Raw genomic sequence first — 288358 nt, 5'->3', positions numbered from 1 at the left:
TATTTTTTCACATTTTATTTTTAGTAACTCTGGTCAGATCACATTTCCCATTACAGCTATGGGAAATGAGATCTGCTTTACTAAAAAATAAGTAATACTGTGGGGTTGGAGTAGAATTTTACAAATTCTACTCCAATTGCCCTGTAATAACTATAGGTGATACTAAAATAATGTGAAATGGGTGTGAAAACACCCTTTTTCACTTTATTTTAGTCAAAATAATGTTAATAAATAGAGCCCTAAGTGATAAAATATGTGCTTTTTAAATATATCATTCCCCCACCTCAGCACCTACCCCCAAAGTCCTAGACCAGCGACTCCACCGCCGAGTCCAATGCCAGGCAATGACCCCACCCTCATCGGGCTTGGCTTGCACTTGCCAGACACTGAGACAGACTTACTATTGTTTTTTACTGCCTGTCACCAGTGCCACAGCTCACAGAGCCTCTCTCCCGTGTCCTGGCCACTCTCCATGGCCCGCAGTCAGGGCCAGCCTCTGGTGCCAAGTTGCAGTCTTAGCTCCTCAGAAGGGTCAGGCACAGGGTCATGGGCGGTCACATGATACGTGATTTCCGCCGCAACCAGAGAGACCACAGAGTCCAGACGTGGTGGAGCCGCAGGAGGAGCGCCGCTGATGCTGTTCGGCGCTCAGCTCAGCAGCTCCTCTGGCTCTGTTTCTTTCTACTACTAGTTAGAAGAAGCCAGTAGGTGGAACGGCCGAGACCCGGGTGACAATGGAGTGCTTCAGGGCTGGCGCCTGGCAGCAACTGACTTCATTGTCTCCGGGAGTTCCGCCACTGATCTCATGGACATATGAATCAAAATTTAACATTTTTGCTTCATCTCACAGTGTTTTTGTACGCTGTTGAGAAGGTGAAAGATGGTTCCTCAGTGTGTAGGGTTTATTTACTTTATTTACTAACCAGTAGTGTAAGTAGCCCAAATTGTAGAAACCTTTAAAAGCAAAAACACCCCATGCATTTACAAGCCAATGCTTCATAAATATCCCCCTTAACACCAACTGTCAAACATGGAGGAATAAATGTGATGATCTGGGTCTCTTTTGCTGGACTCTGAGTCTGCGTCTTACACCCTGAACCAAACCACAGCATTTTGCAGGACCATGCAATATCCTCTGGTTTATGCCTAGTTGGTCATCCTACAGCAAGATAATGCACCAAAACATACTTCCACAAGGGCAGGATTTCTAGACAGCTGTTTCTGAAAGTTTGATTTAAGAGCGAGTGTGGCCAGTCCATGAAGAGGGCATAATTAACATTTAAACAGCTATAATATATGTCATACAAAGTGCAGTGTATGTCATAATTCCGACATATTTAGGACCAGCGATCATAATAAGCCATTAGATGTCATGAATTAATTTTTTTTTATTTCAAATGTGGGCACCATTCCAGAGCATGGGAGCAAACTGAGAGCCTGGGGGAGCAGCAGAAGAACCTAGCACTGCCCTGGACATATATGTATATGTGGATAGTGCATCATTATACACTATTAATTAGGGATGTGCAGGCTCGGATTAGTTCAGATATTCTTGCCAAGTTCAGATTTTGCCCGCCAAAAATCGGGTCTCAGAAAGAGGCAAAACGTCATCTTTCATGGACAAACATCTTTCATGGACATGGAAAATCCGAACTAATCGGAACCTGCACATCCCTAGTATTAATAATTAACCCTATAGACGGTCTAGAGCAGTGCACCCCTAACAGTGCATGTTTTCCAGATCTTCTAGTTGGTGTACAGGTGTATTCATTACTGCTTGTGGCAAATATTTCATTTGTGATATTGAGATCTTTAAAATATGCAACTGTAGTAAAATGTAATTATATACTGTTATTGTGGTCATGGTGCTTACAGGTTATATCAGAGCTACCTTTGAGGAAAAGAACAAGATGGTAGGCTTCAAGTCATGCAATGGCACACACAAAATCCAGACTTAAACCCCATCAAGCTGGTTTTTGATGAAATGGATAGGGTGAAAACAGTAACCTGCAAGCGCAACACATGTTTCTGAAATTCTGCAACAGTGTTCGGAAGAACTTTCCTAATAGTATTTGATTTCCATTGTAGAAAGAATGCCACGTGTGTGTCTGGCCGTTATATCTGCAAAATGTGAATACTTAGAGTCAAAAACTTAGATTACATTTTGTTAAGAAAGAAATCATAGAATCATTTTGTTTATCTCAAATAGTTTTTGGTCCGGTGCTTTAATTTCAGAGTACATTGTAATAATAATATACTACAATAAAAACTGGCATAATGGTAGTGTACATTTAAACACTAACTGAGTAGATATTTAATAAAATGAAGTTCAACCTGGGAAAGAAAGTGAGTTAAAAAATAATAATAATTGCAACAGATATACATAAGCTAAGATTGAGAACCCCAAATCGGGCTGATGGGAGTCAGGAGAGGGTCTAGAATTAAAGCCAGAATTTGTTTTTTCCCAAAGCATAAAGAGGTCAAAACCCTTGAACAGTATCATTTACCCGCCCCCTGTCTGAGCCCAGGGCTGGATGAGGCAGCACACTTCTGCTCAATAGCACGCATCATAAATAGAACATTATCTGCAGGGCCAGTAGCACATGGTCCCAGCCTGGTCTCTCACCCCTCCTGCATTTACCCAGCTACCTCTCAGCACTGGCTGTAGACAGAACAAGCTCAACAGTGGCTTCATGCCATAAGGCTCCTTCTACTAACCCTTTCCTGACCATCCATTTCATTGAATACGAAAATAATACTATGATGTGCTCTATCAGGCATTAGCCATGTTTATCTTTCTGATTGTACTTGTGCTATTATCTGGTTCTAAACAAACTGATGTATATAATATTTCTGCAGCAAAAAGAAAAAGAAACCTGACATCAGGAGGCTGGTAAACTCCAATGCATATTATAGAAGACTATTATGATAATTGCAGCAAAACCACAATGAGTTGTCAGCTGTGTGTAGGTAGCCAACATGAAATAAACTTCACGTTAATTAACTATGCAATATTGGCAAGTATCAGTATATATATATATATATATATATATATATGTGTGTGTGTATATATATATATATATATATATATATATATATACTTATAATATACGTGTATGTGTGTGTATATATATATATATATATATATATAACACTTATACAAGGTATGTGTGTCAGTGTGCATGTCTGTGTATTATGGCTTTCTTATTTCTTATGCTTTCCTCCTCACTGTACAACCCTTTATTTTATCTGGCTCTGATTTTTTATTCATTTTTCTATTTTCCTAGTCTTAGCACATTTTCACCTTCATCTTGCATACTGTCATTCCATGTTTCCCATCCTCCTCTTTCCCATTCTCTTTAGTAAACACACACTCAAACCATGGGAGACAGTCCTGCTGCTGCCACAGCCGTGTACATGTCTTTGTCTTTGCAACCCCCCTCTCTCGTCCCTAGGGTCCCTTCCCGCTTTGCTATAATGGGAGACTATTCACAGAGATAAATGGTCAGACTGTGGTGGGGCCTCACCTGAGGGGATCTCCCCCTTTAACTAATAGCCTTTTAATTTTCTGCCAGAAGGGCACAGACAGAGGAGGCAGAAATCAATCATACATCCATCTTCATCATTCCTGCCTAGGGAGTGCTTGGAGCGGAGTACCCTCCTGGGTGGGAGTCAAGAGAAGAGAGGGTGAAAGACCAATGAACAGTATACCCCTTATGGGGTAATGCAGATAGGTAATAAATCTATTGGCAAAAGTCCTCTCACCTTAGATAGATTTACAGTTAGTCAGGTCTAGATAGTTTTATACTAAGTATATTGATCACAGCAGCGTTAGCTGATCATAGTGAATGAGAGTGCTATGGAGAGTTCACTACTGAGTGCTTATGTCTATACTGTTTTATCATTTTGTATATCCAAGTCTCGGGGAATGATGTCTATATCTTAATGTATAGGCAGGGATCTAGAAAATTGGTGGAATATATATCTATTCTTATACTTCTTAATATTGAAATTATAGCAAAATGAAAGTAAAATAAAATATATTGTTAAACTAAAGTCTGAATCATGGGGTCACAAAGCGGATGCTGAGATGCCATACAGGACCTGTTCACCTGTTAAGAATATTTTTTTTAATAGTATTTTGTTCTATTTATGCAAACAGAACAGAACGACTTGTATTAATATGTACAGGGTAGGAGTCACAGTTTCTATTCCCTACAATGAAAGAGCATAATAGTGATGGGTTTCCAGAGCAGAAGACCATGACACCAGCTCCATCTGATTATGCAGAACTTGACTAAACAAAATGCTGTGGATGAGTTGTGAACCTGACCATTTTTGCTGGATTTGGATTTGGTTCTCATTCGTCGTCCAGTTTTGGATCTGGATTTGCCAACTGTCATGACTGGTTTTAAATTTGGATTTGCATTTTTTTCAGAAATTGACAAAAAAAAGCTAAAATCACATAATTTGGGCCTTTGTTTGTTCCTAGAGTATTATTAACCTCAATAACATTTAATTTCCAGTTATTTCCAGTCAATTTTGACCAGCTAGCAGCTACGTGGAGTCAGGCCGCTTTTACGCACACGCTCTGGGGTAATACAGCGTACTGGGGTACAGTGCAAATTTTTATTTAAGTTTTTATTTTTTTTACTTTTATTATTATTTAAAAGTTGTTTTGATGACAAATATGGAGACTGTGAACGCAGTGTGTGGGGCCTGCGGAGTCAGTGCAGCACCACTGAGATGGAATTAGACTAATTAGACTAAGGAAACTGGACACAGCTTGCCACATGGACATAGTGACAGCACAGCCCCTTAGAGATGGACACAGCCCCACTTGGACACTGCAGAGCAGAGTGCCAAATGCAGAAGCTTGACTGGACTGGAGTAAATGGCACTGAGTCCAGGCCGCAGCTCCTTATATGGAATCCAAACCCGCGAGAGTATGACGTTCTTCTCCATCTGACATCCGTGCCTGGCGGGAAACCATGTTTTGGGCCATTGTTATTGAAGACACCCTAAATTAATGGCTGTGGTTCAGGATGACTGCTATTGAACCCCAAGCACGCACAGCTTGTTAAATGAAGAGTGCTCAGCGCTACCTCTGTTCATAGCATGATTGCAAACCTGAGACTCTCCACTCCAAAGAGCCAGAGAGGACCTTACAGTATGCCCCAAAATACCATATGCCACCAAAACTTACCATATGGAGTATACAGCTGCACACCACCAGGGCATACATGCTAATACTATCTGGAGCACAACAATGCCCAGCATATCCTATAAGCTCCAGGCTGTAACTGGCACCATATCTGCAACCTGTACCTGTGATAAACCCTGTGTCTAATGCCATCTGTTTCTACCTGGTTGATAAACCGTCCATCTGGTATGAAATACCGCCGGCCGCATGGCTGACAAAAGCAGAGTTCCCGGCAGCGGAAGCCCGACAGCGCTGGAAATCCCGATAGTCGCTAAGATAAGTATAAACTAACCTAACCCCCTAACCCTAACCCTCCTTAGGGGTGCCTAACCCTATCCTCCCCCCCAAGTGCCTAACCCTAACCCTCCCCGCTGCCTAAACCTAAGTCCCCCGGGGGGGTGCCTAACCCTAAGTTCCCCCTCGGGGTGCCTAACCCTAACCCTCCCTCCCCCTAGCCTAACCCTCTTGGGGGGGTGCCTAACCCTAAGTTCCCCCCGGGTGCCCTAAACCTAACCCTCCCCCCCGCGGCTGTCCGCTCACGGCGCCCTGCATCCCTTCGATCGGGATGCCGGGCGCCGGTCTCCCGGCGTCAGGGAAATGTCAGGCGTCTACATCTAGACGCCCGGCATTTCACCCTCGCCGGGATATGACAGTCGGGAAGCCGGCTGTCGGTATTAAGGCAGCCGGTTTCCCGATTGTATACCGTGTGGACTACCCGCCACTCGCACATCCAGAACCCCAGCACCCTGCTAATATGTTCTGCGCCCCAGGTCACTGGTGCTATCACTATGCTTATACAGCTCCCACACCTTTATAATGGAATGGGTATGTAATGCCGGCTGTCGGGATGCCTCCTGTCAGAATACAGACAGCGGCATCCTGATGGTTGGTATCCCGACAGGGGTCGGGTAAGTATACTTACCCTCCCTCCTTCCCCCCTAACCCTCCCTTATTGTAGCCTAACCCTCCCCACCCGCACCCTAACCCTCCCCAATAGTGCCTAAACCTAGCCTCCCCCTTCGTGCCTAAACCTAATCCTCCCCCCTTAGTGCCTAACCCTAATCCCCTCCCCAGTGGTGCTTAACCCTAACTCATTCCCCTAGGGGTACCAAACCCTAACCTCCCCCCTCAAAACCTAACCCCGCTAAGGGCGCATCGGACTTACCTTGTTCGGGCTGGCATCCTTCGGTGTTGGGATTAAGATAGGCGTCGGTATTTTGATGCCCATCTTAAATCCCTTGTTGGGATTTGGATGTTAGTATTGAGACCGGCAGCATCATGGCCGCCAGTCTCATAACTATATCCCCTTTTTACTGATGTTTGCTGCTTTATGATTCCACAGAAGCTAGTGCTCCCGGTGCAGGCCACGCCCCCTCCACATGACTTCACGTGGAGGGGGCGTGGTCTGCACCCGGCGCTGGGAGCAGGTGATTACAGCAATGCACGGAGCATCCTCAGGATGCTCCGGGGTGCTGTAAGGGGCTGTAAGGGCAACATTGTGACCATCTGGAGCATCCTAAGGATGCTCCAGGCTGCACTGCTGCAGAGATTCTGTCAGCAGAGTGCCGTTACAGGCACCCTGCTAGGCAGATGCAGGAGCTGTGTGTGAGTGGCGGTGCTGCCTACAGAGCGCTGTGCTCTGTGCGGCCGCAACGCTCACACAACCCTAGTTATGGCCCTGGGCTGCACTGCTATTAGTTCAAATGCAGGACCCATGTTTGACTAGTAACAATTGGAGATATGCATCATGATATGTAACTGCAAAGCGGCAAAAGCACTTTTTGAATTTTATGTATCTGGTACATGGTAACTCTACAGGGGGCTGACAACACAGATCAGTCCGTGGTATGCAGTCACAGTGCAGACATTTACTACGTTAACACCAGAATGTAAGCAGTTGTGATGTCAAAATGTTGACATCTGGAAAATGGTAACATGGACAAATGTCGACATTAGCGTTAGATTTATGGGTTAAAGATAGTACTAGGATCATCATTGTGGCCCCGCCCCCTCCTCACAATGCCAAAAATTAAGGCATTGTGAAGCAGGGGGCAGAGCCATGATGACGCGATTCAGCGCAAATTGCGTCATTGGGCCTGCTGCGGGGGTATCTAGTAGGTAGTCGGGAGGGCAGACAGCAGCCTTCCTTTCCCGGGTGGGTCGGGAGCGGCACCCAATATTCAGGAGGCTCCCGACAAAATCGGGAGGATAGGCAAGCCTGGGTTAAGGTTAGGCATACTTGAAAACTGGATTATCAACATTCCATCAGTATCAACATTATGAATGTCGAGATGGTCACTGAACCTCAATATGCAAAAAGCAATAAACGTCTTTGTCATGGCTACGAGATATGAAAAAAGCAGAAGAATTTAGACTACAACAGGTGCTCACAATCCAACCAGTTTTGTGCCAGGTCCAAAGCAACCTGACAAATCTGCATAAATCAGGAATTATGGGCCTGATTCAGAGCCGAACGCTCTGACCAGAGCGCTCGCTCTGAATCAGGGCCCTCCTCCCTCAACTTGGAGCGGCCTCATGGACGCTCGCATAGCTGGTGGTTACCACCCACAGCTATAGCGAGCGTACATGATGATGGTCGCGATGGTCAAGACCATCGTGACCATCGGGCTTGCGACGAGACCCTGCGGTAGGGTCTCGGTGACCGCAAGCCCTGGAGTGATTTTGGCTCTATCAGAGCCAAAATCACTCCCACTGACATCACTAGTGATGTCAGTGGGGCCGGACCCAGACGGTAGGCGTTCCCATGGGAATGCCTCCGTCTGGCAGCCACGCCACCGGCACGCCCACCAAAGGGGGCGTGCTGTCACTCACCATCGACAGCACGCCCCCTTTGGTGCGAGACACATAACGACGGCTTGGCCGTCGTTATTCGGGTCTCGCTCATGAGCACGACGGAGCTCCCTCCGTCGTGCGCATGCGCAATTCAGCACCATCGACCCGCTTGCGAGCGTCCTGCGCTCGCGAGCGGGTCTGAATCAGCCCCTATGTGTGAGTGTGTGATCAAACATGAAAGAAGTATGTGGACTAGGGCCAATGGCTGTAACAGCCCAAAGTCACATTGTTTTAATCTCACACTGACAATTGTCTCTTATATTGTTTGCTCTGTTTATTTTAATGGTTCATTATGTGCTGACAATTGATCTCTTTACACTCATCACTAGAATATCTCTACCTAGTTAACTTATTTCATTCTTTTTTTTGCTTTTTCTCTGCCCATATTTCAGTGTTTCCATCCGTCTCTCATCAATGGTGTATAAGCTTCACCGTTACACCTTTCTGCCTACACTTCTCTCTGTGCAACAGGTGGTTTTCTAATCTAATAAGCCTGTCCACTATGTAGTTGTTGTTGCTTCAAGTAGCTCACATTTAGCTGATCCATTTTCCCCCAATACTGCTGCATATTCACCTATATTATACAATATCAGGTATTTTCTTTTACTAAACTAGTGGGGTGCAGTTTATTATTATTATTATTATTATTATTATTATTATTATTATTATATGCATGAAAAGTGCAACTACTAGTAATCAAAAGGTGCAGGATTTATCATCCAATTTCCCCTCATTGTTTATTTTCTTCCCATTATCTTTTTTTCTGCTGTAGAATGTAGTGTTTCTTCCTTTTCCACCTCCCTCCCCTGCTGTTCCCCTCTCCTCCATACACAGCAGAGTGCAGGCTGTGGTGCACAGAGTAGGGCACTGAGGGTTGGAAGGAGCAAGTAGAGAATGCTTTAGAAGCAGCTGTTTGCCTGGCCCCCTGATGTCTGTGGAGAGCAGGCCCTCCTGCTCTCTTCATTCACAGAGCTCTGTCCAATTACTGGCACAGAGTGTGGATGTGACACTGACTTTCCCCGGCATGATTAGGGGCAGCGTGGAACTGGGAAAATCACAGTGCCAATAAAAATAAGGCCTATTTATTACAGGCAGGAGATGCTGTCCCTACCAAACTACAGTGCCCCCTACACTGACCGTCTCCTCCTCTCGCCCTCACTCCCCACCATCTCTTTGTTTTCCCTTAACCCGTTCAGAACTAGAAAGGCCAATTACACATACTAAGGGAATCAAAATGTACTAATCTTAGGATGGCTGCCAGAACATAGAAGTCTGTTTGCCACACTTCACAAAATGCTTTTAGACTTGGTTCAGTCATGCAACTTTACTTTGCAAATGACACATATGACATGCAACAAGTGGCAGAGAAGGATTGGGACCAGCACAAGTAATTGGCAAGAAGTACAGAAGAACCCCATCACCTACCTTCACAGTTCACAATGAATAGATAGCAAATTATAATGAGCCAGTAGCAAAGTGTTCCTGCTAATTTGCTGGAATTGCCTCAATGCACTAAATGAATAGTAACACTACATATAATGCGAAGGAGGAAGATTGCTGTGAAATATGAGCGGTAGTGTCCTTTATAAACTTGGAATAGAGTTGCAGCAGAACCTTTATAAACCTGGAATAGAGAGTTGAAGCAGAAGTTCAGTCTCTATAGGTGTACTTAAAATAGGTCCAGGGTGTGTGGTGCACACAGTCCCCTGGGGCTCCACACCACACACCCTGCATCCAGAGCATGCCTACCTGTTGCCTACAAGTAAATCACCCCACCTATGCTATGCCATCTTCCCAGTGACATATTCGGAAAGATGACTCAAAGACTCGGTACCAGAGCCTTTGCTATTATGCGCATAACGGAGAGGTAGAATGTGGATGGCGGGTGGAGGGAGGGGTTGTGAACATGGCCCCCTTATGCGTTAAAATGCCCCTGGCTGTTTCATGGAGTTGCAACATTGCAGCAATTACAGTTTCAAATACAGCTTTTGGTTCACTATTTCTTGAAATGGGCATTCCACACTGTGGTGCATGTGTAATAAATAACGCTTTTTGTACCCATAACATATAATTTATTATATAAGCTACAAGAAATTATTTTTTATTGTTATTTATAAAAAAAAGTCAACACAGGGTTAGTATAGTACTAGATTTTGCTATTAAAGGTTGAGTCTCCCATATCCAAATATTCTGAAATACAGATTTTTTTTTAGCATAACTCAGATAGTGAAACATTTCCTTTTTGATACTTCAATGCACACAATTCTTAAAAATACTGTATAAAATGACCTGCAGGCTGTGTGTATAAGGTGTATATAAAACTTAAATGCATTCTGTGTTTAGATTTGGGTCCCATTCCCAAGATATCTTATTATGGTATGCAAATATTCCAAAATAAGGAATATTCCGATATCCAAAATACCCCTGGTCCCAAGCATTTTGGATATGGGAGACTCAATCTGTACTTTATATCCCCAATTGTAAAGCTCAACGGAATATGCTGTTAATTACCTGTTAGCAGTAGGGATGTGTGCCGGACCATTTTTGCTGGTTTTGGTTATAATTCGTCGCCCATTTTTGTTTTTTCCAAACCACCGTGACTGGTTTTAGTTTGGGTTTTGGATTTTTTTTCAAAAAATTTGCAAAAAAAGTTAAAATCACATCATTTTAGCCCTTTTATGTTCCTGGAGTATTATTAACCAAATAACATTAATTTCTACTCATTTCCAGTTAATTTTGACCAGCTTACAATATTGTTTCAATATTCAATTTTGCGACTAGGTGAGAGCTGTCATACTTGCAAAGGACTGTTTCACAGTCAGTTGTTTATATATGCATGTGAACAAAATGCACCAAACAATACAATTGTTTTTTATGTCAAAGCTCTATTCCCGCGTAAACTGGAGCCACGGGGCTTTTATATGCACGTAAACAAAGCGCACCAAACAGTACAAACAATACAATTAATTTTTTTTATGTCACAGCTCTATTCTTGCATGGACTGGAGCTACAGAGCTTACATATATGCACATGAACAAAGCGCACCAAACAGTACAAACAATACATTTTTATTTTATGTCACAGCTCTATTCCTGTGTGGACTGGAGCCACAGGACTTATAAGGGGTGGATTGGGATGGAAAACTAGCCCGGGAAATTTATTGAAATAGCCCTAATGGAGGTGGGGTCTGTTGAGGGGGGCAGGAGCCTTCCTTACATCTTTTTCTGCAGTTACGTCTGCTAATGACGCAACAATGCCCTTCCCTGGTGTACATCCATGCCTCCGAATACGCAAGAACAGAGACGCCCACTGTCAGTGCCTACAGACGCTGCAATCATACTTTTTGCGTCTTCAGGCACCACCATCGGTCACACCATTTAAACTTTCACCAGCACAATGCTAGGTGCAGATCATAAGTCTGTGTGTGACCTCCTATGTGAGCAATTCACCGTCTCTATAAGCAAACACTTTCAGCAACATGCCCATATTACATTATATCTGGTCTGATCAGCCAATCCCCTGTAACTGCCTAGGAATGCATAACACATTTGTAATACACTCCTTGGTGCATGCATCTGAATCCGTACTGCAACTCTGTACGAACTCCATCGGGATGCATAAGCGGTATAAAGCACACACATGCGCAGGTGAAAAACAATGCAGAAGGAAAAAATAAACACATTGGTCCCGACAGAAAGCAATAAAACACATTGGTCCCCACAGAAAAAAACACACACATTGGCACCCCACATTATAAAACTAAACACATTGGCCCTGACAAAAGGCAATAAAACACATTGGCCCCCACAGGGACAAAAACAAAAAACACATTGACCTCCACAAGAAAAGAATAAACACAATGGCCCCCACAGAAAACAACAAACAAACACACTGACCCCCGATAGGAAAAAAAATAAAAACACATTGGCCCACAGAAAAAAAGCAAACACTCTGGCCCCTACAGAAAACAATAAAACTCATTGGCCCCCACAGTAAAAAAATAATACAAACTCATTGGCCTCTGCAAGAAAAAAAAATAAAACATATTAGCCACTTCTGGGGCCAGGATGAGAGTAGTAGTAGTGGGATGCAGAGGCAGGATGGGATTAGTAGTAATGGGATGCAGGGTATAGGATGAGAGTGGTAGTAGTGGATGCAGGGTATAGGATGAGAGTGGTAGTAGTGGGATGCAGGGTATAGGATGAGAGTGGTAGTAGTGGGAAGCAGGGTATAGGATGAGAGTGATAGTAATGGGATGCAGGGTATAGGATGAGAGTGCTAGTAGTGGGATGCAGGGTATAGGATGAGAGTGGTAGTAATGGGATGCAGGGTATAGTATGAGAGTGGTAGTAGTGGGATGCAGGGTATAGGATGAGAGTGGTAGTAGTGGGATTCAGGGTGTAGGATGAGAGGTGTGAAGCAATGGGTTGGATGGGAGTAGTAGTGCAGATCAGGGGGCTGTAAAGGAGTAGTAGTAGTGCAGATCAGGGGATGTATAGGAGTAGTAGTAGTACATATGCAGATCAGGTGCAGGATAGGAGTAGTAGTAATGGGATGCAGGGTATAGGATGGGAGTGGTAGTAGTGGGAAGCAGTGGGTTGGATGGGATTAGTAGTGCAGATCAGGGGAAGTATAGGAGTTGTAGTAGTGCAGATCAGGGGCAGGATGGGAGTAATAGTAATGGGATGCAGGGTATAGGATGAGAGTGGTAGTAGTGGGAAGCAGTGGGTTGGATGGGAGTAGTAGTGCAGATCAGGGGACTGTAAAGGAGTAGTAGTAGTATAGATCAGGGGAAGTATAGGAATAGTAGTAGTGCGGATCAGGGGCAGGATTGGAGTAGTAGTAATGGTAGTGCAGGGCATAGGATGAGAGTGGTAGTAGTGGAAAGCAGTGGGTTGGATGGAATTAGTAGTGCAGATCAGGGGAAGTATAGGAGTAGTAGTAGTGCAGATCAGGGGAAGTATAGGAGTAGTAGTAGGGCAGATCAGGGGCAGGATGGGAGAAGTAGTAATGGGATGCAGGGCATAGGATGAGAGTGGTAGTAGTAGGAAGCAGTGGGTTGGATGGGATTCGTAGTGCAGATCAAGGGAAGTATAGGAGTAGTAGTAGTAGTGCAGATCAGGGGAAGTATAGGAATAGTAGTAGTGCAGATCAGGGGAAGTATAGGAGTAGTAGTAGTGCAGATCAGGGGAAGTATAGGAGTAGTAGTAGTGCCGATCAGGGGCAGAATGGGAGTAAACATAATTTGGGGTAGGCTTGAAGTAGTAGTAGTGTGGAGCAGGGGGCAGGCTGGGAGTAGTAGTTCAGAGCAGGTGGCAGGATGGGAGTAATAGTGGAAAGCAGGGTCAGGATAGTGGGAGTAGTGGTGGAATTAAGTGGGCAGGATTGGAGTGAAGGGTACTTTCTGGGAAGAAGTAACCTGAACATAAATCACCTCCACTCCGGGTGCCACCTTCTCTCTGCATGGGTCCCGATCACCGTCCCTTTCTCATGCTGACAGCAGCCAGGTTTCACATCCAGAGTGAGTGAAATGCTCCTTCTACCCACGTCCCGCTCCTCCGGCTCCTACTCTGTCCCAGGACTCCCAGCCATACAGCTGCAGGCTGCACACCTCATTCATCCCCACATGGTCACGTCCAGTGGCGGATTTTGCCTAGGAGCTGCGAGGATGCAGCCCCCCCAGTAAAATCCGCCACCTCAGTGTAGTCAGTGCAGTCTGTGACTGCACTCTCTACACTGTGACTGGCAGTGGCTTCCTTTTGGAAGTTCCATCTGCCAGTCAGATACACAACAGGCAGTCTCAGGGGGAGGTGTCTCCTCCCCCTGGGACTGCCAGTCTGGGCTGCTATTGCAGAGAGCGGCTTCCTGGAGGAAGCCGCTACTCTGTCTTTTAGCCAGCCCTACCCGGCTCCTAGGGGCTGCAGACAATGCAGCCCTTTGGAAGCCGGTGAAAATGCACATGCGCGGCTCTCTGCCGTTTGTGCGCATGTGCAGGTCCCGGTGCCTGTCATATCGATTTTGCAGGTGCTGGGACCCAGCCAGTAGCTCCGGCAGTGACTGGTGAGTCCCCCTCGGGGTGAGTCTTCTCGGCAGCGGCAGCCCCATCCTCTAAGAGGGTAGAAGCCGCCACTGGTCACGTGACGTCCAACCCGCCTCCCGAAGCCCCAGGGGATGGTCCGGCCCCGTTAATCCCACAGACATGGAGTTTGCTGCTGGCGGCTGGCAGCTGAAGCTGATGGAGAGGACACCGCACAGTGATGGTGCAGTCGCAAGCTTCCAGTTTCCTGGAAGCGCGGCAGACGGCATGCAACGCCGACCTGGCCGGCAGTGTTGGGCTGGCTAGCCCTGCAGGTGGGTTCATGGGACGGTCCAGCGGGAACTCTCCTGCTTTCCCGGCAGCCCAATCCGCCCGTGGGGCTTATATATGCAGCATGTGAACAAAGTGCACCAAACTGTACAAACAATATAATTATTTCTTTTTTTGATGGCGCAGCTGTATACCTGTGTGGACTGGAGCCACAGGGCTTATTTATGCATGCACGTGAGCAAAACAAAGTGCACAAAGCAGTACAAACAATAAAAAAAATATATTTTTTTTTAATGGCGGAGTTCTTTTCCTGCATGGACTGGAGTCACAGGGCTTATATATGCAAGTGAGCAAAACAAAGAGCACCAAACAGTACAAACAATACAATTATTTATTTTTTTGATGATCTGTGACACTCGGGGCTTACTGATCTCTCTCAACTCAAGTCTGGTTTTGTGACAATTGTATCACTTTTTATTTTCATTTTCTGAATTTCTCACTTTTTGCTTACAATGCAGTTGTCTCAGCATTAGTTTCAAAGGGTAAACATCCCTGATACTGCAATACCTTTGCTCTCACAGTGGGCCTGATGTATCTACAGATTTTGTTTAAAAAAAAAAAGCTATAAAAAAGATATTCGTCTATTTTTCGATATAAATCGTAGTATCGTAGGAATGTAAGAAAGTCTATCGCTATAAATTTCGCAATTTTTTCATTAAACTTTGAGTTTTCGCTTTTTTTCATTTTTTTTACTACTGAAAATTAATGATACCCTTATGTATCATTGTTTTATCATGAATTTGTTATGAAACTTATTATTCATTGCTTTCAGCAACTTTTGCTGGCATTACTTGTATTAGGCCATCATAGATCTTGCTGTAAAAAAAAATTTTCTTGTTTTTTTGTGTGAAATAAAGTACTTATTAATAATCAAAATGACCATTGGCTTATATATATATATATATATATATATATATATATATATATATACAATTTTCAATTAATAAAATTATTAATTATAACTGATCTTCTACTTTTACCATTAAAATTACCATTTGTTATTCTTGTCCGATAAATGGGTACACAAATGAGGTTCAAACAATTAAACAAATACTGCACATAACTGTCCTATAGAAGAATGGAGTTGTTTTTATTCTGGTGAGTGGTGAGCTCTGTGATATATACATATATAGACCAAAGAAAAAACAGGCGGCACTCACAGGACTCCAAAAAGACATACTGAGACCGTTTTATTCCAACGTTTCAATCTCCTGTATTGGAGATTTTCCTTGAAGAAGTCTGATTGGCAGATGAAACGCGTTGGATGCTCCTCTTACCTTTCATGAACTGACTACTATTTTATCAGATAAGCCACAGAATCCCTTTTTAATTATACTGATCGATTTGTATTTTTTATAGTGTTTATTTATTTGTGCATACTCTTACATACTGGTCTTTAACAGACATGTGACTGTTGTGTATAGCACGTCCACTTTTGCACATTATTTTTTATTTTTTCATATTTTATCTTCATTGTTGTAAAATAAATTTTGTGATCTTTTATGTGTACATTTTTAGTCAGAGTATAATTTTATTTTTACTAGCACTTTATTAGGTGGCAATATTGACCTATATTTAATATTTATGAATTTGTTCTCTACTTGCACTATGCACTTTTTGGTATAAACACCATTAATATTTATACATGCACAGCACTTTGTTTAGCACGTAGGCGCCTTTTAACAGATCCAATTTTTCCACAAGTTTAATAACAGCAGATCACCACTGTTGTATCACTTCTGTTTGAGCTGACACCCACACTATAGGGGAGTGCTATATATAAATGCTTTTTGTATTTAAAAGGGTATATACAACGTATATATGACTGTTTGATGGTACAGATTTTAAAGGGAAGAAATTCTCCCTATTTTACTGAGTAAGGGTGTACATTATCTTTTGGCGCTGTGTTCTTTCATTTCAATATATATATATATATATATATATATATATATATTAGGGGTGAGCGGGTTCGGATTTCTGAAATCCGAACCCCCCCGAGCCCCCCCGATCCGAGTCCGATCCGAGTCAGGCTCGACTTTTCCCGCCTGACTCGGATCTGACATCGAGGCAAAACGTCATCATCCCGCCTTCCGAGTCTCGCGGGTTTTGGATCCTATATAAGGTACCCGCGTCGGCGCCATTTTCTCACTCGGCTGTGGACAGTGAAGAGGGAGGGTGGGAGTTAGTGCTGTGTAGTGTAGTGTAGTGTAGTGCTGCTGTTGTCCACTACTTCAAAGTCCATAGGGGCTGGCTGTGTTGTGCTGTGCTGCTGTTGTTAATAGGGGCTGTGTCCACTACTTCAAAGTCCATAGGGGCTGGCTGGACTGTGTTGTGCAGTCAGTTCCAAAGTCCTGTGCAGTGTCCCAGTCCTAAAGGGGTGCTGTAGTGTTGTCCAGGGGGTGCTCTGTCCATCAGGGGTGCTCCCCCCAAGTGCTAAAAAAATAATATATTTTCTGTGTTTGTGAATTGTGTGCGCAGTAGCCGCACGTGCATCAACAAAGTAGTGCCAAGCGTGCGCCTGTGTCATAAGTAAAGGGCCGGCTGGCTTGACCGTTAAGGGTGCTGTAACCCCCGAAAGTACACTCCAGTCCAAACCAAAAAAAAAATTATTTTCTGTGTTTGTGAATTGTGTGCGCAGTAGCCGCACGTGCATCAACAAAGTAGTGCCAAGCGTGCGCCTGTGTCATAAGTAAAGGGCCGGCTGGCTTGACCGTTAAGGGTGCTGTAACCCCCGAAAGTACACTCCAGTCCAAACCTAAAAAAAAATTATTTTCTGTGTTTGTGAATTGTGTGCGCAGTAGCCGCACGTGCATCAACAAAGTAGTGCCAAGCGTGCGCCTGTGTCATAAGTAAAGGGCCGGCTGGCTTGACCGTTAAAGGGTGCTGTAACCCCCGAAAGTACACTCCAGTCCAAACCAAAAAAAAATTATTTTCTGTGTTTGTGAATTGTGTGCGCAGTAGCCGCACGTGCATCAACAAAGTAGTGCCAAGCGTGCGCCTGTGTCATAAGTAAAGGGCCGGCTGGCTTGACCGTTAAAGGGTGCTGTAACCCCCGAAAGTACACTCCAGTCCAAACCAAAAAAAAATTATTTTCTGTGTTTGTGAATTGTGTGCGCAGTAGCCGCACGTGCATCAACAAAGTAGTGCCAAGCGTGCGCCTGTGTCATAAGTAAAGGGCCGGCTGGCTTGACCGTTAAGGGTGCTGTAACCCCCGAAAGTACACTCCAGTCCAAACCTAAAAAAAAATTATTTTCTGTGTTTGTGAATTGTGTGCGCAGTAGCCGCACGTGCATCAACAAAGTAGTGCCAAGAGTGCGCCTGTGTCATAAGTAAAGGGCCGGCTGGCTTGACCGTTAAAGGGTGCTGTAACCCCCGAAAGTACACTCCAGTCCAAACCAAAAAAAAATTATTTTCTGTGTTTGTGAATTGTGTGCGCAGTAGCCGCACGTGCATCAACAAAGTAGTGCCAAGCGTGCGCCTGTGTCATAAGTAAAGGGCCGGCTGGCTTGACCGTTAAAGGGTGCTGTAACCCCTGAAAGTACACTCCAGTCCAAACCAAAAAAAAATTATTTTCTGTGTTTGTGAATTGTGTGCGCAGTAGCCGCACGTGCATCAACAAAGTAGTGCCAAGCGTGCGCCTGTGTCATAAGTAAAGGGCCGGCTGGCTTGACCGTTAAGGGTGCTGTAACCCCCGAAAGTACACTCCAGTCCAAACCTAAAAAAAAATTATTTTCTGTGTTTGTGAATTGTGTGCGCAGTAGCCGCACGTGCATCAACAAAGTAGTGCCAAGCGTGCGCCTGTGTCATAAGTAAAGGGCCGGCTGGCTTGACCGTTAAAGGGTGCTGTAACCCCCGAAAGTACACTCCAGTCCAAACCAAAAAAAAATTATTTTCTGTGTTTGTGAATTGTGTGCGCAGTAGCCGCACGTGCATCAACAAAGTAGTGCCAAGCGTGCGCCTGTGTCATAAGTAAAGGGCCGGCTGGCTTGACCGTTAAAGGGTGCTGTAACCCCCAAAGTACACTCCAGTCCAAACCAAAAAAAAATTATTTTCTGTGTTTGTGAATTGTGTGCGCAGTAGCCGCACGTGCATCAACAAAGTAGTGCCAAGAGTGCGCCTGTGTCATAAGTAAAGGGCCGGCTGGCTTGACCGTTAAAGGGTGCTGTAACCCACAAAGTACACTCCAGTCCGAACCAAAAAAAATTTTATTTTCTGTGTTTAGCCGCACGTATATATCAAATCGATATAACATAAATGGAGGACCAAACTTTCTCCGATAAAAATAAAATAGAGAAAGATCAAGAACCACTTCCTCCTAGTGCTGAAGCTGCTGCCACTAGTCATGACATAGACGATAACATGCCATCAACGTCGTCTGCCAAGGCCGATGCCCAATGTCATAGTAGAGGGCACATACAATCCCAAATGGCAAAGTTCAGGAAAATGACCTTGAAAAAGACATTTAAATCAGCTGAAGAGAAACGTAAACTTGCCAATATGCCATTTACGACACGGAGTGGCAAGGAACGGCTAAGGTCGATCCCTAGTATGTTCATGACTAGTGGTTCAGCTTCACATGACGATGGAAGCACTCCTCCCACTAAAAAAATCAAAAGAGTTAAGCTGGCAAAAGCACAGCGAAGAACTGTGCTTTCTAAGAAGATATCACAAATCCCCAAAGAGAGTCCAAGTGTGGTGGTGGTTGCGATGCCTGACCTTCCCAGCACTGGACGGGAAGAGGTGGCTCTTTCCACCATTTGCACGCCCCCTGCAAGTGCTGAAAGGAGCACCCACAGTCCACTTGCTGATATGCAAATTGAAGATGTCACTGTTGAAGTACAACAGGATGAGGATACTGGTGTAGCTGGCGCTGAGGAGGAAGTTGGCGAGGAGGATTCTGATGGTGATGTGGTTTGTTTAAATCAGGCTCCGGGGGAGACAGTTGTTGTCCGTGGGATGAAAAAGCCCATCACGGTCATGCCTGGGCAGAAGACCAAACATTCCACCTCTTTGGTCTGGCAATATTTCTATCCAAATCCGGACAACAACTGTCTTGCCATATGTACCATATGTAAAGGTGAAATAAGTAGGGGTAGGGACGTCAACCACCTAGGAACATCCTCCCTTATACGGCACCTGCAGCGCGTTCATAAAAAGTTACTGTCAAGTTCAGAAACTTTGGCTCAGACCGTAAGCAGTCCAGGGACACCTAAATCCCGTTGTCCTGTTGTATCCAAGCGCCTGCAAACCACACCGTCAACTCCCTCCTCGTCAATTTCCTCCTTAGTCAGGATCGGAAGTAGTCCTGCAGGCCATATCACTGGCATGACTGACTCTCCTATCCGGGATTCCTCCGGAGGATCCTGCATTGCTACGCCTACTGCTGCCGCTGCTGCTGTTGCTGCTGCTGCTGGGAGTCGTTCATCATCCCAGAGAGGAAGTAGGAACACCACTACTTTTACTAAACAATTGACCCTCCAACAGTCCTTAGCGAGGAGGATGAAGTACGACAGCAGTCATCCTGAAGCAAAACGTATAACTGAGGCCTTGACTGCTATGTTGGTGTTAGACGTGCGTCCGGTATCCGCCATTGGTGCAGTGGGATTTAGACAATTGATGGAGGTAGTGTGTCCCCGGTTCCAAATCCCGTCTAGATTCCACTTCACTAGGCAGGCGATACCGAGACTGTACAGAAACGTCAGAAAAAGTGTCCTCAGTGTCCTGAAAAATGCCGTTGTACACAATGTCCACTTAACCACGGACATGTGGACAAGTGGAACAGGGCAGACTAAGGACTATATGACTGTGACAGCCCACTGGGTAGATGTATCACCTTACGCAGCAACAGCAGCAGCGTCACCAGTAGCAGCATCTCAGAAACGCCAGCTCGTTACAAGGCAGGCTACGCTGTGTATCACCGGTTTCAGTAAGAGGCACACCGCCGACAACCTCTTAGAGAAACTGAGGGAAATCATCGCCCAGTGGCTTACCCCACTTAGACTCTCCTGGGGATTTGTGATATCTGACAACGCCACCAATATTGTGCGGGCATTACATCTGGGCAAATTCCAGCACGTCCCATGTTTTGCTCACACAATAAACTTGGTGGTGCAGAATTTTCTGAAAAGCGACAGGGGCGTGCAGGAGACGCTTTGGGTGGCCCGAAAAATTTCTGGCCACTTTCGCCATTCAGCGACTGCGTGCCGAAGACTGGAGCGCCAGCAAACACTCTTGAACCTGCCCCGCCATCACCTGAAGCAAGAGGTTGTGACGCGGTGGAACTCAACCCTCTATATGCTTCAGAGGATGGAGGAGCAGCAAAAGGCCATACAAGCCTATACATCCACCTATGACATAGGCAAAGGAGGGGGTATGCGCCTGACTCAAGCGCAGTGGAGAATGATTTCCGTGTTGTGCAAGGTTCTTCAGCCCTTCGAACTTGCCACACGTGAAGTCAGTTCAGACACTGCCAGCTTGAGTCAGGTCATTCCCCTCATCAGGCTTTTGCAGAAGCAGCTGGAGAAAGTGAAGGAGGAGCTAAGACGGAGCGATTCCGCTCGGCATGTGGGACTTGTGGATGAAGCCCTTCATTCGCTTTGCCAGGATTCCAGGGTGGTCAATCTGTTGAAATCAGACCACTACATTTTGGCCACCGTGCTCGATCCTAGGTTTAAAGCCTATGTGGTGTCTCTCTTTCCGGCCGACACAAGCCTGCAGAGGTGCAAAGACCTGCTGGTGAACACACTGTCAGCTGAAGCGGAACGTGACACGTCAACGGCTCCTTCTTCATTTTCTCCCGCAACTGGGGCTGCCAGGAAAAAACTTAGGTATCCTAAGCAACCCGCTGGCGGTGATGCAGGGCAGGCAGGACCAAGTTTGGACATCTGGTCCGGACTGAAGGACCTGGCAACAATTTCTGACATGTCTACTGTCACTGCATATGATACTGTCACCATTGACAGAATGGTGGAGGATTACATCGGTGACAGCATCCAAGTAGGCATGTCAGACAGTCCATACCTGTACTGGCAGGAAAAAGAGGCAATTTGGAGGCCCCTGTACAAACTGGCTCTATTTTACCTGAGTTGCCCCCCCTCCAGTGTGTACTCCGAAAGAGTGTTTAGTGCAGCCGGGAACCTTGTCAGCGAAAGGCGTAGGAGGTTGCTTCCACAGAATGTGGAGAAGATGATGTTCATCAAAATGAATTATCAGCTCTTCCAGGGAGACCAGCCTCCAGAAGGTACAGAGGGACCTGTGGTGGTGGATTCAAGTGGGGACGAGTTAATACTTTGTGAGGATGAGGATGTACACACTGAAGAGGGTGAGGAATCGGTGGATGAGGAGGATGAGGATGACATCTTGCCTCCGTAGAGCCAGTTTGTGCAGGGACACATTAATTGCCAGCTTGTTTTGTGGGGGCCCAAACGAACCAATCATTTCAGCCACAGTTGTGTGGCAGACCCTGGCGCTGAAATGATTGATTTGTTAAAGTGTGCATGTCCTGTTTATACAACATAAGGGTGGGTGGGAGGGCCCAAGGACAATTCCATCTTGCACCTCTTTTTTTCTTTGCATTATGTACAGTTTGGGGCCTAGTTTTTCTAACTGCCATCCTGCCTGCCACTGCAGTGTCACTCCTAGATGGGTCACGTGTTTGTGCCGCCCACTCGTGTCGCTTAGCATAGTCATCCAGCTACCTCGGTGCAACCTTTTGGACATAAAAACACTATTGTGAGGTGTGAGGTGTTCAGAATAGACTGGAAATGAGTGGAAATTAAGGTTATTGAGGTTAATAATAGCATAGGAGCAGAAAAACCTACAAATTCTGTGATTTTAGCTGTTTTTATGCTTTTTTTCAAAAAAATACAGATCCAAAACACAAAACCCAGAACCCAAAACACGGAAGGGTGGTTTTGGCAAAACCAATCCAGATCCAAAACACGAAGAAAGATCCAGATCCAAAACCAAAACACAAAACACGAAAAGTGGCCGGTGCACACCCCTAATATATATACAGTTGGCGGCACTCAAGCATAAATATGGAATAAACACATGGGGTTCCCGTATTGGGTCAACGTTTCAATCCACAAAATGAATTTTCATAAGGGCCTGATGAACAGTATATATATATATATATATATATATATATATATATCTGTGTGTGTAAATGTATGTATATACAGTATATATATATATATATTATTATTATTATTACTATTATTTTTATCGTTTATTTATATGGCACCACAAGTGAAGGACAAGGACATGGATGATATACAATGATACATTGGTGGCCATAACACCCTATTAAGTTACAAAGCCTAGCACCAAGTGTTAGGTGTCCTAGTGGTGAGTAAGAAGTAGATGAACATGAAGTAAGGAGTAGCACAAGAGGGTAGAGGGCCCTGCTCGCAAGAGCTTACATTCTCAAGGGGAGGGGCAGACAGATGGGCATTATACAGATGGGGAAGAGAGGGAGGAGGGAGCATGTAGTAGTAAGTTAGGATGAGAGCTGGAAAGCAATGATGAAGTAGTGGGTCTTGAGAGCCCGTTTGAAGGATATATATATATATATGTGTGTATATATATATATATATATATATATGTGTATACTATATACATGTATATATATATATATATATATATATATATATATATATATATTGTTGAAGCTGGATTATTGGCTGAGACAAGATCAGTTTAAAATTGAATCGCAGCGACACCATCTTGTGACTGGCCGCAAGACGCCATTTTGCGAATGGCCGCCTAAGCGCCATTTTAGATAAACTCACACTTTAGTACATGTGGCGATATTATTATTAGCATCATGCGATTGCATCTGTAACCATCGCCATAAGTTACGGCGATTCACCAAAAACCCATTTCATGACTTTACGTAGTTTGGGTGCTCTGGATAAAGCGTATATTATTATAATTCCCCATAAGGATATATTTTCAAAATTGGATTGCATTAGCTAAACAGAGCAAATGGCCACGTGACAACTAGCCTGTGTAGATAAGCTTCCTGGACATAAAGTCTGCTCTCACTCAAGGTGGCCCTTCTCGAATACGGCAAGAGGGTCGTTTGTAGCACCTTACATTAGCAGGCTTCCTGCAATAAAATACCTTCAAAGCCAAGAGTGTTATCTGAGGTTTGGGTCTAGTAGCTGTGCGAATTTGCATTTACACAAGAACCTGGGAGAACAAAGGACTGTGCTTTTGAGCCTGGGAAGGGTGGGGGCTACTGAGAGAGGGGGGGGGCATGTTGAACTATAATGCTCAGCATTCCACACTGCTAGATGTTCACTTAGTGTAAGTGAGATTTAAGTGCACCATTTCTCATACACACATTAATATGCACAATTGCATATTAGCGAATGCATAAGATCCTGTATGAAAATGCTGTTTATTAGCTTCATGCACACGCATCTGCCCCAAGTTAACTAGCGTCTTTACATCACACCCCGCATACTTACACATTACATATTCACATAAAAGGTTTAATAAGCTTTAAAGTATAAGATTTAAGTTTGTTCATTTAGCATAAATGCTGTGAAATAAAGATTATTTGGTAACTAAGGTTTTATACATGATAAGTAAGCCATGGTTGGTATTGTACTGATGCGTACTCTTTCAACAGTATTCCGGTACCATCGGTGTGGAGATCGCATCATGCATTCTCAACTTATGGACCGCAGAGACTTCAAGCAACGAAATGTACATAATATGAACAACTGTTAGGATGATTGCATGAGTCAGGAAATCAGAGACCCCCAGTTGTTAGAGGTTGGGTTGTGTCTATTTGAATCAACCTGTTAAATGCCTTGTAACATATGCCCTCTCCTTTAGGTTGTTTATTTCTGGGGGGTATAAATATGTGTGCTGACCCTGGGTTCCTAGTCTTTGTGCTGAATGCTGATTGACGAGGGGTTTCTTGCTGATGCCTAACATCTGGACCAGAGAGCGCTGCGTATGTATAATTGTACTTGGGTCTGTATAATCTCTTTGCGCTAAGATTATATGAGGATCATAGTGTGTAACTGCTGTACTTTACTTGAATAATACTTTGTGCTTTGGAACCACATGCTCTAAGTCTGGAGTCTTTATTTACTGGATGACTGCATACGCAAATTAGCGTCATCCTTAGAGGTTTATAGGAAGGATATTAGAAGGTATAGGCAGGGGTATATAGAGGTTCAAAGGCAGTATCCTTAGTATATATAACACACCACAGCCCGGCACTCCGGTCCCTCCGCGCGGTCACTTGCTCTGGTGCTCTCCTTAGGAGGGAAGCACCTCCAAATATATTCCACGAAGAAAGGCGGCATTTTTTAGCGGTGAAACAAATAAAGTGTTTTAATCTTCAATCATCGTTTCGGGGATCGAGTCCTTGTCGTATCCTGACGACGGGGACTCGATCCCCGAAATGTTGATGGAAGATTAAAACACTTTATTCATTTCACCGCTAAAAAAGACTCTGAGTGCCGCCTTTCTTCGTGGAATATATATACATATATTAGGGATGAGTGGGTTCGGATTTTCGAAATCCGAGCCCCCCGATTCGAGCCGGGAACCAAGTCCGGCTCAGGTTTTCCCGCCAGACTCTCGGAACGAGGCAAAACGTCATCATCCTGGTGTCGGATTCTTGCGAGACCTGGACTTTGCACATTTCGCGCCTTCCACCCCGCCATCTTCAGTTCAGTCCTGGAGAGGATAATGAGAGGACGTGTCTCAGTCTCTAGTGTAGTGTCTGTGGGAAAGTGGCGTGGCTACTCTGCTGTATCTGTCCAGTCCAGTGGTGCTGTGCTGCTGTGTCAGTCTGGGGGTGACCTGCTCTGCTGTATCAGTCCAGTCCAGTGGTGCTGTGCTGTATATTCAGGCCAGATAATTTTTACAGGTTCAACCCTGTGTGGTGTAGGGGTATGCTGCCCTATGCTGTGTATTCACTCCAGTCTATTTAATTAATCCAAATAATTTTTACAGGGGCTGCCCTGTGTGGTGTAGGGGTATGCTGCCCTGTGCTGTGTATTCACTCCAGTCTATTTAATTAATCCAAATAATTTTTACAGGGGTTGTTCACTCCATAAAAATAATGCACTCTATAAAAATAATGGAGGACAAAGCTTTGGAGGATAAAATAGGTAAAGATCAAGAACCACTTCCTCCTAGTGCTGAAGCTGCTGCCACTATTCATGACATAGACAATGAAATGCCATCAACGTCATCTGCCAAGGCCGATGCCCAATGTCATAGTAGAGGGCATGTAAAATTCAAAAAGCCAAAGTTCAGATTTTTTTTAAATCTTCTGAGGAGAAATGTAAACTTGCCAATATGCCATTTACGACACGGAGTGGCAAGGACCAGCTGAGGCCCTGGCCTATGTTCATGACTAGTGGTTCAGCTTCATATGATGATGGAAGCCCTCCTCCTCCCACTAGAAAAATGAAAAGAGTTAAGCTGGCAAAAGCACAGCAAAGAACTATCATAAATCCCCATGGAGAGTCCAAGTGTGTCGGCGGTAGTGATGCTGGAAGGAGCACCCAAAGTCCAGCTGCTGATATTCAAATTGAAGATGTCACTGTTGAAGTACAACAGGATGAGGATATTGGTGTAGCTGGCGCTGAGGAGGAAGTTGACGAGGAAGATTCTGATGGTGATCTGGTTTGTTTAAATCAGGCACTGGGAGAGACAGTTGTTGTCCGTGGGATGAAAAAGGTCATCGTCATGCCTGGGCAGAAGACAAATAAATCCACCTCTTCGGTCTGGAAATATTTCTATCCAAGGGCCTAATTCAGACCCGCTCGCGAGCGCTGAGCGCTCGCAAGCGGGTCGATGGTGCCCTAATGCGCACGACGGAGGGAGCTCCGTCGTGCGCATGCGCGAGAGCCGCATAGCAACAGCCAAGCTGTCAATATGGGTCTCGCACCAAAGGGGGCGTGCTGTCGATGGTGACTGACAGCACACCCCCTTTGGTGGGTGTGCTGTGGGCATTGCTGCCCAGACGGAGGCGTTCCCATGGGAACGCCTTCCGTCTGGAGCCGGCCCCACTGACATCACTAGTGATGTCAGTGGGAGTGCTTTTGGCTCTGATAGAGCGAAAAGCACTCCTGGGCTTGCGGCAGCAAGACCCTACCGCAGGGTCTCGTCGCAAGCCCAATGGTCACGATGGTCTTGACCATCGCGACCATCTTTTTGGCCGCTCGCATAAGCTGTGGGTGGTCACCCACAGCTATGCGAGCGGCCAGGAGGCCACTCCATTTTTAGGTAGGAGGGCCCTAATTCAGAGCGAGCGCTCTGGTCAGAGCGTTCGGCTCTGAATCAGGCCCCAAATCCGGACAACAACTGTCTTGCCATACATAGCTTATTTAAAGGTGTAATAAGTAGGGGTAAGGACGTTTACTAGAAACATCCTTACCCTGCAGTGCGTTCATAAAAAGTTACTGTCAAGTTCAGAAACTAATATGCCTCTGACGAAGCCGTGGGAGGAACCACGGGGAAACGCGTCAGTCACTGCCGCTGTTTTATACAAGCAGGAGAAAACTCACAGTGCTGAAGACTATCATCCAAATGCTTTCATCCAGCAGACAGCCGGTGATTGCAGCACTGCATTGCAGTCATCTCTACCCTCCCAGCTGACAGTTTGAATCCAATGGGGCTCAACACACTGCTGCATTTGTTACATTGTCTATCACTGATGTGATTGACTTCCGCACCTTGGCCGGCTATTGGAAACACATGCGGCTAGATTCCCCACTACATTAGCTTTACCTGGATCAACACTGAAATGACTCGCCCCCGTGCATTGGCTGGGGGCTAGAGACACACGCGGCTGTTCAGATTGCCGCATCCGCTTCATTGGGAAACCTCACTGATGTGACCCGCTTCCGTGCACTGGCCGGGGGCTAGAGACACACGCGGCTGTTCACATTGCCGCATCCGCTTCATTGGGAAACCTCACTGATGTGACCCGCTTCCGTGCACTGGCCGGGAGCTGGAGACACACGTGGATATACATCGCCACTTTCAGAGGCAGAGCCCCACTACTGGACATCGATCTGTTGTATATAGGTGAGAGCCTTTTCATTCATCTAGCACTCACCTTCATCTATACAAAACCTTTCTTCAGCGTGCTGGGTTCATTGATCCAACATTGGGATACTTTTCTTGGTTAGCAATACAGGAAAACTTCCAAGAGGACATTAATATCTCATTTCTATTATCTGGATCATATTTACGGTCTATATATTGTATGCATGATAGTATTGACATCATTTCAGCATTGTATTGTTTACTCCTGCTTTTATTTGTGTTTTTTAAATTGACTAATATCTTAGTCTGACTTATATCTAGGGATGTGCAGGCTCAGTTCTACTCGGTTCCGTTCGTTTTTTTTTTCCGAATCTTATTGGGTTTCAGCTGTCACGAGTTTTGGATAGCCAATAAGATTCGGTAAAAAAAAACGAACGGAACCGAGTAGAACCGAGCCTGCACATCCCTACTTATATCTATCATTAAAAACTATTCTATTTTAAATATAGTTTTATATTTTTATTGAGCCATAAGTACTGATCTTTTGCGCTGTGTATTATATCCATATTTCTTTCAGTTCCTGTGAACTCTATTAGGAGTTTTGACACAACTCCTCACAGCTGCATGATCAGTATTTTTAATTATCACTAGCGCCTATGAAGGGATCTCTTTGCTGTAGGATTCTGATGGTGATCTGGTTTGTTTAAATCAGGCACTGGGGGAGACAGTTGTTGTCCGTGGGATGAAAAAGGTCATCGTCATGCCTGGGCAGAAGACCAAAAAATCCACCTCTTCGGTCTGGAAATATTTCTATCCAAATCCGGACAACAACTGTCTTGCCATACGTAGCTTATTTAAAGGTGTAATAAGTAGGGGTAAGGAGGTTTACCCCTAGAAACATCCTCCCTTATACGTCACCTGCAGTGCGTTCATAAAAAGTTACTGTCAAGTTCAGAAACTGTGGCTAATACCTTAAGTTTTGCTCACACAATAAATTTGGTGGTGCAGAATTTTTTGAAAAATGACAGGGCCGTGCAGGAGATGCTTTCAGAGGCCCGAAACATTTCGGGACACTTTCGCCATTAGGGTTAGGCACCACTGAGGGATTGTTAGGGGGGAGAGGAAAAGGTTTGGCTACTTACCGTCCCCTGTTGGAATGTTCACCATCGGGATGCCACTATCGATCTTCTGACTGTCGGCATCCCTTCCGCCGGTAAATCATACCGATTTCGGTTTAGCAGAGTTGTGTACACTCAAGTGGATTTGTAATTAATCAAGGGCACTACTCCAGTGAAACATAACCAGGTTGTGTGGTTTATTGAATAGCAGGTTTGTACTCATTGTTACACTGTCCAGAGCAGGAAGTGGAGTTTGTAGATGAGCAGGTTTAGGCAGCTCACCAGCCAGTGACTGTCTCAGTTATTGCGTTTACTGTGCAGGGGCTGGAAGAATGGTCAAATGCGGATAATTGACAGCCGTGCTCCAGTATTTCGCTCATACACAGTGAACAAGATGGTGCAGCGCATGTGTAATTATAGCGTCAGTAGCCTTCTTGGTAAGGGAAATTAAGTATTCCTCGAGGAGTCATATTATTAGAGACAGCACAATGATACACTCCACATTTAACAACTACTACTTATCTAATTTATATTTTAGACTCATTGTGGATAAATCAGATTTCTTCAGCAGTGACTTTGGCTTCTGGAAATAGACAGTTCAATGGGAGTGCACTGGGCCCAGTGTGCACAAGATGCTAAGTGAGTTGCACAGCAGAGGTGCTGGTGGCAGTTAGTCCATATGTGGTACAGCTTAACCAGGTTCCAGGTTTATTTAACGAGATAAAACAACAAGACGACATAGAAATACAGGGCCTGATTCAGCAAGGACCACACGGATGCAGACGCATGCCCCCGGCAGCTGCGAGAATATCCTAATGAATGCATATGCATGGCAATAACAGCACAAAGATACAGACGCCCAGCACTACATAATGCCACCCCCTTTACCATCTGCTAATGTCCGTACTGATACGCAAGGCTGAGAAAACATTGGGATCGAGTATCATCGGAGCAGCACGCAGACTAAAGGTAGACCTGACCCTGCTGCAGGAGTTGAGAGACTTCCTGCATGCAGAGAGACCAGGCTGCATCTGTCATCTCGGTGGCTAATTTATGCATGCCCCTGTCACGAGGTGTGAACATACTTGCACACTTGCATTCGGGCGACCACTCCCCATATCCACCCACAAATGGCACTTCCTGTCAATCACTTTTCCCTGGGTCTGCGTATTCACTGCGCTCGCTTTTGCGGAGTGGTTCACACACTGCAACCCAGTTGCATGCGCAGACTGTGAACAACGGCCGACTGGATGCACCTGCATCCGTGCGTTCCTTGCGGAATCAGACCCACAGTCAATTGCTTATAGATGGATAACATTCTGTCAAAAAAACTTGTATATGTTCTTGCATGTACTAGGTTTTGTTGAATATAATGTGTGCCTCAAGTTAATTCTTCACATTAGCCCTTTATCTGCATAAATCATCTGCAGAGTCACCCACATATCATGTGCTGTTGTATTACCATGGATAATGGAATATAAAGGTACACCTATTGTCCCCATTGCTCTATCTACTTCTTTTGAGCTTGGATTATCACCAGGATTGCTGGTAATTTTCCGTAGCCTTTCATTCTTTAACTGCAGCTCCATGGAAAAATTCCATGTATCATAATTCTCATCACCTGTTAGCTTCTCAAAACTCATATTGATTATTGCACTGTAAAATTTTCATACATATTAATAAGAGCCTGTCTAAACTCGCTCAGATCCTCTTATTTCATATCAACGTCGCTTGGTGATCTTGGTATCGGCTTGTTCCACACCAAGGTGTCTGGATATTCGGCAACTGGAATCATGTACAGTTATGGCCTTGGTTCAGGTCTCACTTGTCCTAGACTGAGCCTATGGCTGGACTCATAACCTGTTAGCAGAGCACTGTACTGGGCCCATAATCTATTAGCACTTTATAGCAGAGTGCACCTAGGCACTTGACCGATTGGCAGAGTGACCAGCGCAGGGCACTGGGGTCTGTAACTTGATATATGGTATGATGTAAATATATGTATTAACCACAGACAGTACACTGGAAGATATTGGGCCCTAGGTGTACACTGGGCCCTGGTTGCTGAGAAGGACAAATGCTCCAATAGGGTATTTATGTGCAGTAGCGCATGTCAGAGGCCAGGCCTCCTGGTGAGCAGTGGTGGGTCCTAAAGACTGTCAGCTTTGCTGCTATATGGATATGAGGCAGTGAAGAGTTCCCCTCATCCAATAATATCCAGCTATCCCAGTGATATAGTTACTTATGGGGTTCCAACCCGGTAGTTGTAATACACTTGCGCAGCTAAAGTGGTGACTAATAGAAATCGGTATTTCCAGGGTTCTGAAAAGGAACTTTTAAAGGTAAATGATAGCATTAGAAGGTTTCCTATGGCTTGCATAAGCTTTTGAATAAAAAGCCATAAAATAATAATAATTAAATAACTGAAATATTATAACTAGATTTCTTTGGATACTCACAAATAAAATTTCCATTCTAAATATATAATTTCAAGACTTTGAGAGTTTTAAGGTCTACAAAGAACGGCACTGTATGTTAACAGAATTTTCTTCATTACTCTAGGTATTTTGGATCCATCTAGGGCATCTTGCCTGTGCATCTGTATTTTATTCATGTGAAAAATGCTTTTTTGAGAGGAGAAATGTAAAATGTATTAGTGAAAAGATACCATATGAATGCACAATAAATAGGGATTTGAAGCAGCCCCCACAACACTGATGAGGGAAGAAACACCAATTTCCAAAATAAATTGAATAAACTTAAAAATAGTGAAGGAGATTGGCGCTAACAAGACAAATGGATATTCTAATAAAAATTACCTGAATAACCGGTAACATGTATAGAAGAAGTGGAATTTTTTTATTGCATCCAAATAACAAATATAAACATACTTTCACATAGTTCAAATAAATACAATAGACAAAATCAAGATTTTAAGGATTTTATTCTAGAAGATATAGCCTTCATTTTTGTAATGGCACTTATTTTTAAAAAAATTTAGAAACCACCATAGGGACAAGGTTTTCCCCCAACTATGCAAACCTTTTTATGGCCTTTTGGGAAAATTAATTAATTGAGAGTCATAGGAAGCTGAGGTCAAACCTGGTTGGTGCCATTTTTTTAATGATTAATTGTTTTTATTTTTGGAATAGGTGAGGCAGAATCTCTTGCCAATTTTTTTTTAACATTTTTTAAATGTCAATTATTTTAATAAAATAAATTATCTCAATTTACATGTATATATAGATTCAGGGACAATCTGTACTAAAACTCATAAGAAATCTACAGATTCCAATACTTATATTGATATCAATAGTGAGCACCATAGACAATAGCTCAGAAACATTCCTTTTGGTCAATTTATGAGATTGAAAAGAAATTGCACTAAGGAGAGCAGGTTAGCTGAACAAGTGGAGGAAAGAAGTAATTGGTTCAGAATGAAAGGTTATTCGGACCAACTCCTTTCTGCTGCAACCCAAAAGGATAAAGCCACTGACAGAAAATACCTCCTTAAAGAAAAACATAAAAATCAGAATACCAACACTCATCATGAGTTGGCATATACCCAATATGGAGCTCACTATAAAGAAATTGAAAGAATGATATACACTAATTGGAAGATTTTTAAAAATTACCCTATATTAGGTGAAATTTCTATGAAACTGGTCCTTATATATAAGAGAGCTCCCTCATTGAAGGATAAATTGGTTAAAAATGCCTCACCTGAAAGGAATTTTATATGTGAAAGAAGTAAAGGCTTCCATGGGGTATGCAGTCAGGAAGCCGATGGGCGAAATGCTGACTGCTGGCTTCCTGACTGTGCAATCCCGACAAGGGACTAATGATAGACATCGAAATCCCGATGCCTATCATTATCCTTACGTCGGGAGCCCAACGCCCGGCATACCGAACGATGGTAAGCCGAGCGGTGGGCGCGGACAGCTGCGGAGGGGAGGGTTAGGTACGGGGCTCCCTGGGTGGGGGGGAGAGTTAGCGTTAGGCACTCCCCCAGGAGGGTTAGGGTTAGGCTAGGGGACAGGGGGGGAGTTAGGGTTAAGGACCCCCTGAGGGAGGTTATGGTTAGGCACCCCCCGGGAGGGTTAGGTTTAGGCTGTGGGGATGGGGGGTTAGGGTTAGGTTTATGCACTTACGTGGGGAAGGGGAGTAGGGTTAGGTACTAGAGGGGGAGGTTAGGCACCCCTAAGGGAGGGTTAGGGGGGAAAGGGCTAGCGATAGTGTATTTACTTACCTGTCAGGAATTGATTTGGTTTTTAGAATAAAATTTATTTTTTTATATATTTCATTTTTATATCTTCCACTTTTGTTGTTCTTACTGTATGTGACTTTTTATATTGGTATTTTATTCTCTCTTTTATTTGACTGGTCGAATAGATTGGACCATCATCTGATAGCTATTTACCTGGTATGGTGGATAGTACTCTTTATCCAATGTTAAGGATGGACACTACCAGAATACTAAGGGCCTGATTCAGACCCGCTCACGAGCGCTGAGCGCTCACAAACGGGTCGATGTTGCCCAAGTGCGCAAGCGCATGACGGAGGCGGCTCCGTCGTGCGCATGCGCGAGACCCGAATAACGATGGCCAAGCTGTCGTTATGGGTCTCGCACCAAAGGGGGCAGGCTGTCGATGGTGATTGACAGCACGCCCCCTTTGGTGGGCGTGCCGGGGGCGTGGCTGCCCAGACGGAGGTGTTCCCATGGGAATGCCTACCGTCTGGGGCCGGCCCCACTGACATCACTAGTGATGTCAGTGGGAGTGCCTTTGGCTCTGATAGAGCCAAAAGCACTCCAGGGCTTGCGGCAGCGAGACCCTACCGCAAGGGTCTCGTCGCAAGCCCGATGGTCACGATGGTCTTGACCATCGCGACCATCATTTTGGCCGCTCGCATAAGCTGTGGGTGGTCACCCACAGCTATGCGAGCGGCCAGGAGGCCGCTCCAAAAAGTAGGAGGGACGCTCTGTCAGAGCGTCCGGCTCTGAATCAGGGCCTAAGTACGGTATTAGTTTCTCAATCGGAAGGTTGAAAGAAACCACTAATTGGCCAGCAAAAGGCTTTTAATATATAAATGTTTATTCTGCTATCACCACCTTCAATTGATCATCATTAAAGGTGTTTGCTTCGGAACACAAAATAACTTCAGAGTGTCCCCACATAAATTGGAATGCGAAAAAAATCAAAGTTTGGAATGCACACTTAACCAGAAATTAGTGCTCCATGAATTGTAAAAATATCTGCCTGTTGCATGTTATTGCAAATGACCCACAAACGTCACTTCATGTCATCTTTACCTGGGAATTGGCCATTGGTGGGAGGGCTCTGCTTTCAATTTCTTGTTTGATAGCATAAATATAATTTCCAGTGTTTAGCAAGCCATCCGTTCTTGAAGGGTTTATTGGAACCTGATATGCGTTGCTCGAACTGCTTGCTACCTACACCTGGGGGACTCTTTGACCTACAGCCTTTTGGACTCACGCTGTCTACAGTGGTGCCGAGCTACTTAGTCTGGGATCCTTTTGACCTGTTGGCATTAGCCCACCGCAGCACTCATTTATGGCAAGAAGCTGAGGGATCACCCCTGAATTTGTCTATTGTATTTATTTGAACTATGTGAAACTATGTTTTATCTTTGATATTTGGATGCAATAAAAAAATCCACTTCTTTAATACATGTTCCCTGCTATTCGGGTAATTTTTTTGGAATATTCATTTGTCTTTTTATCACCAATCTCATTCACTATTTTTACTTTTATTCAAATGAGAGAAGTAGTCATAAGTGGTCATGCTTTCCAATGTTAAAAAAACATGCTAAATATAGGCTATTGCTTAAATTGACACACTGGTGGTGGTACTGAGGTGTGCGGTAAGATTTGACGACAGTTATAATGTCAGCATTCATCATATCAACATAAAAACGTCGACATGGTAAAAATTGACCATGTTGACATTTATCATGTAGACAGTAATGAAATGTCAACATGTTAGAATGTTGACATATCTCTCCTGGTGACCCATTGGTGACTTACCTGCTCCTGACAGCTGCAGATGCTCCAGTCTGGCTTCTGGGTTCCAGTGGTCATGTGACCATGACTTCCGTGTCAGATCTGTGTTCCTCTGACAATTTTCCCCTATCCCTAACCTTTATCCATACCCCTAACCCGCCTTCTAGTGCACATATTTTTTTTTCTTCAAAATTTCATTTTGCCAGAGAACGGTCAACTTTATACAGTACTTTTAATGGGATGTATCTTGTTCCTTCCGCTGGAGAGAACATCTAAGCGAACAGTGTAATAAAAGCTATTAAACACACAGCTGTAAGTACAGTATGTCCTGATGTCCCCCTCACTCCCATGACTATATTATGACAACAATGCGAATAAACACATAGCAAAGTAATGCTTGTGCTTACTATGCTGCTTTTTCCCACTATTCATGTACATCTGTCCAGGGGTGGATTGGGATGGAAAACCAGCCCAAGAAATATTTGGAAGCATCCCTGAGGGGGGCGGGCTCTGTTGAGAGGGTGGGGTCTCTTTATAGGCCCTGATTCTAAATTGGACGCAGTTGCGGCTACTACTAATCCCTTGCATGGTGCACGTCCATGCATCGAAATCTGCAAGGACTGAGATGCATACTCTTATGGCCGGTACACACTAAATAATATCTTGTCTGATCCGGACGGATCGAACGACATATTGGGAACATTGTCTAGTGTGTATCCTCAATTTAACTGATGATGCGCACTCCCGTGCCTTGTCAGCGACATCGCCCATTGGACTTGCATGCAGGTCCGATGGGTGACATCATTAGCAAGGGCCATGCTGCAGAATGCAGCATGGCACCCGCCATGGCGATGTTGCTCCCGACACCACCGCTGGTCCTATCACTAATGAGACTGTGCTCGTTAAATGTGTACCCAGCATTAACACTACCAATGCTGCAATACCGCTTGGTGTACCTTTAGACGCCACCATTGCTTACGCCATCAAAACTTGCACCAACCATATGCAAGTTACATTTCATCACAGTATGGCCTCCACTGTGATCGATTCAGCATCTCTGTACGCAACCATGTATATATGCACACGCACACACAATGTCACACATACACAGTATATAGCAAATAGATAGGCAGCACTTTGGTTGTGTGTGTATATATATATATATATATATATATATACACAGCATACTTGCCGACAATCAGCTCCTTCCTTCCGGGAGGGAGCTGATTATCGGCTAACAGCAGGGGGCGTGTCGGGACAGCTGTGACACATTGGGGGTGGAGCCGCACGATCGTGTCATCGTAGCCCCGCCCTCTCTTCACAATGCTGTTATTTTCGGCACTGTGAAGCAGGGGGCAGGGCCACGATGACGCGATTCAGTGCAAATCGCGTCACCGCCCCCCCCCTGCTGTGGGGATTTCTAGTGTATGCTGGGGGGAGGTGGGGAGGGTTGGGGAATGTCGGAGGCTTGCCTGCCTTTCCTGGGGGCCGGGAGCGGCACCCGAAAATCGGGAGGCTCCCGGCAAAATCGGGTGGGTAGGCAAGCCTGATACACAGTATATATATATATATATATATATATATATATACATACATAGTGTGTATATATATATATATATATATATATATAATATACATATATACACACATAGTGTGTATATATTAGGGGTGAGCGGGTTCGGATTTCTGAAATCCGAACCCCCCCGAGCCCCCCCGATCCGAGTCCGATCCGAATCAGGCTCGACTTTTCCCGCCTGACTCGGATCTGAAATCGAGGCAAAACGTCATCATCCCGCCTTCCGAGTCTCGCGGGTTTTGGATCCTATATAAGGTACCCACGTCGGCGCCATTTTCTCACTCGGCTGTGGACAGTGAAGAGGGAGGGTGGGAGTTAGGGCTGTGTAGTGTAGTGTAGTGTAGTGCTGCTGTTGTCCACTACTTCAAAGTCCATAGGGGCTGGCTGTGTTGTGCTGTGCTGCTGTTGTTAATAGGGGCTGTGTCCACTACTTCAAAGTCCATAGGGGCTGGCTGGACTGTGTTGTGCAGTCAGTTCTCCATAGGGGCTGTGTCCACTCCAAAGTCCTGTGCAGTGTCCCAGTCCTAAAGAGGTGCTGTAGTGTTGTCCAGGGGGTGCTCTGTCCATCAGGGGTGCTCCCCCCAAGTGCTAAAAAAATAATATATTTTCTGTGTTTGTGAATTGTGTGTGCAGTAGCCGCACGTGCATCAACAAAGTAGTGCCAAGCGTGCGCCTGTGTCATAAGTAAAGGGCCGGCTGGCTTGACCGTTAAAGGGTGCTGTAACCCCTGAAAGTACACTCCAGTCCAAACCAAAAAAAAATTATTTTCTGTGTTTGTGAATTGTGTGCGCAGTAGCCGCACGTGCATCAACAAAGTAGTGCCAAGCGTGCGCCTGTGTCATAAGTAAAGGGCCGGCTGGCTTGACCGTTAAGGGTGCTGTAACCCCCGAAAGTACACTCCAGTCCAAACCAAAAAAAAAATTATTTTCTGTGTTTGTGAATTGTGTGCGCAGTAGCCGCACGTGCATCAACAAAGTAGTGCCAAGCGTGCGCCTGTGTCATAAGTAAAGGGCCGGCTGGCTTGACCGTTAAGGGTGCTGTAACCCCCGAAAGTACACTCCAGTCCAAACCAAAAAAAAAATTATTTTCTGTGTTTGTGAATTGTGTGCGCAGTAGCCGCACGTGCATCAACAAAGTAGTGCCAAGCGTGCGCCTGTGTCATAAGTAAAGGGCCGGCTGGCTTGACCGTTAAGGGTGCTGTAACCCCCAAAAGTACACTCCAGTCCAAACCAAAAAAAAAATTATTTTCTGTGTTTGTGAATTGTGTGCGCAGTAGCCGCACGTGCATCAACAAAGTAGTGCCAAGCGTGCGCCTGTGTCATAAGTAAAGGGCCGGCTGGCTTGACCGTTAAAGGGTGCTGTAACCCCCAAAGTACACTCCAGTCCAAACCAAAAAAAAATTTATTTTCTGTGTTTGTGAATTGTGTGCGCAGTAGCCGCACGTGCATCAACAAAGTAGTGCCAAGCGTGCGCCTGTGTCATAAGTAAAGGGCCGGCTGGCTTGACCGTTAAAGGGTGCTGTAACCCCCAAAGTACACTCCAGTCCAAACCAAAAAAAAATGTATTTTCTGTGTTTGTGAATTGTGTGCGCAGTAGCCGCACGTGCATCAACAAAGTAGTGCCAAGCGTGCGCCTGTGTCATAAGTAAAGGGCCGGCTGGCTTGACCGTTAAAGGGTGCTGTAACCCCCGAAAGTACACTCCAGTCCAAACCAAAAAAAAAATTATTTTCTGTGTTTGTGAATTGTGTGCGCAGTAGCCGCACGTGCATCAACAAAGTAGTGCCAAGCGTGCGCCTGTGTCATAAGTAAAGGGCCGGCTGGCTTGACCGTTAAAGGGTGCTGTAACCCCCGAAAGTACACTCCAGTCCAAACCAAAAAAAAAATTATTTTCTGTGTTTGTGAATTGTGTGCGCAGTAGCCGCACGTGCATCAACAAAGTAGTGCCAAGCGTGCGCCTGTGTCATAAGTAAAGGGCCGGCTGGCTTGACCGTTAAAGGGTTCTGTAACCCCCAAAGTACACTCCAAACCAAAAAAATATATATTTTCTGTGTTTGTGAATTGTGTGTGCAGTAGCCGCACGTGCATCAACAAAGTAGTGCCAAGCGTGCGCCTGTGTCATAAGTAAAGGGCCGGCTGGCTTGACCGTTAAAGGGTGCTGTATGCCCCGAAAGTACACTCCAGTCCAAACCAAAAAAAAATTATTTTCTGTGTTTGTGAATTGTGTGCGCAGTAGCCGCACGTGCATCAACAAAGTAGTGCCAAGCGTGCGCCTGTGTCATAAGTAAAGGGCCGGCTGGCTTGACCGTTAAGGGTGCTGTAACCCCCGAAAGTACACTCCAGTCCAAACCAAAAAAAAAATTATTTTCTGTGTTTGTGAATTGTGTGCGCAGTAGCCGCACGTGCATCAACAAAGTAGTGCCAAGCGTGCGCCTGTGTCATAAGTAAAGGGCCGGCTGGCTTGACCGTTAAAGGGTGCTGTAACCCCCAAAGTACACTCCAGTCCAAACCAAAAAAAAATTTATTTTCTGTGTTTGTGAATTGTGTGCGCAGTAGCCGCACGTGCATCAACAAAGTAGTGCCAAGCGTGCGCCTGTGTCATAAGTAAAGGGCCGGCTGGCTTGACCGTTAAAGGGTGCTGTAACCCCCAAAGTACACTCCAGTCCAAACCAAAAAAAAATTTATTTTCTGTGTTTGTGAATTGTGTGCGCAGTAGCCGCACGTGCATCAACAAAGTAGTGCCAAGCATGCGCCTGTGTCATAAGTAAAGGGCCGGCTGGCTTGACCGTTAAAGGGTGCTGTAACCCCCGAAAGTACACTCCAGTCCAAACCAAAAAAAAAATTATTTTCTGTGTTTGTGAATTGTGTGCGCAGTAGCCGCACGTGCATCAACAAAGTAGTGCCAAGCGTGCGCCTGTGTCATAAGTAAAGGGCCGGCTGGCTTGACCGTTAAAGGGTTCTGTAACCCCCAAAGTACACTCCAAACCAAAAAAATATATATTTTCTGTGTTTGTGACTTGTGTGCACTGTGGCAGCACGTGCATCAACAAAGGAGCAGCGCCAAGCGTGCGCCTGTGTCCCATAAGTAAAGAGCCGGCTGGCTCATTTCTTAAAGGGTGGTGTAACCCACAAAGTGCACTACTCTCCAGCAAAAATAAAAAAATATTTTCTGTGTTTGTGTGCGCTTTAGCCGCACGTATATATATCAATATAACATAAATGGAGGACCAAACTTTCTCTGATAAAAATAAAATAGGGAAAGATCAAGAACCACTTCCTACTAGTGCTGTTGCTGCTGCTGGGAGTTGTTCATCATCCCAGAGAGGAAGTAGGAATATCACTACTTTTACTAAACAATTGACCCTCCAACAGTCCCTAGTGATGAGGATGAAGTACGACAGCAGTCATCCTGAAGCAAAACGTATAACTGAGGCCTTGACTGCTATGTTGGTGTTAGACGTGCGTCCGGTATCCGACATTAGTGCAGTGGGATTTAGACAATTGATGGAGGTAGTGTGTCCTCGGTTCCAAATCCCGTCTAGATTCCACCTGCATCCTCAAAGCAGCAGCGACAAGCGTGCGTCTGTCTGTTAAAGGGTGGTGACACCCTCAAAGTGTGCTACACAAACAATTAAAATATTGTTCTTTTTTCTGTCTTTGTGAATTGTGTGGGCTGTAGCCGCACCTGCATCCTTAAAGCAGCTGCGACAAGCGTGCGTCTGTCTGTTAAAGGGTGGTGACACCCTCAAAGTGTGCTACACAAACAATTAAAATATTGTTCTTTTTTTTTCGGTCTTTGTGAAATGTGTGGGCTGTAGCCGCACCTGCATCCTTAAAGCAGCAGCGACAAGCGTGCGTCTGTCTGTTAAAGGGTGGTGACACCCTCAAAGTGTGCTACACAAAGAATAAAAATATTCTTCTTTTTTTATCTGTCTATGTGAATTGTGTGGGCTGTAGCCGCACCTGCATCCTTAAAGCAGCAGCGACAAGCGTGCGTCTGTCTGTTAAAGGGTGGTGACACCCTCAAAGTGTTCTACACAAACAATTAAAATATTGTTCTTTTTTTTCGGTCTTTGTGAAATGTGTGGGCTGTAGCCGCACCTGCATCCTAAAAGCAGCAGCGACAAGCGTGCGTCTGTCTGTTAAAGGGTGGTGTAACTCTCAAAGTGCTCCAAAAAATAAAAAACTATTTTTTTTATGTGTTTGTGACTTGTGTGCGATGTAGCCGCACTTGCATCCTCAAAGCAGCAGCGACAAGCGTGCGTCTGTCTGTTAAAGGGTGGTGACACCCTCAAAGTGTGCTACACAAACAATAAAAATATTCTTCTTTTTTCTGTCTTTGTGAATTGTGTGGGCTGTAGCCGCACCTGCATCCTTAAAGCAGCAGCGACAAGCGTGCGTCTGTCTGTTAAAGGGTGGTGACACCCTCAAAGTGTGCTACACAAACAATTAAAATATTGTTCTTTTTTTTTCGGTCTTTGTGAAATGTGTGGGCTGTAGCCGCACCTGCATCCTTAAAGCAGCAGCGACAAGCGTGCGTCTGTCTGTTAAAGGGTGGTGACACCCTCAAAGTGTGCTACACAAAGAATAAAAATATTCTTCTTCTTTTTTCTGTCTTTGTGAATTGTGTGGGCTGTAGCCGCACTTGCATCCTCAAAGCAGCAGCGACAAGCGTGCGTCTGTCTGTTAGAGGGTGGTGTAACCCTCAAAGTGTGCTCCACAAACAATAAAAATATTCTTTTTTTTTTTCTGTCTTTGTGAATTGTGTGGGCTGTAGCCGCACTTGAATCCTCAAAGCAGCAGCGACAAGCGTGCGTCTGTCTGTTAAAGGATTACATCGGTGACAGCATCCAAGTAGGCATGTCAGACAGTCCGTACCTGTACTGGCAGGAAAAAGAAGCAATTTGGAGGTCCCTGTACAAACTGGCTCTATTTTACCTGAGTTGCCCCCCCTCCAGTGTGTACTCCGAAAGAGTGTTTAGTGCAGCCGGGAACCTTGTTAGCGAAAGGCGTAGGAGGTTGCTTCCACAAAATGTGGAGAAGATGATGTTCATAAAATGAATGATCAACTCTTCCAGGGAGACCAGCCTCCAGAACGTACAGAGGGACCTGTGGTTCCAGCAGGGACGAATTAATACTCTGTGAGGATGAGGATGTACATAACACTGAAGAGGGTGAGGAATCTGTGGATGAGGAGGATGAGGACGACTTCTTGCCTCCGTAGAGCCAGTTTGTGCAGGGACAGATTAATTGCCAGCTTGTTTTGTGGGGGCCCAAATGAACCAATAATTTCAGCCACAGTTGTGTGGCAGACCCTGGCGCTGAAATGATTGGTTTGTTAAAGTGTGCATGTCCTGTTTATACAACATAAGGGTGGGTGGGAGGGCCCAAGGACAATTCCATCTTGCACCTCTTTTTTTTCTTTGCATTATGTACAGTTTGGGGCCTAGTTTTTCAATGCCATCCTGTCTGCCACTGCAGTTTCACGCCTAGATGGGTCACGTGTTTGTGCCGCCCACTCGTGTCGCTTAGCATAGTCATCCAGCTACCTCGGTGCAACCTTTTGGACATAAAAACACTATTGTGAGGTGTGAGGTATTCAGAATAGACTGGAAATGAGTGGAAATTAAGGTTATTGAGGTTAATAATAGCATAGGAGCAGAAAAACCTACAAATTCTGTGATTTTAGCTGTTTTTATGCTTTTTTTCAAAAAAATACAGATCCAAAACACAAAACCCAGAACCCAAAACACGGAAGGGTGGTTTTGGCAAAACCAATCCAGATCCAAAACACGAAGAAAGATCCAGATCCAAAACCAAAACACAAAACACGAAAAGTGGCCGGTGCACACCCCTAGTATATATATATATATATATATATATATATATATACACACATAGGACCTTATTCAGACCCGTTCGCAAGTGCTATGTGCTCGCAAGCGGGTCGATGGTGAGGGTCTGCGCATGTGGTGCACTCGCACTGCATGTGCGCAATCCCCGGAGCGAGTGACAAATGCACTCGCTCCGGGGCTTGCTACAAAAGGGACGGCTGTCGATGTTGATCGACAGCTCGCCCCATTTTGTAGGCGGGGTGGGGTTTGGCTGGACAAACAGAGACGGAGGCTATTTGTAGGCGGCCCTACTGACATCACCAGTGATGTCAGTAGGGTGCTTCCTGCTCTGTTAGAGCAGGAAGCAACCTGGAGCTTGTGGTAGACGAGACCCTAACGCAAGGGTCTTGTCGCAAGCCCCGATGGTCACGATGGTCTCGTCCATCACAACCATCACCTAGTCACTCACTAAAGCTTTGGGTGGTAACCCACAGATTAGCGAGTGGCCAGGAGGCCGCTTTTCAGAAGAAAAGCGGCCGCCCTCATTCAGAGCAAGTGCTTGCATTTTGCGAGCCGCTCTGAATGAGGTCCATAGTGTATATAAATCACAAATAAATATTTTTCTGTGTAAATATTTTTCTGTGTGTGTGTATGTGCGCATTAGACACACTTATCAGCAAGTGCCAAAATAAAAATAATTCTGTGTGTGTGCTGCCTGTCTCATTTATCAAGGAGCTGCTGCCTCGTTCAGGGGTGCTCTCCCCCCCAAGTGAAAAAAAAAGTGTTTTTTTTCTGTGTGTGTGCGCGTTAGCCACACTTATTAGCAACATTGCTGTGCAGGAGTGCTGCCTGTGTTGTTTATCAAGGGGCTGCTGCCTTGTTCAGGGGTGCTCTCCCCCAAGTGCAAAAATAAAAAAAATACAAAATTTTCTGTGTGTGTGTGTGTATTAGCCACACTTATCAGCAACGTAGCTGTGCAGGGGTGCTGCCTGTGTCACTTATCAAGGAGCTGCTGCCTCGTTCTGGAGTGCTCTCCCCCCAAAGTGCAAATAAATGTTTTTTCTGTGTGTGTGTGTGCGTTAGCCACACTTATTTGCAACGTAGCAACACAGATGTGCTGCCTGTGTCATTTATCAAGGGGCTTCTGCCTCATTCAGGGGTGCTCTCCCCCTCAAGTGCAAAACATTTTTAAATAATTTTGATTGGAAGTAGTCCTGCATCCAATTACATAAGAATAACTGACTCCTCTCCTATCCATAGTTCCTCAGAAGGATCCTTGAGTGCTATGTCTGCTGCTGCTGTTGCTATGAGTAGATCTTCATCCCAGAAAGGGACCAGAATGAAGACTACTTATAGTTTAACCAAACAATTGACTGTCAAACAATTCTTTGCAATGGTGAACAAGTATGACAGCAGACACCCAGTTGCACAGCGGATTACTGACACCATAACAGCTATGCTGGTATTAGATGTGCATCCAGTATCTGCCATTAATGCAGTGGGTTTTACACAGTTAATAAAGGTCCTGTGTCCTCGCTACCATGTCCCTTCTAGATTCCACTTCTCTAGAATAGCAATTCCCAATAAAAAAAACATTATTAATGTCCTCCGAAATGCCGTTGTGCCCACTGTTCACTTAACCACAGATATGTGGACAAGTGGGACAGGGCAAACTAAAGATTACATGACTGTGACAGCCCACTGAGTAGGTGTGTTGCCTCCAACAGTGCAAACAGCAGCAGCTGCATCATCTAACAAATGCCAGCTTATTCAGAGGCAGGCTACTCTGTGTATCACCGGTTTCACTAAGAGGCATACCGCTGAGAACCTCTTAGAAAAACTCAGGGAAATCATTGCAAAATGGCTTACCCCACTTGGACTCTCCTCGGGATTTGTGATTTCTGACAATTACATGTGGGTGAATTCAAACACTTCCCATGTTTTGCTCACACAATAAATTTGGTTGTGCAACATTACTTAAAAAATGACAGGGGCATGCAGGAGATGCTCTCGGTGGCCCGAAAGATTTCTGGACATTCTCGAAATTCAGCAACTGCGTGTCGGAGATTGCAGAACCAGCAAGAACTGTTGAATTTGCCCTGCCATCAGCTGAAGCAAGAGGTAGTAACTAGGTGGAATTCTACCCTCTATATGCTTCAGCTGATGGAGGAGCAGAAAAAGGCCATCCAAGGCTATACTACGGCCTATGACATAGGGAGAGGAGTGGGAATGGACCTTAGTCAAGCGCAGTGGAGAATAATTTCCATGTTGTGCAAGGTTCTCAAACCCTTTGAACTTGCCACATGTGAAGTTAGTTAAGACACTGCCAACTTGAGTCAGGTCCTAACCCTAATGAGACTTTTGCAAAAGCAGCTGGAGAAACTGAAGGAGGAGCTGAAATGGAGTGATTCCGCTAAGTATGTTGGACTTGTGAGTCAAGCCCTTCATTCGCTTCACCAGGATCCAAGGGTTGTCAATCAACCATACTTGATCCTAGGTTTAAGTCATACCTTGTGTCTTTCTTTCCAATAGACATAAATCTGAAAAGATGCAAAGAGCTGTTGGTGAAAAAATTGTCAGCTCAAGCGGCACATGACACGTCATTATCTCCTCCTTCAGTTTCTGCGGCTGCCAGGAAAAGAATACATTTTCCTAAGAGACCCACTGCTGGTGATGCATATCAGTCAGCAAAAACTAATGACATCTGGTTGGGTCTGAAAGAACTGCCTACAATGAGTGACATGTCTACAGTGACTTTGTCTGATACGGTCACCATTCAGAGAATGGTGGATGACTATTTTAGGGATAGCATCCAAATAGGCATGTCAGGCAGTCCATGTCACTACTGGCAGGAAAAAGAGGCAATTTGGAGTCCCTTACACAAACTGGCTTTGCTGTACTTAAGTTGCCCACCCTCCAATGAGTACTCTGAAAGAGTTTTCAGTGCAGCCGGGAATCTTGTTAGTGATCGGTGTAGGAGATTACTTCCCCAGAATGTGGAAAAGACGATGTTCATCAAAATGAATTACAAATTCCATGAGGAAGACCTCTACCAACAATTAAAAAAAATAATACAGAAGCGTCTGTATTGGTGGATTCCAGTGGGGACGAATTTGTATTGTGTGAAGAAGAGGATGTAGAAACTGATGGGGTTGATGATGACGATGATGATATCTGATCTTACCTATGTTGTAAAGCCAGTTTGTGTATGGGATCATTGCCACCAATGTCCACTGCGCATTGGCAGCTTGTTTTGTGGGGGGTCCAAACAAACCAATAATTTCAGCCACAAGTGGCAGTCCCTGTCACTGAAGTGATTGGTTTGTTAAACTGTGAATGTCCTGTTTCATATATACAACATAAGGGTGGGTTGGAGGACCCAAGGACAATTCCATCTTGCACCTCTTTTCTTTGCATTATGTGCTGTTTTGGGCATTGCTGTCTGACATTTTTAATTTTATGGTTTATGAATGTCCAGAAATTCTAATGGCCACAAACAGCAGCAGGAGAGCTTGCAACAGGAGAGCTTGCCCCTTTCATTTTTTTTAAAGAAAATTCTGAACCACCAAATTGATGAGGTGGCCATCTGGTTGACATCACCTTTTCTGGAATAGGACTGGTGCGTCCTCCTTTTTCTACCTTGCTGATGTGTTGCTTAAGTGCCTGTGATAGAGTTCACACGTGTTTCAGGTTCTGCTGTGTCTCCTGTTCAAGTCGAGTATCCAGTTCCCCAGTCTGCATTGTTTTGCTCCTGCCATTTGTGTCATCCAGGTGGCACGGTCCGCACTTCAGTCACTTGCCATTTGTGTCATCCAGGCAGCACAAGCCACCCCTCGGCACCCAGTGTTTGTAATCCAGTGTGCTGCTGCTTGTGTCAACCCGGCGGCGCAAGCCACACTGCAGCGTCAAGTGTACGCAAGCCAGCATCCTGCCGCTTGTGTCAACCCGGCAGCACAAACCACACATTAGCGTCAAGTGTGCACATTCAAGTGGACTGCTGCTTGTGTCAACCCGGTGGCACAAGTTGCACAAAAGTGACATTCAGCCAAGGGTTCTCAGCCTTCAAGGCTGCTACACGGCCCAAAGGCCGCATCCTGCAACACGGCCCAAAGGCCATCCTGCTGCATGGCCCAAAGGCCATATCCCGCCAAGAGTTCTCAGCCCTCAAGGCTGCTAAACAGACCAAATCATAGCTCTGTATTCCACTACTACCCAGCCCGGAGGCTGCATCAACAATTAACTATCATCAATTCATACTTCAGCCAGTGGCTGTAACAATTATCAAGTATCAACTATTCTAACTTCAGCCAGTGGCTGCACCAATTATCAAGTATCAACTTTTCTTACTTCAGCCAGTGGCTGCACCAACTATCAATTCTTCAGCCAGTGGCTGCACCAATTATCATAGTATCAACTCTTCTGACTTCAACCAGTGGCTGCACCAATTATCAAGTATCAACTCTTCTTACTTCAACCAGTGGCCGTGCCAACTATCAACTATCAATTCTTACTTCAGCAAGTGGTTGCACCAATTATCAAGTATCAATTATTTTTACTTCAGCCAGTGGCTGCGCCAACCATCAACTCTTACTTCAGCCAGTGGTTGCACCAAATATCAACTATCATTTCCTCCTTCAGTCAGTGACTGTATCGATTATCAACTATCAATTCTTTAATCCTCAAGGGGTACCCCAAACATCAACTTTGCAGTCTTCAACTATATTAATCACTTAGTTTTGATTCCTCCTGGGAATTGTAGCAACCAGCTAGCTGGATGCAAACTTTTGGCCCTTAACTAGATGAAAAAAATCAATATTGTGAGCTGTGAGGTGGCCAAAATTGACTGGAAATGAGTGGAAATAAATGTTATTGAGGCTAATAATACTTTAGGAACAAAAACAGGACCATGTTATGTGATTTTAGCTGTTTTTATGATTTTTTTAATAAAAAATCCAGATCCAAAACCAAAAACAAAACATGAAAGGGAGGCTTTGGAAAAACCAATCCAGATCCAAAACCTGGGGAGATACAGATCCAAAACCAAGACACGGGGGGCAGGGCACATCTCTACACAAAACCTAAAAAATGTCTCTTAATATAAAGTAAAGTATTTAGATTCACAAAGCTATGTGTCAGGTTTCCAAAATATTAACAGAACTTATCCTGTCACAGTGGTTCCCAAACTGGTTATCAAGGCATCATGAGGTGCACTTGCAGGGATGCGATGAGTAGGAGGTTCAGGACCAAATCAAATTATCACAAAACCAGTGCTGGTGGCTGACAATCATAAAATATGTAACAAACAAAGCTCAACCCTTCCCACCACCACATAACTGTGTTTAAAGAGGAAGGTGCAACTGCGCAGACTCCAGTCTTCCTGTCCCTCCAGAGAGGCTTCATGTCCTGTACCAAGATGGCCACCAAGCTCACTACTGAGCGGGCAATATTGTGAAAGGGCAATCTTGTCTTTACTTTGATAGAATAATGTGGGAGACAGAACTCTCCTACTTATCTCCTACTTATCTCCTATGAAAGACCTGGTTAATACCTGCATTTACAGCATACATTCCTGAATTTCTCAATAAGAAACTTTCAGCTTAGGCGCTGCAGAAAAAATATACTGATACTCTAGGGCACCGTGATTCAAGAAAGTTTGGGAACCACTGTTTTATCTACCATTTCACGCAGAAAGTCTGCTATATGTAAGAATATATCTCTTCTTGTCACAGTTAATATAGAGTGCGGGATGTAATAGGGTCCGAATTTTGAAAATGTACAAGTTTAGTGCTAAACTCGCACATTTTTAGAACTCACCCAATGTAATAGGATGCGAGAACATGCAAACTCGTATGTTACTCGCATTTCCACAACTCGCAATAGCGAAACTCACATCCAGATGTTTTCCCATAGAAAACATTCAACTCGGCCAATGTAATAGAGCGCAAGTTTTTAATTCAGACAAAATTTCTTATTAAGAAACCTTACTCGCAAAATAATTGTCACGTAACTAGGAACTTGTGATTGTGTACCCGAACTGGGTTGAGTGACAGAGACACCCGAACCAACGGATGGTTGAAAACTGGATGGTTTAATGTAGTTTCTACTCATACAGGAATAGAGGTAACTGTAATATATGAAGTTATAATATAGTCCACAATGCAGAAATAATGCAACTAGAAGATACTGAATAAAGTTGTAGAACAAAAGTCTCTGAATAGTGTCTGGACTTGGAAAAGGATCTGTAGGAAGAACTGTAGACTTGGAACTGAATGAACTCGAAGTGTTGGAGTTAGACTTCAGACTGGAGTGATGAGGATGAGCTTGAAGAATTAAAATTAGATTCCGGACTGGAGTAATGAAGAATGAACTTGAGTATTTGAGTTGACTCCGGACTGGAGTAATATGGAATGAACTTGAATGTTGGAGTTGACTCCGGACTGGAGTAATGTGGAATGAATTTGAATATTAGTGTTAACTCCGGTCTGGAGCAATATGGAATGAACTTGAAACTTGGAGTTGGCTCCGGTCTGGAGCAATATGGAATGAACTTGAAACTTGGAGTTGGCTCCGGACTGGAGCAATATGGAATGAACTTGAAACTTGGAGTTGGCTCCGGACTGGAGCAATATGGAATGAACTTGAAACTTGGAGTTGGCTCCGGACTGGAGCAATATGGAATGAACTTGGAACTTGGAGTTGGCTCCGAGCTGGAGCAATATGGAATGAACTTGAAACTTGGAGTTGGCTCCGGACTGGAGTAGAGTGGAACTTGGAACTTGGATCTGACTCCGGACTGGAGTAGAGTGGAATGGGTAACTTGGAAGTTGGATCTGACTCTGGACTGGAGTAGAGTGGAACTTGGAAGCATAAGTATCACACTGGGAGCTTAGGAACATAGGACATGCAGGAGCAATGGACATTGTTGCACTGGCAACTAGCATGGGTCACAGGATGGTCTTTTATACCAGCAGCTGGATGTGGATAGGCTGAGGCAAGCTGAGACCGCTGGTGAATGGATACACGGGCACCACCTGACCCGGACCAAGATGGCTGCGCCCATGGTCCGCAAGACCTGTGTTCTAGCGCGCCGTGCACACATGGATCAGCGGCAGAGGAACTCAGACAACAGCGGGGATGTTGCAGATGACTTCCTAGAGAAGGCCCAGAGTTGAGAATCACGCGGCCAGCAGGCCGGTGACACCTCGGACCGCAATGACACAGGCGCACAGGGAGATGCAGGGGTCTCAGGCGGAGGTCTCTTACATGGTTTGTGACAATAATAGACCTGTTAGTGAGTATAGCCTGAGCAGGTGCAAGTTACACAGAAGCATTCAGAGATCTGTGCATGTTTCTGTATGAAAAAACCTATAAAAGTGTTCAAATAATTTTTTTTTAAAAACTACGTGCTCCTCTCCCCATAAATGAACAACCAGCACTGGGCTTTTTTGAGCCAGTCCTGGTTGTGGAAATATGGGGGACAAAATGAGTAGGGATCACCCATATTAGCTACAACCAGTACCAGACTCTTTCTAGTGGGGGTGTAATGCCACAGCCGTGTGATACTCTTCACGGGTCTCCCGGCACCCACTGCCCAGGGGTGCCAGAGATAGCCCCATGCTAGTCAGCCCAGACTGCAGATCCCTGAGGTGGTGGGGTCCCCCCAATAAAGGGGTCCCCACTTTCCAGGGAACCCCAGACCAGGGCTATCTCCAGAACCCCTGGGCAATGGGTGCTGGGTTGATTGTATAAAAAAATAGAATAAATAATATTGTCCTTTACAGGAAAACTAGAGGTTCCAGCAAGCTTCCCCCGCATGCTGGTACTTGGAAAACCAAAAGTACCAGCAAGCGGGGCATTAAGGGCCTACTGGTACATCTAGTTCACCTGCAAAAGAAATCTAAAAAAATGACAGGACAAACACACCAAAGGTTTTAATCTTTTATTACACATGCACTCACTCACGCATACTCACATACACTCACACTACATACGCCAGTCTGTCCCCTTGTCCAGTAGAATCCAGATGAGGACCTGTAAGAAAAAATTACCATACTTAACTACCCCTTGGTTCCGGTCCCATTCCGTCCGGCATTAGCTATCGGGGGCAGAGGGAGCATCCTGGACTGACTATTATCTGCAGTGTATGAATAAAGCTGCCCAGGTTTTATATGGAGTTTGGGAATCTGAGCCCCTCCACTATAGACACCACATGCTGGTAAGTTTTGCTCCCTTATAAGACATAAAACAATAAATTTTCTCTTGGACACAGGTTTTACCGGATGTAGAGATTACAGTCTTGTTCAGCAACAAAATATCTACATAAATAGTCTCTTTATTAATACTCCATTTAAAAGCATAACAATAATCTCATCGTCTTCTTCAGTACAAAATATAGTAAAATAAATTTGGATCACCAAAGAGCTGGGTTCTTATAGCATAATCCTATGATACGTTTCATGGGTTATCTGATTAAATTAGGCTATGGTGTAACATTTGTGATGTGAGCACTTTGTCACAAAGGTGGTTCGTGATGTTTTAGAACATAGCGAAACTCAGTTGTAGTATGATATTGTGTCTTCAACTCCTGACCATTGGCAATAGGGAAAATAAAAGAATGTATTTGTTTGTTAAATGTAACATCAGCCAGTATGTTTCCTGCATGCAAAAAAATTGTATTTGAACCTCTTCCATGGTTTGTCCAGATACAAATTTGCACCATTAGTTAGAGCTGCTTCTAACTGCAAATCAGGCACTATATGTGTGTGTGTTGTGTGTGCTTGTGTGTGTGTGTCATTGTTATTAGCAGCTATATTGTGTGAAATAACTTGTATCTTAGCTTTAGTGGTTCTTTTGAAGGCTCCTTTTCCTTTAACCTGCTCTCTGTTGATAAACCTTCAATTATGTTTTGTCTTCTTGAATAGTATGGTTGGGACTTTCCTGCTTTGCTTGCATAAGTCCCTCACACTAACTCACCAGTTACACTACTAGAAGGTTTTACTTGTACTTATTTTCATCATCACTTGTTATTTGTAAGGTAAGGTGTTACATACATTAGGAATGCTGAATAATCAGTTAAATAGTGTAAAAAATATAAATCGCACGTAAAAAAGGGTCTAATCTTGGAAATATTTTTGTGCTGGAATATGTCAGTACCCTAGAATATACACTTATAGTGCAGTACATTTATGCACAAACTTTATAGTATTACTAGAACAGCAAATATACAGCTAGTAACCTTCAACTATATTACAGTGGGGTGCAGAGTTCAATATGTCATACTGTACATGTTTAAGTAAATGTATATCTGCCATTTCATCTTGGATGTCCTCTCTGAGCTGCTAATGTTCCCACCAGCAAAAGCTAAAGCTACCTACCAGCCATCAAGATTGCCTCCTAGGTTTCATCCTTGACTCAGAATTGTCCTTTGCTCCCCACATCCAATTTGTTACATCCAGCTATGAAACATTTTCAGAATACACCCAGATCTCACACAAGGACATGCAGTCGCTGCAGGAACTCCTGAGAGTCTTCCTGTATTTTTAAAGCGGCAATCATATTAAAGGCAAAACTCTCTAAAATGATTGGTGGCTTAAAAATACGGGAAGACTCTCTCAGGAGTTTCCGCAGTGGCTGCAAGTCGCAAGCTATTTCATAAACCGCTAGAACTTTAATTCATGCACTTTTTGTGGCACGCTGTTGTGACCGCTTTGCTTAATTTCCTTAGTCGCCTTTATGCTAATGCTAGTATCAGCCCTTCCCCTGATATACAAGTGTGCATCTGAATGTGCAAGGATGATGTAATAGCACTTGGTGTGTATTTAGATGCAACCATTGGTTGCATCATTGTTACTTACACAGACGCATGCTCAGAGCCGGATTAACAATGGGGCGGATGGAGCTTCAGCTCCAGGCCCCCCAATGAAAATAGGCCCATACCACAAGGATCTGCTAGGAGACAGTGCTAGCAGAAAAAAAAAATTCCTGTCACCACCAACAGCCATATGAGACTCCGCCCATTCCACCCCCTTGGGCCCCCTCCCCGCATAGAGTCGCAGCCTCAACGCGTCCTCCGCACTGGCACATTTAGTGACGCCACTAACAGGGTGGAACTAATGGAGGAGTGCCTACTCCGATGCCCCGAATACTGCAATTGAATATGCGCCACAATTAGCGATGTAATCGAGGTGACTGGCTCAAGAGGCGCATGGATCCCGGCTCCCCGACAACACCTGACCTCATCTCTGCTATGATGAGGTCTTGACGCTGCTGCTGCCTATCGGACGAGCATGAGCCCTTTCAATGAGGAGAGAAAATAATACAGCCTAAGGTAAGTTACCTACTGAGTTGCTATGGGACCACAGTACAGATAGAGGAGAAGGAGAGGAAGGAAGTTTAAACAGCACAGTAGGGAAAAACAGACACTGGGACACAATACATCACATATGCGTGGCTCATAGTTAGTAATACATTTATATATGGGGCTGGGGCACAATAAGGAACATACGGGGGGGTGCACATTAAAGAATATACAGATGGAGTGCAGGGCACATTAAGGGAATAAAGAGCTCAAAAAGGAACATACAGGGAGTGATAAGTACATTTACGAAAATACAGATGGGGAACAATAAATAACACATAGATAAAGGGGAGCACAATAGAGAACATGGAACAGAATACAGCATAATAAAGACCATATAGGTGGGCGAGGACGCACAATACAGGACATCCTGTAGAAGGGCACGTGGATATAGAGGGGCACATACATACATACATAAAGGAGCACATATGGATATAGAGAGGCAAATATGAACATAGAGGGCACATTCAGATATATAGAGGGGCACATACAGACAGAGGCAAATATGGACATAGAGGGTACATATAGCTGTATAGAAGCACGTACAGACATAGAGGGGCATATACAGAGATATGGAAGGAGAAGACAAATAAAAAAATATTCTAAGTTGAAAATAATAATTCAAACAGAATATATATTGTGATATCATTACTGATGTTTGTATACAATTAAGGCAACCTATTGAAATATATAAACATCAAAACAAATTATGAGAAGGTAAACAGGGTGTGTATACAGAATAGATAAATGGCAATTATTATTACTTGTAAAAAATCCTTTCTAGCTACAGAACTCAATGACCTTTTCTATATTATGTTTAGAGATTTATATTGTATATTAGGCATATAGCCATTATACTAACTATTGCAATCATGTTACTGTATATATTCCATTTATGTTTACAGTATATATGTGTGTGTGTATATATATATATATATATATATATATATATATATATGCCATATTTTATTTTTTCGTCATTGCTTTTCTGAAACCCTCCCAGTTCTGGATAGAGTAACAGCCTCAGAGAAATGAAGACGGTGGGAGATGGAGTAAACAGCAGTAAGTTCCATTAGGAGGTAGGGCAATTTAATTAAAGAAATAAAAACATTTTATGTAAATGGGTTACCACGGTGAAGCTTGTGTGTGGTGCTGTTGGGGGTGGGCTCTATTAAGGCGACATCCTTGTGACTGGGTAATTCCTGGGATCTAGGGGTAATGTATTACATTAGGGTTATCAGTCGACTCTATCAGGTCGTGATAGCCCTAATGTAGTACATGCAGCACACAAAATAGGCCTTTTATACATTTCAGCTCCAGGCCCATGTGGACCTTAATCTGGCACTGCCCATGCTAGGTGCATATTCTCTGTCAGGGTATGGCCTCCAATGTGAGCGTTAAAGTGTCTGAGTTTGCAGCCACTTCAGTGACACTCTGATAACACGCCCGTAACATGCTCATAAGAGGAACTATCTTTGTGCGTCTGAAAAGCCAACGCATAGCACATTGCTAATACCATAGCATGCGACTCAATCACAACTGTGCCTCTGTATGTACACTCCGTGGGATGCATGCACTGTATGAGTTTGAAGGGATATTCGCACACGTGCAATAGCAAACACTTCAGAAACTGACGCTAATGCCATCTCAGCTGCGATCACGTACACAGCTGCTGGGGGAAAATACGCAAATGTCGCAGACACCGAAGATTGTATTGAGATACCCACCTGCAGCTTTGCAGATCCAATCATTCTGCAGATCATTCCATAATCACAGTTCTGAGTAGCCCTATGGTTGCACAGAATGGCTGCGTATACTGAGATGCCAGAGCCACTGTGCACGTTACCACAGATGTAGGCTAGGACACGTCCAGAAAAGGGTGATGACACTCCTGCATTCTTTACCACCTCTTCTCGTTACCTTCCATAAACACTCCCTGACCATCATTCACACTAAATAGTCGATGCAATCGACTACGGTAATGTACCTTGTTGCATGCGCTGTGCCACTCAGACGAATGCACGTATTGCCAATTCTCAATCAACTGCCTAAACATATAGTCCTGCTCAGGAAACCATTGGTTTCCACACATCCCTCTTTTGACAGGGCCTTTTCATCTGTAACTCACCCATCACATTAAACGATATGTCAATTGTTTTTTATTTTATTAGTTGGAATTCTGTTTGTGGCAGACTTGACATTTGTATTACTTTTTGGTCTTCAAAAAATAAATAATGCATAAAAAAAGGAAAGAAATACTGCAGCATGGGGTGGAGATAATCACTTTAACCATTTAAGCATGATTGACATTACATTACCTTCTGATAGAATGCCCACACCCAAATCATGGCAAAAAGTGTACCACAACATTATGGAACCACCTGAAACTTTCACTACAGGAAGCAAGCAGCTGTTTAATATTTAGGTTGCAGCCAAATGTGCTCTCATTTATTTGTTGAGAACATGATGAAGGGTTCCAAATAATTAATCTCACCAGATAACGTTCTTCCTATTGGAAATATGTGTGTACAGGTTTGTAGGTGTAGCAGAGTTCCAGTACACATCAGTGGATGCCTGAGACATGCCTGGAGCGGTTTTATTAGTGTTATATGAGATACAACCATACTCACTGTTATACACTGGTTTGATGGAGTGGAGCTTGAGTGGAGCAGGGTGATATACGACTCACCAGATGATAGTGTATCTGGTGACTGGAGAGCGTTATAGGGGTTCTGGAATGTGTTGTAGGTGGCGGTAATACCGGGATCTCTCTATAGCAAAGTGGTAGACTACTGTCTCCCACTATGACACTATACACAGTGACAAGATGGCGCCACACATGCGCAGTAGCTAAGACTGGTGGCCATCTTGGAACACTGATTGAAACCTCCATGGAGGGAAAAAATGGAGTGTGCGTAGTAGCATTTTCCACTTTCAACACCCCCCCTTGTTATAAGCTTCTGCATGTTACACAAACATTTAATCAAAGATTTTCTGTAGCAAGCTGTAAAAGAAAGAGGGTTAAGCACATAAGTAAACATCAACATATTACGAGACTCTGATAAAATCTACTTGGTAGACACATCAGCAAGATTCTCCTCACTGATAGCATGGGCCAAAACAACAGTCTCTTGAGCCACAAACTAAGAACTGCTGTCACTTTCATGATTCTTGATGTCTTCCTCACTTGTGACCTTTAGATCTTGCAAAGTTTTTTTGTCTATCTTGGATTTCTATTCACACCAGCTTCTGGATGTCTTGAGTCTGACTCAATACAATATCTGTGAATTCCTTATCATATGTCTTAGGGGGCTGGCCGATATTTAATTTTACAGAAGACATTTTCTGTGGTTGAACTTCCAAGTTGGTAGCCTCTGATCCAGATAAATCTGCAGTTGCTGGAATGTCCAGTGACACATTTTGCATATCAACTTCCAACTTTTCTGTAACTTTTATTTCTTTGACTATAACATTTCTTGACTTGTCAAGCTTTCTGGTACTTGGATTCCATAATCTGTAGTCATTACTTTCATGGCAATTGCCAAGCATGATGCACTTTACTGATTTTGAATTCATCTTGTGTCTTCCTTCATTTGGTATATGCATGTTTAGTCATACTTGCAAATGTTCTGAGATGCTTTACACTTGGTTTTCTCTTTGATCACACTTTAATATGTATTCTTTATGGCAACTGTAGAACATTTTTTGAGATAAATTGCTGTGGACAAGGCTTCTGCCCAAAACTGCTTGTCTAGGCCTGCGTCCTTTAGCATGCATCTTGCTTTTCTCCACTAGTGTATGGTTTTCTCAATAACTTACACAGTTTTGCTCAGGAGTATAGACAATGATCAATTGATGGTCTATTCCATATTTTCTCAAGAATAATTCTCTATATTTACATGCTCTTGACCATTATCATATCTCAGAGTCTTGAGTCTGTGACCTGTTTCATCTTTTACAATTTTTTTGTAATCTGCAATATTCTTTGCTACCTCAGATTTCTCTCTGGTAAAGTATCTGTGTGTCATTTTTCTGAAGTCCTCTATAAACATCATGAAGCATCTATATCAGGGGCGTTTTAAGAGAGGACGGGGCCCGTGTGCAGCCTCCATTTGGGCCCCCTCCTCTCTGTCAGCGCACTGAGTGCAGTAGATTCTGGCTTCATGCCAGAATCTAATGCGCATGCGTGGGTCTCCGGGAAAATGGTGCAAGCGCAAGTCATCGGAAAAATGGCCACCGCTGCTCAGCAGCGCTGGTTTGCCACTGCAGAGCAGCACACCGGAATCAGCAGAAAGGTGAGTATTATTAAATATGGATGCAGGGTGTGCAGTATGGGCCCCCCTGACCCCAGGGGCCCATGTGCACTTCACACCTTGCACCCATTATAAAGACGCCTATGATCTATATCCATTTAATGACTTTCCTTCCATTGTACCACATACATCTGAATGTACTATCTCAAGTGATACTCTTGACTTGGGAAATGGTTCACAAATTTGTTTTCCTGCTATGCAGCTTTCACCCAATCCTTTCCCATTTACATCTTTGACCTCATCTCCTTTCACACACTTGTCCACCCACTTAGCTGCACATCTGCATGCCGCCTCTTCTGTCAACTGATAACTTTCTCCCTCTCCCATCTCCAAGATTTTGCCCATGCTGCTCCCTACCTCTAGAATTTGCTTCCTCTCAATAAGATTCTCCACCTCTCTACTAACCTTCAAATGGGCTGTCAAGAACAACTTCTTCATCAAAGCCTTGCAACTCTCATAATATCCACAGCTCCATGATCTTTCCTCACTGACTACCCCATCTGTGTCACCCCTATCTTTCTGCCCCTCCCCTTTAGAATGTAAACTCTCATGAGCAGGGCCCTCTTCCCTCGTACTTCTTCCTTTACTTACACTATCACTTACTCCTAACTCCCCACTACTGCACCTAACGCTTGGTTGCTGACACCCTACTGCTTACGGTCACTAATGCAGCAAAGTGTATAAACGATGCCCTTGTCCTGCATTGTTCATACTGTTAATAACTGTTTTCTTATGTGATCATTTGCTGATGAACTTTGTAAGGTGCTGCGGAACCCTTGTGGAACCTATTAAATATAGGATAATAATAATTTTTATAATTTCCATAGCAAACTTCCAGGTTGTATAGTTTTCTGCATCTCTTAGCATCATAAACCCCATTATGGGTGTAGCTTCGGTGTGTATGCTCCTCAGAGACATATCTATGCAGCTTCTGTGCACTGATCAGCTTTTGTGCTGCTGTGTTTTGTGCAGCTTCTGTGTACTCTGTGCTGATGCGATAATGCGCTGGAAACACATTGTGCAGTCATCAATCTTTGTCTTGTAGCATCAATGTCTTGCATGTGCCTAAGATGGCATCTGTGTGCTGCTGTGGGTGTATAGACTGGTTTGGTGGAGAAGAGATTCAGCGGAGCAGGGACATATACAACTCACCAGCCGGATAAGTGTACTTGGTGAGTGTGTAGTGGTACAGGGATGCTGTAAGGCATTGTAGGTGACAGTAATACCAGGGTCTTTCTGGAGCTAAGTGGGAGACTACTGTCTCCCATTGTGACATTCAACACAGTGACAAGATGGCGCCTGATTGGTTGTCCATTGCAAGTGCACTCTCTATGTTAACATTTGCAGTAAATTGATCTGCAGTTATACCATACATATAAAATAATTAACACATAGATATCACGATAAAGTAGTATCCACTTTCACAAACTCTTGTCCTTTGCATTACAATATCATATGGTACTATGGGGCTGTTTCAGACATGGACGCTATTGTGGCAGCCGCTGTGTCTTTGTACGCAGCAGCTGTGCAACAATATATACATGCTGCAGGAGTCATCTTGTGTAAAAGACACCTCCTACCAGCTTCTCTGATCTGCTATGTCTGAAGACTCATCATCAGATCAACTGCATGACCATCGGACATCTCAGTAACCCTACTCAGGATGTCTGGGGAAATAACGCTGTTGGGGCCAGTGAATCTGCATCCAAGGGCAATGGCCTTGGCATGCCCAGAAAATGGGGCTGACACACCATGTTTTCTGGAACGCTCTGTGTCGCCACCTCCAAACTCCAGCAGCATGTCAATCAAGCTGCGGGTTATGGGGCACTGCAACCTATATCACAGAAACATTGTACAGGCACAGAGTGGCTCCTGCTCATGCGCAGATCAGCAAACATTAAAAGTGAGCAGGATAGGGAGATAATGCAAGAAATCTCAGATCCATACGGAGAGGCAGGGCGAAATTAATGTGTATCACATAATTTGCCCCCCCCCCCCCCCCATGGATCTGCAAACCACTGCATTTTTACCCCTAGATGTCAGTTGCGTCTACACTCCAGGCTTCTCCCGGAAAGGAGATAATTAAAGTAGGTAAGTATGTCATATATGAAAACAAACAAGTGAACTGCGCTAATCAATACAAAATGCCCATATAAGAAAATATCACACCAATAAAGATAAAATACAGATTTAATACAATATATAAATATACAATACTAATAGAGTTGAATATAAAATCATTGCAATTAAGAATAAATAATACGAGTCACATATGTACCCTAAAATATGATAGCTCACACTGGTAAAGAATAATATAATATGAGCTGTTTGTATAGTTGATCCCAATGATTTCAGTGCATATATTAGAAATGGAAAGAGACTCCTACTGTATGGCTAAAAGTGTGGTTGTGGAATTACAAGTCCCAAGAACATATGGACAGTTTTGGACGGGATCGGTATGAATGATGTTGGAACACCGGCACCAGTGAAGATCCCGATGGGTAAGTAAACTAACTATACCTAATCCTCTCCCCCCCAACCCTCCCTTAGGGGTGCCTAACCCTAACCCTCCCTTCGCCTAGCCTAACCCTAACCCTCCCGGGAGGTGCCTAACCCTAAGTCCCCCCAGGAGCCCCTAACCTAACCCCCCCCCGTGGCTGTCCACGCCCGCCGCCTGGCTTACCTTCATTCGATATCCTGGGCTTCGGGCTCCTGGCATAGGGATAATGATTGGCGTCGGGATCTCAACACCTATCATTAGTCCCCTGTCTGGATTGCACAGTCAGCAAGCTGGCAGTCGGCATTTCGACCATCGGCTTCCTGACTGCGTACCGTCTTGGACCCAATGCATAAAGGAAGCTGATGATTTTACCAGATGATCCTGATAAAGTGAAGTGCTCCAAGGTCCAACATGCAGTGTGGTCCAACTTAGGGCGGGATGTACTAAGCATCGCATCCGCTTCATGTACATAAAGCAGTTGATTACGGAGGGATGTACCTAGAAATACATCGCAAAGGACAGCTCTCCCAATAAGCGCTGTCCTTTGTGATGCCCCCAAACAGAGGTACTTCGGGGTTTAACACCCAGAAGTCCCTGTGGCGTTCTTCTGCACATGCACAGAAGACTGCAGGGCACAGGGGGTGATGGGAGTAATCCGATCGGATCCCTCTCAGCGTAAGCATCCTGATAAGAAGCCCGGGACGAAGCGATGCATTCCAATGCTTAGTACATATGGAGAATGCTGTTAAACTCCCATTTCGGGGGTTTTACTGCATTTTCCACTTTAATACATCCCGCCCAAAGTGAGCTGATCTTTATAAAGGGCGCCCACCGCCACAGCACTTCCAGCCTAGATGGACAAGTGGTGAAGCCAGCACCGCTGTACTTTGAGCTCCAGGCGCACACCAGGGAAAGTCTTTCAGAGTTAAACAAGCAGCTCAAATATGCAATAATAGCATTGTGTAGGTCCTCTGACTAGTTTTGTCTCCAAGTAGAGGCTTTTTCAAGTGGGCAGGATGGGGAGTTAATACAAGAAAGCTTGGGGCCACAAGGATCCCATCTTTTTGTCCCGCCCCCCCCCATGGAGGCCATTTTTCTATATTGATTCCCTGGGTCAGTTACGCTTTTTATGGGGTACAGACTGATTTCCTCAAAATATGCTGTCCTTTTCGCTAGATTCGTTATTCACTACATTCGCCTATCCGCCATTTTCACCTGTTTTGGAATTGAATAGGGAGAAAAGTAGGGACGCGCATGCGAAAACATCGCGTCCAAACAGGTGAATGATGCAAAATCATCGCACTTTTCGCCGATCTAAGCTTTTTGCCTCAAATTGAATTCGGTCCTCAAGGTGCGTACACACTAGACTATTCGTTGATGACATTGAGCACACACTAAATGATATGATGAACGATATCGTTCTGTGCCGGGTACACTCCCTCATCCCCGAACATGCAACAACCTGACAATATAGGAAAGTCTTGCAAATATTTAGACTGTGTAGTGCAGCTTTGGTTATTATTGGTAATTATTGGGGCGTGGGTCCCCCTGGATTGCTTTGGTTGATCTGCTTCAGGGCACCACATTATAACACATTCTGCCTTTATAACACATTTTAATGCTTCACTGTCTGTTTTTTATATATGTATTTCACTTTTTTATTTTTATTCTTTATATGCAGCTGCTGCTGCTCTTAACTATTTCCTATACACTTCACTTTTCTTATTAGAGTGGTGCCTTGGGGTGGCTTAGCTGGGCTAGTTTGGGGGTGTACTGCACTCTGCATTTGAACCCTAGTATGTCAGGGACCTACCCTACTGAGGTTACCCAGATGTGGTGGGTAGGCCCATAACCTTGGCCAAGATTATGCCAAAAACTTCTATTTACTGTAAAATGTATTTATTCATATATAATCAGTTAATTTGGAGATGTGCATTTGTATTTCTTCTTTTTGTGTATATATTGTCAGGGGGCCTCCATGTTTGGGCGATGAATGACAATGACCAACGACCTGCAAGAGCGCGCATATTTGGTCGTTCGCCGTTATCGTTCATCATTTTAGCATACACACTGCCCGATATAGTGAACGACTAAACGATAATGATATCGGTTTCGTTCAGTCGTTCAAAATATCGGCAAGTGTGTACGCATCTTTAGTGATTTAACTGTTAACCTTATTTGATAAGAAACATTTGCTGGATTTTAGAAACAAAGCAAAATGTATATTAAAGGTATTTAAAAAGCAAAAAAGTAATAAACACAGCTTATTACTAACCAGTGGTGTAAACGAGGCTGTCTAATGTGTAACACAGTGTAGCCTCTATCAACTCCTACATCACATCAAAGAGCAATAGGTGGTGGGTACCAGTGCAGTGCTACCAATAATAATCTCCATACTGACTGAGCAGGCTGCCTGTTACCATCACATTGTTTTGTTACTTGCAGTGATAGCACCAGTCCAATGGTATACGTGCGCTAGCGGCTCCTCCTCTGCTATGCCTATGATACACCTGTACAGAGTTCCCATCTCAGCAAGCTCAGCACTCCTCCAGTATTCCTGAAAACACTGACTGAATTATTAAATATAAACACACAATCAGATGTCACAGGCCAGGGGACTGCGGGGAGAGCAGCTAATCTTCCCTTACTATGTCTCCCTGCGTTCCTCCACCTCCTGAATGCATGGTATAGGATTATGGAAGCAGCTCTCTTTATCTATGTGGCAAACAGGACACGCAAGGAATATTTGCACCCCCAAATTGGAGAGATTAGGACATATTTGCTGAGGATTGGGGAGTTTTATCGCGTGTGACAGCAGCTGCTGGTTAATATTCATGAGCTGGATAAGTGGGGAAGAGCAGGCCTGACAGGTTTGTATGGAGTGGGGGGAGTAAAACTGTAACAGGGAAATTAACTAGAAGAATACTGACAAGCGAGAGAGGAGAAAAGGAGAAGTATGTGATGCAGAAGGATGGGGAGAACAGGAAAGAAACTGATAACAGGGAAACAAAAGTCAGAGGCTCAAGATTAGATTGTATACGGTAGTGAATTTTGTAAGTGGTGCATAAAGAAATGATAAATAGAGACAGAGTCCAAAATATGAGATCAGACACGTGGGCAGCCGCAGCGTAGAACATCGGACGCGGAGACTAAACACAGATTTTCTGACCTTGCTCATTCTGGCCATGGAAGTCACCAAGGCATCCACATCATGCTTAAGTAAGATTAGTGAACACTAATTATTATTATTATTATTATTATTATTATAATTATTATTAATTATTATTATTATTATTCATTTATTTTACCTTTGTGTTAGCTTATCAGTTTATGGATGTCGGTCTGGTCTCAGAGTTTAATGTAAAGTCCATGCACCAGACAAATGGTTAATACCACATTGTAGAGTAGAATTGATATATTTCCCCAAACTTTAAAAAAAAAAAAATCTTGCAGGATGTCTGGCAAACGCCTAAAATTGAATCAGACGACTGTGTATTGACTACATCTATTGATTTTACAAATCCCAATGCTTTCTGGCTTACCTTGCAAATGTGAAAAACAATAGTCAATTGAATATCCACATATAAACTTCTTTTTTCACATTTATATTTCTTCTATGCAAATCTGGTGTAGATTTACAAACGAATGCTGACATTTAGTTAGGAGGTGGTTTTATCATCTTTATTTGCATAAGTTTGGGATAGTGAGATAAAAAATGGCAGAAAATACAATAATTTGACACACATCTGTTTAGGCGCCATTCCTGTGCACAGTTTTCTCTTTATACTCTAAGGGGCATATTTATTAAACAATATTTGCGGGATATCCCCTGAAAACAGACGTTTTTAGGGAGTACCCGTAAATAACGCTCCCCAGCAGAGTAAGCCTCAACTTACACAGGCTGGCTGGCTTGCGAGGTCAGGAAACTGCATCCGTTGTCGCAGATCTTGCAACTCCCGGAAAAGGAGGGCGACGCGCCCCCATTTCCCAGAATGCTGACTGTCCTTGCCCTGTAAATGCCTCTGCCTGTCAATCAGTGGCGACATATGGAAGGGACGTGACCTGCACCGGGAGCGGTAGCTACGGCACTGACACCAAAAAACATACTAAGAAACATATTCTCAGTCGACCTGGCAAGAAATATATGCTTAGGGTTGATTTCACACAAGGTCAAATTGCATTTGGAATTTATTGCACTGGCATCAAATTTATCGTGTGTATTGTGCTGAGTGAGACGAAAAAAAACGGGGATGGGAGTCCCACATTGGCCAGTGCTGCAGACTGATATCACAGGGAAAATGGCGTGGTGGCCATTTTCCTGGTGATTTGCGCATGTTCAGTAAAGTTGTCTCCAGGAACATAGTGCAGGTGTTATGTTCCCGGAGACCTGCGCATGCGCAGTAGACTTTGGCATAAAGTCATAGTCTACTGCGCTGCCGGAAAGGAGGGAAACTGCGCGAAGGCTGCACATGGGCCCCCTCCTCTCTTAAGCCGCCCCTGTAACAGAGTAGTGGCTAAGCAGGGAGTGTTGCAACACGCTCATTCACACAGAAGGCCATATTCAGAGGGATAATCTTCACCTGTCATAGGGCTGGTGCAGGTTTTAATGGTGGGTCTAAAAATGTAGTCAGTAGTATATTTAAGGATGCTGAAAATGGGGTCTAAGTCCTTGCACAATTAGACACATGGATGTACACCAGGGAAGAGCTTTGTAGCAGTACTAGCATTAAAGTCACAGATGTGGCTGTGCTAAGAAACACAAAGATGGCCGCATTTGCATCTGACTCAGAATCAGACCCTTAGGAGTAAATTTACTAAAAATCGTGTCTGGTCGAGATGTCAATTACAGATGTGTTTGGCCATTTTTTAAAAAATCTTTAAACTCTCTACAAAACATGGGTAAAACACTAATAGAAATAAATACACCATTGACCAAACTCACATAGACAGGAATACAACACAGGAATTTACCAAAAATAATCGCGGGTGTAATTTAAGCAAACTCGGTCCAAAATAGAACATTTAAATAGACTACCTCCTGAGTTGCGTGTTTAGCAGAAACCAACACAGCTCAGTGTGATCTGTGTATGTTTCGGCCTCTAAATAATGATAAAAAGGGTTAATTTTAGAAAAAAATTGGCGTGGGGTTCCCCTCCAAATGCATAACCAGCCACGGGCTCAGTGAGCCGGTCCTGGTTTTAAAAATACGGGGGAAAAATAAAACCAGCATCGGGTTCAAACTAGTCAACCCCTTTCACTGGGTCCCCCGGCCAAAACATTAACACCCCAAACTAGTCATCCCAGGCCGGGGTTCCCAGGGGAGGTGGGAACCCCCCAATAAAGGGCCCCCCTCTCTTAGTATCCAAGTTGACCAACATTTTTCCATGTCCATTGAGCAGAGAGATTGTGCCGATCAACATGACGGATACATGTTCTTAAAGTGGACAATTTATATGCAAAGAATCACTTTGGTCTGTATATGGAAGGTTAATGTTATTAGCCTTACATGCATTCAATAGAGTAAATTATTGAAAACATTTTACCTACAGTAGAGTATTTGGATAGCCTAGGGGAGAGATTTGGCCAGTTTTGTGAGTATAAATATGGTAACGTCAGCAAATAGTGCCAATGTGTGTTCTCTGTTACCTACTGATGTGTACTCTGGATACCCCTTGAGAGCCAGAGGCTCGTCCATCCAAAAAAGGGGGTGAGTCCTAAATAAAGGGGACGTGGCCTCTCGGATGATCCCGATAACATCACTCCAAGGGCAGCCCATCATCACCCTGGATGCTGGGTTGCCCCCGGAGACTGGGCAGTCTGCACTGTTGGCTCCTCTTCTATGACAGGAGCAGAGTGCTGCAGGAGAATGTCACACTGCAGCACTTCTGTCACTGCAAAGGAGTGGGCATTTTGGTGTCACCCCCCCTGAGGCCAACACCCGGGTGCAGCCTACACCCCTCGCACCGCCCTCATGACGCCACTGCTTACCTATATGATACCTGTTTTTTTCTTATATTGTATAAGGATATCCATCCAGAGTTTCTTGATTAGGATGAAGACTTTGGTTGAAAGCATATAGGGCCTTATTCAGGGGGGGATGCAGTGTTGATGTTTGCACAGTTGTGAGATTTTCTGCTACTGCGCAGATGTGTGAAAAGTCAGAGAGACCCCTATGACGCATGCGTACCACTGAGTGTACCCAGACATCGCTGTTGAGAACAGAGTCACTTGTAATAGAGCTGGGAGGAGCTGGGAGGTGGCCTGAAGTGAATGCAAAAAAAGGAGTGTCATGGATGTGTCAGTGAACACGGCTGCATTCTCAAACGCAGAGCCACCGTTACAGACACGATGATTAGAGAATGGTCAGAAGATGACACTGCACCAGCCATAGGTCTTTGTAAGTGTCTATGGCGATCGCGTTAGTGCACCGATGTTGTAGAGTTTGAGTTCAGCAGTGAACACATAATTTCTAACACCCTTTTTCTCCTGTCTCTCTTCTACTGCCCTATCCCTTATCTGGCTCTCCCATTCCCTCCTCCCACCCTCCCCCATACCACACAAATTATTTCTTTCTCTTTTTGCCTGTGTTCTCCCATCTATCTCTTCACTTTTTGACATGTCTCTCTCTTTCTTTCCCCACACCATTTCCCTGTCCCACTCAGCTCTCTTTTCAGAGCTGCCTTTGCTCGGATCTAAACCATTATGTCAATAAATGTATCAGTTCAGTGCTGTTGATATTATTGATAAGGGGGAACAGCTCCCCTGCTTCTTGTTGTGTCAGAGGAGGAGGCTCAGTGCCAGACTCCAGATGGCTGTTAGGAAAGGAGGTGAGAAGTGAGGAAGGTATTGCAGAGTGGCTTGTGAGTGGGGGTTATTATGGAGTTTTGGCTGAATGGAAAGGAAATGAGTAGGGAGGAAGGTGAATCACAATGACTTGTGGCCAGGTTGTGCGGGCCCTATGTCTGTCTGTCTGTCTGTCCAACAGCCAATAAGAGCTGTGGAGACAGAATTAAAACCTGTTAAATAAAACACTAGCAACCCACCCTGGCTTCACATGGGAGCAATTTCATCTCACCATAGCCCCCTATATCTCATGTCACCACAGTCCCATGCATCTCACCACAACTCTAGCTTCTTACTCCTACCCCCTGTATCTCACCAGTGTCACCACAAACCCCACTACTGCTGCCCTGCTGACTGTGGCCCGGCCACTGGGATGTGCTGGCAAGGGCAGGAGGATCATGGATGAGAGATTTGTATTGCAGCTATAGTAATATTATCATCAGCATTTCCCCAGAGATGGGACACCTGTGCATATTTCTGCAGCTTCCATGTGCACCCCTCCCCAGCTGCTGAACATGGCGGTGAGCAATGTCCTCTTTGCACAATGTACCCTGTATTTCTTGGGCTACCAGTTGAGCTTCCTCACTGTGGTGCCCCTGTCTAAGAGAACAGAGCTTACTTCCTTGGGAGGTGCCTCCTATTCACCTAGGGTATGTGGCTGAGCGGGAACATCACACTGGAGGAAGCACTTCACCATAGAAGAGTTTTGGCCGGAGTCCTTCTCCAGCTTCAGCATAGGGATAGACATCCAAATCTGATGGTTACTAACCATAAATGTTTTTGTTCTGATGGTAGTGTTTTTACCATTTTGATTGTGGTGGTCCAATGTTTGTCACCATTGAATGGAAATCATATTGATGGTTTTCCAATGGTTGTTTGTTTGTTTTTTAATTCCTGATAGTTATGCCTCCCCTGGCTACTGTGTCTGCATCAGGGCATATTCATGGGTTCAGTGGAGGCTGTCTCTCACCCTCTGTCTGCCTCAGACGTGACCACGCTCAGTCTCTGACTTCCTCCCCTCCCTAGGCTGTTGCTAAGCAACAGAGCACATTGCTATCTCTGATTGGCCTTCACTGTCTCAGAGAGCCAAACACAGCACAACAGTGTTTTCTGAGGCTTGCTTGATTTCAAGCCTCAGTTTCAGATGCTCTCTTGCTGTTTTAGCACACAGGCCAGTTCCTATACAGCAGCTTGGTGCAAATTTTTTTCTGTGACTTGCTTCACTAAAGCCGTCACTGCTCTGCTCCCTTTTGTCACAGATGAGTGGTTCATAAACCTACACCTTCCTCGACAAATGCTGTATAGAATAGCGAATACCTCATCAAAATTCATCAAGTGCTTCAAGAGGTTAGCCCGAATGAACAGACAGACCCCTAAACTGGGGACTTTATTTTATCTATATATAGAGATATTGGTTTGTGTAATGGTTAGCTTTACAGCCTCACAGCACTGAGGCAGTAACAAACATAGCCATATACTCTCTGTAAAAGCAGTCGAATAAGTAAAAAATATTGGACTGTTTTGAGAACATTTTATTTGTCATGAAAGACTAATGGTATTTTCTGAAAATTCTAAGGATAATTTGTGCAAGTGCTGCATACAAAGATTACTGATAGTGATGCTTAAATGTGGCAAAATAAGATCAACACAGAGATGAAAAAATAACAAAATTGGGTGGCTTGCGTGATTGGTATTTATGGGTTAAACTACTGTAGGAGCTGCATCATTGGGAGTCGTTTTTGCTATCCTCTGGTTTAAGACAAATACAATTTTAACACGTATGAGACTTTCTTGGTCTTTCAACATCACGGTGTAATGACTGTATATGTAATTTTAATGAATTAGTGAGTAGACAATAACTGCATACTTCAGGTAAGGTTTTACTAAAGGTTTATGTAAATGGAGTATAATTCTCTCCTGTGAATTTATACCTCTCCTAAAACATGATGTTTTGCTAGCTTTGGACGCTACTGATTGACATTACTAGTTGTTGCACAGTCTGTGGTCCACTCCCAAATCCTCCTCCATCAAGGATTCACCCAATGTAATCCCATTTAGTGTGTCATTTGCATGGATATTCTTGCTCTGCAAATGCATAACTTTGCATTTATGTAGTACATCATCTGTCAGTTACCAGGGACAGCTTCCAGCCTGTCTATAGCCTCTTGAGCAGAAAAACATCCTTACCAGAGTCTACTGACATGAATATTTTACTTTCAAATCTGTAAATATTGACCTTTGATTGAGAAAGGTGTATATATATTATACAAAGCAAATATTTATTTTACTAATAAAGATATTATCCACATAACATTAAAAAGTACCAATCACCAAAATAACTGAAATCCATTATTGCAACTTGGTAATGATTTAAAAAAGCTGTCCTGTCAGCCTCATTTTCTCTATCTAAGGGGCATATTTATTTTTAGCAGGAATTGGTCCTGATTATTATAATTTTTTTATTGCTGCTTATTGTAGCAACTAGTATTTAAGTATTGTCTGACTGTATCAATATTCACATGTAAGTACAGGGGCTACCTATGTGTAAGAAGTAAAGTGATTGCATAAGTTAAGGTCAGCAGACTGGGATGGGTACAGGATCCCAATGATCAGAATCCCGATTCCAGCATCCTGACAGGGTTAGGATACCGACACCTGCAAGTAAGTATCCTAAGCCTAACAATACCTCTACGCCTAAACCTAACCTTTCCTCCCGCAGTCTAAACCTAATTCTCACCCCCTGCAACCTAACCCTCCCCCCGTAGCTTAACCCAAAGTCTCCCGGGGGGTGCCTAACCCTAACCTCCCCCCGGGAGTGCCTAACACTAACCCCTCTTCCCCTAGCCTAACCCTAACCTCCAGGGGGGTTGCCTAACCCTAAGTCCCCCCTGGAAGCCCCTAACCTAACCCTCCCCCCCTGTGGCTGTCCGCGCCCAGCTTACCTTCGATCGATATGCTGTATGTCGGGCTCCCAGCGTAGGTCTGATAGGCGTCGAGATTTCGACGCCTGTCATTAGACACTTGCCGGGATTAGACAGTCAGCAAGCCGGCGGTAGGGATTTAGTCCGTAGGCTTCCTGACTGCTTCCCATAGAAACCTGTGGAGTCTGGTTTTGTGAAACAAAATGGGATACCACAGCTCCGATATCTGCTTCATTCCTTGCTTCTTAAATCCCAGTTTTCATTGGTATGAATGTACAGGGCAAATGATAACCAAGTTCCAACAGCAGAGGGTGTTGAATTAGAAGCTGTGTTTTCTAATATTGTCCATGCAGTCAACATATATTACACAACATAAGCATTATTTAAATGTAAACAAATTACTTTAAAACAGGTCTGGTTTAACAATTATAGTAACTATTTAACATTAGCAAATAAGTAAATAGATATTTTAGTTGACTGGGTTAGAGAGAATGCTGTCACCCTTTCTCTATCTTGGTGAGAGATATATAGATTCTGTTCCATAGGGTGGAGAGACAAGCCATTACAAGCACTAGGTGGTACTAAAGCCTCCTCCCTCTCTTGACCCTATCCATTCTCTACATCACAGGCTCTCAAACTCGGTCCTCAGAATCCCAAACAGTGCATGTTTTCCAGGTCTCCTCACAGAATCACAAGTGAAATAATTAGCTCCACCTATGGATCTTTTAAAATATGTCAGTGAGTAATCAATGTACCTGTGCACCTGCTGGGTGACCTGGAAAACATGAACTGTGTGGGGTCCTGAGGACCGAGTTTGAGAATCACTGCTCTACATTATGGCTTATGACCACATCAGCATTGAAGGGTGTGGTTATGTCTTTGCAAATATTTAAAAAATATAAAAACAGCTCTGAGCAGTAAGTACATAAAATGTAAAAAATGTAATCTGATACTATTTCACCCACTATCCAGCTTTCATATACTGGCATTCTCTCATTACCCTCCGTTCCAGTTATCGCTATAAAGGCCATGTACTAGCAGTGTGCTGGGGACTATACCTGCAGCATTGTCACCCTAAACAACGATCAATACAGGGAGGAATCATTGGATGTATAAACAGCACAGCGCAGTCTGTTTCCGGACCGGCGTCACTCCCGAGGATCAGCAAGAAAAAGATAGCTGGGTAATTATTCCGGGACTGTCTGTGTGTCCCCACAAGCCGCTACAGTTGTTACTATACTGGAGAGCGGGTTCGTTACTTTGTATTGGATTTGACATTCCATCATTGCCTGCACAGAGACTTACCAACATAGCTATATACACTTGCTGGAACTGGTACTAAATTAACAACGATAAACGGAGACTAAGTGACTGCTCTTTTGGTAATGTTTAAATCCCCTTCACGGAGAGGACCCTGACGTCATCAGCCAGTGTTCAGCGTCATTCCCTACCATCCAAGTGGGCATAGAGGGGGAATATAACCTAGCGAGCCACTGAGCCCAAAGCGTGGGGACAACTTTCTTCTTTAGGTGGCCTTAATATGCATGGAACTGCACTTCCGCCCTCCCTCACGTCACTTCCAGGTCCCTAGCATGAAGGGGAAATAAGCTCTACCCTGCTCTTTTTGCTGCATTTACTGCTTGGGAGGAGCAGATTGTTTTCTGATTAAAAATTAATAGATGGATGCTTATATGTTATAAGTTGTGGATAATTAACTTAAGGGTGTATAGATTGTCATTGTATGTGCATAATTTTATGACTGTTTTTATATATATATATATATATATATATACTTACTTTTTAATAAATACTATATATTTTATATGGTTCATGAGGTCTGAATAAGCACACCCAAAGGTGAACAATCTTTAATTCACCTTATTGTATATACAGTCAGGTGCATAAATATTGGGACATTGACAGAATTTTCATATTTTGGCCTCTAGTCACCACCACAATGGCTTTGAAATGAAACAAACAAGATGTGCTTTAACTGCAGACTTTCAGATGTAATTTGAGGGTAATTACATCCAAATCAGGTGAACGGTGTAGGAATTACAACGGTTTCTATATGTGCCTCCCACTTTTTAAGGGGCCAAATGTAATGGGACTATCAACTCAAAAGCTATTTCATGGACAGGTGTGGGCTATTCCCTCGTTATTTCATTATCAATTAAGCAGGTAAAAGGTCTGGACTTGATTCTAGGTGTGACATTTGCATTTGGAATCAGTTGCTGTTGACTCTCAATATGAGATCCAAAGAGCTGTCACTATCAATGAAGCAAGCCATCATTAGGCTGAAAAATCAAAACAAACCCATCAGAGAGATAGCAAAAACATTAGGTGTGGCCAAATCAACTGTTTGGAACATTCTTAAAAAGAAAGAACGCACCGGAGAGCTCAGCAACAACAAAAGACCCGGAAGACCACGGGAAACAACTCTGGTGGATGACAGAAGAATTATTTCCCTGGTGAAGAAAAACCCCTTCACAACAGTTGGCCAAATCAAGAACACTCTCCAGGAGGTAGGTGTATATGTGTCAAAGTCAACAATCAAGAGAAGACTTCACAAGAGTGAATATAGAGGGTTCACCACAAGATGTAAACCATTGGTGAGCCACAAAAACAGGAAGACCAGATTAGAGTTTGCCAAACAACATCTAAAAAAGCCATTACAGTTCTGGAACAACATCCTATGGACAGATGAAACAAAGATCAACTTGTACCAGAGTGATGGGAAGAGAAGAGTATAGAGAAGGAAAGGAACTGCTCATGATCCAAAACATACCACCTCATCAGTGAAGCATAGTGGTGGTAGTGTCATGGCGTGGGCATGTATGGCTGCCAATGGAACTGGTTCCCTTGTATTTATTTATGATGTGACTGCTGACAAAAGCAGCAGAATGAATTCTGAAGTGTTTCGGGCAGTATAATATGCTCATATTCAGTCAAAAGCTTCAGAACTCATTGGACGGTGCTTCACAGTGCAGATGGACAATGACCCGAAGCATACTGCAAAAGCAACCAAAGAGTTTTGTAAGGCTAAAAAGTGGAATGTTATGCAATGGCCAAGTCAATCCCCTGACCTGAATCCGATTGAGCATGCATTTCACTTGATAAAGACAAAACTGATGGGAAAATGCCCCAAGAACAAGCAGGAACTGAAGACATTTGCAGTAGAGGCCTGGCAGAGCATCACCAGGGATGAAGCCCAGCGTCTGGTGATGTCTATGCGTTCCAGACTTCAGGCTTTAATTGCCTGCAAAGGATTTGCAACAAAGTATTAAAAAGTGAAAGTTAGATTTAGGATTGTTTAGTTTGTCCCAATACTTTTGGCCCCTTAAAAAGTGGGAGGCACATATAGAAACCGTTGTAATTCCTACACCGTTCACCTGATTTGGATGTAATTACCCTCAAATTAAATCTGAAAGTCAGCAGTTAAAGCACATCTTGTTTGTTTCATTTCAAAGCCATTGTGGTGGTGAATAGAGGCCAAAATATGAAAATTCTGTCAATGCCCCAATATTTTTGCACCTGACTGTACATGTTTATTTACAACAGACAAAAAAAAGAAATAATGAACAAACATAGACCTAAACGGTAATAAAATATAACAGTGGTCCACAGTGCTATATACAGTATGATGTTAATAGCCAACACTTTTATCTCTAATGGGGAACATCCACTAGCAGACATAGAAATGACTGCACGATTACGACATTGTCATCGTGCAGTAGTTTCACAGTCTGTGCTGTGCCTACACTGAACGATCAGTCGTTCAGTGTAGGCACATCAATCATCCCCTAACATGCTCAACCTGACATTATCGTCAGGTTGACCAGCTTGTTCGGCCGATGATTGGTGTCGGAAACGGCCAGCGGGAGCGCGCATAGCTGGTCGTTTCCAACATTAATGTGCCCAATTCATGCACGATTCGTGAGTGATTATATCGTTTATATAATTATATCGTTATCGTTCAATCGCTCATAGAAATCGCCAAGTGGATGTGCGCCTTAAGTCATGAGTCAATCAGAGATGTAATAGGGTGGCTGCAATAGTGGTAGATTATGGTTATAAAGGGTGTGATGCTGAGTCTGATTGCAGAGCTTTTCTTGCATGTGTTCACAGTGTGCATGTGCTGGACCTGTGCACATGCAAGTATGGGGCCATACAGAGTTGTAAGCATTTCTAATGCATCTACACTTACTAAAGAGGGGTAACTGGGCTGAAACAGGGATTTCTCACATAGGCAAAATTCAGTGGAACTGTGGGCTATTCAGAGTAGGCCATAAGTGTATAAAAGTGTTTTCCAGGTGTATATTTTCCATGTGGTAAAGGGGACTGGCACACTACAAGATGGATACAAGTCTGCATATGGGCAAATGTGTGCATCTTTTTTCTGTGCACACAATTTCTATCCACGGCTATATCAGGTCCATACAGATAATTAGCAGCAGATAGGTCTATGGTTATGGTGTCAAACTATACATCCAAAGAGAAACTGCATATTAAAAATTTTCAAATGAAAATTAAGGGATGTGATCCTAATTACAGTAGGTACGTTCTTTCTCATAATCAAGAGATCAATGCCGTAACAGGGCTGAATAAAGCTGTGTACACACTGACAGATATATTGGCCGATCAATTGATCGGTCAATATATCTGATGCCCTTCGGCCAGTGTGTACCCGTGATATGTCTGTGAACACCGTCGTTCACAGACATATCGCATTGGCTGTGCTGCAAGGGCCAATGGACAGATATATCTGCAGACATATCTGTCCATTGGCAAGTGTGTCTGCAGACCGCCCGTACACAATGCGGCAGCCACTGGGAGGGAGGCGGGACATGCCCCTAACCCGTCCCCCCAGCCACCAGGACCCGTGGCCAGACACAGATGATGGCCATTCAGTGTTTATGAACGACCATCATCTGCAGATATATCTGCAGATCACTCGATCTGCAGGTACTGTATATCTGTATAGTGTGTACCCACCATAACACCCTCTGCCGGCCACACCACCTGAGCACATGATGTAATGCAGAACCACCAGTGTGGGTAAAAACAGCACTGCCCGGAGCATCTTCAGTCTGCATTTCTGGAACGTCTAAAGGACGCTCTGGGTGGGACTGTAGCAGTGATTCTAGCTGCAGGATGCCATTCAAGGATACAAGTTCCAGAAAGTTTTGCTCCTGGAGCTTTGTACATATGGGAAATGCAGTCAAACCTCATTTTTGGACTTTTGCTCTCATTTTCCATTAGTACATCCCACCCTCTATCTCCCCTATCCGGTAACCCACGGACTCAGTGGTAACCTTGTTTGAAAGAGGAGAATACATGCCAAGCATGTTGACATTATGACCAGGTCAACATTCTCGTGTCAACATGAATGCAACAAATATACCGCACCAATATTTGGCTGTATGCAAAGCTGCATGCATCTCGGCATGCAAACCAAAGAGCCCCCATCCTTATGCTTGGTTTAATATCAGTCATATACAAATATGCACACTTGCTTCTGCCCTATATGAGGTGCAAAATATCCACCAGAAAACAAGCATGATTACGTGTACACCTAAACTTCAATTGACATGCACTGACGAAACACCGCCTATGTGTTCTGTTACAGCTCATTTACTCTAACCACTAGATACTGGATCCATTTTTTATTTTTTTTTGCAATTCACCTCCCCTGACCTATGCTGGGTTTCTGACCATTACTCCTTAGATGTTTGACCTTGGTTATCATTTGCCAGTGTAGTGTATCTGTATAATTGCTCATTGTTTCCAGCTCTTATACACAGTACTTGTTTTACCTACCAATACTTGAACCTTCATAATTTCAGATACTTTCCTAATGTCTTCTACTTCCAGGGCCAGCACGTTTCTGTGAATAAGCCTGAGTAGTGGCAATCCACTCTAAAGGAAAAGTGGCCGCTAAAGGCAGTGACCATAATTTGCATTGTTCTAGATCATGGGTGGCCAACTCGCTGCTCTCGAGCCCAAATGCGGCTCTTTTGTTTTTCCGATGTGGCTCCCAACTCGGCAGACCCCCACTGGAACTGTGAATGCTGGCTAAAGATGCCTCTGATCACTTCAGACGCCAGCGTTTCCAGTGATGCAGTGCACGATGTGAGGAGCCCGCGTGCCCACTGGATCCAGTTAGATCCAGCAGGTAGCAGAAGCGGCAGCAGTAACAGCGGGACTCAGGAGCCCTGACAGCGTGGAGTGGTGCCAGCATGAAGACAGGTAAGTTTGTCAGTTTATTCAAAGGGGTATGGGCGGGGAGGGGGAGCTAGTACTGGGGGCACTACTTTAGAGGGCACAACTACAAGGTGCATTGCAGAAGGGGCACAACTACTGGGGGCATTGCATAATAGGCACGGCACTGGGGGCATTGCTTAATGGGCACAACTACAAGGGGCATTTCAGAAAGGTCACAACTACTGGGGGCATTGCATAATGGGCAGAGTTACAGGGGGCACTGCATAAGGGGCACAAATACTGGGGGCATTGCATAATGGGCACAGATACAGGGGGCATTGCATAGGGGCCACAGCTACTGGGGGGCATTGCATAATGGACACAGCTACAGGGGGCATTGCATAAGGGACACAATTACTGGGGGCATTGCTTAATGGGCACAACTACAGGGGCATTGCATAATTGACACAGCTACAGGGGGCATTGCATAAGGGCCACAATTACTGGGGGCATTGCTTAATGGGCATAACTACAGGGGGCATTGCGGAAGGGGCGCAACTACTATGGACACTGCATAATGGGCACAGCTACAGATGGCACTGCATAAGGAACACAGCTACTGGGAGCATTGCATAATGGGCACAACTACTGGGGACATTGCATAATGAGCACAGCTACAGGGGGCATTGCATAGGGGTCACAGTTACTGGGGGGCATTGCATAATGGACACAGCTACAGGGGGCATTGCATAAGGGCCACAATTACTTGGGGCATTGCTTAATGGGCACAACTACAGGGGGCATTGCAGAAGGGGCACAACTACTGGGGGCATTGCATAATGGGCACAGCTACAGAGGGTGCTGCATAAGGAGCACAACTACTGGGGGCATTGAATAAGGGGCACAACTACAGGAGGCACTGCATATGGGGCACTACAGGGGGCCCTGCACAAGGGGCACAACTACAGGGGGCCCTGCATAAGGGGCACCACTACAGGGAGCACTGCATAATAGGCACTACTGCCTGAGAGACAGTGGGGGGGGGCAGTCTGAGAGCTGGGGGGATGATGTCTCTTTCATGCTTATGGTGGCAGAGTGGGACTGATGAGATAACTCCGGGAGGGGGGGGGTGGCTGGAGTGACACATGAGGGGCCGCTGCAATGGCACATGAATGTGGGCTGGAATGGCAAGGGAGGGGGCTGGAGTGACACATGGAGGAGCTGAAGTATGTGAAGTATTATGTAAATCTTGCCTTTTCAATGTATTCTATATGTCTCTGGCTTTTTCAATGTATTTTATGTGGATTTTGTTTCTAAAACATATTTTATGTGGCTCTGTCTTTCTCAATGTAGTTTTGTGGTTCTGAATTTCAATATGTATTTTATGTGGATTTTGTTTCTAAAACATATTTTATGTGGCTCTGTCTTTCTCAATGTAGTTTTGTGGTTCTGAATTTCAATATGTATTTTATGTGGATGTGGTTTTTAAAATGTATTTTATGTGGATCTGGATTGTTTCTGTGTATTTTATGTGGATCTGGATTGTTTCTGTGTATTTTATGTGAACATGGCTTTTTCAATGTTTCTATATTGCTCTGGCTTTTTCTTTCACTTCAACAGTGAAAAAGTTATATTGGGTAGATTATGTAAATTGTGTATTTTCAATGTGCTGGGCTCACCCCCAGCGTGACTAAAAACGAGAGGGGTGACACAAGGTCATGCTCATACCAAAGGCTTGTGCACAAAAATGGGGCATGGCCTTGTGACAGCTAGATGCCCCATTTCTGCACGCGCACATGGTATCGGGTCTTTACCTTGACTGCAGATATTTTTTGTCTCTTTGCCTCTGACTGGTTGGCCACTCCTGTTCTAGATGTTTATTGTATACAGGACCGGTGCAATGTTTCTCAGCACCCTAGGCAAAACTTCAGCCTACTGACCCCCCCTTCCCAAACAGCCAAAATACCCTCTTTCCAGGTGAAAGTGAGGAAGCGTTGTCTTAAAAGTTCCACAACTGTCACCTGAATTTAGTACAATAAGAATGTCTCTTTCAGAGACATCCTTAATATTGTGATAGGCAGACTCTGTTGCGCCCCGGGCCCTCCAGATTGCGGCGCCATAAGCAGCTGCCTAAAGCTGCATAATGGTAGAGCCGGCCCTGATTGTATAAGTCTAGTGTTTGGCATCACACTGGGGAGACCACTGCATTAACATGAATTTATTGTCATGTTTCTGGATCTATTGTTCCTAGCCTTGCAGCACAGCATTAACAGGTAACTTCTCCTGAAACTGGAAATCCAGTTTACAATTATTATTTGGAACATACAGACCTTGCAGTTGTGTATTAGCTGTGGCAAGTTAGATATTATTTGTGGCATGTTTTATTTGTTCTCCGCCTGTTGTGAAGTCTAAACATGTGTTGGTCATGGCATATGAATATACCTACTGTACATGTGTCAGGTGGATAGCATCAATGCAGCTCAGTATATTTTGCTTGTATTATGGCAACTGATTCAGAGCCGGATGCTCTGACCAGAGCGCTCGCTCTGAATCTGGGCCCACCTCCATTAATATGGAGCGTCCTCCTGGACGCTCGTATAGCTGTGGGTCACCACCCACAGCATATACGAGCGTGCAGGATGATGGTCGCGATGGTCTTGACCATCGCCACCATCGAAACTGCGAGCAAAAGCCTGCGGTTGGGTTTTTCAACCGCAAGGCCAGGAGTGATTTTGGCTCTATCAGAGCCAAAATCACTCCCACTGACATCACTAGTGATGTCAGTGGGGCCGGCTTAAGACGGTAGGCGTTCCCTTGGGAACGCCTACGTCTGGCAGGCACGCCCCCGGCACGCCCACCAAAGGGGGCGTGCTGTCAGTCACCATCGACAGCACGCCCCCTTTGATGAGACACTCCGAGCGAAGGAAAGTCCTTCGTTCGTCGGGTCTCGCGCATGCGCACGACGGAGCTCCCTCTGTCGTGCGCATGCGCAGTGGGGACCATCGACCCACTTGCGAGCGGACAGCCGCTCGCGAGTGGGTCTGAATGAGGGCCTATGTTTGTTCACAGAAGAAACTTGTGAAACATTCCATACAAGCATCTTGTGAAGTAATGCATATACTTACAGACTGAGGTAGAAGAGTGGTCAGTCAGTGTCCTGAACATAAACCCCCTCAAAGATCTTTAAGTGAAAAAAAAGACAATGAACAAAAATCTGGGACTGACAAAAGAAATAGAAGACTAAACATATCCACCAGACACAGCAACAAGTAATCACAATTCAAACCTCACAAATCAACAAAACAAGTACCACCCCCCCTCCCTCCAATTACTACACCCTTTTTGCCCCTTTTCCCTCTTTAATTCTATGCATGCAACCTCTATCACTAATCTTAGGCAGTTGGCAGTACTATATAGTGCTGGTGATGTTGCCCATTTTCATTGGTTCCAAATCAGCCAATCAGAAAAATGCAAATTCCGAAATACGGAATATTCCGAAATACAGAATAATTTTGGCATGACTGAGATAATTAAACCTTTGATTTTTGATGGTTCAATGTACACAAACTTTGTCTAAGGCACAAATTATGAAAAATATTGTATAAAATTACCTTCAGGCTGTGTGTATAATGTGTATATGAATATGAAACATAAATGAATTTCATTTCTGTACACAAACTTTGTTTGAGCCACAAAATTATTGAAAATATAGGTTAAAATTACCTGCAGGCTGTGTGTATAAGGTGTATATAACACATGAATGCATTCTGTGTGTATATTGGGGTCCCAGTCCCAAGATATGTCATTATGGTATGCAATTATTCCAAAATACGGAATATTCCGTTATCCAAAATACCCCTGGTCCCAAGCATTTTGGATATGGGAGACTCAACCTGTACTTAAAAACGGCAGTATATCCTTACACTCTCTGGCAATTTGGAGTGTTTTGGTGGGCTTGTAATTACCAACTGCGATTACAAACCACCTGGAACAAGCTTATCAAATGTATAAAAATGTTATAAATTCCCCGTGTGTCAATAACCAACAAATACCAAGAACAATAAGAAGAGTGTCAGCAAAAACATAGTAATATTGTACAAGCAATAAAATATCATCTACCCCATCAATGTTATAATATTTCCATCAGTAAGAGACATTAATGCCTGTCTCCCCCTCCATTTTTAATACTGCTTATATATGTATTGAGTCAATTCATAATTAATGCTTTTTGTAACGAGTCAGCTCCAATGCCTCCTAAAGGGTGTAAGATTTTTTTCCACACATTGCTCCATTGTGAGTTGTGCTGTGTCATTACATGCCTTGTGTTATTATGTTAATCAAATACACATGAACATTTCAATCACTTACAATTCCTACTTTGTAGGACTCAGCTAAGCAATTGTGCATGAAGCACATTAAAATTCTAAACACCTAAATACATTTTCGACAATGCCAATAGGTATGAATGAACATTATATGGTTAACATCAAATGTGCAGAAAGCTTTAGTATTCATATAATTATGTTCATCTTGTTTTAAGAGCAGTATCTCCACTACCTGATGTGAATGGTAAGTCCTGGCCAACATTAAATGCATTTATTTGAACTTTTTTTGCACTGTTATGTTTATTCATCATAATACTGTAATGTATTACAATCACATATGTCCTTTACAAATGCTGCTGCTCTAACAATGTGTCCTCTGAATGTAGGGGTGCGTTTAACCTAATAATGATGTATTTGTTGCCTAGATATCAAATCACGCTAGTCTAGTCCTGAATCCCACGAGGTCTGGAGAGTGTTGGGGGTGAATAGAATAAAGGTTGGAGGGGGTACTTGTCTCAATAATTAGACGCCCAAGGTGAGATGTAACGCCTCACAGAGGTGATGACACCTGGAGGGAGTGGAGAGGGGGGGTTTTAGGTGATTTAGAGAAGGTGTGGGGGGCTTAGGGGAGATGCAGACACGTTCAGACAAGTGTGAAAAATTGTATGAGAAGTGAAAAATTACGTGACAAAATCTAATAGTGATTTCCTCGCTTCCTTCAATCAATGTTATTATATGATTGTAGTGGTCCATAAAACTAACCCTTTACTCTCCACAGGAGGAGATGGTAACGTGGACGTACTCCACATACATAGGGGAGTATTTATCAAGGTTTTTTTCATCAATTTTTTTTTAAATAAAATTATGCAGAAACAAATGTGAAAGACACCTCCAATAAGCCGGGGAAGTAACTTGCAGGGACAGCAGTTACAGCTACCCCTGTCCCTGCGAGTTACATTTAGTACATAACCGGGACATTTTTGTAGAAAATTAAAAAGTCAGTGGCGAGACAGATAATTAATAATAGTGGTATTGCCGTGATTATTAATAAAAAGGTCCCATAGAGAGAATATCTCTCAGCTAATCTACAGTTCATTTGCTAAAGAAGCCTATTATACTAGAATCACAAAGACCTGGATTAAATAAACTTAATTTTTAATAAGAATGAACGCAATTTTGGAGTCGCTGGCTCACGCCCTCATTATTTTTTGGACCTCGGTTTCAAACATTTTGGATAAAACCTGACAATGGAATAAATACACAGCTGGAGTGTTGTGTTTCCTTGGAATACTTTAATATCGACACTACTGAGACTATAATTGTAGCAGGAGGGCTAAGTCACAAAGGCAATTTTTAAACATTTTCCTGTACTGTCTTCCAGACAAAAACAGAAAATAGAAATGGAAGGAAACTGGATAGAAAATGCTGCAGACATTGAGATTATTGATCTTCTATCATTTAAACATCCAGTTATAGAAAACAAAGAGCTGGACATTGAAAGAAGGAGGAAAATAAATAAATATATACAGTTCTCTTCTGTGCTGTTTTCTCTATTCTATCCATATAAGGTTTTCATATCAGCCAAGGGATCAACAATAACTATGCCTGCATAACGCTTCCTCTGGTATCTTCCCAAACATGTATTACACTTGGGAAATAATATAAAAAGAAAAATGAAGAAAAGCACAAAAAACAATTACCTAATTTTTGGGACAATGTTTAACTAAACCTTACAGCCATACCACAGTTTTGTTTTATAAACATAAATGACTATACTAAGCAGTTTGGTAAGTACTTGTTTGTTTCTTCAGTCTTTTATTACAGAGCAGCAAATATCACTGGGAAAATGGTGGCGGCCATTTTCCCGGTGACTCGCGCAGTACTCACTTGTGCATGTGCAGCACTGCCGTCCCCGGGAAACCGGCGTGGGTGCCATTTTCCCAGAGACCCGCGCATGCGCAGTAGATTCTGGCACTACACCAGAATCTACTGCTACCGGAGCACCGCTGGAGAGAGGAGGGGGCCCGCATTGAATCTGCACATGGGCCCCCTCCTCTCTAAAAATGCCCCTGACTTGTGCTGTGTGCACAGAATACAAATATTCACTAGCCTTCCTCCGCAGCCCAGCACACAGCAGAAGACAGGAGGTATTTGATGGTTTCAGTTTGTCAGATAAAATGTCTGTTGGTCTGACAGATATTTTGGGCCTGATGCAGAGGTGGACACTGCAGTAACCTGCGTCTGTTGCCGGAGTCGTGGTTGCGATAATAAGCAAATGCTAGTTTCTGCCTTCCCTGGTATAGTAGCCTGCATTTGAGGTGCATGCGCAGTTGCAAATAATCGCCGAACTACGTGAACATCAGTGTTATGATCGAAATTGCATACACCTCTGAATCAGGCTCTTTATCTCACAGTGTATGCCCAGCAACTTTGTGGCTAATGGTGCTACATAACAGTAATACATGGTACAGACTTAGATATATTGTACGAATGATATATATCGGTAGTGCAGGGGTGGGTGTGCGCACTCTCTATGTCTGTGAACGATGTGCACACATACCGGATCAGCCCTGCAGCACAGCTGATGCCGATATATAATGCAGATATATCGGTGCATAGGAATGTGTGCGCAGGTGACCCAACAACACTGGCTGCAGGAACCATGTCGTGCGGCGGATTGGTAAGTGTATATGTATAAATCGGTTGTGCCATCAGGTGGCCAATCCATCGTTTAGATGTGTACCCAGCATAAGAGTTGCATAGACCTTTCTTATACCTCCAGCAAAGAAACTGGTATTACCTTAACATTTCTATAAGTTTACAGCAGTTGTGATAATTGTTCCATTATGTTTATTCCATAGAAATGATATACATAAAAAAAATAATATGGGCCTGATTCTAAGTTGCAGGGAGATGCGGACACATCTGCGTCTTATGCTAATGCCACGGGCAATGTCTTTAATACTGAGATGACCACTTGCAGCGATGTGCCATTGGAAATCTTTAGATGCACCATCAAAGTTTGCTTCAGCCCCATAGCAGGTGTAGTTTCTCCGTATGACCATGGACTCCTGGGTGAGCGGCTTTGTGTCTTTGGACGCAGCCGCTGTCAGCGACACCACCTCGTCTGCCTAATCACGCCCCTGTTACCTCCAAGGTACACCCATTAAAATCCACACTCAAATTCAATCTGCGTATCCGTGTGATAACAATCATGATGCAGGTACAGTACCACTCGATTGCACGCATGTACTTATAACATCTGCCAACTACGTGGACAGCGGTATTGCGTGCGGTTAGCGTGCAGCACAGAGTCAGGCCCTATATGTTAAAAAGAAAATATGAATCCTATAAATTCCATTAATTCCTAATAAAAAAATAGGATTAACATGTTTTGGGAGATCAAATTCAAATTGTGCTTTTATGTAAAAATTCTTGCGGGAGGGAAAATTCAGCAGATACGATACTGAGGGGGTTAATTTGTCTTACATGTTTTTGAAAAATGACATTGAATGCAAACTGTATTCCATCCTAATTAAGCAAAAATGAATAATTTCAAACCTCTTGATTGGTTGTAAATTAAATAACACTGAGCTGGGTTAAGTCATTAGAAAAAGGTAAAGTTGTCTTAATTATACAATTACCAATCTTATTTTATTGCATTTTAAGGCAAGAATTGTTTGTTTCAATTAAAGAAAATTAAATGTATTTAAATTACAGAAACCAATTATTGTAATATTTTATTGTGTAAGGGTTGTGACATGATTAGTATAAATACTACAGAATCTCTGCCTAATCACTCCTAACAGCAATGTATGTGTGGGCAGGTATACCAAGCAAATTGGTACCTATATAAAAATACAATGCTGGCTGATGTTTCAGTATATTAATCTTCAATTTTCACATTCCCCATATAACCAAAACCATAATGAGTACATTACTGAATTGTATGTAACCAACCATATAGATATATGATAAACTATGCACTAAAATGTCTCCATATATAATAAGATAATGTTTAGAAAAAATGTGACTTTGTTTCACAGTGTAACAGTATACTACACAATGGATTGAGTCTATGTAGCGTTATGAACTGACACTCATGTTATCCTATTGTGTGTATATACTATTATTGCTGTTATGTTATCATATCTCTATATATGCTATAACCTGCATAATAAGTGCTTGGGATCCATCCCATTGCCTTTCATTATTCACATGTTGGTCAGGTTTGGTGAACGTATACCTCATAAAGAAATATTCCTGTATAAAAACATAAATATAAAAATGACACAGTAGATATGTTCTCACATGTACACAGCAGACTATTATTCCCAGTAAATAATGTTGTTAATATCAGCTTATTTGGATTAATAAAAACACTGAGTTGATTCTTCTAGCACTGAGCTATGGATAAAAGCAATTGCTCAGTTACTGATGTCACTCACATTTGGACCCTGCCAGAATGAAGACCTAGAACTAAAATAATTACACAGACCTGTGATTACTGTAAGTTATTATATAGAAGACTAAAGCTAAATGTTCCCACCAGAGTGAATGGGAGGTAATATGTAAAATTTACTGTTTGATGTTCATTGTGTTAACTGTACAGTACTGTAAAAAAACAGTTTAATTTAAAATATGAAGAAAACTGTATATTACCCAATGTACTATATACTCGTAGTTAAAGTTTTTACAAAAATAATGTCCTGTTAATTTTATATATAATTTTTTATAGCTTGTAAATATTGATATCACCCTCCATTTTTATAGCATAGCATGCTTCTGACTGAGGTCCATGCCATTCATCAAAACAATCTACTTGTGACTTCATAACGTCATTTATTTTTAGTTTTAAATTATTTGAAATAGATAAAATGTAACAGAAAGTCATATGTCTGAAATAGGACAATATATTTATGCTCAGTACAATTATTATTTTTTTTATCCGTTACATATGTAAGGAGTGAGACAGCATACTCCAGCCTGCTTTACAGTTTCCATTCCCCTTATTCTCAGCATATTGCATGTAATTCTCACTAAATTATTACCTGGACAGTGGTACACATGCCGGGATGGTGTGACCGTATACCCCACTGAATGCTGTTGATCTAATTGTTCACCTGTAGTGAGTGAATGGGGGGTCTTTGTAGCCTCGACTCATTGATGCTTGCTCTGATACTGTACTCTACCCAAGGATGAGCCACCTACTTACTTGTGCCATGGATCAGCCCTTTGCTGATCTTTCTTACCCCTCTCCCTGAAACTGGCAGCATGTGCACAGTGTGTTCTGGCCTAATGACAGACTTGCACCTTCATAGTGCAAGCTGGGTTGATACATGCACTGTGCAAGCACCTACCCAGCACTCAGTAACTTGTGCTGATATCCTCCAACCAGGGCCCTGTACACACTACTATGTATCTCAGCCTCATGTGACTGAAGGAAGGGAGGGGTGCAGGAGGAGGTTAGAGAAGGGACCCCTTGACGAAGTCTCTGATATGAGATGAAACGCGTTGGAACTGTTGCTGCTTCCCCAATGGATAGATCAGCTCAATACCTATATATTTCTTGTATGTGTGATACTTAATATATTGCCTCTGGTGGACATAATAAGAGATTTTGTTGATCTTACTCTGGGACTGACGAGTTTCTAATATATATATATATATATATATATATATATATATATATATATAAACAATAGCATTAAGTATTAAGTCCGGCTCTCCCTGTATATACTGTCAATAATGCTGGGTGCCCACACGGAAAATAGTACAAGTTATCTACAAGGTGCAGCACTCCAGTCTTATAAAGAATACTCAGACGGCAGTGATTTATACAGCAACGTTTCAGTGCCTATGTATTCGTGGCACTTTTGTTTATTTATTACAAAAAAATCTTCAATTATAAAAGTAGTGTGCCATTAGGTAGTTCTCATACCATAAAAATAAATGCTGTGGACTCAATACCACATGGTTTTATATACTGCACTGGATATCTCGCTCCACCAGGTGCGCACTTGGACTGGCCAGGATCTCAAACCACACTGCCCGACTGTAAGTTGCAGCCACAGCATGCCAGAACCATATCACTGCAAGCACTGGGGAAGAGTCTCCATGTCACCAAGCCACGTCCTAATGAGTTTCATCAAGGACTTCGTCAGAGGGCTGTATATATATCAGATAGATAGATAGATAGATAGATAGATAGATGGTATAAAGATGCATGGTACTCCAACATTTGAAGAAAAACACCATTGTGTTTATTAGGTTCAAAGCATAGCTAAAGTTAACAGGAATGTTTTGGGCATAGCTTTGCATCATATAGTATAGACTTTTCTGGCACACTAAAATAATAAATATATCTAAAAAAAAACATGGCACTACTCAGTCTGCTTAGGCAAATAAATTAAGCAAATCACCTGTGTCTTCGTTTTGGGTCTTTATTCAACCCATCTTCAGGGAACAGCTGCCTGATTCAATTAGCTGCAGTAACCCTGCACGCTAACACATTATACGTTATTCTTGCACTCCAGCATTTGCAATTTGGCTTTGGGTCCAGACCTTAAGAATATATGTGTGTGTGTTGGTGTGTGTGTGTGTTACACTCTGGTTGACAAAATATGCAGACACAGCAGGAATAGGTTCCAACATTTCAATGCACTTTAAATGCACTAAACGCTAAATGGCAATGCACCAGAGTGCCGCACCTTGTTGTGAAGTTTATATATGCAGTATATAGGGAGAGAGAGAGAAAGAGAGAGAGAGCACACATAGAGGGGCTAACTGGTTCTCTGGAAACCACCCCGATACCTGATTCAACCCGAATCAACAACTCTACCTACAGTATACCAAAGAGCTTTTCCTGTGATGTCATAGGGTTGTCTGAAAAAGGCAGGAGTCGTACAGTATATATCTGCTGCATATGGCTCTCTTCTCAACCTTCTTAAAGGGTCCACCCCTCCTCTGAACTTCTATCTGCCTATTAAAGAAGGCCGCCTGCTTCTAGTTATAACACACCACATGGATAATACACACATTTCTACTCAGGTGAGTGGCACATCGTGGGTTTTCATTTCTTCCACAGCACACCACTCACTCACCTCCCCCCCAAAATTTATGAGGCAGTCATTGGTAGCTCTCATTCAAAAACCTGTAATTTTAAATCATACATGTTCTGCACTCACCTAATTACATCTCAAACTGTATTTCACTTAAATTCAAGGAAAGTTTGTTCCTAAAATATTGCAATCATTTGTTAAGCCAGTCAATTTTGTTAAAGTCTTCCCTTCTAGCCAGTCTCTACACTGACTCACAAAAACATGACAATTGCTCTACATCCTTTGCCACCAGGTATCACGCACCTTTTATACACAAACTATGCTTTTTCATGGGTTTAGTTCTGCTAGATCATAGGCTTAAAGAAACAAAACATCCCCCAACATATCAATTAATGGGCACCTGGAGACTTAGCTGACAAAATTTGGCTTACATATGGCAAAATGTATGTAATGAACATAACAATACATAAACATGCCTTTACTGTACTCAGCCTATACTTGCCCATCCCTATTCCGCCTCTTCAGCCAAATAGGAAGCACAAGTCAACAATATGCATTAAAACCTGGGTGAGCTAGGTGCACTTAACCACCTCCTATGTGTAGTGGGCACCCTCTTTCCTTCTGCTGGCAGTCTTCCTGAATATTTCACCCCCTCGGATGGTGTCACCGAGCACTCACACTGCAGTGAGAGGCAGGGGAGGGGCTGTTGGTTGTCCAGCAGTTACTGCTGTGCTAAGCTGGGATTACTCAGCGGAGCAGTACAGCAGCTACTGGGCAGCCCCTAGCCTTTCCCCTACCCATTGACTGCTGAGGATGTCATGCGGTCACGCCCCAAGAGTGTCAAACATGAGTGGGCGTGGATTCACAGGATGAAGCCACGCCCTTTCTGCATGCTCGCACCTCTGGCGCGCCAGAACGTGGATCCCGGACCGGCCACCGCACCAGTGCAATTCAGGTAAGTGAGGCCACTGCTGTGCGGCACCATCATTCCAAAGATATTGTCTGAAAGATGGCGCTGCCAACATTCTACATAGGGTGGGAGACTCACTCTACAGAACCAGTGAGGCTAGCTATGGGTGCAGACTGCAGAGTGTGTGGTGTGAGGGACCCCTTGGACCCGGTGACCAACCCTGCACCCAGTACATATATGCCCCTGTGGAAGTCAACTTTATAAAACAAACATTGCAGAGGGGGTCCTGCTATCACATGGTCAGTAGGTTTCATTTTGGTTTGGCAAACATAGCATTTATTTAATTTACGTTTTCTGCATCTAATGGTGCATACACACGATCAGATTTTTTCTTCAGATATGGACGATAACGATTTAAAAATCGTTCAGTCGTTCATATCTGAAGGAAAATCGTTCATATCTGACATGCCTGAACGATGGACGATCAACGATGCGCGTTCCCGTTTGTCAGATAACGATATCTGACATCTGATGGGTTTGCAGTCAGACTTGGACGATTCCATTCATTTTAATGCAGTCAAAAATCGTTCAAATCGTTCAAATCGTTCAAAACTTTGGTCAAATCGTCCAAATCGTTCAAATCGTTTAGTCGTTCAGTCGTTCATCTGACAAATCTGACAAGTCTGACAAATCTGACCGTGTGTACGCTCCATAAAGCTGCATACACACACAACGATTTTGTTACCAACGATTTTATGAACGATTTTTATGAACGATTATCTGTCAGATTTTTTAATGTGTAATGAACGATTTTTATGAACTACAAACGATTTTTGCATATTCCCTTAATGAAAATCGTTGAGTTGACAAGTCTGACTGAACTACAAACTACAAACGACAAACTACAAACGTGAACGCGCATGAACGATAATCGTTCATCGTTTGACTCAGAAAGTGAACTATTTTTTCAAACGATTATCGTTAAACGATATCGTTTAACGATAATCATTAAAAAAATCGTTGTGTGTGTATGCAGCTTTACACATTACTCTGGAAGAAGACAATTTTACTATTACAAGCTCCTCTTTTTTTATATTCATTTTATTTTAGTATGCTAAAATTTAGTTATTACCTACCTACAAATCCTTTTTTTATTTTTGGGGGGAAAAATAAAACAGCTCTGCAAGTATTCTTCCATCCACATACATCTAATTGTTACATTGTTATTCATTATCATTATCCTTTGCAGTCTAATTAAGAGAAGGAGGGGGTGGGTTGCCTGAAAAATTAGTTAGTGACTCTAATGAAGTTTTTATAATTATACTTTTGAAAGATTTCAACTGGTTTGTATTAAAAATTAACTGTAACTGCATGGACGGGATCAGTTTTATATGGAGGTTGGGTTCATGAAATAATTGACAGGGAGCAGGGAGTGGCACAGGAATTATGTCTAATTATCACAGTAGGGGCTCTAGTTAACAAAATCCTGTCAATCTTGCACTTCAAATCACATTATAAACCATCATTTTGCAATGGCGTAGTGGAGTAGAGGTGAGACAAAATGGTTTGATAAATGTTGGCTGAAACATTTTCTTGACAGTTTTTAGCTAGGCACGAGATTTACTGCATGGGGAAAAAGCTCTGGGTTTCACACTATTTAATTAATTAGCATTTTCCCCACATGGTAAACCATGGGTTAACGCACGCTAACCTATTGGGGTGTATTCAATTAGCCAAGGAGTCTACAGGCAAAAGTGGTGGGGTAAACTCAGCAGCTAATTGAATACCCCCAATTGATTCCATGCAATATGCTGGAATCTATTACCCCTTTTACACCAGAGAAAAAACCTGGGTTATTGCTGGGTCTCTGAAAAATAACCCGGGTCAAGTGACTCGGCAATCCAACCCAGATAGCTACCAGGGTCTGACCCAGGATGGACCTGGGTAATGGTGCAGTGTAAACAGTGCAACCCAGGTTATCCGACCTGGGTCATGCCTAAAATGCGCTGATTGGTGGTTGTGGAGCAGTCACCTCCCACATTTTATGACCTCACAAGTTTAGCAGGGCTGACCCAGGTTCAGTGTGAACGGGGCTGACCTGAGAATAACCCAGATCGATGGTGCTGTGTAATACCCCTTTTCCAACTAAATTCCGGGTCTGACCCGGAGTTGGAACAAAGTTCCTATCCGGATCAGACCCGGAATTTTGCCGGCGCTGACTCGGGATATTCCCGAGTCAGTGCCGCTCACACCGCAGTCGGGTCTGCATAGACCCGGCTTTTGCGGAGTGAAAGTGGACGCTTGGAGACGACGTCATCTCCAAGCGCCACTGAAGCCGGACCAATCGGCCGGCTAGCAGCGCACTCCAGGTCATCGTGACCCGGAGTGCGCTGTTCCCATAGCAGGGTTTCACGGGCTACGCCCGTGTTAAACCCTGCTAGTTACCTGGGTTGGATTGCCGGGTCACTCGACCCGGCGATCCAACCCTCTGCCCTTTTACACCAGGGAGCTGCCCGGGTTAACCCTTCAAAAACCCGGGTTTTAGCACCGGTGTAAAAGGGGTATAAATGATGTCTTACCTGGGCTGGAACCATGTCTGAAAACCCAGGTCGGGGTTTTGGCGGAAAAGAGGTATATGGGTTTCCTTGCACGGTAACATGCAAAGTCTGCATTTTAACTCAGAATTTTACTTTGCAGCTCCTTGGTTGCAAGGAAAAAATCCACCCCTGAGGCGGGGTTCCCGCAGCTAATTGAATCGGGCAGCGACAACAATTAACTGCGGGGTAAACCCTGCGCCTAATTGAATCTCCCCTAGTTCTATGCCAGTCACACCATAGTAGAAAGACCATCCAGTTCTATCCAGAGACTATAAACTTCTCACAGCGCAAATTTACAAAAACAGTATGGAATGGCATTTTGGGGAATGGCAAATAGTTAATAGCCCAGATGAAACATTAATAAAAATAACACACAAGTCCGTCTACTTACAATGTCATTATCTAATAAATAAAACTCTATTAAATGATCAGACCAGCTATATTCATAGTCATGGATAGTCTAGTATGGCACTCTAGGTAATTTGCAGGCTGCAATATTGGTGTGTGTAACAAGAGCTGGAATTCTTTCAGCACACAAAAATAATTAAATTAACTTAGAAAGCCCTGTAATTAATGGCTATTATTAGCACTATAATTAGACCTCTTTATTTAAAGGTTCCGTCCTATCCGCCTGGATAGAAATTTAATGGTTACCCCCTGCAACCTCTTTCTGTGTTCATGAGGGATTGGAAGTTTCACATCCACACTTAATCAGAATGGATTGCAATTAACTAATTATCAGCTGAGTATCTGACTATCTCCACGTAGTGCACAGTTCCACATACAAGAGACTTTATGACACATCATTTTCAGATTATTTCAAAATATAAGTAAATGAGCACAGGTAAGCCGATGGAGCAGCAAACATCACAGACCAACTGTCATAAAGCAGGGACTGTCATTACGGTGACTGATACTTGTCACTTTAAGCATCTATCATCACTCATCAATAAGAAGCATGGAAAATCATAATTATGTAGCACTTTTCTCCATTAAAACTAGAAACACTGTAGTGTACAAGCAATTATATAAAATAAAATGTATTGCCACTAAATGGTTCGGTAAAGAGATGTGTTCTGAGAATTTAAATACATCCAGAAAGGGTGTTTATCAGACTGTATAAAGTAGGGTGTTCCAAAAGGCGCAGCATTGCAAAAGACTGATGGGCTAATTCAGCGTGCACTGCTGAACGCAGATTCCTGATTATTGAGAATCTGCGCATGCGCAGGACCCATTCTGCGAATGGGCAGAATGGGTCCTGCTAACACGCACGCTAGCCCTTGTATGCCTCTGCCTGATTGATAGGCAGAGGCATTTAAGGGGCGGTGCAGGGGTGGCCGGCGGTCCAGCCCAGGGACTGCGTGAACGTACGCAGTCTACTGGGTTCGCAAGCCCGCGCGGGCCGTCCACCATCGCGACCATCGACCACCAATGGTCATGATGGTGATCCCAGCACTGCGACCTCTAGAAGCAGTGCTGGGAACGCAAATGCAGCAGGGAGTGTCGTACAAATCCTGCTGCATTTGCATAATTGCAAGGATTGCATTGCAAAGCTGCCTTGCTGAATCAGGCCCTTTAAGTGGAACCAAGGAACTTTAAGATATTTTACAATATATAATACATCCGTGGTACATAATGCTGCAAACACCAATCTCTCATTTTTTGATTGTTTGCACTATAAGTATAACTAACCCTACTCCCCCCTCTAACCCTAACCCTTCTTTAGGGGTGCCTAACCCTAACCTCCATCCTTAGTGCCTAACCCTAACGCCCCCCCCTAAGTACCTAAACCTAACGCCCAATTCCCCGCAGCATAAACCTAATTCTCCCGGGGGGGTGCCTAACTCTAACCTCCCCCCGAGGGTGCCTAACCCTAACCTCCCCTTCCCCTAGCCTAACCCTATCCCTCCCAGGGGGGTGTCTAACCCTAAGTACCCCCTGGGAGCCACTAAACTAAACCCTCCCCCCGGGGCTGTCTGCACCCAATGCCCGGCTTACCTTCGTTTGGTATGCCGGGCGTCGGGCTCCCGGCATAGCTATAATGACAGGCGTCGGCATTTTGACTCCTGTCATTAGTCCCCTGCCGGGATTTGAGAGTCGGGAAGCCGGCAGTTGGCATTTCGACCGTCAGCTTCCTGACTGCATTCCCTGCCTCCGTCTGATGTTATTGAGCCTGATTCTGAGTCGCATGCTTTTTGCCTATAGCCATGGGATTTACTCACTCTCATATGTTAATGCCACAATAGGACAAACTAAGTCGTAAATCTGTGCACTTAAAAGTGCAAGTCTATCCCAACCACTGTTCTAGCATCCGCAGACGTCATCAGTAGTATCTGCACTTGCAACAGCCCCATGCTACTGTAGGTGAAAAAGATCTGTCTGGAGCAAACATCCTTTCCCTTTACGCAAAGAGATGTATATACAACTCCACGACGCTCCTATCAGAAATAGCTGCTCGCCGCCCAGTTGGGAACCAGAAATGCCTAATCCTCACTGGTCTCTGTTTGTACAAGATGAGGCATGCATCACGCAGCACATGCGCTCACTGTGTTTTGCGATTCAGATGCATGCACAGTAAGCTCGAAAATGGGAGATGCATTAGAATCAGGCACATTATGATACCAGCTCTATATACAGACCATAGGGGGTAAATTTACTAAAATTCGACTTTGGTCGAGATGACAATCTCGGGTGAGTTTAGGCATGTTTTTCATCTCGCAAATTTACTAAAGGCAAACTTGAGTGAGTTTGGGAGAGAGGTCTATAATCTCACTCGTAAAACTCGGGTGAGATCGCAAACTCAAATCTTCTCACCATCAGGCAAACTCAGAAGTACTTTTCATGAAAAAGATGCCGTTTGCAAATTTACTAAGATTCGAGATTTCAATCTCTGGTGAGATTACAGCAAACTCACAAGTTTCAAACACTCACCCTCCTGAGCTGCGAGTTTGCCAGAAACATACACAGATCATTGTGATTTGTGTATGTTTCTGCATGTGTAGTTAATATATAGTGTTTATATATTTTTTTAAAATATGTAGGGTCCCCCCCCAAAAGCCATAACCAGCCCCAGACTGGTCCTGGTTCCAAATATTACGGGGAACAAAACGAGTAGGGTTCCACCATAATTTAAGAACCAGCACCTGTGCTAAATAATGGATAACCTTTAAACCTGGACTGTAATGGCGGAGTTTGGGAAACTGTGCTCCAGGACATTCTTGGATGGGTCGTAACCAGGGCCGGTTCCAGACCAATTATAGCACAGGGCTAAAAGTCCCTTTGGCACCTCCCTTGAAGAAAAAATCTATACTGTTTTTTGTGTATACTAAAAAAATATACCTTACTTTATATGGTTGTTTCTCTACAAAGGTGAAAGAAACTGAAGAAGTTGATCCTCCCTGGGTAGACAGTGGGCCTGACTAATCACGGATTGCAATTGCAACAGCATATGCAGATTGGGCAATGGTGCATACTGCGCATGCACCACAGTGCGCGTGCGCAGGTTAGGATTGCGATCGCACCACGATTACGCATGCATGCAGATAGAAAGCCACTGCAGAGTGAGTGACGGGACATCAGCATTTTGGGTGGTGACGGGGAGAGTGGTCGGAGAAACGCAGGCATGCTTGTTCACTTGAACGCCGTTACATGGGCGTGCATAAATTATCCACTGCGACGGCATACAGAGCTTGAGTACTTACTGCGCGTGACAAGACTTGCAATTTCTGAAACAGGTCAGACATGCTGTAATTCTGCGTGAGTGTCCGATGTTACTCTATTTTACCTATGTATACACAGGACTGCAAGTTCTTACGTATGTGAGAAAGCGGTAGTGGGCGTCTCTATGCTGGCTGCATGATTGCAAACATTAGCATATTTTCGCAGCAGAACTACGTGCATAATCGCAGCTGCGTTCTCAATAGCAATCCATAATGAATAAGGCCCAGTGTGTGACCAAGGTCTTGAAGGTACCAGAAGAGGAAGCAGGTAACCAGCAGGAGCGACATGGGTAATCTTATTCCAGGCACAGATGTCACACGCCAAGATGAACTCTCCAATGTCTTGAGTAATAAATGATCACCAGACAGATTGGGACAATAACTCAAGAGTCTTGGAGACCCGTGGATGGCCAGAGGCCCTGCTGGAATGGAAGTCCATGATGACTGCTCTTCTGAACTTTTCGGGCACGAACGAAAGACCAGAACATTTACCTGGAAGAGCCTGAGATTGACAAGACTGAATCTTTTCCACCAGCGTTTGTGCCAGACCAGCAAGAATGTGTGTACTAGGAACGAACAGATCGTTCGAGGGTCCTGACTGCTGAACTGGAAAAAAGCATTGAGATAGGGCATCTGCTTTGATACTCTTGGTTCCTGGTCTGAAAGAAATGGTGAAATTAAAGCAGGTGAAAAAGAGAACCCAACAAGCTTGTTACAAATTCAATCTTTCAGCACCCTCAATGTATGACAGATTTTTATGGTGTGTGTAGACCATGATCTGGTGTTTGCCCTCCTCCAGCCAATGCCTCCAATGCTCGAATGCCCACTTAATGGCCAGCAGTGCACACATCGTAATTATTTTCTGCTGAAGAGAACTTCAGAGAAAAGTAAGCACAAGGATGCAGTTTGTTGTCCTGGAAGTCCCTCTGAGACAATATGGCCCCCACTCCAAATTCAGAGGCATCTACCTACACAACAAACGACATCTCCAAGTTCAGGTGACGAAGGTAAGGTCATCGAGTTCCCGGATAGCCAAGGGTGACCAATTAATAGTATCAGCTCCTTTTTTTGGTTGACTCCACTTTGGGCAACACAATAGTGAAGCAGGACTGTCAGGATACGTTTTGGGATTGGCCGCTACTCACCTCCGCTCTGGCGTCCTTGGGCTAGGTGTTCAGTCGCTGGGAGTGGAGGTGAGTGCTGGCTGAGTATTCTCCCCGGGGTCTGCTAGGGCTTCCGTGTGTGCGTCCTGGTTCCCGTGGTGGTGGGCATGGGTGCAGCCATGTTGGTCCATATCATCTGACTAGTCTCTCCCAATGGTAGTCCTGCGGTCAATCAGCTGATCCTCTGATCCAATGACCAGCTACCTAAGGGTATTTATTCTCACTCCAGGAGCAGGAAGTTGTTGTTCAACTTTACTTTCCCTGTGACTAAGATGCCAGTATTTGTTCCAGGCTCTAGGTGACTTTTCAGCATATCCCACAGATAGTCTGCGTCTTGCTCTTTAATACCATTGGAGCCAGCTCGAATCTTCGTCTGCTGTTCCCTCCTGAGCATATCCACATTTGGATTCCTAGTGACTTATTTTTGTTTTACTTCAAGTCTTGCCTCAGTTTATCCTCCTGTGTTTATCCAGCACTAGTTTCAGTAGCTTTCCCTGTGTCAGTGTTCCCTGTAGTTTTTATATTCTGTGACTGGATCTACAAGCACATCAAGTTACTAACCTGCATTATATATATAGCAGTTCTCTCATTGAATTCCAGCGTGCAGTACAGCTCTCAATGCTATTCCCTGTGTTACATGTGTCAGCTGCTAAACTGATTACCACTGTATCAAGTTCCTTCCTGATTGCTGGATTGCAGGTCTGCTTCCAGTTCCTGTGTTACTTGTCTGAGCTGTTAAGCTGATTGCCAAAGTCCAAGTCTCACCTCTTCTGCTAAGTTCCCTGCAGTTATTATCTACCATGATTATTTCCACAGTGTATCAAGTACACTCACCAGCGTCTGTGTTTCCTGCACAACTACTTGTATCCTGAACCTATTCCAAGTGTAACAAGTTAATTCACCAGCATCTGTGTCCCTTGCACAGCTACTTGTATCCCACATCCCAATTGGAGGGGTCACTGGTGAAGACAACTGAGTGGGTTAGACTTTGCGCCTCTGGTTAGTTCTTGCCAACACCTGAGACTGACCTTTATTGAGGACACTAGCACTGTCACTCCCCTCACTGCCTCCTAGCCATCCTAACCCCCGGCTCTCTGTCCTCCACAGAGGAATTCCAAGCTAAGGTTCATGACAAGGACTTAATGAACCCCTGTAGTAGTTGGTGAATGTGAGGAACTGTTGAATGGTAGACCCAATTCAACGGTATGTAGTTATGTCACCGGCAGCCGCAAGGTCTCTGGTCATAATCCCAATGACATAATGCCGGCTAGGGATTCATGATAGGTGTCGAGATACCGGCGCCTATCATAATCCCAATGCCAGAATCAAGGACGACACACACCCGAATGAGGCAAATCCGGGGCACACGTCCTCTTAGTCATGCGGGGGGAGGGTTAGGTTTAGGGCACCCCGGGGAGATTTAGGGTTAAGGGTTAGGCTAGGGGAAGGGGGGATTAGGCACCCTGGGAGTAGGTTAGGGTTAGGCACCCCCTGGGAAGGATAGGGTGTGGGGAGGGGGGGGTTAGGTTTAGGCACTTAGGGCCTGATTCAGACCCGGTTGCAAGTGCTGAGCGCTCGCAACTGGGTCGATGGTGGCCCAGAGCGCATGCGCACGATGGAGCTGGCTCCGTCGTGTGCATGCATGGGACCCGGATAGCGACGGGCAATCCGTCGCTCCGGGTCTCGCACCAAAGGGGGTGTGCTGTCGATTTTGAGTGTCGATTGGGCCGGGGGGGGTGGCTGCCCAGACGGAGGCATTCCCATGAGAACACCTACCATTTGGGGGCGGCCCCACTGACATCACAAGTGATGTCAGTCGGAGAGCTTTCGGCTCTGTTTGAGCCGAAAGCTCTCTGGGCCTTGCGGCCACGAGACCCTACCACAAGGGTCTCGTCGCAAGCCCGATGGTCGCGATGGTCTTGACCATCGCGACCATCATCCAGGCCACTCGCATTAGCTGTGGGTGGCAACCCACAGCAATGTGAGCGGCCAGGAAGCTGCTCCATAAAAAAAAAAAAGACGCCCTGATTCAGAGCGAGCGCTCTGTCAGAGCGTCTGGCTCTGAATCAGGTCCTTAGAGTGGGGGATGTTATGGTTAGGCACTAGTGGGTGAGGTTAGGCACCCCTAAGGGAGGGTTAGGGTGGGAGAGGGGAGGGTTAGGTTACTCATGTGCTGCTGTTGGGATTTCCTCCATTCCTGGTGTAAAGTCTTTTCTGGACAGTGATAATGTTACAATCAGCTAGGAACCACCATCTAAGACCCCTAGGGGTATATTTACTAAAGTGAGAGTTTTTAGAAGTGGAGATGTTGCCCATAGCAACCAATCAGATTGTATTGAACATTTAACTAGCACCTTATAGAAGATAATAGCTAGAATCAGGCTGGCAAGGTCTTTTGGCAATAACAGCCACCCGCTGTTCCCATAGAGCTGGACATGCTCACCGGTACTTAGGAGGGTGCCTGGTCTTAAAACTCGGGACAGTAGGGACTTACATGGAAATCCTGCTTATCAGAGGATATATGCGGCTAGAGATGGATTAGGTGGTAATGAAAATGGAGCCGAGGTGTGGCTTAGGTGGCAAGTTGCGACCTTGTGGGCCGAGGTGCAACACTAGTGCCGAGGTGCGGCATTAAGGGCCATGATGCGGCCATGAGGACCGAAGTATGACAACGGAGCTGAGGTGTGGCCTTGAGGGCCGAGATGTGACTAATATGGCAGCAACACAACCTTGAGGGTCGTGGTGCATCATTGATGCCGAGGTGTGGCCTTGAGAGAACGAGGTGCGGCCTAGGGGGCCGAATTAGGACACAGGTGCTGAGATGAGGCCTTGAGGGCCAAGATGTGGCATAGATGGCAGTGGTGCAACCTTGAGGGTCATGGTGCATCACTGATGCCAAAGTGCGGCTTTGAGGGCTGAGGCACGACCTAGGGGGCCGAATTAGGACACAGGTGTTGAGATGCTGCCTTGAGGCCCAAGATGAGGCTTAGATGGCAGTGGTGCGTCCTTGAGGGTCGCAGTGTGGCCCTGGTGCTGAGGTATGGCCTTAAGGGTTGAGGTGCAGCCTTGATGGCAGTGGTGTGACCTTGAGGGTCATGGTGTGGTACTGGTGCCGAGCAGTGGCCTTGAGGGCCAAGGTGCATCTTTGAGGGCTGGAGTTGGGTATTGGTGTTGAGGTGTGACTAAGATGGTAGCAGTGCAACCTTGAGGGTTGTGGTGCAACACTGATGCCGAGTTGTGGCCTTGAGCGCCAAGATGCCACCTAAGTGTAGAAGATAGCTAGGCCTCAGGCAGCTCTGCAGATGATGGTTTGGTGAGCGACAGGTGAAGATGACTGTATGCAGAAATGGTGGTCGCCACCGAGAGGTGAATGCCACGGATGCGACAAGGCCATAGACTGAGCCTGGATCCAAAAACGGTCAGGAACACAGGCAGGACAGTACAAGGCATAAACTGACAGGTTACCAGCAGACAGGGATACCGACAGACTCACAGGAACCAGTATTCACACATGAGGTGTAAACTATCACCGGTGAAGTGGCACTGGTACAGACAGATTGATAAAAGATCCTGAATGAGGTGTGGGTGCACAGATTGATTGACAACGTAAAGCTGGGACACTGCACATCTATCCGGCAGATCCAACAACACCTGCGGCCGTCTGATGTCTTGGTCTCCCAGCAACCGCAGGTGTCGTCCAAGTTCGGCATCCACGTTGCCTGGTGACCAGGGAGGCAGTCAGAATCTGCGGCTTGTGACAGAACTATGTAGAGGGGAGTTTATAAGGTAGAATAGAGGTTATGTTAGTGGATCAGGAATATGATGAGTTGTCAGGGAAAGAACTTGTAAGAACAAGGCCATAACTAGGGATATGCAACTGGTACTGCGGCACAGAGTACAGGGATCTGAGGCCAGCACCATCACTGACCCAAAGCCATTGCTTTTGGCTAGCAGGGTGCCTGGAATGGCATCCTGCAGCCAGCATTGCTGCAGAAGTGCTGCTTGTAGCGTCCATCCTGCCGTGTGTACAGCTGCCCAGAGCATCCTTCGTGCGATGTCATGACGTTATGCACAAAGGTGGTGGGGCTGGAACAGGGCACTATTAAGCCCTGTTACCGTCCTGGGAGCAAGAATAATCTAGCAGAATAAGAGTATTAAGAAAAACCTTAAACCAATGTAATATCATCAATATTTAATTTTTGAAATTATAAGTTTAGATATTACTAGTTTTTTGTATGACATTCTAGGCTGTTCTGATTATATTTGCTCCATTTTCCATTCCCACACATAAAAAGACTGCTTATATATAGATGGTTTTACCCCTTGTCTCATTTTCAGACAGCGGGTGTTTCTTACAAATTTTGGTACTGTACCAGGTAGCAGGTGATTGCACAGTCACATTCACTGTGGGGTAGAAATATCTCTGTCTGCTTTTTGTGAAAGACTTTGCTGAATTGAAACCAAGGTACTCATTGGGTGGCTCTTCTGTTTTGGATTGTTTCTCCTCTTTTGGGAATTAGCAGAAACTGTTGCTACTTTGGGTAGTTGAAGGCATGAGTCAACATTATGAGTCAACAAATTAAAATATATTCAATCCCTCCAATAGATCACTTGTATGTATAGAGTCCAGGATGATTAGATTCTTCATGGTGTGTATCACTGAATTAAATCAGTTCCCATTGACTGGAATGAACAGATATCAGCACCACAATTGTCTTGTGGGTAGCAATCTGGATTTATATGTCATCTATACACATTCTACTGTGATTGGCCTGCTCTTCATAACCAAAGGTCATTCCATTTTGTGGGTGAAGCCCAAATCTATTAAACTCTCCATAGAGCCATTGTCTAAGTAACCCTTGGTGTCTACAGAACAAGTTTCACAAGAAAAGGTGATGAACAACTTAAATTGCAGTAAAGAAAGTGGATGGAAAATTGCACATATGCTTGCAGGTTTTGCCTCTTGTTCCATTGAGCAAAACCATTTTCCCTATGACTCACATCTTTCCAATTCTAGGCATTCATTCTTTAAATGACCTTAGAGGCCATAATAATGCTTTTGCCAATCTATCGGCAATTAATTCACTCGATCTTAGGCTAAGTAAACCTCCATAGCTGCTTGGGATTCTCAAAGAGCTCAGCTGGTATGGAACAGCATGAATCATCATTCATTGGTGAGTTAATGGGAGATGGTGCATTGCAGTTTCTTTTCAGTAAAGCTATCTCCAGAAAGCAGGTGTTGAGCCACATGCAAATAGTGATGAGTCCCTCCATTCAGATGGAAAGGTCCAAGCAAGCATGTTAGTCTTTAATGTAGTGATCCAATCCTGCCTAAGCAGTGAATCATTATTCCATCTGGTCTCTGCAGGGAGAGACTGGACATACTAGGTGACTGATCGACTGAATTGCTAATCCAGGACAGTCTTGTGCTGGTATTATTGGTGTGAACCAGATACTGAAAACCAGCTCCAGTATGGCCATAAACACCACTGTTACCCTTCAATGGATTATTGTTCTCTTGGAGAGGTGTGGATCAGGCCAAAGTCTAACCAGTCACAAGGGTGATTATATGTCCCATTTTGATCCTATTTGCCAGTAATGATGTTGCTTGAAGCTTGAACTTTGTACGGAATCTTTTGCACCTTTCAGTGTTCTATTAAAATACCAAAGTACAGCAATTGTATGCTCCCAGGAAAAAATGTTCATGTATCTCTGAACATCATACTACAGTTCTACCCCAGCATGGTCCACATTGAGGCATTGGCAAAATATCACAATGCTGGTTGCTTCAAGGTAATAAACTTGGCTGGGAAGCAGAAACACTCCCAAGTCTGGCCAAGCTGCTTAGTCCAGTGGGACAAAGTTGAAATTGCTAGTTGAAGAAGGTAGAATTGTGCGGGACGAAGTCAAAGTTGATACAGAATCAAATAAATCAACACTTTTAAAACACCAGCAGATAAATTAAATTACAATTTGTGCAAAGTTTGGAAGCAGTTTAGACTTATAACGATCTTTTACAAAATGCAGTTTGCAGTCAGTGAAATAGAACGTGCAATTATCAGTGTGGATGGTGCATTGCCTAATGTTGTCTGTAACTAATATACTCCTGTAGACTAATACTCCCATAGAATGTAAGATCTACTGAACAGGCCATCAGCACTCTCTTGGTTCTCACTCTCCACTATCTTTGTCTCAAGTGCGCTTCCACTCACAGTCAGCCACTCTGATCCTTTCTGTCTAACCTTCCCAGGGCATTTGGTTATTGAGTGCTACTGTTAATAATGGTCACTCTCTTAGTTGTTATTCTCTTTAGTCTCTATATCCTGAGATTAATTTTCCCCCTTGTAGTAGCTATTTTAACCTTTTTAGATCGCATTAATTATGTTTGTAACCTCCCTTTTACTTCTCTAAAGGAACACCGGGTTACTAACACCCATATAGTTTACTGTACCCACCCTTAAACTCTCTCTAAGTGGTGTACCTTTTTCCTATTAGTGCCTCCACCCAAGTATTTGTGGTCGGTAGGGGCCTACTTGGGAAAACCCAAATGCTAATAGCGATTGAGTAATGTGGTGTAGATAACACAATATATACCGTATACCTATATTCCTGATCACATCCTATCCTTCTTGGATTTGTGTGTTCTCCAATGACTCTCACCACTCCTCCCAGTAAGTATACACCATTCTGTATAGTTTAGTTTTGACGCAATTTATACAGACAAGATATTTATGCATATAAGAACACAAACTTATCTGCTTTTGCATTACATAACCCATCACATACAGTTTGATACCTAGCAATACATAGAATTTAACTGAACAATACTATAATACTACATCAGAGTAATATATATGTATATATGGATCTATATAATAAAAATTATGTAGAGTCTACAGCGTATCCTTTAATATGAGGGTGCTCGTTTGTAATTATGAGTCCAGATCCCTTTTAACTCTAATGCTGTATACACGTAAAGATTTTCTGTCCAACCATCCCACTACTTGTTTGGTTGGAATGAAAATCTGGTAAGGTATGGGAGTAACTGATGATCGGCAATTTGCTCCCAAACGCTGGAAAATGGACAAAAACTGTTGTTTGAACAAATTGTTTAGATCAAACACAATGTCGGACTGGGTCATGAAGGGCCCACCGGGGGAAAGCAGTGGTAGGGGCCCATGCTTAAAGGGTGTGGCCAAACTCCATAGGGGTGTGTCCTGCCACCGTAGAGGCTTGGCCTATCATTATAGAGGACATAGCCTGCAGACAACATGGATACTACACTGCATTGCCTGTTCATCCATGTTCCTACTCTGCCAGGTAACTGACTCTGTAATAGAGTAACAATGTATAATTCAAATGCAATGTCTGAAACGTGACAATAGAAGAGTAGGTGAGGCCCTCAGGTAGAGGGGCCACCGGGGATTTCCCCTGTAGCCTTGTGAGCCAGTCCGACCCTGATCAAACATTTAACAAACTTGTCTGATGACCATTTTCATCTGTTTTCTGGCATTTAGAAGCAAATTGCTGATCATCAGTTACTCCCATATGTTACCAAATTTTCATTCCAACCAATCAACTAGTTGGATGGTTGGACAGAAAATCTTTACATGTGTATGCAGCATTAGTTATTTGCACTCAAAAGCACCAGGCTTCTGTTATAACTAGGGTATTATGCCAGTATCCTCCTTGGTCTAAAAAAAGTTGGAGTCTGTATCTGCAACAGCCAGCTAGTGTATGACTCCAGCTGTCATTAGATACTTAAGTCTATCACCACTGAAAAAGGATGTTAAACAATTTTGGATACATATGTTCCTCTTAATGTCTATAAAGTAGAATCTTTCTCCTGAGTGGTAGATTATATTTTACTCTACCAGTTGCATTAAACATTGATGGCTTATATATCAGGAAGACAGTATTGTGACTTGCTGCTTGATGATGAATACAGCCCCCAGATCATATAGTCTCTGACTATAATTAAGTAGTGCCCACTTATTCTCAGTAAGTGAGCATGTAAATACTCCCCAGCTCGCTCCTTAGTAGAGCAACAACATATTTGTAACTGATGTAAAAAAAATGGTTTCTATTATAATCCCCTATATTTGGATGAATTAGCTTGGCAGGGAGTGCTGGTAATCCATGTCTTTTCCCCGGAGCAGAATGTACCTGAGATGCAGCTCCACTACTGATAACTACTACTGTTTTTGTCCCCTGAGCAGTGCTTACCACCTCATCACTCTGCTGTGTCTCTGTCACCTGTCCCTGCTGCCTGGCCACTACTGATAACTACTGCTGTTATTGTCCCCTGAGCAGCACTTCTCACCTCCATCACTCTGCTGTGTCTCTGTGACCTGTCCCTGCTGCCTGGCCACTACTGTGACGTTAGGTGCTAGTTTGATACAGCTTACCCAACACTTCTGTCCATTGGACAGGGAGACTAGCCTCTGGCTATCACACCACCTCCTTTAGCCCTTCAGCTGGTTGCTTCACCTACCACCTGCTGTCAGTTACTGCCGCTGTGTAATCTGCCACTGACAGCCTCCTGGCCACCAGACTGTCCATTGCTGCTGGGCCCCATCATCTTCACAGCTCCTGCTGTGACAGGCTCCCTCACCGGCTCCACCCCCTGTGCCTGGTGAGCATGAGCACCCAAGGAAGGGAACTCCTGACTGTCAGCTACTCCTGACAGCTGTTATATACCTCTCTCTAACCAGACCTTCTTTTTCTGACAGGAACCAAATCACTCCCAGCTATATCACTCCACCCCTTGTACTATAGTGTGTGTCACAGCCAGAATTACCACAGTTATCTATTTAATAAATGCCAGATACAGTATATATATATATATAATTATATATATATATATATATATATATATACTGTATCAGTGGTCGAAGTGGGGCGGTATACGGTGGTATGACATACCACCACTTCTCGGCCCCACTTCATTTTAGAGAATGCACCAATGCTGGGATCCAGTATGGGATCCCAGCTCTGAAACAGTGGCCGCAATGTGTGAAGATGTGTCCCACAGGGGACACATCTCAATCGCGGCAGCAGAGGCGCTGACATGTAGCCGGGACAAAGTACCTGGTCCTGGCTGCACTGTAAGCACCACGCACTGTGCGGCTGCCAGCCAATCATGAGGCTCACAGCCACCAGCCAATCGCAGGGCTCGTAGCTGCCAGCCAATGAGAAGCTGCCAAATGGCAGCTTCTCATTGGCTCATAGCGGCGCCTGATAAACTGCAGTGAAGAAGACCCGAGGATCCCGGTGGCTCCACTCCAGCAGCGCAGGTAAGAGGGAATTAGAGAGAGGGGAGGGTGTGAGAGAGGGAATAGAGAGAGGGGCAGACAGAGGGAGGCAGGCTAACTATTGTAGGGGGTGAAAGAGAGAGGGAATCAGTAAGAGCAAGGTGTGAGAGAGGGGAGCAGGCAGGGAGAAGGGTGAGGGGGGTGTGGGGTAGAAGTACAATGGGGTGATATGGAAGCAGGGGCCCATAGGGGGGGAGATTCAATCTCCATACCCCCTCCTCTAAATTACCACTTTGAGCACTGTACTGTGTATATATATATAATATATATATATATATATATATATATATATATGAATTGTCCTTTGTAATTGTCCACAGTGTGTATGTATGTTTTTTCATATATAGCATGAATTTGTTAACATTTTACCTCAGAATATGTACATAAATTAATTACATATCACATTGTAAATTGTACATATATTGCCATATATTGTATTGCAGTCCCTACTCATTTACCAATTCCAACCATTCACATCCCTTCACCTGTAAATATATGAAATGTATGTATGCGTATATATATATATATATATATATATATATATATATATATAGATCAACTCTGCCGCTGGTTGGTAAATATTGTTACTGTGACCCACACGTGGGTTAATTTTTTGGAGGGCACCTGCATTTTTTCAATTACATGCACAGTGAAGAGTGCTGTCTTATTGGAACTTATATATATATATATATATATATATAAAGCACTAATCCACGGCACTCACCATTCCTAGTTTTGGGGTGCAACATGGTATGTGACCACATATATATAATTATATATATATGTTTAATAATACAGTATGGTCTTGACCCTTAACCAGGGTTACACTCTCCCCCTGATAACCTGTTATGGTAATCATACACAAGTTATCACTCATCTAAACCTCTATTGTCCACTGCCAATATTACTGGGGGATTCTCCCCTTTTGTCACTGTCACATCTGTGGCTTTCCCTACCCACTATCCTCTCACTCTAGTGAGTCTCCTCACATTTACACCCTTAACCAGGGTTACATGTTTATTGTTTTCTAGATTTCTAGTACTGCCATCTATCATCTGTAACTAGCATTGTGGTGAGTTTTCCCAGCTTACTGCAGGTAAGAACCTAGTATCCAGTGACCAAAAGCAAAGAAGTTAGAGTTTAGGAGGGACCATTTTTTTAAAGTGGAAAAATAAGAGTCCAAGGTCCAAGGTTAGTGGCGAAATAAAAAAGAACAATACTAAAAGCAACAGACCTTTGTGGCAGGCAGTTTAGGAAAAGCACAAGGAAAAGGATGCCAATATTATTCTCAAAAGAAGTAGCAAGTATTGTGGAAGCAAAAAAGATGACCTTCAGGAAATATAAGCAACTCAGAAGAATGAAGACAAAGAGGTTTATCTTACTAGGCTGAAAGAAGCCAAGAAAGTAATCAGATGTTCAAATGCAGAGGATGAAGAGAAAACAGCACAGGCAGAATGAACAGGGGACAAAACATTACATAAGTGAAAGGAGAAAAACAAGCGAGAATAGTAACACTAAAGGTAGGGATGTGACCTTGTTGAGAGAGACAAGGGCATAACAGGTCATCTTAATAATTATGTTTGCTCAGAAATAACAGAAAAAGGAGAAGAAAATGGTTCACAGACTAGTGCATGTATATTTATTATTATTTACCTATTTTCAAAGAATATTCTAATTTATTATTATTAAAATGAAGTTAAGAAATAAAAAACTCCAAAAAGATACAACAGTTTAAAGGGAAGCTGGTAATATCATTATCACAATTATTTGACCAGACACCATGAACAGCATTCTTTCCATAGGGCAGTAAAAGAGCAAATGTATTTCTATTGCATAAAATGAGAAATAAAGACGACACTGGAAACTGAAGACCAGTAAGCCTGAAATTGACAGTGGGAATAATAATGTTAACACTGCTAAAAGAATGATATAATATTTTGAATCCAGTCATTTTAAATCACAAAGTTTCAAATTGACTTTGTTTTATTGCTTTATGGATGTATGGTATGTAGATTTTAAGAGATATTACATATCCTACAGGAAAGACCGCTAAAGAATTCGGAAGCTGATCATGTAAATAATATTTTGTTTGAAAGATAGACAACAGAGTTGTGGTAAATATAGTGTATTCAGAGAAGGGAAAGGTTGCTAGTGGAGTACCCCAGGAATTTGTACCTGTACCACTGTTCCTTATTTGACAAAGATGTACAACTCCAAGAGTTTGGGTGGTGGAGAATACATAATGATGGCTACATTCTGGAAACTACAATTTAATGGCAAAAGTAATGCTGGGAACACACTGAACAATATATCTGTTGAAAGAGGAGTGCACTACTGACAGATTCCAGTCTAACCTGTACCAAGATGGCCACAAACTGAGCATGTGCAGGAGCCATCTTGTCTTTACTAAACACTGTGTAGAGTGACATAGTGGGAGACAGAAGTCACCTACTTAGCTCCTAAAGATAAGCTGGTTAATATCTGCATATAAAGCTGTTCCAGCATCCCTGCACTGCTACCTACAGCATACACTCACCACTCCTTTACCAGTGTGCATGTAACAGTGCGTGCAGCTGTACCTACTATGTTTCATTAAACCAACACCACTGGTTAAGTAACTGGGCTGTTCATAGTCTGAGTCATCCACTGGTGTGTGTCTACATAACTCTGCAATATCAACACCTGCACACACATCATTTCCAATTATATTGATTGTACAGGCGGCAAACGATATATCGTCCTGACCGTCGGCCGGTGTTACACACAATATATCTGTGAACCACATCGTCCACAGATACTGTATATCACATCGGTCGTGCAGCACAGCAGATAAGATATATGTAAAAGATATATTGTCCACATCTGTGTGTGCAGGGTTGATGAACCCGTCAACACATATGCTGACACAGGAACCAGTGACAATGACGTTCCTGTAGCCAGACATAGAAACCAGTGACAATGATGTTCCTGTGGCCAGACATATTGGTCAGCTGTTTGGTGTGTATGCACAGCCGCATATTTACCAAATTGGTCGGTCAGCTGGCAAAGTGTGTACCCCATACAACCCAAAGGCTGAGTATAATATTGAAGGCACCAACATATCAATAGCTTTGTAGGAAAGACACCTTGGAGTTATGATTTTAGTTGATTTAAATGTGGGCAACCAATGCAACAAAGCAATGAAATTGGATGCCAGGTTGCACAGGGAAAGAATTGGAAGCAGAAAGAGAGGTACTGTAGTATTGTCCTTGTGACACCCCATAGAGCTGATGATATAGATGGTGTGGAACGGGTGCAAGCTGGTATTACCTCTGTAGTGGAGCCACCTTCTCACTTCTTCCTTCAGTGGCAACTCTTCAAAATGCAGATAATGAGATACAAATATGTTTATATTTTTATTAGTAATAACAATAGAGGAACAGTAGAATGGGTAACTTTAATTAAAATGGTTTATTGGGATTCAAACTATAATATAGCTAAATAGAAGCACCTAAGATCTACAATGCAATATTTAGAACACAACATTATGCAGTATACAAGTAGTTTGTTCCTGTACAATCTATATAAAAAAGCAGTACTGGATTGAATAATACAATATTACATTCATATAAATAACAATTTACAATAAATACACAACATTAATAACCATTTGGATCATGGCAAACCTGAGCTGCAGTTGGGTCTCTGGCCCTGATTCAGAGCTGGACGCTCTGACAGAGCGCTCTACTTTTTGGAGCGGCCTCCTGGCCACTCGCATAGCTGTGGGTGACCACCCACAACTACAGTGAGTTGCCAAAATGATGGTCGCGATGGTCAAGACCATCGGGCTTGCGACGAGACCCTTGTGGTAGGGTCTCGCTGCCGCAAGCCCAGGAGTGCTTTTGGCTCTATCAGAGCCAAAAGCACTCCCACTGACATCACTAGTGATGTCAGTGGGGCCGGACCCAGATGATAGCCGTTCCCATGGGAACGCCTCCGTCTGGGGAGGCACGCCCACCAAAGGGGACGCGCTGTCAATCACCATCGACAGCACACACCATTTTGTGCGAGACCCATAACGACGGCTTGGCCATCGTTATTCGGGTCTCGCGCATGCGTAACACGGAGCCGCATCCGTCATGCGCATGCGCACTTGGGCAACATCGACCCGCTTGCGAGCGCTCAGCGCTCGCGAGCGGGTCTGAATCAGGCCCTCTGTGTGCACAGATGAGGCCCTTGTTGTATAACTGTATGTTGCAGTGCTGTTATGAAGATTAAGAGCAGAAATGTCTATCACACCAACTTGTTGCATGTATAGTTGTAATAACTGGGTTTTTCTCACCAAATTTAAGATCTGAAGAAAAACTCAGCTTCCCCACGAGAAGGTAGATATGACATACTGTATACTGAGACAGTGCAATTGATAGTGGCACTACAAGTCCCAGGGGGAGAAGTAACAAGCCTTGGAGAGAGATAAAGTGGAGAAGTTGCCCATAGCGGCCAATCAGCTTCTGACTGTCATTTAACTAGCACAGCCTTTAAAATGACAGTTAGAAGATTATTGGTTGGTATTGGCAACTTCTCCACTTTATTTCTTTCAAAGGTGTGATACATCTCTCCCAACAGACTCTTAACTGCAGCTTGACTCTATAGTCTTGTCTCTCTTTTTTGGCTCTGTATGGAGGGGCACTCTCTTCCATTGTGTCTTAACCAGGTCTCTCTCTTTCTGGCATTTACTTCTCTGTCACTCCAGAGCTGGTCTTACTCCCATGTTGGTTACCTCAGACTCCCTGTAAGCAGTGCTTAAAGTGGTCCTAGAGAAGTGGTGGAACTCACTGCACCCCCTTGGTGCTTTTTCAATAAAGGGACAGCGCACGCTGAAAAAAGGGCGTGGTCTCAAGAGAAAAGGGCATGGTCACACAATAGTATTTCCAATTCAAATTATGCCACACAGTAGCATAATTTGAATTGGATTAATTATGCCACACAGTAGCCTCTTATACACAATGCCCACAGTACTAGTGCCTCATACACATAATGCCCACTGTAGTGGTGCCCCTTATGCAATGCCCACTGTAGTGGTGCCCTTTATGCAATGCCCCCAGTAGTGGTAGTGCCACTTATGCAGTGCCCACAGTGGTAGTGCCCCTTATTCAGTGCCCTCAGTAGTGGTGCCCCTTATGCAGTATCCTCAGTAGTGGTAGTGCCCCTTATGCAGTGCCCTCAGTAGTGGTAGTGCCCCTTATGCAGTGCCCACAGTGGTGGTAGTGCCCCTTATGCAGTGCCCCCAATAGTAGTGCCCCTTATGCAGTGCCTCCAGTAGTGGTAGTGCCCCTTATGCAGTGCCCCCATTAGTGGTAGTGCCCCTTATGCAGAGCCCACAGTAGTGGCAGTGCCCCTTATGCAGAGCCCACAGTAGTGGCAGTGCCCCTTATGCAGTGCCCCCAGTAGTGGTAGTGCCCATTATGCAGTGCCAACAGTGGCAGTGCCCCTTATGCAGAGCCCACAGTAGTGGTACCCCTTAATGCAGAGCCCCAGTAATGCAGTGCCCCCTATGCAATGCCCCCATTAGTAATCCTCCTGTAATAGTGCCCCTAGTAGTAATGCCCCCTGTAGTAGTGCCCCCAGTAGCAGTGCCCCCTGAGTAATGCCCCAATAGTAATGCCCACAGTAGTAGTGCCTCCTGAGTTATGTCCTCAATAGTAATGCCCCCAGTAGTAGTGCCCCCTGAGTTATGCCCCCAGGTAATGCCCCCAAAAGTAAAGTCCCCTGAGTAATTCCCCCTGAGTAGTGCCCCCATTAGTAATGCCCCCTATAGTGAAGCTGCTTAATTAAAAAAAAGCAACTTATTACTACTTTAAGCCCCACTCCCGCATCCGCTGCAGTCTGGTCTGCGTGGCTGCTCCTCTAACTATGGGAGAGACGTTTCTCCCATAGTGCACTGCGGGAGCCCTGAGCCGGAGCTCAGGAGTGAGCTCCAGCCTCCGGCTGCCGCTGGCTCTGCGGGGAGGGAGCCGGGCGCCCACTGGTAACAAAATCTCAGTGGGCGACCGACAAAATGTAGCCTCCGTGCAGCGCCGGGCTAAGGTGGGTCAGAGGAGGCGGAACTGGTTCCATCTCCAAATAGAAGTGATGGAACGCAGTTCCACCCCGTTATGGCCCACTTTAACCCCTGCCTGTAACTGACATAACTATCACACCTCAGCTGCGAGCTACTGGTTCCAGAAACTTCTAAGTCCTGTGACCCGCTGTTGGCTCACTATTGCCACTGCAGGGTATCACACCTTTATAAAGGTCACTAGTGTGACCTTACCTAAATATTATGTTTGCTTTTTGAGGCCATATCTTCAGAAGGGCAGAGCTAAATTAGATTGCACACTGAAGGGCCAAAAAAATACTTCATGGCTTAAGCTTTAAAACTTAAGGCCGGGTACACATCAGAACAACATGTATCCTAGCCAACCCGACACTTGATGGAAGAATATATCGGGCAGCCATACACACTGTATGATCCTGTGTATGACAACGCAATATACCCTTTCATCCCGCATTCACATGCATCCTGTAGTTAGCATTTTCGGCCCATCTGCTGTGCAGCACATCAGATGGGATGACCCAGCTGACCATGCACGTGAACACACAATTGAGGGTACACACTGGGCGGAATTCAATTGTATGAGCCCCCCTTCACGCCCGACGGAGCTATTCAATTGTTGCTCCTGTCGGGCGCAATCACCTGCTGGCGCCGGGATTTCAGTTCACACACCCCGAGCTGAAATGTGTGAACAGTGACCCGTTTGGGTGCCCAAACTGCACTTTTCGCGATTGCACCCAGCACTTTGGTCAGGTGTACCTGTTTTACGTGGCTAAACCCAACCTCTATGAGCACGATCAGCGCGATAATGGCATCGATTGAATATTGCCCCACTATCTCTCATCACTTTACAAGAGAGATCGGTTGTGCTAAAACAATTGACTACCACCCACTGAGCGATATAGACCACATATTGTTTCGATCAATGTTGGAACGATATATCGTCCAATATATAGCCTGATGTGTACCCGACCTAACAGGAGAGATCGAAACATGTATAGCTTGAAGCAGGTAAGTAGAGGGGGATATTAAAGTAGCCCTCATACTGTACATAGTAAGTGCTTAAATAAGGTAGAAAGAATAGGGTTATTCAAGCATATTCAGGGGTGCCGAGAGGGGGTGGTCCTGGGTACGCTGATCGCCCGCTGCCTTAGCTGTAAGCCCCCTCTGGCTGTACAGGGGGGGAGTGATCACACTGATCGCACCCCCTTCCCCCCTTGAATTTGTTCCTGGCTGAGGGGCATGTGGCATCTCCCTGTGGAGCGTGATATGTCAATACTATTTCTTTTTTATGTTTTTGAAAGGAGGCATGGCCATGCCCCCAGAAAAGTACCAGGGGCCTGCACAGCTTTATACGGTCCTCATTATAGTATGCATTGACACAGGAGGTTGTAGGAGACAGTTGAAGAAAAAACAAAATACAATACAGGGCAGTCCTAAATCTGAAAAAAAAAATCCAAAGAGGCAAAAGCCAATTAACAGCATGATTTCTGCATATTGCACCCATTTTACATTACAGTGGGTATGCATGCTTCCGATACCCATGGTATCCAATTTTTAAAAAAATCAGGTGCAATTTGAAAAAAACAACTATGCAACAAAAAATTAGTAATAAAAATTAGGAAATCAGGGCCTGATTCAGACCCGGTCGCAAGCGCTGAGCGCTCGCAACCGGGTCAATGGTGGCCCACAGCGCATGCGCACGACGGAGCCGGCTCCGTCGTGCGCATGCGCGAGACCCGGCTAGCGACGGGCAATCCGTCGCTCCGGGTCTCGCACCAAAGGGGGCGAGCTGTCGATGTTGAGTGACAGCTCGCCCCGTTTGGTGGGCGGGCCGGGGGGGTGACTGCCCAAATGGAGGCATTCCCGAGGGAACGCTTGCCCTTTGGGGGCGGCCCCACTGACATCACGAGTGATGCCAGCGGAGAGCTTCCGGCTCCGTTAGAGCCGAAAGCTCTCCGGGGCTTGCGATGAACGATACCGACCACAAGGGTCTCGTCGCAAGCCTGATGGTCGAGACCATCGCGACCATCATCCTGGCTGCTCGCAATAGCTGTGGAGGCCGCTCCATAAAAAAGGCTGCTCCATAAAAAAAAAGACACCCTGATTCAGAGCGAGCACTCTGTCAGAGCGACCGGCTCTGAATCAGGCCCTCAGTCTGTCCCCCCAAAAAATAAAAGAAATGACAAAAAAAACTTTTTTGTGTAATTTCATACAAATAAAATTAAAAAAGCAAACTAGAAAACAGATGATTTGGGGGTAATTTAAGGTAAATAAAAATCAAAAACAGAAAAAAAAGGTGATTCGTAGGAAATTTTAGGCCATAACAAAAAAGCCAAACAAAAAAAATAAAGCAATTATTTTTTCATTTAAATAATTGCTTTGATTAAATTTGGGGTGCATAAATCAATGAAAAAGTTGATTTGAGGTAATTTGAAGTCATCACTGTTTTAACAACCAATAATGACATGTAATTATTGGACTAAGTAAGCTATTTGAAAACTTCCAATTGCTTAATTAGTCATTAAGCAGGGGTTCTGAAGCAAGTCCTGTCAATTTTTCCTGAAAATAATGATTTTAGGAAAAATTGGACTTGCTCTCAAGGTGCTCAAAAAACAAATCTTGCACCCAATTGTGTACAAAAAGAATCTCACACCTGGGGGATTTGTGTAAAATTTGCTCCCAATTGGAAATGCCTCAAATAATTGCATATGATGTGGAATTATTAGGGATACTGTACAGGCTAAGTCGTTCTTACCTGCTGTAAAACTGTATGGGGCATTTTCAATTGGCCGCAAGATTTTCGGCACAAAACTTAACACTGCTAACATGATAATTTTTTTATTACTGCGGCTATGCACACTCCTGATTCTTACGCTATCCAATTGTAAAAAATTGGGCCTGATAATTATTTTATTTCTTTTAAAAACCTGCAGGGAATTTTTTAAAAAGGGGGAAATCAGTTTGTATCATAAAAAAATTAAATAAATATTGGATAACAGTATAGATGTCTATTACTATACCAAAGAAAACTATTTTGAGCTTTTAAACTTTTTCAAACAGCTGATTTGTGCATTATTTTAATAGCAGTGACAAAAGTATAGAGCATTTTCATTAAACTAAATGCTGTAAATTTGGGGTGCATAAAAATGCATGTAAATAGATTTTTGAGCAATTTGAAGCCACTTTTACAAAAAACCTGTAATGTGTAATGCCCACCTGCAATATTAATAACAATTGTCCCATCCATACATGTCCCACATATGTCAATCTATTACACTTGTCCCATATACATGTCCCACATATGTCAATCCATTATTCTGCACTTTGCAGAATTTTACCCCAATAATTACATGTAGTAATCAGTGGCGTAACTAGGGTATTTGGAGCCCAGGGCAAATTTGAAAAGGGAGCCCCCACCCCCGCCGATGTGCATGAAAAAATGGGCGTGGTCACTTAAAAATGGGGCGTGTCAACATGACACACCCCTTTATTTTCACTCTGAACATTCCTATCCATATGCACCTTAACCCCAGTAGTACCCCTTATACAGTACCCCCAGTATGGAGTTGTGGTCCCTCTTATGCAGGCCCATAGTAGTGCCCCCTATACAGTATCCCCAGTAGTGGTCCCCCCAAATGCAGTGCCCCATTTAGTGTGCCCCCTTATGCAGTGCCCCCAGTAGCAGTCCCCACAATGCAGTGTGCCCAGTAGCGGTATCCCCTTATGCAGTGCCCTTTATATGGTGCCCCCAGTAGTAGTCCCCCCCCTATGCAGTGCCCTTTATATAGTCCCCCCAGCAGTAGTCCTCCCCCATGCAGTTTTCCCAGTAGTGGTCCCCTTATGCAGGCACCCAGTAGTGATCCCCCCTATCCAGTGCCCCCTGTAGTGGCCCTTCCTATTATTGCCCCCAGTAGTGGTCCCCCGAGTGCAGTGCCTCTACTAGTAGGCCCCTTTTATAATGCCCCCAGTGGTAGTTCCCCCCCAAGTAGTAGTCCCCAGTAAAGGTTTCACCTCCCGATTAAGTGGCCCCAGTAGGAGCCCCCCCAGTAGAGGTCCTCCCAATAATGGTGCCCCCACCCCCAGTAGACGTCCTCCCAGTAGTAGCCACCCCCCCCTCCCACGTTCTGCAGATAGGTTAAAAAAAATATATATATGTATATATATATATATATATATAAAAACATACTTACCTGCTGCTCCGGTCCGCGCCGCCGCTCCCGCCGCCGCCCACCAGTCCTCCCGGGCTGGCACACTCAGCATTATGGGACAGACGTCACGACGTCAGTCCCATTACCCACTGTTCCATCCGGCTCTTGCAGTGGGTGCTGCTGCAGTCAATGAGAGTCTATCTGACTCTCATTGGCTGCTGTTTAACACACGCATCGCCACCAGCGCTGGCGGCGATGCGTGTTTTATGCACAGCCTGAGCCCGCCTCCTGGTGCTATTGGGAAAGTGCTCAGGGGGAGGGAACGGGCTCAGGTGTGCAGCACAGGACCGGCGCTGGAAGCCTAGCGCCGGTCCTGTGTAAATGTGTAGCGCCGACCGCAATCACTGCAGTCGGCGCTACACTTGTGGCTAACTAGGGCGGGCCGGACTGTGGCCGGCGGCGCCCCCCGCGCCGCCGGTCCCACGGCGCCCAGGGCACGCACCCTGCCCGACCCCCCCTTGTTACGCCACTGGTAGTAATAGGCCCAATTGAGCTAATTGAAAACCTCTAATTGACTAAATGATCATTAGAGGGGGGTCTCCCAGGGGTTCTGAACCAAGTCCTGACATGTTTACCTTAAAATAATGATTTTTTTTTCCCCAACTTTGCACCTGCTCTGAATCTGCAACAAAAAAGCTGCATTAATTCCTATAGAAATAACCGGGAGCTAATTGAATAGGAAGAACTTGACGGCTGGCTGAAATTTCTAGTGCCACAGGAAAGAAAAAAAACTTTTGCCAATTGAATATGCCCTATGCTGTCATCTAAATGATTTAGATTTATGGTTTTCTTCAGATTTTTCTCTTTAGCATTCTGTGATCTGTGGAAAGCATCCAGTTTATGACTTAAGTAAAGTAAAACTACAATTTAACTATAAATAGATACTTGAGAGACTTGCCTACACTCGCCCCTCTTTCTTTCTTCACTCACACAACTTATTGGAACCACTTCAGTCAGGCTTTCGTTCCCAACACTCCACTGAGATAGCACTCAATAAGGTAGTGAATGATCTGATCACTTCTAAGTCTAAAGGCCATTACTAACGTCTTATATTTCTAGATCTCTCTGTTACATTTGACACTGTTGACCACTCTCTTCTCATACACACACTACAATCCCTAGGTCACCAAGACACAGCCCTATCCTGGTTCTCATCCTACTTATCTAATCGCTCTTTCAGTGTTCGTTTTTTTTAATCCACCTCCTCTTTGCTGCCTCTATCAGTTGGAGGACCGGAAGGCTCATTCTTACGTCCTCTGGTTTTCTCAGTCTATAACATCTCTTGGGAAACTAATCAGCTCCTTCAGATTTCAGTATCATCTTTATGCGAATGATGCTTAAATTTACAAATCCTCCCCAGATTTGTTGGTCCACATTACTGAATGTCTCTCTGCCATTTCATCTTGGATGTCATCTTGCCACTTCAAACATGATATCGCTAAAGCAGAATTAATAATACACTGAAGTGCCTTAAATCATGTGATAGATACCTAGTATTGTTTTGAGAATGACACAAGTATTGGTTTTTCACGGAGTTTGCTGCAAACACTGAAGCAGCAAACTTTGTGAAAACCAATACTTGTGTTATTCTGAAAACTTTCGGCCATGGCTGTAGAACCCCCTCTAGCCGGGCAAAGTGCAGCAACTCAACGTGGCATCGATTCCACCAGTGGACGGAAGACCACTGGAGAGATTTTGACCCATGACCAGGGGTTAAAGTGGGCCGGACTGGGGCAGAACTGCGTTCTGTCAGTTCTATTTAGAGACGGTACCAGTTCAACCTACTCCGGTCCACTTTTCCCGGCCAGTCAGCCCAGCACCGCAGGGAGGCTAGTTTGCCGGGCCCCGCTGAGTTTGTGTTACCAGCAGGTGTCTGGCTCCCTCCCCACAGCGGCAGCCAGAGGCTGGAGGTGGGCACTATGGGAGAGATGTCATTGTCTCTCCCATAGCTCCGAGGAGCAGCCAGTCAGACAGCAGCGGACACAGGACAGGGACTTAAGATAAGTATTGTGGGTTTTTTGTGTAAGGGGCACTACAAATGAGGGCATTACCACTGGGGGCACTACTACAGGGGGGGATTTCAGAAACTGCAAGTCAGTGAGTACTCAAGTACAATCGCTGTGGATAATTTATGCACACCCATGCACCGGCTTTCAGACAGAGAGGCACGCCAGCATTTCTCCAAACACTCCCCCGTCACCACCCACAAATGCTCACGGCCTGTCACTCACTCTGCGATTGATTCCTCTTTGCGTGTGCAATCACAGCACATCTGCAGTGCGGCTTATACGCAAGCACAATGGCAAACAATCGCTCGATCTGTCTAGATAGTTGCATTTGCGATCACTGTTGAATCAGGCCCAGAGAGTCGTGACTTCTTGGCAGATGTGCTTTTGCAGTATTTCAGTTTGTTGTTAAAATGCAGAGTTCAGATTTGCAGTTGTAACTTGGACATACCGTCAGTAGAAAATGTTCAAACTGTCTCAGATCTTAGGACAATGGTTATTTTAAACAGTCAGGGGTAGCACTGCCCACATTTTTTTTGGACAATCTACAATACAACACCACCTGATTTAACTTTGGTAAATTATATTTTACTTTGCATGCCACATCTTTCAATAAAAACATTGTTTTTATGTATTCTTAAACTTTACCTTCACTTTCGTACTTTAAACTTCTGCTATTGCCTTAGTCATTGGTGCCATTCTCATATTGGTACGTACCGATTTGTTAACGAGGATTAGGGGTTCGCTGTTAGGGTTTCTAAAACATTTTATGTCTAGCCGTCTGTAGTTATCTATACCCTAAGCCTTAGATATCTGAATTTTTTAAAAACATTTTTATAGCTAATTTCTTCAGAAGAGAACCATTTAAATCTGCTGTTTGAATCAACCATTTATACATGTCCTTACCCTTGGTGCATTGACAGATACTATTGAGTTGTATTGCAGATTACATCTTTTTTTTCTTGTGGACGGTGACTCCATTCAGAATCTTATCCTTTTAGTTAATGAAATGTGATGAAATGAAGTGCTCCTTCTAGAAGATTCTCCCAAAACCAGTTTTATGGAAGGATATTTTCAGTCTCCAATGAAATAATTATTTTGGGTAGAGGAAAACCTATGAAAAATAATTGACAGAGTTGGTGCTAGCAGCACTTGTTGCGTTGAAAAAGAACAGCTACTGCCCCAACAGAAGATGCTAGGGAAAAGATAAAGGAAATAATAGGTGTTTTAGCATAGGAGTGATGGAAAAGGGCTTCTTGAAAAATGGTAGGGAGACCTCATATCCAATGACCAAACTGGGAGATTTGTGAAAGAGCAATTCGAAAGGGACCATTTCAAATCCAGATTTAGAAATAATGTACCCTAGAAAAGCTGCATGTAATTGTACTAATACAGGTAATATTATTTGCATGTTACAAATCAAGATGGTGGCTCCTATAATAAAATTAAAGAGTTCTGAAATCAAAGGTAAAAGTTTTTGATGGCCATTTTGTTACAATTTCTAAACACAGTGTACGGTCTAAGATAATGGACTATCTACTCGATGAAGAAGCCAACTCCATCAGGAGATGTGGATTTTCTGCTGAATTCTCCCTCGAAGTTTGCCTTGGTGTACTTGAGCATGGTTTTGATTTCCATCACACAGACTATACACAACATTGACAAGAAATGGAGCCTGGGTTCAAATTGATAGTCAAAAGGAACAGTGTGCACTTACCACAAAATGTCTATTAATGAAGAATACACAACAGGACAGCAATATTACAGATCAGAGGCTGCCAATTAAATAAGCATGATCGGATCATAAAAAAGTACCAAAACAGATGATCTCCTGCACAGACCTAAAGAAAATTTTGATCTTCATACAAAACCCTTGTGACTTAAGGGAGAGAGTCTTTATATTATTTGAGGCTTCCTCTATAATGCTTCCATCAATGGCTAAATTGTACAAAGGCACAGGAAAGCTTCTGCACAAAGGGTCATAGAAGAACATGATATCTGAAGATGCAGTATTAATTTCTTTATGGAAGGGTAATGCATAATATTACAATAGCCTCTTCAGAACCACCTAAATTATTATTATATGTTATTTAATATTTACATGGTGCCACCAAAGTTCCGTAGGGTGGTACATAAGGAGTAGAACATAAAACAAATTTACCAAAGTATATTAGACAGTTACAGACAAGTTTACAAATTTACAGTAATACATATTTACAGAGTTGCAACCCACAAGTTCCATATTTATGTAGAGGAGAAAACATGAGAGATGTCCATGATTGTGAGCTTATATTCTAGAACTAATATATGTTGAACTCAATAAGGAAGAGGGGAACACAGATGGGAAAGGCAGAGGCCGAAGACTTAGGAGGAGTGGTAAGCTAGGACTCAGTCATTCTTGGCTTCAAATGGTATTGTTGGCCAAAGTGTCTATTTGTGTCATATAGCATAAACAGACCAATGGAATCCTCTACAGGTGTGTTGTTCAGATAAATTAGTATGATCAACTTGCATGGGTTCTGCATAAGTTTGAAGAGGTTTCTGGAAATTAGGAGCATGACCGGGATACTATTTATCTTCTGTTGTTGCTTAGTCTCCCAAGAAGGTTTCATGACATGGACATTGAGTTGTTGCATAGTGTAATGTGGTCAAAAAATCTCATCCAGACAGTGTATATCTTGGTTTCATTACTCCAGGGACATTCTGTGGTCAAAGTACCACATTCCATTGCTTATCAACCCACAGCTACAATACCATGATTAAGGTGAAGCAATCCTGACCACGTTCATCTAGCACTTTTCAGAAAGCAGAGATGAATGTTGAAGAATCAAAAAGAATAAGATTGCTTCTTTTCCCAAGCTCAGACAAATACACAAACACTACTGTGACTCACTAGAGATGACTTTCACCAGCAGTCGCTTCAACTGCAGTAAGAAAGCCCTTACCTGTGTGTGTATCACCATTGTAACAAGGAAGTAAGTAGATGTGCAAGTCTAAACCAGCAAAGGCTTGGCAATAAACTCTGAAGCGAAGGTAAGTGGGAAAATAGCAGCATCGCATCACCCATAGAAACCTACAGTGGATGTGGCTGCCTGCAGGAATGGAGAGATCACAGCAGATATTGGAGATACCTGCTGCGGTCCTGTCAGGATGCGGCCTGGGATTGGCCACTACTCACCTCTGTGCCGGAATCCTTGGGCTTAGGTGTTCAGTCACTGGGAGTGGAGGTGAGTGGTGGTGTCTGAGTATTCTCCCTGGGGTCTGCTAGGGCTTTCATGCATGCGTCCTGGTTTCTGGGGTGCCAGGCATAGGCGCAGCCATGTTGGTCCATATCTCCTGACTAGCCCCTCCCAGTGGTAGCCCTGTGGTCACTCAGATGATCCTCTGATCCAATGACCAGCTACCCAGGGGTATTTAAGTCTGACTCCAGGAACAGGAAACTGCTGTTCAACTTCACTGTTCCAGTGATTGTTATGCTCTAAAGGTGTTTTCCACAAAGTATCTACAGTGTGTTGTTTTCATCCCTCATGCTGACCACCAGTGTTACTTGTATTAGCTCCCATGCTAATTCCCAGCGTGTTACTTCAACTCTCATAGAACTCCAGTGTTTCTTGTAAATCCCTGTGTTGTCTTTTAGTGTGCTGCTCAGCTCTCTAACTGCCTCCCTGTGTTCCTGAGGTGTCAGCTTTCATGCTAATTACTAGTTAGCTCTCAGCTGGATCTCTAGTAATTCCCAGTACATGCCTGTATACACATTTCTCTGAGTTTCTTTGTGCAAGTCAGCACCTGAATCTCCTGTGCTCAAGTATTCAGTTCATTGCTGTTCTCCTGTGTTCAAGTATTCAGTTCATACCCTGATCTCCTGTATTCAAGTATTCAGTTCATACCCTGATCTCCTGTGTTCAAATATTCAGTTCATACCCTGATCTCCTGTGCTCAAGTATTCAGTTAATTTGCCGATTTCTTCATTTTTTTTAAATTAAATTTGCAAGAATCTCCAAAAAACTTTTTACACGTTGTCATTATGGGGTATTGTGTGTAGAATTTTGAGGACAAAAATTAATTTATTCCATTTTGGAATAAGGCTGTAACATTATAAATGTGGAAAAAGTGAAGCGCTGTGGATGCACTGTAGTACCGGTCTTCCTGCCACTCCCAGGTACTTGTCCAGAGGGCTGCGACCTGCTCACTTGGTGCAGCGAAACCCATATCCCAACTGGAGGGGTCACTGGTGAAGATCACCAAGCGAGTTAGACCGCGCCTCTGAGCAGGTCTAGCCAAACCTGGGTTTGGCCGTAATAGGGAGACCTAGCACTGTCACTCACCTGCTTGTTCCCTTACCACCCTAACCCCCTGGCTTTTTCCCATACGGTTCCTGACAGGTGCCTCCTTAATATATCCAGGTGATACTTTATATTGGAGGTTAACTCCCAAATACGGGTATTTTCGAGGATTATACCTCAAATATACAATGATAAATGGGTGTGGGTGTAGGTGTGCCAGACCTCTCTCCAGATATCAGTGGCAGTAGGGTATAATTAGACAAAATCCACTATTTTCACAGAAAGGTCCAATAAAGATAAAAGGGTAAATACAGGGAGAAAAAAATAGCAAAAAATACTCCCTTAAAAAGTGAACTGCTTTCATATGTTTATGTGTTTTCATGTTGTAATTAAAGAGAATATTTTCCAATGCTAGGGTGTTTGGATAACGGTCACTAGTGTAGAATTACTGTAGGATTAGTGGTACACTACTGGGAATACCTCTTTCTTTGCTTATATATTGGTAGTCCATCACCTTAAAATATTTTTCTTATTATAAAATATGATTTGAAGCAGGGTATGAGTACAAATAATTTGAGAAATATAAATATATATTTAGTTAAATATGTACTTGTGTACTAAACACTGTCGAATGATAATTACTCTTAAATCACATATTTTTATGATTTATATATTTTATTTTTTGCCAACAAGTCTAATTTGGTTATTATTATCATTAGAATACTTACTTGTCATTGTAATATTATATTGTTTAAAATCATGGTGTTATTTTTTATAATAAACTGCAGAAATTAGAGGACTGTCAGTATCAATGGTTCTTAGGAACCTTCCAAACAACAAATTATAAATTATGGATCCAAGACACCTGTCCTGATTGCATGGAGACCTCCCTCTGTCTCGATTTAATAAACAGGAAGGAACCCAGCATATTCTCCTGACGAAGGTGCCAGGTGCACTGAAACGCGTTGAGCTACTTCATAGGTCACCGGCTTGATTCCATCAGCCAGAGAACTCTGGAGCTCATTCAGACCCTCTCGCTAGACGCGTTCACTCGCACCCAGCGTAAGCAAATCCTGCACACACTCAGCAAGGCATGCGATCACACGGCAAGGCAAAAGCATGCCCACTATGTCTTGGCGTGCGATCACTTTGTGAATGCAGATGCCCACCAACCCATTCATAAGATGCCCAGTTCCCCATGTCATCTCCTGGAATTGCTTGAAACCACTGGTACATCAAGCACCATCGAATGCGATCGCAGCGCTTAAGGTTGACTATACCCTGCCGCAAGCACTGCAATCACTTCTGTGTGAAATACAACCAGGTGACGTGTACTATGATGCTGCCTGTTTATTATGCACGCCTCTGAAACCGCATTGAGATGGTAAGGCATGCCTGCATTCACATCTCCACTCCCCTGTTTATAGTGGCCTGCCCCTGTTATCACCCACAAACGGCCTCTCCTGTCACTCATTCAGCTGGGCTGTGTATGCTGGACGAGCGAACGTTTCCCGATCTTTCGCAGTTGTTCGCGCACACGCATTGCGATGCATACGCATGCGCAGATTGCAAATATCGGCCAGCTACGAGCAAACGTATTCTAGCGAATGGGTCTGAATCAGCTCCTCTGTCTCTATAAGGCATCAGCGTTCAAGGTCCTTGCCGGAATAAGCACCTTAGCCGCAAGTAGAGAACACATATCTGAGACCAGTACTGAAACTACTATCGCCGGCCGGCACTACCTTCCAAACCATCTGCGGCTCACATACAATTCAAAAATAGCCACACTTCCAGGACATCTTACACACCTGGCTCCATCTGGTCTGCCGAGTCTCACAGAGTAACTTGCCACTACCCAGTATATGTGGTATACGAACTACGTCAATGCAGCTTGTATGAGCCAAATTACTTTTCGGAACAGCAGCAATATCTGGCTCCGACATAAAACTGCAGTCTTACCAGTAAGCCTGTTATGACTTTCTGTTTTTCAGTACGGTGCCAAAAACATTACTGAGTACACCAGATTTCTGCACTTTTGAGTGAACTGCTCTTCTCTGCTGTTAAACAGCAGCAACGTGTTTTCGGCTTACTATGATTTGAGACCATTCAATATAAGCTGAAACAATTTGACTGAATATTGCTACATGTTGCTCAAGTATTAAAAACAGAATAATCACTCTTCATATGTTTCAATTATTGCTGTTACACAACATTTTCTACATTGTTCTCTACCAATGGAATGCTGGTGACCTTTTTTTAAGTATTTATCACAATTGATTTATGTTGTGTTTTCCGGAAAAAAAAATTATTGCACAAAGATATTACATAATTGTGTTCATATAAAATTTTAAGGGTTACCTTATATATCTAGTTATTTTTTTATTAAAATGTGTTTTTATGAATTATTTCAAAAGACTTGTTGGCTCTGAATAGTCTTTGAGTGCGCAGTCTATATTTTTCTCTATTTATACCATATATATACAGATCACAGAGACACATGCACTAGCTCCATCCATAGTTTAATTGTTATATTACTCTGCATTATACTGACAAGAAACTATTACTGATGGTCAATTACTGGGCATTAATAATTAATAATACAGACAGCATATTACTTATGGTGATGCTGGATGAGGGCTGAGGGATGCAATTCCATACTTTGGCTCAGGCAGCAGAACAGTTAGAATTGCCCCTTTCTGCAGGTCCATAGTTCTGTTTTAAATGAGTTATGTTGTTTGATGGTGGCACTGTTGGTGATGGTCAGGGGTACTTATTCCCTACAGCTAGACAAAACTAATTGACATGTGTTTACACATGTATGCGCAGATGAAAACCACTAATAAGTAAAACAGAAATACAAGTTTAAGGTTACTGTTGTTTGATGGTTTGGGTGGCTTGCTGGTCCTGGAATTGAATTGAGTAACAATCATAGTTTCACTGACATCCGCACAGATATTATTTGCAACAGGCCATGCATTAATGATATCCAATTTCAGAAGATGTAACCTAAGTACTGTTCTGGTTACTTAGATTCACTACCTGGTTTATACTGTGACTATCTGAGCATTATAGTCGTGCAGGCACCAGAGTCACATGTTTTCTATACTTGTATACTATGCAGAGTAGTGCACTCACATTGCATTTGGGGACTGATTCAGAGATTGACGCTAATGCTGTTGCAGTTGCGAATTTGTACGCAGCGGCTGTGTGAGAATATGCAAATGTCACAGCCGCCAGGATTGTTACTGAGACGCTGAAGTGTCTGCATACAAAGATGCAGCATCGGTCGCCGATCAGACATCGAACGTCATGCAGAATGGCTGCAGGAACTGAAACTGCTGAGACTTTTTTTACTGCATACAGGATCGCAGTTGCAGGCAGAGACATGCCCCGAAAGCAGCTGTGACACGCCTGCGTAAGAGTCACCATCACTCCTTTACCAGCTACAAATGGTCTCTGTCTGTCAATCAATTTACAAATAAAGCCTCACTGCTAGCCACATCGGTAATGACACTTGACGCATGCACAATGCAAATCAAACGCATGCGCAGACTACCTATAATAGCTTAACCACGTAAACATCAACATTGCATTCATCTCTGAATCAAGCCCTCTGTTGGAAACACAGCGCATCGCGTGAGCAAACTGTCTATACGATGACTAAGATCTCATCTGAACAAGCCCTTAGGACATGCAGAGAGTGCAAAATGATGTTCAAGATTCTTGCGAAGATGACATATGATATAAATGTGGTATGCGTATGTGTGATTTTAGTTTAGTTTTGTGCAATATTAAAATTAACAAATACTATTGTGAAAGAAAATAACTTCTCTCTTTTACCTTACGGCTCCCTCAAAATCACATGGTCTATGTCTGGTGCTTAGAACCACTGAGCACTCGCTGTCTCATACACAATATAAGTTCCCATGTGTGATTTGTTTTTCTACATGACATACACCAGCGATGTTCAAAAACATTTCCTGAAATACACATTTTCAAGAACTTTTCCCTGGACATGCACAGATGAATTAGTTTAATTCACAGAACAAGGAAATTAACAATTAACAACAATTAATTAATTAATTAATTAATTAATGTTGCTAAAACGCCCTAAGCCATAGAGAAATTTCATAATGTGGCAAAATCATGAAATCATAATCCTGCCTGCACTGAGATCAGCAATGAGGAGGTAGAGTGCGCATCCCATATGACCATACATCTAGAACTGGATTAAGGCTTTGGGGGTCTGCAGTACTTAAGACTGGGAGGCCCTAAAGTGTATAATTTGGGACACAGAGATCGAGTTTTTGTGCGAAAGCCTTTGGCGCGCATATGAAAAATGGGCATGACCACACATCACACCCCCATGTTATGTCACACTGGGGGGTGTAAATTGCCCATCCTTGCACAGCAGGTTAGTGTTCCCTACCTACCACTCCCCCGGAAATGCAGGACTGTCCCAAGAGTTATGCATACTGTGATAGGAACACTGGTAAAGTGGTCAGTGGTAGATACATTTGTCCTAGGTTTTTGACCTATGTGTTCTAAAAAACCTCCAGGAGAAAGGTCTGGAGTGAAGCAGATTTGAGTGTCAGCTTTTTGAAAAGCCGGTTTGGGACCTGGGGGTGTGGATGCGAGGAGAGGGAGGGCTACATCCACAGGCCAGTCCAGGTTTTGGCCTTTTTGGCCTGTTAGCAGGCTCATTAGGGTCTGCACCTGGAACTGGCTGATATAGGCTGTGTGTGATTGTAAGCTAGTGTCTCATACCTGGGACAGCAAGCAGACTGGCTGGCTCAAAGACACTTGGTGAAAACTACCAGTAAGTCTTGTGAATACGCTTGTGTTGATGGTGGAGGCAGTAGGCACCACTATTTCTTTAGAGAGGGAACCTCTTGTCTAGTTAGCTCCCAGATGGGCTAGGATTTACTTTTATGTTTTGTTTTCCTTTTTTGTTGCACAATAAAGACTGGTACTGACCAGCTAGTACGAAACCCCAGACTGGAATCTATCTACCCCAGGAGAGGGACCCCTAATCCGGTCGTGTTACAATACATACATAGTCACACACATATACACATACACATATCACACACATACATAAATACACAGGATATTTAGGGGAGGGTTTATATATTTTTTTATCATTATTATTTATATATTTAGCAAATAGTATCCTGGGGAAAGGAAGAGGCGGCACTCCATGGACTTATAAATTAGTTTAAATCTTAGGCTCATTTAGATGGCCGATGCTGTGACAGATTATCACAATATAGATCGATGCTGTGTCTTCGGACACAACCATCGGATCTGCGATGCCTGCAGTAGGCGTCTTTTTACACAAGATGCCTCCTGCGGCATTACCATAATTTCACACAGCCTGTGCGCCTTTAGCCATAATCTAGAATCTTGTCCAATATCTTTGGCCATAATCCATACCTACAGCTTTAACTCATTTTGTTTGGATGGTAATGTTGACTATGAGGAGAATTGGGAGTAAATAAATACTGTACCTCAATTTGTTGTGTAACCCTCCTTTAACTCTATAAAGGGACACTTGGTTACTAATTCTCTTGATGTCTAATGTACCCATCTATCAGCTCCTGCTAAAGGGTGTACATCCTTTTATTAAATCAGTGCCTCCACCCAAGTATTGCTATGTAAAAATGGGCCTACTTGGGAAAACCCAAATTTAAATAGATAGTCATCCCATTACCTCTGAATAATTTTTTTTATATATACAGGCAAGTAACCACACATTAAAGGTATGGATGTTAATGTATTGTATGTATTTATGTACTTATGGCATACAGTGATAAGAAAAGAATACATTACAATTGCATTGGCAATCAACAGTAAGCTCTTAGGGATGAGTATTAAGTTGTAATATACACCACTTACATTGTATACTGAAGAAAGATAACAATAACAGTTAATATTATTTAGATGTAATAGATGACTCTTATGACAACCAGATTTTGTTGTCACTTTGTTGCTGTCAACCTAGTTTAAGAACTATAACCTAGTTGTCCTGTTTGGGATCAGTATGAAATACCGGCGGCTCTTTAGGTTGATCGGTTCAAATCCCAACAGAGATCCCAACGCCGGCTGGTAAGTACCGTAACCCTTCCCTGCCCCCCTAACTCTCCCTTAGGTGTGCTTAAACCTAAAACTCCCGGGGTGGTGGCTAACTCTAAGTCTCCATGGGGGTGCCTAAACCTAACACCCCCTTCCCGCACCCTAAACCTAACCCTCCCGGGGAATGCCTAACCCTAACCTACCCATGGGGGTGCCTAACTCTAACCCTCCCCCATGGCTGCCATCAGAAATTATGGGGCCCGGGACTGACAAAATAGGCAGGGCCCCTCCCCTTAGATGGAGGGGCAGTTTTTCAGAGGTGGGCGTCACTGTGGATAATGTGGGTGAACAGCGTGAGTGTGAGCAGCGTGAGAGTAGTGTGACGGTGTGAGAGCAGTGCGAGTGCGAGAGTAGTCTGATGGTGTGAGAGTAGCGTGAGGGTAGGGTGAGGGTGTGAGGGCAAGGTGAGGGTGTGGGTGTAAAAGCATGGTGAGGGTGTGGGTGTGAGAGCAGGGTTAGGGTGTTAGAGCAGGATGAGGGTGTGAGATCAGAGTGAGGGTGTGAGAGCAGGGTGGCGGTGTGAGAGCAGGGTGAGGGTGTGGGTGTGAGAGCAGGGTGATGGTGTAAGAGCAGGGTGAGGGTGTGGGAGCAGGGTGAGGGTGTGGGAGCAGGGTGAGTGTGTGAGAGCAGGGGGAGGGTGTGAGCAGGGTGAGGGTGTCGATGTGAGGGTGAGGGTGTGAGAGCAGGGTGAGTGTGTGAGAGCGAGAGCTGGGTGAGGGTGTGGGTGTGAGAGCTGAGTGTCGGTGTGAGAGCAGGGTGAGGATGTGAGAGCAGGGTGAGGGTGTGGGAGCAGAAAGAGGGTGTGAGAGCAGACTGAGGGGCCTATTCAACATTACTAAAAATTTGATGGAGGTAATTAGCTTTAGAACTTGCATGGAGTTCTACCTAATTACTGGAGGAATTAATCATTCCTCCTCTCCATGAGTATCTATTCCGAAAAGCTGTAATTTTTGCGACGACAGCTTCTCAGAAAAGAGATAGTTTTCCCTGCCTGCTCTAACTTACCGCAGCTGTAATCAGTGCTGCGCATGCGCCATTACATCCGTAAAAGCAGCGCATGCGCAGCACTGCCTACAGCTGCGGTAATTGTGTGTGTCCCCCAACCCCCTCTCTGCTCACCTCCCTATCCCTCACTTACTTGGACGCTGCAGCCACCTCCGACTCTGTCTGCTGCTCTGACACTGTGTTCTCCTGACAGAACACAGTAAAGTTTAGAGAAAATGTGTTTAATTATTTTTCTAAACTTTATTGTGTTCTGCTGGGAGAACACAGAGTCAGAGCAGCAGCCAGAGCCGAAGCAGGGACCAGGGAGCATCGGAGGGAGCAGAGGAGGACCTGCACAGCTGACAGCAGGTAAGTGTAACCCGCTATATGCCTCCTCAGAGTGGCGTTTAGCAACACTATCAAATTCCAAAAATACATAATTTTCGGAATTTGATGAATAGCACAATTTCCATATCCCCATACTAATTTACTAATGTATGGGGAGTGTGGAATTTAACGCAGGCGGACTTAACCAGGATATATCAGTGGAGATATCGTTGTGGGGGGCCCTACTGATATCGTGATGTCAGTAGTGGACTTACTGCTCTATCAGAGCAGGAAGTCCACTCGGGCTTGCGGGAGCCGAGACCCTACCGCAGGGAATGGGAGAGATGTAATGGGAGAGATGTCATGGCGTCTCTCCCATAATGCAGAGCGCGCCAGCCCGGGAGGACTGACATGCGGGGGCAGGAGGAGCGGTGGCCGGAGTCGGAGCATGGATTCAGGTAAGTGTATATATTTTTTTTTTCTTACTCGTATTTGTCTGTACTAATCGGAAGGAGGGGGGGCTACTACTGCTACTGGGGGGGACTACTACTGGGGGCACTGCATTGGGATGGGGGACCTCTACTGGGAACTACTACTGGGGGGGACTACTACTGGGGGCATTTCATTGTGAGGACCTGGACCACTACAGGGGGCACTGGATAGGGGGGATCACTACTGGGGGCACTGCATAGGGGGGACTACTACTGGGGGCACTATATAAAGGGCTCTGCATAGGGGGTACCACTACTGGGGGTACTGCATGGGGGGGGGGGGAGTACTACTGGGAGCACTATATATAGGGCACTGCATAGGGGGTACCACTACTGGGGGTACTGCATCGGGGGGGGGGGGGGAGTACTACTGGGGGCACTATATAAAGGGCACTGCATAGGGGGTACCACTACTGGGGGTACTGCATGGGGGGGGAGGGAGTACTACTGGGGGCACTATATAAGGGGCACTGCATAAGTGGGACCACTACTGGGGGCACTGTATAAGGGGAACTAATGGATGCTGCATAAGGGAAATCACTACTGGGGGACTGTATGAGGGCATTACTGGTGTTAAGGTGCATATGGAAAGGAATGCTCAGAGTGATGAGAAAGGGGTGTGTCATGTTGACACGCCCCATTTTTAAGTGACCACGCCCATTGGGGGGGCTCCATTTTTACATTTCCCATTTGGCTCCAAATACCCTAGTTACCCCTGAGGGTGTGAGAGCAGAGTGAGGATGTGAGAGCAGAAAGAGGGTGTGTGAGCAGAAAGAGGGTGTGAGAGCAGAGTTACAGTGTGAGAGCAGGAGTCTCAGGGCCTGATTCAGAGCCGGACGCTAGTTGCGCTCGCTCGTTCAGAAAAAGGGGCCGGCTATTTAAATTGAGCGCTCGCTCTTTGCGGTCTGTTGACGCCTCTATGTCTGAGCGAGCGAACTAAATATGCGCTCGCTATTTTGAAAAGACGCCCCCTGGCCGCTCGCATCCTACGTCATCTCCGCTATTTATTAGATTAATCGAGTACACCGAAAGGTGCATGAACTGCTCACAGTGCTTGTGGTTGGATTTTCCTACCGCAATCATGCGAACAGTTCAGGCTAAGAAACAACCAAGTGACGTGGTCGATGACGCTGCTTTGTTAATTATGCACACCCTTAAAACGCCCGTTTTGACCTTCTGGCACGCCTACGTTCGGATCACCAATCACCGTTTTCAAGCACCTTCCCCTGTTACCACCCACAAACGCCTCATCCTGTCACTCAAATTAGCAGGCACTCGCTATTTTGAGAGCGCTCGATTTCCGAACGCAATGACTGGTTGGCGCATGTGCATTACGACCCATACGCATGCGCAGATGTGCGAACATCGCTCGGAGCGAATGAGTGGCTGCTTACGAGCGGCTCCGAATCAGGCCCTCAGTCTGTACCTGGTTTTTCTCCAACATAGGAATATCTGGATGGGAAGTGGGATCCCCCGCAGCCTCTCCTGCTCCTGCCCGTCCATCCTCTGCACCATCACGCGGTGGCTGTATAACACGTCTCTGCCCACAGCTGCTGCTCCCTCTCTCCCCGGTTGCTGTCTTCCTTGCCCAGCCTCTCCTGCACCAGGCATGCCGCTCACATTTACCCAGACAGAGGGGCATTTTGTCCAGGCCCGGTACTCTAGTTCTGGCAGTCTCCCCCTGATGGTGGCCCTGCTCCTCCCTAAACTAACCCTAACCCAGCTACACTACCTAAACCTAACCCCCTCCACCCCACAGCTAATGCTAAGGACGCCATGGACTTACCTCTTTCAGGCTGTCGTTCTTCGGGCATTCCGGCATCGGGATTAAGATAAGATCGGTATTTTGACGCCTATCTTAATTCCCTCGTCAGGCTTCTCCTGTCAGCATTTAGTCCGCCGGTCTATAAACTGCATCCCGTCTTGTTCTTCACTGGATGATGCTAACTGCAACCTGAATGCCAGTGGGCATAACCAAATGCTGAACTTACTTCCTTTGTACTCTCAAACCAGTTCTGTTCCCTTTACAGCAGGTACAAAGAAAACAGAGTTTTTAAAAGTCTCTTCATAAGTACATTGAACTCTGGACCTGATTCAGACCCGCTCGCTAGGATGCATTCGCATGCAGGCAGCTGATTGTTTGCATTCTGCACATACGCTTCGCAATGCGCGTGCACAAACCAGTGCGAGTGATCGGGAAGCGTTCGCTCGCTGCACATAGACTGCCCGGCAGAATGAGTGACAGGAGAAGCTGTTTGTGGGTGGTGACAGGGGCTGGCCACTAGAAACGGGGGGGTGGAGGTGTGAACGCAGGCGTGCTTGAGCGTCTCAATGCCGTTTCAAAAGGCGTGCATAATTCAGAGGCATATAATGACGTGTATAATAATACACGTCACTTGGCTGTATTTTACACTGAACCGCTTGCAGTGCTTGCGGTAGGGTATGGTCAACCACAAGTGATGTGTATGCATCCGATGTTACTTGATGTTACCGATGGTTGCATACACTTCCTGGAGATGACGTGTATTGCGAAGGGAAAGTGGGCGTCTGCATACACACTGCGATCAAACGCCAAGACATAGTGGGCCTGCTAATGAATTGCCGTGCGATTGCCTGCCTTGTAGAATTTGCATACGCATCTAGCGTGCGAATGCATCTAGTGAGCGGGTCTGAATCAGGTCCTCTGTTTCTCCTAAAATTGTGCTGTAGAGATAATGGAACGTGAGCTAAGAGTACAGATTTCACAGCCTGTCACAGTTATCTTACTAACTGAAGATAAAATAAATATAAGTTAATATACCAGTATTAATATCACTCCTCCAACTCTGCGCGTTCCTCCCACTGACATGGTGAACAGAGTTCTTTATAGTCAGAGTTTGTGCAAACATATTTAAATATGCTTATCTCTCCTAATGGTAAAGTCCTTCCCTCCTGTGTGCTATATATGCTCAAGGAGTGTGATATCGCTATGAGGGCTTGTTAGATCTGCTCACCACCTCCACTATGCTGATGTGCCTTGCAGGGCCAGCTCTAGGGGTGTTCGACCAGTGTGGTCGAACAGAGGCGCCACCCAGAGAGGGCGCACCCCTCCCCAACATCCTGATTTCAGCGGGACAGTACTGTCCTGCTGTTCCACCCGTTGGCCGATGTGGCCCGTGGGGGGTGAAATTGGGAGGTTGGGGACCCCACCGCGGCAGCTGTGTGGCGGTGCCAGACCCCTGGAGTGTGAATGGATGCAACGCGCATGCGCGCGGCATCCATTCACAGATGGGAGAGGGCTGGGGGAAGTCCAGCCAGTGACGGAGGGCTGGGCTTTACCCCCAGCCTGACGTTACTTGGAGGCGTGCCATGCGGGCATGCCTCCAAATAATGTCACGTAGGGGGACATAGCCTATGGTAATGAGGCCATGCTCCCAATTTCAGTGGCACGCGCAATAGCAGGGCACAGCGAACCTTGCCGGCACAGGGTGCTCAGACCCCTGGAGCTGGCCCTGGTGTCTTGGCTTAGTAGACTTGGTCCAGCCAGTGGCTGGTCATCCAGACTCGCACTCCCAAATGCTGAGGAGCACCTCCGCTGATGCTCCCTCTTGCTGCAGTTAGTTGCTGGCTGCTGCCAGCACTGCCATTGCAACGCTACTCAGCTGCCCTCTCTTGCGGCCATCCCCACCTCTGCTTCACAGCCTCCTAGGCTGTATGTCCTGTGCACCTCAGCGTGAGCTCTGTCACGGACTCTGCTTGGCCGCAGGTAACTTATCTGCCCTGCCACCAATGAGTGTTGGCCCTAGCTGCTGAGCGAACCAGCCCCCCCCCTGCGCCTGGCAGCCCGTCCATAGTTCAGCTGCTGCACAGTACACAGGGGGGTGAGCACCCAAAGAAGCAAATCTAGACCCCCTTGTCAGTCGGCTGCAGGCTCCTTTTTTTTTTTTTTTCCCTCTCTCTCCCCTGCACTTCTTTCCCTGACAGGAACCCAATTACTCCCAGATATATCACTCCGTCCCTTCTTCTAGTGTATGTGTATCCTATACACTGAGGCACATCCTCACCAAAGAAAGAAGTACCTCATACATTATGTAAACATATCTCATTGTACATTTTCACATATATGTAAAATATTTATAGCAGTTCGTACACATTCCTACACATTTGCCATATTAACAAACATACATTTATTAGTACAATACTTCATCATCACTTACTTTTCACCTGCTTTTGTAAAAATTAACACTTTCACATACTTTTGTAGAAATTAAGTATCAGGGCTATTGAACTAGCTTCAAAAAAGCTTTTTTTTGGAACTTGATGGTGTACAGGCCATGATAATCTTCACAGGCTGCTTAAACTGCAGCCTCTGCAGTAGAGGGATCTATTCATCTGCGTCTCCCTTACCTCCGGTGGATCTGGGCTCCAGCAAGCAGGTCCTCTTGATTCTGCAACTATTATAGACAACGGCGGGGATGTTACATGTTCGGGTGGGCATTATGTGAGTTCAAACGGAGCCGCTGTGGCAGCCGGGGGGGTTGGTTGGGACAGACACCGGGGGGCATGAAGCTTCATACACCGGCATGTGGCTTATGCTGTGGTGGCCTTGTGACGGAGGCAAAGGGGGGCAAGGTTTTGGTGGGAGAACTGATCACACACAGAGGCCTGGGACAGATACTGGTGCGGAGGGGGGGTTTGCGGGCAGGGTGAGGGGAGACACGGAGCGGGGGCTGCAGGCAGGCAGTGGGGAGACACGGAGCAGGGGCTGCGGGCAGGGAGCTTGCAGACAGGCAGAGACTGTGGGCTGGGAGCAGAGGGGGCTTTGATAAAGGAGAAAAGTATCACAATTCCGATTAGCTGACACCGCAAAAAGAGTACATTTTTGGAAGTGATACTTTAGTTAATGAGGCATGATGAATGCCTCCGAATGATTATTTGAACTACCAGCGAATTCAAAACATAATTATCGCTAATGATAATTGCGTAATGATGAATAGGCCTATTCATCATACTGTAACTAAAGTAACGTGTTTACCCCCTCTTTACTTATTTATATTATTTTCAAGTATCATTTGTCACGGGCCGCTCCGGAGGTCAGCGGAGGGCTCGGGACTTACCTGTGCGGGCGCTCTGGCGGGGTCCATCTGGTGGGGGTGCAGGCTGCTGGCGCGATATGCAGGCAGATCCAAGGAGGTGCATCTGGGTCTCTGGCATCTTGTGGCTGGAAGTCTGTGAAACACTGCCGAGTGCTGGGCCCCGCCATCTTGGATTTTGGTCACATGTCTAAATCAGCCAATCCTGTCTTAGAGGTTCATAGAGTGCTCTGACAGCCAATCCAGTTCCAGCCCTTGGTACTTAAGGGCTTCCCGGGAGTCTTCAGGTAGTCAGTGCAACGTCTAAAACAGCTAGTCTGTGTGTTAGTTCTCTGTGCTCCTTTGCCTCCAGTGTTCCAGTTGCAGTACTCTGTTGGATGATTCATCTTGCTGCCTGCTCTATTTCACAGTGCCATTGCCAGTGTTCCATCTGTCTTGATTACAGTAACCTGACCACCACTGAGCTACATTACAGAGCCTTCTCCACCAGCGACCTTTGTCAGCACCTCAAGTAGTTGCGAACAGATACCTGTCGGGAGCCCGGTTCCTTCCTTTGCCTGGGCTTCCGTTCTCCACATCATCCAGTAATAGCAGAGACATTCATGAGCAAATACTCCTTCCATCCAACCTCATTCCAATATCAGGAAACTGCTCGCAAGGACTTCCCTGCACCCAGTCCGGGTCCACTTCCTATTCAGGACGTGACAGTTTGCACTGGCCTGATGGATTCGGCTAGTGGTCAGGATCCCAGAGCAGACCTGTTACAGAGTATTTCCAGTCGTTTGGAGGTCTTGAAGTTTCCCACTGTCATCTGGGTCAATTTATGAAGATGTCGTCTCACCATCAGGACACACTGCAGACTTCCCTTGTCACGGTTAGCATACCTGCTGTGAGCAATCCTCAGCCCGTTCCTCCAATTGGTCCTATATCTGCCTCTTCGTCACTTCTCTGCCGGCTCCAAATAAATTTGACGGAAACCCCAAAATGTGCCATGGCTTCCTCAATCAGTTGTTAGGATCTGCGACAGCGGATCATGGCAGGACCCAGCTATACTTGTCACTGGGACACTGCATCTTGTCCTGATCCATGTTCTGGCTGTTGCAGGCAGACTGATTCCTGTCTTGTCTGTGTTTAGCTCATAGCCTGTCATTCCTGTCTGTCTGGGTGTTTTTCTCAGGTGCTCATTAATCACCATCTGTCTTTGTGCAACTCAGGTGCACACTAGCCTGTGATTAGGAATAGCTCCCTGCAGGAAATGGCTTTGATTGGACCCTGTATTCCTTAAGTTACAGCCAGCCCTTCACTCCATGCCAGTGATATTGTCTGACATGCTATGTTTGCTGGTCTCAGAAGCCTGAGTTCTAACCAGTCTTCCTAGTTCTACAGTTCTGGTGTCCTGTACCTGTCTGTTGGATCTTTACCTGCCAGTGTGTTTTCCAGCCATGTATCCATTTGTTTATGTCCTCACAGTTTGGACTCTCCAAAGCAGTTACTCTGCAGTTGCAGTTTATCTCTCTGCTGCCTGCGGCATCTCCATACCACAGCCACTTCTGCCATGTTGATCTGGTTCCAACTATTCTCATCTGCAGTGTTCTCTACCTCGCTGCCTTCAGTCTGTGTTCCTGCTGCATCTGAGTGCTCCTTTCTGCCGTTTGGTTCCTACACCTCAGCCTGCTAGGCCGCATCACAGCCTGTACATCTATCGGCTCTCAAGCCGCATCTCAGCTGTCATAGCTGCACCTCAGCCCGCAAGATCGCATCACAGCTTGTACATCAACTGGCTCTCTAGCCGCATCCCGGCTGTCATAGCCGCACCTCGGCCTGCTAATCCGCATCACAGCCTGTACATCAATCAGCTCTCAAGCCGCATGTCAGCTGTCATAGCCGCACCTCGGCCTGCTAAGCTGCTTCACAGCCTGTACATATATCGGCTCTCAAGCCACATCTCGGCTATCATAGCCGCACCTCGGCCTGCAAGGCCGCATAACAGCTTGGACATCAATCAGCTCTCTAGCCGCATCTTGGTTGTCATAGCAGCACCTCTGCCCGCAAGGCCGCATCACAGCCTCTGCCCGCAAGGCCGCATCACAGCCTGTACATCTATTAGCTCTCCAGCTACACTTCGACTCTCAAAGCCACACCATGGTTCTCAAGGTCGCTCCGTGTTGTTTCTGCCAAACTCGGCCCTCAAGGCCACATCTTGTACCTAGTCCTTGTTTGTTTTTGTATGTCTGTTATTTGGCCTGTCTTGTCCTTGTCAGTTATCTTGCCTGTTTAGTCTAGGTTTGTTATTTGCCAGTCCTGTCTGGTCTAGTCCTGTCTAAATCCTGCAATAACCCAGTTCAGTTCCCTCCTGCTGCGCAGCCTGTATTGTTTGTCACCTCGCTCCTTGTCTAAACAACCCAGCTGCACCATAGTCCCTAGACATTCCCGAGATCTTGTCATCTGTCCCTGCTTGAGTACTGAATCCATATCATCAGTTCTTCTACCATTCTCCCGCAGTAGCACTCCTATTAGTACCAATAGTGGAAGGACTGCCACTCCTTATCCCTGTCGTGTTCTTGGTCAGCAGTCCTGCGGTCTCTTGACGGTTGTGTAAGCCTCTACTGCTATAAATCCGAGTGGCCAGCTAAGTACCAGTGTGTAAATAAATCACTAAGGGAACAGCAGGTGGCTGTTATTGGTGGAAGATCCTCTCCCTGGCTCTAGAGGTCTTACACAACTGTGCGAGAACCGTAACATCAGTGTGATGTCCATTTCACACTTCAGCCTGCCAACTTTCCCTCTCCCAAAGCGAAAGTTGCTTATATTGTGTCACTCCTCTCTGGTCCAGCCCTAGAGTGGGTCTCACCATTATCCCTTGTTGGCCTTGTTGACGAGCCTGGGAGGACGACTTCAGCATCCTCTGAAATCATGCACCTTCGCCGGGGCAACAGGACGGTAGGCCAATACATCATTCAGATCCAAGCTCTAGCCTCGGAGTTGCAGTGGAACAACGAAGCTCTGATCTCAGCTTTCTGGAGTGGTCTTTAAGAGCGACTTAAAGATGACCTTGCTACCCGCGATGTTTCACCCAAGCTAGATAATCTTATTTCATTATGTAACAAGGTGGATCTCCGCTACCGTGAGCGACAGGCCGAGAAGAATAAAACAGATAGTTTCAGGTTTCGGCCTACTCCACCACCTCCTCTCGCTGCTCCTACTGGGACTGTCACTGCTGAACCTATGCAGATTAATCGGGCCCGGCTCACCCCTGAAGAATGACAGAAATGTCGCCGAGAAAATCTTTGCATGTATTGTGGAGAGGCCGGTCATCTGGTTGCCTCGTGTACTCGTCGTCCGGGAAACTATCGCTCCTAACCAGCCATGGAGGCACTAGGTTGGGAGTAATGTCATTGTCTTCAGCTAAATCTGAATCTACAATCCCTGTTACCCTAGAGCTAATTCAAGGATCTAAAAATGTCCTCTCTCTTCTAGATTCCGGAGCGGCCGGGAATTTCACTTCAGCTGAATTAATCCAGAAGTATCAAATTGCAGTACAGTCATTAAACCATGTTATGTGGTGGATGGCAGTCATATCATTAATGGAACCGTCACTCATCAGATTCTTCTGTTACAAATTCGCATTGGTGCTCTTTGCGTGGAGCTGTTAGAACTTTTAGTTATTCCTAAGGCCTCCCACGGAATTATTTTAGGTTATTCTTGGTTAAGTAAACATAGGGCCTGATTCAGCAAGGATCGCTATTATGCTAGAATGCACGCACCACAGTTGCTAATATTAGCGGTGAAATGCAAATGTTTGCAATCGCATTGCGATCACAGCTTACCATAAGGACGCCACTTCCCCTTACACACATCTGTATTCTTGGGCAGCATAGCAAAATAATCGATAACATCGGACCCAAGGCAGGTCAGACATCACTCAGGAATTGCTAACTTCAGTACACGCTATGAGCCATCATGCTACATATTGTATTGCAGTGGATAATTTATGCACGCCCCTGCGACGGCGTTGCAACGCACTGGCACACCTGCGTTCGCCCGACCACCCCCCGTCATCACCCAAAAACGGGACTTCCTGTCAATCACTCTGCTTTGAATCTGCGTAGCCTCTGCAAACCCATTTCCCATCGAAATTGCTAGTTCGCACTCTATGATGCATACGCATGCACAATTCGAATTAATCGACCAATTGCGTGAGTCTTTGCTACTGCAAAAATTTTGTCTTCGGGGGGACTTGTGTCACTTGTCCTGTCTTCAATGGTGAAACCTGTACATAAAGTTCAAATATCAGATCCTTATCAACTACCCTCTCACTATGCCTCTTTTAAAGATTTTTTTTGCAATTCAGAGGCTGACATCTAACCTCCCCATAGGAATTGGGACTGTCCAATAGAGTTGATGCCCAGGAAGATTCCTCCACGTGGTCATATTTACCCACTCTCAATACCTGAAACAAAGGCTATGTTGGAGTATATCCAGGAAAACTTGGCCAAGGATTTTAATCATCCGCCAACCTCTTCGGCAGGAGCCTGTTTCTTCTTCATCATGAAGAAAGATGGAGGACTTCGCCCCTGCATAGATGATTGTGGGCTAAATAACATTACAATTAAAAACTGGTATCCCTTACCCCTCATCACCGAGCATTTTGACCGGGTAAAGGGAGCTACAGTATTTACTAAGCTGGACTTAAGAGGAGCCTATAACCTCATCTGAATTTGCCCAAGAGACGAGTTCAAGACCGCATTAAATACTCGAGATGGGCATTTCCAGTATTTAGTTATGCCCTTCGGTCTCAGTAATGCTCCCGCAGTCTTCCAAAATTTTGTTAAGATTTTCCGAGATTTACTTTACACTTCTGTAATCGTCTATCTTTATGATATGTTAATTTTTTATTCCATTCTAGAGGACCATCAGCAACATGTGAGAGAAGTTTTGAACAAGTTGCGGAAGAATAGTTTATAGTGTAAGCTGGAAAAATGTGTATTTGAAGCTTCATCCATACCCTTCTTAGGATACATAGTCTCTGGCTCAGGATTAGAGATGGATCTGGAAAAAATGCAATTTATCCTGAATTGGTCCTGGCCTATGTCCTTAAAAGAGGTACAGAGATTTTTAAGCTTTGCAAATTACTACCGCAAGTCCATTAAGGGATTCTCGTTTCTAGTAGCACCTATTATGGCCTTGACACGCAAGGGAGCTAACCCCATGCAGTGGTTCTCCGAAGCAGAGTCTGCCTTCCAACTGCTTAAGGAAGCATTCATCACTGCCGGTGTTCCACCAGCCTGATGTGAATAGACTTTTTTTTTTAGAAGTCGACGCCTCCTCACAAGTGATAGGAGGCGTTCTTCCCAAAAGTTTAAGGATAATAAATTTCACCCATGTGGGTACTTCTCGAAAAAATTCTTGCCTACAGAGGGGTATTGTGCCATAGGGGAGCAAGAGTTACTCACAGTCAAACTTGCATTGGAGGAGTGGCGTTACCTCTTGGAAGAAGCAAATTTCCCAGTTACCATCTACACCGATAATCGAAACGTATTATTTCTAAAGAACATCCAATGTCTAAAAACCAGGTTGGCTTGATGGGCCATGTTCTTTACACAATTTAATTTCACATTAACCTTTCGTCCTGGATCCCAGAATCAGAAGGCTGATGCCTTGTCTCGCTCAATCATCCCAGAAAGTTCTACTGAAACCTAAAGAGAACTTCCCATTCTTGAACCCAGAGTTTTCGCTGCCATTAGATTAAGCGCCTCTTGGTAAAACCTTCGTGCTCCAGAACTACGGAAACAACTATTTGTATGGGCACATGCATCTTGCTTTGCTGGACATACTGGTATTCATAAAAGCATAGAGTTCCTGAAACGATCTTATTGGTGGCCAGCTATGAAATCTAATATTTTGCGGAATTCATATCATCATGCGTTAAATGTTCACAGCATAAAACTCCTAGGCAACCTCTGGCTGGAAACCTTGTACCTTGTGTTCTGCTTTACAAGTTATATAGAAATTCTCGACAGCGTATTCTCCTCAAACTAATGAAGTAACAGAACGTGTTAACCAAGACCTAGAAACGTTCCTTCGAATGAATCTATCCTCCTCTCAAGACAACTGGTTGGTCTTTTTGCCTTGAGCGGAATTCGTACACAAAACAGTTCTTACCACTCCTCCACTGGTCACACACCATTATTTACTGTTTATGGTACACATCTACGAGTACCCAAGTTTCAAAGTTTACCAGCCTCCGACCTGCCAGCAGTTACATCCTCCTTACAATATTTCTCTAAGATTTGGAAGAACTTCAATCCACACTTCAGAAAACTTCTCTTCGGTACAAACACTGGGCAGATAAAAAAAAGAAGAGCAGTTCCAAGTTTGAAAATTGTGGATCAAGTATGGTTTTCTGCTCTAAACATAAGACTACGAGAACCATCGATGAAATTCACCCCTCGTTTTATTGGTCCTTTGCCAGTGGAAGAAATTATCAGCCCGGTTGCTTATAAGCTTAAACTGCCTGCTTATCTCAAGATTCCCAATTCGTTTCACATTTCATTATGGAAGCCTCCGGTTCTGACTCGTTTTCTTACAACTCTGCCTCGTTCTTCTAAAGTATTTACAGAAAGATGAGTGGAAATTGAAATGATCCTTGATTCCCGTCTTCGTTATGGTCAGCTTCAGTATTTGTTAGACTGGAAGGGTCATGGTCCAGAGGAACGCTGCTGGGTGAATTCTTCCGATATACATGCACCTTTATTGGTTCACAAGTTTCGTTCCGAGAACCCAAGAAAACCCAAAGAGTGTCCAGAGGCCACCCCAAAGGAGGGGGTAATGTCACAGGCCACTCCAGAGGTCAGCAGGGGGCTCAGGACTTACCTGTCCGGGCGCTCTGGCAGGGTCCTTCTAGTGGGAGTGCAAACTGCTGGCGGCTGGCACGATGTGCGGCAGGTCCTAGGAGGGGCATCTGGGTCTCTGGCATCTTGTGGCTGGAAATCTGTTTAATGCTGCCGAGTGCTGGGCACCACCATCTTGGATTTTGGTTACATGTCTGAATCAGCCAATCCCATCTGAGAGGTTCACAGAGGGCTCTGACAGCTAATCTAGCCCTAGGTACTTAAGGGCTTCCTGGGAGTCTTCAGGTTGCCAGTGCAATGTCTAACACAGCTAGTCTAATACAAAGTGCATTTGATATTCATACTGTATACTGTACATCCTACAAATTTTCTAGGGACCCAGAACATTACAAAGTTGAGATGAGACGTTCAGTTATTTTTGCCAAATTAGCACAAGTTCGGATTTATTTTATTGGCTATCCAAAACACTTAAAAGCGGGAAGATACCATATTTGATATTCAAACATAAGGGAGTACCACTCAGCTCTAATACAAAGTGCATTATTGTGATCCATGTACAATGCAGAGAGCGTTTTAGTGCTAGTTCTCTGTGCTCCTTTGCCTCATTCTGCTTTGTGTTCCAGTTGCAGTACTCTGTTGGAGGATTCATCTTGCTGCCTGCTCCATTTCACAGTACCACTGCCTGATCGCCACTGCGCTACATTACAGAGCCTCCTCCACCAGCGACCTTTGTACTTGGTTCCTGTGCCCCAGCGCCTCCAGTAGTTGCAAACAGATACCAGTCGGGAGCCCGGTTCCTTCCTATCCCTGAGCTTCCATTCTCCACATCATCCAGTAATAGCAGAGACATTCATGAGCAAATACTCCTTACATCCAGCCTCATTCCAATATCAGGAAACTGCTCGCAAGGACTTCCCTGCACCCAGTCTGGGTCCACTTCTCATTCAGGACGTGACATCACTGTTATTCATTTAACCTGTAACGAAGAAGATATCACTGATTACAGTCCTGCTACGTTAATTTCCACACTCCCCATACTCTGGTAGCAGAGCAACAGAAGCTCTTGGCCGTGTTTATACTGTACATCCTACAAATTTTGAATGCTTCTATCTCCGAAGTTTGATTTACACCGTTACAGGTCCTACTTCCTTCGAAGACCTTAGCACTGTTTATGAGGAAGTTTGTCACACTTTTCGTGAGGCCTGCCTAAGGAGAGGTTGGTTGGAGGATGTAAACAAACTTTCTTAAAATCCCGGGCAACGCTGGGTACTCCAGCTATTCAAAGTATAATACAGAGAACATTCTAGCGACTTCTGCACAATGCAGAGAGCATTCCAGCAGCTGGAGTACAATAAAGAAAGCATTCTAGAGATTGCTGCGCAAAACAGAGAGCCTTGTAATCATCCCTGCACAATATAGAGAGCATTCTAGTTACCACTCTCTAATATAAAGTCCATTCTAGGGACCCAGTACATTACAAAGTTGAGATGAGACGTTCAGTTATTTTTGCCAAATTAGCGCAAGTTCGGATTTATTTTATTGGCTATCCAAAACACTTAAAAGCGGGATAACCAAGAAGATGCCATATTTGATATTCAAACATAAGGGAGTACCACTCAGCTCTAATACAAAGTGCATTATTGTGATCCATGTACAATGCAGAGAGCGTTTTAGTGACCCCTGTACAATAAGAGAACATTCTAGTATTCCCTGTACAAAACAAAAGGGCTGTACTTTTGTATTAAATGTAAAAGACTGAAATGCTAGGAGTAATTGTGTAATTATGTAAATGTGGGAAGCTGTTTTGGGGACTGTGTAGTTGTTCTGCAACATTTTGTAAATTCCCATTGAAGAAATCAATGACATTCTGTCTACATGGAGGTGCTCTCTCCTACCTGTTCTTGATGTTGGTGTCTTATGCTTAATTGTTGCTCTACTGGATCCCAAAATATTGGGGCACAGTTTGGAAAATAGATAGGAACTATTCATCTAATTAAAAGCTAAGCAACATTTAATTAATTACATTCACATAAATAGCCCTTCTGCTCCCATGACAGCCAATGTGGCCTCATACTAACCTCACCAATAAATTAATACTTCCCAACAATAAATCACTGACCTACCCTAGTCTCACCCAATTAAATTGATAGCCCATGCCCCCAGCAACCAATAGCAGCCACATTATAGGAAGACCACGCCAATAGTTGCCTTCTTTCATCTGGATTCCTGCTCTGCATGATGTAAGTGTCTGTCTCCTTTGCTGCCTACACACATGGGACAGCGCACATGTCATGAGCAAAATGGTCCCATATGTGACTTGTTGAAATAGTAGGAGGGCTAATAGGAGGGGAGGCAGAGGATGTCATATGTTACATTAAGAGGGGAGATAATAGGAAAAGGGGCAGCCACCCAGAGAGAGGAGGGAACCAGGGGAGGAGACAGAGACAGAGTGGGGACTAGGGGGAAGATTTATCAAAACTTGGAGAGAGATAAAGTATCAACCAATCAGCTCCTGTCGTTTTTCAAACACAGCCTATAAAATAATAGTTAGTAGCTAATTGGTTGGTACTTTATCTCTCTACAATCTTTTATAAATCTCCACCTCTGTCTCTCTTCTCCCCTGGACAGAAAAAGAGACTGTTACAAGTGGATGGGAAGAAGGGATACAGGAAATGGCAGAGGGGTGCAATGGATCAGGTAATAATCTATGGGCACATTCAATGAACTGTCTGGTCCCATGGAGGACGCATAAGGTAGCCCACGATATCATAAGGGCAATCGGCCCACCAGGAAAACTACCAGCGAGATCAGTGGTCAATCCGTGCCTGCACTACAGAAGTGTTTTTCCCCAAACACAAAAGGTAACAAACACCTTAAAATATCTTCCTATCAAAATCAACACTGTTGGTTAGTTTTAAGGCATTGGGGCTCATGTAGAGGTGTATTAAAGTTTATTAAAAATTAGCATTTTGTGCAAAATGAAGAGCTGGTGTCCAGCTCTGCATAGGTGGCATTGCACCATTTTTACACCATGGAGAACAGTGGTGCATATGCTTGGTTTACATCAGACTATGTGGCTTGACAGTGTTAGAAGTAAATGCTGAAGTTGCAGTACACAATCCAGGCACATTATAGTTTTTTAATGAAGTATCATACACTCAAAACACTTGGTTTGTGTCAGTAGTGTTATTAAATAATAATTCACAATTACCATGTAATAAATATTTAAAAACAGTATAAAAGTACTAATCACAAAAATTTACAAATAGATGCAAATATTTGATGTCCTACCCTTTACAAAAGCAGTATTCACTTTACTGCCGCAGACCGATTGCTGTGATCTATTCACTATTCAGTCTATATGATATTTGCAGACACATTAATTATTATTATTAATAATAATAATAATAATAATAATAATAATAATAGTAGTATTAGTTGGTGGGGCTAAGATGATCTCAGTCAACCAGAGGCAGTTGTTGATCATCATCATTATCAGTGTGGATTTTACACCAGATATATCAGTACAGGTGCCAGGAAATAATCCATAATGTACAGAGTGGCATGAAAGGCTGTTCCTGGGCATTCAACAATACCGGTCTACATGGAAAGTCCCAAAAGAGGTGAATAGATGTTTTCCTCGTGTCATGTATGATGCAACCAGGAGAAATGTCTGCATCTGTACAGGTTTCAGGGGTGCATAAAGTCCGGAGGGGCATATCCCCCTGGACGGCTCCTGCAGCACAGCCAATGCCGATATATCTGAAAGATATATCAGGACATCCGCATGTGGTATGGGTGACCCGCCGACCGCCAGTACACTGGCTGCAGAAACTGCCGACAAAGACAACTCAACTGGGCGGTGATGTGATGTCAGCTCAAACGTATAGAGTGGCCGAATGATAAGTGTGTACAGCTTATCAATTGGCTGCTAGACAGCGGATTGTTATGCTGACGTATCAGTCATTGTAGTGTGTACCCAGCATTAGTATAATGAGAAATAAGCACTCAATACATCCAAATCTACATAGGCATAGGCAGCACAGACGGTGTAATGGTTAGCATTACTGCATCATGGGTCATGGGTTCAATTCCCACCACGGCCCTACCTGTGTGGAGTTTGTATATTCTCCCTGTACTTGCGTGGGTTTCCTCCCACATTCCAAAAAATATACTGGTAGGTTAATTGGTTCCCCACAAAATAACCCTATTGTGTATGTGTGTGAGCATTTGTTAGGGAATAAAGATTGTAAACTCCACTGGGGCAGGGACTGATGTGAATGGCCAACTATTCTCTGTAAAGTGCTGCGGAATATGTGTGCGTTATATAAATAACTGGTAATAAATAAAATAAAGAAAGCAATAAAAAGCACAGTATAAAAAAAACACAATTTGTACCCCATAAAATGTGATCAACATCAGCCCCTTTGTCGTACGGAAAACTGAAAATATAGCTAATCCAGTGCTGCAGCGTGACCCATTTCACTTTGTACACAAATACTGTATCTCTTCCAGATTTTCCAAGTGCAGTAAACTGGAGATCTCTTTTGCTAATATTACATCATGTCTTTGCCATCAGTCCTTTCATTAAGCCTAAATTCATTAAAAGTAAAAAATGGTAAAATTAACCTTAGAAGAGCTCTGTGTGGTCTGTGAAATGTTGGAGGTATGCAAAAATCAGTTTGCTTTTTATGTATTTTACATTTAGCCCTACTTTCTGTATGAAAGATACATGGCCCATAATAATGCCCAGATAACAGGTCACCTATTAGATAATGTGTGAATGCCCCTCTTATCTTCCTCAAATTACAGCTGAAGGACTGTGACTTTCTTTTCAGAAAGGTAATTGGGAAAGTAACAGTCTTAAAATGTCTTTAAAATAATAAAATACTACAGAAAAAAAAACAAATACCAAGAAAATGCCACAGAGTACTCATATTTTATTAGGCTAGACAAATTTAAGCCAATAAAATGCAAACCTATAGAATGTACCCACATGTAGAAAGTGCCAAGTTGTCTGCAATTAAAACACACGCACAGTTTATATATATATATCTGATTAGTGCTCTGCATTTGCAATAGCGTCAGATTTAGACTGTGCACGCTTCTATCCATCCATAGCTATAAGATCTCTAGCACTAGTGCAGGGAGGTTAATTGTCCTGTGTTAGCCTCTGTTCCTTTCTATGTCCCACGCTCTGTGTTGTGGCAACATAATGTGCCCTGTACTGAAAGAGACAGGATTGGGGAGGGGTGGATCTGGCATTGGCAGGCTTTATCTAAGACCCTCTTACACATGAAGCAATTTGTTTGCAATAGGCATCAAACATGTGTGCCTTTGATGTGGATATAAAAAGAAGTGAAGACTGGAGGGAATATATACTGGGTGCTCAGGATTTAACCCTCTATCACAAAACTGTGAACTACCACTCCATCTAGCAGTTTATAACGGTTCATTACTTAAAAGAAGAGGTTTCTATGGAGCTGTAAGTTTCTCAGCTGCTCAGTCATTGAAAATAATATCCCATGTTTAACTTTTTGATTCTTAAGACACAAATCATACATTGTTTCTTAATTTCATACTGTAAACATTTTTCCTACAACACTTTAGTGTAAAGTTGGGTACACACTATGTGGTGTGTGTTCCAAGTTACAGAACATTGCGGTCTATGACGGTGCAGTGTGTTGTTACATTGCATTGCTAATTATATGCTGCATGATAACAGTATGGCTTTGTTCATTGCAACGTCCCATCTGCAGTGCGGAAAAGCTCATGGTACGATACGATGAATGACCATCGCGAATGACGGATCGTGCGTACAAACTGCACGATTCATATGATATACTGTTCCAATCCGCAACGGAATGATATATCGCACGATGGAACGTATAGTGTGTACCCACTACCCAGCTTAAGTGCAAGAAGCAGACATTAATCAAACATTAATATACTGGGTAGCATTACAGACATGACATGGAAAGAAAGTCCTATTCACAGAAGCTTGTACACTCCTTTTTTGTGTGCTTTCTTTTGTTCAGCTTGGGAAAAAACTGTTAAATCCCCTTTGTGGGACCCCCATTTGTAATCCTTACAGTCCTCTTCACCATCCCACTGCCTCACCCTCATGCACAAAGGGGAATACCTGAAATGGTCAACTTCATGAAAAAATGAAAAATGAGACAGGGAGATTAAAGAGAGGGGGAATATGTATATTAATCCTTTAAATGCAAGAGATAAGCAAAGTCATCAATCTACACCTGTGCAATTTGGAATCGGTATGATTAACCGCCGGACCAATGCCCAGTTGTTGGAATCCTGACAGTGGCATCCCGGCAGAGGAGGAAATCCCGATCATCCAAGGTAAGTATTGACTAACCTAATTCTACCCCTAACCCTAACCCTCCCTTAGGGGTGCCTAACACGTTATACAATTGGGAAACCGGCTGCCTTAATACCGGCAGCCGGCTTCCCGACTGTCATATCCCGGCGAGGGTGAAATGCCGGGCGTCTATATCTAGACGCCTGTCATTTCCCCCCATGCTGGGAGACAGGCGCCTGGCATCCCGATCGAGCGGACAGACGCGGGGGGGAGGGTTAGGTTTAGGCACTTAGGGTTAGGCACCCCCCGGGAGGGTTAGGGTTAGGCTAGGGGGAGGGACGGTTAGGATTAGGCACCCCCGGGGGGAATTTAGGGTTAGGCACCCCCCCTGGGGGACTTAAGTTTAGGCAGTGGGGAAGGGGGGGTTAGGGTTAGGCACTTAGAGGGGGATTAGGGTTAGGCACTTGGGGGGTAGGTTAGGGTTAGGCACCCCTAAGGAGGGTTAGGGTTAGGTGGTTAGGTTAGTTTATACTTACCTTAGGGACGATCGGGATTTCCAGCGCTGTCGGGCTTCCGCTGCCGGGCTCTGCTGATCTGTCGGGCTGCCGGGAGTCAAACTGCCGGCCATGCAGCAGCCGGGATTCCATACCGATTGCCCTAACCCTAACATTCCCCCCCAGTGCCTAAACCTAACCCCCCTTTCCCCATTGCCTAAATCTAAGTCCTCCGGGGGGGTTAGTAACTCTAACCTCCCCCCGGGGGTGCCTAACCCTAACCCTCCCTCCTCCTAGCCTAACCCTAACCTCCTGGGGGGTGCCTAACCCTAAATCCCCCCCGGGAGCCCCTAACCTAACCCTCCCCCCACGGCTCTCCGCGCTCAGCGCCCGGCATCACTTCGATTAGGATGCCGGGCGCTGGTCTCCCGGTGTCGGTAAAATGACAGTCATCTAGATTTAGACACCTGTCATTTAACCGTCGCCGGGATTAAGCAGTCAGGAAGCCGGCTGTCAGGGATTAGGTCCGCCGGCTTCCCAACTGCATACCGTGCAATTTGGGAGGTTAAAGATCAAGTTAATCTAATGCTCGAGAAAGAGCTCAAACATTAGGAACCACAGAATTGAGGGACTGTGACAGTAATAGTTGGACTGGCTATGGGAGCATACAGTAACCTCATTAACCACACTGCCAATCCTAATCTTGTTGTCATTTGTTTATCTGAACACAATACAATACTTGGATTGACGGTGTACAGTTTATAGCGACTGGTATTTAGAAAGACATACTTCCTGGAAAACAAAGGGACTGCTGCTGAGTTAGGCGTATGCCAGTTTGCATTGCGTAAAATAGGCAAAGTTGTTCTGCGCGTGTCCACAAAATAAGCCATAGATATGCAGATCTGCTTGCATGTTATATTGTGCCAGCTTGAAACTGTAACGGCATGATATTTAACATAAGCTAAGTATAGTAAGGGTGTATTCAAATAGTGGCGGACAGATGCAGACCTGCAGAGATACAGATATGCCTGCCAGTAGCCATATCAGTTCTGAGTGTTGGTGCGAATACATTCTGCTGCAACTGCTGATGATTGTTGCCACCATTAGCTAATTGCTTCTGATTGGCTGATTGCAGATTCACCTATGAAGCTGATAAGTGCTTTCTTCATTGTTCTTGCATATATTGTATATGTGTTTGTGAGAGGGTTTTTTCTAGCAAGTTTTTTTTATTATTCATACATGGGAAGGTTGGTTATATCTATTGTATTAAGGAAGCTTTTTTTTAATTTTATTCAAAGATAATCGTGAATGCTAATCACTAATCTAATTTACTATGAAAAGCCCATCTCTAATAGATATATAATGCTAACTATAGATCTCTGGTGGCTGTATATTGCAAATCTCTTCCTATTTATTTATTGGCAGCTATTTATATAGTGCTTACATATTCCGTAGCGCTTTACAGAGAATATTTGTCTATTCATATCAGCCCCTGCCCCCAGTGGAGCTTACAATCTATATTCCCTAACACATGTACACACAAACATACACATGGGTTAATTTTTGTCAGGAGCCAATCAACCTACCAGTATATATATTTGGATTCTGGGAGGAAACCCACGCAATCACAGGGAGAATATACAAACTCCACACAGTTAGGGCCATGGTGAGAATCAAACTCAGGACCTCCTGTGAGGCAGTAATGCTAACCATTACACCATCCGTGGCTCTACTTTACAGATTTCAGGCTTCTGGTGGCATTATAATGCAGCCCTCACTCTGCAACACACATCCAACCTCTTCTGCCAGATTGTTGTTGGCCTCAGTGAAATCTAAGCAAGGACTATTTAAATAGCACATATGACTTCTCTAGCATGAAGATTGTGTAGCATGAAGACAATTAATGGTACTTACTGACACACTGCTGTCCTGGAACTGGATCCCTAGGCCACTTAACCTGCAATCGCACAGTTAAAGGGGGTGCATCAGGCAGCCAAGAGGCAGACAGAGGATGATTCCTGGCCATCCAAATTGTGTTTATTAAACAGCACCATTGGAATGGTTGGGAGCATCCTCTGCCAACCTCTCAGCCATGAACTGTGCAGCCGCAGGTGAAGTGGCCCATGACAGTTTAAACTGTCATAGTATGGGGGATCATTAAAGGCCAACAGAGATCAACTAAAGTCTAGCTTAAGCGATGTACTTTACAGCGTTGAATAAATGAGAGAATAAGTGTTAAGTGGAATGGTGGACACATGTCAAGGCCAGGGATGCATTTTGCTAGAACAACAGTTTCTGAGGAGAAATTTCTTACTGGTATAGAGAAGCCCCCCAAAAAAGAAATGTATGGAGGGAGCCTTACAAAGGAACGGGGCAGAGAAAAAGGAGATATCACTGGAGAAAAAATAAAAGACACATTGGCGGAGGCATACTATATCTCCTTCTACCTTTTATGTGCGAGTTCTCAGGAATACTGTCAGAAAAACACATACAAAAGAAAATGACCTCTAAAAAAAATAAAACAGCATTTTGAATTTGTCTTGAATGGGGTATATGGCAGGGAAAGGGTTAAACAAAGGAACACATTATCTGTGCTGTAGGTGCTTGTGAACAGCACCCCCCCCACACACCCATACGCTGCCACCCTTATGAAGGAGAACAGCTTTCTCTCCTCACACAGAACACAAAAGGATCTATAACAAAGGCAGAGGAGCAGCTATTGTTTGATTCAACCATCCCTCATCATCCTACCTCTCTAGAACAAATTAACCCTTCTCACCCCAAACCTTTGTACAAGCCGCACTTCACAAAGCAGAGAGAGATCTCCCTTCGAACAGGGAAAGATCAAAAGAGGGGCCAGGGCACAAGGGAAAAGGGTTCGAGATTATCTGTGTGCTGGGTTATGATAGGGGCTCAGGCTTTTTCTAATGTGTTATCCTATGACAGGAGATTCTCTTGTAGGACAGATGTGACAAGATGTTCGCCTGTGGCCATATCAGATAATGGTAAACAGCACAGGTTTCCTCCATGTCACTGTCTTTTGAGTCCATTGCAGAATGTAAAGTCTTATCTAGAGTAAAAATCATAAGGACCGAGGAAAAACTTCGATCTGCAGCACCATTACAATCCTGTTTTGTAAACTTAAGTCCCACTATATTCTCAAGTCAACTTAATATTATTCCAGTCCCCATTATCTTATAACTCTTCTTTCCTTTTCATGTGCAGAATCTGATACACCATTTATTTATCTTATCTATATGCACCATTTACATGGTGGTCCTGGCCGCTGGTATGTTATCTATGGAACAAGGGTGGTTGGTTTAGGCATATATGATGATGCACTCAACTGATTTGTCAAGTGATAATTATAAGTGGTGGACTCAGGTGATGCTCCAGCAATTGGACCCTATACAGTGCCACTGCAATGCCTAATAATGATCCTATCGGCCTTTTGGTAAATGCAGTTGGGAGATGAACACAATCGGCCTATTTATATAGGCATCTTTAGACTATCAGTCCTCAGTGTTTGGAACCGCTCGGCTAAAGTGCAAAAATACTGGATCATGGTTGGAGATATATAAAACCTTCTAAAGAAGTCAAGTGGAGAAGCTGCCCATGGCAACCAATCAGCTTGTAGCTATCATTTATCAAGTACATTCTATAAAATGATAGGTAGAAGCTATCCTCCCCAGAAGGAGATGTACTAAGCCATGGAGAGAGATAAAGTAACTATCAAACAATCAGCTCCTGCCATTTGTCAAACACAGGCTGTAAAATTACAGGAGCTGTTTGGTTGGTACTTTATCTCTCTCTAATGCCGGGTTTATTACCTGCAACGGGGCTGCATGCGATCTTGGGAGCGCGCATATTGGCCGATATGTCGTTCCAATTCGTCCAGAAATTACATATTGTGCCGACATCGTCTCAGTGTGTACACAGGTCAAGGCTTAGTACATATACCCTCTCAATGTCCAATTTGGCCACCTGCATAAGGGTCCACATTAGACTGTAATTCTGTCACTCAGCTCTCAGAACCAGCGGCAGGATAGCTACATGAGTGGCCAGCTTTACCTGTCCATTTATTGCAAATCAGATTTCCATTGTTTCAGACTCATTGGGCTCGATTCAATTCAACCAAATTGAATAGCGCCAGGAATGAGCTCCCAGAGCTATTCAATTCTGCTCGCTGTTAGGTCAGGGAATGCCCATTCTCCCACCCATCGTGCCTTAAACAGGGTGTTTAGGCGTGAGAACGGGACTCCTCCGACTAAACTTCCCGGCACGATGCTGTTTCCACCGCTCCAAGGGCAGAAAACAGCATGGCGCCTGTACTTTTGTCAGATTTCTGCTCGCATCCCAGGAACAATGCGAGAAGAAATCCTTCATCGGGCTTAGCAGCTCGCTGAATTGAATAGCTCTCTGAGCTCATTCTCTGAACTTTTATTATTATCCTTTATTTATTTGGCACCACAAGGGTTCCACAGCGCCTTACAAAGTAAGCAATTCGTGTTGAATTGAATCAAGCCCTTTGTTTGCCCCTAGATTGTAAGCTCCTAGGAGCAGGGTCCTCCTCCCCACTGTCTCACAACCTTCTTTTCTAACACTTCTATGACAGCCTTCACCTTCAGAGCAGTACTGTGTATGGAGAATTGTGTTGCTAATTGTTACTTGTGTTCTGTTTATATTTTGGTTACTGTTTTGTAATGTAATGTTCTGTGTACCCTTTACTGTATGTACGGCACTGCAGACCACTTGTGGCACCCTATAAATAAAATGTAATAATAAAAATAAAAATACAGTCAGGTGCATAAACATTGGGACATTGACAGAATTTTCATATTTTGGCCTCTATTCACCACCACAGTGGCTTTGAAATGAAACAAACAAGATGTGATTTAACTGCAGACTTTCAGATTTAATTTGAGGGTAATTACATCCAAATCAGGTGAATGGTGTAGGAATTACAACGGTTTCTATATGTGCCCCCCACTTTTTAAGGGGCCAAAAGTCATGGGACTATCAACTCAAAATCTATTTCATGGACAGGTGTGGGCTATTCCCTCGTTATTTCATTATCAATTAAGCAGGTAAAAGGTCTGGACTTGATTCTAGGTGTGACATTTGCATTTGGAATCAGTTGCTGTCGACTCTCAATATGAGATCCAAAGAGCCGTCACTATCAGTGAAGCAAGCCATCATTAGGCTGAAAAATCAAAACAAACCCATCAGAGAGATAGCTACTTGTAGTTCCCATTTTTTAACTGCGTCAGCCATGTTGTCTCCTGTGTCCCGAGCTCCCAGGTAAGATGGACTTGGCAAGAAACCTATGCCTAGCAAATTCTTTGTCACTAATTTGATATGATTTATTACAATCAACAAATAAATAATTAATATTCACATACTGTATATACTTGCTGAAATAAAATAAATGAAGAAATGTGTTTGAGAAAACATAGGACATGAGAGGAGAGCCTGAGTTTACAAAAGAAAAAGAAGAAAAAAAAAACAGAAGATGATGGAGAGGAAGAGATAAGGAATATGACAAGTACAAAGAATAATGGAACAGTCAGCGGATGGAGGAGAGACGAGCAGTGTGTAGCTGCACTAGAGGGAGAAAGGATGTATGTAACTGCAGGTAAGAATAAGAATCATGTAAATATGTACAAAGCTGCAAGAAATAAAGCTTGTACCCACAGGGGAGGAAATAGATCGGTACAGCACGTAGCCATGTAGAGCAACAGAAGATGCTTGGCTAGAGGAGGTGTGACACAGAGGCCTGCAACTACAGGACAGCAGTGACATAGCTGTAGGAAAGGAGGCCTCTGCTGCAGCAGGACATGATAGAAAAGAGGTATGCAGCTGTATAGGAGAGCAAAGCAGTATGTGGTTATAGACGTTTATACATGTAGCTGCAGAAGGTCAGATATATTATAAAAGAGGTCATGAGGTATTTATCTACGGGCTTATACCCACTGGTTGTTTGAGTTTTTACCACATGTAACAGCTCTGACATTAGAAACCACTATTTCCAGGATGACTAGACCCATTGGCGTTTTTACTTGCGTTACAGTAGCATAATGAATTCTCAAAATGAGAGGGGTGCTACCCTGAATATATATCTAGCAGCAGCTGTGCAATGAACAGGGGGTATATAGCTGAGGACTGAGGTGGGGCAAGTATCTTCAGAACAGCGAGGCATATATATACCAGGGAAGAGCATACTTGCCAACTCTCCCTCATTGTCAGGGAGACTCCCTGAAATAGCAGCAATCTCCCTGTCTCCCTGATGAGTCCAGCAATCTCCCTCATTTCACCTTACCCTCATTATGACACTGTTATATAAAAGAAAAAACATATATATATATATATATATACATTCAAATGGGTTCATTAGTATAATTTCCCTGCATCGCACAATAATCCCTATGGCTACATGCATTTTCTGAGAAGTATCAGTGTGTTTTCAATAACAAGTAGATCTTACTAACTGCTTTGGGGCTCATTTACATTTGGATGTAAGTCAGTATTATGACACGCCTCTCAGATGTAGCAGTACACGCCCACTTTACCGCCACGCTCATAGGTGCTGCTTTCACAATCTCCCTGAAATGCTTTTTCAAAAGTAGGCAAGTATGGGGAAGAGAGAGATTACAGGTACATGGCTATGAGCAAGGGAGAGAAGGTATGCTGCTGCAGGGGAGGTGACAGCTGTACATACTCTCCACTGCAGCAACATGCCTCCTGTCTTTCACTCTTCTCCTGTAGTTAGTTATGTAGGTGACATATAGCAATATGATAGGAGGCATGCTGCTACTGCTGGAGAGACAGATATAGGAGAGTGTGGAACTGTGGAAACCGGAGAGGTGACATGTACAGTAGCTGTACGAGAAGGAAGAAAGGATTTGTGGAAGGAAGAGTGAGTGAGGGGCATGTAGCTGTGGCTACAGGGGAAGAAAAACAGGAGACATTGCCCTAGGAAGAACGGGCATATTGGCCTATAAGTTATCTACATCAGGCAGCATCATTTGGCAGACAGCAGTTGTATGGAACAAATGTGTAAAATAGTGATTTCTATACTGTTAGATGATCAAAGAGACAATATTGGTGTGCACAGTACACTAATACAAATATCTGTGCATAGTATGAGAATGCCTTCCTAGCTGCCTCATCCGCAGCATGGCGAGCTTCACTACTGCAGCCTTACATGCAGCTGACAGCATGTAACTGCAGGAGAGTAGCAGGGGGGATGGTGTGTTGCTGCAGAAGAGATAGGAAGTAGATGAGGAGGCAACTACAGGGGAAGAAAGAGAAGAAACATTACTGCTAGAGTAGAATGAGAGGAGGTATTATAGGTAGCTGATAGGGAAGAGATAGAGGATGTATAAATGTAAAGGAGAACATACGGGGGAAAGGCATGTAGCAGGAGATAAGGAAAACAAAGATGAAAGGAAAAAAGGTGTTTAGTAGTTTGAGAAAAGAGGGATTATGTATTCTGGTATTTACGGAAATAGAAGGGATATATGTTGTTGGTATAGAAAAGAAAGAACGAGGTACTATTGGAGTAGAGAGAAAGAGATATAAAGGGGGCAATTCAAGTGCCAGAGAACCAGCAGGAACACAGACTGTTTGCAGTCACCTACATCACACATTTTCACCCCACAGAGGCGTTCATGATCATGTGCGATGCTGGGGTACCATAATTATCGGTGAAGTGTGCAGCCAAACATTGCGGCCGTACATTGCCAAGAATTTCATTGCTGCCAGAGGTAGAAAGTGTATGATGGTGCAGGGCAGGGGCTGGCTGGCAACTTTTAGCCTGGGGGGCAAATGCATGCAGGCGGCCCTGGCAGAGGAGTAACGTGTAGCCACGGTGCCCGAAGAACGTGCGTGCTACGGCGCCGCCCCCCTCAAGTGTTTCAGGGAGGAGGCGGGTCCATATGGGATTAATGTAAGGTAAAAATAAAGATTAGGGGCAGCCCCCTGTCGTAGTGCCCATATGCAGTGCCCCCGTGTGCCACAGGAGATAACACCCTTATGCAGGCCTCCAGTAGTGCCCCCAGTAGTGATCCCCCCTATGCAGTGCCCCTTGTGCCCCCAGTAGTGGTCCCCCCTGTTCAGTGCCCCTTGTGCCCCCAGTAGTAGGCCCCTTATATAGTGCCCCCAATAGTGGTACCCCCTATGCAGTGCCCCCAGTAGCAGTCCACCCCCCCATGCAGTGCCCCCAATAGTGGTAACCCTTATGCAATGTCCCTTAAATAGTGGCCCCAGGTGTAGTCTCCCCCCTATGCAGTACCCCCAGTATTGCCCTTTATATAGAGCCCCCAGCAGTGGTCCCTCGCAGTGCCCCCAGTGGTAGTCCCCTCCCCCCCCTATGCAGTGCCCCTAGTAGTAGTCCCCTCCCCCCTATGCAGTGCCCCTAGTAGTAGTCCCCTCCCCCTATGCAGTGCCCCTAGTAGTAGTCCCCTCCCCTTGTAGTGCCCCCAGTAGTAGTAGTAGTCCCCCCTTGTAGTTCCCCCAGTAGTAGTAGTCCCCCCCTTGTAGTGCCCCCAGTAGTAGTAGTTCCCCCAACTTGTAGTGCCCCCATAGTAATCCACCCCCCTGGTAGTGCCCCCAGTAGTAATCCCCCCTGGTAGTGCCACCATAGAAATCCCCCCCTGGTAGTGCCCCCATAGTAATCCCCCCCCTGGTAGTGCCCCCATAGTAATCCCCCCCCTGGTAGTGCCCCCATAGTAATCCCCCCCTTGGTAGTGCCCCCATAGTAATCCCCCCCTGGTAGTGCCCCCATAGTAATCCCCCCCCTTGGTAGTGCCTCCATAGTAATCCCCCCCCTTGGTAGTGCCCCCATAGTAATCCCCCCCTTGGTAGTGCCCCCATAGTAACCCCCCCCTTGGTAGTGCCCCCATAGTAACCCCCCCCTTGGTAGTGCCCCCATAGTAACCCCCCCTTGGTAGTGCCCCCATAGTAATCCCCCCCCCTAGTAGAGAGAGACTTAATAAAAAAATAAAAAAAAAACACTTACCTGAAACTCCCGCTCCTGGTCCCGACGCTTCCACCGGCTCCTCTGGCCGCTTTGCATTATGGGAGAGACGTCGTCATGACGACGGCTCTCCCATTACCCACTGCGGGAGCCGGAAGATGGCTCCCGCAGTGGGAGCAGCGGCAGCCGCTGAGAGTCTGACTGTGTGTTTGTGCTGTGTAGCTCTGACCGGACTCCGTCCGGTCAGCGCTACACACGCGGTGCAGTCTGTGTCACAGTGACACAGACTGCACCGGCCCGCGGCCTGCATGACGCTGCGGCCCGGGGGGCACATGGCACCCTGCCCCCCGGCCCAGCCCGCCACTGGTGCAGGGTGAAATAGAATTTGTGTCAGTGTATCAGAAAGGAGCATAGTGACACAGGGGGCCAAATATAATAGGGTGAGAGTTTAGAAAATGTGAGAGTTTAGCAGTAAAACTCTGACACACAGGGGCATATGTATCAAAGCTTGATGTGCGATAAAATTGTGAGATATATATCACCAACCAATCAGCTTCTAACTTACATTTTGCAGGCTGTGTTTAAGAAATGATAGTTTGGAGCTGATTGGTTGGTGAAATATAATTCACAATTGTTTCTCACATCAAGCTTTGATACATATGCCCCTAAATCCTGAGTTTTTTTAGTCTGAAAAACATGCAAGTTTGCATACTCTGTGACTTTATTACATTGGCTTCTCTCACATTTTCTAAACTCTCACCCTCAGGGGCTTATCTATAATGGGTGCCCTGCACCGCACACCCTGCACCCATAGCATTCTTACCTTTCCGGAGTCCCACGTCAGAGCGGGGGTCTGGCGCTCTAAAAATGACTGGAAAATTGTCGCCGGCAGCCATTTTCCCATCATTTGCGCATGCGCAGTACAGGGAAAATGGCCACCGCGGCCATTTTCCAGGTGACCTGTGCATACTCTATAGACTCTGACTCTGGGCGCACTCTAGTGCCCAGAGTCTATAACTCTGGTGCTGGCCGCTGGACAGAGAGGAGGGGGCCCGTGTCAGAGACTGCACACGGGCCCCCTCCTCTCTAGAAACTCCCCTGCTCACCCTATTACATTTGGCCCAGAGTAACAGAAGAAAAAGGAAAGGAATGTTGGTGCAGGGGAAAAAGGAGAGAGAGGAGTATGTTGGTGCAAGAGAAGAGTGTAGAGAAAGCCAAAAAGAATGTATGTTGGTGCAAAAGGAAAGCACAGAGAAACAGAGAGATGGAGAGAGATAGTTACGTTGGTGCAGAAGAAAAAGACAGATGAGATTATTAAAGGCAAATAAGTAATTGTCTGACTCGATCACTGTGGTTCCTAAACACAACCACTGTTTATTAAGAAGTGAGGGGATTGCACACTCAAAGCAAACACATTTTAAAAGAATAATCAGATATGGGGCGTATCTAGAATGGGTGCAGGGTGTGCAGTGCACACGGGTCCCCGGATCCAGGGGGAGCCCGCACTGCACACCCTGCACCCGTATTATGTAAAACTTACCTCTGCGAGGTCCCGCGTCGGGTCTCCCAGCGATGCACAAATGCCGGGAAATGGCCACCGCAGCCATTTTTCTGGTGTTTTGCGCATGCGATCTGTGTATGTGCAATAGACTCCGGGCACACTCTAGTGCCCAGAGATTGTTCATTCTGCGGTGGCCGGCGAGCCGCGTCAGTCTGCTGCAGGCCATCGGATTGAGAGGAGGGAGCCCGTGACGTAGGATGCACAAGGGCCCCCTCCTCTCTAAAGATGCCCCTGAATCAGATGCATGAAAAGGTCATAAATAAACAGAACAAAATATCACCAATATGTGACTAGTCTAGCATAGGAACGTCTCTGGGATACTATGTCGTCCGATGGGTCAGAGTAGTACACTGTATTATATACACAGGGATAGGGTCATAAATGTCATAATTATTGGGCTTACTCACGTATTCTGTTCTCTGGAAACCAGTATTATGCTGGGCATACACTATACAATTATCTGTCGGATATATGTCCAATCTGGCTGGTGGAATGAAAACCTGGTAATGTATGGGAGCAAATGACAATTATCCATTTGCTCACAAACACTGGAAACAGACACAAATGGTCATTCAGACAAATTGGTTAAATCAAACAAATTTAACCAATTTGAATAATCGTTTTTGTCAGTTTTCAGTGTTTGGCACCACATGGTCGAATGTCATTTGCTCCCACTACCAGATTTTCATTCCAACCAGCCAGATTGGAAAGATATCTGACAGATATTTGGATAGTTACCCACAAACACACAATTTGAATCAATACATTTAATACAGGTGACATGGATGAAATGAAGAGGATATCACAGATGGCAAGTGGATATTTTAGAACAGTATTTCACAAAGTCATTCCTCAGGGAGCACAAACAGTGCATGGTCTCCATTTTTCTAGTTGGTGCACACTAGACATCGTCTAGTGCAGGGGTGGCCAAACTCGGTCCTCGAGAGCTACCAACAGTTCACGTTTTCCAGGTCACCCAGCAGGTGCACAGGTGTAGTCATTACTCACTGACACATTTTGAAAGATCCACAGGTGGAGCTAATTATTTCACTTGTGATTCTGTGAGGAGACCTGGAAAACGTGAACTGTTGGTAGCTCTCGAGGACCGAGTTTGGCCACCCCTGGTCTAGTGTATACCGACCTTTAGTGCTACCTGAGGAATGAGTCTGGGAAACACTGTTCTAGAGCAAAGGTTCCCAAACTCGGTCCTAAGGACCCTACACAGTGCATGTTTTCCAAGTCTCCTCACAGAATTACAAATTAAATAATTAGCTCCACCTGTGGATCTTTTCAAACATGTCAGTGAGTAATGAGTACACATGTGCACCTGCTGGGTGACCTGGAAAACGTGACCTGTGTGGGGTCCTGAGGACCGAGTTGGAGATCCACTGTTCTAGAGCAATAGTAGTCTTAAATTTGACAAAAGACGAAGTAGCAATAAATGTATTTCAAACTTACAGATAATAATATGAATGGTAACTCTGAGTAACGTCATTGCAATTAAATTTCATTGTAAAATAAAGAAGAAATTGGTGATGGGAGTTGTATGTCCAACATTGTCATGAGACAAATCCAGTCCTCAGTGTATTCTTAAGCTAGGTTTACACTGGAGCGATGTTGGGACGATAAGCCGTTTTGTAACGTCATATTGCCTACAGCGCTCAGTGTGCACCGGCTATTGCGCGCTCCCACAGTTGCTAGCGACAGTCGCCAGGTTTGATGTTCTGCACATTAAACCTAGCGATATCGCTAGCAGCCAATGTATTGTTAATAAATTATGTAACAGTGATCGTTACGTCGTTCATTAAAGTCGTCCAGTGTGGACGCACAATCACTGGTGACGGGCATTCGTTTCGATGTCGGACTGAATCCCCGTCGCCCCAGTGTGTAGCTAGCTTAACACTGCATGATTTGCCAGGTCTCCTCACAGAATCACAGGTGAAATAATTAGAATCATAGGCATACATTATACAATTATCTGTCAGATATCTGTCCAATCTGGCTGGTTGGAATTAAAACCTGGTAATGTATGGGAGCAAATGACAGTCGATCATATGGTTTTAAACACTGGAAAACGGACAAAAAGGAATTGCTCAGATTGGTTAAATTCGTGTGTTTTAACCAATTTGTCAGAATGACCATTTTTGTCTGTTTTCCAGTATTAGGGGTATATGTATCAAAGCTTGATGTGAAATAAAATTATGAGATATACAGTATATCACCAACCAATCAGCTTCTAACTTACATTTTGCAGGCTGTGTTTAAGAAATTATAGTTTGAAGCTGATTGGTTTGTGATATATATCTCACATCAAGCTTTGATACATATGCTCCTTAGTGAGCAAATAGCCGATTGTCATTTGCTCCCATTCATTACCAGATTTTCATTTCAACCAGCCAGATTGGACAGATATCTGACAGAAAATTGTATAATGTATGCCCAGTATTAGTAATAAATACACACGTGCTTTAGCAATGAGATATGAACAACACGCACTGTTACTGTGTCCGGAGGACTGGATTTGAAAAGCACTATTGAAGAGGATAAGATGCTAGGTAATACACCCAGTTCTAAGGTAACTGGAGAATCATTGCAGACCAAAAATATGGTTTCTTAAACTAGTATAAATAAGTACAATGGTATTAGAGGAATAGTCCAGTGATAATATTAAATGTAAAGGATAAAGGGGTAACAGTCTCAACAGTAGGGGGCAATACAAAGCTGTACTTTTGCCTGAAACTGGTTCTAACTTAGTCAAATGACAAAGCGGTTCAGCAATGTAGTCTAAAATTACCGAAACAAAAAAACAATACAATGTAGCACCAGTCTCAATAGGGAACCCAATAAATATGCCAGTGCTATAATATATTAGTGAAAAGTGTGAATTTTACTAAAAATAATAAAAAGACACAATGCATACAAGATTAAAACCATAGAGTAACAAAGTTATCTTGAATAATCTGGAAATATACTGAAACTAGTGACCTGCCCTGGCTTCACACAGGAGCAGTTTCATTTCACCACAGCTCCCTGCATCTCATAACCTACATCATGTCACCACAGCCCCCTGCATCTCATAACCTACACCATGTCACCACAGCCCCCTGCATCTCATAACCTACACCATGTCACCACAGCCCCCTGCATCTCATAACCTACACCATGTCACCACAGCTTCCTGCATCTCATAACCTACACCATGTCACCACAGCCCCCTGCATCTCATAACCTACACCATGTCACCACAGCTTCCTGCATCTCATAACCTACACCATGTCACCACAGCCCCCTATATCTCATAACCTACACCATGTCACCACAGCCCCCTGCATCTCATAAACTACACCATGTCACCACAGCTCCCTGCATCTCATAACCTACACCATGTCACCAGAGCTCCCTGCATCTCATAACCTACACCATGTCACCACAGCCCCCTGCATCTCATAACCTACACCATGTCACCACAGCCCCCTATATCTCATAACCTACACCATGTCACCACAGCCCCCTGCATCTCATAACCTACACCATGTCACCACAGCCCCTGCATCTCATATCCTACACCATGTCACCACAGCCCCCTGCATCTCATAACCTACACCATGTCACCACAGCCCCCTGCATCTCATAACCTACACCATGTCACCACAGCCCCTGCATCTCATATCCTACACCATGTCACCACAGCCCCTGCATCTCATATCCTACACCATGTCACCACAGCCCCCTGCATCTCATAACCTACACCATGTCACCACAGCTCCCTGCATCTCATAACCTACACCATGTCACCACAGCCCCCTGCATCTCATAACCTACACCATGTCACCACAGCCCCCTATATCTCATAACCTACACCATGTCACCACAGCCCCCTATATCTCATAACCTACACCATGTCACCACAGCCCCCTGCATCTCATAACCTACACCATGTCACCAGAGCTCCCTGCATCTCATAACCTACACCATGTCACCAGAGCTCCCTGCATCTCATAACCTACACCATGTCACCACAGCCCCCTGCATCTCATAACCTACACCATGTCACCACAGCCCCCTGCATCTCATAACCTACACCATGTCACCACAGCTCCCTGCATCTCATAACCTACACCATGTCACCAGAGCTCCCTGCATCTCATAACCTACACCATGTCACCACAGCCCCCTGCATCTCATAACCTACACCATGTCACCACAGCCCCCTGAATCTCATAACCTACACCATTCCACCACAGCTCCCTGCATCTCATAACCTAAACCATGTCACCACAGCCCCCTATATCTCATAACCTACACCATGTCACCACAGCTCCCTGCATCTCATAACCTACACCATGTCACCACAGCCCCCTGCATCTCATAACCTACACCATGTCACCACAGCCCCCTGCATCTCATAACACACTCCTGCTTCTTAAGCTGGCCACACACTAGACCAACTTACATCCAACCATCCAACTAGTTGATTGGTTGGAATGAAAATCTGGTAAGGTATGAAAGCAAATGACAATCAGCAATTTGCTTCTAAACGCTGGAAAATGTACAAAAACTGTTGTTTGAACAAATTGTTTAGATCAAACATTTAACAAACTTGTCTGACAACCATTTTCATCTGTTTTCTGGCATTTAGGAGCAAATTGCTGATCATCATTTACTCCTATACGTCACCAGATTTTCATTCCAACCCATCAACTAGTTGGATCTACGTGTGTATGAAGCTTTAGTCCTGCCCTTGCATCTCACAACAGCCTCCTGCCCCCTGCATCTCACCACAGGCCCCTGCTTCTCACTCATGCATCTTACCACAACCCCCTGCATCTCAGCACACCCCTCTGCATCTCACTAGTGTCACCACAACCCCCCCTGCAGCTGGCTGGGGCCCGGCCACTGGAATAAGTTGGGAATGGCAGGATGATCATTGCAGCTACCGTAAGCATTATCAGAAGCATGTCCCGAGGGCTAGGTTACCTGTGCTTATTTCCGAAGCCTCCATGCGCACCCCTCTCCAGCTGCCGAACATGGCGATGAGCAGTGTCCTCTTTGCACAATGTACCCTGTATTTCCTTGGCTTTCTGTTGAGCTTCCTCACCATGGTGCCCCTGTCCGAGAACATCACTGACTTCCATTGGATGTGCCTCCTGTTCAGGGCATGTGGCTGAGTGGGAACATCACGCTGGAGAGGAAGCACTTCACAGTGGAGGAGTGGTGGTTGGAGTCCACCTGCAGGTTCAGCATAAGGATGGGCATTGATGTTTATGTTCCAGTGGTAGTGTTTTTACCATTTGATGGTGGCAGTCCGATGTTTGCCATCATCAAATGGAAATCATTTGATGATGTTCCGATGGTGGTTGTTTGTTTGTTTTTTTCATTCCTGAAAGCCATGCATCCCCTGGCTCCTTCCTGGCTACTGTGTCTGCATCAAGGCATCTTCATGGGTTCTTTGGAGGCTCTCTCACTCTCTGTCTTAGATGTGACCCTGCTCAGTCCCTGACTCCCTCCCCTCTATAGGCTGCTGCTAAGCAACAAGGCACATTGCTATCTCCGATTAGCTCTCACTGTCTCAGAGCCAATCAGAGGGCAGCAGTCGGTCACTCACACAGTGCAACACTTTTTTCTGTGACTTGTTTCACTCCAAGCCTCAGTTTAAAATGCTCTCTTGCTGTTTCAGCACCCTGGCCAGCTCCTATACAGCAGCATGGTGCAAAAGTTTTTTGTAACTTGCTTCACTAAAATCGTCACTGTTCGGCTCCCAAGAAATTACCCCGAAGAATCAGACAGACCCCTAAACAGGAGTTTCAAGAGAAATTGCAACCACAATCTATTTAAATATTAGTGGATTGTTGATACTGTATTGGTGTTGGTAATATTGAGGACTCCCATTGTATATATGTAAGAAAGACCCAAAGAAGTCATGTGTCCCTTCCTGGAAATACTCCATGACTTGTAGTCCCTCTACGGCAGGGGTTCCCAACCATGGTCCTCAAGGCACACTAACAGTCCAGGTTTTAGGGATAGCCATACTTGAGCACAAGTGACTTAATTAGTACCTCCGTTTATTTGATATAACCATCTGTGCACAATCATTGATATCACTAAAACCAGGACTGTTAGTGTGCATTGAGGACCGAGGTTGGGAATCACTGTTCTACGGTATATTAACACAAAGTGCTGTTGTTACATTAGTAACTTTATATCTGTGTATGTTATCAGTAGATAGCAAGGTAACTTTCGGAGCGGTGTGAGGATAGTGTTTTATGTATTATATTCTCTCAGTTATGGCCTTAGCCCAATATACAGTATATGGCCTAATCCATGTGATTAGATGGATGAGAAAACTAAAAGTAAATGCTCCATGATGTGAAAAATAAGTAAAAAACATACAACCATCATATCTTCAAATCACCATAGCAGCTCTCCTAATTAAGCTAAAAAGGTGGGAGTAGTGTTATTTTACTGTGTTTTTTATGCCCTGTCCTTTGATATACAACGCAATATGTGAGGAAAAACTTTTTCCAAATTCAAACTGACATTTTTTATCACGATTATCTCAAAAAGTGCGTCAGCAAAAAAGTAAAAAAAAATTGACAGATTTTTTAAAACTTGACATATTTTGGAAATGGCATGAGATGTAAAATTTTGTATTTTTCTTAATCTACATATATACTCTCTATATACCAATTTGAACAAAATCTGAGCTGGTGAGATAAAATTTTAACAAAAAAGTGTGTTGATTGGACATGGAATGGCCACTACCGCCAAGTAGCAGATAAATAGGGCAGCCAGCAATTAAGTTCTAATCAGAACGATCTGACTGTCCTTGTGTGGAGAACTTGTGTCACAATGATAGTGACCAGCAACAATGGATGATATGCAGTGCCTATAGAAAATCATCATACCTTGTCAAAATTCTTAATATTTGTCATGTTATACCACAGAAAATAAAATATATTAAACTTTTTCAAGTGTTATGTACACATTTTGCTTTACAACATTCAACTAATGAAAAAAAGGCAACAGTTCTAAAAAGTAATAAAAAATGAAAACTAGAAAAACAAGGTTGGATAAATGATCTTGTAGTGCCGCCTTCTGTTGCAATTACAGTCATCAGTCTGTTTGGATATGTCTCTATCAGATTTAACAGCCTAGACATCCACCATGGTCCCTTCATTTCCGACAGCAGGCGCAGCCTCCTTAGGTTTCTAGGGGGGCTGCAAATTTGTCCAAGCTTTGGCCCTGGCAGCTAACATCATCTTAAGATGGTGATGTGCCACTGTAACCTATGAGCTACAGATCGCAGAAAACACTGGGAGAGGGTTACTCCAGAACCCACCCTGACAATGGCTGCTGCATGTGCGGTGAGCAGACCAAGCATATTCAGAATGGCCCTGGTTCCCAAAGTACTAGTGAAATGATAGCATTTGTGATTATTTCACTTCTTTTCACAATGCAGAGACTGGCTCCTTTTGTGATTTATATTACTACTGGGTGGATGTTAATTTATTATTAGCAGCGATAAGAAATTCTAATTATCAGGTCTAAAAGAAGAAAATAAATACGCCCCTTTGTGTAAATGTTATTTTCATTATCATGCTGAGGGTTATAATGTGTAAATAAAGCTGGAAAAAGTTGGATTTAATACAATTTATTTTCCTGGGTGAAATGTGTCAAAAGTTAAGGATTCTGACACGGTATGATGATTTTTCTATAGGCACTGCAGATGAGATGGTAAGAGAAGTCTTTTATAGTAAGTGCAGATACCCACATGCATGCAGCCAACACTGACCAGTTCTGGAATCATGGAGGGCTCTCAATACACATATCAAGACTTAGTATAATTTCCAGTGACTCTTCTTACCATAAGACAATATAGATGGGATAGCAGCAGCAGGAACATTGAGAAACAGACAAGATATGCCACAGATAACGGGAACACATCTAGACTTCCTTTTAGACTCCTCCTGGAATTGTACAGGTATTATGATCAGCAGTCTGTCGCCATGTAAGACCTCTTCAGTCATGCTGGTGAGGTCTTCTGATAAGAACAGCCCCCCGTTGCTCCCTTAGAGCGTAGTATGCTCACCAGTACTTAGGTTGCCGTCTGGTCTTAAACTCGGGACAGTAGAGGCTTACACAACTATTCTGGTTATCGCTTGGCGTTGGCGGCTGATGGTATTATAGGCAGGAATGGTCTCTGTGCAGAAAAAGTCGCAGTCATGGATGACAATGGTGTGACTTAGATGGCTGAGGCTCTGCTTTGAGAGCCAAGGTGTGGCCTTGAGGGCCGAGGTGCGGCTTGAGAGCCGTGGTGTGGCTTTGAGGGCCGAAGTGTGGCTTTGAGGTCCAAGGTACGGCTTGAGAGCTGAGATGCAGCCCAGAGGGCCGAGGTGCAGCCTAGCTGGTGGAGATGCGGCCTAAAGGGCTGAGTTGTGGCTTTGAGAGGTGAGGTCCTGCCTTGAGGGCCAAGGTGTGACCACAGGTGATTGCTGCAAGAGCGGCAAGGCCAATGGCAGAGGCCGCCGCAGGAATCGCTGCTATGGATGGTAAAGCAGCAAATTCAGGAGCAAGGGGTGGTTCAGCAGGAATCACAGCAGGTGAACAAATGTCCACATGCTCCAACAGAATACCAGCTAGGAAACTCGGACCGAACAGACAGGAACCAGGGTTTACATGCTAAGGATAAACTATAACTGGCAAAGTGGCACTGGTCCAGTAGACTAATAAAAGATCCTCCTCTAAAGATGTGCAGGTACAGAGATTGATTGAATGCCAGCAGCTGAGATTTTGCATGTCTACCAGACAGTCCCAGCAGTACCCGCGGTTGCCCGGTGTCTTGGTCTCCCAGCAACCGCAGGCACCATCCCAGTTCAACGTCCACATTGCCTGGTGACCAGGGAAGCTGTCAGACCCAGTAGCCGGAGTATGTGGCGTCCTGGAAGAGGGGTGACTGCCAGAACTTGCAAGTGTAACAAGCCACAGCTTGTGACAGTAACCCCTTGCTTGACGAGGGATAAAGGAACCCCTAGGTACGGCGGTGTCCAGGAATTCCTTGAAAAAGGTCTTTAGAAGACCTGGAGCGTGCACAAATCTCTCAGGTACTCAGGGTCTCTCTTCTGGCCCATAGCCCTTCCAGTGGACCAGAAACTGTAAATGTCCCCACACAAACTTGGAGTCTAAGATATCCTCCACCACATACTCCAGCCGACCCTGAACCACCACAGGAGAAGGTCTTCTGGGGCGTCTAACTTGAATCTCCTTGAGAAGAATGCTGGCTTTAGAAGGGAACAGTGGAAGGTGTTGTTGATCCTAAGAGTTTTGGGCAACCTGAGCCGGAAAGGCCACTGGATTAATTTCAGCTATAATCCAGAATGGACCTATGAACCTAGTTTCCAGCTTTGAAACAGTTGGCGTAAGTTGATGTTCTTAGTAGATAGCTACACAGAATCACTGACCTGTAGATTGCAAGGCTTCCGATGCCTATCTGCCACAGTCTTGAAGCAAAAAGGTGCCGTCAGGAGAGCCTGATGAACCTTGTTCTAAATAGATTTCAGCCGGGAAACTGGTGTAGGTGCCTGAGAAGCTCCGAAAATTGGTTCAAAAGAATTTGCCCATAGGGTGTAGTCACATATAAAAGACAAGACAGAGGAGGATGCATGACACAAAATATTATAGGCAAATTCTGCAAGAGGCAAATGTTCGACCCAGTCATTGTGGCACTTGGACATGAAACAACGGAAATACTGCTCAAAAGACTGAATGACCCACTCCGTTTGATTCTTTTTTTATTGATTTTATTTGTTTTTCCACTTTTTAATAAATTTATTTATTTCTTATATTTTATTTTCTCATTTATTTTTTAACCTCATCATTGTTTTACCTATTTACATCTATTAATCTTCACCCTATCACAATCACACTCTACACCATTTTTTACAAGCGCTCCTTTACATACCTAAAACTACCAGAATTATTAGGAGCTGCATCCTATACATAGCGTAGCCCACATAATCTTATCTTAACCATTCGACTGAGGATGGTATCCAGAGGAGAGACTGATATTGATATCCAAGGTGAAACAGAAGGCTTCCAAAAACAAGCTATGAATTGAGTCCCCCGGTCCAAAACAATATCATGTGATACACCATGAAGGCAGAATATGTGCTGAATGAACAAAGTGACCAACTCCTTGGCAGTGGTGAGTTTGGCCAACAGGACAAAATGTGCCATCTTACTGAAGTGGTCCAACACTGTCCAAATGGTGTGACACCTAGATGATACTGGAAGTTCCACCACAAAATCCATAGCGATATGTGAACATGGTTTCCAAGGCACAGAAAGGGGAAGATGTTCAGCAGGAGCTACACGGGAATCTTATTCTTAGCACAGATGTCACAAGTTAGGATGAACTCACAAACATCTTAAGTTATGGATGGCCACCAAACAGATCGGGATAATAACTCAAGCATCTTAGAGACCCCTGGATGTCCTGAGAACCTGCTGGTATGGAAGTCTGTGATGACTGCTCCTCTGAATTTTTCATGCATGAACAAGAGTCCTTGAGGTTTACCTGGAGGGGCCTGAGACTGAAAAGACTGAATCAGTTGTGCCAGATTTTGTGCAAGGCCAGCATGAATGCATGTACTAGGAACAATCGGGTTATTGGAGCGAACAGGCTGCTTTACCGGAAGCAGATGCCTTGTCTAGAAGTTTTGTTCCTTCTAGACAAGGCATCCACTTTGGTGTTCAAAGTATGAATGAAATGATGTACAGTAATTAAAGCAGGTGAAAAATGGCCCAGCAAGCCTGTAGTGATTTCAGTCTTTTTTCGGCCTCGATATAGGACAGGTTCTTATGGTCTTTATAGATGACAATCTGATATTTGGCCCCCTCCAACCAATGCCTCCAATCTTTGAAAGTCCATTTGATAGCCAGCAGCTCCTGGTTGCCAACATTGTAGTTCTTTTCTGCAGAGGAGAACTTGTGGATAATATAGACACACGGATGAAGTTTGTAGTCCTGGGGATCCTTCTGCGATAATATGGCCCCCACTCCAACCTCAGAGGCATCCACGTCCACAACAAGTAGAATCTCCGAAATTGGGGTGCCGAAGGCTTCCTTCAAATGGTCAAAGTCCTGGTCAGCTTGAGGCGGTCACTTGGTAGTATCCACTCCCTTCTTAGTTAGTTTAGTGCTATTATAGTGGAGAAGTATTTTATGAACCTCCAGTAATAATTGGTGAATCTGTGGAGCCTTAAGGGTCAATGGCAGGACCCAATCCAACACTGCATTCACTTTACTACGATCCACAGAGAAACCACTGGGGGTGAAAATATATCCCAGAAAAAATACCTGATTTACCTCAAATTCACATTTCTCAAGTTTCACGTAGAGTCGATTTTCTTTTTGGAAAAGACGTCCAAAAAGTCATGATATGGCATAAGCTCTGGGGGGAGCAGATTGAGGAGCTTGTATCACCCGAACAGGGAGGATGAGACAATTTAAGGTACTTTTGGAGCCCTAACTAACGATTTCATCCGACCTCCAGTTCAGAACTGGATTGTGAACTCTGAGTCAGGGCAGACCGAAGATTACTAGAGCCATGGTGCAATGAAAAAGGTAAAAAGATACGTCTTCCGAATGTAACATACCAACGGAAAGACAGAAACGTAGCACTTGGAACTTGATTCGGTCAAGAGATAGAGGACTACCATCTAGTCCGCAGATGGAAATTGGACTGGGCAGTTCTTCTGAAGAAACTCCTAAAGTCTTAAAAAAGGAGATATCTATACAGCTCCCAGCAGCGCCACAACCCAGGTAGGCCAAAGTCTGAAATTCCCTACCAAGCGAGTGGATCACGGTAGGAACAAGAACCAAATTTTTAGAAGAAACGCTGGATAAGCCCAAATGAAATTCTCCTTCTCCATCTAGACCTTGCCTTTTCCCTTCTTCACTGGGCAGGAACTGGCTGAATAACCCTTACCGCTACAATAGAGACAAAAACCCACAGACCGCCTTCTGAGCTTCTCCTCAGTGGATAGGCAAAATGCCCCGATTTGCATGGCCTCACCTTGTTCTGCAGTTGAGTCGGCATCTATCCACCTTGGGGGTAAGGTAGGTAGTTCCTTCTCCATTTTTTGCTTCCTTATGCAATGGTTAATCCATATGGGGAGCTTCATGAAACCATTGAGAGTCTGGGGTGCAGGATACTGGACTAGAGTATAATTTATCTGTTCCGAAATGCCCAGATGGAACTTACTGCGAAGGGCAAGGTCATTCCAACCACTGTTTGCCCATTTCCGGAATTTGGAGCAGTAGTCTGCGGACTTTCGCCCTTGTGTCAGTGACTGCAGTTGAGCTTCGGCTGATGCGGCTCTATTCAGGTCATCATAGAGCAGCCCAAGGGCATTATAAAATGTGTCAACTGATCGAAGGGCCAGATGGTTAGAGTAAAGGCCAAAGGCCCAGGTCTGAGGGTCCCCTTGGAGTAGTGAGATGATTATTCCCACCTGTTGGGCCTCAGAACCAGAAGACAATGGTTGGCGTTGAAAATAAAGTTTGCAGCTCTCCCGGAAATTCAGGAAGTTCTTAAGGTCCCCAGAGAACCAATCAGGGAGGTTTAACTTAGGTTCCTTTGATGCAGCTTGACCATCCAGAGCTGAATGGACCTCGACTTGATGGGGTAGTTCCTGAACGCTCTGGGCCAACGCCTGAATTTGGGTGTAAGACCTCTAGAGTGCTGGTGAGGTCTTCTGCCAATAACAGCCCCCCTTTGTTCCCTTAGAGCTGAGTATGCTCACCGGTACAAAGGTTGCCACCTGGTCCTAAATTCCAGACAGTAGAGGTGTACATGACTATACCGGTGATCTCTTGGTGTTGGCGGCTGATGGTATTATAGGCAAGAATACACAACAATGGTCGCTGTGCAGAAAAGGTCGCAGTTACAGAACCTGGATGACAATGGTGCGACTTAGATGGCTAAGGTTCAGCTTTTAGAGCCAAAGAGCGGCTTTGAGAGCTGAGGTGCGGCCTTGAGGACAGAAGTGCAGATTGAGAGCCGTGGTGTGGTCTAGATGGCCAGAGTCTGGCTTTGAGAGCCAAGGTGCAGCATTGAGGGCCGAGGTGTGGCTTGAGCACCAAGATGTGGCCTAGAGGGCCAAATATAGGCCTAGCTGGTGGAGATGCGGCCTATAGGGCCAAGTTGCGGCTTTGTGAGCCAAGGTGCAGTCTTGAGGGCCAAGGTGTGACTGCAGGAGTGGTGAGGCCACTAGCAGAGGCTGCCGCAGGAGCTGCTGCTATGGATGGTAAAGCAGCAATACAGGAACAGGCAGTAGTTCACCAGGAATCACAGCAGGTGAACAAATATCCCGCAGGCACCAACAGAATACTGGCTAGGAAAACTCTGGCCTATCAGACAGGAACCAGGGTTTACACGCTAAGGGTAAACTATAACTGGCAAAGTGGCATCAGTCCAGTAGACTAATAAACGATCCTCCTCCAATGATGTGCAGAGATTGATTGAATGCCATCAGCTGGGATGCTGCACATCTGCCTGGCAGTCCCAGCAGTACCCGCGGTTACCCTGCGTCTTGGTCTCCCAGCAACCACAGGCGCCGTCCAGTCCATGTTGTCTGGTGACCGGGGAAGCTGTCAGACCCAGTGGCCGGAGGATGCAGCGTCCTGGAAGAGGGGTGACCGCCGGAACTCACAAAAGGTGACAAGCGGCAACGGCGGCTTGTGACAACAGGGCCCCATCTAAACCTCTGGGCTGGTACTGCACCCCGAATGATCCTCTGGTAGCTTGTGCAAACAGCTAACTCTTTGACTGACATATAAAAAATATCTGTAATAGTCTAGCAGACAGTCTGCAATATTGCCACTCTTCCTGACAGAATGGCAGCCTTTTCTTTAACGATTTTACAGCTAGTTCTATGAGACAGAGAGGCATATTTATCACAATCTGCATATTAAATGTGGATTTGATAAACATTTTGTGTGTATATTGTATCCCCGTAGTCCTGTGAGTCACCAGGGGCTGATGGAGTTATCATATGGTAGACTAGGGGCTACTATATTACAATTTTTTACAGAAAGGGATCCTCTGGATTCCTCTCCATCTGGAGATGGCATTATACTATCCGGGCTAAGGTCAGTAAATCTGGCAGCACAGCAGCCCCCATAAAAACCTATGGGGCCAACCCCTCCTAGTTGATAGCACAGAATTTTTTGTTTATGTCTATATAAAAAGTTCTAAATGATTGTGCTAACACCATGTTATGGTAAAAAAGACATCTGAAATGATCTCAGAGAAAAAATTGTTACTGTTCATAACTCTGGAAAAGGCAATTTTCAAACCATTCTCTCATTCCAAAGGTAAAAAAGGGGCCATCAAGAGTGCTGACAGGATCGGGTACTGGGAGGAGGTGTGGCCAAATTCGGGGTGTCTGGCCATGCCTCCTCCCACCAAAAGAAACTGGTTTGCGTGGCACTGTGCACCCAGCACATGGGGAGAGCTCCAGGGAGGGGGGGGGGAATGACCATCAGTGCGATCGCCCTCACCTGAAAAACCTAGTATTGCTTTGCCCACTACTACTAGCCGCACCTCTATAGGAGTGCAGCCGCAGCTGCAAATTGGGCAGTGAGAGTAAACTGCTGTAGCAGCAGTCTCCACTCTTTCACTGCCCAATGTGTGGCTGCGCTGCTATACAAGCGCAGCCAGTGGTAGTGGGCAGAGCAGTGGGATCGGTCGCAGATCTGGAACCCTGGCTGGGCACTCCCATCATTTCGGCACCCCAGGTTAGAAAGAATATATTTACAAATGGAGAACACCAAACTTAGCTATCCCAGCAAATTCACAGAAAGATAAGAATGAATGATGTTCAGGGAAAATGCTATATCAGGGGATCGAAAAGCCTCATGATAAATGTAACATTTCATAATGAGTAGTTTTTTCAGAAAGGGTAGCCAAGAAAATGTACAATCTCTCCCACCAAAACTAAGCAAATAGTGTAATATGGTTTAGTTACATCCAAATGAAACAAATTATTATTGTACAGGTTGAGTCTCCCATATCCAGAATACTTGGGACCAGGGGTATTTTGGATATCGGAATATTCCGTATTTTGGAATATTTGCATAATATAATTAAATATCTTGGGAAAGGGATCCAAATCTAAGCACAGTATGCTATTATGTTCTATATAAACTTTATACAGACAGCCTGCAGGTCATTTTATACAATATTTAAAATAATTTTGTGGCTCAAACAAAGTTTGTGTACATATATGAAATTCATTTATGTTTCATATACACCTTATACACAAAGGCTGAAGGCAATTGTATACAATATTTTTAATAGTTTGTGCTTTAAACGAGGTTATTATACATTGAACCATCAAAAAGCAAAGGTTTCACTATCTCAGTCATGCTAAAAAAATTCCGTATTTCGGAATATTCCGTATTTTGGAATATTTGGATATGGGAGACTCAACCTGTAATTGTTAATCTGTAAGGCGCCTCATTTCTTCACAATGCTTGAAAGTCTGAAAATACAAGTTTGTTTCATGAAACCTGCACACTTTGCACTAATGCGAGCTCCCAAGAAACGCACAATCCAATTTGAAATGCCAATTTGCGCTATTCGTGGTGAGGTTGCTTACTAAAAGTGGGGAAACCATGCTGGACCCCCAAAATTAGCAACTGAGATAGCAGGACCATAAAGATGGCGGTTAGTGGCCATAGTACTGGAGGTATTAAATAGCTTATTTTTTTGCACTTTTTAATAATGATTAAAAATGATAGGATGTAAGTGTTTTTCAGCAAATTAAAGCCTAACATTTCAGGTTACAGGAAATGCTTTTCCAGTGAAGTTTGTAAACGGAGTAAGTAAACACGTGGGTTGGGTATGGGATCCCGACGGCCAGAAGGCTGACAGCGGCATTCCAACGATCAAAATACAGATGGATTTTGGTAGGTATTTTTACCCTCCCCCTCACCAACCCTTCCCGCAGCCTAACTCTAACCATCTTGTCCCGCAGCCTAACCATATCCATACCACAGCCTAACCCTCCCCCTAGTGCGGAGTTTCCCAACCACGATCCTCAAAGCACACTAACAATCCAGGTTTTAAGGATAGCCATACTTGAGCCGAGGTAACTTAATTAGTACCTCAGTTATTTTGATTTAACCATCTGTGCTCAAGCATGGCTATCACTAAAACCAGGACTGTTAGTGTGCCTTGAGGACCGAGGTTGAGAATCACTGCCCTAGTGCCTAACCCTTATACTTATAGTCGGGATCTGTTGAGATTGTGACTGTCGAGATACCACTGTTGGTATTGTGACAGTTGGCATTCTGACGGTCGGGACCCTGACATGTTTACCTCTCATCTGCAAGTTCAAAAAGCCCTCTCCCATCATTACAACACCTCCACATCCCTGTCCCACATTATTTACATCTCCACATCCCTGTCCCACATTATTTACACCTCCACATGCCTGTCCTACATCATTTACACCTCCACATGCCTGTCCTACATCATTTACACCTCCACATCCCTGTCCCATATTATTTACACCTCCACATGCCTGTCCCACATCATTTACACCTCCACATGCCTGTCCTACATCATTTACACCTCCACATACCTGTCCTACATCATTTACACCTCCACATACCAGTCCTACATCATTTACACCTCCACATACCTGTCCTACATCATTTACACCTCCACATACCTGTCCCACATTATTTACACCTCCACATACCTGTCCCACATCATTCACACCTCCATGTACCTGTCCCACATTATTTACACCTCCACATGCCTGTCCCACATTTTATACCTCCACATCCCTGTCCCACATCATTTACACCTTCACGTACCTGTCCCACATCATTTACACCTCCACATCCCTGTCCCATATCATTTATACCTCCCTGTCACACATCATTTACACCTCCACATCCCTGTCCCACATCATTTACACCTCCACCTCCCTGTCCCACATCATGTAACCCTTTATTGAGCTTTTTAGAGAAATTCACCTGAAAATGGTCATGTCTTTATTGGCCAGAGTATGCTATTTAAACCCCTTCAAGTGCATGAATATTCTTTGGGAGGGTTATACTAGAGGTTCGACACTATTTCCTCACATTTTTGACCTCTAAGATAAAGATTTTCCCTACCTTTTCACCTGCTCAGAGGGATGTGCACAAAAAAATTTGAATTTCAATGCAAGTTTGGAATTGGATTGCCACTGAAATTTGTGGTGCAAGTTCACTGTGAGAATGGCTCGCAGGACCCAACACACACCTAACTGGTGAGATTTGTCTAACTCGCATCACAATGCAGCAAAACACTACTTAATGTGTACCACAGATGCATGGCTGTGACTTTACCCCCTCACAAATTATTTTAATCGCAGATGAAGCACAACAGAAATTAACGTAAAAAAAGCTGCAGCATTGTAGCACTTTGTATAGATTCAGACAGGTTGTATCTATAATAGGTGTACACCCTGCACTCATATTTTCTAATACGTACCTATCTGAAGTCCCACGTCAGCTGTAGCAGCCCTGCACAAAACGCCTAGAAAAAGCCTGCCGCAGCCATTTTTCCAGGGGGTTTTGCACAGTGGGGAAATCGTCGGGGAAAATGTCAGACTAGTGCCCAGAGTCTACTGCTGCGATCAGTCCGCTGCCGGCCACCAGGGAGAGAGTAGGGGTCCCCGGACGGGGAATGCACACGGGCCCCATCCTCTCTTAATACGCCCCTGGATTCAGAATCATTCGCACAGAGATATACAAATGTTGCATATTACATTAATCAGTGCTATCTGGCAAAGTAGGTTTGCTGCATAAAGTTGCTTTATTAGTTTGAATAAGAAGCATATTGTTAGCAAATAAGATGCTCGGCTGAGTAGTCCACTACCTTGTTTGAGAGGGACTGCGATTGCGGTTCTAGAGTGTTCTAAAGGGAGTGTTAGGCTGTTGTCCAGCTACTGAAGCTTGACTAAAATTGGTTTATGCAACAGGACAATGATCATAAGCACTCCAGCAAATCTACAAGTAAATGGCTGAAAAATAAAAGAATCAAATGTTATGGAAAGGCTAAGTCAAAATCCAGATATCAACTCCATTGAGATAATGTGGCAGGATCCAAGAGAGGTTTGTTTAAGCAGTACCCAAAACATGAATGAACTGAAGTAGTGTAAGGGAGAGTCTGCCAAGATTCCTGAAATACTGTATACAGAAAATTACTATTACAATTTATTACTGCCAAAGGCTCCTCTACAAGTTAATCAAGGGATGTGCTTACTTTATCACATATGCCTTGTTCATGTTGTCATATTTGTTTTGTTAAATAATAATATCTGCCATTTGCCTTATGAGATTTATATCATTTTAGTACTTGGGGAGCATACTCATCAATAAAAGCATGGTAGATCCATATCTAATGAGCGATTCATCATTGCTCCAGTGCCAGGACGGCTGCTGAAAAAAAGAAAAAAAAAGCTATCCTACAAACCATAACACTACTAACAGTCATGGTGAAAGTTTACACTGCCAGGCAGCATTAAGCTGGGTACACGCCTGGACGACCAAACAACCCTGCGATGCAACGGTATATAGCATTGCCGAACACACTGCAAGATCTGCTGTACAGTGGTGCGGTATATCGTACGTCTAATTTAAACTACACCGCATCATCCGTAGCATTGACCCATCTGAGGTGCAGCAGATTTGATGGATAGATGTGACCATCCAATTCATTGTACGATATTTGGTTGGTTTTCAGGGTACAACCCTATACAATGGTCATGCCGATCTGTAGCGGACAATGGGCCAAATGCAATAGGGTGAGAGTGTAGAAAATGTTAGAGTTTAGCAGTAAACTCACTTTGGTCGCGTTTTATCTTCCAAATGGGAAAACATCTGGATGACAGTTTAAATCGTGGCTTTTTTAGTGTAAAAACATGTGAGTTTGCCTGTTCCCATCGTCTCTTGCGGCCCCCCTGCAGCTCACACTGCATGTTGGGGCTTCTGAAAATACTCACTGACACCATTCAAAAGTATATTTTGCTTATCATCTGATTCTGGTCTTCCATTGGGTGAGTTTACTGCTAAACTCTCACATTTTCCAAACTCTCACCCTATTACATTTGGCTCGATATATTGTATAGTTTGTACCCAGCTTTACTGTGCATGTGAAACCTTAGGTCACTTATACAGCGAGGGCCAAAGGAAGCTAACGCCTCTCAGTTTTCATAGCTTGATTAATTGTATCATTTCTACTAGTATATGGGGACGCGTAGCACATCAGAACTGCTCTGTATGGAGGACATTAGTGATATTGCCTGCGTTGCAGCAATAATAAATGGGTCCCTAAATTAAATATACAGGAACAGTAGTTTTCACATGGGCCCGTTCACCTTGATGAATAGGTCCCATTGGTGAGGACAAGGTAATTGCTATTTATGCCCAGATATTTAAAAACACAGGTTTGCAACAGGGTGTCCATTCTTTTTCATGTGACTGTAGCTACAGGAGGGATTGGGTTGGTGCACAGAATATGCTGAGGTGTAAAAGATAAATGTACACTAGGTGTAAGTGTATACAATGGAGAGGTGGTGCATGAAAGCAGCTGCAGGGAAGAAAAGCATAAAAACCTTTACGAAAAGAAAAAAAAAAAAGCCAGGAATTAAAGGTACAGGCTATAACTGTGAGAATGGCCAGCTGGTAGTGTGGGAACGGAGCAGGTGCGGAGCTGAACATGGGTGTTAGAACAACATGTCTTTTCAATTGTCCTCTGGTTATTCTGTCACAATCATGATATAACCCCTTCTTTACCAATAGATGCTGCAATACAATGTGGCATAAGAGCTGGCAGCTTCTCCGTCTGCAAAATGGTTAACCCTTTCCCAGGAGAGGTCTGGCTGTGGTAAGATAACACCATACAAGTGATACACACATGCACAACATTGCTATCTCTGCTCCCTGTCCTGCCTTTTATCTGCTTATAGCGTGAGAATTATCTCTGGGTACACTGCAGAGGCTTATTTTATTCACACAGCCCCATTAGAATGAAACAGTTTTATTCTCCCCACCAACCACCCTAGCCTGTGGCTGCAGAGCATCCCACTCGCATTAACCACAACATAACCTTGAATACAACTTGCTACCTCGCATTGGCGGAGTGTGTATGTTAAGGAGCTGTGCAGAATGCAGCTTTCACCTATTTTGCAAACTCACAGCAAAATGTGTTTTAACCAGTAGACCACAGCAGCCATAACGTGTATGCGTGCAGATTCAAGGCAGGCTAATAACAGACACAGCAGGGTGAGTGTGTGTTTAGAAATGCGTTCGTTATGGGGAATTGAGTCTCCCGGAGTGGGCAGTTAGCTTTAATTGCAAATGGTTTTCCCATCGTCTCTTGCGGCCCCCCTGCAGCTCACACTGCATGTTGGGGCTTCTGAAAATACTCAGCCTCACTGACACCATTCAAAAGTATATTTTGCTTATCATCTGATTCCGGTCTTCCATGGGGAGGCAGGTTTGGGGTCAGTTCCCAGTACAGATTTCAGCTGGGGGAACATATTGATGCACACTTCTTTTGTATTTGTATATATTTTAGGATATGGTAATTTTTTATGAATTGTTAAAACTAGCTTTCATCTTCTGACTGCCTCTCTTTCCACATGTTCATTTTTTATTCATTCTGTATCGTCTCTTTCTGGTTTTGCGCCGCTATTGCTTTTTTCATTCATCTTTCCTGCCTTTCCGTTTTATCACTAACCTCTTTCTACTGCCTCTTTTATCCCTACTCCAGCCTTGCTGCTCCCTCCCCTCTTCAAGCCCTAGTCCCCTGCAATGGCTCCCCCTCCCTCACTCTCGTGGTACCCATTTTTATCTCTTCTTTTTTTTACAGCAGGCCCAAGAGATAAAAGACAAATCTTAGCTTTACTTCTCCCCTGGATAGAACTCCTTCCCTGGTCCTGAAGATAAGAGATGGTGACCAGTCACACACCTCTCCCCCCATCCCTCATGTCTCAAGACCCAAATCTAAGCCAGCCTGCAATGTTCCTCTGGAGACAAGCAAAAGAAAAAAAATTAACTGCTAATGTTTCACATGCTGCAGCAAAACTACTTTACCATTCTGAAATATCACACTAATTTCTGGGGATAATGACCCACTTTGTAAGGGGGAGGTATATCATAAGTGGGCAATCTTGTTAATGTGTGCCTTTGAGGAGAAGACACAGGGTTTATTTACTAAAAGGCACTTTATTGAATACCGCGGCAAAACCAGTGACAAAGTGACGATTTTGTCTAAAGGCAAAACACTGTTTACAAAATATTCCCGAATCTTAATACAAAATTTACAGGTAATAACATTTAATCCCTAATTTGCAATTTTTAAATTAAGCAGGCTGGGCCTAAATGATACATTTTATTTAAAATTTTAGCTCTTGCTGGTAGTAGGGACGTCAGGATTTGTTTGGCAGAATCCTAAAGACTATCCCAACAGAGCTGGATTAAGGCTTGTGGGGGTCCCCTCCAATAAAATCTGCCACTATGACCCATACCTTGCTACACAGTGCCTCCCAGTACCCACTTTCCATGGCATGGCCGGTTCCGCTGGAATGCCTCTGGCTCTGTATTCTGCATGTGCAGAGCATACAGCGCAGAGCAGCTCCTGAGACCACTTATCTGAGCAATGGACGTGATTTATCTTATGATATTGATGAGGGTACCCAGGGAGCCGCTCTGCGCTGTATGCACTGTGCGTTGGTAGCCCCCGTCCAGTAACAGGTGCAACTGAAGATTGCTGCTCACCTCTGGCAATCTTCAGTGCTCTATCAAGCAAGAGTTATATAATACAAAAGATGTAACTGAAAGGAATTTGCTGATTTGAAAAGCAGGCACCCACTTTTTCAACCAGCAGCCAGATTTCTTTTACAGCTGTGGCCTTGCATCTATCTATCCTAAGGGTATATTGACTAAGCATCTGTTTTTCATGGGTTTGCAAACTGATGGGCATCGCCGCAGATTGACAGAAGGTTAGTTCCAACATTCTAAATAGAACCCACTGTTGATCACATCGATTTGTAAAGCCTGGTCCCATCTATTGTATTTAAATTGTTTTCTCAAGGGGTTTGTAAGTAAAAAAAATTGGTAAAGAAAAGGTTTTTTATTTAAGTTTTTTTTTTTTTGCATTTTTTACTGGTGCACTACATGTAGCAGCAGGTCCGGATGCCACAGCATGCTGCACTTGTGGTTCTCCAAGTGCATCAAGGAAAAAGTCTTCTATTTTTGCTCACTGTTTTGCAATACCCACCATGATAGGGTTTACCTAGAAGTGGGACATCACACAATTTATTCAGGGCTGCTACCCCTATGGAACCGATCTACGGTGTCAACTGGCCTAGTGCTGGCTGGCTAGAATTATTGTGGGAGAAACACCACACTGTGGGAATCTCCTCTATGGTTCTACACGGCTGGTAAAGTCTAGTGCTGGTTAATGTTATAAGCAGGTCAGGCTTTTAGGGACTGTATCAGCTGCAGCCCCTAGTAGCCCTATAGGGCTGTCATTGTAGCAGGGGAGTGGCTTCATATTGGAAGCACTCTTTCCGATAACTGCAGTCTGGACTGGCAGTTCCAGGGGGAGAAAACACTTCCCCCTGGGACTGGCTGTCCACCTGTAATTAGCAGGGAGAGCTTCCAATGCCACTGCCAGGCAGCCTAACAATGGGCTGTCAGATTTTACTGGGGGGGCTTCAGCCCCTAGGTAAACTCCACCACTAGATATCATAGACAATCTAAAAGTTGTAGAGTTTTGTGCATTGCTATAGAATCAAGAGCCCACACTATTAGCACCCCAATAGCAATCCCTGGTAGCTTACACACTAGCACTTTTCTTTAATTTTGAAAGTTACCAAAGTATAACCTCTTGTTCACAATTTGATTGTCAGTTTGGGTAACCAATTTAAATGTAACTGGTCAAATGACTGAGAAAAATCATTGAAAGTTTATGATTGATTTAATATCTGAATTTTGGCCAAACATAACATTTTTGATAACTGTTGCATCTTGCTTCATCTTGGGATGCTCCAAGTTTGCCTGAGGTGGGTTCGGTGTCACCCACAGCATCCAGATTCTTTAAGTTTTCTTAAACAGTTTACAAAATTAAAGCAATAGTCTGATTGGTTGCCCATTTCCTACAGTGTTATGGAAAGAACAGTATTAATAAATGTGATAAATTATATTTAAAACAACTATTGTAAATTCACACTACAGAATTTCAAGATCAAGTCAATTAGTACAACTTGACACTGCTGCATCCCAGTCGGTTATGAAAAACAATGTTGTGGTTAAGAAATCTGGAGGCAATAAAAAGTAAGCTGTGTCACCATTGTGAACGACAAAGGGAGCTGAAGATGGATTCCAAAAGAAGGCGGGGTAACATTATTTCCACAAGAAGAAGAATCTTATACTGCGAAGCAAACGGGCAGAGTTAAAATAAAAAAACAGAAGCCATACCAGTTACATAGAACTGGCTGCCTGAAATATTAGACCAAACAAAGTTGCCATAAAGGATTAATGACCATATGGCCTGATTCAGCTTGGATCCCACCTGCAACAGCTTACGCAGATGGCAGATTGTTGCGTACTGCGCATGCATCGCAATGCACAAATGCCTCACTGCAGCCGAGACTGCGATCGCAGTGACTACGCAGACCCATCGCAGAGTGATTGGCAGGTAGTACCACTTGAGGTGATGACGGGGGGTGGTCGGAGAAATGCAGGTGTGCCAGGGTGTTTGAACGCCATTCAGGGGCATGCATAAATTAGTCACTACAATGCCATACGAAGCCTGAGCTCTCACTGTGTACTGGAAGGTTAGCAATTTCTAAGTAAGGTCTGACCTTGTACAAGTGTGCGTGAGGCTGCGATGGTACTCGATGTTACCGATGGTTTTGCAGTCTTGCTAAGTATTATGGATGTGTGTAAGGTAAGGTGGGCATCCTTATGTTGTGCTGTGATGGCATAGCGATCGCAGAGGATTAGTATATCTTCGCAGCGAGACTGCGTGCGTAATCGCAACGGCGTTCGCAGTTGCAATCCAATCTGAATCAGGTCCTTAGTACGGTAGTATATCTATGAAACTAAATAAGCCAAATCATAACTCTTTGTTAACCTTTATTTGTGAGCAGCAGTTCAGGTCAGGAACTTCTTCGCACCCAATAAATACAGTTGATATAGGGGTGAGGAAGTTCCTGTACTGACCTGCCCCTTGCACAGGCTCTTTCTAAACCTCTCAGTGCAATCTGGTTGTGATTTTTTTGTTTTATCCATATACATCAGGCAAGCTCTCAATAGGTCATTTCTAACTTTCCATTTATAACTGGAATCCCTACTTATAATACACAAGTGATGTTAATATATGTATAAACGCCATTATACAGTATAAAGTGTGTATAAAGAGAGTTGTCATGTAACCTGTCATTGTACATTAGGAAAATGATATTCTAAAAAAAAAAAAAAATAATGCAAACCTTACTGCAAAAAAAACAGTTACTGTTATTAAAACTCGCCTCAAATTTCTGTGATCTGTATAAAATTATACCGATATACTGCGACTTCTAATAACCAGATTATTTACAGTATAGTTTCTCATATATAGTCACATGCACAGGTTATTATTACACAGTTAAAATATATTATCCCCACATCTTAAAATTGTCTTATTTAAAAGGTAATTGTCATATATACTCTGTATTGGAAATGAAAAGCAATCTTTTCTATATTATGAATGTCTGGTTACTGCTGTTATAATTGCTACTTTGTAAAGAAAACATTTCTTGCTAATCTCTGATTAGTAGAAAATACATAGAATACTGTATTAACCATTTGCAGAAAAGTATGCATGTTTTACATTTAAGGATCACGAATATGAATAAAGTAAAATGTCTTTGCACTATTTCTTACAGAATTCGGTCAATATCCAGGCACATGCGATGTCAGCGCTTATAATCCCGACACCGGCATCCCCAAGGTAAGTAGCAATGATAGGGGAATGATTAGGGTTAGGTACTAGGGGGAGGGTTATGGTCAGGGTGCGGGGAGGGAGGGTTAGAACACCGACCGACAGGTGTCGGTATCCTAACCCTGTCGGGATGCAGTCGTCAGAATTTTCACTGCCGGCATCCTGTACCCAACCCATTTCCTACACGTGGAGCTCTCCATAATTGAGGTTCCGCATATTAGGGAAAACTACAGACCAGACATGGCAGACAGTGGGCCTGAGCATCGGCAATACATGCAAAGTGTGTGCACAATCCACGTGCAATACTGATGTTTTTTGCAACTGCGCATACGTAAAAATGTCTGAAAATTCTGATGGCACAGAGAGTGTACACACAAAGGTGCTGTTATGATTGGGACAGACTGCATGGGAGGTGGCTAGAAATTAACCATTCAGTGAGCGTGCTATGGGATTGGTGTGTTAATGGAAGCGACTGCGTCCACAGACGCACAGCTGCAGGCATAGGAGGCCATGGTCAGACGGAGAAATTGCACCTGTCATAGGGCTGGTGCAAGTTTCAATGGTGCGACAGATGGTGGCGTATAAAGGATGCACCAATTGGTATTACAACGTGCATGAGCGCTAAAAGTGGGCGTCTCAGACCTTGCACATTCGGTCAAATGGATATCCACAATAGAAGGAGTTTGCATTAACTCATAGACATGCGACTGCCAGTAGACACTGCTGAGTGCACTTTTGTGTAGAACTCAGAATCAGACCCAGTGGGAAGAGATAAGTGTGACAGAGGTAGGTATCCTGTGGTCCTACAGCTTATTTAAAACTATAAGACCCACCGTGCTTGTTGTATAGTTCCACAGCAGCTACAAGACCACGTATTGCCAGAACCTGATATATGGATTGATGGGTAACAGAAGTTCAAGAAGAGACATAGATGCAAAGCGGGATGTAAATAAAAACGATAGAAAGTAGAATTAAAGACCCCAAGTGTCTGATATCTAGACGGGAGACAGATTACGCAGTAAATGAAGGCATTTTCCTATAATTACTTTAAGAGGTGCAAAGCTTTATGGGTTTCAGGCTAATTCCTCTCTAATCCCATCTCCCATCTAATCCCAGCTGCCTATTTCACCTCTGCTATAATCCCACACTATTCAAACTGTGTCCTATGACAAATGTATCACAATATAGACTGACTTCATACTGCACCTTACCTCTCACTGCTATTCCACTGCCATTAGCTCTCTTCACTACCACAGCTCGACTACCTACCCACTGCTGCTCTTATGTCCCCTTTACCTCCTCCGATCTATAGCTTCATACTGGAAAACAGGCTATTAGACGAGAGCTGCAACCCCCTCTCTAACTGCATCGCAGTTTATTTAACATGTGATCTCTACCTGCTACCCCAGTACTGCTCATTTCCTTGCTGTTCAGCTATTATCCTCCCTCCAAAAACCACGCGTTATGCACATTATCTCAGGATGCTCTCTGCAATACTAAAGAGATCCTCGGCTCGTATCTGCTTCTAATATGCCAGATTCCTCCTATGTGGCGTGTCCATGGGACTCCCAGTCAGACCAGTGTCATATGCCTCAGCCTGCAGCTCCCTCTGCTGTATACCTGCACTCTGAGCTCCCTGCATGAAGAGAGAAAACTATTCTAGAATCTAGAATGTCCCTAGTGACATAATTTCCCTCCAAATGTTCCTGGAAACGTGTCAGGTATTCTTCAGCAGAAAACTGAACAATCTTATGTCTGCAGGTTCAGATGAGCATATTGGGCCCAGTATACACTGCTTACAGTAGGGTTGCAATGAAAGATTTGGAGGAAGAAACTATGCTTAAATATTGCTGATGTTACTGTAAGTAAATTGGTTAGTAGTTTAATCTCTCACATGCTAATTTTACTATTTGCATGGTTCGATAAATACTTACAGGTACAAATGCAGTAAGGATTCCAAATTATGGGTAATAAATCTGTATTCACCCCTATACAGCACTCTTAGGGCCACAAAAAAAGTATTCACTTTTTTTTTTTATAACTGAATAAAATTTACATAGAGCCTACATATCATGCAACACCTAGACCAGAGTTTCCCAAAAGCGGTCCTCAAGGCACCACAACAGTTCAGGTTTTAAGGTGCATATACACACACGATTTTTTGACCGATTATTGTTAAACAATATCGTTTAACGATAATCGTATGAAAAAATCGTTCAGTTTCTCAGTCAAACGATGAATGATTATCGGTCATGCGCGTTCACGTTTGTAGTTTAGTCTGACTTGTCAACTGAACGATTTTCATTAAGGGAATATGCAAAAATCGTTTGCAGTTCAAAAAATCTGACAGAAAATCGTTCATAAAATCGTTGTTTGTGTATGCAGCTTTAGAGATATCCATGGTTGAGCACAGGTGGTTAAATCAAACTGACTGAGGTACTAAATTAGTCAGCTGTGCTCAACCATGAATATTTCTAAAACCTGAACTGCTGGGGAGCCCTGAGGACCGCGTTTAGGAACCTCTGGCCTAGACAATATCTAATCACGCACATCTTTTCCTGCTTGAGAGGTGCTTACAATCTATATTCCCTACCACAAAGATATGAACAGTTGGGTTAATTTCATCAGAAGATAATTAGCTACCAGTATGTCTTTGGGATGTGGGAGGAAACCTACGCACACATGGTGAGAATATACAAACTCCACACATATAGTGCCCTGATTGGAATCTAATCAAGGATCACTGCACTATTAGGCATCAATGCACTTTTCAAATGGATGTGTTAAAAGCACGGAGCTAAATTGTTAAGCTAACAAGACCTTACAGCAGACACCATATTTGTAGTACCTCTGAAATTAGATATACTGTACACGTGTGGTTTGGATAAAAGTGATACTTATTGCAATAATACATTTCTTAGCATTGCTCTCATCCCTCTATTGTCATTCATCTATTTTACAGGAATTTACACCACCAACCATATATTGCTCTAGTTTTCAGGAATCTATTCCACAAAAGAACTTCCTATTGCCAGCCCCAATGCCAATTGTCGGCCATATATTCGAGAGGTCAGTATATCTCCATTGGCAGACCCAGTCCCCCATACACTTACCTGGTCTAGTTCAGAGTACATATCCTCCCAGCCTTTCCACACTGCCAACAGTTTCCACTGTAATTTAATAATAGTCTCCAGCAGCAGATAAGTGATGTACATAGGGCTCCAATATGTTTTCCTACTGTATGTAGACCTCTAAAATTCACGCTCCTGCCACCCTAAATTAACAACATAATGGCGAGAGGTTTTAGCTCTTCTTGACCAGACTTGTTACTGGTGATAACTGTGGAACAGGAGTTTGAACAAACTACAAAAACCTGTATGTATACATTCAATTCTTATTGCAAGAGCTCATATCATACATTTGATGTTCCTTACAGTATCCATTGATCCAATTATGGAGTATAATGTAAGCCAAGGAGAGAGAACAAGTGTAGTATGGTCCAGCAATATGTGCTCAAAATGACTAATTTGCATATATTTAGTTAATGTAAGCTTACCTTTTCTGGTATATTGAGTAGCAGGAGGTTCATTGGTAGCCAGCTAGTATCCCCGGGTGTGAACGCAAATATAAACCAGATGCCATTTCATGATGCACTATTAAAAAAACATTTAATAAAGTAATTTTAAAAACTCGTACATTCAAAAAATTCATAGAGACTTATGGGAGGACATTTGTCCTAGAAATCACAAACTATAGCATTGAGCACTTCAAACCTAGATGTAAATGGTCTGCCTGAAAGAAACTTCCTTCCATCCCAAATTCAGAGGACCAGATTTAATTGCAGTGGATACAGCTTAATTACAATATTACAAAAATTATCTAAATAAAAAGTGAACATATAAAAGTATGAGGCACTAATAAATAGCCCAAATGACACTATCTACGTGGGTGGTTCAGTGAATTAGGTAACAAGACCTCTCATTGCGTAAATATATGCATAATTAATAGTATGGCCTTGGTACAGATTATTTTTCCACATACTTGTCAAAGCATTTGTTCCAACGGTACACCAAGCCATCTATCCCAGCATAGAAGAAATCAGTGTCAAGCTCCTAAAGCCAGGACACGATGGCTTGCTTAACTTCACTGTCGCTTGCAAATCACCTTCCATCCAGGTACTTCTTCAATGGCCCAAATAGATGGAAATCAGTCTGTGCCAGGTCAGGGTGGATAGTTCAGTACCTCCCAATGGTAGCACCGTGACAACTAACATGCAGTTGGCTGAGTGTGGCCTGCCGTCATTATACAGCATTACGACGCATGTTCGCAGCAACCCAGTTACTTTTTGACGAATTGTCCTCTGCAACCGGCTTCATGTTTTTCAATAATCAACGGCATTCACAGAATCTCCCTTGGTGAGGAAATCAACAAGAACGCTCTTGTGGTCCCAAAACACAGACATCATGACCTTTTTTGCTGAAGGAGTTGTTTTGAATTTCTTCAAAGTTGGAGACAATGAGTGTTTCCATGTCATGGATGCTTACTTAGTCTCCGGTGTCACATGATGCATCGCATGTAACAATACACTGCAGGAACTGCACTCCCTCCTCATGGTGCCGTGTCAAGTTCACAAGAGACAATCCCATCCTATTGGTTTTGTGAACTTCTGCAAGTTACTTCGGTACCCAGTGTGAACACATTTTCCTGTACCACAGTTGCTCATAACTTGAATGCGTCCTCCTGAATCAGGATGCGGCACAAATTGTCATCTGTGGTGGATGTGCTTTGTAGCCAGATCGCTGCTCATCTTGACCGTTATCAAAGGCAGTGCACCAAACACAAACCTGTTTCTGTGACATGACGTTATCACCGTACACCTCTACAAGGTGGCGATGAATTTCAGCTGCTGATGTACCCTTTAGACGCAGAAATCTGATCACTCTACGCACCTCAATGTTTGACCATTTTTCCGCGAGCCCCCCATCTTACAACCTATGTTGGCACAGTATGACTGATATGAGGTGTAGTCTAATGGCCATGAGGGAAGCTGTGGCCTACCCGCTCTGGTCTGGCAGGAAATTAGAATGAAATAGAGACCATTACACACATGAAAGGTCTTGTTACCTTACTTATTGAAGCACCCTCGTATATAATTGTTCAATCACACAGGCTGTGTGCATGCCATGGAAAGTGGGTACACACGTGCCCATGCAGTTTTTTATTATACGTATAGGGCGCATTGATAGGTAGGGGGTGTTCTAATGAAAGCTGAGAGTGTGTTTGCATAATTATGGACACTTGCAGATCTGGACAAGGCTCATATGCCTCTGAGATCGCCATATTTGAATGCGGGTATTTTGGGGCAAGGTTAAATAGTGAATGACGGGCATGGTACTAGCAAATTGCTTATGATTAGCTGTGAATGCTCCGCTGACATTGATTAGCAATTGCCATGTCACTCAGATATATATTATGCTTGTGTATGTGCCTTTAAGCAAAACTTTTTTCTTTATTCCCTATTACCAGAAATGATGAGTTGTTTGTGGGTGGGCATATGCTATGGTTGCTGACCGGCACACATCTTAGATCGTTATCACTTTGCAGTTGGTCACAGTTCTTTTTTAACGAGTGGAAATTGTGCCTCCGATTTAGAATGTTAATGGGGCCAAATCTGCATCAGCCCCTATGTATTCTCAAGAAAACATGGCGACTTTTATAGGAAAACTAGGAAATAAAAAGTCCCAGTCTAGTAAAACGATCACCATCCTTTACAACATATTTTAAAAATTGTCTGATATCTATAAAATATAAATATATATATATATATCTGGTAATGTTTAAAGAATTCTGCCTTATAAAGAAAAAAAAATTGCAAGAAAATAATTATTTACTGAGAAAAGGTTCAGAGCTGTATGTAGTAATCCATCAGAAACTTAATTGTCTTTCACGCTCTTGGCCAATCAAAGCTATTTGCCGATTGGGTGATATAAATGTAGATTTGCACAGTGTAACTAATAAGCCATGTTAGCAAATAGCTTCAGCACCCTCTATGTGACCACATCCCTGCTACTTGGTATAAAAAAAAGGGTATGGTCCTCTTGTGTAGTTCATGGCATCATACAATGGTACAATGGTTTTAAACGAAGATTAACCCAAGTTTCTATAGAAATAAGAAGAATCACCATATAGTTAGAGAGCTTGAATGGGATGAGTGTGTGTACATATTGGTTTGGTATTTGTTAGAAGAAAACAGTTGTAGTACACAGGCCCCTGGGGAAAGGGGATCTGTCCCATCCTGCCACTTCTTAATAAACAAAGCATTTTTTTGGGCCAGGATCTGAAGCAGCAGCACTTACAGATAGTGTTAATCCCTGTGGCTTTAATCAGACAAGGAATGAGGGGAGCACATGATGCTGATGCACAAATGTCATTTCTTGCTGAAGCCAAGACAATGGCAGCAACAGGACTAGCCTGCTCTAGGTAATCTTGTAATATATTGTCATTCAGGGCAAATGCCCAAGAAAGATGCTTCACATGTCTGGCAGCCAAAACTTACAGGATACACCATAGTTTGAGTACATTTCCCATGTAGCAGCTCTGTTAGCATTAAATGGAGTATGTTCTCATGCAATCCTCAAACATTTGCTTCACCTACCACTCTCAGTCTATTTCTATCACCCTTTCCCATGGTCCTTTCTAATGTCTCCCTCCAGGTATATTGTATCCCTTCTAGCTCCTCTTTTCTTTCTCCATAGTAATCCTTATTTCTGTCTCTTGCCTTTTTCATATTGTACCTATCACCGAAGTCTCAAATTCATGTTTCCTTAATTTTTATCTCTAGTAATTAATCCTTATTGCAATGTATAAATCTCCCACCTCCACAACTCCTTATTTCTCCATATCTCCGCTCTGTCTGCCTTTCTTTCTGCTCTTATTCCTTCTCTTTCTTCTCTCTGCCTTCTATCCCTCATCCACCCCCCCCCCCTTCTCCTCGCTCAGCTTTCTCTCACTGAGCAGTAAAACTGATTAACCCCAGGTCACCCCCCTCCCTCTCTCTCTCGCTCCCTATTGCTTCTGGCTCTTCTCTCCTCTGATTTACACGCTGCGTTCCGCTCACCACATTTGCATATGGTTATTGCGATTTTATTCTACACCAGAATTTGTATTTTAAAGGTACAACCACATCATTTTTTTCATAATAATGTAAAAAGGGATGCAAAAGTGCCAACAAAATGGTTTTTATTTGTAAGGTCTTTTATTGAATATATTAAAAGGAGCAAATTATTAAACAGATTGTTTTGACAAAGATTAAGGGGTTCATTTGATATCCAGCAGTGATTGGGTTAATGGGTTCATCATAAAAATAAAAAAAAATGTATACATGCATGTTTTATGCTGTGTAAAGGTTATAAATAGAGCATCTTTTTATGTGTAGGGTAGAGGATGCCCAATTTCCTGCCCCCTTCATATGTCATTTCTTTGGTAGTCGGAACAAGGTGAACCTCAGAGCCATTCATGTCCACCAGACACACAGGGCTGATACAGAATTACATGAAAGCACAAACTGCCCTGAAATTGTGTTAGAAATTGCACTTGTTTTTATACTGCACATGTGCACAAGAAACCCTTAGGCATCTAACCGATGTGGGTGCATTTTGCACTTACTCTTCCTTGCGTTTAAAGGAATAGAACAGGAATGGAGGGGTGTGCAAGCATTAGCAGGTTGCAGTAAAGGTGCATCCCATGTACACAAACGCATCCCATGTACACAAGAAAACACATATGTGCCGGTCAGGGGGTGAATCATTTGTAAGTAATTGATCCTTGTTGCAAAATACAAACTGATGATGAGAAAGACCAGCAGCTGCTCCTGATTGGCTGAGAGTGTCTTGATCCCCGTCACTGACACTATCACCATTATTAGTGTGGCCGCTGCTATCCATTCACATCATTTATTTCATATTTGAAAATTTCGGGAAGGCAATGGCTGTCTTTACTCAACTTAATTAGGACTTTTATTTTGTATTTATGTCTGAATTTAAATGTATTTTACATGGTAAATGAGACTTCATATTTATTAATATCACTGTTCAGACACAGACAGTCTTATGTAAATGATACTTCATTAAAATATTATAATGTGTATGATTTGTGTACTGGAACGTTAGCATTTAGTACAAATACAGTCAAGCCACATCATCTGGGGTAAATTAGGTACATGTACTACAGTTTCCTCCTGATGTCAGTCAGGCACATACAGACGTAAAAGTGCGCATGTGCTACATTTGCAAAGCTGCGCACATCTTACGATTTGTCCCGTTCTGCAAACTACACATACTTTTTTTTTTGCCTACATTTTACGTACAAAATCACACGAAAGGAGTAAAGATGTTAAATATAGTAAGGCACTCACTCGGTCAGACCTAGCAGTGCAGAGTGAGGGTGAGCACAGCAGATTTTACACCAATGCAGTGAATGATGAATAGCTATGCAATACTGCAAGGGGCAGCTGAATAGAGATCAGCATTATCTCTAAAACAGAGTATGTATAAAATAGAAATATATTCTCATAAGTAATCGTTCTGAAAGATCATTAAATAAATGAACATATTGTAGGGTCGGTATATATACACATATATATGTACACACACACATACACACACAGAACGGATAATGTGAGTAAATGCATAGACAGAATATGAAGGAGAAGAAATGTCAAAAAAGATGATTGAATGCTAGTTCTGGTAAGAATGTATAAGCAGGATGTGCAAATTAGTACAGGAACAGCAGAATGTATTTATGAAGCAACATTGATGTCGATTTACTGTACATAGAGATGTAATATAGCTATGCACATCTGTAAAGGTGTTGATAACAAAATGGGCAAGAAATTGGTAGAAAATTGCATGCAAACATATTTTTTGCCCATAGGTAGAGCAGTACGCATACACAGCATACGTGCCTACATTACAACAAGTCACCTTCCTGTAGCAGGTGCAAAAGATGTGCCCTTTTAGCAGACTTATAACATGCACAACTACTGGTCTGCATGAACCGCATTTGTGAGATTATGTCCTTACTGAACATTTCCTACTTAGCCCGTTCCCACCCCCGTACCACCTTTTAGGGTTTGATACGTGCAAAATACATGTGGGCCTGCATAGGCACATATGCATACATTCACAGAGTGAAATCACATAAGATATGCTACGCAAACTGTCCAAGTAATGACTAAATCAGCCCCACGGCTTCCAATTAGTGATAGGGGTCCCAGTGATAGACATCCTTACAATGGAATACATGTTGTAAGAGAGCTCGTGTCAGTGCCTTAGAAAGAAAGCAGATTCCTTGTTTCAAAGCAGGAACTTGCCCCTGTCAAATAAGTTTCTTAGGGGCTGAGGTATTAATAATCACTGCAGTGCAGAGATCATCAGTTCATATCGCAGCATATTTTTCATTCTTAACAAAAAAATACCCTCTATATCAGGGTTTCCAAAACGTGACCCTCAAAGCACCCTAACAGTGCAGGTTTTAAGGATGGTATAATCAAACTGACTGAGGTACTAATTAAGTCACCCGTGTTTGAGCATGGATAGCCTTAAAAGCTATGCTGTTAGGGTGCCTTGAGGATTGAGTTTGAGAACCAATGCTAAAGAAACTTGCAGTGACAGCGGTTGAGAGAATCGCTGTCCCTGTGAGTTACATCCCACACTTTGTACACAGTGTCAGATTCCAGAGCCAAGCGAAGGCTGCGGGAGAGGGTTCGTAAGATCCCTATTCTGCGAGGATGCCTCCATAGGCATAAAGCTGTTTACGCCATCTGAAAATGACATAAACCAACCTGGTCAAACTTTGAAAAAGGGAGAGGGATCGTAAGATCCCTATTCTGTGAGGATGCCTCCATAGGCATAAAGCTGTTTACGCCATCTGAGAATGGCATAAACCAACAGGGTCAAACTCTGAAAAGCTTTGCATTTGAAAGTTTGTTTCATAAGGCTTAGACAGTAGTCCCCATCAGGGACGGACTGGGGCTGCTATGCAGCCCGGGCAGTCCCCCTAATGCACAAGGCGTAAGCGCACCGCCCACAAAAGAGGCGTGACCTCGCTCAAATGGGGTGTGGCCCCACTTTCTGTGTCCAGGTAGGCGGAGCTGCTTGGCCGGGGTTTGCAGGCGAACCGGGCCATCGGCCCTTCTGGCATTTTCCCGGAAGTGCCAGATGGGCAGTCCGGCTCTGGTCCCCATTGGTAATAATGAGGACTGCAGCGCTAATTAGGTTTTGTGAAATCTTCTGCATTAGACAATTAGTACGTATCAACCATACATAAAATTATGCAAAAACTGGTGTTTCTACATAATATTATGAAAAAAAGATTGATAAATAGACCTCTTAGTCAGACTACATCCTTAGTCAAGTGAAGAATATGGAAAATAAAAAAAACATATACCAAAACTACTTTGCTGTAAATCTAAAATTTCTATTAGTTCAACTCCTAAATCTAACTCCCAAGCTATAACCCTAAACCAAACATTAGTCCAAGCACTAATCGGAGAATAACTGTAAACCCAACTCAGTATGCACCAATTCCCCAAGAGCTCTTATACTGCCTCTACATATACCCAAAATATCAATGTCCTGTTATATTGAGAAAGCTTGAAGTGCTGTATTTACAGAGCGTGTGGAAGGATTGTGTCAAGTTCCCAGAAATTACCAGTGATTAACATCCTGCAACTTAGCCAGTGAAAGCAAATGTCTATTTTAAAACATTAGCACTTTGCTAGTAACCCTCAGAAGGGTTTATTTACCAACACGTTAGGTGCTCAATTTCAACAAAATGGTACCAACTGGACCCTAGCTTTAATTATTTAGCTTACACTAGATTCAATGCATCCAAATGAAATGTCAGTAAGTGGCCTAAGGGAGTTGGAGTAGTTACAGTACTCTGTATTTGGGAGAGCACAGTGGTGCAGTATAGCAGTAACATTGATATGGCTGTAGATGAGTGCAAAAACTAACGTTAGACAGTAGTAACTATGCAGTGTGTGTGTTTATATAAAGATGTGTCCACATACATCTAGCTTCCTTGCGCGTGAAACAGCCCTTCTTGTCGCAACATGCCGTGGCGCGACTCGGTAGCACCGAACGTCTTTTCGAGTGACTTTTCCCCTTATTCACAAAGTGATGCCAATAGGACGCACAAGCAGCTTCTGCTGATTAAAATGATATGCGGCATGCCTATATTCTATGTGCGACTGCGAATGTATCTGCATACGAAATGCTACGTTAGTCAAATTTAAACCGGCACAGTTTAGGAAGACAAAATCAGGTCTGTTTTGCCTTAATAAACATTGCCACTTTAAATTTAACTGCTAACTCATTGAAATGTTTATCCCGCTCCCTATCACATTTGGCCCTATGTGTTGGTACAGAAATAGCACAGCATGATGATGGTATGCTTGCAATGCTGTGCTTAGGCAGGTACATGGGATGCACAGGTTTTACAGCAAGTAGCTTAGAGATAAATAGTAGAGTACCCTATCCCCCCCCAGGTGGACATCACCTTTGCCTGACTGTGGATGAATAGGGATGGAGTGAAGGCTCCCTTGAGCTGCTGCACCCACCCTGGGGAAGGGCTGCGCACTGACAGGAGGCCAAAACCATTTAACATCTCATCAGGCAGCATGGCGGTCCGGCTGTCACCGTGGTAACGGCGGGGCTCAATTTCACAAATGTCACATTGCGTTAACATCTTCACACTGCCCCCGAACCCAGGATTTAACCCTTGACAGTCTGTAAAGAGATGCAGACTGAGCACTCTCTCATTTGTATCACAGATAGACAGAATGCTTTTTACCACTGATCAGAAGCAGAAGTAATTAGGTTTTTTTCTTGGAAAGAAAAACAAAATACACTTATAAGGATGATCTCAATCTAATTTTTTTTTTTTTGCATTCCCATTTTATTTAATAGAAGTCTTCTGTGGCACTCCTCACGATCACTTGTCCACTCCAAAACTCAGAAGGAGTCTTCCTACACCATGCTCTCTCTGCAGCGTCTCACATATCATTTTCTTTCTCTTGCAGATTGAGCAAGTCACTTTCTCATCAGATGCCCAACCCAAGCTCTTAATATTTAACAGAATCAAGACCATAAATATGGAAAATGGGACTTTTAATTAAACAAGCAGCCATTCTAACTGCCCCCTTGGGCCCGCACTCCTTGGTTTAAATATGATTAATAGGACACAGTCTCCTTTCCCTGTCTGTCAGGGAGAGCTACTAGCTCCAGTTCTGTGATGTCCCACAATGCACTAGGAGTGCAATGGCTCACCCTTGTTAGCCATCTTGAAATCATACTTATCCCCTTTAAAGACAGTGAGGCTCAGAATGAAAACAGTGATGTCACATTAACTCTCCCGGGCTTGGTTTCTAACATTAAAACTCATTGTAAAATAAGTCCATTGATAGGCTAGGTGCGGGTCACCACTTTGTTCTGCTTCAGTTCACCTTTCTTATTCTGTGCGATTATAAACGTTTTCCTCGTAATAAAAGTCAAGCAGCAAAATTAATCTAATCCTGCTGGTTGCAATGTAGAGGTCCGGCAGTCATAGACAGTTCAATCAGAGTCCTATAAAAGCTTTGCATTGGGGCCTGAGAATCACCTCAATATGATGAATTTTGAAAGATGGTAGAATACGTCACAACTCATGGAACCTATGTAGGGGGAAAGGGGAGCAGAGTTAATCTAGACAGCCAAGAAAAATCAGGTCAATGGCACGGAACCTTGAGGCTGGCAAGCATAGTAGTTATGTGTGCAGAGGCATGCCTGCTAAACATACCGTTTTCTGGCATGTGGCAGGACGCAGTAATATCTTCCAAGCAAATAGCACTATGCAATTTATACCCACACAGAATAGTAATAGAAGAAAACCTGGTGCACTAGTTTCATAGGCATAACTAGAAAGGAGAATCAACCATGGGATGTAATAAGGACATTTTAAATGGTGTGTGTGTGTTTTTAAAGGCTAGTCCCCAGTAGAACTGGAACACGGCTCTAAAACAATAAGGGACAATCAAACGGGTGGTGGCGAGGTGGATGCATCCTAAAAATAGGGGAAAATGTGCCCAAAGGTTCAGAGACAGAGCATGAAAAGAAGAGGCTGCAGAAGGAATGCAGATAGATAAGAGTGGGGTACTTGCTAGGAAAGGACAGTGAATATACTGTAGGAAGAGGGGAGGAGGGAGGGGATTTTATGAAGAGAGGAGAGAACATATACAAACGATGGACAGACTGGGTATCCAGAGGAGGGAGGCTGCACTTGGAGAGGAGGGAGAGGAGCCCATCTGGCCACAGTGTTACACAGAGATTGCTGGTATTAAAGGTTCTCTCGGCTGAGTGGAATCAGGGGACGGCTGGTAATGAGATGACAAAACGCTGGCAGTCTGGGAGGAGCGGTTCGGTCACAGCGCTGCACGCTCAGCTGGGTCATTTGTAAGTGTCAATCACATAGTGCCCAGGGGGAGGAAAAGGGGGGCATCATCCCAAATCATTTGTCCAAGCATAAAGCGGAGACTGAACCAGGTTTTTGTAGCTACCTGCACAACGTGCATACACCACCTGTCAGCACAGGCATGCATAAGGGGAGATAGTATATCCTTATACAAAAATAAGCAAGATACAGAATATTACTTCTGTGAATTTCTTGTGTAATATACAAATACAAACAAGCAACACAGATGATGGAATTATCTAAAGATGCAATGCGCAATACATCTAAAATCCGATTCCCAGTTCTGCCGATGATCAGCGATTTGTTGGAGGTTCACGATTCCCCCAACCACAGAAGGGGAAATGGCGCGATAGAGGCTACATGCATGAGCCCCATGACTCTAATACTGTATTATATGGTAGAACTACAAATGCCCACTACATATTGTATCTATAGCTAGCTTACATACCTTGTGGGTAGCAAGTGTGGCACAGCACTTGGACAAACCGTCCTTTTTCCACTATCTCCTTGAATGCTAGTCGTGGCCCCTCTCTTTCCACTATTTTGGGAATATTTTCAGTCAGCACTAATCATCCCCCTATAATTATGTACTTTATATTATAGACAGTGCAAACACGGCCGCCACTATTTAACGTATTATGCTATTCTCTGACAGCCTAGTCAGCCGTGATGACCATGTACCTTACACGTCTTACTCATCCTGTTCCTCTGGCTCTAGGCTCCCCATGAAGTCATCCATCAGGGCAGAGACTCTCTTCTTCTTTTTTGGAGAACCTACATATGGGAAATGAACAGTGAACCAGGCATGGTGGAAAATGTGGTTGCGCAAGGAGCTTTCATCAGTAATATATTATTTATTTCATTCCAAATGCTGCATATTGAAAAAAATTACTTATTTCATTCATTATATCAATGAGATTTTTTTTTTTATTATGAAATGTAACAAAAATGTTGGAGAATGCACACACATTCATCACACTTGCACTCGTCTACAAAAACTGCCCTGCCGTTGATAACCTGGCCAAAAGATGTGCATGTATCTCAGTGACTTCCTAGATGAGTGGCACACCAATATTCTCCAAATTCCCAGCATTATTTCTCACTGTTACCCTGCTGTATTCTCCAAGGAAGTTCCCTCCTTTGAGGATGGAGTAGGAGGCTCAGCTGACTGACATGTTTACAGAATGCAGAAAACTAGTCAATACTAATTAACCTGCTAGGAGACACAGTTGCTGACAGAGAAAAGGAAGGAGGGGGAGAGCGGGAAAGAGACGGAGAGTGGGGAGTGGTAGACTTGGGGTAACAGAAGGATGCTGTACAACTGTAAAAAAATATACAGAATGAAGTTAGAAAGAATAGTAGGGAAAAGGAATAACTATATAGGAAAAGAAGTGAAAGTACATGGAGCTGATAAAGAGATGCAGAGATAATTAGTAGAAGAGAAAGAATTTCTGCATCCAATCATTATTATCTAATAGGAAGTATTATTGCACACCTGAATATCAACTATAGAGGAAAGTTTGATGGAAAATAAGGGAAACACTGAAATAAGCTTGGATAAGCTAAAGCGGTGGAAAATACAGGAAGTGAATCTACATATTCGAGAGGGAGAATTAGGGTTTAACCCAAAATTTCCTAAACTATTAGTTATGCTTTACTATTTTTGTTGAGGATGTTAACATTATACAATCAGCACAACAAAAACTATATACGCTTAAAGAACACCACCGTTTGTGCATACTTTTATAGAGATAAAAGTTAATGTTGTGTAGGATGGATGGGCAGTGCCACAGCAATTTCAGCAAATTTTGCTAGTGACAGCCTGCCCTCTTAATAAACTCTGCCCAACACACAGTACGATCACGACAGCTAACCTGGAACTCCCCTATTCTATCTGTTTTATTCATTTGGGATCAGTATCTATGTAGGCGCCACTGTGTCTCCATAAGAACCCTGCACAAGAACCTTGATATCACTGGATGATCTCCCTTGTTCTAATCACTTAATTAGCCTGTCTCAAGTTAAGCTTCAGACAAGTCTATCAGCTAATTAGTGACAACAAAGACCATTTTGCAGCACAGTGAGGGGGGAAAAGATATTGAGGCTAAAAGGTATAGAAGCTACCATTGTAATACCTGTAGCTCTAGCACGTAGAGAATTTCTTAACAATAGCAAGTTTAAAAAAATAAAAAATGTAGGTGTAAGCTAGTGATTTCATAAACCATATAAACTACCACATAAAGACTAAATCCATCTTTATTACATTATATGCTTGTTAACCATTTTCCAATCAATGAAATCCTCCACTTTCCTACTACAGGTTGAATGAAACGGGATGGGCACGGGATGCCGGTGCTCGGGATCCCGGCAGTCAAAATCCCTACGCCAGAATCCCGACATGGTTAGGATACCGACAAATGTCGGTAGGTATCCTAACCCTCCCCCCCTCCCTACCCTAACCCTCCCTGGTGCCTAAACCTAACCTCCCCCCAACTCCGCTACTTACCTTCAGGATGCCAGCGCCGGGATTCTGACAGGTGTCGGGACTCCGGCGCAGGTATTCTAACCGCAGACATCCCCTGCGCCGGTATACTGAACGTATCCCGAATGAAACAGATACTTTGTGCTGCTGTAACTGTAGTAGGGCTGGAGATTGGACCCCAGGTGAAACAGTCTTCTCAGCCTATGGCCCGTGAATACTACACCTACCCCTTTATTAAGTCGTTCACTCAACATCACTCATTTCAAAGACCCGCAGCTATAGGCTATCTTCTCTGCAACTCAGAATTCAGGGGAATAGGAGAATGACACTGCACGCAAGAGGATTTAAAATCCATATGCAAGTGAGGTGGTTTCCCTGGCATCTAAGAGGTCTGCAGCCATTACACAAGGTAGTTATCTTAAAAAGTAAAGCACTTGTATATGTGGGGGCCTAAGGGAAACTTTAAGCCATGGGAAAGCTATTGGCAAGGCTGTAAGAAGTTAGCTTTGCAGCTATGTTTGTTGTTTACAGTTAGCATTTTACATCTTGAAAAGTTAAATTGGCAAAAAAAAAAAAGAAAAGTTCAAAATATTACCCTAGACGTGCTCTGCTCATCCATAGAATACATAGGCAAAACCATTTATTCATTCATAAATATTTTAATAAAAATGTAAGCGAGACCAGTTGTTAGACATCTATTTAAACGATTCTTATGTATTGTTAGTACCATTTATTTCCCGCCAACCAGCACAGCACTGCTGACGGAAGTGTACTAAGTGGCCACTGCGCCACTTAAATACTGCCACGGTATACAGAAGTCTCAATAGACAGCACAGCAACAGACTATGCGTCAAGTTAGAGAGCTGTGAATTGGATACTATAAAACATTGTGATGCTTAATTCAGTGCATTGCCCTGTAATAAAGTAAAGCCAGTAGCCAGAAGGGACAGGATACATTTCATTTTAGCTGCTTACCATGGTATTGTTCAGCAGTTCTTCTCCTCAATGTCTCCACGCTCTCCTCAGTATCTGCCCATTCCAGCACCAGCCTGCGTCCGTACAGATGTGTACTGTGACACAGGGCATTAAATGCTCTCTGTTAAGAAAACGAGCCATTCGATGAGTATTAATGCTTAAGTCATTGTCTTGAAAACTGCACAGAGAGAAGTTTCACAGTATCAAATGTGATTGACCTGATTAAGGAAAGCTCATCAAGAGGATGGAAATCTGCAGCAACTGAGTAAATATCACGTTCACATAGATACAGATGTTTTAAAGATAAACCACATTTACAGTAGCCAGAAAATGGATTCTCCTCCTTTGTCCTGTTTCCCACTTTATTTTCTTACATCAATGATTCAGTTTTCATTTGGTAATTTTTACCACTGATCAACATCGTCACCTGCAAAGTCAAATTAAAGAAACTCCAAAAACTCAGCAGAAGCTCTTTTACGTACGCTTACAACTGTGAGTATTTGGGCAAAGTTCTTCTGTATTGGCACATCTGGATACTGCAATACTGAACCGTTATTTGCAAAGCTGCTCAAATTCATGTTAGTGAACAGTAACTTTCAAAAATGTCCAGATTCCCTGATCGAGGACCATGCCTTTTTGTATAGAAGTTGCTCTAATGTGGCTTTTGCTGTACCCTTTGGAATAAGTCATCACTTACATTGGGCCTGATTCAGGGTTGTAAACTAATGCCACCGCTGCTGTGTCTAAGTACGCATTGTATTGAGAATCCACCTGCGACCTTGCAAGTCCAAGCATCCGCATTGAAAGAAGCAGCATCGGTCGCAGATCATTAGATTATCACAGTTCCGAGTAACCCTATGACTACTCAGAGTGGGCGTGGGAACACACAGGAACCACTTTCACTGCGTGTGGGATTGCAGGCACAGGCTGTGACACGCCCAGATAATGGATTCTGTGTTCTTTGCCGCCACTCCTCTTTAAACGCACCAAAAAGCGCTCTGACTGTCAATCACACTGCGAGTAAAAAGTGGCAGCGAGCAACTGTGGTAATGTACATTGAAGCATGCGCAGAGTGACTTAAGACACATGCGCAGTTTACCAATAATAGTTTTTTTTTACGCAGTTGTCCTTTGGGGGGCTGTCCCAAGGGTGCAGAGTGGTTTCCCCACCAAAATAGAGATTTTGCACTTTGTTTCTCCACCTATTCAGAGACGAATCTTTTTTGCCTATTACATTGCATTGCGTTTTCACGTATGCAAAAAGCGGATGGAATTGATACGGAGATAAGTTTCCGCCTGGCGAAAAGTCGGAATCGGCGATACTTTTTTGCAGATTCCGACTTTTCACGGCTAATTGAATACGGCCCTTGGTGTGTTGGTCCCCGCGGGCTTTCTGGAAAGCACTAGGTGATGTTTCAGGTTAGTTTTCTTCAACAATGGGCTTATTTCTTGCAACCTACCATAAGCACAGGTATGCAAAGTGACCAGACTATAATTGTCCTTCCTACACCATACTGTCCATCTCTATCATGGAAGACTGCTTCTTTATGGTCTCCCTAACAAGTGCCTCTCTCACTTGGATGCTCAGTTCTTAAGGACGGCTCATTTTACACACAACAAAGCTGTGCTGTGTTTGCTTTTCTGCTATATGAAAATAGTCTTTGAAATTTTCTTCTATCCTATAAAATATATTAATGACCTAAACTTTGTACTTCATAGATGTTATATAAGGTGATTGATAATCACTATTAGCCAATACAGAGCAGCTTTTCCACATTCTGACCAGTCACAGTGAATCCGTCCTGAAATTAGTAATTTTTTATTTTTTTTAAAAGTTAAAATGCTTGTTGTTTTCCCAAAGGATTAAAAATTAGGAAGTGAGAAGAAAACCCCAAACCAATGTGGAAGTACTAAATTAACTTTTTTATTTTTAACTGCTGTCCTGCTTTCTGCAAAGGGTACTTCGCCATAGGAGGTTGTAGCTCTATATATGTGCTAAATAAATCAGCATCCTGATTTACCAGTTATAGATTTCTCTCTGGTCATATGACTATTATGTAGGCAGTGTCATTTATGCACTTGCCTCACCTACTTGTGGGTACCACCAGAAGCTAACCACTTTACTTTGATCCCTTAGACAGCTGTGATGCTTACACTGCATGTCAGTCTCCTAGTGACAAACCATAGCGTGCATCTAAACTGCTCATGCACTGTCTTTCGGTACCTAATTAGTGTGGTTGACACTTATGGTTTCCCACAATGGCTAGTTTGGGAATTCTAGGTACACCCTAGGTAACTACTCAGGATCACTGCGGTTAGTCTTTCACCTTAACACAGCATGAGAAGACCACTTTGGCAGACCTAGATGTGATGTACTAATATGGGGTGCCCTTTCTAATTCCTAGTTAGACTCTGCTAAAATTGTCTTTTGACTACTCTCCCTGTATTTATTGCCTACATGTAAGGATTACCCGGTTCCCAAGTATTAATATATGTAAGCAGTACAGTATACTCTGCAATACAGTAAAGTGCAATCAATATTTCAGTATTAAACAACCATTAGCAGATAACGTGTTAGAAACACGTGATCTCCACCTCTTCAAATGCATGTTGTACTGGTTTATGGTAACATGAGTTTTCTCAGATACTGGGCATACCCACAACTAACTCTCTGTGCGCCTGGTCCTAGCCAAGAACAGGTTCAGCCACACAAACCTCCAATAGCACACGACACTAATGTTCAAAGGCTGCAACACAGGTAATAGAGAACACTTCTTCGTGGGGAATAATCACTAAAATATTTTCCATATGCAGCAATAATGTCATCCTGTTACTAAAGAAGCAGAAGGTTAAAAAATCATGGAAACCTCCACACCCATTCTAATTCAACTGGCCTAGTGTTCCCGCTAGGCTGTTTTAGCGGGGCGCGGCGCCCTGCCCTCCTTCTGGAGGGCAAAAAGCACCCTGCCCTCCAGGAGGAGGGCAAAAAGCGCCCTGCCCTAACAGCCTGCGGGAGCCATTCTCACCCGCGGGACGCAGTGTCCCGCGGGTGGACAAACATGCGGTGACCCGGTCACCGCTATTCTCCCTTTCTGCAGCGCTTGGGGGCTGCCCGGCATGTCCGTAAGCGCCGGGCACGCCCCCAAGTATGACGAAAAGGGGGAAGCGTCTTATAGACACGCCCCCTTTTCGTAACCATGCCCCTTTTCGGGCGCGCGCGCACAACATTGCCCTCTCTAGCTCCGGCGCCCTGCCTGCCGCCGGAGCTAGAGGGAACACTATGGCCTATATAAAAAGGTACTCTCTCTCTAATATTTTTCTGCCCAACATCCAGGATAGCAGAAATTATTTATGAATAGTTAGTTATATAGGGCCAGCATTTCAGAGGTAAGAGGGCCCTGCTCGTAAGCTAATGATTTACAGAATGATTCATGAGAACAAGCACCACAATTTCCAAAGCACTGCTGCATAGGGTATATCTTTATTGGAATTTAAGCGGTCGCCCTGCTCAACCATTATGTTTTGAATTTTTTTTTTTTTTATGGCTTCACTTTAAAAGTGTTCCGGTATCAATCCTCCTGTGTTATATAAGCAAACAACTCACATTAAAGGGGTTGCTTCACATTTTGAGATAGATAAGGACCGATGTATTGACAATGATCAGCCCATGAGAATCTTTAATGGAGCGATCATTCCAGATGTAAGAGAACGTCAAATGACTGGTCATGAGTGGCGTGGCTAGGAATAAGCCATAGCTGATCAGTCACGCTCCAACATCATCAGCCTGTAAGGCCTCAATCTTTTCATGGTTCCAACAGGCTGATTACTCCTAAATACAGCATTCAGATTTACCAAGTGGGATTTTAATGTTCGATATTTCAGGAAGAGAGCTGCTTGTTTAAACATGATGGCCTAAGGCAGGAAAAGTGCAAGAACGAGGACTTCCTTTCCCTATGCTTCTTCTAATGATACTGCATGGTTTAAAACACAGTTTATTTGAAACAATTAAAAGGCTTATAAAGGTTTACCAAGTTTCCCTTAATAGTATCCCTAATCTATTTGTTTATCCTACCAATGAATCCTGCACATGCTGAAATGTTAATATGCAGAGCTGAAAATAATAGTGAAACAAATTTATTTTAGATTTTAAAAACAGTGTGGGCTGGAATGAGCATAAAAGAAGCCCCAAACTCCCCCGTACATATATTAATTACATTTTATAAATATGATACTCAGATAGCTTTGACTTCAAACTGTCCTCACCCATGACCATGCAGGGACTGAACTGATCTGTTCTGCTAGAAAATAGATAGACTGATGTCACATTAAAATAAAACAAGCTTTTTTTTACAGCCGTCAGAACAATGGTCTCTTAAAAAAAAAAATAATCAAAATTGGTCAAGGACATAATAACCTAATATTGTAGGACTCAGAAAAGGCCAAGAATTATGCCTCTTGACCTTCATTGAGGTAAAAAAAAAAATAAGAATGTTTGTTTCCTAGGTCACAGGTTGTCTTCACTTGCATTTAGTATAAGGAAGACAGAAGCTGTGCTATAACAGCCAGTGAAGATACAGCGACCAGGTCGAGACACAGTGTGAGCCAAATATTACCAGAACTGAGAATGTAAAAGTACAAATGAGGAAGTAATTGGCAGATCATGTTCAACAGAAACAGCATCTAAACATGCCTGTTTATTTACACAGATGCAACACTTGTTAATTGGGAAAGAGGCAGTGTGAAAACAGCTATTTAAAGGGGGATGGGGTTGAAAACAAGATTCCAATGCCTGGAGGAAAAATAGGCACGGGAGATGAGATGGGGAGAGAGCTGCAACGACTTGCTGAAACAACGCTGTATCAAAGAAGGGAAAGGTGCAGACAAGGAGTGGGGAAGACCTGCGGGGGGACAGAGTGTGAAATAAAATGAATAAGGGCAAAGCCTAAATTAGTGTACTGTCAGATTGCCAAGTGCCTCATTATCTTCATTGTTATTTAATGGAGGCAAAGTAGATGGGACTATAATGCTTGAGGTCGAATAATACTGTAAATAGGATGATGGGCTGTAATGGCCCTATTCTCACCTTAGCATCCTGTTTTGTTACAAAGTCCACAAAGCCAAAACCCCGGTGAGATCCAGTGCCAGCCATTTTCCTGGGCAGACGTACAGTCTTCAGTTCTCCAAACGTGCTGTGTGGAACGTGGAGAGAGGCTGACAATTAATGAGTCAATATCCCTCTGTGATTCCGTAGCCCATGTGCAATGTCAGAAGCCCAAATGTGTAACTGTGCGATGTACAAGAGGAACAAATGCCACACTGGTCTATTCCTTCTACCACTACTTCTAATATATGTGGCATTTTATCTACCACAAGACATCACCATGGATCAGTAATTTGTAGAATGCATTAGGTCTCAGTACGTCCCTTCACCTATAGTTCATACTTCAAGCAGTAATCCTGTTATGGAAAATAACAGATCAAATGAAGGATGCATTAAATCCCCATAGGAATGTAGAAAAGCCATCACTCCCCAGACATTAAACTGTCCTAGCCAACACCTAACAAAACCCTTGTATACCTCAAAAGACACTATTCAACCTTTAGATTTTCAAAAGTAGTGTTTAGTCCACACAATGTATCTGCAGTGCATACCAAGGACACAGACAACAACAAAGATAGTCAAGCATGAACAATGTAGTGATGCCAAATAGTGACAATAAAAAAAAAGAAAAGAAGAAAAAAAAGACAAGGTTACTCCGTCCCAATGGCTACAATGGTTACACAGTGCACATATTTAAAATTTGGTAAAAAGTACACAAAATGTGGGTAGCATTACACAGAGCATACTAATGCCTGAATCACTTCACACACGCGAGTCACATTCCGTACAGTGTCAGAGCTCCCCCTGGTGCACACAAGGCGTCAAGTGCTCACTAACCTGAACAGCTCTCTGATTTCATGAACAGTAGCCTGGAAGGGGACATTTCGAACAAGAATCTTTGAGCTCTTCTGTTTTTTATTCATCTGTTTCTTACGATCAGATGACACAGCTAGTCTGCCACATAGAGAAAGAAAATATAAGAGAGTATGTATTACAAAACATACAATATGGTGAGGGTAAAATTAGTAGTCTACGCAAATAGGGAGCAGTGTACAAGATATTTTATCCTACTCACTTTTATATCATTACATTTTCTATTTAGTACTTGCTTGAAGCATCTTCTAATATCTTGCTATACACAGATTTATATAGGTTGGGTATGGGATCCCGGCTGTCAAAATCCCGACAGGGCTAGCATCCCGACACATGTTGTTCGGTGTGCTAACCCTCCCTCTTTGGTGCTTAACCCTAACCTCCCCCTAGTGCCTGAACCTAACCTCCCCCTCCCCGCACCATAAACCTAACACTCCCCCCTTAGTGCCTAACCCCTAAACCTAACCCTCCCCCCACCCAGCTACTTACCTTTGGTATTGTAAGCTTGCGAGCAGAGCCTTCCTACCTCTATATCTGTATGTTATTACCCGGTTTTGTTCTATTAATGTTTCCAATTGTGAAGCTCAAGATAAAAAACTGTTAATAAATAATAATTAAAATATCCTGGCGGTCGGGATACTGGCGTCAGGATTGTGAGATTCCAGTGCTGGTAATATCAACGCCGTTATTGCGGCCGCCGGAATATTGACTGTATCCCAATTTATAAAGCTAGAAGCACCTGCTAATCAATTAATTTTGTTTCACTTTGTTGCATCCGACCCATTATTAGCATTTACTACTAACTTGATTCTCTACATAAACTCGTATTCCAAATCTGCATACAACACAATTATCGTACTATGGCCCTGATTCAGAGCCTGACGCACTTTCAGAGCGCTCGCTCTGAATCAGGGTGTTTTTTTTTTCTTTTTTAGAAGCTGGCCGCTCGCATAGCTGTGGGTGACCACCCACAGCTTTTGCGAGCGGCCAGGTGATGGTCGCGACCATCGGACTTGCGACGAGACCCTTGCGGTAGGGTCTCGTTCCCGCAAGCCCCAGTGAGCTTCCTGCTCTAATAGAGCAGGAAGCTCAACTACTGACATCACGAGTGATGTCAGTAGGCCGCCTTCAAACTGCAGGCGTTCCTTCGGGAACGCCTCCGTTTGGCCAGCCAGCCCCCCTCCCCGCCTACAAAACGGGGCGAGCTGTCGATCAACATCGTTAGCCGCCCTGTTTTTTTGTGAGCCCCGGAGCGAGCGGTTTCTTGCTCACTTCGGGGCTCACACACGCGGTGCGTGCCCACTGCCCGGCCGTCGACCCGCTTGCAAGCGGGTCTGAATCAGGCCCTATGTACTTCTGCATAGGACATATCTATTTAGTATATATTTGTGCTAAACTATATATCTTTCTGTTTGGTGGCATCTTCTTGGCATACAACAAACCGATCAAGACAGCTCAAATTTATTAGACCCTACCCAGATCTCGATTCTGTCCTCTAGTATGAAAGGCTGCTACTGATACATGTCAACATGTCACTAGTAGTCATTACACAGAACATAAGCCCCATGGAAGGAACTCACTTGGTTGCCCGCTCAGACAGTTTCACTTCAAGCTGATGGCCATCTACAGTGCAATGCTAAAGGAGAAATAAACAAATGACATATTTTACAGGTTAAAATGTTGATCCTCTCAATCTTGTCCACTAGTATATTCTCTATTAAATGACACCAAACTAGAAATGGAAGCATAGGAGATAAGCATGTAGTAGAGAAGAATAAGTAGTTGGCCTTCCAATAGAGAATCCCTATAGAAAGCATACCTGCAGCTGCCGTAGAGCTTTCTGTGCCTGTTCTGGCTTCCTGTACTCCACAAATCCAAACCCCATAGACAGCAGAGAACCTGAGAAGAGAGAACAGTTCGCATTGCAGCCAATCTATCTCACAGCGGCTGAATAACTGGAACCCCCGCCCGCCCAGAGGTTTGGTACTTCTTGTTAAATCCCTTTTTCTTTTTTTTTTTTTTACTATGATAGAGTTCTGTAAAAGGGAAAGTTTTAGTGCCTTGAGCATTGTCTTTTTATTATTGTTATTAGTAGTATTTATTAGATTTTAAACATATACAGTATAACTAACAAAAAACAAGCATTGGATGGGGAACAAAAAGGAAGTAGGAGGTGGCCAGAGGCAAATAGAATCTGCCCCACAATGTGCGGAGCTGAGTTGGACACAGCCGCGTCCATGTCTGCGTCTTTTGGCGGTCGCCCGTCTGCGACTTTATGCAAATGCTGCTACAAAGCCTTTCCCTGGTGTACAGCCAAATGTGCAAGGAACAGAAGGGTACACTTGCCATTCCAAAGGTAAGGACCTCCTGCGTAGTGCAGCTTCATGCAATTAATCCAGGATACAGTCCAGTTGTGCGGATTATCACATGCAGATTGAGAGGATCTGTAAGGGAACTGTGATGAAAAGAGGCAGGGTCAGGAAGGATGAATGGTGAACCAGGCGTAAAAAAATGGCACTTCCGAAGCGAAAAAAGCCCACAGCTGAAGACCTGAAGTTGTTTGACAGCGAGTCGCAGCGGGCCTGGCCTAACTACAGCTGTGGGGGTTTTTTTTTCCACTTTGGAGGTGCAGTTTTCTACGCCTGGTTCACCATTCCCAGTATCTTCACAATACTGGGTCCTGGCCCTGCCTCTATTTAGCATCATCACCACATTGCTCTTACCAGATCCTCTCCATCTGCATCTGATAATCGGCACAACTGGAGTGCATCTTGGATTCATTGCATCAAGCTGCACCACACGCTGGAGGTTCTTACCTTGGAACTGGTAATTATACCCATGTGTTCCCCAGGAATAGATGCTTAACAGGATCGTTTACACAGATCTTATATGACCTAAGTCCACCATAGACACAACTTACTCTTACCCTTTACCTTTTTGTGTTTTATTCATTATGTAATTTTGTATTTGTATGTGATATAAAATTACTTCTGCTTTATTAAATTATATACATCTTTTTTATATATGCAGCTTAAATTCTAGGTACATTTAAACCATTGGTAAACACTTTTCATTAGTGCTTCAGTGTTTGCGTACAAGTGACTATACACAGCTGCAATTCCTAATGCTGTAGAATACACATTTAAAATATTGCCGATTCCAATATTACTGCTTCGCATCCACACTAATGATTTGACACATAGTAGCGTCACGGAGCCCTTTGTTTGCACTATTTCCACTTGGTAAAAAATCCCCAAATGAATTCGATATGTCACAGACAAAGGTAGGGTGACTCCTTGTATTTAGATGGCAAGTGTGCGTGAGGTCAGGGGGAGGGAAGGCAGTTCAATGAGACTGTACCGAGTGATGGCCGAGCACACAGAAACAGAGTCACTGAAAGGACTAGGAGACGGAATACTAGGAACACTGGTAGCATGAGGAAGGAACGCTCTGCTCATAGGAGTTAACCTGCTCAGAGGAGGGGTGAACAGCTGGAAGAATAACTGGGGAGAAGCATAGGACATGGGATGAGATCATTTTAAAGATTTCCTTGCACAATATAGAAATGCCCAGACATGCCCAGAAAACGTGGAATAGAACAGCAATTACACCAGAAAAATGTGGAGCAGCTGGGCCACATTGTATGAAGTTTATTTGGGTGAGATGCAATCTGTGCAAAAAATTCAGATGCGTTTCAGTGTGGTTCGGGGACTTCGACATTGCATAGGCAGTCTAATATATATGTATATATTTTCCCACTGAGGGGAGGATGGTCTTAGTTTTAAGAACCAAGGCTTTAATGGACCATGCTGGCCTTCTGAAGTATTTACATTAACAGAACTAGATGATAAGGGAGGGGAACAAACTGGAACAGCCATAGAGCTGCCTGAAGGTCAGTGAGATACGCTTACTGGTCCCCAGATCTATCGTCATGTAAAATATTTTTGGCCACAACATCAGCAGATATCTCTCTGAATACCCCCAAATGTCCACATGATCCTTAAAAACCTTGAGATGAGATCACCACTCTTTTCGGTCTAGGCCACAGCATTTCAAACATCAGCTTCCAAGTTGTTTACCCTACATGAGAGATAGCCAGAACACATTTCTTCCCATTGTAGCTCATATCATGTCCTGGGTACTACAAGTGCTTGCCTGATGGTCCAGGTAAAATACCACAGTGACGCTGCCCATTTGGAACCTGTACTCTCCCTCTAGATACCTCATGCGTCAATCTCATATGTACTTGTCATTTTTATGTATGATTTGCCATGGCAGTAACATTAACCTTGCTGCACCCAGAAATAGTAAACTGAGGTGGCAGATCACTGCACCTTAAAAATGGAGAAAACTGGAAATTCTGCATTTATCATTGCCGTGGTTTTTAAAAGGTAGTCCATAATTCAGAGGCAGGACAGCAGGGGCTATATTGCCCCGTCTCCTATGGGTGGAATATAACCCATTGCTTTTATACTCTTACTGCAAATGGAGGAGAGCTTAGATATGTACTGTGCATAACCATGAGCTGTAACATGTTTCTTCTGAAACTTAAATTCTAAACCAGCTGATATGGGCGACTGTGTGAACATTTTACCATTTCTATCTAAATAGAATTATTACACAGACACAAAGTTCTCTGTAGACAGAAAATGTTTAATCCATTGCAATTTTATGACCTACATGTAAGGCAAAGCAAATTAATAACCTTCAAGTTGTTTTTTCAGTACTTGAGATATTCCACTGTGTTTATTAATCCTACATTACAGTGTAGCAACACACTGCAAATGACAACATTGACTTTTTCCAGAACACATCTTTTTATTCATCAGGAGAAGAGCATTTCCACATAAAAGAATGTCCAATAAAGACACTTCATACAATGTTTCCATAAAGGAGAAATGCACCCTGCAGGATGTCCATATGCTGCATATACTGAAATTACTACCACAATCTTTTCAATTACAGTTTTGTTAAATCCCGCCTGATTGCTGTCCTACCTATAAATGCATTAAAGCTTTGTACGATTCTGTATTGTATTACTGTTGAAGGTACTCTAATGCCCATTACAAACATTTTTTCATTTTTTTTTATTTCACAGCTGCGCTTATTCTGAACATTTTATGAGCACAGTTTTAATTCATTATAAAGCAATGTACTGGGGATACACACCTTGCTTATCCTTCTTTTTGGAAATGGTACAGGTTTTCACAGCCCCGACTTTGGAAAAGACCTGTACAAACAATAGAGGATACCATTGAACAAAATTATTTCCAATCTTCCCATCTCTTTAGAAGCAATGAATGGGGTGTAAATCAAGTAGCCACAGGACAGTACAACTGAGACAGGCAGATACCACTTACCTCCCTAAGGGTTTCTTCACTGGTGCTGAAGTTCAGGTTTTTAATAAACAAAGTACAACCTTCAAGTGTTTCTTCCTCATCATCTTCCTCTTCTGACTCCCTCTTCTGCTCCGCCTGCGTTTCCACACATTCTTCTGAGTAAGTCAAACAAAAGGAGAAATTTTATACATATAAAAAAATTCTACAAACACAAATATACACATACACTTATCATAAAACCAGTACTAGCAACTCCCAACCGCCCCTTGCTGCTAACCTCAATTTGCTTTATTGAGTTTAGCTGGTGACAGTGGAGGCCATTGGACTACACTGAATTCATTGTCATGTTTATGGAACCAGCTTTAGATGAGGTGTGCTTTGTGATATGCATTACGTACAGCTGGAAGTAGCCATTAGAAGATGGGTAGACTGTGGCCCTAATGAGGGATGCACATGGTCAGCAGCAATACTCAAGTAGGCAATGACATTTAAACAATGATCAACTAATATCAAAAGGGGCCTAATGTGTGCCAAGAAAACATTCCTTACACCATTATAGCACCACCACAACAAACCACTGTAAGAAGGCAGGATTGATTCATGGATTGTGTCGTTACTGCCTTTTGACCCTATGATCTGCAAGTTGCAGCAAAAATCTAATTTGGTCAGACCAGGCAATGTGTTTCCAATCTGCAACTGGCCAGTTTTTTTTCCTCTCAGCCCTTTTACATTAGCAAGGAGTTTATGCTCAAATAACTTCCAAATCAACAAAAGTTTAAACACAAAAGACTGTTGTGGGTAATCACAGAAGACCAGCAAACAATCCCGTCTCGCACCAACAATTACTCCATGGTCAATGTCACTTAAATCACATTTCTTCCGCATTTTGTATGAACAACTGAACTTCTTGACCATGTCTGTATGCTTTTATACATTGAGGTGCTGCCACATGATTGGCTAATATTTACATTAACGACCAGGTGTACTTAATAAAATGGTCCAATGAGTGTATATAAGTGGCCATTGAGTGCATATAACTCCATCATAAAAACACACTAACAGTAATGATCACATATACAGGATTCAGGTGGCTTCATGATAACCTCGGCTCACAAAAGAGTTGAAAAAAAATGGCAAAAAATGGTTTCTCTCCCAGTCCAGTGTTGAAATAATAACTCATCCTGAATAATAATCCATTCTCATCTCTCACCTTTCTCTTGCTCAGCGGGCTTGGTTTCTTTTACTGGCTCTGCTTTCATCACAGCGGGTGGGCTGCTGAAGACATTTATAGGAGCCCACTCCAAGTAAAGGGGGACATGTTGAAACTGAGCATGATGGAAAGATTAGAATGCAGTGGTGTGAGGAAGGAAGTGAATAACTTCATTGACCAAGCAGTAAAATATATACTATGCGAACATAGCTATCCATATCATTTGTATGTAGTCAAACATGTTCAAATCTCCAGTACTTTCAGCCAAATATATATGTACATTCAGTGGTAATTTGGTCTGAAGCAACAGCCAGTTACTCCCCCCAGAATGCACTGGAATACCAAATATTTGAAACCGAGTGGTAGTAACATCTCTCTTAAAATACACACACACATATATACATATTCCATAGACAAAAAAACCTTACGGTTTCACTTGCCCCATTAAGGCTGCTTAGACATGATCTGAAAATTCACTAAACGTATTGAATTTCTGCCACTCAAGCTAAAAAAAGCAATGAAATTACGATCATTGAGGCTGACGCCTTAATGGACGTGTTCCTTGCGTAATACAGATATGGTATGCCATGACACCATGTGATTAACTGCAGATTCAGCACTCTCACAGGGTGAGATTGCTGTCACTCACAAAATGGTGGAGCTGCTAATTCACAGAATTGTGTGCTCATTGGAATACACACATGCAGTCTATGCAACTGAGGTCTGAGCAGTAATGTGGAACACACAGCCCACAATCTTCCCATTCAGTCACCACAAAAATTTCACTGAGTTCCAACATCCTTCTCACTCCATACATCCATCTCATTCATTATACACATTCAGCTTCCCAATTGCTAAAACTAAAACTGTCTATACATGTACACTATCTTCGCCTCCATGCTGCTATAACTTCCCCAATCCCTACAGCTGTGTGTTCTCCCAACTGTGCTAGTCTGCATGCCCTGATCCACACCAAAATGTCTTTCTCCATGTGCACCGCCATGTCTTCCTGCATGCATGCCACTGTGCTTCCTTTCATCTGCACTACGTCACTCTGTCTTCCCCTCATCTCTGCCACTCATCATTCCTCCATCGGGACCACTCTGTCCCTCCCGACCGTGCCACTTTGTCTTTTCCCTCCCACCCATACCACTCTGTCTTCCTCAATCCCTTCTGTTGTGTGTTCTCCCATTGTGCTGGTCTGTATTACTCATCCACATCAATCTGTCTTTACCCATCTGCGCTGCTCTGTCATCCTGCATCCATGCCACTCTGTACCCCCTATTCATGTCCCTCTGTTCCCCCAAACTGTGCAACTCTGTCTCCCCCCATGTGCATCATTTTCCACGAATCTGCATCACTTTGGCTCACCCCCATCTGTACTGCCTAATCTTCCTCTCCACACGCCATTGTGTCTGCCCCATCCACACCGCTGTGTCTCCTTCACCCACAGTGGCGTAAATTCATACCAGACGCCTGGAGGCAAGTTTTAATTTGGAGCCCCCCCTAAAAAAAAGGGGAAAATATATATTGCGCATATCTATCTATTTCATATGCACAAAAATACTAATATAAAATAGCCTTAAGCGGGTTGAATATATTGTGGGCAATGGAGTAGGTGCCCCTTCAGTGCTGGCACTCGACGGCAGGCGCCTCCATTGTCTCCCATAGTTCTGCTCCTGTTCCCCCATCCACCATACTCTTATTCCATCTGTGCAGCTGTATGTTCTGCTCAGACCTCAGTTGCATAGTCTGCATGTGTGTATTCCAATGAGCACACAATTCTGTGAATTAGCTGATCCACCATTTTGTGAGTGACGGCAATCTCACTCTGTGAGAGTGCTGAATCTGCAGTTAACCACATAGTGTTATGGCATACCATATCTGTATTACGCAAGGAACACGTCCATTAAGGCTTTAGCCTTAATGATCGTAATGTCATTGATTTTTTTTAGTCTGAGTGGCAGAAATTCAATAGGTTTTGTGAATTTTCAGATCATGTCTAAGCAGCCTTAATGGGACATGTGAAACCGTAAGGTTTTTTATCTATGGAATTTCATAGCTTTTTAAAACTATTAGGGTTTGGATGAGCAAACTGGGCCACCTGCAGGGGAGAAGGGCAACAAAATTGTACACTAGCACAGGTGGAAGAGGGGACAGCACACAGGAGGTGGTTTGGGAGGTGCAGAGTGGGAGACGGCTGTAGGCGTGCAGGGTAACGGCAGCAGCGGTACAGTGCAATACCCTATTGCGACAGTGGGCGACAAAGGGCTCACTGGTAGTACGCATGCACCTGAGAAAATAAAATCAATTAGTCACAGATGCACGAACGCAGCAGCGAGATCCATCTACGCATCTATGTTAAAAATTGAATGTGAAAAAAATAAAAAAAGGTGCCCCTCATGCCCCAAAACACAACCAGCACCGTGCTTTTAACAGCCAGTCCTGGTTGTGTTTAAATACAGGGGAAAAATTACGTAGGGGTCCCCTGTACTTAAGCACAACCAGCACCGGGCTAGTCAGAACCAGCCCTGGTTGCCAAAATACGGGGGACAAATGATGTAGGGGTCCCCCGTATTCAGCGCAAGCAGCACTGGGCTCTGAGCCTGCCTTGGTTCTATAAATACAGGGGGAAAAATGCGTAGGCTCCCCCCGTACTTACGAGAACCAGCACCGGACCCTTTTGTAGCGGGGTAGCGTGGGGGGGGTGATGCCACAGCCAGAGGAGCCCTTTCACCTGGGCCCCCCAGCCGAAGCATCACCCCTGGCTGCTAATCAGCCCAGGCCGGTGATCCCTGGGGACACCACCACCACCAGCACCCCCACCCCAGAAAAAAAGGGGTTCCCCTCTCCACGGCACCCCAGGCTGATAGCCCGGGGCTATCCCTGGCACCCTTGGGCGGTGGGTGCCGGGTTGATTATGTAAAGTGTGGTGCAAGTAAAGTTTGAATATTGTCTTTTGCTGTGGAACTACAGTCCCCAGCAAGCCTACTCGCGTGCTGGTACTTGGAGAACCACAAGTATCAGCATGCAGGGCATTACTGGCCTGCTGGTACCTGTAGTTCCACAGCCAAAGCAATATTAAAAAACCACACAACACACACTGTAGAAAAGTAACATTTTATTAAAACATACATGCACACACACACGTGTACTCACACATTCACACACTATCTCACTTACTCACCTATGTATCCCTGTAGCCAATCTGTCCAATGGAGCACCTGTAAATATGAAGAGAAAAAAAAAAAAAAAGCATGCCCCGCCCCCCAAAACCAACAACCAGCACCGGGCTTTGAAGACCCAGTACTGGTTGTGTTAAATACAGGGGACAAATGACGTAGGGGTCCCCCGTATTAAGCACCAGGCTTTTCAGAAGTCATTTGTCCCCCGTATTTTGGCAACCAGGACTGGTCTGAAAAGCCTGGTGCTGGTTGTGCTTAATACGGGGGACCCCTACGTCGTTTGTCCCCTGTATTTAGCACAACCAGTACTGGGTCTCCAAAGCCCGGTGCTGGCTGTTTTTTGGGGGGGCAGTGCCACACCATTTTTTCTTTTTTTAACACAGAAGCAGGTATCACAGATCTTCCAGATCCGAGCCTGCATTCTATGTGATGCTACCTCCCACGGGTCCTAACGCCATCCCCACCACCGCCCGCACCGCCGCCGCTAAGGCCCGCTACCGTCCAGGCTGCTGATTGCAGCTAACGCCAGCTTCCCCCCCTGCGTCTTTCCCCCGGGTTCCGCTGCAGCTAATGCCAGCTTCCTTCCCCCGAGCCCACCACCGCTAAAACCCGTAAATGACGGTCATCTTGGTGAACCCAATTAAAGCCACAGTGATTACACCTGTTGAAGGCTCCTCCTGCGGCTCCGCAACAAGTTGAAAAGTCCTATCTATTCAATCGCGCATTCTTGAGGTAACAGTTTAAAAACTGTAGCTTTCTAATTTACCTGAACCCCAAAACCACATACCCTGGCACAATAGCTACCTAATAAAAGTTGTTTTTTTACACGCAGCCTTAATATAAAAGGCACGACTGTGCCCTTATAATATATATAAAAATATACACGCAGTGATGCTCAAGAGTAGTAATGTGACCAGTTATATACTTAGCAATGACAATTCGTTTGAACAAATAGTTGGAAGGTAAAGAGCAATATGCAGTAATGATGCTCGGTACTATGTCCATCTGTAATGCAACGCTGTAGTAATGCCCATTAGTTTGCCCAGTTAAAGTAATGCTTGGTAATATGCCCAGCTTTGCTACATAAGCATTATAATAAATATGCTAAGTAGTATGCTTAGTTTTCATGTTCAGCTGTAGTAGGACCCAATAATAATCATATCTGCAATGTTCACTTAGAGTAATGGTCAGTAACATACCTTGCTGTAATGCATAGTTGTAGTAATATTAATACAAGCTTGTAATGACCCAATATGTCTAGCTCTAATAGCAGCAAAAATAATGGGCAGATGTTCAATTCCTCAATTATGAAAATGCAGAAATATAATAGTAACAATTTCAATAATAAACTATAGTGGTATCAGTAGCCAGGAATCTACTGCCAGCACCAGTCTTACCCTTAATCTCCCCCCAGGTTTCTACAGCTGGTCTAGGGCTGCCTTTTCTAACAAGTCAATAGTGCAGCAATGGTGGCCAACTACATGCTGGTGCCACAAGCGCAAAGAGCTAAAAAGCTGTGGATATGGGGTGAATGAGTGAAGCTACTGTATGCAGAAAGATGTCATGCATTAAGCTGCATACACAGACAACGATTTTGTTACCAATGATTTTATGAACGATTTTATGAACGATTTTCTGAACGATTTTTTAAAGTGTAATGAACGATTTTTTTGAACTACAAACTATTTTTGCATATTCCCTGACTGAAAATCGTTGACAAGTCTGACTGAACTACAAACTACAAACGTGAACGGAGCGTACACACGGTCAGATTTGTCAGACTTGTCAGATTTGTCAGATGAACGACTGAACGATTAAACGATTTGAACGATTTGGACGATTTGAACGATTGAACGATTTTTGACTGCATTAAAATGAATGGAATCGTCCAAGTCTGACTGCAAACCCATCAGATGTCAGATATCGTTATCTGACAAACGGGAACGCGCATCGTTGATCGTCCGTCGTTCAGGCATGTCAGATATGAACGATTTTCCTTCAGATATGAACGACTGAACGATTTTTAAATCGTTATCGTCCATATCTGAAGAAAAAATCTGATCGTGTGTATGCACCATTAGATAGACCCTGACACATTCCAAGTCTCAATGGTTTGGAGCCCTTGGACCTATCTTTCTGAGCTCCTGTCATCTTGCCTTCTGGAGCCACATTGCTTCACTGCTATTGCACCCCTGTGTAGTATGCACCATATTCAAATATATAAACATCAGTCCTACCAATGTCGGATTATCACTTCACTTAAAACACCCACTGAATCGAAAGCCAGTATACAATGCAACATGCTGTATAATGTACAGTGTACATCAGATAATATATAAAAATTATCTTGTGGCATTCAACGCTATAGGCACAGCAGATGGTTGCTGTGGTTATCACATTCATGATATCTAATGTATACAGCATTGAGATCTCATTATAAGAACACAACAGGCACAATTCAGAAGATTCTGTAAACATTTATCCATCTTATCCATCATTTGAAACCAATTATCTAGTAACAATATAATGGAATAAAAACAGCTATATATTTCTGTACCAGGCATATAGCATTGACCCCTCTCTTAAAGAGAAAAAAAGTCAACACATCAGGCTGTTTATAACGCTTGTAAATCTAGGTGTCAGATCTTTAGCAGATGTATAACATAATATATTTTTTCATGCTTTTAAGTTGCTTACAAATTCATGAAGCTGTTTAGTGTGTTTTGGCTGTTTAGGAAGGTCTCAAACATGGTAAATTATATGGAATTATTCAAATTTAGCATTAATTCTGACATACGGTATGGTGACATTTAGGTATTTTAATACGGATACCTAATGACTGACTATCCAGCACTCATTTCTTCCAAACACATGCACAAGTTGTAAGGGGTTGGGTAGGGGATCCCGACGGTCAGAATCCCGACAGATTTCTGTACGTATTATAACCCTTACCCAAAACCTCCCCCTAACCCACCCCCCCCCCCTTCCACAGCCTAACCCTAACCCTCCAGTCCTGCAGCATAACCCTAACCCTCCCCTTAGTGGCTAACCCTAATACTTACCTTTGCAATCTGTCAGTATTCTGACTACATGCAGTTGTAAGATCTACAGTAAGCAGGATATTCCCAAGCAGAGTTGTGCTTTCATGCTCATAAGAAACCACTTGGCTGTAGGACAGAGGACATACCTTTGTGTAAGCCAATTTACGGAAAGCTTGCTTTGCTTCAGTTGGTTCAAGAAACTCCACAATGGCACTTATGCCACCTTCTGGCAGCAGCACCCTCCCCAGATCCCCAAAACGTCCAAACACCTCTTGTAGTTCTGCAGACTGACAACCAGCCGGGAGATTCTTTACCAGGATCACTGACTTACTGCGCGGCCCAGCAGCCTGATTGGGAGAGAATAAAGCAGTAGTGTCAACACAACCCTGCAAAAGGCAGATACATATATAAACATAGGACAATCTTGAGTTACTTCGGTCTTAAAATCCCTGAACTAAAAATAAATCAGCAATTGAACTAGACTATAGCCAAAAGTATGTGAATTAGAATAATACCTTACAAACTACTGCTTATGTATTCAGAAAATATCTGCTTATGTATTCAGAAAATATACACAAAGTGATGATTTTCTGAGAATAGGAAAGAGCTCCACTTATAGTTTCAATACAAAAGGAGAATACCCGACATAAAAAACAAATCAGGATTTTTGTACTTACCAGTAAAATCAATTTCTCTGGTTTTATGGGGGACACTGGAGTTACACTGTGATACAGTCGGTGGTGTGTGGAGCTGGCACTTTAAATCCTAGATGACTTGAACCTGGCTCCTCCACCTTTGTACCCCACCAGACTTAAGTTAAGTTTAACCAAGACCAAGGAGAGATGGAGAAGAGAGAGGTAAGTACGAAAAGAGGAACACGTCACAACACTCGGTAACCAATAGCCGAACACAACCAGGAGCAATCAAACAAAACTGGCAATAACCAGAACACAGCAGCGCGCAAGGAGGGAGTTTACTGGTACGTATAAAAATCTTGACACTGGGGATATCCCAAAGCAGTTCTCACAGAAGGGAGTGCACTGTGGCAGCACGAAGCAACTTGGTCCGAAACTAGTCTCATTGGATACAAAGGTGTCAAAGCGATAAAATGTAACAAAATTATGCATGCTAGACCAGGTGGCAGCCCGACACAGAAGAGCAGCTGAGGCCCCATGACGCGCAGCCCATGAGCCACCCATCGAGCAAGTGATGAAAGCCTGCCTGATAACTTCTTGAATCCACTAAGATATTGTTTGTTTCGAAAACCGGCCTGCCCAACTTGTGGGAATCATAGATGACAAGCAAACTTCAGTCTTTTGTAAGCGAGAGCACATAATTGGAGAGCCCGGACCACATCCAAAGAATGCACAGCAGAATCGTTGCTGGGTATAACCGGAACCACAAACAGCTGATTGATGTGTAATTTGCAGACAACCTTTGGCAAGTAGGAGGGTTTAGTACAGAACTCCGACCAGTAGTCATGAAAATCCAGGTAAGGAGAGTAAGAAGACAAGGCACTTAGCTCAGATACAGTCCTGGCAAAGGCAATCGCAAGGAAGAAGAAAGTCTTCCAAGTGAGGCATTTAAACTCTACAGAATCAAGCGGTTCAAAGAAATCTGATTATAAATGGTTAAGATAAGATTTAAGTTCCAAGGAGCAGTGGGAAGAAGAAATGGGGGTTTGAGATGGGGGACCCCTTGCATAAAAGTTTGCAGATCCAGGAACAGGTGGATCATATGGAAGGTCCACAGCACTGAGAAAGCATCCACTGCCGAGTCCTCGGGTCTAGTTCTCGAGCAATTAAGAAGAACCCTTATGATTGAACAGAGGTGTCATTAGATCGATGTCCGGCAATCCCAACCTTTCTACCAGATCCTGGAGGACGTCTGGATGCAGGTACCACTCCCCGGGGAGAAAGTCCTGATGGCTGAGGTAATCTGCCTCCCAATTTTCTGCCCCTGGAATGGCTGTTACATGACATTCCACCCACATGAGAATGCGTACCATCTCTCTCACAGCTAGGGGATTCTTTGTACCCCCTTTATGAATTATGTATGCCACTGCCGTGGTGTTGTCTGATTGGACTTTTACAGGATGCCCTTGCAGAAACTATTTAGCCACTATTAGGGCATTGAAGTTCCAGGACATTGATGGGTACTAATGCTTCCTACCAGGACCAAACTCCCTGAAACTGATTTTGATGAACTACCACACCCCAGCCTTTGAGGCTAATATCTGTGGTCACCCAGATTGTGAAAGGACGACTGGAGCTGAGATGGTTTGAATTCAACCACCAGAGAAGGGAGAGAGACGGGACTAAAGAGTGATGGGAAAATCTTTGGATAGGTGAAGGTGGGAGACTTTCCATCTGGAAAGCAGATCCAATTGAAACTCTCCACCATGGTTGCCAGATCAGTCTCTTTAATAAGCAACAAATGAATTACACAGGTTCTGTGGATGGCTGACTTCTAGGGGTATACTAACTATAGGCTATAGTTAGTATACCCCTAGAAGTCAGCCATCCACAGAACCTGTGTAATTCATGTGTTGCTTATTAAAGGGACAGATCTGGCAACCTTGGTGGAAATGCTGATAGGGAGGGGGAGAGAGTTCCAGAAGAAAGGAGCAGCATGGGCAAAGTATTGGATGCGAAAGTGGGACTAAGTAATCAGTTGTGTGGATATCCAATCTCAGTTTGAGAATTTCTCCTTCCCTTGCCTCTTTCTTTTTTCTGTATCATCCCCTCCCCCCATAAAGTTATTATGCTTTGAAAAATAAATGACTTTGTATAGATGTTTACAATTGCTGACTTATCCAAGTTTTCTGTTCTGCTTATTACCTGGCTGAAAGAATCCAGACTGACTCCATTTTCAAGCAGGAATTGACGAACATCTTGTACTACCTGTGTCTCTCCTAAAGCAACCCTCACAGCTACGCTGCCCTTGCCTTCCTGTGGGAAAAAGGATAACGGGAGTAAATTACTGTGACAATATACAGAATTTTATTACAGACATTATGCAGGCAGTTTGGATGGATACTCACATGATCCAGTACTTGGTTCTTGCTAGTGTTGAACTTCTGAGCGATGACATCAGCCACTGCGCTGGTTCCCATGAACAGAGTGTTCCAGTTGTGAGAACTGATGTGAGATAGGGAAAGAGCACATTTCAGTATTGAAGTGGTGCTTTTGGGAGCTGTGGGTAATCAGCATATTCATTGAAGGCAATTTTTCAACATAATGTTGAATATGCAGCGACAGGGGTAGCTGACATGAACGACAACTTTGAAAGGATTGTCTAATCTGTAACAATTGTTCGAAGTGGTTAATCTGTATTCGATACAATTTAATGAAAGTTTGAAAACTATTACACAAAAGAAACTATGAGAGTTAACCCCTTTAAATGTGGTCTCATCATGGCAGACCAAACCCTAACAGTAATGGCTACAGAGAGCTATTGCATCTCACGCTTATTCTTGGCTCTGCCATTACCGCATGTTGGCACAGCACAAAATAAAACAGCCTTGCTCAACATCTTTGAGACTACATCCTATGTGGCACACTAGCAGTCGATATGACTTCATGGGGAAGATTCTATAGAGCTATCTGCTAAAGCAATTGTGCGTATGCGCGGGCTGCCATCGCTAAGAGCCACAATTGTAGAATTCCATAAGCTATCACCACCACAAACTGGGTTTGACATATTAGGTCAACATTCATCATGTTGCCATGAGAATGTCAACATGTTCATCATGTCAACAATGACCATGTCAACACTGATGAAATGTTGACAGTCAGAATGTCGACACTGATTTTAATGGAAGTCTAATGCTATCTCTAATGAAAATGACGACATTCTGTCTATGTTGACATTTTCCAGGTGTCAACATTTATAATGACTGCATACCTCACACACCCATACTTATCTAGCTAATTCAGGGTGGTGTATGCACAAGTGGCTAGGAAGTTACATTGTTAACATATAAGGTCTTTCCTACTTAATATACCAAGGAATAGTCTGAGGTAAATGTTAAGCATGTGTATAGGATCTCTATAATACTCAGATGTCAAAGAAAGTGACAAAAATTTTAAAGCGAAAATACACATACAGTACACCAGGGTTAGTGTGGCAGTGCAGAAGCAAATACCTGAGGCAAAGAGCCACCTGGAGTGCCAAAGATTTGTTTAAATCCCAGTAAAAAAGCACTTATTGCCAGTTCCTGTATGAATTCTACACACATGCCACCATTGATTCTTGCCACGACTGGCTTGTGAACAGCTATCCGTTCTATCACTACTTTGCCATGGTTCCTGCACTTCACAGATATATCCAGCTGCCTGCCAGAGTTCAGGACAGGAAATGGCACAATCAGGAAATAGAATGACTGCTGCTGCTATGAGCAGGAAGAACTTATGTGGGAGAGCAGGAGAGAGCACAGATGGTCAATAGGTATCTATACATGGCACCAGTTTATTGGTTCTGCACATGAAACTTGGCATCATACAGAATAATGATAATTAAAACTGGTGCTTGATATGGGTAATTTCTGTACTTTATACCAAGCAAGGCTCAGCACATTATACAGTCTACTAAAAACAGATAGTCTTATCTGGTGCCAAGTAGGCAAAGCCAATCATATACATGGCTACTCATATAGCAGCACCTAACATTTGGGGTAATTATTATTTTTTGGAGCTACTGTATATGTCAAGATCTGTTCTTACAGCCAAGTTCATTGCTAGCTGTTTACTGAACTGGAGCTGAACCAGTAAGTTGTGTAGATATATGCAGCCAGCTCTCACAAATATATAACAAAAAACTAAAAATTATGAAGGCACTTGGAAATTACAGAGTAGTGCTTTAGAGTGTTATAAGACCAAGGACACAATTATTAAAGAACTACTGGAATACTATCTCAGTTCGGCTGCTGCACTCAGACAGTTCAATGGATGTTGCTATAGACATCACTGTTCCTCTGAGGCCAACTTGGTAACAGCAGCTGACGCCACAACTTCTGCCAAAATGGAGAGCAGGTGTCCTGTCTATGTATTCTGCCAAAATGGAGAGCAGGTGTCCTGTCTATGTATTCTGCCAAAATGGAGAATAGGTGTCCTGTCTATGCATGCTGCCAAAATGGAGAGAAGGTGTCCTGTCTATGTATGCTGCCAAAATGGAGAATAGGTGTCCTGTCTATGTATGCTGCCAAAATGGAGAATAGGTGTCCTGTCTATGTATGCTGCCAAAATGGAGAGAAGGTGTCCTGTCTATGTATTCTGCCAAAATGGAGAATAGGTGTCCTGTCTATGTATGCTGCCAAAATGGAGAATAGGTGTCCTGTCTATCTATGCTGCCAAAATGGAGAGGTGTCCAGTCTATGTATTCTGCCAAAATGGAGAGAAGGTGTCCTGTCTATGTATGCTGCCAAAATGGAGAATAGGTGTCCTGTCTATGTATGCTGCCAAAATGGAGAATAGGTGTCCTGTCTGTGTATGCTGCCAAAATGGAGAGAAGGTGTCCGGTCTATGTATTCTGCCAAAATGGAGAGAAGGTGTCCTGTCTATGTATTCTGCCAAAATGGAGAGAAGGTATCCTGTCTATGTATTCTGCCAAAATGGAGAGGTGTCCTTTCTATGTATTCTGCCAAAATGAAGAGGAGGTGTCCTGTCCTTGTATTCTGCCAAAATGGAGAGGTGTCCTATCTATGTATTCTGCCAAAATGGAGAGAAGATGTCCTGTCTATGTATTCTGCCAAAATGGAGAATAGGTGTCCTGTCTATGTATGCTGCCAAAATGGAGAATAGGTGTCCTGTCTATCTATGCTGCCAAAATGGAGAGGTGTCCAGTCTATGTATTCTGCCAAAATGGAGAGAAGGTGTCCTGTCTATGTATTCTGCCAAAATGGAGAATAGGTGTCCTGTCTATGTATGCAGAAGTGTGCCCGATACCAAATAAAAATCCCGGGCACACAGCTACTCTGAGCAAGCAGATAGCAAAGAAGCCGCACAACAGCTAATGCTACAGTACCACAAAAGAAGTTTAGTGAAATAAATGGAGAAGAACAGTCACTGACTGCCCTAAGATTTTACACTCTTAATGGTTTCTCCTCATTTCAACCTTCCCATGTCCCCAGTAGCTGCATTAAATACTAGTCACCAATGCCTTACAGTAGCCACATACCTTTTCCCCAACAGCTCTTATTCTACATTATGAATCAATTTTTCCCAAAACCTTTTGACTCTATGGTCACTTGGGTTTCCTTTAACAAAATTGCGCCAAGAAGATTGCAGAAAATCACAGAGTTTAAAAGACAACTTCTCGATAAGTCAGGGATACATGGTCATAATTTACATAGTGCCTGCCTTGCAACAGGTCTCAAAGCACTTTACGTTTAGCTGGGGATAAGGCTCAGTCTCAGTTGCAATTCTGTATAATTATTCACACCAGTTCCTGCTACTTTGGACTGTACAGTCTAAGGGCCTGATTCAGAGCCACTCGTAAGCGGCAGCTCGTTCGCTCCGAGCGATGTTTGCCCAACTGCGCATGCGTACGGATCGTTATACGCATGCGCGAACCAGTCAGTGCGGTCGAAATTCATGTGCTCGCAAAATAGCGAATGCCTGCTAATTTGAGTGACAGAATGAGGCGTATGTGGGTGGTAACAGGGGAAGGTGCTTGAAAACGGGGAGTGGAAATCCGATCGCAGGCGTGCTTAAAGGTCAAAACGGGCGTTTTAAGGGAGTGCATAATTAATCCAGCAGCGTCATTGACCACGTCACTGGGTTATTTTTAACTCAGAACTGCTCGCAAAATAGTGGTTGAAAAAACCAACCACAAGAATAGCGAGCAGTTCATACGCTGGTCGATGTACTCGATTGATCTAATAAATAGCGGACATGACGTATGGTGCGAGCGGCCAGGGGGCGTATTTTCCAAATTTACGTTCGCATGTTTTGCTCGCTCGTTCAGACTTAGAGGCGTGAACAGACCGCAAAGTGCGAACGGTTCATTTGAATAGCCACCCCTTTTTAGAAAACGAACGACCGCAAATAGCGAGCGGCTCTGAATGAGGGCCTAAATTCCTTAACAAACACACACAAACAGAACCCATGAATGTAGTACTGTGAAGAAGCAATGCTGACTATTGTGCATACATGACAAAAAGCATTGTTTAATTCCTCGTCATGAGAGTTTAGAAACAATAAAGTCGAGCTGGTCATCTCATTTCTATGTCTCCTGATTTACAGGTAGTACCTGGAACTGTTGGCTTTGTTCTTTAAAGCTTTTTGTTTCTTATATCCAGAAGAATCTGCTCCCACTTCATCTTCCTCTTCCTTCTTTACAGTGGAGGGAAGAACATGCAGCATACGGCCCTAGAGAGAGTCACAATTACACTTGTTATTAACATAGAGAATCATAGTATCCTTTGAATAAATGGCAAATCTCCATGTGAAGATAAATATAGGCATGGAAGCGGTTCTGCTGGTGTATGATATACCCCCCTACCTCCCCCCCCCAAAAAAAATAATCTCCTAGTTCATACTGACAGAAAACTAATAATGCTTAAAACTTTTCTACAAAAAATAATGCATAAAAATTTTAAAAAGGAGTTATATAGGTACAAATATTTTATGTGAAAAATATAAAAATGTCATAATATATTAAATTATTGCCCACTTTATTATTTAATCCCCCTTTTCCCCCAGAACATCTTGAATTCTTTATGCTGTATTGGATTATGGTCTGGGGACTCCGGAAGCCAATTAAGCACACTGGATATATTGTCATGTTTGTGGAGCCAGCTTGAGATGAGGTGTACTTTGTGTGATGGTGCGTTTTCCTGCTGGAAGCAGCCATAAAAAGATGGCTGGGTATGCCCATGTTTTTAAACAATGCTCAATTGAAATCAATAGGTGCCAAAAAACATTACCCACACCATTAAACCACCACCACCAGCCTGTTCCGTTGATAAAAGGCAGGATGGATCCATGGATTGATATTGTGTAAGCCATATTCTGACCGTACCATCTGTGTTTTGCAACCAAAATCAGCATGTGTGACCAGGTGACATTTTACCATTCTTATTTTAACAAACCTCTGTCCTCTCTCATTAACAAAGCATTTTCACCCAGAGAACAGACGCTCACTGGATGTATTTGTTTTGAGCACCATTTTCTGTAAACACTACAGATTGATGTGTGTCACGGTTTCTTTAGCTCCGTACACACGGAGCAATCAGACAGATCAGACAACGATAAAGATATCGTTGTCTGATCGTCTTGCATGTGTTGGATGTTCAAAATCGAACATCCAGCACATGCACCAACCACCAAACAACTATAACGACCTGTGATCGACGATCGCGGGTCCCTATATCGTGGGTGCCTGCATGCACGGACAATGGTCAATATCAATTATCCGTGCCCGCGCATTGACCATCATTTGGGGGTTGGAAGGGCCCAAAAACAGGACGATATGAACGATAACGATATATGATCAATATCATTATCGTTCTTATCGTCCTGCTATATCTGACCGCGTGTACGCACCATAACATACACAAACCACCCCATGTGGCTCCAACTATCATTCCATGGTCAAAGTCACATAGATCACATTTCTTCCTCATTCTGGTGTTCAGTCTGAACAACAACAACCTCTTCAATGCTTTTATGCATTGAGTTCCTACCAAAAGTTTGGCTGGTTACATATTTCATTAACTAGCAGGTGTATCTAGTACAATGGCAGCTGAGTGCATGAGAATGGATAGCTTTATAGAATAACCCTAGGACATGAGATGGTAGAATGTGATGTTTTAGGTTTACAACTCGCCAGTGGTCTTTAACTACACTATTGCTGCAGGCTCAAATTTAGTTTCCCCCCCACAGTACTTATTTGTCCATGCTCAATACATGTAATACCCCTTTTCACCTGGCCAAAATACCCAGGTTTTTGCAGTGTCAACCTGGGTAGCGGCTCAGTAGAAAAGGTTTCTAGGAAAAAAGGAGAGTTTCCGGCCACCGGCACGTTACGGTTTTCACCCCATCCCCGCTTCACACGGGGAGGCTGTAATCACTCCCTCCCCGGTGACAGCTGTCAGACAGCTTCCAAGAGACCACCCCCGCCACCAACCACCCGGAAGGACCTACTCCCCTGGTCATCGGTCCACTGGTGTTCAGGGGAGAGATAGAGTTTCCGGCGTTTGGTGATGACATCATCACCAAGCGCCAGCACTGAACCCGAGTGTGAATGGCGCAGACCCGGGATATTCCCGGGTCGGCGCCACAGTGGAAATGGGGTAAGTACCGGGTCTGACCCGGCTTGGAACAGTGTTCCAAATCCCGGGTCAGACCCAGGATTTTTGGTGGAAAAGGGGTTATAGTCTACCTTCATTGTCTGGCTACTTGTAAGAGGCAGCTTATAATGATTGTGTCAGTCACTGACCATTCACCACACACCTCCTGCAGAACCAGTGTATTGTGTGCTGGTTACAGACAGCAGTGGAGAACTTGAACCCTGGTTAAAAGTGACATATGCTGCAGATATACAAACTCAATAATTTTTCACATTAACCAGTGGTTCCCAAACTTTTTTTGAATCACAGCACGCTAGAGCAGGCCTGGCCAACCTGCGGCTCTCCAGCTGTTCTGAAGCTATAAGTCCCAGCACGCCTTGCCACAGTTTTGCTATTAGGGAATGCTAAAATTCTGTAAAGGCATGCTGGGCCTTGTAGTTTCACAACAGCTGGAGAGCCACAGGTTGGCCAGGCCTGCCCTAGAGTATAAGCATTTTTTCCACGGCACACCTAAGCCAAAAGTTTCTTATTGAGAAATTCAGACAAAAATTAAATGAAGTAAATTGTGCTTCTATGGTTCAGTTATGTGGTGGTGCTTCTTTTTGTCCACATATTCTTTGCTTGGCAGCCATTATCACTGGTTTTGCCTATCACACTGACTAAAATTAATTTTATTTGGTACTGGACCACCAACCCAAGACACCCATGCAAGTGCCCTGAGGCACCCCAGGGTGCCACGGCACACAGTTTAGGAACCACTGACAAAACATATAAATTATGCTTCCTACTGCTAAATATAAACTTAATTTCCTGGCTTCAGCAAAGTACACATATCAACACAACTAAAATTAAATTTTCAGGGCAAAGTAGAAGTACATTTTTCAGAGCCTAAGATGCACTGCAAAATGTATATTGATTTAAACAAGTTACCAAACTGCCCCCTCCCCCCAAAAAAATCGTTTTCAAAACCAAAATGTCAAGACTTAGTTTTGAAAGTTCAGTTTACTGTATTTCATCATTATCAAAGCGCCAGACAGGCATGAAAGTAAAAAAAAAAAAAACACAAAACAGTACAAATAAGACATAACTTACAGGCTGGTCAAGTTATGTAACTTCTAAGAGCAGGTACAATCATACAGTATAGAGCATGTGCGCATGGCCAAATACAGAAGGTGTAGCCACCTCCCTCCCGTGACAAAAAAACAGCATTTCTCCTCCTCCACAGCTTGTCCGGCCTATTAGACAACGCCAGGTCCAGTTAATTAATACCAGCTCAATGAAAATGGAAAGGAGGCCTTTACACTTAGCTGTGAGCATACTGTTAGTTGTTCTGATAGTGACCCATTTACGCACAGAAACTAAATTTTAAAATTGATAAATTATGACATTTGCCATGCATCCAGTAAGCTGCCCACCTGGAAAATCTGTCCATCAACATCTGCATAGGCTTTAACAGCATGCTCTGCGATGAGGAATGTGACAAAGGCAAAACCCTTAGGCTTCTTTGTCAGTTTGTCAATTGGAAAATGTATCTCAGAGAGAGGGCCTAAACGTGAGGAAGACAAGAAGTGAGTTGACGAATCTGCAGGATCAGAATAGGATTAGCAGTAAGTAATAAATAATATGTAGCTCAGAGTCTTCTCTTATACATACGATAATATAATGTGACCCCATTTACCTCCCCCATCCCATCACATGCCTCCAGTATAATTCCCACGCACCCTGCATGTTTTTCTTTTTATTCATTTTATATAAACAATTGGCTTCATCCACGGCAATCAAACATCTGTGGTGCCAGTGGTATGTGACCACACCATTTAAATTGAAAAAAATCATACAAACTCAGCACTCACTATATTCCAAACTGTACTTTTAATTCCAAAGTATTGCAATAATTTGTCAAGGTGACCAACCACGTCATGGTCTTCCCATTCTGGTCAGTCCTGTCACTGACTCAACTATATGAGCATTTGGCTCCAGGTATCACAGATTTGAAATGCACATTATGCTTCTTCAATGAAGGGTTGTTTGTAATCAGTGCATACACATGCCAGGTTTCCTTACTTAAGAGTCACTACAAGTCTGTAAGCCTTGGCTGTAGTGCATATTATTAGAAGTGCATAAATTAAAAGTACAGATTAAACATAATTCCAGCGTTAAACCGAAGTCAAACAGAAGGAGAACACCAACTTCAAACTCTCCAAAAACCTAAACAACATTTGGACAAAGCAGAATACAGATATGTGAGTTTGAAATCTCTTCATTAAAAACACCTGCTTTCTGCATAATCTGAACATTCATCACTGGATTCTGTTTGCTCACTGCAAGGACGTAACACTTCACTTGCTAATATTTGTGCCTGCTCTCTGGTTTTCACAAACATCACAAAGCATACTGTATCTGTGCCAATGTCATTTTACCGCTTAGAAATAATGTTTTTCTACCTTAGCTCTTGGCCTAGCCTCGCGTCATCTATCTACTAACAGTCTACTTTAATATTCAATATTTCCACCCATTAAAGCTCTACTTTCACTCAGCCCAATAATAAAAACGTTTGTTATTACACCTTATACACCTTTTCCTCCACTGTACTTTCACTTGCTTCTCTGCTAATCTCATTCAGTTTTTCTTACATTCATACTTTATTCCTACTTCCAGGTTTCCACCCCCTATTTACCTCAGCCATAGCATGACCATGTTTTCTTCCACTTCATCCTTCACTCAGTGACTACCTAATCCTCTGTTCGGCCCCTGCTTCCACCTTTCTCCTTTTCCCCCTTGTCTCCTTCACTACCTCCTCCACTGTCTGCCTGCTTCCCCCTCCTCTCCCAATACTCCACTTTTGTTCTCTACTACCCCACCATGGTCCTACTACCGCCACCGCTAATCCCTCCTCCCACCCTCCTCTCCCTGCTACCTCACCCCACCTCCGTCCACATTTAAACTCTCTCCCTGCCCACCTCCTAAAGGTTCCCTTCCTAGCACTAGTGCCCACACAATCTCTCCACTCTATTCATCTCTGTCCCCCCAATCAATCTCATCTCCTTGTTACAGCAACCCTGATAATATCATTCACATCTCTCCCACAAAGACTGTCCCTCTATCCTGTGCCCTCTGGAATGCCAGATCGGTCTGTAATAAACTGGTTCCTACCCATGACCTTTTCATCTCCAACTCCTTGCATCTCCTAGCCATTACTGAAACCTGAATTTCACACAGAGGAGAAAAAGGTGCAGGAGAAGTGGTGTCAGAACACCACTTCTCCTGCAGCTTTTTCTCCTCTGTGGGCCTCACCTTCTCCCACACCCCCCGGCCTGCGGGTCACCATGGTGGTGGTGTTGGGGTCCTTCTATACCCCGGTTACTCCTACCATACCCTCTGAAACATCCCTTACATTCTCTAAATTTGAGGTTCATGCTATACACCTATTCCAAACACCTTCGAGTAGCTGCAATTTACCGTCCCCCTGGCCTGCCCTCTAAATTCCTTGACAACTTTGCTTCTTGGCTCCCTCACTGCTCTCCTCAGACCTTCCCTCCATTATCCTAGGTGACTTTGTATGATTTTTATTTAAATGGCATGTGTATGCACTGATTACAAACAACCCTCCATTGAAGAAGCATAATGTGCATTTAAAATCTATGTGATACCTGGAGCCAAATGCTCATATAGTTGAGAGTCAGTGACAGGACTGAGCAGAATGGGAAGACCATGACGTGGTTGGTCACCTTGACAAATTATTGCAATACTTTGGAATTAAAAGCACAGTTTGGAATATAGTGAGTGCTGAGTTTGTATGATTTTTTCAATTTAAATGGTGTGGTCACATACCACTGGCACCACAGATGTTTGAGTGCCGTGGATTAAAGCCAAATTGTTTATGTAAAATTTTTGTGGTCACACTTTCTCTTGCACCCCAAGTTCCTATATGCAAGTCACATTTTGTCAGCTTATCCCCCAGGTGTCATTAGTTAGTATGCTTGGGTGTGGGTCTGTCTCTGTAAGATAGTGAGCCAGCACTTAAACCCATTGAAGAAGCATAATGTGCATTTAAAATCTATGTGATACCTGGAGCCAAATGTCCATATTTTTGAGAGTTAGTGTAGGGACTGACCAGAATGGGAAGACCGTGACGTGGTTGGTCAGCTTGACAAACTATTGCAATACTTTGGAACTAACATGGAATTAAAAGTACAGTTTGGAATATAATGGTGAGTGCTGAGTTTGGATCGTTTTATTATTATATATAAAACATGTACCACAAATTATTATATACAGCTGGATCAGGTCTCTGTTGCTACCAAATAAAAACAAAATTATGAAAAATCTACCCAACCACATATAGCAGAATCTTTAAATTACATCTTCTACTATAGCACAATGGTGAACAACTTGTGGTGCATAAGCCTTTATCTATGGCCTCCAGCCAGTTATTCAAAATCTCTGCTTTGTTATAAAGCAGAGAACACAACTGAAAGGGAGGTCATGCAGCACAACCAATCAGACAAGTAGGAGCACAGTGTATTCCACGCAACCACTTACCCTCCTTCCGCCATAGCTTCAAGCTGTGAAGGGGAGACAATTTTAAGCCAAAAACTTAACCAGTGATTGGGGGCTTTATAGAGAAGTAAGTGGCATTTTGGGATGAGTGATGTGGGGGTGCACAGCTTGTTTTTCTATTAATGAAATTAAGAGTAATGTGTGGCCTTTTTTGAAGGTTGGAGCCCTTAAGGCATATCAGGTTTTTACATAACTGCCATAGCAGAATCCCTATGGCTGATCTCTCATTATAGTACCATCTTGGTGGTAAACCTAATACTTTTAGCAGCAAACTTTTCGTAGGATTTAATGCACCACATTTATACAATTGAAGAAATTATTTAATTTGCAGCATTATTTATTCACTTCTCACAAAGGAGAGATGTGGAGTCTCCATGCTGTATTTTATAGTGATAAACGGACACATACACGCTTAAGTGTCTTGACAAAAAAGCAGTATTTCCCTCACGTTTACCACCGGTCCGGGAACCCGATGTCAATGACAAAATGTTGGTCCAATATTGGTCCTGGCCCTTCAATCACTACACAAACTGAAGTGAATGCTCTATGCTGAGGTTGGAAACACCAACATAGGTAACCCAGAATTGCCATGAAGTGACATAACTGTGGATTATTATATAGGAAGGAAAGACCATGTAAGTGCATGAGAGACCTTAAGCAAAGAAGCACTGATAAGACACATGCTGAAATGGATGCAATTTCTATATTGAATATTATTAGATCCAAATTACAATAGATCTAATAGTGAACTTAATTCATAGAACAGAAATGAAATTCGAGGTGCATTTATAAACCTAGGAAGATGCTGCTTTGAGGTCTCATTTGCTCTAGAACCAACAGTTTCACCACAATCTATTTCTGCAGATCAACTTCCTTTTCAGATGCCATATAAGTAAACAAGTTTTTGTCAATGGTGTAGCTCACAGTAGGAAATCCAGAAATATAAACACTACTATAAACATTTCATAGTACAGCGTGCTGTATTTTTCGTATGTTAATGTATAATTTTTTGCAAATACATAGCTAGACCAAGAGTTAAAAAAACAAAACGAGACACTCCCCTCTATGGTCCTACAACTATAATTAGACCTGGAGTAAAGTACACGTGGCAAGCCTACCTATACACTCACAATGCACAATGACAATTCACTTTAATGGTCTGGATTTCTGGGAAGTTATACTCAAAATGTATATGAAAGGGTTAAATAGTATGTATCATTGCCAGAAATACATCTAAATTTACTTTTTATGAGAAAAAAAAACAGCTAAAATAGAATTTTTGATGTGATCGTAAACTACATTCTTAAGTATTCTTCAAATAAATATTCTATTATTATTTTTACCGTATTTGGAGAATAGCGTCTCTAAGTCAGCCTCCGTACAGCTATATGACAAGTTTCTGATAAAGAGTCTTCCAGAATCTGACAAGTCTTCTTGTAACTCAGAATCATTCGCCCGCTGTTCCCATGGTCTATTTTGTGCCTTTGATGAGAGATGTGGTTCCTTGGCTTGCTCAACTTGGAACACCTCAATGTATCTCTTACCTGTAATGGTATACATAATAGTAACATTGTCCACTTTCGTACATTCTCACTGTGACTGTAGGGGAATCAGTTACTTGCATATACAGAAACGCATACATATTACTCTGATTCTTAAGTGCAGTGGTCCAAGAGAATCTTTTTGTACGTTTATAGAATTACATATACGTATATCCACTATATTGACAAAAGTATTTGGCCACACCTGTTAATTATTGAATTGAGGTGTTTCAGTCAGACCTGTTGCCACAGGTGTATAAAAAACAAGTACCTAGCCATGCACTCTCCATTTGCAAACGTTTGTGATACAAAAAGAGGATTTTTGGTACTTACCGTTGAATCCTTTTCTCTGAGTCAGGCTGGGGGACACTGGATCATGGGTTGTAGGTGGGAAGGTGTGGATTTGGCACTAAACACTGAAATCTATAACTCCTCCCCTCTGCAACCCCTGACTTCAGTACAACTTAAAAAGTGACTGGTAAGGAGAAGCAATACTCAGTGACACGGTCACATCGAAAAATAACAAAACTGACGGTCAATTAGGACACATAAACTTAACTCATACTCAATACGACTGAGTGTGAGGGAGGGAACACAGTGTCCCCCAGCCTGACTCAGAGAAAAGGATTCAACGGTAAGTACCAAAAATCCTCTTTTCTCTTTCCTCAAGACTAGGGGACATTGGACCATGGGACGTTCAAAAGCTGCCCCCAAGGGAGGGAACTCTCAGGTTGCCTGACCGGAGAACTGTACGTCCAAAATGGGTGTCACTGGAGGCAAAAATATGAAACCTGCAGAGCCGCGCAAAAGTGTGGACAGAGGACCAGGTAGCTGCACGACAAACTTGTTCAGCTAAGGGCCCGTGACGCGCCGCCCAGGAGGCTGCCACAGCCCAAGTGGAATGAGCAGACACCTTGGTTGGTGCCGGGCACCCCGCATCAGAATAAGTCTTTGAGATAACTGAGCGGAGCAATGGTCTGCTTCGTGGCAGGCCAGCCACGTACGTGGGCGTCATAGAGGACCAATAGAGAGTCCATCCGATGTAAGTCCGAAGTTCTGTCGAAGTAAATTCGCAGGGCCTGGACGACATCCAACAGCGACAGATCGTCTTGGTCCCCTGAAGACTGTGAAGGTGAGAAAACAAAAAAAAACCTATTTCCTGGTTCAAGTTGAAAGATGAAACCACTTTCGGCTGAAAAGAAGGAATCGTTCTAAGAACAGCCCTGTCGTCATGGAAAACAAGAAAAGGTGGTTTGCAAGACAAAGCCCCCAACTCAGAGACCCGCCGCACCAATGGCCATGAGAAAAACCTCTTTCCACGTGACGAACCGAAGGTCCACAGATTCCAATGGCTCAAACGGAGCCTGCTTAAGAGCCGAAAGAACCAGGGGCAAATCCCATGGCGCTACTGGCGGCTGAAACGGAGGCTGCAATCGCAAGACCCCCTGCAAAAAAGTCCGCACCTCTGGGAGGAGAGCCAGACATTGCTGAATGTAAATGGACAGAGACGAAATCTGTATTTTCAAAGATTGAAGCCGTAAACCGGCTTCTAAACCACCTTGCACAAACGCTAACAGCCTTGGAAGCCAAAACAGGGCAGTATGCTCTCTGCGCCGCTCACAACACACAAGATATAAGTTTTCCAAACTCTGATAGTTCCGCGCAGAAACCTGCTTCCGCGCCCGGAGCATGGTCCCGATGACTGAAGGGAAAAACCCCTTAGCCTTTAAAAGCTCGGTCTCAACAACCAGGTCGTTAAAGCCAATTTAGGTAGGTCCTCGTGGCAGAATGGCCCCTGCAGAAGAAGAGCTGGTCGCAACGGAAGCCACCAACCTGGGCCTGCGGCTAGCTTGTGGATCGTGGCGAACCATAACCGGTGCGGCCAGTTTGAAGCCACTAGGATGACAAACCTGCTGCTCCCTGACTCGACGGAGTACTCTCGGTAACATGGGAATTAGAGGAAAGATGTAGGCCAGACGGAAGTTCCAGGGAACCGTCATGGCATCCACTGCGAATGCCCAAGGATCTCTGGATCTCGCACAAAATCGAGGGACCTTGCAATTGTAGCGAGACGCCATCAGGTCCACCTCCGGCAGCCCCCACCTCTGGACCAACTGCTGGAAAACCTCAGGGTGGAGAGACCACTCCAGTGGCAGGAAAGTGGTCCTACTGAGGTAGTCCGCCTCCCAATTCTCTACCCCCGGAATAAAGACCGCTGAAATCGCTGGGACAATTGTCTCCGCCCAAGTAAGAATGAGACTTGCCTCTGCCATGGCAAGTGTGCTTTTGCTTCCGCCCTGGTGGTTTACATACGCCACTGCCTTGGCGTTGTCTGCTTGAATCCTCACTGGCCGGCCAGGAGGGCCTGGGCCCTGCACAGGGCCAGATGAATAGCCTGGCGCGCCAGCACATTTATTGAAAAACCTATCTCCGATGACAACTAGGTCCCCTGGAGACAAAGGTTCTCCGTCACCTCTCCCCAACCGCTGAGACTTGCGTCCGTGGTGACAATAATCCATCTGGGAGTAACCAGGGACCGACCCTGGAGAAGATGATCGGTAATCAGCTACCAGTGAAGTGACTGACGAGTGCTGTCTTACAGAACCAGCAACTGAGAGGAGAGGTCGTCTGAGTGGCCCGTCCTCTTCCGGAGAATCTCCCACTGGAGAATCCGTGAATGGAAGCGGCCGTACTAGATGGTCTCGAAGGTAGAGCCCATCGTACCCAGTAACTTCATGCCCAGCCAGACGGAAAGGCGAGGGGCAGACAACATTTTCCTGACTAAGTCCTGAAGGGCCCGGGCTTTGGGCTCAGGCAAGAAAACTCTGGGAGAACTGGTAATGAGCTCTCCCAGCTGTGAACCTGAGTAGAGAATGATGCCCTGCCCAAATCAGTATGTGGAGATATGCGTCTCTGATGTCGAGAGACGCCAAAAACTCGTTTTGCTGACATACACTGGATCACCGAGTGGAGCAATTCCATACGGAATCGATCCACCCATAGACTGGCATTCAAGGCTCGCAGATTTAATATCGGCCGATAAGTGTCATTGAGCTTTCGGACTAGGAACATGTTGAAGTAAACACCTCGCTTCTGTTGAGACTGTGGAACCTGAGCTATAACACACTCGGAACAGAGGGAGCTGATGGCCTGGTTCAAGGCCCGTCTCTTCTCCGGCTCCCTGGGCAATGCCGTGGCGAAGAAACACTGCGGCGGTGGCCCCCTTAGGTTGATTACAACGCCTCTCACCCAGGCATCTGCTCCCGAGGCTACCCACCGGTCCCAGAAAAGGAGGAGTCGGCCCCCCACCTTCTCTGAGACCGGATGGGCTGAGATCCTGTCAGGTACTCAGTTACTCGGGTGCTTTAGCACCGAGCACCTGAATGCACCGGAGAATCTATCCCGTGGCGCAGAACCCCTGCTGGGATAAAAGAGTCCTCGTGCCGCCTGACCTCTAACCGGTCCTCCCCCTCGAAAGGAAGAACGGAAAACCCAGAATCATGAGCCCTTTTGCCTCTGGGGCACCACAGGTAGGAAAGTGCTCTTTCCACCTGTTGCCTGGAATATGATAGTATCTAGTTCGGAGCCAAACAGGATGCCTCCGCCAAAAGGGAGAGATTCCAAAGTGCGTTTAGATTCGGTATCCGCCTCCCAGGCACAGAGTGCTCTGCGTGCTGCGACCGCCGTAGCCGAGACTCTAGAGGAAATCTGCGCCCCATCTTGTGCGGCCTCACATACATAATCTGCAGCCACACTAATCTGTTTCGCCTGTACTAGCAACTCTCCTCTGGATGAGTCACCGGAAAGGCCAGCCACTAATTTGTCAGCCCACTTCTCCATGGCCTTAGAGACCCATGCAGAAGCTAACAATGGGCAAATAACAACCCCAGAGCCCATAAAAATACTCCTAAGGCATCCTTCTAATCTTTTATCCAGCGGATCCTTAAGGGAAGCCGCCCCCTGGACCGGAAGAGCCGTGTGCTTGGCTAACCAAGCCACAGCCGCATCCACTCTTGGAGGCAGCTCCCACCTGGTGACATGCTCCTGTGGAAAAGGATAAAGGGCTGCAAACTTAAGAGGAGTGGCGTACTTGTTAGCCGGAAAACAAACGACCCTCTTACGCCTCCGCTTGAACGGCCCCTCCGCCGCTGCCGAGGCGTCAAGGTCCAGGCAGTCAAAAGACTGTCGCAACACCAAAATAAAGTTCTGCAGGCCCTGACTCAACGCGGACTCTGAACCTTCCTCTTTGGGTAGAACCTCCTCCCCTGGGAGTTCCCCCTCCTCGGGATCTGACTCCTCTAACAGGCCCCTGGATGGAGGAAGACATTTATGCGCAGTGCGCAGCTTAGAATCCTCAAAAAAGCGCCCCAAAAACGAAGATACCTTCCCGAACCTTGCCCCTATGCGTTGCATAGTAAGGACCCAAGGCGGGTGACCAACCCCCGCTACTGCGGGCGGTGCTGGTAAACTAGGGGCTGGCACTGCCTGAGCCTGTTTCTATCTGTGGCGGAGCTACATCACCACATTCAGAGAGCGAACAGTTCATAACCTGAGCCCAAGCAGGTTCTTCCGCAACTGGAGTGGCTCCCCATCCTGGCTGTGCACAAGTGGGCCCCAGCTGACAGTTCACACACAATGCCCCCGCATCCAGTTGTCCACATGGTAATTTTACCTGACAGTGGAGCCCTTTGCGGACTTTAACTTGTCCGTCATTTGAGCCCCCCTCTTCCTGCGCTACCCTGCTGCGGCAGGCAGCCCAGAAATAACAATAAAGATTTTATAAATAAATATGTCACATGCGGCAATGAATACTGCAAAAACTCCCAAACAGGCACAGAAAAGAATTGACAATAACTGTGAAATACTTGCACCCCGCAGAGGGAAAGGAGCTTGAGATTTCTCTGTCCTCCCTGCATGCTGGCCAGGCTTGTCCCACTATAAAGACAGGAACAGCCCATCAGCTTCCTGGAGTCTCCATTCTGCCGTTGGAGAGTGGGGGGAACCAGCAGTCCATGGCTCCTTCCCCCGCTATACTGAGCAAGCCCTAAGGCTTCTCCATCAAGTGCTACTCCCCTCAGTGGAGAAAGCACTTGGACTGACCCGTACTCACCTGCGGGTTGCCTGTAGTCGGCGCTCTCCCCACAGGAGCCGCCGACAAGAAGCCCGGCAACATAGGACCACGCTGATTACCTGCACCTCCACCAGGTACAACAGCGCGCTATCCCTGGGCCCAGACGGTCTCTTCAGAGACCGGAGTGTGTGGAAAAGGGGAAGCGCTCAGCTCCATCCCCCCCTTAGATGCAGCTCTCACCACCGCTATACACTCCAGCTCTCACCACCGCTATACACTCCAGCTGTGCGCTGCTACCAGCTGCTGTCTCAGGCTGCTAAAAGGCAGAGCCTGAGACAGAAACTAACGGGACCTAATCACAAATCTGAGAAGGTATTCATAATCTACCCAGATCCATTGGAACATGTAAGAAACCTTGAAGTACATCGATATCTGGTACTTGACCTGTCCCATGCAGATCTCAATTATTTCATCTTCAACTTGTCCACCAAACTAAGGTGTTGAGTGACTTGAGGTTCAATATGAGCTAAAAAGACCTGTTTGAATGCAAACTTCCCCTTTTCTTTTGGAATTATCAAACCTGTGGACATCAATGTGTTATTGGCTCTTCTATGGACTGACACTTTTTGTTATCACCAGGAAAACTAATCATGAAAAAACATCCGAATGGAACTCTGAGATCAGTAAATTATAAAAGATTTGTAATGCCCCCATCCTGACCCCAATAAAGATTACGGACCCCCATCTTACTCAAGGGGGTAGGTACAGATAATCTTTGCTGCAGTCGTGTCACACAGCCGAAAATGCAACTAAGGCATACAAGTGTCACATATCAAAGTAATCATCAGTCTCCAGGTACGCCCTAGTCTAGCAAAAAAAAAAAAAAGACTCCCGAGGCTAGCAGAGTTGCATGGGACCTGACTGCTCACTCATGCCAGGCACTGCAGACTGCATGGCATATTGAGGAAGGACACATCTGTAGACTGGCCATCATGCTGACTGTCTAAGGACTTGGTAACCAGTTTTTTAAAAGACCAAGGGGCCCATTTATCATTTAATTTTTGCGGTGTATTCCTCCAAGACACCCGTTTGATTATCCCCCAGATGTATTATGGAGGGATCACAGCAGATATCTGCTGCTGTCAATCCATTTCATCCAGCACCGCAACCCTCAAAGGTTTCTATAAGGGATGAGATGCTCTCATATTTACCAAGCACCGGTATGCAAAGCATTCCGGTTTGTCCCCGCAACGTACGTCAAAGGGAACGCACCCCCGACAATGGCCGACGCGCATGTCTGGTCAGTAGACCATGCATGCAAAGGAGTGAAGAGATCGCTGATGCGGTCACTTCAATCCCTGCACATCGCAGGCACAAGCTCCTTTCGCAGCCCTTGTCCCTGTGGGTGCTTTTTGTTACATCCGGGCGGGATGATCGCATCTTACAATGCAATCGTGGGCGCTAATATTGCGCCCAGATTGCAGTGAAAATGTGATCATTAATAAATGGGCCCCCAAAACGGTTTTCTCTAGAGGAGCAGTGATCTGATGTCTCAATGCTTGACTCTCTCTTACTAGTGGCACAAGAGGAGTAAAAGCAGGAAGGAATGCTTTCCACCCATCAGTTGGGTAATGATCTTATCCAAATTCTGGGTCAAATAAAACACCCAAAAAAAGAAAGGTAAAACTCAGCATCCACCTTCTTGGCCTTAAGTAAGAGGGTACAGCAAACTTAGAGAATCAAAGCTGAAATTCAGTCAAACAAATCAGCATCCAGAACCGCGATCCTTACATTTTCAGATGCCTGCCAGACATGGTCAATCATGGTCACTATTCCACACACAGGCCCCCAGGCTCTAAACCCTCCAATCCATATTAACCCAAGCAAAAGCGAAAATGGATCTCAAAGATGCACATGTTGCTACACAAGTAGACTTTAGAAAACTAAATTTTTTTGTCTCTAATACCTTTAATGGCTGCAGCATTCAGAAACAGAAGGGTGGTGGCCTTAGACAACGGAGCTATGGAAGCATTGACGTTAGGTGGAGTTTCACATTTTTATGTATACCCTTTTAAAAAGATATAAAGGGTATATAATCTGCTAATAACCTGAAACGTCCTTTCCGGAAATAAGCATCTAGCAAGATCATTATGAGTGTAGTATACATGAAGGTGTATGCAGTACACACAGCTCACAGCAAAACAATAGACAAAACAGTATACAGACAGGAATGCTGCCAGAAAGAGGGCTAAGGGAAGAGAGGAGTAGTATATGTATATATTTTCCTACTCCTATTACAGAGTGTAGTAATTTGGTGTATGTGCATGTGCGGTCCTGCTAGTTTGCTCTCTATATAGGATTTCCCTTTCGAAAGAAACAAACATCTATATTTAACTTTCCAGTCCACTCCTTAAGCAGTGGTAAAGGGCATCTTCTTTTTTCATTACTAGAACATGTGTCCATCAACGTAATTGTGTATGATGCCAATAGCATTAAAGATGAACTGACAACATCAATGCTATTGAAAATTCCAAAGCGTATTCAAGGACTATTCTTTCATAATGCACAAGCAAGGTCATCTACGACTGCTCTACTCCCTAACTTAAGCGCATAAAGTGAAGGTTAACAGTAACTCATTTTATTTCCTTAGCCTATGAGAATTTGCAAATTGTTGTCAGAAGTTTTTGTACCATATAGTGGCAGAAAGAAAGCAGATATTAGAGCTCTTGGTAACCTGCCTGTTTGCAGATTTCAGAACACTGGCATTAGGCCAATCTGTCTCTTTTCTGTCATTCTCTACAACAGACCAACAAATCTTATATTTCAGAACGATGAAAGTATTTTTATATACTCAAATCTTCTTAATGTAAAATAAAAATGTTACACATCTAAGCATTGCATTTAAAACATTAGGCAGAAATGGATAATCCTTTCAAATTATTTATAAACAAAAATGTTTATAGTCCCAATTCAAATCCATAGCAGTCGTGAGTCTACAATGATCTGCTACCAGACATTCCCTCATCACACAGAGCATAGGATTTTCTCTTAGGCGCAAGGTTACAGGTGGTAATAACATATAGTCCATCCTAGCACAGGATACTTAAATGAATAACTTCTTTTGGTATTCCATTAAAACAGTAAAGTTGGTTTCAATGTAATTCTTTAGTACGTTATGCGGTCGAATTCCCGGCAGTCTGGAAGCTGACGCTCCTATTACCGGCGCCGAAATCACGACTCTGTTCAGAAGCCCGGCGCAGTCAATCTGACCGCTGGGTACTGAAGATAAGTATCGGGGCGTTAGGAGAGGGGTTAGGTTCAGGCACCAAAGAGGGCGGGTTAGGGTAGGGAGAGGGGAAGGGTTAGCATACCGACCAACAAGTGTTGGTATGTTAACCCTTTCGAGATGCCGGCGTCGGGATTCTAACACCCAGGAACCCGAGCTCCGGCATCTCATACCGATTCCTTTAGTACATAGTAGGTTGTTTATGACAAGAAATGGCTATATGATCTCCTTATAACCAGGTAACCCAGCACTGCACATGTGAGACCATGTAGTCAGGTTAGAGCAGAACCAATTCTGATGAAGCAGGTAGATGACCCACAAAATGAGTCACAGGAGTTATGCTATCGGCCAACAATTTCTTATCAAAAAAAAAACTATTTACTAAGAAATGACACTGAAATCAATTTTTTATTTTTAATAATAGTGGAGGAGATGCGCAGATTCCTTATTCTAATCCTCCATTGCAGTCTACTCACCCATATAATCCTTGTTCTTTTTAAGAGCTTTATGTAACTCCTCTTCACTCTTGAAGTCCACAAATATATAACCTGGAAAGACAACAGGCGTAAAATAGCTAGGTGGGAAAAATTGTCTGTAACATACTTACCACTCATACATTATAGTACATCTTGAAGATGCCTTGGATCATTTTATGCATTGATAATGTTAGCTCCATGTTGGGCTAAATTTACTATTTTGTACATTTCCAAATAATATGTCCTACAACATCAGCAGTAAATCAGAAGTTACCGGTCTTGTTGCCATGAATGTTCCGCACGATTCGTAGGGCAGCTGGCTTTAATGGGAGAAGGAACTCACGCACATTTTGCTGAAAACAGACAAAACATTTTTGTAAAGGTAGTGGGATTCTAATTGCTATATTACTCATAAACAAATTTATGCATGTCGTTTACAAAGAGTGTAAAAAATTTCATTTTTTTCCAGATTACTGATTGAGAACTTACTTCTGTTACATTGAAAGGTGCTCCCCTCAGTTTGACAGTATATGGAGTTGTTGGCTCATTCTGCACAGGTGGCTTCTGCAAGGAAGAAGTGACATACTTTACAGAAAGTTAGTCTTAACTCTTAACTTGGGAAGAAATGTTTAATCACTTTATTGTTAACTTTTTAAATTCAAAATTTCATTTAAAAAACTGGTATGTGTTTGCTTGCTAATGATTAATTAGCTATTAGCACCAGCTATTAAATAAGCCCCTAAGGAAGCCTGAATATATACGATTTACTGACCTTTTTTTAGATATACATTGGATACTTTGTGGCCAGTTGCAGTTTTCCAAATTCCGATAAGCCTTATTGTTTTATATGTTCATCTACAGTCAATTTATTGCTTTTTAGAATTAAAAATTTAGGCCCGAATTCAAGTAGACGCAAAAAGTCAGAAACTTTTCGCCTGTTGTACTTTCTGCCGCATTCGCCTGTTTTGGACGCAAATTAACAGCATGCGTGTCCCCGCGATTCACCCTATTTAATTACAGAACAGGCGAAAATGCATAAATGGCGAGAAGTACTGAATAGATTGGGGGAATCAGTCTGTACCCCAAAATAAGATGCACGGACACTGGAAATAAATTACAGATGTGTACTATTAGCCCTAATAAAAGTACTTTGTCTCTTTAATTTGTGTTAAAAGCTTTCTAGGAGCACATTTGTAAAAGTGGTGAAAAATTATAGAAAACAGTATTTTTGGTGGAAAAAAAAGTGTCCTGTCAAATTTGGGGTACTTGGTGCTAGCATATTTCTGTGTTTCTAAAGTGTACTTTAAAAAAAAATTAGAAAAATCCACCTGCTGCATGCACCTGCAATCCTAAAAACACCTGACCCATCCATACAGCCCCCCAAGAAACCTACTTCGCTACTTTTTATCCTTGTCCCCCCCTCCCCACACACTTTTTTCATTTTTGCCCAAAAAATTACAACTTTTTTTGGGGTGTTGAGGTATTTTTTTTTTTCTTTTGGCCGATTTGTCTAATAGAAACCGGCCCTTAGTTTGTTGGAAGACTGCTAAAAAGTGTTCCCTGTGGGAGAAACTTACTAATAATCTATATAATAAGGGAGAAAGCGTGTGTGTGTGTGTGTGTGTCAGTTTGTCCTTTATGCACGGCCAGAGTTTTGTACCTAACTCCTCCAAATTTGGCATGGTGGTGTAGTTTGACCAGGATTAGGTTTATGGCTATGTTTGAAGTACGTCAAGCCCATGGAGGTCTACATGGTGCCCATGAAGTAGGCAGTGGAGTCTCTAATTTGAAATTTTTATTTAAGCAAGTTTGCTCAGGACGTCTCCCAGTGCCTAAAACTGCACTGATCTGAAGGCACAGGCTGATATGTACCAGTCGGGGGCAGGCAGAGCCCCAACAGAAGATCAGTGAGTTGTAGGATCAACTGTCACACTGCACCTGCACTGACAGTTACTAGTTTCCTCCCAGCACATTTTCATAAGCCATGCTCTCCAATGTTGGTCTGCAATGTAAATAATGAAGGCTGCAGATGTACTTCAAGGTCCATTCTTCAACCTGGGGAACGCCAGGTATGCCAGCTCTTAAGTAATGTCACGTAATATTTTTAATATATAATTATTCTGATGAGTATAAGTTTAATTGGAATAATGTATGCATTCTGCAACATCAATACTAGTGCGGTGGTTGAATGTATTACTCTATATATTTCTTACTTCCTTTGAAGTGTATTTCCTGATGAAAGCAAGAGCATTACAGATGTCCAGGAAACTGTGGTCAGGAGAAGCTTGATTTCATTTTCTTTGAGTATGCAAATATTTGTGTATTAATATTTGCTTGATCATATTTAATGCATGGTGCCACCTGTTTTCCTGTGTAATATTTCAAAATCTATAACCTAAAAACAGATGAATCTGCATTTTGTATCTATAATCACAATTTATGATTATTCATCACAGTTATTATGTATCACTGTATATGCACCATGGACTATACTTAGATTGGATGCAAAATGCATCTAAGCACAAAGGTAAAATTCTTTATTTTTTAATGTATTTTACTCTGCATATTAGGTAGCAAATGTGCCTCCCTACTAATGCAAGTAAACAGGAGCAGATGTGCCAGGAATATGGCTGGTGGTGTGGTGGGCATTTTGTTAAAAAATGAGTGTTCAGCACACTGTAATCCTGCTATTCCATCGCACTGGCTGTGTCTTAGAAGAGGTCGTGAATCAGACACAGCAAATGGTCGTCATCAGCAGCTCGCAGCAGGGTTGGAATACTCGCAAGTCATTCTCCTTCAAACACTCACATTTGTGTCGATCAGGTCGCCATTTTGGAATGTATATTGTGTAAACAAACTCTTACTGTATTTGGAGGCTACATGCCCCCTCCAGCCCCTCTGGCAGTAAGTGCAAAAAGCGTCCAAGATGCCGGGATAAAATAGACAAACACAGATAAGCGTATTAAATAAGCCTTGTGCTCCTTTTAAGGTGATCACTTGTGTGTCTCAGCTGGTGTGAGGATGTCTGTTATGTGAATGATTGTTGTACAAGGCAAGGAGAAGTGTCATACTGGGGACCTGGTTTAGTCCTCATTGTAAATAAAAGAGAAATTAATGAAAGGTTGCTATTAATGGTCCCAGTGTATTTTTTTTTTTTAACCTCACTATGCAGGACAATCATATTCCATACTATATATTTACAGATAACTCTTCCGATTTCGCCCTAGAATTGATTTAAGATGAGATTTATACTGCACTACTTTTGACTCACCTCCTTCTTCCCTATCTTGCTCTTCTCAGATGGTCCAGGATCTTTGCCGATGCCAGTAGTTTTCCTCTGATCTGCTCCTTTCTCACTTTCCTTATGCTCTGACTCTCCCTCATCTCCAGATGAGGCACTAGAATTATCTTTCACTACCTTAGATTTAAGGTATTCCATGTCTGAAATCTCTGGCTGCAGAGCAAGTTTCTCACCTGTTATTGAGCAGTGAAAGACAACTGAAATCATGTACTGCTGTACAACTAATCATATATAGTGCTCATCAAGCCCTACAACAAGGCTCCATTCTCCCAGGTATCATAAGGTTCCACAGGAGAGGACGAGAACACAGACCATAGCACCATTGCAAGACCCCACAGTAATGTTTAATCATTAGTGAGTACTTGCACATGTACTATACTTGGAGGAAAAGTTAGGCCTCTAAACAGGGGTAGTTATGCCTACATCCAGGTCAGCATAGGATACAATAATTAGTACTGCCCCCTCCCCCTTCTTGGCACGTTACTATTAGCTGGAGTGCCTTGACATGTCTGGCTCATCATAGATTTTGAAATGTGGGTAACAGTCTCCTGCATTTTATGAGCTAATGGTATAGCAGATCTTTACTGGTGCACAGTCTGAGCTGGGGGATTCTTCAGTTTTACCGATTTCTAGATAACCTCTCCCTTTCTAGCACCTGACGCGAACTTATTAAATGATTGAACAAATTCCATTTCTGGATTAAAACAGTTTATGCCTAGAAATTACAGCCTGTGTCCTTCCAGGTGCCAGTTTGTACTCTTGTAACAAACCAGCAAGTGCCCTCATACATACATGCCAGTGTTTTTTCACATGCCTGCTAATGTCCCTACTAACGCTGAGCGCTGGTCTCACGACTGTCACGTTTCAACACAATTCAGTTTTTCATACCAGTACCTGCTCTAAACCACTGCTAAAACATTTCTTAACCAATGAAAAGATGACATGAGGTGTTCTATTAATCCCTCCCTCCATCCTAAAAAAAACAAAAAAAGTTCACAAAAAGGTGGAGTGATCCTTAAAAGGAAAATATTGTTTCTATTACCAAATCATTAATTTCTCAATAGCTTTATAATAATACGTGCTCCATACCAGTGGTTTGTTCTCCATTCTTTCCTGATCCATCCTCATTTTCATCACCAGTATCTTGTTCCGATTCAGAATCAAAATTCAGATAATCATCCTGTGAGCGGCTCTTTATCTTCTCCACTGGCTCAGCCTGGGTGTCATTGGCCCACGTAGCAGTCTTATTCCTGTTTTGGTGCACAGTGAGAAACTCTTTGAAGCCACTGTCCTTTTCCAGCTGCAGATAATACACAATAGGTCAGATGAGGAGCATTAAAGAGGTTACTTACTTTAAATAATATTGATGCTTCTGCTGTTAGGGGTAGGAACCATTGCATTGCTATGGCACTGTCCCCACCCTGCACAGCTCACAATGGCACACATCTATCCCCTGAGAGAGACTGACAATGTTAAGAGACATGGCATCATGCTTTCCCTGTAGTATGTTCTATTACCATTTTTAAGCACGTTAACATCTAACTGTAAGCCCTGCATATATCATCTCCCAGTGTGGCACTAGCAACATAAAAGGATGTGCTCCCGTGTGCAATTATACACATTAATTGCATTTAGACAGATAACAGGTAGAAGAGGTTGTACAAAGGAGTAATTATCCCTCAGGCAATTGCATTTTTTGTAGGGTTCATAAGTTGCTAGCCCATAGTAACAAATACTCTACTTTGCATTATCAGTAACTTTTAACTTTGTGTATTAACTACTGTATTGATAATGCAAAGTAACCAGGATAATTGTAAAGTGCAATGGAATATGCTGGTGCTATATAAGGAGCTGTTAATAATAACAAAATCATCATAAATCACAATGCAACAATCATTCCACATGAACAGACATGATCAAACAGCTTATTGCTCTAATTTCCCACAAATCCAGTAATAAGAGTCTAACAGGGGTATTCGATATGAAGCGAAAAGTCTTTTTTTGCGATAATTCGCAAAAAAAGACGTCATTTTTGCTGGTTTTGGTTTTACACCGTATTCAATTTCAAAGACTTTTCGCAGGTTCGAAAAGAATTTGAAAAAAAACGGGGATAACTTTTCACCACTGAATAGGTGGCGAAAAAAAGGGCAGAATTGGGGTTTAGGGGTGCAGGCTTAAAAGAAATAGCCTGCACACCTGGGAATGACATTTTAAAAATAACTGTGTCAAAAAAAGTTTGAAAAAAAAATAGGGACACCCCAAAAAATTAATTTAAAAATTGGGGTGAAAAAAAAAAAAATGGGAAAAAAAGTGTTTAAAAATAGGGAAATAGATTCAGGGCTATTCTGCAAGTATGCGGCAGGTGTTTTCTAGAATAGGCTATTAGCGGCAGGTGCATAGTTGCAGAATTTTTAAAACTTACTTTAGGGACATAAAAATATGCTAGTACCCATTTTCATGTACCCCAAATTTGATAAAAAAAACGAAAAAAATAACCTAAGTGCTCTTCTGCAACACATCTTGAATGCCGAGTGAAAAAACACCTGCTGCGGCTATTTAAATCCCCGACTTTCAATTGCAGGCTAAAACGGGGATACACAAAGTGATCCCCCATGTTTTTACAACTTTAGGGGGGTCCTACAATTTACTCAAGGAAAAATTAGTTTTTTTACGCAGATCCCACTTTGCAGTTTGCCGTTTTCATAGCTTTTATATTGAATACTGGGATAAAGCAGGCGCGCGCCCGATACTTTATCTCAGGAAAATCTCCGATGTGGGGCGAAAAGTCCAGCACGGACTTTTCGCTCCCGTATTGAATACCCCTCTAAACAGGGATGTACATCAGTGAAGGAAATGCAACATACACTATAATAACATTGTTTAGTTTAGAAAATATTAATAAAAAAAAAAAAAAAAAAGACACGGCAATCAAGTTACCAGTTCCCAGTAAGGGCCATGTCCCAGACTTAAGCAGCAGGAAAAATACAAAGGACATAAGGGGCACTGCCTTCTCTTTTTAATGTAAAATGTATATATTCCAAATTGCAAATGTTTTTCTACCCACTCTTCCTATTGGTAAAAAGCCATTCAGACAGCATTTGTTGCAGCTCTTGATCGTTTTCAAATTGTGCATCCAATAATCAATCTAATATTCCTCCTGATGTATAATATCCACCAAGTTCCTTCTCTGCACTCTGCTGTTTCAGCACATCTATTAATCTCCTAAGGCCCAAGACTGAACTGCATATTCAAGATAAAGCCTTATTTGTACATTATAAATCATGCAGCAGATTGGCAAGCACTTCCTTGAGCTACCATTAAGGGGCCAATCCACTAGGCGACCTGAACGTCTAGTGTTCAGACCTTCAAGTCTCCGATTTGCGGTGCCCACACTAAATGGCGTTCACTGAACATCATTCAGTGCAGGAGCCCGACCTATAACTGAACACGCCGAACCTGACGAGCTTCGTCAGGTTGAGTCAGGGTCGGCAAGGAACCAGCGTGCACGCGCATCGCTGGTCCTTGCCGGCTATCCATTATACGACTTTGTGAATAATGCGACCAAACCTCCTGGTTTTGGTCGGATTGTTCACAAAGTCGTGTAATGGATAGGCCCCTTTACACATGGATGGGCCATAAGATATTAACTGCATGTATAATTCTAATCCCAAATGCAAAACTTTACATGTATCTTAATGAAACGTCATCTGCCATTCATCAATCTCCCAATTTATCTACATACCATGTATTAATACATCTACTCTGTAATATTATATTTTATACCTCAAACTGGATTTAGTTGGGTACCAGTACTTAATGACAAATAGTAATACTCTTACAGAGTAATGTAGACTCACTTCTGCATCTTTTGAGATAGGTCCACGCTAACAAACATGTAATCTAAAATAAATCTGCAACAGTTTTATTCTTATGAGCTCTGTGCTATGAAGATGCAGAGCAGGCCAGCATTAGACATCAACTTTCTGCATGCACAAGAATGCAAGGCAGAAGGCCTTGCTGCTACCACAATCTATGCAATTTACTAAAGGGGCCTATCCATTACCTGATGTGTGTGCATGCTGGGTCCTTGCCGTCCCCGACTATCTACTGAACATGCCCGTCAACCTGACGACGCTCATCAGGTTCGGCATTTTCAGAGATAGGTGGTCGGGCTCATTCACTGAATGATGTTCAGTGAACGCCGCTCAGTGCGGGCACCGCACCTCGGCGACCTGAAGGTCTGAACGCTAGTCATTCAGTCTTTCAGGACGCTTAGTGGATAGGCCCCTTAAGAGAACCCCTCTCCTAGAAAAAGCTAGACAAATTCAGTTCAGGACCACCCACAACCTCCTAATACTTTCAATGTATGTGTTAGCAGAACTAATAACTGCTAAACACCAATGTGGAAGGCTCCAAGAGCACTGAGGACTGGTTAGACACTACCTACAAGAGACAACAGGTAAATATCTCCATGACACCACATTTGAAGTGTAGAGAAAGATTCAAAATATACAATATACGATTGCTTGTTTTATTATTCTCTGCACAGTGCATTAACAAGGTATTTAGAGAGAAACAATGACAAGTTCTTGCAATCTATATTTATATAGTAAACAATAAAAATAAACTTTTTTGCAATCACACATAAATAACTACATATAACAAAGAGTCAATTATCTTAACATAATCATCAGGAAGATTTTAAATACGTACTTGCTCCAAGGCTTCATTCTTCTTCTTCTTGGACTGAAAAAGAACACAGTAATCTTATAGGTAGACAGCATCAGGATGAGGCCAAATAAACGCTTCAACACAGATTTCAAAGTGAGATGCAAATCAGTTTAGATTCAGTCCTGACAAATGTTAAAACAGAAAATGCCGATAGGTGGTGCATGTAGTTTGGACACACCCCTCCCAATCTAATGGTGCATACACACGGGACGACCGTCAGCGATAACAATATGGCTGAATGATCTCCCGGGTGTGCTGGATGATCGATATCGATCATCCAGCACACCACCAACCTGAGTCCCTATAGTAACCTGGTCGATATTGACCAAGTCGGAATGCATATACGGTCGATGGGACAATATCTTTATCGTCCATACGTGCCCGCGCATCGCAGGTCATTGGTGGGTTGGACGCAACAAAAAATGCACGATATGAATGATAACTATATGATCGATATCGTTATCGTCATTTTAATCGTACCGTGTATATGCACCATTACTCTATTCCTAAATTTGAATCAGGCCCAATGGCTGTAATATCCTTTGCATTTTTCACAGCATACTCACCTGACACCTGTTTGCATATTTTTATTTTTTTTAAAAAAGCTTGTAATAGCATGAGTTTTAACCAGTGTTTAAGATAATTAACTAAGTTACTGATTTTTTTTCTCAAAGTATCACCAAAAAAACAACAACAACAGACTGCTGAAACCACAAATAAGCCTGAACTGTTAAGAAAGGTATAGAGACAAACAATTATTTGTCATTCACGTGGGCAGGTTTAATTAAGGACTGTCCAAAAGTAAAGAATCTCTTTACAACTAATTATTGTGTAAAGCTGGCCACACACTAGACTAACTTACATCCAACTAGTTGATTGGTTGGAATGAAAATCTGGTAAGGTATGAAAGCAAATGACAATCAGCAATTTACTCCTAAACGCCGGAAAATGGACAAAAACTGTTGTTTGAACAAATTGTTTAGATCAAACATTTAACAAACTTGTCTGAACGACCATTTTCATCTGTTTTCTGGCATTTAGGAGCAAATTGCTGATCATCAGTTACTCCCATACGTTACCAGATTTTCATTCCAACCAATCAACTAGTTGGATGAAAGTTGGTCTAGTGTGTGGCCAGCTTAAGACTACTTTGGTGTTTGTTCTCTAATGTCAGATAATTCTTGCCCAATATGAATTATCCTATTTGTGTGTTGCTGTGATTTATCGTCTTCCTGCACCACACCAACAATTTCTTGAACACTTCTCTGTCTGGCTCCCTCATTTCTTATTGGCGGACATCCCACCAACATCATGGGTTATTTTAACATGTCTATTGATAGTCCACATGCTCCTATTGCCTCCAAACTACTCTTGGCCTCTCCCAGTGTACGGACTAATCAGGATGGCCACTACCTCCATCTTGTATTCTCTAGATCTAGACTATGCTCGGTTTCGGATTTACTTAACTCTCCTTTCACTCTCTCAGACCACAACCTCATCACTTGCAAGTGTTCCTGTATTAATTTAAATCTCTCGGTTTCTGAACTCTATCAAACTTTCATCTAATTAACTCTATTAAATTTTACATCTTTACACCTCTTAGCAACAATGATTCTCACCAGTTTCTACATTAACTTCTCCTGATATTGCTGTACAGTACTGCATCTTAACCAAAACCCTAGAAATAACCCTTGATAAAGTGGCTCTCTCTTCTCTTCACACTCCAAATTGAATTCGATGTCAGTCCTGGCACTCTAAAGTAACACAACATCTACAAAAACTCTTGTGAAGTAGAACGAGTAGATCTCATACTTTAAGGCCCTGAAACTGAGTTGGGAGTACAGCAAAAAAGAGCAGGAAACTGTGCACATTGGTAAAACCATGCTGCGCTGCAGGTGTGGCAGATTTAGAATGTGCAAAGAGATTAGATTTGTTATGGGGAAGTGTCCAAACTCAAATTGCACTATAAAAATGAAACTGTCCAGCATTTGGAGGCTACCTGAAAAAGCAGTCAGTATTTAACCTGCATGATAAAAAAATAAATTGATTTGCACCCCTTGTATTGTAACATGGTTTGCTCCAGATACAAAGTTACTTGCTCTTTTTTGCTTTACTCACTGCGCATATTTACAGCTGTCTACCGCTCCTATTGAAATAGAGTGACACTGCCAAACAAACATGATTTATTTATTAACAGTTATTTATATAGCGCCAGCATATTCAGTTGTGCTTTACAATTGGGAACAAAACAGTAATAAGACAAAACTAATAACTAGAGATGAGTGGTTCGGTTTTGCCTCAGATCTTCCCGCCAAACTCGGATCTCAGAATGAGGCAAAACGGCATCTTTCACAAACATGGAGATGTCCATGAAAGGTGAAGTTTTGCCTCTTTCTGAGATCAGAACTTGACGGGAAGATCCAAGCCAAAACCAAACCGCTCATCTCTAATAACTGCCAGACAAAGAGGTAAGGGACCCTACTCGCAAAGCTTACAATCTATAGAGAAATAGGAACTTGATACATGAGGATCAAGCTTTTAACCCCAAGGGTGATTACAGTGATCGCGCAAATTGGAAAAATGTATGGGTCCCGGGGACCCCACTTTAAAAAATTGGGGTCCTACTTCACTGTTTCTAGGTCACATCACATATTATGGGGGGTGAGGGCAGACGGCAGTTGGGTCAGTGCTGGTGGCAGGTACAGTAGCAGTTGGGGTAGAGCTGGAGGTAAAGGCAGGGAGAAGTAGGGGAAGAGCTTGAGGAAAAGGGGAGTAAGGGCAGTGCTAAGGGTAGGGAGGAGGAAAGTGCAGACAGCAGTTGTGACAGTGCTGGGGGTCAAGGGGGAGGCTAGGGGCAGGCAGTGCTGGTGGTAGGAAGAGGACAAGGGTAGATAGCAGTATATGTGCAGCGAGCATCTGTGCAGTATGTATTTGAATATTGGGTATGTGTGCAATATGCATGTCTGCAGTGGGCATCTGTGCGGTATGCATATGTGCAATATGTATGTGGAAGAGCTCGGACAGTGAGGGGATTAGTACAGCATCAGAGAGCGATCGCTGTCAGGGTGTCACAGGGGAAGAGATATGGCACTGATCCAGTCCATTTGGATGGCTCTACAGGCTTTCTGTAGACACCAGAATGCAACGTTGCTAATGGTACAAAAGTCTTGTCAGTACAGGGTCACAGCCTCTCAATATGGTGCTATTTCCTCGGGTCACAGCGGGAGAGGCAGTAGGTGGCAGGCAGAGGGTGATCGAGAGGCCATGGGTGACAGGGAGAAGCAGTGGGTGACAGCTGGTGGAGTCTGGGTTGCTGCTACACAACTAAACTATTTTAGTTTAAATGGACTCGCTTCACCCAGGGGCTGCACCCCCCGCATACACATACACAAACACCCCCTAAGACAGGCACAAAAGGTACATAGGATGTCAGTATAGAAGTACAACAGCAGCAATATGTGCACTGGATCTTACAGCAGCTGCAGGAGTGCAGATTGTGACAGTGTTGTCAGACAGTCTGACTGTGAATCCAAATGAATCAGCTGCACTTCGGTTCAGTGCACTCTGTCACTTTCTTGCACGTCTCACCAGCATGTAGGTGGAGTGATGATACTGCAGACAGTGGGCTTGGGACTTAGGAAAAGATGTGCTACAGGTGGGGATGGGGGGAAAAGAGTGTTACGTTAGGGGGAAGGAGAAGTGTGTTAAGTACAGGGGCATTTGTGTTACAGAAGAGAGAATGAAAAAATGTGTTCTCAAAGAGAATGTTAATTTGTGCCCCATCAAACAAGCACAATCTCAACCCACCCCCCCTACCTTCCCGGTCATGCTCATACCCGGTTCATGCCGAGAGCTGCCTCAGTAAAGTGTGACATCCCAGTGACAGGCGGCAGTGTGACATAGTAGCAGCAGCGCTGCCCTCCTTGATCCGGCGCCCAGAGGAGCGGTGGTAGCGCGGGGAAAGAAGCAGAGGCAGTTTCCAGGCTCAGCGATGAATGGCACTTGATCCGCGAGGAGACATAATAGAGTAACAGGCGGCGGCACGTGACTGGGAGACGGAGGTTTCAGGCAGCGATTGGATAAGAAGACACTGCCACCATCGTTTATTGGTTGAGGACTCGGGGAGACTCTGAGGAGTTTATTGACATGGCTGCTGCACAGCGCGCCCTGCAAGACCCGCTCATTTTTTAAAAGAGAGTCCTTCAGTGCCTGTATCGTGCAAATACGCGCTATAGCAGATATTTTGCAATCACTGGATTCTCTGTGGGACGCATGGGACATTTACATACATTCAAGTACGTGAACTGTTTCTAAACCACAATTTTTTTTTTCTGGTGTCTAATTCTTAAATACTAACAACAAGGTAATATACAACAGAAAAAAATTCACTACAGTAAACAGTTCCTTCATGATTTTTAAAAAACTCTGCGTGATGCATCCGCATGAAAGTTCTATATTACTAGACTTATTTGCAATTTCATCCCAACACTTTAAAAAAAAAGTTAATAATATTCCCTCCTGCTAATAGCAGTTACCGATCCGACATCTCTATTTCTGTTGACAACACGACAATAAACTACCCCCCTCAAGCTTATTCTTGACTCAGAATTGTCCTGTGCTGCCAACATTCAATCTGCATCTAAACCATGTTACATACATCTAAGGCAAGGAACACACATGGGCAACTTGTCCGCCGACCGAGGGAGCCACATAGCAAGCGGACAAATACTAAGCCAATACACACTTAACAATCTGCTGCTTGATGTGTATGCGCTGACATCACAACTGGGCAGGCATTTAAATTTATCCACCCAGTTTGGACGTCAGTCGCTGACGGTCCCTGCATCAAGTGTCCGGGCGGTCGGCGGGTCGCCTTACACACAGCCAGATGTACGGATATATCTGCAAGATACAGTACTATGCAAAAGGTTAAAGGCCTCTACACACTAGACAATATTTTAAACGATATGGCCAATTCAGACGCATCATAATGACAAATCGTTCAAAATCGTCAAGTGTGGATGCACTATGCGCGCTACCGTGGCGTCATCTGTTGCATCTTCAGATCTACTCTACATGCAGGAAGATCTGTCAATCTCGTTAACAATTCCCCTCGGATTGTTCAGTGTGTACGCACTACTGGACGATCAGCCCATATGTTTACATTATATAGCTAACGATGTAACCACCAGATATATTGTTTTGTCGTTTGTTAGATTGCACAGTTTGTTATGCACTAGATCGTTTGTCTGGGAGTTCAAGGGAAATCACTGACTACATTGCATCGTTTGCAAGTCGTCTGTGTGTACCTAACTTTAGGCAGGTGTGGAATAATGCTGCATAGTAAGAATGCTTTCAAAAATAGAAGCGTTAATAGTTTATTTTTATCAAATTAACAAAATGCAAAGTGAATGAACAGAAGAAAAATCTAAATCAAATCAATATTTGGTGTGACCATTCTTTGCCTTCAAAACAGCATCAATTCTTCTAGGTACACTTGCACACAGTTTTTGAAGGAACTTGGCAGGGAGGTTGTTCCAAACATCTTGGAGAACTAACCACAGATCTTCTGTGGATGTAGGCTTGCTCAAATCCTTCCGTCTCTTCATGTATGGCCCCCACAGAGCCCAGATCTCAATATCATAGATATTGAGATCTGGGCTCTGTGGGGGCCATATCATCACTTCCAGGACTCCTTGTTGTTCTTTATGCTGAATATAGTGCTTAATGCCTTTTGCTGTATGTTTGGGGTCGTTGTCTTGCTGCAGTATAAATTTGGAGCCAAACAGATGCCTCCCTGATGGTATTGCATGATGGCCAATCAGATGCCTCCCTGATGGTATTGCATGATGGATAAGTAATATAGAGTATATGAATCATATACAATTCAGGCGCACATGTGATATTATTGTCTCAACGCAATATTATGAAAAGAGCTGCTCCTAATCGTGATCAATCTGTGGTTAACACCTGGGAATAAATTTATTAAAGCTCGATTTGCAGGTTGTTTTGAAGACTGATTTCGTTCTTCTCAAACCGACTCAAATCGAATGTTGCAAAACCAGTGATTTTGCCAGATTTACTATTATTCGATTTGTTTTGCGATTTGCAAAACAAATTCGATTTGAGTCGGTTCTGAACAGTGATTTGCTGTTCGATTTGGCATGTTCATGTACAAATCGAACGGCAAATCACACTTCAAAATGAATTGCAAATCCCCGACAGCATAGAACTGCTTCATGCTTTCACTTTCAGCATGAGCAGTTTGTTCTCACACAGACATCAGTGAGATGCCTGCATGTATCTGACTGTAAAAAGTAAATAAAGAGTTAAAACTTTAAAAAAAATGCACGTTGGGTCCCCCTCAAAACAGAACCATCCCCGGACTGTTCAAACCTAGGTCTAGTTGACTAAGTACAGGGAAAAAATTACGTAGTGTCTCCCTGTACTCAGTACAACCAGCACTGGGCTATGGGAAGCAGGGCTGGTTCAGGAATTACAGGGAAAAATTTGAGTAGGGTCTCCCTGTAATTCATAGAACCAGCCCTGGACCCCTTCTAACGGGGGACAGATCCCACAGCCTGGGGAGCGCTATCACCGGGCCTCCCAGCTGCAGCATCAGCCCGGACCGCTAGTCAGCCCAGGCCAGGGATCCCTGGGGAGTTGACCCCTCCAATAAAGGAGTCTCCCTCTCCAGGGCACCCCTAGCCTAGGCCGATAGCCTGGTGCTATCCCCGCCACCCCTGGGCGGTGGGTGGCGGGTTGATTGTGTTAGTATAGTGTAAAAATAGAAGAATATAAACATTGTCTTTACAGTAGAACTGCAGGTCCCAGGAAGCCTCCCCCAAATGCTGGTACTTGGAGAACCACAAGTACCAGCATGCGGGGCATTAAGGGCCCACTGGGACCTGTAGTTCACCTGTAAAGAAATGTTGAAAGAAAGACACACACCTTACACAGTATAAGTTTAATACATACATACACACTCACACATACTCACCTATATTACCTCGAGTGGTCCCCTTGTCCAGTAGGCATCCAAGGGTCTTGTTAAAATAACAAAGCGATAAACCTGACCATCGTACTAAGCCATATTCATCCTAAATAAGATGAATATTCCTTCTCGAATGAAGCACACAGAAGCGGCTTCCTCCTTTGAAGCTCCGGGTCTGTGCGTTCATTGGCTGAAAGAGGTCAGGCGCTGCCTCTCAGCCATGAACGGCTCCCTCCATTGAACTCAATGGTGGGAACCGCAGACCATCGACCCACTTGCGAGTGGACAGCCGCTCGCGAGTGGGTCTGAATCAGGCCCCAAATCCCCAACTCTTATTTGCTGAAATGCAGCCCCAAACTTTCAAGAAACCTCCACCATGCTTCACTGTGGCCTACAGAGCCCTGATCTCAACAGCGAGTCTGTCTGGGATTACATGAAGAGACAGAAGGATTTGAGCAAGCCTACATCCACAGAAGATCTGTGGTTAGTTCTCCAAGATGTTTGGTACAACCTCCCTGCAGAGTTCCTTCAAAAACTGTGTGCAAGTGTACCTAGAAGAATTCAAGAACTGATGCCGTTTTGAAGGCAAAGGGTGGCCCACACCAAATATGGATTTTATTTAAATTTCTCTTCTGTTCATTCACTTTGCATTTTGTTAATTGATAAAATAAACTATTAACAATTCTATTTTTTAAAGCATTTTTACTTTGCAGCATTTTTTCCGCACCTGCCTAAAACTTTTGCACAGTACTGTATATCGGCATCAGCTGGCTGCAGGGCCGTAGTGATACGTCTGTGAAGGACGTCATTCACAGACATTTTGTCTGTACATACCCGCCAATGCACTCGTCGGCTGATTGAACAAAATATCGCATAGTGTGTACCCAGCATAAGAAACATATCCAGAATATATACACCTCGCACACAAGACACAAACTTTAATTCATGCACTCAATATAACTTGCATTGACTATTGCAATAGTCTCCTTACTGGTCTTACCCTATACAGACTTAGGGGTAAATTTACTAAAGTGAGAGTTTTTAGAAGTGGAGATGTTGCACATAGCAACCAATCAGATTCTAGCTATTATCTTCTAGAAGGTGCTAGTTAAATGTAAAGTAGAATCTGATTGGTTGCTATTGGCAACATCTCCACTTCTAAAAACTCTCACTTTAGTAAATATAACCCCTAAAATCTATTTTGAATGCAGCAGAAAGGCTGATCTCGCAAAACATTCTGCTGCAGCTCCGCTTTGTCAGACCCTACATTTGGTTGCCAGTACTTTACCAATATAAAATAGTTTTGCTTATATAAAAGGACATCAGGTACAAAAAAAAAAACGCACCGAAAGGTATAATGGAATAAGACTTAATACATATCCAGTAAAATTGTAAATACATGTGATTAGGAAATTGTTGTCATGGCATATTATTCTGGATGTGCCCCTAATAAACGTCAACTACAACAACAAATTTTGGAAGCTATAAAATCAAAAACCTATTAAAGCTTAGTGCAAAAAATGTGCATCAATAAAATTATTATTTAAGGGGGATCCCTTTATAAGTCTACTGACATACTGTGCCCTTTATGGAATATCTACTTTGATTATAAACCTTCCAAAATGTGTTTTTGTATATATTGTTGGATATAAGGCCATCAACAAAACTACCACAACATACAACTCATTGACTATCTGAAAATATCTCCCACAGTTTACATGTCTCATCCACACTCATTAGAGGCTCGTATTCGTGGTTACAGGACTTCTTCCAGCTGCACCCACTTTGTGGAAAGCCATCCCTCGCATAACAACTTTCCTCTAGCCTCCAATTCTTCAAGTATTGTCTGAAAACTCACTTCTACAGACACGCTTATGAAACTCCTGAAGCTATTCTATCCAATTATCGCTCTTCTACACAGTGGACACAAAACTTACAAATGTTCTCTTTCTAAACTCTCACAACCCATCGACCAACATTGCTGTGTGACTAGATCATATAGTCCACCTTCACAATCTGGCTGCACCACTTAACAGAGGGTTTGATTTACAGAAAATACAGAAAACCATGAACATAATACAGAGTAGAGACCGCCATTCTGAGTCATACATTCCAAGGCTTATAAAAGCTACCCACAAAAAGTACCAGGCGAAGCAGACATCTTGGGCGCACTTCATAGGCGGAATAGGCAATGCCTGGACAAGTTGAGACGTAATGGGGAGCTACAGAATACTAAAGCAAAATACACAATAATTACAAAATCATCAGATCCATGCCTGGTTTATTCCACCTACAAGATTACCAGGTGAGGCAGTCATCTTGGGCACACTACATAAGTTACAGTGTGCGAGATCAGCAATATATGGAAGTAAATATATAAGGGTAAAATTAAAATGGACTAACAAGATAACAACTGAACAAATCGTTCCATGGGTTGTTCATTCGCCACATGAAAGTGACAGTCGTGGCAGCCATCTAGGGAGCTCTATATAGGTTACAGTTGGCAGGGTTTGTAGAAGCTTAATACACAGTGGGGAATCACATAAGAGAAAAAAAATAAAGAGAACACGGGAAAGCCCCCTACATAAGACAAGGGTGGGATCGTAGAAAAAGGGGAGGGGGTAGACCATGATTGGGTAGTATGGAGAGATATAGAAAGCAGTCAGCATATTCAAAGTAGAAGTACCTGGTAACACATTAATAACAAAGTTGCAAAAATAGTAATTGATTGCAAAAATAGTCATTGTAATACACAATATTATGCAAGAAGGTAATATTGTAGCAAGCATGGGGTGCAGTGCTTGAGAAATTGTTTCATTTGAAGCAGAGATGTGTATAATAATAAAAATAGGAAACAAGGGCAGAAATCAAATTAATTAGATGTTATTTGCAGGATAGCACTATCCAGACAAGGAGTTCAGTAATACCCCTTTTACACCAACTGAAATATCCCGGGTTGATGCACGTGAGCGCGCATAATCCCGGGAATTTAGTCGGTGTGAACGGATCAACCCGGATCCAGACACCCGGGGATCCGACCCTGCTCCATTGCAGGGTTGAGCGCGGGTTGTTCCCATGTCACCCTGCAATGTAAACGGCGCAGCTCACGATGACCCGGGTCGCGCCGCATGCCGCCTGATTGGCCGGCTTCAGTGGCGCTTGGAGATGACATCATCTCCAAGCGGCCACTGCAAGCAGCGCCTGCCCGAGCGGCACGAAGCAGCGCATCCCACCTGCTCTCCCTGCCTCCGGACTGCTGCAGGATAAGGTAAGTAGGTCGCGGAGGGAGGGGAAAAAGCGCTGGTCACCTTCGCCGGGCAGCCGGGTCAGTGCTGACCCGGGTCAGGTGTGAATGGTGCCGACTCGGGCATAGCCCGGGTCGACCCGCGGTGTAAAAGGGGGTTGCCCCGGGTCAGACCCGGGGATTTTGGTCTAAAAGGGGTATAAGTAAATGTCCAGGACAGTCAGAAAGTAGGTGTTTGTAAAATGTAGTACTCCAGTAACCGTGATTTCTGGTATAATGTAACCCTTCTGTTTTCCTACTTTTCAACTCCGAATTATGATTTGAAATGCTTATCACACTTTGAACTATACACACTTAACACCTATACACTGTCTATGCAACTAAAGATACAATTATTAAGTATACCTAACATACACATGGCAAACTGCTTTCAATACACCAGTGTTTCCCAACCTCGGTCCTCAAGGCACACTAACGGTCCTGGTTTTAGTGATATCCATGGTTGAGCACAGCTGTTAAATCAAAATAGCCAAACTTGAGTCACCTGTGCTCAAGTTTGGCTATCCTTAAAACCTGGACTGTTAGTGTGCCTTAAGGACCGTGGTTGGGAACCCCTGCAATACACCCTCAATCACAAGATAGTTCAAAGGCTAGCAAAATCCTAAACAAACAGTGAGAGAACAGCAATACTTTGCTAATAGTACATTGTGTTTAGAACATTTGCATAACGAGCTGTCTTAATGCAGGCCAGAATTTGCATATCATGTATCAAATTTCTATGTCCCTATAGATTGTAAGTGTGCAAGCAATTATTACACAGTTTTGTTTTATTACTATTTTGTTCCCAATTGTAAAGTGCAATGGAATATGGTGGAACTATATAAATAAATGATAAAAAGGAAATTGCAAGTATGGTCTATTTTTAATTATAATGCATTCCATCAGCTTACCACTTTATTGTCAACAGGTATTTCCTTTTCAATCTTTTTCTTTTCCTTCTCCTTGGCATTTTTCTGGGAGTATTTGCTCCAGGCTTTATCCTTGGCTGGATCTCCAAATGATTTACATTGTTCCACCTTTCAGAAAATAACAGTGACTACAGAGAAAAAAAATCTGCCTCCCCCACTTAAAAAAACATGAATAATATATTTTCACTCACAGAGATACGGGATGTATCAATATAACTCTTGTTGAAGTGGCTCAGTGCTGCTTTGGCCTCATCATCTGAGCCGAAGCCGATGAAGCCAAACTTGCGGAATTTGCCATCCTTTGTATATTTCAGGGAGCAGTCAGTTAAAGTCCCAAAAGCAGCAAACAAGTCTCTAAATCTATCTTCTTTCATCTAAGTGAGCAAGCAGCAAAGTGAACAAAACATACACAAGTTAAATGACTCATATCTGTTATCTGCTGTTCTTATATTAAAATCCATTCTTTAGATTATATGTAATTATATATACACACACATATATATATACACACACACACAATTTTACATTTGCACTTTTAGGGAGTGTGGTTATACTTCACAATTTATAAATGAGAGCATAAGAGTTAGAAAGAGACAAATTGTTAACATGTATGTAAAAAGAGTAGTATGAATGATAGTGCCCTTTAATAACTAATGTGGTACTGTAGAAAAATAAATATATAAAGAAAATGTTAAATACTTTAAAAATGTTAAAAGTGGACCCAGTCCTCAGAATGTATCCCAGAAAAACACAATGTTTAACAAAGCTACATCTTTGAAAATTTTATACCTACATTCTACTCCCCTATTTATCTGAGAGTTGAGAGACCTTCCTTAGGAAAACCGTGCTCAGGGCAACATGTTTGGTGTACTGTTCAGCATTACTGAAAATTCAATTGTTAGTTGCGCACCACTCAGTAATAGGCATCCAACGGAGCAATGTAACTGTTGCTCCGATCGGGCGCGAGTATCGCAGGCACGACATTTCTGCTCGCAGCCTCCTGAGGTGGTGAGCAGAAATATGCGAAGAGTCTGTGTTTAGTACTTTAGAAGGGTTTAGCCACTTTACGCAGCTATACCATTGCTTTTTGGCACGACAAGCACGATAATTATAGGGCGCCCAAAGCAATTGAATTGCTTTGTAGGGTCCCAATTAATTATCGCTGCCCAAAAATCTATTGAAATGCCCCCTATGAGTTCAATATCTGACCTAGGCACTGTGTAAAATTTGTATGTTCTCCACATATTTGAGTGGGTTTCTTCCAGGTGTTCCAATTTCTGCTCATACTCTGAAAAACATGGCGGTAGGTTAATCGGATATATATATATATATATATATATATATATATATATAATTATATATATAGCATGCACAATTGGCAGAACTCTCGGTGTCTTGACAATCAAATTAGTACACTCGTACAAAGTATCAAATCGACATTTCAGAACCATCATGTTTTGTATCCTGAGGAATGAACTCACAAAGATTCTGCAACGTCGAGTGTACTCATTTGATTGTCAAGACGCAGAGAGTGCCGCCAATTGTGCATGCTATCTTTTTCTTTCCCCGCAAGGAGAGGTAAAAAGAGGGCACCGTCATAAGTAACAACTAGCTTAGCCAATGCAGTGCAGGCTGTGAAATATTTTTGTGTATATATATATATATATATATATATATATATATATATATATAAGTAAACAGTCACAGGTGTGGCACTCCAAGCATCAACTTTGAACAGCGTATCTGAAGGTCAACGTTTCAATGTCTTTAATTACATTTTCATCACGTTTGCACGCACCGAAAAGGGGGCGTGGTCATTGAAAAGGGGGCGTGTGTATAAGACGCATCACCTTTTCGTCACTCTTGGGGGCATGCCCAGCACTTATGGACACGCCGGGCAGCCCCCAAGCGCTGCTGACTGGTAGAATAGATGCCGGGTGCATGCGCCCACCGTCTATTCACCGCCGATGACCGGGTCACCGCACATTTCCCCACCCGCGGGACACTGCGACCCACGGGTGAAGACGGCACCCGCAGGCTGTTAGCGGTGCGCTGCGGGCGCATTTTGCCCTCCAGAAGGAGGGCAGGGCGCAGTGTCTCACTAAAACAGCCTAGCAGGAATGCTAATATATATATTTTATATATATTCCTAGTGTGAATGTGAAAGGTAATATACATAAGCAGCCCCGTAACAGACGCCGCTGCACCCGGGAGGTATCACCTTCTCCGGACCACTAGCCTGCTGCTCAGGGCATCCTAGAGAGGCTCCGAGTGGCAGAACAGGTCCCACGGCACTGTGGGAGAAGACAATGTCTCTCCCCACATAGTGTGTGAGATGAGTGCCAGAGCAAGGTGCAAGTTGCAGCGGAGGGTGGTGCGGCTCATACCACCCCCCGCCCCCCAGAATATCCTGCCCTGTTCGACAGTACCAGCGCAACAACCTCCTTATGGCCCTGTACATAAGATCCTGGGACAGGGACTGAAGTGAATGACCAAAATATTTTCTAAAGCGCTGTGTAATATGTATGCACTATATTAATGACTGTTCAGAAATAATTAGGATATATTAGCTACTCAGCTTTAGAGAACAAGAAATAAGTCTGGCTATCTCAGATGAATGAATACAAAAATGTAAATAAAAAAAAAATACATTCAATAGACTGTGCATAATTAGATATCAGTAACAAACTTGCAGTAATCACTTTAAAATGGTTTTATAGCATTAGTAAGTACTCATAAATGGCGCACAAAATATTTTATGGTGATAACGTAAGCAACAACTATGGACTATTCTATGTGCACTGAGAACATATGTAAATTCAAGTGAACGTGAACACATATGTGAAGTTGCAATATCATACATGCTGGTTTATATGACGCGTCTATAATGATCAGGACAAAGGTAATCCTAATAACAACGGAACATCACATTAAATACCCCGTTAGGGAGATTTTTCACGATCAGTCGCGACATCTTGCTCGGAGTCTTTAAACACACTACTCCCTATTGCCGAATCCAAAGCTAGCTTCACGTTTTGCTTGTGGGCGCCGCCATCTTGGTTTACATCACGTGTCTCAAGCTCTGCGCGCGCAGCACCTTGTGACGGTCACAGCCGTATCCTGCTCTGTGCTGCCGCGCTGCGGCCACAGCCCCACACAGCAGGGGGTAGAGGAGGACCGGTGTCTCTGTGTTGTTGGCCGCTGTCTGGATTTGAAAATGTGAAAATACCCCTGAGTGTACAAGCCTATACCCCGTTACTGTAACTGTAGTCACCAGTTTATACACTGCAGGCGTGTCTCTGTCTCCGGCAGCTAGGTATAGATATGAGTGTTATGGATTTGTTAAAGAATCAATGTAGTGCGTTTTCTTTCCTCAATACAAGTTTTGGGGAATCTGTGGTTTGACTCTCGCCTGTCTCCCACTCCTTTTATATTGCTGAATACTGGGACGACTGAATAAAAATTTAAAGGCGCCAGCTCACAGTACTTATTTTAAATGGTTTTTCCATAATACAGTAATAACATCTGTCAATGAAATATACAGCAATCATAATCAGATTAATGCTCCAAGGAGGACCAAGACAATATACTAGTCTGAGGCTCACCTCAGCCCTATCAATACATAACAAAATTAATTCTCCATTGCAAATTTTCATGTCTACAACATGGTTAATCGTTTTCTCTCATATTCAACATTCTGGGGGTGATTTATTTTTTTAGCTGTAAATAATGGGTGCCCAATGCAGCAATTCAAATGTTTTAGGGGGGGCACCCATTAATTATCACTCTTGTTGTGCCAAATAGACCGGATTTAGCCGCATAAAACGGTTAAACCTGTCCAAAGTCCTGGTTAAGGTGCCAAAACTTATTGCACATTTCTGCTCGCCACCTCAGGGGGCTGCTGCACACGAACGAAGAATTAAATTGCTCCATCGGGGCCGACCACTGACTGCCACCGACGCAAACAATTTAATTCCCCCCTATGAAACATCCAGTGCTTTTTTTCTCTGAAAGTTCTTTAAAGTTACAAATTGATCCATGATTTATAGTAGCTTCCATGCTCTGTATAAAGGGACCCATAATTCTGTAACAGATTGACGCAAATCCCTGTTCTGCCAAACTCTAGACATTCACAGATAGAACAGAAATTAGAGCTCTATTTACTCATCAATGCCTGGAAGGCTTCACTAAAGCCTGGTAAGGCTGTTGATGGGTCCCCATTACCATCAATGGGGACCGTATCTCTGACGCCATGTGTAGATGTGTAAGCGGTATAGTGCCAAACAGTGGTAAACTAAGATTGCCTGCTGTTTGTTAAATACTGAAAGGATGACATAATCCCTTGTGCTAAAGGGGTTATGTGTTGTTAAGTTGGGCCCTTAGTTCCCTGCTGCCTCACTGGCATTACTCAGACATACTATTCCCAATGCAAATTCCTCCTCTGTCCAGCAAGCTCTAGCAGTTGTGGAACCATAAGCCCCAGGCTATTGGTTGTACAGCACCTGGAGGACAACAGTTTGCATAACATTGGCCTGCTTAATCTGACTACAAATTATTACCCTTTCAAGTGACACGGATGGATTGGGTGCATACATCACAAAGCCAGGGCTCAATTGTTGCCAACGAAACATTGTTGCCAATGTCATTGGCAACAATTCCTGGACAAAGATTGTTGGCTACTTTCCGGACTACCATTTACCCCAATGCTATCGATGTTGGGAAGTATTTTCACACCAAGCAAATATCTATTCATACAAGTATAAGGTTAATTTAACACAATTTACCAACTTTTTGAAAGAACCTTAACAGCAGCTGGTTCAGTGTCACTTATCCAAATTCTGATGTGGATTATGTTCATTTATCAGGCTCCTGGTACCTTGTTCACACTCCTGGACATTCCAACGGATGTGTTAATCTCCAGGCAATTATGGCAGCCAAGTCTTCCAGTGGTCCTGGACCTTCAAGTGCCTCTTGTAACTGTGCTTCTAATCCCTGTCTGGTTCCCATTGGTTCTAGGTCCTGTGGGCTGGATAAGCATTGAGACTCTGCCCATCAGTCTTCTTCACCCTGCTGGTGGTAGCTCCACAAAGTCAGTAGATAACGGTACACAGTATATAACAACAAATTAGCCTAATCACTGCTGATGTAGTTGGCGATGGTGTCCTCCCTGGATTAAACCTTTAGGAGCTATCTGCAGGTTTCCATGACCTAAGGCGACCAGCTCTTCTGTATTAGTCTGACTCAACGGTATGTAGTTAATTTACCGGCGGCTGGGATAAATCCCGACCCGGGACTAAAGACAGGTGTTGAAACATCGATGCCTATTTCTAGTCCGATGATGAAATCCCGACAGCCGGCATCCCAACCGAAGGTAAGCGGGGCTGTCTAGTTGTTAGCCACGCGAGGGGGGTGTGTGTTAGGTTAAGGCACCTCCAGGATGGTTATAGTAGGAAAAGGGGGGGTTAGGGTTAGGCACCCCCCTGGGAGGGTTAGGGTGCAGAAAGGGGGCTTAGGCACCACTAAGGGAGGGTTAGGGGGGAAGAGAGGTGATAGGGTACTCACCTCACCTGTCGGCTTCCGGCGCCGGGACTTCATACCCTTTCCGACGCAACCATCTGGATGCATAGAGATGGCAAGAGCTGGAGCTTAGTGCAACTTTGTTGCATGCTGTACTTAGTTCAGTCTTTGTGGCATCAGCCTTCCCAAGGTGGCTACAACTTTTTCAGAAACATTTCACAATTTACATACACAGCTTACAACAGGAGTAGGAAACCCAGGGTATGCGTGGCAAGCGGAACAATTCTAAGCGGTAAGGCATCTGGTTGGTAGCAGAAGCACAGTAGTGACAGGGTGGACCTGCAGGTGCATCACGTGACCTCCTCCTTTGCACAAAGCAGGGAAACCGCAATCAGTGTGCTCCCGTGGGGGCAGAACGAGGAAAGTGTGCTGTCCACTTCTCTGCATGGACTCCTTTAGCAAAGGTAAATAGAGGCATGTAGGGGTGTCTGATGACATATAAGGGGCATATGGAGGAGTCTGATGGCATAAAATGGGCATGTAGAGGGATCTTATACCCCTTTTCCACCAAAATTCCGGGTCTGACCCGGAGTTGGAACAGGGTTCCTATCCGGATCAGACCCGGAATTTTGCCGGCACCGACTTGGGATAATCCTGAGTCTGCGCCGCTCACACCGGAGTCAGGTCTGCATAGATCCGGCGTGTAAGTGGTCGCTTGCAGCGCACTCCAGGTCATCATGACCCGGAGTGCGCTGTTCTCACAGCAGGGTTTCACGGGCTATGCCCGTGTTAAGCCCTGCTTGTTACCTGGGTTGGATTGCTGGGTCACTCGACCCGGCGATCCAACCCTCTCCCCTTTTACACCAGGGAGCTGCCCGGGTTTTAGCTCCGGTGTAAAAGGGGTATTAGATAGATAGAACTGGCATACTGAGGTTAAATAGATCCAGCACACTTACTTGCCTACCCCTTGATTACAATATACAGTACATACATAACATCATATATCCAAAAATCAGGACTGTCCCAATAGAATTAAACACTTGAATGCTACTTCTCTACTACTTGTTCTTGCAGTTTTAACTACTTGCTGCTGGCGTTGTCAAGCTCAGTTGCTGATTGGCCGGATGTTGGAATTTTATGGCAATGTTTTGAAAAAGAGGTACTATTCACCTGGAAAATCGAGCAATATGCGAAAACTCTAGGCATCCCTTCCCCCAACCAGATCAATAATAAATAAATAGAAACCACATTTAATAATTAGGGATCCTTCCCCCAATGAACCACAAAATTAAATTCAAAGTAATCGTATAATAAACAGGCCTCCTTCCAACCAACCAGTCAAAATATTAGCATTTTTATTTAACAAATAAGGTGATTTCCCCAATAAACTCATAGATTAATTTAATAGCCCCAATAAACTCACAGATTATTTAATAGCCCCTACATGTAATCTAGATCCCATATCCCTACAATCTATTAAGAGCCCCCTAAACTCTTTATTACTTTAATAAAGGTACTATTTGAGGGTTCATTGTGGGTGAAAAAAAGTACTAGGTCGAGGGAAGTGGCAAATAAACAAAGCTGTATTCTTCCCTTAATGCACTTGGTGTAAGGGTCTTTCTAAGCTGAAATCTTTCATATCTATTTACAGATGTACTCATTTAAAAATGGTAATTCCTAAATTATTGGGTGTATCATGACTGACCATCCACTAATACCCTCATCATTACGGTTTTAAATTTCAGGGTTTGAACACACCAAGAAGCAAGCCGCCACTTAGTAAATGTACCCCTTAATGTATTCTCTAAGGAAAATTCATTAGTGGTTATGACTGGAAAAAATGTTTTGAAATTTCCATTCTGATATTAGTACATCTGGGAATTGATGTTTAGAAAATATTGTGGCTAGTCATTCCAGATACAATTATTTGTTTAAGTGTTGCAAAAATTTGTGAACATTGATTTAATGGCATGAAGGTTGGGGTGGTAATCCAAGGGTAGCCTGACAGACAAAATGAATCTCCGTGATCAGGGGACATCTTATGCTGCGATCAGCGTTCAAGAGGCCGAACAGTCATCACGCCAATTGAGCGGGCGATTTGGTAAGCTATACACTATTATCAATCCGCTGCTCAATATGTCTGGCCAGACAGCACAACTATTTGTTAGAAAGAGAAAAGGAGTTGATAATTATGGGCGCACAAGTTGAGTAAATTACAAGATAAAATTTAACTTTTAATGGTTATTACCTTAAAAAGGATATCCCCATTAAGGGAAAATATACAGTGAAAAATAAGGTTAAAAAAATTTGATATCAAAACAAAACACACATGTAATTAAAAGAAAGGCAGGTCCACTGATGTGTTGTTGTGCGTTATCTACTAATAACAAAACAAATATTGTATTGGGAGGGATCCTTGAAAAAGAATCAATTAATTCCTCTCCACTATGGATGCTATAGTACGTGTGCGGCAGAACAATTTCTCATTAACCATGAATTGTCATGTTAGTATTGTCAGACCATAGCCCTGATATTGTTGGACTTATAAGGTAAGTATGACATCTCCCGTGATACGTGTGCCTCAAAAAAAAGGGGGTTATTAGTATTTTCTCTTATCCGAATACTACTTCAGATTTAACGTGTGTATTTGCCGTTTACATCCCTTGGCTGATGCCAATATCTTAGGGTGCTATATCTCACATCATAATGGTATCTCTTATTATACATTTATCATAATTCTTCAGTTGAAGTGATACCTATATTATTGCATTGAAGTAGTTATTTCCCATATATCGGCAATTCACTACTATTATTAGTTATATTATATCCACACGGAGAGAGTCAACAGATTTGTATACTGTCTATTAGCTATTATTATGGGCTGGTTATAATCCAGTCCACAGTGATGTCAGTCATTAACTGATGTTAATAATTTTTCCACAATACTAGATGTCATATATTAATTTAACATCCACATTGACTTTCAATAAATTAGTTAATATATTCTCATAAGTCAAGGGAAAATAGTGAATTATTTTGCAACATTTTATCCACGTGTCCATTTGTTAAATTGTGACATATTTTATGCTGTACATATAATTCACCTCTCTATAGCTTTTGTCAGGGCACACTGCACTCCCCACTGTGTTGGTGTTACTTTATCAATTCTGCTATAACCAGAGCTGATTGAGTAGTGATTAATTTCAAATATCTATAATAATATCACTTGTCTATTAACATCCTGGAGCAGTTTGACATACTCAGTGGGAATTGACACAAAGTGCGCCGCTGTATAGCATCACATATTATAATAATAGAGTCATGATTTTTGCACACAACAAACAAACACACATGGAGCTGCCAGTAACGCCGACGCGCGCGTTTCACTGTAAACAGTTGTGATGTCAGTGTTGGCGGGTCCTGAGGCCAGAGTACGGGTGGTCAGTGGTTTGTTGGGTTGCCTGTCCATACAGCCAGACACATCAATACATCGGGATGATATAACGGCTTTGGCTGTGTTACAGGGCAGACCTAATATGTCTGTGAACAACGTCTTTCACAGACATATCGGGTGATGCACTAGTGATATATAATTCGTCATCCAAACAAACGATATATTGACAAGCATGTACCCAGTTTAAGATATGTTATTTTACTAAGTAAGGGAACACCCAAAATTCTACTTTCCAACTATATTCCATAAATGGAACAGCAGGGGGCAGCAGTGGCCTTAAAGATATCAACAATGTTTACTTCTATTCTTAAAATAGCTGTACGTAAAGATATCGGCAGACATAGGTTTCAGCAACACTTACTCTAGTCTGCTGTAACCTATTATCAAGAATCAGTTTTAATATGCTGTTTAGTTTTAAAATGGGCAGTCCAACATCAGATGATTTCATTATTGTTAATTGATAAATAGTCTTTCAAAGGGGTTCAGTATGTTATGTACAGTATACTTTCATTAGGTCGATTTGAACAGAATGTGGACATGTTCAATTGTCGACATTTAACATGTTGACATGTTCAAAATGTTGCTATTATGAAGGTTGACAGAATGATGACACTCATTTTACCCTAATCTTAACCCTATCCATAATTGCAGCCTACTCCTAACTGTAATTGCAGCCTAACTTAAATTTTATGCAACATTTTGTCAGTATCAATATTTTGAATGTCGACATTATGAATGCTATTTCCCCTCTCAAAGTGCTGTACAGATTAAGTAGACCATACTGTACATTGTAACAATTAAACATGATATAAATATTATTATTTATATTTTATGGTATGAATGAGACCCTTCATGAAAACAAGAAACCTGCGAGGTAATTTGTAGTGAGGTAGTTTAGTGTTAATATTATATTGTTTTTTGCGGGGGGTTTAATGTTACAGTGGGAGGTAATATTATATTTATGTAGGTGTGATTAATGTAATAAGGATTGGTAAAAGAGTCTGATATATTTTAGAGACTATAGGGGGTATATTTATTAAAGCTTCTAAAACAGACAAGTGGTTATGTTGCACATAGCAACCAATCAGATTTTGCGTATCATTTTCTTGAATGCAATAGAGAAATGATAGCTAGAATCTGATTGGTTGCTATGGACAACATCACCACTTGTCTGTTTTACAAGTTTTAGTATATTTACCCCTAGATGTAATGTGGTGTATATTTATTAAATGGATAGACTAAAAATTTTATTTTTGTTTGGTTAGAAATAGGCATAGTTATTAAATATGTATGCTATATAATCTAATGCTGGAACTGGCAGGGGGAACTAGACTCAAGCTGGGTACACACTGACAGATACATTGCCCGATCAATTGATCGGCAAATATATCTGCTGCCCTGCGGCCAGTGGGTACCCACGATATGTCTGTGAATGTCGGCATTCACAGACATATCGCATTGGCTGTGCTGCACAGCCGATGGACAGATATGTATGCATCGGCAAGTGTGTATGGGTGGTCTTTAGACCGCCCGTACACACACAGTGGCAGCCGGGAGGAGGGGGGCGGGACATGCCCTCGACCCACCGGCCGCCCGGACTCGAGGGCACAAGCAGATGATGATGGCCATTCAGTGTGGTTGAATGACCATCATCTGCAGATATATCTGCAGATCACTCGATGTGCAGATATATCTGTCAGGTGTGTATCCACCTTTAGGACCTGATTCAAAAATATAAATAATGCCGATATTTATGCAGATTGAGCTATTGTTAGCCATTGCGCATGTGTGTAAGCTGCACTGCGTACGCCAGGGCTCAACAAATCCTGGTCGCCATGGTTGCCAAGCCCCTCCGCCACCGCAGGGAAGTTCCATTTGCCTGGCGCCTGCTGAAATTTTACCAGCGGGCGCCTGACTCCCTGCAGGCGGCAGCCAGAGCTCACTCCTGAGCTCCGGCATCCTTCTCCCCCCACGGGCACTATGACGTCTCTCCCACAGTAACGAGGAGCGGCGGACGCCGGAGCTCACTTCTGAGCTCCAGCATCTGGCTCCCCCCACGAGCACTATGGGAGAGACGTCATGACGTCTCTCCCATAGTTCCGAAGAGCGGCGGATGGCAACGGACTCAGGATCGGGGCTTAGGTAAGTATTCTGATTTGTTTTGTGTGTGTGTGTGCGGCACACTCAGAGAGGGCTTAGTACTGGGGGCACTATTAGAGGGGGCTTAGTTCTGGGGGCTTACTACTGGGGGCACTATTACAAGGGGCTTACTACTGGGGGCACTATTACAAGGGGCTTACTACTGGATGCACTTTTAAAAGGGGCTTATTACTGGGGGCACTTTTACAAGGGGCTTACTACTGGGGACACTATTACAGGGGGCTTACTACTGGGGGCACTATTACAGGAGGCACTATTACAGAGGGCTTACTACTAGGTTGAGGGGCACTGAAAGGGCATGTGTGGTGGTCTATACAATCTTTCATATATTTTGGTAAAGGACGATTGTCTGGCTTCTAAACTTTTAAGATGGCTCCTAGATTTTACAAAAATTTGTTGAGTCCTGGTGTACGCACAGCAATTGTTTTGTGATCACGCACAGAGGATTCACTTGCAAAGTGAGTGACAGGTAGTCAGCGATTGAGGGAGGTAATTGGGGGTGGTTAGAAGAACCCAGGCGTGTCGGACAGTTTAAACACTGTTTTCAGAGCGTGCATAAATTAGCCATTGTGTCCTTCCTCACAGCAGGAAAGCCCTCTGTTGTGTCTGCAGCAGTTTAGACTTTAGAAGGCTGATGGCCGCCATATCTGCGTTCAATGTTTCCTGTTTGTGCGTGAGCAGTGGATGTGTGATGCTTTCAGTGGGCGTCTCTTAGCCCTGGACAACAAGTGGGTCATTAACATATTATCGCTCTTGTGCTCTGTAAGAAATTGCAACTGCGATGATATTTGTGTGTGGATCTGAGTCAGGCCCTTTGTGTTTATGCAGCTTTTCATTACATTACTCAGACAGGTCTGGTTTGTGGACGGATCTTGCTATTTTGCGCAGACGTGCTCCCTAGCCAAGCATATTCAACTTTGAGCAGCTACGGGCAATTCAGAATTGTATGCATCTCAGTTGCATCTTCACATGCGCTTGAGTTTGTGTAACTGGGTGGCAACTGTGCACTCGCACATAGGTTCCCGTGGGCGTGTCATGGGTGTGTAGACTGAACTGTGGGCTATTCAGAAGTGAGTGTATGTAGAGATCCCTTTGATCTCAGATAGATCTCTTTCAATAGGATAGGGCTGGTGTGAGCCTGCACTGATTGTGATGACGGCTACTTTCACAAGCGGATTCATAGAGGCGGTGTGGTCGCATAGATATGTGCAACTCTGAATACACATTTATTTATGTGACAGCAATGTGGTGGCCTTGTGTGCAACTCTCAAATACGTCCAGCGTGCCAAGAAATAATTTGTTTTTGCCAAAGTGCATCATGAAGTCACAAAATTGGTCTCCTTTAAACATAAGAGGAAGCCTGAAAAGGCACCAGCTCTCTAAACTGGTGATAACTTCAAGTCCTTTTACTGAGTGACAGATATCTCATTTTAATACTTTTGCAATACAGAAATAAGCCTAATATGTGTACTGCTCCTCAAAACTATGCAAACCACACCTGTGAAATGAGTTTCAAGCCTCCAGCTGGACTGGAACCCTTTCAAGATCAAGCTTCTTGAAGGGATATTATGAACATGTCCCCTTATTGAAAATTCTTGTTTTATTCTTGGAAAATGTGAGTACAATTGTTTTTACGATATTGATGATTTACCAGTACCACACTATAGACTTGATTCAGAGACGAACGGTAATGCATTCGCAGTTGCTAAAAAATGCTAATGCCATCCAAAGCACAGCTGAGCATAGGGATGCCCACTGCTGCCTTATCATATGCGTGCAACATCATAAACATCGGTACCATCGACTCACATCGGGCAGCCTTGTTTCATATGCAGCAAGTCTGACCAGCCGCAAACACTGCAGGTCTCCTGACATGCAGAGTGCTCTCATGCTGCACAGGAGATTGCAATTACTAATTTACGCCATACTTGCCTACTTTTGAAAAAGCATTTCAGGGAGATTGTGAAAGCAACACCTTTCAGTGCGTAGGTCAAGTGGGCGTGTACTGCTGCATCTAAGAGGCGTGTCATAAATAGTACTTACATCCAAATGTAAATGAGCCCCAAAGCGGTTAGTAAGATCTTTTTTTTCTGAAAACCCTCTGATACGTTTCAGAAAATGCTTGTAGCCATAAGGGATCATTGTGCCTTATAACCAATGCAAGGAAATTAGTGTTCACTCTAGGCCGGTGTCGGACCTAGAGAAATGGCACATCTGCACGCGAAAAGGGGGCTTGATTAAGAAAAAGGGGGTGTGTCTTTAACATGCATCCCCTATTCGGCACTCTCGGGGGCGTGCCCAGCACTTACGGACTTGCTGGCCTGCCCCCAAGCGCTATTGTCAGTGTGAATGGATGCTGGACGCATGCACCCGGTATTCAATCACCGGTGGTGACTGCTACACTGCAGTTTTTCCCACCTGCGGGACACTGCGACCCACTGGTGAGGACGGCACCTGCAGGCTGTTTCAGCGGGGCACCGCGCCAGAGGGCAGGGTGCTTTTTGCCCTTTAGAAATAGGGTAGGGTGCAGCACCCCACTAAAACAACCTAGCAGGAACGCTAGAAATTATACTAATAATCCCATTTGAATGTACATATCTCTGTTTTTTTCTTTTATATACCAGCTTCATAATGGGGGTAAGGTGCAATCAGGGAGACTGCTAGACTTAAAGGAGTCAGGGAGATTGCTACTATTTCAGGGAACATCCCTGACAATCAGGGAGAGTTGGCAAGTATGATTTATGCACACCCACAAAACGGAGTTTAAACAGTCAGATACGTCTGCGTTCTTCAAACCCCCCTGTTACCACCCCCAAAGGCTGACTACCCGTCACTACCTTTTCAAATGGTTCCTGTGTACAGATGTAATCACAATGCAATTGCTGTGTGTCCACAGTGCAGCTTTCGTGAATGCACATTTGCAAGCAATTGCTCGACCTGCGAAAATATCGGCTTTGCGTAAATCTCTGAATCAGGCCATATGTCAGGTTTTGGTTTTAGAAAAAAATTGGAAGATTTTTTTTTTTTTTTTTTAACAAAGATCATTTTTAGTGGCTGGTTGTTGTTACAATGAATCATTATCACCACCATAAAATATGAGTGGAAAAAATACATGAGAAATTAAGTAAACTACCAGTCATAACAGACGGATCGAATCCTTTTGCATTATTATTTCACTGTAATAAGTGAGTGTTTTGCCTATTGAGTACAAGATTTTTTAAATCCTTGAAATAGTGTACTCTGTAATCTGTTTCTTTCTTTTTCAGTTTCACTGCGCAAATGACAAATGGTCATTCAGACAAATTGGTTAAAACACATGAATTTAACCAATTTGCAAATTGTTTTTTGTCCGTTTTGCAGTGTTTAAGACCATATGATCGACTGTCATTTGCTCCCATACATTACCAGGTTTTCATTCCAACCAGCCAGATTGGACAGATAATTGTATAGTGTATGCCCAGCACAAGACTTTTCCCAGTAAGGCTGGGTACACACGTAAAGATTTTCTGTCCAACCATCCAACTAGTTGATTAGTTGGAATGAAAATCTGGTAATGTATGGGAGTAACTGATCGGCAATTTGCTCCTAAATGCCAGAAAACAGATGAAAATGGTCGTCAGACAAGTTTGTTAAATGTTTGAGCTAAACAATTTGTTCAAACAACAGTTTTTGTCAATTTTACGGCATTTTGGAAGAAATTGCTGATTGTCATTTGCTTTCATACCTTACCAGATTTTCATTCCAACCAATCAACTAGTTGGATGGTTGGACAGAAAATCTTTATGTGTGTATGCAGCTTTAGACATTAGGAGGTCAATCTGATTAGGTGCGAGTTGGGTCCTGCAAGCTGTTGGGTCACTGCAAATTTGCACTGCAAATGTCATTTACAATCCAATTCCAAACTTGCATTTTTTTTTTCAAAAGAAATTTTATTTTTTTGTGCGCACCCCACTGAGGAGGTGAAGGGAAAATCTTTATTTTAAGGTAAAATGCCGGGATACCTCTGGTACACGCCTCTCAATGAATAATCATGCACTTGGGAGTATATTTATTAAAGGTCTATTTTAATAACACATTTACTAATACTTAAAAAACTAATAAAAAATAACCCAGGTTGTCACCCATATGTGTACAGAAACCCTGGCTTCAAACCAGATTCAGTGTACCGGGTCCGAGTCAGGTTAAAACCGGGGTTTATGTGTGAAAGGTGTAATAGACAGTTGTAAGAAGGAATTAATGTTGGTTACTGGTGCTGTTTTATGTTTTAATTATTTGTCTGTATTTTAGGCAGTTGATGGTGTTTTTGTTGTATTTTTATGGAATGCTATTGCAGTTATTCATGGGCCTTTGTTAAACCGCCCCCAAAAAATTTTACGATTAGAAAAACTGACTATGCGAAGTGGCAGAAATTAGTTTTGCTGCATATAAAAAGCATTTTTGGAACAAAATGTGGTTTGTGGCTTTTGTTGGATGAGAGTGTGGTCCTAATCAGTTGTGCAGAGGGATTTGAGTGCTGCCTTATTGTCAGCCAAAACAAGGGTCCACTATAAAAATTACTTGAAAATGTAATGTTAAAAAAAGAAAGAAAAACCCAGGAATTTCCTGGGTCCAAGGTGTACTGTGAAAGGGGTCTCCAGCAAAACCCGGGTTTTTGCTGAGTTGAAAAACTCGGGTCTGAGCTGGGAATTTCCCGGGTCATATGTCTGAAAGGCAGGGGCGGAATGGGCCAACGGGAAAGCGGGCTGTTTCCCGCTGGGCCGGTCCCCTCTCCCCTCTGCTGGGGCATCGGCAGCTCTAACGGCCGGTAATGTGAGCAGCGGTCATAAGCTTCTGTACAGAAGCTAATCCATCCCGTGTAATATGGCCGCGGGAGGGCTCATGGCTGCTGCGCATTCTCAGCAGCAGTAGCAGCTCCTCCCATCGGCCATTGCGGAGCTCGTGAGTGACAGCTCACGGCTCCGCCTCAAGCAGTCACAAGGGCAGGACTTAGGAGCAGGGAAGGGCAGATGCTGCTGCAGAAGGACTCGGGGCAGCCGCGGCTAGGTTGCATTGAGTACAGTAAGTCTCAATTTTATTTGTATGTGTGTGCAGTTGTTGAATCTACTTGTTCTTATTCTATTATAATTTGCATGGGCCGGGGGGGGGGATCGGGGGTCCCCCATATTGTGAGACAAAATGTTAAGTGTGCACTGTGCAAGCATCACTTATAAAAAAATAAAATCCACATGGACCCCTCAAATATTTATATAATATAATCACATCACATGCCACTGAAGCACCACCTCATTAACTATCTTAACTTGTGTGATGGAATGTGATTATTTATTGCGGGATGGGATGTGATATATACATACACAGTATATATATAAAATCACATCCCATCGCTCACCACATTATTTATATATATGTAAGGTATGCAAAAAAACGGCACTCCACTGGTCTTCATAACATCAAATAAATGTACTCAAAGAGCCAGTCTAATGAACCGACGTTTCAAACTTTTATTTGCCCCTTTTCACAGAAGTGTTACACTGACACTGCTGAGTATATTTATTTGCTGTTATGAAGACCAGTGGAGTGCCGCTTTTTTGCATACCTTGTTATTTTTCTGACGAGCACCCTGGCAAGTTCCTCATGGGTATATAGGAATGCCGATCTACATGTGCTAGATAAAAGCACATGTTTTATACACATATATATATATATATATATACACATACACAGACCTCTGCTATAGATGGTGTGTTTATGCCTACATTTATGTGTACTTATAGAAAATATGCATAGCAATAACATATCTGTCCATCTATCCCTGTATGCAGTCATTGCCTTGTATTTTATATTGATAGTGTAGGTGCATTTCTTATATGGGTTGGGTATGGGTATCCTAACCCCACTTTTCAGCTGCCTAAACCTAACCCCTCCTATTGCCTAACCCTAACCTTCCCTCTGGTGCCTAACCCTCCCCGCTAACACCAAAACTTACTGTCAGGATGTCGGTGCCGGTCTGGATGCTGGCGCCGCTATTCTCAGTGTCTGCATTCTGACTGTCGGTATTATAACTGCAACCATACAATACATAGAACACAGAGGATTTGTCCCATATGTAGACACACGGAGACGCCATTCATCCCAGACATGAGCTTAAAGTCCCGCAGCACTTGGGGCATGTTGTTTTGTCACTCTATCACCTCAGTTAAGAGGAAACATTTTACTAATTTTCACCCCCTTTGGAGATGAATTTCAAAAAATCCCTTCTTAGTGGGTGCTTACATCATGGAAGGAATATACCCCCTGGATTTCATGTTTCTAGGTCCAGGGGTTTGGGCTGGGCATTGATGAGTCAGTCAGCCAGACCATTTGATATACTGTATATGATACAGTATGCTGCAGCGTGTTTGGTGTGATGGTCACCATAATGTCACGCCAGTGACATTTTATAACTATTTATGTAGTTATGTTATTCAGCAGGAACTACTATGGCATAGTATACAGCATTATTCTGAGTCAGAAGCAGTAGAGTGGTGTTTTTTGTCCCGATGGTGTTTGTATAGATGCGCAGTACAGATATAGATGCATGCACAAGAAGTGCATCAGAAATGTGTTGCGCTTCCTGTGTGGCTACAGGGGGCTGGCTAATCAGATGCAGACGTAGTGATTGGTGTGTTATTGGAGTGACAGGTATGTTGTGGAAAGAGGCTGCATAGTCTCGCTCACATTGGAGGCCATAATTAGATGAACGATCTGCACCTAGCATTGGTCTGGTGAAAGTTTCAGTGGCGTGACTGATGTTGGTTTCTAAAGACGCACAAAGCATAATTGCAGTGTCAGTCCTTGCACATTCAGATGCATGGATGTACATCAGGGAAGGGCTTTGTAGTTGCATTAGCATTAAGTTGCAGACACAACTGCAGCAAATGACACAAGGAAGGCTGTAACTGCTTCTTTCTATGAATCACAGAATCAGGCCCTATGAGGATGGAGTATCCCAACCCCCTCCACAGACTCCGCCCCATCAAAAGACCCGCCCCCATTAAGGCTACTACCAGAAATTTCCCGGGCTGGTTTTCTATCCCAATCCGCCCCTGCTGAAAGGGGTATAAATATATATAATCTAGAGCAGTGGTTCTCAAACTCTGTTCTCAGGACCCCACACAGGTCACGTTTTCCAGGTCACCCAGCAGGTGCACAGGTGCATTCATTACTCACTGACATTTTAAAATATCCATAGGTGGAGCTAATTATTTCACTTGTGATTCTGTGAGGAGACCTGGAAAACATGCACTGTTTGGGGTCCCGAGGACCGAGTTTGAGAACCTGTGATCTAGAGTATGGGTTCTCAACTCCAGTACCACTATCAGATCATGTTTTGTGGATTTATTTAATCATGCACAGGTGAGTTAATCTATTTTGCTGGGTCAGCAATTATCCCACCTATTTCAACAAGCAGAAATCCTCAAAACATGGCCTGATGGGAAAACGTGATCTAGAGCACAGGTCCTCAAATTAGCTACACCTGTGGATCTTTTAAAATGTGTCGGTGAGAAATGACTACACCTGTGTACTTGCTGGGTAACCTGGAAAACATGAACTGTGTGCGGTCCTGAGGACCGAGTTTGAGAACCACTGATCTAGTGTAAACTGGTAGTGGGGAAAAAACCCACAAAGTACAATGTCATTGCCATAGTAATGTGGGCATGAGTGTAACAGGAGGGTGTGCCACTTTTTTATTGCAGCATATTATATCATACAAAGTTAAGTAAGATACAATGGGGGTTATATAATTGGTTCTGATTTCACAGAGCTGTCTGTTTTGTGCGAGATTGCGACTAAATTTAAAAAACAACCATGTCTAGTACTGTTCAGCATCCTGTTTCACCTATAACCAAAAGTTCCATATTTTAGACAATCTAAAGGGGAATTATATAAACTTGATTCAGCTTGACAACAGTTTGGACAAGCAGGAGAGGTAGCCAGGCCCATTAGAAATTGTCTGTGCCAGTACAAATAACTTCTATGTAACATGTTTAGAAATAGTTCTGGATATATATTGGATATCATAGTTTTATAGGAATTGATAAGTATTGGAAGGAGGGTTTGAATTTTTTTGTTGTTGTTGACAAATGTGAATATGCAAAGCTGAGCTTTTAGCTTATGATAGTATACTGAACAGAGCACAAGCAATGTTGTATAGTCAAGTGTATCCCATAGTTCTCAGTTTAAAATGTAATTTAACCTGATATAACTAATTATAATAGGATTCACACAAATGTGAATTTGCTTTATAAGACTCTATAATCTTTGATACAATGTAGCAGTCAGCTAATTAGCTGTCTGAAGATATGAGTCTATGCTGATACAGGAATAGTATTAATCAAATTATGCCACGCGTAACATATGAAAAATAGAAATTACGTCCCCTGAGACTGAATGAAATGTGGAGTCTTATATATGAACAATTCAGACCAAAGGACTAGTTAATTGAGAAATAGATTATATTCACTAATCATTAATAATGAGTATATATGAATGTAAGTAACCAAAATTAGATAATCAGTCTCCATCTACTGTATCTAAGAAATGCAATATATTACTCTGCGTATATTACATACAGAAATCCTAAATTTGACACCGTGTGGCTTAGAACTTATTTCTCTCTAATGTAACTTTAAGAAAACAAAATAATCATATCTAGTTCATATGAAAACTGTTAGATGTGATGTGAAGTTAGAACTGTTATGTCCATAGGGAAAATTAATAAAGCTGCCATAATGTTCCTACAATATAGCGATAAACCTATCATACTCCCCATTCATGGTCAGGTGTTTAAAACCCTCTTATATTGTTAGAATATTCTGAATATAATATAGAGTATAAACAAAATATAATGAATTATATGCAGATATAGTAGTTTCTGTCAGTACTCATGGACACCACTGGCCTGCCTCAAATGGGTGTGGTATGACTTGCTGACATTCAGAATGTCGACAGTCGCAATGTCGACACCAGAATGTCAACACAGTCATTAGGTCGACAATCAATATGTAGACATGTATTAAGGTTGACATGGTTAAAATGTAAACATTTAACTTGTCGACAGAATTTTTTTGTTATTGGGCAATTCCACATTAAGGTGGACAAATTTGCAACATGAAATTTTTTACTGAATATACAAGTGTTATATATTTTTGGAAAGGAAATTTATTCTAGTTTCCTAAACTTGTCTCCTTTTTTTTCTTGAATATTAAATTGTTGAATGTTAGAAGCATTTTAATATTGTAATGCGCTTGGACTTTTTCAATGTAATAAACATCATGAATATTCAAACTAGGGATGAGCGGGTTCGGTTCCCTGAGAACCGAACCCACCCGAACTTCGGGGATCCGGGGCGATCCGAGCCCAAGCTCGGATCTCCCTGTCTGCCCCGGATCCCTCTCCCGAGGCAAAACCTCGAGATCTGCTGTCGGATCTCGAGGTTTTGCCTCGAGCGGCCATTTAAAAAAAAATGCCTTTGCCTTTAATGGGCAAAGTGCTGATTGGCTGACAGAGCCGTCTGTCACGGCTCTCAGCCAATCAGCATTATGGTGCTCATTTGCATGTAGCACGGACTCGTGAGATCCGTGCTACATGCATCTGTGTGATTGACAGTGACACAGAGCACAGATGGGTCAGTGAGACCCGTCTGTGCTGCTGTGTATTTCAATGACACAGATGCACGCACGGACCAGGAGATCCGTGCTACTTGCATCTGTGTCATTGACACAGAGCACTAACGGGTCCGTGAGACCCGTCTGTGCTGCTGTGGTAAATAAAAAAAAAAAAACCTGTGTAAAAAGAGAAAAAAATGGCGTCCTCCCCCCCAAAAAAAGAGCAACCAGCCCCGGGCATTAGTGACCCAGTGCTGGGTGTGCTTAAATACAGGGGACAAACGACATAGGGGTCCCCTGTACTTAAACACAACCAGCACCGGGCTAGTCAGAACCAGAGCTGGTTGCCAAAATACGGGGGACAAACGACGTAGGGGTCCCCCGTATTCTGCGCAACCAGCTCTGGGCTCTGATCCGGTCCTGGTTCTGGAAATACAGGGGAAAAAAATGAGTAGGGTTCCCCTGTATGTTCCAGAACCAGCACTGGACTTTTTCTAGCGGGGGGCTGATGCCACAGCCAGGGGAGCCCTTTCACCGGGCCCCCCAGCCGCAGCATCAGCCCTGACCGCTAGTCAGCCCAGGCCGGGGATCCCTGGAGAGCTGGGGACCCCCCCAATAAAGGCCCAGGCCCAGGCTGATAGCCCGGGGCTATCCCCGCCACCCCTGGTGGCGGTGGGTGGCGGGTTGATTGTGTGGTGTGGTGTAAATAAAGAATATCAAACATTGTCTTTACAAGTAGAACTGCAAGTCCCAGCAAGCCTGCCCCGCATGCTGGTACTTGGAGAACCACAAGTACCAGCATGCAGGGCATTAAGGGCCCACTAGTACCTGTAGTTCACCTGTAAAAAAATGTTTAAAAAAAACACAGGACACACACACCGTGACAGTATAAGTTTATTAAACATACATACACACACACACACACACACACATGTACACATACTCACCTATGTAACCCTGTAGCATCGGTCCACTTGTCCGGTAAAGTATCCATAGGGGACCTGTGAAAAAAAACATACTCACCATCTCCTATGCGAGGTTCTGTCCTCTTCGTTCCAAAGTAGGCATCCCCGGACTTGGCAAAAAAAAAAAAACGAAAACGCGATCCACGAACTTAGTACCGTTCTATAGAACGGTACTTCCCGAATGAGAGCTTAGTGGCGGGGTATCACCATGGAAACCCCGCTGCTAAGCGTTCATTGGCTGAGAGAGGCCATCTCCCGTCTCTCTCAGCCAATGAACGGCTCCCTCCATTGTAGTCAATGCTGGGAGCCGCAAGGTTATTAAAGTTTACCCTGCGGTTCCCACCATTGACTACAATGGAGGGAGCCGTTCATTGGCTGAGAGACGGGAGATGACCTCTCTCAGCCAATGAACGCTTAGCAGCGGGGTTTCCATGGTGATACCCCGCCGCTAAGCTCTCATTCGGGAAGTACCGTTCTATAGAACGGTACTAAGTTCGTGGATCGCGTTTTCGTTTTTTTTTTTTGCCAAGTCCGGGGATGCCTACTTTGGAACGAAGAGGACAGAACCTCGCATAGGAGATGGTGAGTATGTTTTTTTTCACAGGTCCCCTAGGGATACTTTACCGGACAAGTGGACCGATGCTACAGGTTACATAGGTGAGTATGTGTACATGTGTGTGTGTGTATGTATGTTTAATAAACTTATACTGTCACGGTGTGTGTGTCCTGTGTTTTTTTAAACATTTTTTTTACAGGTGAACTACAGGTACTAGTGGGCCCTTAATGCCCTGCATGCTGGTACTTGTGGTTCTCCAAGTACCAGCATGCGGGGCAGGCTAGCTGGGACTTGCAGTTCTACTTGTAAAGACAATGTTTGATATTCTTTATTTACACCACACCACACAATCAACCCGCCACCCACCGCCACCAGGGGTGGCGGGGATAGCCCCGGGCTATCAGCCTGGGCCTGGGGTGCCCTGGAGAGGGTGACCCCTTTATTGGGGGGGTCCCCAGCTCTCCAGGGATCCCCGGCCTGGGCTGACTAGCGGTCAGGGTTGATGCTGCGGCTGGGGGGCCCGGTGAAAGGGCTCCCCTGGCTGTGGCATCAGCCCCCCGCTAGAAAAAGTCCAGTGCTGGTTCTGGAACATACAGGGGAACCCTACTCATTTTTTGTCCCCTATATTTCCAGAACCAGGACCGGATCAGAGCCCAGAGCTGGTTGCGCAGAATACAGGGGACCCCTACGTCGTTTGTCCCCCGTATTTTGGCAACCAGCGCTGGTTCTGACTAGCCCGGTGCTGGTTGTGCTTAAGTACAGGGGACCCCTACGTCGTTTGTCCCCTGTATTTAAGCACACCCAGCACTGGGTTACTAATGCCCGGGGCTGGTTGCTCTTTTTTGGGGGGGTGCACGCCATTTTTTTCTTTTTTTACACAGGTTTTTTTTTTTTTTTTTTACCACAGCAGCACAGACGGGTCTCACGGACCTGTCATTGCTCTGTGCCAATCACACAGATGCATGTAGCACGGATCTCCCGGGTTCGTGCTACATGCAAATGGGCACCATAACGCTGATTGGCTTCCTGTCTGCCACTGCAGTGCCACTCCTAGATGGGCCACGTGTTTGTGCCGCCCCCTTGTGTCGCTTAGCATAGTCATCCAGCTTCCTCGGTACAACCTTTTGGCCTAAAAACAATATTGTGAGGTGTGAGGTGTTCAGAATAGAGTGGAAATGAGTGGAAATTAATGTTATTGGGGTTATTAATAGCGTAGGAACAAAAAAAGGCCCATTTATGTGATTTTAGCGGGTTTTTTTTATTTTTTAAGAAAAAATCCAGATCCAAAACACAAAACCCAGAACCCAAAACACGGAAGGGTGGTTTTGGCAAAACCAATCCAGATCCAAAACACGAAGAAAGATCCAGATCCAAAACCAAAACACAAAACACGAAAAGTGTCCGGTGCACACCCCTAATATATATGTTTGGTTGTGCTTTCTGCAGGGGGATCAGTGGTCACCAATTTTCACAGCTAGCGGTAACCCCGGTTACCATGGACTTTGGCCGGATCTACGGGGATGCAGGTAAGCGGCAGGGTCCCGTGGTGGGTCCCCGCTGTTATACACAGTCCTGAGTCCCCAGCAGGGGGCTCCCTGGGGACTGGTCGCAGCGTGGAGCCAGGTACTGATCCTGCGCTTCCACTTACCCCCTGGGACAGCGGGCCATGGCGGTGCAGAAAACGCTCTGGCGTCCTAGGGGTTAAATGCAGGCCAGGGGAGTGCGCCTTCCCTGCATAGCAGCTGGCGCCTCCCAGTGGCAAACGCAGGATTTCTAAAGGGGGTTTCCAAATCTTTGATTTTAGAGTGAGTGTGGCCAGTACATGAAGAGGGCAGAATTAGTACTTAACCAGCTTTAATAAGCGTCATAAAAAGTGTATTGTGTGTCATAATTCCAGCATATACAGGACCAGTGATCACAGTAAGCCATTATATGCAGTAGTAAGGCCATACTGTCTGAGCAGAATGTATTTATTTTAGATGTGGGCACCATTCCAGAATATTGGAGCAAGTCCGGGAGCCTGAAGGAGAAGCAGAAGAACCTAGCACTGCCCTGGACATAGATATACATAATGGGCTCTATAGCAGTACATCCCTAACAGTGCACAGGTTATTTATTACTGATTTTACTAATTATTTCATTTGTGATACTGAGAAGAACATGCAGCAATAGTAAAATTATATTACTATTTCTATTGTGGTCATGGCGTGGGCTGGGGAGGGTGGTTTCCAGGCAGACGGAAACCCCCCCTGCATTTGTCTATGCCTCCCCCGCTGCACACGGCCTCTCCACAGCGGTCTGAGCCAGTGCAGCTGCTCCTCCCCCGGGCAAGCCTCCTTCTGCTCCTCTGCGGCCATTTTATTTTACATGTGGCAAGCGCTGCTGGACGCGGTGAGCGGTGGCAAGTGGTCTGGGCAGTGGCGTAACTAGGGGGGGTCGGGCATGGTGCGTGCCCTGGGCACGGGGGGGCGCCACCGGCTAGGTCCAGCCCGCCCTAGTTAGCCACAAGTGTAGCGCTGATCGCAGTGATTGCGGTCGGCACTACACCTTTACACAGGACCGGCGCTAGACTTCCAGCGCCGGTCCTGTGCTGCACACCTGAGCCCATTCCCTCCCACTGAGCGCTTGCCCAATAGCGCCAGGAGGCGGGCTCAAGCTATGAATAACACACGCATCGCCGCCAGCGCTGGCGGCGATGCGTGTGTTAAACAGCAGCCAATGAGAGTCAGATAGACTCTCATTGACTGCAGCAGCACCCACCGCAAGAGCCGGACTTCCGTCCGGCTCTTGCAGTGGGTAATGGGACTGACGTCATGACGTCTGTCCCATAATGCTGAGCGCGCCAGCCCGGGAGGACTGGCGGGCGGCGGCGCGGACCGGAGCAGCAGGTAAGTATGTTTTTCTACTTCAGGGTCCATAGGGTATCCACAGGATACCTTGGGGTATAGGTGTGATGTCAGTCATCGGGCACCATAGAGTTAAGCTTTCAGCCTCCCAGGATGCACTAGGGTCCCCCTCCTATACCCCGCCCCCGAGCCAAGGCACCTCAGTTTAGTTTGGTGCCCGGCCGGAGTCGGGTGCACCTGTTGGAGTGGGGGCTAAGAAGAGCCCCTGAAGCTTTCCTGCATGCAGCTGTGGCTGCACATCTGGATGTACAGCATGGACAGTCAGTCCTGACGTCCATGCTGTCTTCCCTACACCCCCGCCGGTACCAGAACGCCGGTACCGATCCAGGGATGCTGGTGAGCATCTGGGGTCACAGCTAGCGGTGACCCCAGATGTTCCGGACCATGGCCGGAATCAAGGGGGACAGCAAGGTAAGCAGCGGGGTCCCGCGGTGGGTCCCTGCTGTTACATAGTCCAGAGTCCCCAGGCAGGGGGCTCCCTGGGGACTGGCTGCAGCGTGGAGCCAGGTAAGAACCTGCACTTCCACTACCCCCCTGGGATCCCGGGGGTTAAATGCATGCCAGGGGAGTGCGCCTTCCCTGTCTCACAGCCGGCGCCTCCCCCGCTGCACACAGCCCTCTCTGCACTCTGCCGACTGGCCCTGTGGCAGCGCTCCTCCCCCAGGCCAGCCTCCTCTCTGCTCCTCGGCGGCCATCTTCCTGAACGCATGGTGAACGCTGCTGGAAGCCTGGACGGAAGCGTCATGGTCTGGGTCCCCCCGCATACCTCTCCTCCGCTGTGGTCAGGTCTGTGTATGCAGCGCTGTGTCCTACCAGACTCTGCCTGCGTAGTTGAGTGGTCAGCGCTGGTTAGTGCAGGAATTGATTTTCTTTGCATTGTATGTGACTGTGCTAGCGCTGCTGCCTGTATCTTC

At 43.8% G+C, this 288358-nt stretch overlaps 1 protein-coding gene and 1 long non-coding RNA gene across 8 annotated transcripts in view; one reads left to right on the top strand and one right to left on the bottom strand.

The window, feature by feature from the left end:
* LOC148477072 (uncharacterized) overlaps positions 1 to 81237 on the top strand; it is a 204234-nt gene extending 122997 nt beyond the window's left edge. The window contains exon 3 of the long non-coding RNA XR_015872559.1: positions 80844 to 81237. This is a non-coding gene — a long non-coding RNA (uncharacterized LOC148477072). The remainder of the gene's footprint in view (positions 1 to 80843) is intronic.
* A 59915-nt stretch (positions 81238 to 141152) lies between these two features.
* On the bottom strand, positions 141153 to 265337 carry RBM19 (RNA binding motif protein 19). 7 transcript variants are annotated; one of them, XR_015872560.1, is made up of 28 exons: positions 265178 to 265337; positions 262431 to 262613; positions 262222 to 262347; positions 251016 to 251048; positions 247392 to 247602; positions 246273 to 246475; positions 243491 to 243586; positions 243276 to 243354; positions 243002 to 243073; positions 233971 to 234171; positions 229483 to 229613; positions 226027 to 226145; positions 221819 to 221915; positions 221616 to 221726; positions 218922 to 219122; positions 212550 to 212664; positions 211361 to 211494; positions 211170 to 211230; positions 207820 to 207899; positions 207581 to 207636; positions 205965 to 206081; positions 205110 to 205215; positions 200028 to 200148; positions 197252 to 197344; positions 195722 to 195773; positions 186618 to 186714; positions 186175 to 186335; positions 141153 to 141635 (listed from the first exon to the last, which is right to left on the bottom strand). XR_015872560.1 is itself a non-coding variant. In XM_088457273.1 (25 exons), the coding sequence occupies exons 1-24, from the start codon at positions 265211 to 265213 to the stop codon at positions 197262 to 197264; spliced, it is 2772 nt and encodes a 923-aa protein (XP_088313399.1). In that variant the 5' UTR covers positions 265214 to 265337; the 3' UTR covers positions 191413 to 195773; positions 197252 to 197261. The 7 variants fall into 7 exon arrangements, 4 of the variants coding, with proteins under 4 accessions (XP_088313399.1, XP_088313401.1, XP_088313403.1 ...); XR_015872561.1 differs by lacking the exon at positions 141153 to 141635 and adding an exon at positions 181069 to 181232; XR_015872562.1 differs by lacking the exon at positions 186175 to 186335.
* Between the last annotated feature and the right edge of the window lie 23021 nt (positions 265338 to 288358).

The sequence above is a fragment of the Taudactylus pleione genome, unplaced genomic scaffold (genome assembly GCF_031769625.1).
Source record: "Taudactylus pleione unplaced genomic scaffold, aTauple2 ptg000749l, whole genome shotgun sequence".
NCBI classification, from domain to species: Eukaryota; Metazoa; Chordata; class Amphibia; order Anura; family Myobatrachidae; genus Taudactylus; species Taudactylus pleione.
The sequence above is the reverse complement of the archived record's forward strand: the minus strand, read 5'-3'. Positions and strand labels throughout refer to the sequence as shown.

Coding starts and splice junctions, on each gene's coding strand:
- RBM19 (XM_088457273.1), bottom strand. CDS start 265,213: ATGTCGCGACTGATCGTGAAAAATCTCCCTAACGGG. Junction 221,916..226,026: donor AACAAAGCCAACAGTTCCAG/GTACTACCTGTA, acceptor ATCTCACATCAG/TTCTCACAACTGGAACACTC. Junction 197,345..200,027: donor AACTGCTGAACAATACCATG/GTAAGCAGCTAA, acceptor TCCCATATGTAG/GTTCTCCAAAAAAGAAGAAG.